The following is a 288358-nucleotide window of genomic DNA, read 5'->3' on the forward strand; positions in this document are numbered from 1 at the left end:
TTGTCTTGTTCTTGATTTTAGAGGAAAACTTTCAGTCATTCACCAATAAGTATGATATTAGCTGTGGGCTTTTGTAGATGTCCTTTATCAGGTTGAGGAAATTCCCTTTCCTTGCTAGTTTGTTGAATGTTTCTATCATGAAGGGATTTTTTTAAATCATGTTAGATTTTGTAGAATGTTTTTTTCTCTGTCTATTGAAATGATCATGTGTTTCTTTTTTATTTATTACTTTGATTGATTTTCATTTGTTGAAAAAATCTACTCTCTCTGATATTTTAAAAACTATAGAATTTTACAGTAGAATATAAAGTTATTTTAAATGCAGAGCAAAAATTAGCCAACATGAAATAGACTCCTCTTGTTTCTTAAGATAGAAGAGTGTCCGTACATTTCTGCGTGATGATATGAGTGGTTCAAAATTAAAGATGTCTTTTCAGGACTGCTTTTCATTTTTTAATATTTTGTACATATTTTCTTTCCCTGTCTACTCTAAAGCTAATAAGGAGAGAAATAAAGTAGCAGTAGAATTGAGAAAAATTTGTGATTGACAAACTGTATTATCTATTCCAGAATCATTGACAGTAAATGCTAATGGGGACCATTTATAGTAAATGCTAACATGGGTAATGAAAATGGCCATTAGCAAAGCTAATATCCTTAGGAAAATCTCAGAAAACAGTGGTTGAGGATTCTATAAAGACAAAGAAACAAAAAGAGAATGGTTTCCAGCTCTACAATTATGAGTTTCTCTTAAATTATGGCTAGAATATAGGGACATCTGGAGGCTTTGAGGTGGTTGGGATGCTCTTAATAAAAGTTGTAGGGCTGGCTAGTAAGCTCAGTTGGTTAGAGCACAGCCTTATAATACCAAGGTCACGGGTTCAGATCCCCCTACTAGCTAGCTGCCAAAAAAGAAAAAAGAGAGAGACAGAGACAGAGACAGAAAAAAAAAAAAAAGCTGTAGCCTTTGTAGAATAATTCTGCTTATATTTATTTCTAAATTACCAAGTGATACACGTCAATATTAATATGAAAATTGGTTTAAGCATAAAACAATATTTATGCTGGAAAATAATCTTTCAGTGGATTTTTAGTGTGAAGTTTTTAAAAACTGGTATAGGTTTAGAGAGAAATATACTACACTAAATACTGGGAAAATACACATTTTTATATTTTTATAAAACAAAACAATAGAATAGTGCTCCTCACCTGCAGTACCATCCTGAGGTTCTGAGAGTTTTGCTGTTACGTGTTCTCCATGACTGGGCTTGGCTCCTCCAGGAGATCCATTCCTAATGCAAATTTTATGGGTTCACAGTAAGGGCAATTCAGAAATACATTATTAGGCTGTTTCTTAAAATAGCCTGATAAAACATTAACAAACGCTTAAACCTACTTTCTTATGAATCCCAGAGCCAGAAACAATCATGCTTCCAAAATCAAGTAATGCTTTAGAATTTCGAAACTAGTTCCCTTGCCTCTTATCTTCCCCGCACAATACTTCTCCCTGGGATTAATCTCCTCCAAAAGGAATGTTAGTGTCATGGAAAACACTGATGGCAGATTTACTGAATGCCAGTGATTCCAAATTTTATACTTATATGTTTTCTCTTCTTATACCAAATAAAAATTTTGTAAACTTCTCAGGATTGTAACTTATTCGGTTAAATATGCCAAGGGACTTCTGGCTCAAAAGACTTAGCCTGGACCTGGACAAATACAGGGTGGTGGTAAATAATAATTGTAGTACAAATCTAAACCATAATTGTAGCACTGGTAGGAAGTCTCTTTAGGTTATTATATCATTCTGCTGATTGCATCAAACTGTGATACTTCTGTAAATGTAAGAGTGTGGTAAAATTATGAGCTGATAGATTAAAAAATCTTATCCATTGGACAGAGCTAAAATAATAGTACCTGTGTTTTTACTATGCTGTTATACTGTCTCAAGGTCTGTTAGAAACAGTTATATTTTGTTTTTTTTCTACAACCACCCATGAAGAAGAATAGTTTGTTATTTTCAGCGTCCTCCTTTTTCTAAATTAGGTAAACTGAGACATAGGAAGGTTGAGTAGTGCAATAGAGTCTCTAACCCTGGCCTGATTTCCCTCTAAGTTCTATCCGTAAGCTATAACCGGTTCTGGAATTTATCTTAGAATTTAAAACTTTTATCATTAGACAGTGAGTAGAATGTATACATTGGGTGGCTTAATGATTTATCCTGAATGCTAATTGTGTTGTGACATTTGAATGCTTTCTTTTTTAGAATAAATATGGCAGAGCTTTCTGAGCCAGAAGGACCAGTAGATTGGAAAGAAAGATGCGTAGCCCTGGAGTCCCAGCTCATGAAATTTAGAGTTCAAGCAAGCAAGATACGAGAGCTGTTAGCAGAGAAGGTAAGCTTTTCTCCCTAACCTTTGTTATTAAGAGCCAGCTATTTGGGGATTATTTCATTTATATTTAATAACCTCAGTATTTTGGGGGTTATGCATTTTTAAAATAATTAATATAATTTAACTTTTTGTAAAGCGTTTGAAGCTATATTTGGTATATTCTTTTGTCAGTGTTAGGGTGGATTGGACATTAAGATAAAAAACATTTATCTGCAAATGCTAGTGGAATATGTGAGAATTGTTTGATGAATGTGGAGTTTATTCATTTCAGAGAGGAAAGCTATAACCTATTTGATTTTACTAAATGTGATAACATTTTGATATATTAAATGTTTAGGAAAATCATGTTAAAGTGATTATAGAAGAAAATTCCCTACTGATGATAAAGTATGTTTACACTGCATTTGAAAGTATGCACCTCCTTAGGAATTTGTACTGACTGTATATCACTAAACTATCATCTGGGCTAAAATTGAGTTTAATATAATTATATGCTTCTATTAATAGTTCTCATCATGTAATTAGAATTTCATTTATGTCACAGGAATTTCTTTTTTGGTAAATATGTGTATAAAACCAATAGATTTGTTGATTGATTCATTCATTCAACAAATATTCATTGAGGGCTAATTATATGCCAGACACAGGTCTTAATACTATAGTTACAGCTATAAATAAGACAGCCCATGTTCCTGTTTCCAGAGAACTTGGATTCTAGACCTGTGCTGTCCTGTACAGTAGCCGTTAGCCACATATAGCTTTTGAACACTTCAGATGAGGCTAGTTCAAATTGAGATGTGTTGCAAATGTAAAATGCCCACTAGATTTCAAATATTTAGTATGAAAGAAAGAATATAAAATATCTCAGCAGTAATTTTTATATTGCGTATGCGTTGAAATGATAATATTTTGGATATTGTATTAAATAGACAATGTTAATTTTTTTTTTTTTTTTTTTTGGCCGGTGGCCAGTATAGGAATCCAAACCCTTGACCTTGGTCTTACTGTGTTCTAACTCACAATGTCAAAATTAATTTTTCTAGTGTTTTTTTACTTTTTAAATGTGAAATATTAGAAAATTTTAAATTAAACATGTGGCTCACATTATGTTTCTGTTGAATAGCACTGTCTAGATGGATGGATAAATGATATTAATGGTCATTCAGAACTGATCAGTAGAATTTACGGGTGGTTTCTTAAACTCTAGTCTGCATAATCCTTTTGGGATGGAGACTGGTACATGTATCACATCTCTGAAAAAGGTCTTACATCTTCCTTCCTTTACTAGCCAAGAGTCTCTTAGCACAAAAGTATTCTAAAAAAATCCTGTGAAACATAATTCAGTTTAAAACTTCATATATATCATCTTTTATTTTTACTTTTATTTGCATTTATTTTATGCTGAATTTATATCATCTTAAAATATTTTTAATTAAAAAAATTAAATTTAATTAAAAAAAATTTTTTTGGCAGCTGTTTGGTACAGGGATCCAAACACTTGTCCTTGGTATAATAAAATGACACTCTAACCTATTATCTGAAATTTTTGTGCTTTAACATCTTTTAGGTGGAAAAACTAAAGTTATCCTACTCACTTTGGGTCAAGGATGATCCAGTAATAGGCTTTGTGGGATAAATCCCCAACATCAATGTGCTTTATTTATTGATACTAGAATAAAAATTGTAACTTGAAAAAAATCCCAGTTTGAGTATCTTCAAGTTGGGGAAACTTATCCTAACCCAAAGTTAGTGACTCATGCTTTGTCTTTTGTTCCTCTCTCTATAAAAATCATTTCCCATGTTGTACTGTGGTTTATCTGGTATTTTCCGCAATCCCTACCACCCATACAATGATTTTGTCAAGATCCACCAATTATATCCTTGTTGCTAAACCTCATGGACACTTCCTAGTTGTTGCCTTAGCATTTGACACTGCTGATCACAGCCTCCTTCTCAAAATTTTCTTGGTTTTCTTGACTCTTACACTCCTGTTTTCCTTATGGACTGAATAGAAGTTATGCTTATTTGGGTTCCAATTATTTGACCTTTAAATTCTAAATTTTATGGCAACATTTGTTCTGTTCTTTAGAAAGCATGTTGCAAGCAAGTTTCTTTGAGTGCCCATTTTTTAAATTATAAGAGTTGTTTTCTTTATAAGTAACATTGTAAATAGCTTTCTGGTTATTATTCTGTATGCTATTAGATTTAATTATTTTTTTGTCAGTGAATGAATATTGAGAGGAATATTATTTCAAAATTGCTCTTTTAGTTGTGGTTTCTTTTTCATTCCTTTTTAATTTTTTGTCTGTATTTTGTGTCTGTGACTTAAATCCTTTCATAGGTCTAAGAGATGGAATTATTCAGATGTGTTCTATACCTTGGAAAGTGGATAAGTGTGCCAAGGTACTCATGGTTTGCCAGTAAATATATTCAACACCAAAATGGGAATAAGAATTTTCACAATATTTGCTGTTTTATTCCATTATAAAATATTTTTCTTAGGTTTAAAAATTCTTTTTGGTACCCACCCATGTTTTAATGAAAATATCTAATATTTATTGATTTATCATGTGTTAAGCACTTTATAGGTACTGTTTATTTGGTTCATATAACAACCTGTGAAGTAATAAATTTTATTGTCTCCATTTCATTGGTTAGGAAACTGATGTTTAGTATGTGCCAGGAAATCTTCTAAGTGCTTTATGTATATTGACATTTTAATCTTTACAACAATCCTATTAGGCAGGTATTAGTATCATCTGTATTTACACAGGAGGAAATCTAGGCACAGAAAAGTTAATTTACCTGAGTTTGCATCGAAAAGTAAGTAATGGTACCAGTGAGATTTGAACCCAGGCATTCTGCCTTTAGAGCCTGAAAGGTTAAACATCACCCTATATGTCCTCTCTAATATAGTTTTATTACCACCCTCTTTCCTTCCTGTGATATATCTGCCCACACATCTGTTCTTTTATTCAGCCATGCAACATATAAATCCATCTCTGCTTGGGGGCAGGTATCTGTGTCTGTTAGTGTGCATGTATGTATGCAGTAATAACAATTTACATATTACATATTTTTCAAATCAACCACTACTGCATTGCTTCTAGTGCCAACTTGAGTCACATGTTGCATTCCAGAGGCTAGTCTGATCCCATCCACAACTTTTGGTTTTGTGTTAGGACCATTCTGCCCCAGGGCTTCTCTTTAATAGTTCTTCATACCTTCCCTGCAAATGGATGCAGGCCCAAGGATGAAGATTCTTGAGAGAATACTAATTTGATTCCTGAGCTCTTTGCTAGGAATTGTGGCCAACTTCTCTTTCCTGTAATAGTTCTGGTTCTTAGTTCTGTTTTATTGGTGCTGGTGATAGGCAGCTAACTCTATGTGTCAACTGTGGTTCTGTAGTGCATTGAATTATATCCCCCTCAAACTCCCTGAAGTTTGAATTGTGTCCCCTAAGTCTTATGTATCAGAAACTTGGAACCCACTGAGACTGTTAGAGGGTGGGAAATCCTATTACGGTAATTGAAAGGTGGAGTCTTAAAGAGGTGATTGGATTGTAGTACTATGCAGTAGTGAATGGATTAAAAATAGTGGGCAGGTGTGTGGTTCTGAGGGCTTTAAAAGAAGAGGAGAGTCTGTCTTTCTCTCTCTTGCTCTCTCTGCTTCCACCATCTTGCAATGTGAGACCCCTGAGTCACTGTCATCAGCACCAGATGGACACCGGACTTCCCAGACTCAGAAACTGTAAACAATAAATGTTTTTCTTTATAAATCACCCAGTTCCATATATTTTGTTTTAAGCAACAAAAATGGACTAATACAGGTTCCTAAGCCTTTACTATGACCATTAGCTAGTTGAAACTCCAAAGTAATCCTATGAGATCTCCTAAAGATATTAACATTAATGCTGAGAGTAATTGAGTACTCTGTTTCATATCACATAGCTAACAAATAGCAGAGCTAACATTAAGCCTTAGGTCTTTCAGATTTGTTGTGATAGAGCTAATAGAGTGCCTGACACATATAAGTAACTTATTCTTATTTTCCGGTATCTTTCTGAATGGACATACTGGTTAAGTGCACAAGGAGGTGACTTAAATGTAATTAGATTGATAGGAAACACATTTCTGAAATTTTTAAGGAAAAATGTGTGAGATGATCTCAGAGTGTTTTTATAATTAAAGATAGATTTCAATTATATATACCTTATATTTTTTGTAGATGGAGTAGGAGAACACATGAGATTTTTTTTAAAAACTATTTTTGCATCTTTTTTTTTGTCACAATTTCCAAATAACTTAGAATATTGAAGCTTGTGAAGAAAAAGGCCTTATTGAAGCCTTGGGCAAGTGTTGCTGTAAGTGGGAGAGGTCTTTAGAGGAATTTAAGGAATGGGGTTGGAAATGGTGTATGCCAAATAGAAACTCTTCAGGGAAGCTTAGATTTAAGGAGTTTTCCTACTTTACAATATTACTAGTTAGTTTTCTGAGTGAGGGAGTCTGAGTTTTCTGAAAAAGAGAAAGTTTCTTTTTAAGGTGAAGTGAAATGTTATTTCCTATGGTTTAAATTTTCAGTGAAAAGGAGAGAGGAAAATATGAAGAATTTTCCCTTTGGGCACCAGCGTGGCCCACAAAACCTAATGCTGCCTTTGCTTGATGCAGAAGTGCCCCTGTGTGAGATATCCTGCCCCTTGGCCTTCCTTTCATGGATATGATTCTCTCGAGGCAGCATCCCTGGACAGCACAGCATCCGTTCACACAATAGCCCAGTACAATACCATGATTAACCTATGCAAATTATACATCCCCTCAGTTACTCTGTTGGCTCACCTAATATTTCACAGTGCCTAATGGAAATTCTACATATACTAGCAATGAGACTTTACAGGCTAATTTAAATGTCACTTTTTTTGTGTTATTGGCTGAAAATATTATGTATTATAACAGAATTAAAAAAGTGTTTGGTGGTAGGTCTTTCATGGGGTCTTTGGGGAAAAATCAGGAAGAGAAATACTTGAGAATTGCTGTCCACATCAGTGAACACGAAGGTCCTAAAGTATTCTCTGTAAATTAACCAATCTGCTAAACAAGTTTATTTGTATACAATGCCTGTAACAATGAGAGTATTGCTGAGTATTATGTGTGGTGGTGTTATGACTCAAGCTCAGTGGCAAATTTCCGTAGGCCACCTGTTACTAAATGCACTCTGGCTACAGAGGTCATTTCTGTAGCTGTAAATCAAGCACTAACTAGGTTTAGAATTTGCTGCTTCATTTTGTTATTATACAAATGGCCTGTTCGTAAATACTTATTTTTGTCTGAAATCTGATTTGGGGCAGTAGATCATTTCGAGTTTCTTTTATTGACTTAGTATGGATTGGTTGTGAATTGACCCAAGGTTTACATTATAGTCTACATCATGAAAATAAGAACTTAAATCAATATTTCCTGCATTGCTTTTTTGAGTATTTTGCAAAGTTATTTTCCAGCTTGAATGATGGTAACAAATAATCACTCAAAATTAAAGTATTGCCTTTTGTAGTACCCTTATGTTTGAAAGAAAGTGAGCCAGGATACCAGGTACCATTCAAGCTTTATTAAAGAAAGAAATCAGCCGGGCTGCACTCAAAATGGAGGACAGCCCGGGGCTGCCCTGAAAATGGGGGACAGTAGCAACAGTGGGTTTGCAAGGGTTTATATTAGCTGTTGGGCGTGAAATGTACAGGGAGAAGGACCATTAGGTTGATGTAACTGGGTGGAGAACTGTGCTGATGCAGAAGCCAGAAAGTTGTTTCGAAGTCAGGAGGCTCCTCATAAAGGGAAGCGGGGAGGGGAGGGGAGGAGGGGGGCGGTGCCATTTTGTACTTGGGCTTGTCTAAAGTGGCGGTGGTTATGTTGCAGATCTATTATTCCTGCCTTTTAAGTATAGGAAAAAGGGAAAAAGGGCAGAGTTCTCATTCTTCTGAAGCTGCTTCCTGCTGGAGATGGATGAAGATATGGAAAAAATAAAAGATTTATGTTGGCAGATAAAACAGTTACGTGGCAGGGTATTGGTTTCGTGTGGGGAGGCTGTATTCCTCCAGGGAAGGGTCGCTGATTCTGAGGGGCTGATCTCCGCCTTGCAGGAACAATTTGGTGACCTCTTGGTTGGTGAAAGCCTGTATACATTCCTGCAAGAAATTAGAGAAACACCAAAAGAGACAGGGACCAAAAAGTAGGATGAGGCAAAGCTAGGGGTCCTAGTAGGGACATGAGCCAGGGTATCCAAGGCTTCAGTGAAATGGTTTAAGTTGTTTTGGATCACCCCAGACTCATTTACATAATCTTAGTTCTTCTGAGAGTTTTTGATAGGATCGAGAGGCAGTAGCAGAGCCCACTATGTCAGTCCCAGTTGCAGGAAAGATCCCTGCCCCAATTAAAAAGATACAATTAGTGCCCTATGGGAGCAGGGGCACTTCCTGAGAGGGGTACCCAAGTTAGTCCCAGTCCTGTCTCCATCTCTGCATCTGTCTGGAGGGTGATGTCAGGGATGAGCCAAAAGAATATGCAAGAAATCCGTTGCAGGGGAAGGCAACAGGATACCGTAGTTTTACAAAGGAAATATATTCCAGTTTTAGGGCATGGATGAGGAGGGGGTAAGTGAGTGGTAGTGTTTGGCGTTAGTGAGGCAGAGTGTAAGCAGGCCCTGCATAATGCTGACAGTCCCCACTGAGGTGGGATTAGAGGAAAGTGAAGAGACATTTGTAGAAACATTGCAGGCTGCATTGACAGGTAGGGGGTGACCACAAAAAGTTTCTCACAAAGTGGGAGACTGATGAGTCGCTTGGGGACCAGTCTGATTCGCTGAGGAATGCATCGTCCCTGCGGACCTGGAACCTCCATGTTCCAGGTAAGGGGGAGCATTGAGATAGGAGGAAAAACGTGGGAAGGATCCAAAGGGTGCATTTGGCTCTCTTTTAGGGAGCCAAAAGAATTTAAAGGGGACATTGCCACAATGAAATTGCTAAGAAGCATCCTACCGATAGGAGGTAAAGGAGGCCAGGAGAAATCTTCCTATAATGTTACAATCTTTTTTTGGGCAGGGGGGCTGCTGCCAATCCTGTAGCAAGTACTAGAACAGATAGTATAATAGTAGCTCTTGTGTGAAGGACGAGAAGCGGGCCTGTAAGAGGGAGAGGATAATCACCAGGGGAAAGATCATCCTTCTCCAGGATTGGGGGAAAAGTGAAGGTCATGGAGATTTTCAGTTTTGCAGGTCCTAAAATGGATGAAGTGTGGGGAGATGTCAGGTTGGGGCTTGAGCAGGGGGACCCCTCTGGCTTGGTGTTAACAGATTCTTTGGGTAAAGTCTCAGGTGCTAGTTTTGCCAAGGATAAGTGATACCAAGGGAGTCTTTCCTAGTACTTTTACTGCCGTGGGGGTGGTGAGAAGTACTGTATAAGGCCCTTCCCAACATGGCAAGAGAGGCTTTGGGATTTGGGTTTTAATATAGCCTTGCTGTCCCGGGCTCAGTTTAAAGTCTGAGAGGGTGTTGGGGAAAGGATGAGGTAATAGAAGGTTGGCCTGTTCCCTAAGAAGATCCCTAATGAGCAAAAGAGTAGGGAGATACTGGCCTAAAGGTGATGAGCTGGAAGGGAGAGGCGTGAGAGTAAAGGGCCGACCGTACATAAGTTCAAGGGGGCTGGGCTTTCGGGGGGCAGCCCATAAGTGAGTGAGTGACTGGTGAGGAGGCCAAAATGAGGGATGATTTCTGAGGTGAGAGCATGCATTACTGCTGTAGCATTTTCTGAAGTGCAGGGAAAATCTTCAATCCAACCTGAAAAGGTATCTACTATTGTTAGAAGATAGTGTGTCCTTTTGTGGGAGAGTAATATAAGGGCTGAAGAAGGTGTAGTAGGAGTTCATAGCCTATATGAACTGGATTATGGAAATCTAAAAGGACTTGTGTAGTAGGGAGGACATAGCGACCAGGGAGTGTATACCAGTTGTCCTTTCTGTGTGCCCCCAACTGTTGGGGGTGTTGTATTTCTTAGAGTGTGTATTGGGGTAAGGGCATAGGGGCCCTGAGAAGGACCTGAGCAGGAGAGGAAGACTGGGGTCCTGGTGATTGAGCAGCCTGTTTTGCAGTTAGATCCACCAGTTTGTTTCCCTGGGCTATGGGGTTGTTGGAGGTTTGGTGTCCTCTGCAGTGTATAACCCCAACCTCCTCTGGGAGTTGTGCAGCCTCAATAGCTTGTGTTAGATTTACTATGGCATAACCCGCCTGGGGGGCGGCATGGATGTTGCACTCTCATCTATGAACCTCGTAATGGGATGTGGGGAGATGTGTGGAAAGGGACTGAGAAAGAGGTCTAAAGCCTCCCTGCAGTTGTGTTTTAAGGGTCATGAGTGTTTGGGGATGAGAGTGGCTGGATATAAGGGAGAGCAAGATTTAAGGAGAACTGGGAGTTTTTAATGAAGGTAAGGTGAATAAGTTGTAGGTGGGAAGGGGAGAGAATTAACTTGGACTTATGGCTGAGAAGGTCTTGACTGTTGTTTAAAAGTTAGTTTAGAGTTTTCTTATGTTAAACGGGAGGCTGCCACCAAGGCCCGTAAACAGGGGCTCATTCTTGAGATGTGGTGTCTAGTTATTTAGAGAGGTATATAACCAGAGAGAAAATATCTCCTGCTTTTTGTCCCAAAACCCTGACTGCCAATGTTTGGGTTTTGGTGATGTAGAGGATAAAAGGATGAGATAGAGCTGGGGCTGCGAGGAGAGTGGCTTTTAATCACTGGAAGGGAGAACAAATGAGCTTTGTGGGATCTAAAAGAACGGCAGGATCCCCTTTGGCTGCCCCGTAAGGTGGCTTTGCTAGCATGCCAAAGTTAGGAATCCATAGGCGAAGATACCCTGCAAGCCCCAAGAAAGAAAGGATTTCACCCTTTGTGGTAGGAGTAGAGAGTTCAGAAATTAGACTCAAACTGAAGGAGAAGTTTGGGCCTCGCTGGGGACACTGGATATCCCCTGGAGGCCAGGAAATTAAGGAGAGCAACAGTGTGGGCCTGTGAATCCTCATAGAAGGGGCTACAAAGGAGGAGGTCATTCACATATTGTATTAAAGTGCTAGAGGTTGGGGGAAGTTCAGATAAGTCTTGAGGTAAGGCCTGGCTGGAAAGTGGGGGCTGTCCTGAAACCCCTGAGGCAGTACCATCCAAGTAAGTTGTTGGGAACGACGTGTGTCAGGATCAGTCCTGTACTAAACGGTATGACCCCTTAGGCTTTATAATTGGAAGGATGGGTGTATTAAAAGGCAAGTGGGTAGGCCATGAGAGATGAGAGGAAAGGAGTTTGTGTACCACTGGTTTTAAGCCTATTAGGTGTTTGTTAGTGATGGGGTACTGTGGGACATTTGGGAACAAAGAGGGGTTCCACAATTTAACAAGGATGGGGAATGGTGCATAGCAGTGGAGGGAGAAGAAGCTTCCCATATAGGGATTAACCTTGTCTGAGGGAGAGGGGAAGGTGGAAGCCCCAGGGCCCAGGTCTGGGGTGGCCTGTAACAGGAACATTGTAGCTGGAGTTAAAGTGTTTAGGGTGAGAGTAGCTTTGAATTTGAAAAGAATGTCCCATCCCAGTAAGGGGGCTGGGCATTGAGGCATTGTTAAGAATTTGTGTGTGAATTGGGTGTGTTGCAGGGTGTAGGAAAGGGCTTGAGTGATCCGTGGGTGGTATTCTGATCCCGTGACCCCTACTACTATGATAGAGGATGGGGTTGTTGGTCCTGCATACTTAGGAAGGGTAAAGCAAATGGCCCCTGTATCAATGACAAAAGAGATTGGCTTACTTGCTATAAGGTGAGTTACAATGGGCTGACATGTGGTAATCTCCGTGGGGGCCTCGGGCCCTGGGCATCGTTAGTCCTCCTCCTGAGCAAAGCCTAGAATCTCTGGTAGGGATGGCCATGAAGCCAAAGGCTGTAGGTTGGGGACTGGGCCACTCCCTCTCTGGTGAGTGGCGCAGTCAGCATGCCAGTGACCTGGCTATTTGCAGTGAGGACAGGGCCTAGAGTTAGAACAGGCCCGTGTTGAGTGGCCCGGTTGACCACATTTGAAGCAGTTCTCGGGTGGCTTGCCCATAGAGGCAGCCAGCTTTGGAGTATGTGAGCCACGGATGGCATTAGCTAGGAACTGGTATTTGGCCTGATCTCTTTTATAGTTTTTTGAATATCAGGGGCTGATTGGGTAATGAAATGAGAGTGTAAGAGGGCCATGCCTGCAGGGGAGTTTGGGTCTATACGTGTGTATTCATGTAAAGCCTCAGAGAGGCAGGTTAGGAACTCACTGGGATTTTCAGTGGATCTCTGTGTGATCTTTCTAATCTTGTCATAATTGACTAACTTGTGAATATCCTTTTGGAGGCCATGAAGTAGGTGTGTGATCATGTTATCCTGGAGATCTTGATCCCCGCAGCCAGCCTGGTAGTTCCAATTTGGGTCCGTGCAAGGAACAGCAGTGGCTCCCACAGGCTGCCTACTATTTTGAGCTTGTACCGGAGCTGCCATCCAGACCTGCTCCCTGTACACGGACTCAGACAATTCCTTCCGTCCCAGCCACTTCACAGAAGCGTTATAAAAAGCCAGAGCTGAGGTGGGATTGTTACCTGAGAAGGGGGAGAAAGGGAGGAGCTGGGCTGAGGACGAGCGTCTGGAGGCCAGGTGTGGGGAAGAGAGAGAAATGTGGAGGGCTGACGGATCAGAAGATTGATCTGAGTCTGGAAGGAGAGGTTGAGCATGAGCTAGGAGAATTTGAGACATGGGACAGTTTTGACAGAGAGAAGAACACATTCAGAGATAGGAGAAGGCCTGAACAAGGAATCTCTACAGCTTTTGCCGCTTTGGTGAGTGTCAATCGAGTGCTATCCTGTGGCCACTGGGATCCATTGTAATGATGTGTTGGAGTTTTAATGTCTCCCTGGAGGCCGAGAAATTGGCCAGGAGACAGCCCAAGGGCATAGAGCATGGAAGTTCGGATCGTGAGGATCCCGTGTAGAGGGTGAAAAAGGGCAGTCAGTCCTGGTAGAAGAAGAGTGCCAGCAAAGGGCGTCTCCTTTGGTGCCCACCTTCTTTTCGAGAGAAAAGCTACTGACTTGCTAGAGGAGCGTCCTCCAATGGCTGGGGGCATGAGAAGAGTTCCCTCATCCAGGCGCCTGGGCTTCATAGAGACCAAAGTCGTAGAGAGTAGTTGGGGGAACCATAGAAGTAGGCAGGACAGACCCACTTACTCACCCTGAATTCGAGGCCAGTGTTGGATGTGTTGGTCTGAAAGGGCAAAAGTAGAGAGTCCTGGAGGCATCCGGTTTTGGCAGGTCCAGGAAGGGCGGCCGAGGGCCAATCACCCAAAGAGGGAGGGGATTGTCCACAATGTCGGCCAAAGCCCTTCCCAGGTTTCGGCACCATAATGAAAGAAAGAAGCCAAGATGCCGGGTACCATTCAAGCTTCATTAAAGAAAGAAATCTGCTGGGCTGTGCTCAAAATGGAGGACAGCCCGGCACTGCCCTGAAAATGGGGGACAGCCCTAACAATGGGTTTGCCAGGGTTTATATTAGCTTTTGGACGTGAAATGTATGAGGGGAGGGACCACTAGGTTGATGTAACTGGGTGGAGAACTGCGCTGATGCAGAAGCTGGAAAGTTGTCTTGAAGTCAGGAGGCTTCTCCTAAAGGGAAGCGGGGAGGGGAGGAGGGGGACGGCGCCATTTGTACTTGGGCTTGTCTAAAGGGGCGCTGGTTATGTTGCAGATCTATTAATGTTTAACTAGTTTTAATGTGTTCTAAGCTTTATTTGATATATTTAATGTATATTTACATTAATGCAATGTGAAATGTTCAGTATTTATGATCTGTAATATAGATTGTGAAAATGTAGTGATTTCCTTTTATCAAAGCTTATCCTTGCTTTTAAATAACTTTTTTGAAAGAGGTAAAGCCTTCATTCATTTATTCATTTTTTCTTTCATTCATTTGTTCAACAAACACTAAGTTTCTGTTATGTAGTATTCATTATCTGTGCCTCAAACATTGTTGTATAAGTAGATAACAGATCCAATATCTGGAAAGAGAGTACTTAGCTTTTCCCTATCCTGTGGTAGAATTCTGGTAAAATCTCAAATTCCAAATTTAGCCTGTCTTGGTTATATTTGTCTCTCCGTTTCTTTCTGTGATAGGTTCCCTGAAAACGTGTAACTTAAAATTGTTCCTGTTATGAACGTTAAGGTGATTTTAAGTTGCCAATAAAAGATTCCTAGGCTGAAAGAATAGCAGACAGAGGATTGAAATAAAGACAAATGCTTTCCAGCTAAGAACTTTGTGGTTTTATGTATTTGAGACAGATTTTCATATGGTTCTGTGTAAGTATACACTGTGTGTATGGTTTATAAATACTAAAGCAGCTGTGATTCAACTAAAAGAGCACTGGGGAATCAGAATATGAAGACTGAAATCCCAGCCATGTCACTGACTGGGAGCATAAGCTTGTCCAATGCATACTTACTCTGAACATCAACTTCCTAATCTTTATAGTGGGAATAACAATTTCTGTCTCATGGGATGGCTGTGAAAAAATGTACTTGAAAGTTCCTGTTTCCTAAACACTAATTAGAATTTTTAAAAAGTTCTCTCCTATTCCCTGAATTATCTTTCTTCTGAGATTATTTTCCTATTTTTATGTTTGTTGTTTGGTTTTTTTGTTTTGTTTTGTTTTTTCAGGTTGCAAGCTTTTTTCAAGTGTCTGATGATCTTTGGTGGCCTATTTATATTTAAGAATGGGACATCCACAGAGTTGACTAACAGTTGTGTATAAATGGTCAGTGCTGGTCAACTGTGAACCTTTGCTTTAGGGTGAGTGGGTAGGAGACCATCTGTTAGGCCATGAGCTCATAAATGACACAGTTATACTAGTATGCTCAAAACAATTTATTTGATTTTGTAAGAGAAGAGCTTTTTAATTTTTTAACAGTAAGTAAATGCTGAGGTGCCCAACATTTAGCACATGGAGATAAGTGAGAATGTTTCTGTGTGTTGACTGTGAGGGCCACATATTTTCCATTAATACCCATTATTTTTAGCCTGACACATTCCATACCACCCCCCCAATCCTCTGCCCCCCTACAGTCAGGTCTTTATAGGGTTCTGCAGGGCATTTGGCCCTTAGGAGGAGGACCTCAGGACCCTCCCAGCCTTCTTCTAGGCTGCACTTTCCATCGTTCTGCTTCACCAAAAACAGGATTATTAAGTGAATATATACATATTTAATGGTAAGCTTGCCCCTTACTCCCAACCTCCTTCTCCCACTTGGCTCCTAAAATGCTGGCAGCCAGCTTTATCCTACAGGAGGATGTCGGAAGTTTCTAGGGACTCTTATCAGTCTAGGAAGAAAGAGATAATGATGCTGACCTCAGTAGTTCCCCAACATAGAGCCTAGCCAGGTCACCCAGTATTAAAGTTCATTGTCAACACACCCCATATATGTGCTGAAGCTTCTAGTCAGCATTTTAGTCCCTCATCCTTAAACCTAAGTAGCATCTCACAGATAACCAGACATGTGAAGAAAGCCTCTAACATGAAAGACAGAGACCAATCAGAAAAAAAAAAAACATTGTCTATGTAGGGAAAAGGAGACAAAACAAAATGAACATAACCCTATCATTTAATATTTTCAGAGAGAAAAGAAAGAGTAGTGCATCCATGAAACAAGGAATATTCAGAGAATAAATAAGGGTTCTTGAAAATTTTAAAACATGGTAGAAGAAATGGCAAACTTAATAAAAAGGTTGGAATATAAATTTGAGGGAAGTTCCTGGGAAGTAGAGCAAAACGTTAAAGAGATGGAAAACAGGAGGGAAAAAATGAGAAATTTAGAGGACCAATTCAGTATTTCCAAGATGCAAATAATAAGAGATCTGGAGAGGGAGAAAATCAATGAAACAGTACGTGAAAGTTCCCCAGAATTGAAGGACGCAAAATTCCTCATTGAAAGTGTCATCTAAGCACCTACCGTAATAGATGAAAATAGTTTTCACACCAAGGCTCATCATTATGAAAGTTCAGAATATATAGAAAAAAGAAAAGATTCTGCAAGCTTTCAGAGAAAAAACATCACATACAAAGGATTAGGAATTAAAATGGCTTCAGACTTCTTAAAAACAACACTAGAAATTAAAAGATGAAATAATGTCTCCAAAATTCTGAAGAAAAATTATATCAAACCCAGAATTCTGTATGGAGGCCAATTATGAATTTTATTTGAAGGTAGAATAAAGATATTCTTAAGAAATGCAAGGTCCCATGTAGCCTTTCTGAGGAATCTCCAGAAGAAAGATGTGCTCCTTTAAAAGGAGGAACTAAGCTAAAAATGAGGAAGACATGGTATATAGGAAACAGGAGATCCAGTGTGAGAGAACGTTGAAGGATGTCCCCAAGGAGACAGCTGTGCCCAGGCAGAGAAGGGAACCAGTCCAAATTGGCACAGGTCAGAGGCTCTGGGAACAGCTTTGAGAAGATGAAATTGGTAGAAAACTAGATATGAATGAATATCTTGAGAGAAAAATTTAGACAGTGTGGGAATTTGGAGTTGAAAATTCATAGAAAGCTAAATAAATAAAAAGAGACAACTCTAGGAAAAAAGTTATGTAGGAAAGGAAAAAGTAACTATAGTTTACCACATGGTTCGGTTCTGAATATCGTATGTAGTCACAATAATTGTAATCTTAAGTAGTGATTTAACCAAAGGTAATATGAGTATATAAACATATTGGGGGAATGGGAGATATGAAATGGGTCTGTGTTGATGGCAATGAGACAAGAGAGCTAAAGCCTCATTTTCTATTAAGGAAGTATATTAGTCTGTTTTTGTTGCTTATAATAAAAATACTTGGAATTGGGTAATTTGTAACAAAATGAAATTTATTGCTTATGGTTCAGAGGCTGGGGATTCCAAAGTCTAGGGAACACATCTGGTGAAGTCACTCTACAGCAATGCAGGGTGTCACATGGCAAGAGTGGCAGAGCAGAGAGAGAGAGACTTTCACATGCTCTCCTTTTAAAGTTCTCAGAAACACATCCATGACCACTGTTATTAATCCATTTACTAGGACATGGTCCTCAGAATCTAATCACCTCTTCAAGGCCTCATCTTTCAATTACCATAATAGTATTTCCCACCCTCAACAGTTACAGTGGGGATTAAGCTTCAATGACTTTGGGGGGATGCCATTCAATCCACTATAGGAAATAAGTAGGACGTCACTAAACTAAAAATGTCAACAGAAATAGATGCATGTTATTTAGAACATGAAGGCAAATATAAAAGAACTGACCAAAAGGGTACACTTATTTTTATTATGAAATCTTTTGGAATTAGTTGACACTGTGTGTGTTTATGTCTTTGATAAACATAAGAACAAACAGAAAAAGTAAAGCAAGTTTTGAAGTAAATGGACTTGTCTTTTGAGGATAAATCTTAATAGAATGTTTCCATGGAAATCATTATCTAAACAAAATAACAATTTATTTTGAATTTTCAGAACATATCAAAAAGACTCAAACCTTTTTGCTTTATATATTTTCATGTTAGGTGCACTCAGGATCAAGATTATTATATCTTCTTGATGAATCGCTTTGTTTATAATTATTGACCATCTTTATTGCTAATGAAACTTTGGCATTAAAGTCTCTCGTCTGATTTTGATATTGCTTTTAATTAACGTTTAGATGTATTTTTCCATCCTTTTACTTTCAAACTCTTAATGACAGGTTTTAAGTATGCCCTTTTAAATATTATATAGCTAGATTTATTTAACCAACTAGGGAGATAATCTCTTTAAATATATCTGAAATCATAATAAATGTATTCTGTTGTTTTTATATATCATGTTGTTGTTTTTTTTTTTATCTCCCCCTACTCCCATCCTTTTTTCTCTTGACAATTTTGGAAGCTCTAGATTGAATTTCTGTTCTTTTAAAGTGGAACCACTTAAAACTCTTAACTCCTTGACTTAAACTCTTAACTCTTTTTTAAACATAAGGCCAGCGTAAATGCTTTATAATGTAATAATATAACTTGAAACTGGAACGTGGCAATCAAACATTAGGGAGTTGGTGATAATGAACAAAAACCATCTCAGTACAGGATAGCATCATGGTCGGAGGTTTGGTGAGGGAAAGGATAGGAAACCAAAAGCAGTGGAGAACAGAATATCAAAGACAGGAACTGCAGAAAGTTAGGATGGCTCACGCTGATTTTTCTTCAGAGAACACTCTTTGGAAATTGGTCATATTCTAGAAAAAAACAGTACCTTCAATTTGAACGTTCAGCCAAGCTCTTGAAATTTAGGTAATTATGCAGCTTTGATGAATACAAGAAGATACTAAATATTGTGTAAATCCATTAGAAACCATACAATGGAAAAATGTCAAGCAACCAGAAAAACTTCAGTTGTCCCATCTTGTCCTGGAGAGAAAACCTGTGGTTTTTCCAACATTGGCACAAAACTACCTACATTGAAAGCCTGAGGTGGTGTGTGGGGGGGGGGTTGGAATAGGGTTTGGTGGAATCGCATTTCTAATAGGACGATTAATAGAACTGGAGGAGATCTTTCATCTTAGAGAATGATTCAGGCCTCAACAACTCTTTGATCTGCCATGCCTTTGCAACAGCAGCAAACTTTTAGTTTTTAATATTAGATGCATTTTCACAAAAAGAAAAAAATGCAGATTCTTTGTCCAGAAAAATCTTTTTTTAAAAGGTCAACCCACATTGTGCCATTAATACTTTATCATGTATTTAATCTGGAATGTATACTAATGGTTTAAGTTGACATTTTTTACCTCAAAACAAAGCAAATCTGTATAATACATGTATTTGGGGTATATGTTGCTATAGTTTATGGAATGGAGCATTGGGAAAAGCTCTGTACTATTTTCAAATACACTTCTTGAAGCTGAGACTCTGGATTTCTCTTTATCACATCTGTGATGGTTAATTCTAGGTGTCAACTTAATTAGATTAATAAATACTGAGAAACATGGTAAAGCTATCTTTTTAGGTGTGTCTATGAGAGTGTTTCCAGAAGGGATTAGCATGTGGGCCTGAGTGGACTGAGTGGAAAATATCTGTGGCAACCATCCAATTGGCTGGGGGCCCGGAGAGAACATAAATGAAGAAAAAAGGCGAATCGCTCATTCTATCTGCTTGAGCTGGGATATACTCTGCTCTTTTGTCCATGGACATCAGAACTTAAGACTCTTCAGCTTTTGGGTTCCAGAACTTACACCAGTGGCAACCATTGGCTTCCATCGTTCTGAGACCTTTCGACGTGGACTGAGCCACCTTACTGGCATCCAGTTTGCAGATGGCCTGTCGTGGGACTCCTCAACCTTCACAATTGGCAGGAGCCAATTCCCCTCATAAATCACCTCCCATATATTTATATACATATCCTATTGGTTCTGTCTCTGTGGAGAAGCCTGACTAATACAACGTCCAAGGACAAAAAGCTAAGAGAAGAACATTGTGAGAAGCTGCATGTCAAGATGAGAGTGGCTTTCAGTAGAATAAAGACCTGATAGATAATTGGTGGTACCATAGGAATAGTCAGAGCATCACCTTTACAGACCTACACTCAACAGGGTAACTTTAGGTTTTACTTATTTATTGCTGCATTAAAAAAAATGCCCAAAGTTAGTGACTGTATTGATTTAGCCATTCCATAATGCATACACATTTCTAAAATATTGTGTACAATTTTTGTCATTAAAAAAAAAACTTAGGACCTTTAAAACAACAGTCACTTTATTTGTTCACAATTCTGTCGGTGGTTCTTTGATTCTGCTTGGCATTGAATGAGGTCACTCATGTGGCTGCATTCAGTTGGCAAATCAGCTGGAGCTGGAGGCTGGGCTCACCGGAGGTGCTGGGACAACTGGGTCTGGGATGTCTAAGATGGTTTCAGCAGAGAGTGGTGGAACAGCTGGGGACTCTCTAGACCCATCCCTCTCTCTCCACTTGGTCTCTCCAGCAAGGTAGCCAGATCATTTTTTCCTGGTGATTCAGGGCTCCAAGAAAGAGCAAATGGAAGCTGCAAATCTCTTCAGGCCCAGCCTCAGAAGATACATAGCATTCTAATAGTCATAGTCAGTCACAGGGCAGCCCAGTGCCAAAGGAAGGGGAAATATTCTCCATTGCTTGATGGGGAAGGTCACATGGAAATGGAGCACATGGAATAGGAGTTGCTGGATCACCTTCTGGTTGTCTAGCATAAATTTGTTTCTGTCTGTTGAGAAATTGAATTTCTTTTCATCTTTAAGTCTTCCCATGTAGTGCACCATGCAGGTCTGTCTGTATTTCAAGAAAGTGGACCCACCTCTGGGGAAGATGGTCTGTAAATGTATGCCCAGTATCTGCAGCATTGACAGATTCTGGGCAGACTGGCGTGGAGTGGGGCAGATAAAAAATTGTATTATCTATGAGTGTTAAAATTTTAAGAGTAGACACAATTGTACGTATGGAAGGAGGGCAGAGCTTAGTGTCTACTCTTAAAATGTTAACACACACAGACATAATGGAAATTGTCCTTACAAAGCCTGAAGTAATTCAGTGTCATTTTCTTCCTCCTGAACAAAGACAATGACCTTGGCATTATTCAGCTACCCATTGAGTATTACTTCATCTTTCTTTGTACTGTTATTTTGAGCTTTCATTTCACCTTTTTAAATAAAACATACAGACTTAAAAAAAAATAACCATGATTCTTCGTGGCACAGGGAGTGTACTTTCATATTTGAACATCGTTGCTTCTCTTTTATTTACTCACTTCTTTTCTTCTGCCACTCCTCACGGCTTTGAAGCCTCTGCATGTTTCTTAACTGGTAATTTACATTTTTCACCCTTTTGTGTATTAAATTCTGTATGAATTCCTTGTACTGTTTTTCATGTTATAAGCTCTCTTTTCTACTGGATTCAGAGTTTATTTAATCTGTATCCATTATCTATTGCTGTGTTAACAAATAGCCCCCAAACTTAGTGAATTAAAACAACTGTAAACGTCTATTATGTTTACCATCTATTGGTTAGAAATTTGGGAATGACTTAACTCATGTCTCTGATGAGATTGCAGTAAAAATGTTGGCCTGAGCTGTGGTGATCTGAAGGCTTGACTGGAGTTAGAGGATCCACTTCCAAAATGATTCACTCAAATGGTTGTTGGCAAGTTGGTGTTGGCTATTGGTAGGAAGCCTCGGTTCCTAAGCATGTGAATATCTCCATAGGGCTGCTTGAGAGTCCTCACAAGATGGTGGCTGGCTACCCCAAGAGCAAATAATCTAAGAGAGTGCAAGGTGGAAAAGGCAATGTCTTTTATGATCCAGACTCAGAAGTCAGACTCCATCGTTTTCACAATATCCTATTGCTTACAAAGATCAGCCCTATGCAGTGAAGGAAGGGACTACCTAAGGGTGTTACTATCAGAAGGTGAAAATTGTTGGGGGCCATTTGGAGGATGGCTACTGAACCATCAATTGAGTTTTTTTTCTTTCAGTGACTATATATATATTTATATTTTTAACTTTAATTGGTTTATTTTCCTGCCTACTTGTTCTGGTTTAACATCTTCCTGCTTTTTGTCTTCTTTTTTCAATTCTTGTCTATTTTGTAATAGACGTTATTCTCATCTCATCTCTTTGACAATTCTAAACATAGGAAATCTGAACTCTTTCACATAGTATTATTTTTATCTTGGACTAAATTAGTCTTCTGATGATTGATTTTTTAGCTGCCTATCTTAGTTTTAGTTTTCTTTGTGTGTTTTGGAATTTCGGGTTGCAAGGTACTTTTTAAAAATTGTTTTTGGCCAGGGTGAGTACGTATGATAAAAGTCACTGTTTTCAGATGCTTAAGTTTTGACAAGTATTTACACCACAATCAAGGTAAATAATATTTCCATCACCTCAGAAATTTCCTTTCTGCACCATTATAGTCAGTCTTCTTCCCAAACTCTAAGCCCTGGCAACTACTGATAATGCTTTCCATCTCTTTAGTTTTGCCTTTTTCAGAGTGTCATATAAGGTGTGTAGTTTTTTGTGAATGGCTTCTGTCACCTAGTATAATGTTTTTGAGTTCATCAGTGTTGGTCCATTTTATTGTAAAGTAGTATTACATTGCATGGACGTTTCAGAATTTGGTTATCCATTCTCCAATCGATGGACATTTGGGTTGTTTTCAGTTTGGGCAATTATGAATAAAGCTGCTACAAACATTCACATACAGGTCTTTGCATGGATATATGTCTTTATTTCTCTTAGGTAAACACCTCAGAGTAGTCTTCTGGGTCTATGGTAAGTTTATGTTCAACTTTATAAGAAATCGCTGAATTGTCTCAAAAGCGACTGTATCATTTTGCATTCCTACCAGCAGTGTTTGATAGTTCCACTTGCTCCTTTCTTCATCCTCTCACCAGCACTTGGCATTTTCAGGACTTTTAATTTTAGCCATTCCAGTAGGTGTGTAGTGGTATTTTATTGTGGTTCTACTTTGAGTTTCTCCAGTAACTAATGACGTTGAACATCTTTTCGTGTGCTTACTTGCTTTCCGTATTTATTTTTTGGTGAAGTGTCTGTCTAAACTTTTTACCAATTTTTAAAATGGGGTTGTTTGTATTCTTACTATTGAGTTGTAAAAATTCTATGTATGTTTTTGGATGCAAGTCCTTTATCAGATGTGTTTTGCACATTTTTTTCTGGTCTGTGGCTTGCCTTTTCATTTTCTTAACAGTGTCTTTTGAAAAACAGACATTTAAAATTATTATGAAGTCCGTTTTACCAATTTTTTCTTTTATGGTTCATGCTTTTAGTATTCTTTCTAAGACATATTTGCCTAACCCAAACTTACAAAGATTTTTTTTCTCCTGTGGAGGAGGAGGATAGTTTTTGTATTTGATACAAGGTAATGGTTAAGGTTCATTTTTTTCATGTGGATGCCTATTTGTTCCATACCACTTGTTGAAAAGACCATCCTTTCTCCTTTTAATATCTGGGCATCTTTTAATAGCCACTAAAATGTCTGTAACCAAAGAAATGGATGACAGCAAGCACTGGCGAGGATATGGAAAAACTTAGCTCTCATACATTGCTGGTGGGAATGCGAAATGGTGCGACCACTGTGGAAAACAGTCTGGTAGTTCTTCACAAAGTTAAATACAGTCATGCATCACTTAACGATGAGGATTTGTTCTGAGAAACATGTTAGGTGACTTCATTGTTGTGTGCACATCGTAGACTGTACTTACGCAAACCTAGATGGTACAGCCTTCTACATAGCCTTTACACACCTAGACTATATGGTGTCGCCTGTTGCTCCTAGGCTACAAACCTGTACAGCATGTTACTGTACTGAATACTATAGGCAATTGTAACACAATGATAAGTATTTATGTAGCTAAACATGTAAGCATAGAAAAGGTACTGTAAAAATATGGTATTATAAAAACAACAAAACACAAAAAAACAATACGGGCTGGCTGGTTAGCCAAACTGGTTAGAACACAGTGTTATAACACCAAGAGTAAGGGTTCAGAGCCCCGTACCGGCCAGCCACTAATAAAATAAAATAATTTTTTTTTATTGGTTATGAATATTCATGGAGTACAAAGCTAATTGTCACCACTTGTGCCCAAGATGTGATGGCTAGATCCAAACTGGCAGGATGCCCTTTACTACAAATTGCAATTATATGCCATGTCCCCCACCCAATTATCCCCGACCTCCCTCCCCATCCCCATCCCCCCACTCCACTTTGTATCCCTAGGTATGTTCTCTCCCTCTGCAAGTCCAATGCACCACTGTGGTCTTTCTTCCCTTCCTTCTTTCTCTCTTAGCTCCCACATATGAGTGAGTATATGTGCTATTTATCCCACTGTGCTTTGCTTATTTCACTCAGCACGTTTCTCCAGGCTCATCCATGTTGTTGCAAGTGGGAAAATTTCATTCTTTTTTATGGCAGAGTAGTATTCCATGGTGTATATACACCACATTTTCCTTATCCAATTTTCCATTGATGGACATTTAGGGTGGTTCCATTTCTTGGCTATTGTGAACAGAGCTGTGATGAATATGGGAGTGCAGGTATCCCTTTGACATGATGATTTTCATTGCTTTGGGTATATACCCAGAAGTGGGATTGCTGGATCATATGGAAGATCTATCTGTAGTTGTTTGAGAAACGTCCATATTGTCTTCCATAGTGGTTGTACTAATTTACAGTCCCACCAACAACGTAGGAGCGTTCCCTTCTCTCCACATCCTCACCAGTATTTGTTATTCTCTGTCTTTTTTTGTTGTTGTTTGTTTTTTTTAACTGGTAAGGGGATCGTAACCCTTGGCTAGGTGTTGTCTGCACCACGCTCAGCCAGTGAGCACCGGCTATCCCTATATAGGATCCGAACCCACAGCGTCAGCGCTATCAGCACGGCACTCTCCTGAATGAGCCATGGGGCCGGCCCACCGTCTTTTTGGTTATAGCCAGTCTAACTGGGGTAAGGTGATATCTCAGTGTGGTTTTAATTTGCACTTCCCAGATGACTAGTGATGTTGAGCATTTTTGCATGTACCTGTTGGCCATTTGTATGTCTTCCTTTGAAAAATGTCTATTCAGTTCTTTTGCCCATTTTTTAATTAGGTTATTTATCTTTTTACTGTGTGATTGCTTGAGTTCCTTGTATATTTTGGATATCAATCCCTTGTCAGGTGCATAGTTAGCAAAAATTTTCTACCATTCTGTAGGTTGTCATCTCACTCTGTTGATTGTTTCCTTTGCAGTATGGAAGCTTTTTAGTTTGATATAGTCCCATTTGTTTATTTTTTCTTTCATTGCATGTGCTTTGGGGCTCATGTTCATAAAGTTTGTACCCAGACCTAGTTCCTGAAATGTTTCACCTACATTTTCCTTAAGTAATTTTAGTTTCAGGTCTTACACTTAAGTCTTTAATCCATTTTGAGTTGATTTTAGTATATGGTGAGAGGTGCATGTCTAGTTTCATTCTTCTGCATATGGATATCCAGTTTTCCCAGCACCACTTGTTGAAGAGGCAGTCTTTTCCCCAATGTATGTTCTGGTTGCCTTTGTCAAATATCAGATGGCTATAAGCCTGAGGGGTGATTTCTGGGTTCTCTATTCTGTTCCACTGATCCAAGTGTCTATTGTTATGCAAGTACATGCTGTTTTGGTTACTATTGCTTTGTAGTATAATTTGAAGTCAGGTAGTGTTATGCTTCCAGCTTTATTTTGTTTGTTTGTTTGTTTGTTTGTTTATTTATTTATTTATTTATTTATTGCTAATCATTGCTTTGGCTGTTTGGGATCTTTTGTTTTTCCATATGAATGTTAAGATTGTTTTTTCCATTTCTGTGAAGAATGTCATTGGTATTTTGGTAGGGATTGCACTGAATCTATAAATTGCTTTGGGTAGTATAGACATTTTCACAGTGTTAATTCTTCCAATCGAAGAGCATGGAATGTCTTTCCATCTTTTTGTGTCATCTTTAATTTCTTTCACTAGTGGTTTGTAGTTCTCATTGCAGAGATCTTTCACCTCCTTGGTTAAATTGATTCCTAGGTATTTTATTTTTTTTGTGACTGTTGTAAATGGGCTTACTTTCTTGATTTCTCTTACTGTTAGCTCATTATTGGAGAATATAAATGCAACTGATATGGGGGCATTTATGGCACTTATTTTATATCCTGAAACATTACTGAAATTATTAACCAGCTCTAGGAGTTTTCTGATAGAGTCTTTAGGTTTTTCTAGATATAGTATCATGTCATCTGCAAATAGGGACAGTTTGACTTCTCATACATTGCTGGTGGGAATGTGAAATGATGCAGCCACTGTGGAAAACAGTTTGGTAGTTCTTCACAAGTTAAATACAGTCATGCATCACTTAACGATGGGGATTTGTTCTGAGAAACATGTTAGGTGATTTCATTGTTGTATGAACATCATAGAGTGCACTTACACAAACCTAGATAGTATAGCCTTCTAGACAGCCTTCTACATACCTAGACTATATGATGTAGCCTATTGCTCCTAGGCTACAAACCTGTACAGCATGTCACTGTACTGAATACTATAGGCAATTGTAACACAATGGTAAGTATTTATGTAGCTAAACCTATGTAAACATAGAAAAGGTACAGTAAAAACATGGTATTATAAAAACAACAACAACACATAGAAAAAAACAATATGGGCTGGCTGGTTAGCTAAATTGGTTAGAACATGGTGTGGTAACACCACAGTCAAGGGTTCAGAGTCCTGTACTGGCCAGCCCCTAATAAAATAAAATAAAAAATTTAAAATGGTATTATAATCTTATGGGACCACCATCATATATGCAGCCCATCCTTGACCAAAACCTCATTATGCAGTGCATGCCTGTAGAGTTATCATATGACCCAGCAATTCTACTCCTAGATATATACCCAAGAGAATCGAATATTTATGTCCTCACAAAAACTTGTACATTAATGTTTATAGCACCATTATTTAAAATAGCCCCAGAGTGGAAACAATCCCAAGTCCCATCAACTGATGAATGGATAAACAAAATTTTGCATACCCATATTGTAGAATATCATTCGGGCATAAAAAAAGAAATGAAGTACTGATACATGCTACAACATTAATGAGCCTTGAGAACATTATGCTAAGTGAAAGAAGCCAGACACGGATCACATATTATATGATTCCATTGATATGAAATATTCAGAATAGGGAAATCCATAGAAAAGGAAAGTAAATTAATGGTTGCAAAGGCCTGTGGGGAGAGGACAATGGGAAATAACTGTTAACAGGTACAGCAGAGTTTCTTTTTGAGGTGATGAAAATGTTGTGGAATTAGATAGTACTAATGGTTGTGCAATTCTGTGACTATGGTAAAAAAAAACACTGAATTGTACTTTTTAAAATGGTAAATTTTATGGCATGTGAATTATATCCTAATGTTTAAAAATTTTTGAAAAATTGAAGAGAAGAATTACCTATACTGCCTGCTCTTAACAAAACTACTGTTAACATTCCTACAGTTTTTTAAATGTATAATTAATAATACATACATAGAATGTAAATATGTAATGTAAATATACTAAATATAAATGGTTGCATTAAATGTTATATCATCTGTCATTAGCATTTCCATGCTATCACTTGGTCTTTGTATTCATAATCATAAAGGGCCTAATAAGTAAATACTGGCAATTTACTGATCCGTTCCCTCATTGTTAGACATAGAGACTGTTTGTGGTTTTCCATTCTTTTACAAAACACTGCAAATGAACTTCTTGCATATATAACATTTTTTTATAATTGGAATTTTTTCTTCAGGAAAGATTCCCAAAAGTACAATGAATGAGTCAAAATAGAATTACAGGATCAAACCTCCTCGATTTGTGTTGCTGCATTTGTTACCCAAAAATTCAAGTAGCTTTGCATCTGCCCAATTCCCTGATACTCCTTCCTGATATTATGCACAAAGTGGGGGAAGGAAGAAGGTGGTGACTACTGCAACTTGAGGACGCTGGATAACCAAGGAGTAGTCAGTGGTCAGCTGGTTGGGCCAAGCACCAGTGGGTGGAGAGCTCCAGGAATAGTCTCTTACTTGAACTTTCAAGGGCTGCTTAATCCTCTTTGGTTGACTGAGACCTGTACATGGGCAAATTTGAAGATCATAGAGTTCTAGTAATCTATTAACTTCCCTGGGAGATCAGAGGATGGTTCAGATATCCAGACTCAAAGTACAGTTGATTCTTGAACAACGTGGGTTTGAACTGTGCAGGTCCACTTATTTGGGGATTTTTCCAATAAATACTGTACAGTACTGCAAATGTATTTTCTCTTTTTTAATAGATGTTCTTAGTAACATTTTCTTTTCTGTAGCTTACTTTACTGGGAAAAATACAGTATACGAGTATAATACATATAAAATACAAAGTATGTGTTAATTTACTGTTTATGTTATTGGTAAGGCTTCTGGTCAACAGTAGATTTTGGTAGTTAAGTTTGGGGGTAGTCAAAAGTTACACTCATTTTCTACTGTGTGGAGGGTCAGTGCCCATAACCCTTGTGTAGTACAAGGCTTAGCTGTAATCATAAGGGCAAAGGATATGAACAGACAGTTTACAAAAAATACTAATAGCCAATAAACATGTATAAAGTATTGAACCTCACTCATACTTAAAGAAATGCAAAGCAAAATAATGAGGAGTAACTGCTAATGAAGGTTTCTTTTCTGGGGTGGTGGAAATGTTCTGTAATTAGGTATTGGTGGTGGTTGCACAACTCTGTTAATATACTAAAAACTACTGAATTGTACAATTTAAAAGGGTGAATTTTATGGTGTATGAATTATATCTTAATTTTAATAGTGGAAAAAAATTAACTGACCAAAAGACATTAACAAAATGATATGACATAAAAGAATAGCATGAATCAGAATTAGAGAAAATCAGAAATGAGGTGACAGAACCCAACAAAGAATTAGAAGAAAATTTTTACAGACTAAGACTAAAGTAGAAAGAACACAAGTACTAGTAAACTCAACAAATAATGCTTTACTAAAAATCAAAGGTGGAAAAGAAGAAATGTTTAAAAATCAAAATGAAGAAAGAGATAAAAAGGATTTGAGGAGACAATTAATATTGAAGATAAGCAAAGAAGATACAACACAGAGATAAAAGAAGCCCCTGAAAAAGAAAACCAAAGCAAAGGAATGGAACAAATGCAAACTCTGTCATTTAAAAATTTTTTTTGGAAATTAAGAAAAAAACAACCTAAAACACTACATATTGAAATAGTGCATCATGTGCCTGAGAACTTTAACCTAGAATGACCTACTTTAAGGTATATTTAGTAAAAATACTGGATGTTAAAGAAAAAGAAAATATCCTCTGGGTATCTAGGCGAAAACAAAAACATGATTTTTATGTCATAAGGAGAATAAAATTATATTGTTACATTGATAGTAATGCTTTATGCCAGGAGAAAATGGAATAACATGTTTAACCTATCAAGTAAAGAACTTGTGATCCAGGGACTTTTGTATTAAATAAAACTGACTCTCAAGTATAAAGAGCATAGCAAGCAGCCATTAACACGAAAGGTCTCAGAAAATATTGTTCCCAGTAGATCTTCCTAAGAAATATAGAGAATGAGGTTTAGAAAACCAAAATAACTAGAGAAATTGTAGTATATGATGGCTATATGATCTGACAATGTAGAGTAAACCAATAAAAATGCAAAAAAAAATTTATTGTATATTTTTAAATACAAGAGTGTTTCAAAAATTCACGGAAAGATTTGTATTATCTTTTAATTCTATTTTCCCATGACCTTTTTGAAGTACCCTTATATATTTCTGAACCATCTATTTTGTTCCATTAATCTATTAAGTCTGTTTTTATACAAATATCATATTGTCTTGATTACTATTACTGTAAGATGTCTTAATATCAGGTATCGTAAGTTTTCAAATTTTGTTTTTTATCTTAGTTGTTTCAGCTATTCTAGGTCCTTTGAATTTCTATATGAATTTTAGAATTTGCTTGTTAATTTGTGGAAAAGAAGCCTGCTAGGATTTTGACTGGGACTGGGTGAAATCTATAAGGTCAATTTGGGGGTCAATTTGACATCTTAATAATTTTGAGTCTTCCAACTCATATTTTAATTCTCCATTTGTTTAGGTCTTCTTTAAATTTCCTTATGAATGTCTTGTGGTGTTCAGCATACAAATATTGCACATATTTTGTTATATTCATCCCTAAGTATTTTGTGATTTTTATGCTATTGTAAATGATTCTGTTTTTTAAAATTTAAATTTCAATTATTCATTGCTCTTATGTAGAAATACAACAATTTTTGTATATTGACCTTGTATCTTATGACCTTAATAAACTCACTTATTAGTTCTAGTAGCTATTTTGTAGATTTGAGATTTTATATGTAGACAGTCATTTCATCTGTGAATAAATATTGATTTATTTTTCCTTTCCAGTCTATATACCTTTCGTTTTTCTTTCTTGGCTGTTTCATTGGCTAGGACCTCCAGTAAAATGTTGAATAGAAGTGGTAAGAGGACATCCTTTTGGGAGAAAGCATTCGGTCTTTTGCCATTAAGTAAGATGTTAGTTAAAAGTGTTTCATATATGCTTTTTATTAGGTTTCAGAAGTTTCTTATATTCTTATTTTGTTAAAAGATTTTTATTGTGAAGGTATGCTGAATTTTGTCAGTTTTTTTCTATTGAAATTATCGTATGGTTTCTCTTTTGACATGGTGAATTACGTTGATTAATTTTTCAAATGTTGAAACAACCTTGCATTCCTAGGATAAACCCCACTTGGTCATGATATACTTTATTTACTTTGGATTGGATTTGCTAACCTTTTGTTAAAGATTTTTGCATCTATATTGACAAGGATATTGGTCTGATCTTTGTCTGGTTTTGGCAATATAAAATGTGTTGGGGGAAGCATTCCTTCCTATTATGTCTGGAAGATATTTTGTTGAGTTTGTATTCATTCTGCCATAAATCTTCGGTAGAATTCACTAGTGAAGCCATGTAGTCCTGGAGTTTCCTTTGTGGGAAAGTTTTTAACTGCAAAGTGATTTCATTGTGATAATTAGGCTATTAAACTAACTTATTTCTTCTTGAGTGAGCATTGAGTTATTTTGTGTCTTTAAAAGAGTTTGCCTATGTCATCCAAGTTGTCCAATTTATCGGCATGAAGTTGTTCATAATATTCTGTTATTATCCTATTAGATGTCTATGGAGTCTGTAGTGATATCTCCCTTTACATTCTTGATATCGAGATATATATATATGTTTTTTTTCTTTATCAGTATGGTAGACATTTATCAATTATATTGATCTTTTTAAAGAATCAACTTTTGTTTTATTGATTTTCTGTATTTTTCTGTTTTTAATTTCATTGATTTTTCCTCTTATCTTTATTAACTCTTTTATTTCTGTTGGCTTTAGGTTTAATTTTCTCTTCCTCACTAGTTACTTTAATCCACTCAGACTCTTGCATTCCAGCTTATGCCCTTGCTTCTCCACACTGCCGCAATCTCACAAAGGTCATTAATGACCTCCTAATTAGCAATGGCGTCATCCCAATTGTCATCTAGTTAGATATTACTTCAGTATTTGTGTCCTTTTCCTATGTACATTAATTTATACCCTCTTTTATTCCACAAGGTATTTGTCTCTTAATTCTCTAACTATTCCCTCTGAATGAGCAGAAATACCCTTGTTTGACAATTGGCTACTGTTTCTAATAATGCAAAGGTCATTTTTTTTTTTTAATCTCTGATTATTCTCTTACTTGTTTCAATTCCATAAAACTCCCCCTGGCTTCTCATCATGTATGATAAAAACTACTTTATCCACAATCCTATCACCTAAGTATTGACAACTCCTTAGTATATATCATTCCATAAAAAGACATGCATACTTTTTTTTACAAAAGTGAGATTAAAACGTTTATTACTAAATTGATAGTATATCAATATTGATTCATAATCATAACAAATGTATCACACTAATGTAACATGTCAATAATAGGAGAAACTGTTTATGTGGGTGGGGCGAGGGTATGGGAATGATCTGTACTTTCTGCTAAATTTCTCTGTAAAACTAAAACTGCTATAAAAACCTTTTTAAATGGAAAAACACAAACAAAAAAATGCATTACTGCTTTGCAACCTTTTCCCCCAGTATATCATTTACATATGTTATGATTCTATATATATAATTTACATTTATCTTTAAATATGTCATTTACATCTTTTTCTATATATATTTAAAACTTGATTAGAGAGATTTTCAATCACAGAAGAGTAAGCAGAATATTATAATGGACCCTCATATACACATCACCCAACTTTAATGGTTATCAACTCAGAGCCAATTCTACTTTATCTGTGTCCTGACCTACATCTCATCTCCTATGTTATATTGAAGCAAATCCCAAGTATATCATTTCATCCATCCATGTGCATTTGTGTGATTGTATGGTATCCAACTGTAGATATGCTATTATTTACATATTTAGACAATCCCCTGTTTTTAGACATTTGTGACTTTTATTTTTATCATTCAAATTATAGCATTACAACTGCTACCACATATTTTTAATTAATGCGATAACACCAGATTTTTCACATCACTTTTACATGTTTTCTTATTTTTATCCCTGCAACATCCTGTAAGGTAGTTAGAGCAGGTTATATTATCTCCATTTTATACACAAGAATTTTAGAGCCCAGTGGCAAACTGTTGGAAAATAGCAAGAATTAGAACCTGGATTTTTTGAATCTAGTTTGTTCATTTTAAACTAAACCTTTCTAAAATATTCTTAAAATTTAAAAAAAAAACCTATCTAAAAATATTCATAAAAGTAATACATGCATATGGTAGAAATACACTGCTTTAAACGTTTCTATATAAGTATTCACTGGACACCTATTAAGTATTAAATACTATGCTGGATGCTTTCCTATTTAATCTTCACATAAATGCTGTGAAATAAGTATCTCACTTTATGTATAAGGAATGAGTCCCAGAGAAGTTAAATGACCCACCCATTGTTATACAGGTAATAAGTAGTGGAATATGGGTTCTAATTTGAGTCTTCCTGTCTCCAAATTCAGCACTCTTTCCAATTTCCCTATATTAAAATTCAAGGACTATCTTTTTTATTAAAAAAGCAAAAAATGACTTTTTGAACCTGTGCTTTTTGATTAACTCCTTGTATTCAAAGGCATATACATATAATTTTCATGTCCAGCAACAAAGTTAGCCTGTTTATTTATAACCTTGTATGCCTAGTCCTGCAAAATGAGGCATGTGTTGTGAGTGTGTGTGTAATGCTTTTTATAATGGAAATAAGTTTTTTGGTAAGGTTACTGCTTGCTACTAAGCTTTTAGAATTTTATTGAGTGACTGGTATGTGCAAGGTGTGTGCATCATGGAGGATATAAAGGATGAGTGTCACACATGAATTCTGCCTTCCAGCAACTTACAATGTAGTTGGGAAAATAATACAAGGTAGGAAGTCAATGCCGTAGGAGCAGAAAAAAAATTATTTGGCAGTGGTAAAAATAGTGATACTTTCTTCGTATATGCATGACACTTTACAGATGACATAGAGATTTGTCATTTCATCAATAACTTATAATATATTAAATACCTACTATGCATAAAGACCTGTATTAGGTGTATGACAGTGAAGCAAATAGAGTTCTGCCCTTTCTGTTATCACTAGAAACCAAACATTTCAGAATGAGAAATCAAGCAAGATATTTGCATAGTCATCTTAGGAAACGTTTTTTTTTCACTAACAAAGTTTTGTGAATTTTTCTGTTTCTCCTAGTAACCCCAACAATATTCAAAATTCAGGCTAAGTCTCTAGAAGTACCTAAATTCCCCTGAAAATAGAATGTAGTTACATTGTAGAGGTTACAATTGTCAGCATATTGACGGTAATGGAAGAATGGTGGTATTGGCGTGTGTCTGCTGGTTGGCTTCTTGGTTTAAGGGATATTCTAGAGACATCCAGAGCCATAATGCTTGTACAATTGTTTCTATATAGTGCCATAATATAAACAGCTCAATAAAAATGTTTTTAAAAAACAATACGTACTCATTACACGTTTGAAATAGTTTCACAAAGATTAAAGATAGTGTGAGGTCCAGAGAATGCACTTGGGAAATATCTATTTACATATCCAGATATTTGAAACCTCTTCCAAAATCCAGATCTCTGCAATAAACTGCCTTTAAAAATGCTGCCATGGGGACAGGGAGTAAAATTACCACATGTAGTGACAACGCATGTTCTTTACCTTTATTGTTCAGTAGAAATATGTGAGCCATATATGTAATTTAAAATTTGCTAATAGACACATTAATAAAACGAAAAAGACACAGATGAAATTAATTTTGATACTATATTTTATTTAATGCAACATATTCCAAAATATTATCATTTCAACATGCAGTTAATACAAAAAATTACTGACATATTTTCAATTGTTTGTACTAAGTTTTCTAATAATATATGTATTATTGAGTGAAGTGTGTATTTAACACTTACACCACGTCTTAATTTTGTACTAGCCACATTTCAAGTGCTCTTGGACAGCACAGTTCTACTCTTCCCCAGCCCTCAGTCATTTTCTGAACCATGTGGTGACAAGAAAACCAGTGTGTCACTTTCCTCTCTGGGGGAGTCAGTCCATTAGAAGTAGCAGCCGTATCTGGACAGCAGCCTTCTACCACTCGCTGAGGGTTATTAGACATTGCCACTCGAATAAGATGAACAATTGGTCTGTATTAAATACATCTCTTCCCTTGTAATCCTCTGCATTTTCTTCAAGAACTCCTACGTATTTCAGGCAGACTGCCAGCGCTGATCTTCTTTAACTTCCAATTCACACTTTGCTCTGCACATTTTTTCGAGTTTCAGAGAAGTCCGTTATGTCTTTTCATCGACTACACTTCAGACAATTTCTTCCTTCCACAGTCACGTATTCGACGTCTCCAGACAGAACAGTGTGGCCCAGGTAGAAAGGTTGGGATGCGTCGCTTGTACACAAAGGCACTTTAAAGTTTCAGTGACAGCAAATGTAGTGGGAAGTGCAAAAAAGAACCGACTGCAGTGGTCACCGTGCGTTTCAAAGACTTATTAGTAAGCTCTCCCCATCTGTCTCCACCTGTCATTTCTTTCTCTACCTCATCCTCGCATTCTCCAGAGGTGACACAGAACACACGGATACTTTTACTGGGCTCCACGCGCGTCACTTGTGAAATGTTTCCTGTTAGGTGGGCGACGGTAATGGTGCTCGGGATATTTATCAAAACTCAGGAAACGCTCCCATGCACCATACCCTTTAAAAATGACGCCCTACTAGCTGAACCCATTTCCTAGGCGTTGAGGACGGCGCGCGTGGGTCAAACCAGCCTGAGGTCGGGCCGGGTGGCTCGTCGTCCTCAGCGGGCGGCCGCGCTCCCCGTGGGGCCGCTCTAACCGCGGGAGGCCGCGTCTCAGTGGTGTGGACAAGGGGGCGGGGCCGCGCCGGGCGTGGCGGCCGCTGGGGAGCGAGCGGGGCCGCCGTGAGTTTGAGGTAGACCAGAAGTTCTGGGCGTCTGTGTTAGCAAGTCACAAGAAAACTGAAAATGAGCAGAGATCGAGCCACAGACGGCTCTAAAGTTGGCCAGACTTCAACAATGAGAAAAAAAAGAATTCGAAATTGAGTTTTACTTCGTGGTTTGTGTATTGCACACCTGGAACACCAAAGTTAATTAGCATTGGGTCCTTTTTAAAGCTTTTAAAATTTTACTTACAATATTCATTTTAATATTTGTGTGTGTGTGTTTAATCAAAGAGTCTCTTCTATACTCTTTCCATCAATCTATAAGAATGTAAAACTACCCACAGTCATCAGTTAAACATATCACTTATGGAGTTTATGAGAATACACCACTTCCCTGATGTCATTGTGACTTTTTGATCAGCACATTAAATGTATTTGAAGTCTTACTTTTCTCTTAGTTTATCGTTCTTAATCTGAGCTGAATAGTAATTCCTAATTCACAATTTAATGAAGAAGATTCTATTGATGAATACTCCCGTGGTACGTATGCATTACATTGTATGAAAGGTACCAAAATTTTGACATTTTGTTTGATCAATTTTTAAATATGCAGAGAGCCTTTAATGTACTAATTGTATGTAACTTATATTCAGTGAACTACTTTAAACATTCTTAAAGAAATTAGTGGCATCCTGATATTTTTAAGTCTTTTTCCAAAAGGGAAATACAAATTTTTTAATTTTTTATATTTTTCCTTACCTTACAGATGCATCAACTTGAGAGACAAGTTATTGATGCTGAACGTCAAGCAGAAAAAGCTTTCCAGCAGGTAGAGTATAATTTTAGTTTCCTTTTTTTTTCCTACCTCTACCCATACGAAGATTGTTTTGCCCAAAATAGGAGGGTAGTCAACTAATATAACGGTAAAAACTCCTAAAAATCATAACCACAGTACCATCATCATGCCAAAAAATTACCAATATTATTCAATACATCGAAGATCTAGTTGGTATTCAAATTTCCCCAAATATCTTGTAATTGCTTCTGTTTTTTTTTAATTGGGACGAAATTCATATAACATAAAATTAGCCATTTTAAATTGAACAATTCACAGTGTTGTGCACTCACCACCTCTGTCTAGTTGTAAAATGTTTCCATCACCTCAAAAAGAAACCCTGTATTCATTAAGCATTTAGTCCCATTTCCCCTTCTCCCCAAGTTCCTGGCAACCACCAATCCATAGAAATATCTATGGATTTACCTATTCTGGACATTTCATATAAATGGATACGTACAATATGGGGTCTTTATGTCAGGCTTCTTTCATTTAGCAGAATTATTTTTTTAATTCAATTTTATTTATATTTATTTTTGTGGGGTACAGTGTGCTGTTTCAATACATGCACATACTGTACAATGATTCACTTGGGGTGGGAAGCATAGTTTTGTTCCTATTAGTTCACCCCTAATCTTCCCGCCCAGCCCCACCCCTCCCAGCCTCTGGTAACTATTATTCTACTCTCTTTGTTTTGTTTTAAACACAAAGATTAACATCCTTATTGCAAAAAGAACTCTTATAAATGAATCAGAAAAATCTGAGCAGAAATTTGGTGACGGACCTGAGCAGGCAAGTCACACACACCAAAGAAACACATGTGGTTAATACGTACATTCTAAGATGTTGCTGTGGGCGGGGATCCGGGTGTCAGGCTGGCTCTGTTGCTGGCCTGGATGTGTTAGCAGAATGTTTTTGAGGTTCATCCATGTCGTAGCATATATCATATTTCATTCCTTTTAATGGCAGAATAATGTTCCATTGTCGGGCGCAGGGTGTATTTATACCACATTTGTTTATCCATTTATCTGTTGATGGACGTTTGTGTTTGTCTACCTTTTAACTATGAATATACTTGCACATGTATTTGTTTGAGTACCTGTTTTTAATTCTTTTGTTTATATACCACTTTTTTTGTTGTGTTAATAGTTTGTTTGTTCAAATCAGAATCTAAACTAGATTGACACGTTTTATTTGATTCTGAAACTCTTTTAATCCACAGGGTCCTTCCCCTTTTTCTTTCTTTTTTTTTCTTTCAATTTATTTGTTGAAAAAAATGGGTTAATTTGTCCTCTGAAGCTTTCCGCATTCTGGATTTTGCTGATTGCCTCCCCATGGTGTTACTTAACATTTTCCCTTACCTCTGTATTTCCTGTAAGATATAAAGAATTGATGTTTTTCCCTTTTCTCTTTCTTTTCTTTCTTTTTTTTTTTAAGACTCCTTCTGGAGTGGTATTGTGCATTTCCATCAGGAGGCATATAATGTCCAGTTATCTCTTTTTTGTGTGTGACATTATGGCCATTGACGTTCTTGCCTAGATCGATTATTTCATCAGGAGAGTTATTGCTTTTTTAAAAAATAGACTTTTTTAAAGCAGTTTTATATTTGCAGCAAAATTAAGCAGCAAGTGCATAGTTCTCATATGCCCCCCTCCCCCACCACACACACACTCAAGCCTTCCCCATCATCATTATCCCATGTCATGGTGTTACATTTATTACAAATGATGAACCAACATTGACACATCAATATCACCCGAAGTCCATAGTTTACATTAGTGTTCATTCCTGGTGTTTTATGTTCTATGGGTTTTGACAAATGTATAATGATATGTATTTGCCACTGTATCATCATATTGAATAATTTCACTGCCCCCCAAATCTTTCCCTCTCCCCCCACCGTCCCTAGAAATCACTGATCTTTTTACTGTTTCCATAGTTTTGCCTTTTCCAGAATGTCATATAGTTAGATTCATATAGTATGTAGCCTTTTCAGATTGGCTTGTTTTTCACTTAGTAATACATTAAACTTCCTCCATGACTTTTTGTGGCTTGATTGATCATTTTATTTTAGTGCTGAATAAAATTCCATTGTGTGAATGCACCACGGTTTATTTATGGTTATTACTTTCTTAAAACTTTTTTAAAAAATCAATATGTAATGTATATAACAGTAAAGTGCATTAAACTTGAGTATCTGAGTACACAGCTATATAACTACCACTGGATCAAGATATAGAGCATTTTATCACCCCAGAATATTCTATTATTAATTCAGTCAGTACCCCTGTTCCATCAAAGGTAACCGGTATTCTCACATCTGTCACCATAGATTAGTTTAGCTGTTCTTGATATTTGTACTTTTTGGTGTTCTGGCTTCTTTTCCTCAACATTATACCTGTGAAATTCATCCATGTCAATGTGTGTGTATCAGCAGTTGGTTATTTTTTTATTACTGAGCAGTATTTCATTGTGAATATACCTCAATTTTTATTCATTCAGTTATTGATGGACATGTGGTTTATTTTCAGTTTAGGGAATAAAGCTGCTGTAAATGCTCATATACTTATATTTTAGTGGATATAATTTCTTATTTCTCTTGGGTATACACCTAGGTATAGAATTGCTGGCCATAGGTTGGCAAACGTTTACTTTAGAAGATGTCACCAAACAGTTTTCCAAAGTGAATGTACCAGGTTGCATTCCTACCAGCAGTGTATGAGGATTCCAATTGCTGCACCTCACTGTCAAAACTTGGCGTTGTTATTCTTTTTAATTTTAGCCATTTTTACTAAGTTAATGTTGCAAAGAATGCTAATCTGAATTCTCCTCATTGGCTTAACAGATGTGTGTACACAAAACATACCATTTCCACAGTTTGAATCTAGCTCTGTCAGAACTTATCTTTTGACATCTAATAGTGGTCCCTGAATAGAAAAATAAACAGGGTTTTCTCACTGCAAAATGCCCTGAAGAGTCTACCAAGATAGGAGAAGATGAATGTAGGTTATAAAATAAGAGAAAGGCAACCCAAGACAATTGTGGAAGTTGCCCAGAAAATTGTGGACAAAGCAAATATCAAAGTTAATTCTAACCCAGCCCTTCTCCAGGGTTCTTAGAATACAGTTATTGCAATTTGTATACGACAGTGTTCTAAATGTGTAGAATTAATCTAGAGTTTGAGATGAGCAGTTTTTTTCTTTCTTCTCTCCCTCCTTCCCCTTCCCCTCGTATTCTTCCCTACCTCCCACTCCCCCATCTTCTCCTTTTTTTGAGGGGGAGGGATGAAGACAGGAGAGGGATAGGGGACCAAAGGTTGGCAAGGTAAAGTCTCTACAGTCAAAGAGAAAGAAAGATGATTTCATGTGTCTCTGTCTTGGAAAAATTTTAACAGGGTTTAAATCCAAACTCTACCACTTATTTGACAGGACATTTTCTTAATATCTTTGAGTCTCTGATTCATCACCTATAAAAAAGAGTTAATGTTTGCAGAGCTGATAGCCTCTATGTTGTGTAGAGGCTTTACCATAGGAATTAAGAACACAGACTCTGGAGCCAAACTGCCTGAGTTCAAAATCTACCTCCATCTTTTACCGCCTATTTGACTTGGGCCTCAACTTCCTACCTGTAAAATGTAGTGCAATCTAATACCTATCTCATAGGATTTGGGGGAAATTGAATAGACTGCTATGAGTAAAGTGCTTGGAATATTTCTTGGCGCATAGATGTGCTATGTAAGTATCACATATTATGAAGATTGAAGCTAATTTAAGTAAAGTGCCTGGCGTGCAGTCAGCCCTCAGTGGTGGTAGCAGTGCTACTAGTGATGGTAAGGGTCTATGCTGTGCCTGTCCTTTAATATTCTTTAGCTGACAGTACCAAGCAGTGATATCATCACTTATACATATAAAAAGGCAATAATTAAAGATAAAGTCATTAAAGATTTTACTTACATTCTATGAAAGACACTTAACGTTTATGTCATTCTTTGCCACTCTATACAAATGTTTTTGTCGTTTTCTATAGCAATGTAGGGAGCCGTATATGTATGTTCCTGTTTAGCCCTACACCGTGCAGCACACATTTGTCAGTTTACCATCTCTCTGACTTTTATGTCTCCCTCCTTGTCTTTTGCTTTCTGACTTTGCCCTTTACTAGTGACATCTCTCTTTACTTCTATTCTGAATGGCTGTCTCCTCTCTGTTCTTTCCTATTTTCTCTTCCCTTCCTTTCTCTCCCTTGTCTGCCCATATTAAAGGAAAAAAACAAATTGAGGATGGTTTTGTTTTGCTTCTACTTAATTCATATATGTGGCAAATTTGTCTCTGAAAATTAAACTAAATTAAGTATCTTCTATTGTTGATTTTCAATTAATTTCTTTCCCCTCTGATTCATTGGATCTTTAGAGATCCAGTGAGGATTCTAAAAAAAAAAAGAATTCTCATTCCCAATGCAATGGAATCCAGTCGTGGCAATTTGTAGCCATCAGGGCCCCAAACTGATCTCAGTAAGTTTAACAGGACAAACTTCTTATTTGAAGTTGTTCTTTGAGGATATCAGATGTAAAGTTATTTAATTCCATGTGCTACATTTTTAAGCAAAAAGACAACATGATTGGTTATTTTAGACATACTGCCTTAAATCAAAACCAAAAAAACAAAAAGAATTGCAAATCTGAGTTTCTGTAAGTTAGCAAAATCTAAAGGTATTTCTTTTCATGACAGCACTAAATCTATTCAGTACTTATTTTGTTATGTTTTAGAAGGAATTTTTTCTTGTAAATGCCTCATAGTGAATCTAAAACTTGATAAGAAATACAGAGGGCAAATAAATTCTCACCCACTGGTTATGTCACCTTTTTTGACCTTTGCAAGAGTAAGTGTTAGAGAAAATGAATCTTTTACTATCTTTAACAGTTTCCATGAGACTGTAGCCTATCTGATATTTATGTTTACATTTAGCTTGTCTTTTCTCATTGAACCATATCCTAAGACTTAACTGTATTTATATTAACCCAAAAGGAATGTTTCACCACTAAAAGCAGTAGTCAGCTGAAACTGGCTCAACTCTGCACTTTAGGTTTGTATACCTTTCTCTTTGTTTATTAATGAGGTGTATCACTTCCTTAGCTATTAACTAAGTTGTCTACAGAATAAAAGATTACACACTTTGCCAGATAAATCTTGGTTATCTCTATACTTAGTGCTGTAGTACAGTTTATTATTGTAGTTCACAAGTTTTGAAAGCAGTATGTACAGGTCAACCCAGTACTACTTGTGAGTACTCTTGTGGAGCAGACAAGCAGCAAATAGCACTCCTGGGAAATGCTGACACACAGGATTCATTCTCAAGTATCTGACTAGGTGAATACCCAATATATTACACTTAATTATGCTAACTAAAGAGGGGTGGATAATTTCCTCTGTACAAATGTGTGTTTTCATTCTGTCCTTCTGGCCTGAATCCCTTGCCTTTGCTTGATTTAGCCTTGGTAGGAACTGAGTTTAAAGTTTCTGACCATTCTAACATGTGAGCTAATCTGCCTTTCTATTAGGTTAGTTCTTAGCATTGAAGTCATTTTTGGTTCTTAAAAAATTATTATGGCTACTTCCAGTCAAGATGGCAGAATAGACGGTCCCCAGTGTTACTCTCTCCCACAAATCAATGAATTTACAACTATAAAAATGTAACATCTGTAGAGGATTCTTAAAGTAAATGTACTTCACAGGGCCTGGTTTTCCAAAGCCTTGTGGTTTCAAATATTGACCTTGCGGAGGACTGGAAATTTTCCTCAGGCTATAAAGTCTCTGGTATAAGATAAAGATTTGTGGCACAGCAAGGTTGCTGGCTCAAAGACAGACTAGTTACTGATTAATGTGTAAAGATACTGGAAGATTTCTGGAGGGAGAAGGAATGTTTGTTGGTGGATCACTTAATTGTCTAATGGAATCATCTGACTTGTTTCACTGGGAATTACCAGCCTGCATTGTTCAACTAACCCCACCTATGTATCTTCCTATAATTTCCTGGTCTGGAAAATAAATGCAGGAAGAGAACCCCAATTCGGGCTTAATTTCCCAAGGAAGGGATGCCTCTTGCTTGAGGGTTCTGGGGAAGTTAACCACTTTGGGGCTTCTCACTGCTCAGAAGAGATGGACTTTGAGTAATCCTTTGTGGCTCCATCACCCAGGGGAAGAGGGGTGACAAATCCATGGGGGGCGAAGCAACACAAAGCAACAAACATCAGCCAAGCAGGGGCTGCTGGAGCTCAAGTGAAGAAGAGGAGAGACCTATCGAACTCATGAAGGCGGGAGAAACCGCGAAGAAAGAAAAAACTGCTCTCAGAGTTTTGGGCCGCGGCTGCTTTAATGCTGAAGCACATGGAGCAGGAGCAGCAGAAGCCACAGCCGTGCCCTTTAGATGGAATTACTTGGAGGCAGAAGTGGAGAAGAGGACTTTGATAGCCCCCAGGACAGCAAAACCACTAACAGGGTTCCTGTGGACCCATGCAGGAGCGAGGAGCCAGAACCGCTGAAAAAGGGGAGCCACTCAGAGGCCAGTGAGTCATCACAAGGGACCAGCGCACAGCCCATCCCATGGGAAGTGTTTGGAGCATGGGCGGTGGGGGAGATGGGCCCACCAGGAGAACACTGAGACACATCAAAGACAGCCAATCCGCCCCCCAATCAGCGCAGGACCACTCAGAGGAGACTGGTCGGGAATGCAGAATTGCATGGGGTGCGGTTCCATGAAAAAACTTAGGCTCAGATCAGAGTTTCTACACAACCCAGGTGCACCGAGTATCTGGAGAGCCGGAAGTACCTATAAGGTCAACCCTTAAACCCTGAGCTGCACAAAAAGCCTTCCCTAGGAAAAAAGCAGCAAAGCAGCAATTTACCTCAACCACAGGGCTCAAGTACTGGTCCCCACAGGAAGTTCCCCCATTTTAGAAGCAAGCAAAGGACAAAAACTTAGTTCTGGCCCAGGCACACCACAAATGCCTTGGGGCCCACCAGGGGACATGAGGCATGGAGCCAGGGTCAGGACCCCTGCCCACAACCACTCACACCATCAGCACCTTGGGGCCCCACCCAGGAACTCGAAGATTGGAGGCAAGGACTGGACCCCACTCCCATATACAGGCACACCACCAAAGCCTGGGGGCCCACCTGGGGACCTGGGGCTAACAGCCAGGGACCGGACCCCCTGCCCCCAACCAGGTACACTGTGCCAGCACCTCGGGGCCTGCCTTGGGACCTGGGGCATGGAGAAGGGGATCAAAACCCCCTCCCACAACTAGACACACTGCACCAGTGCCTCAGGTTGTGCCTAGGGACCCAGGGTAAGGAGCTGGGGACTGGACCCCCATCCCACAACCAGGCACACCATGCCAGCACCTCGAGACCCACTTGGGGACCTGGGGTATGGAACCGAGGATCGGACATTCTCAGCCAGGCACACTGCCAGCAACATGGAGCAAACCAAAAACATCTCCTCCATGTGGGTGGCCCACCACAGCCACCATGATAACCACGGCTGCATGAAGGTGGCTAGATACCACAACCACCACGCAGATGGTCCACCAGCCACTGGAGTGAGTTGACACAGGGAGAGTCACTGGCAGAGATAAAGACAGGAGGAGGATGTCTGTCTCCACAGAGCCCATTTCATAGTGACGGAAGAGACATCTGCTCTATGATAGTATTGGGGGACCTGATCATGCCTCTCAGCATTGGACAGATCATTTGGGCAGCAAATCAACAGAGTAACCATTACTCTTTCAGAAGGAGAGAGGAAATCTAGGGTGATTAGAGGGGGTAGGGGGAGAGGAAGGGGGATGGGGTGGGATTGGACAAAGGGCATAAAGAATAATTACGATTTGTAACAATATATATGCTAGTAATATTGATTTGATCAACATATCTCAGTGTTGAACCCCAAAAATATGTATAATCAATTTTGATTCAATAAAAAATTTAAAAATAAATAAATAAATAAATAAATATACTTGTTAAATTAAAAAAAACAATTATTACTGCTCAGGCATTCTGATATTTAGGACCTTGTAATGCCTTGCTACATGAGGTCTACCCTTCATTACATAGAAAGTAAACTTATTTAGTTCTCTAAACAAGCACTAATTTACTTCATGACAAGATCTTACTTCATGAATTATGGAGTATATGCCAAAATAATTGTGTTTAAAATGTGATTAGAATGATTAATTTGTAATAAATTTTAAATAACTGGAAAATAGTCTGGGATTCAAAATACTCTTAATATTTCCTTTCTTCATTCTATTTGGGAACAATCAAGAATCTTTGTTATGCCATTACAACTTATATATAGTAATAGAAACTTTCAACCCCCTCAGAAATACAGTCACATTTTGATTACCTATAGTGAGGGAAGGGGGGATGAGGTTAGATACGGGAAGAAGGAAATAGCCTTATGGATATTATAATGAGAGTAACACTTGCGACTCCTGCTTTCTCCAGCAGGATAACGGAAAAAGCACTGGTAGCTCTGTTGTGGTTCCAAAGACTACTGTCAGGTTCAGTGATTTGCTAGACCCAGAAAAGCTGTTTATACTCATGGTTATGGTTTATTACAGTGAAAGGATACAAATTAAAATCAACAAAGTGAAAAAGCATATGGGATGGTGTCCAGGAGAAGCCAGATACAAGCTTCTATTTGTCCTCTTGCAGTGGAGTTGCCCAGGGATGGACTTAATCCTCCTATCAGTGATGTGTGACAACATGCCTGAAGTATTGCCAACCAAGAAAGCTCACTTGAGCCTTGGTGTCCAGGATTTTTTATTGGAGATTAGTCATGTAGGCCTGGAGTACTCACACAGCTGACCTTAGTTATTCAGTCTCCAGGTGCCCCTAGAGGTCAAGCTGATACAGTGTGGCCAAAGGCCCCAGGTGAACAAACATAGGCATTCACCATAAATCACATTGTTAGAGTAAATTATCTGGTGTGGCCCAAACTCTCAGGTATACGCAGGCAGTGTTATCAGTCAGAATATTTTAGGGACTCAGAGGTTGTCTCCCAAGAGCCAATCAAGGTCCGGTCCTTTCTTTGGTATGTGCAGTATCTGAACACCCCAAGTCTGCTGAGTTAACCCTTTGCTGAACCAGAACTTGGGGACCTCAGGATCAAGAAGGTTTTGGCAAAATGGCTAAGGAGTGTGCTTACATGGGTGGATGTAACCAAAGGCTATCCTAGAAGTAAAGGGAAAAAGTAGCCTAAAAAGACAAAGCATTCCACGCTGGACCATATCCATGTATAGATAATTGTGAATTTATTTAACAACCAATTTGAATTCATAGATGCTTGTTATTGGCCAGTCTCTGAGTAGTTACAATTCTTACATAGTTCAGGTTAAATGAATGGAAAAAGAACTAGGCTATTTTCCATGTGCTTGTGGTAAGATATTTTAAAAACCTGCTTGGTTCTTCTGTATGTCTCTTAGCTTTTCTGTGACCTTTTATTCATACTAATTACCAAAGAAGGCTGGTGAATCCTGTGAATCCTGTTAGCACAGGACCACTTCATAAGTAGGTTACCTGTAAATACTTTGTGATCTCTTTCCCTAAGAGATTTCACCACTTTTGCCAATATTTTTCTTGCCTAGTAAAGTTGTTCATCTAAAAGTAATGGTTGAATTAAAAAGTTTCAGAAAGCAAGGATGCATCTAAGGAGCTCTGTAGCTTTTATTCATAAAATGAGATCAATTATCAAATTGAACATGTTTTTTGGGGTAGAACAGTAGTTTCAAATCATAATTTTCTAGGACTATAGACCTTTCTTAAACAGCAGTAGGACAATTTTATGTGGCAACGCAATGTCTGTAGGATGCTTGCTCTGCCTTAATAAAAAGAGACTGTGGGTGTAGGTCTGATAATATTTATTTCTATTCTTATGCAGTTAATTTTGTTTTTCTTGAAGTTTATTTTCTATTACTCTGTCCCCAGAAGAGAACTACCATTTTGGACTTGGGCTCTGCTCTTGTCTCCCTGCTTCCACAGCTACAGAATGCCCTGGGCAACTGTCTATATACCATCTTAAGATTGACCCTTGGTATTTACTGTCCGATTCTCTGTACTGCTCAGGCTGCTTTTCATGACAGCATCTCTGATGAAAACTTTTGTCCTCGATGCAGATCTTTGTCCTTCAGCTCATGCAGAAAACCTGTTATATTATGTTAAAGAATCTAAATCTAAGGTAACTTAAATTACCATTTGGATAGTGGGATACATTTTTTCTCCTATTTTTGATCTGCTTTTATTTTCATAGTTTTCAGCCATGTGCATAGTATTCAAATAGAACAGTTTTGGCCTCTAAATTGAATTTACATTTATTACAGTGAACCCACACATGAAACCTGATATTTATGGCTGAAAAAATAAAACCAAACTAACCTTTACCCTTCCCTTCTGAAAAATCTCATTAGTCAAATGTTTTTGAATTTTAAGTAAGGATTCATTGTGATTTTTCAGAGGTATTTTTAATAGTTTAAGACTTTTCTTAACTATTATCTTTAATTTCTGAAATGCTTTCACATTATTTCTCTTCTTTGCCTCTATAACCTAAAATGTTGCTAAAATTACATTCTTACTCATTTGAAGTATATGGAATAAAAGTATTGATATTGTATATAGCCCCCAATACTTTATTTTCGTTCTTACTGTCATTAACATCTCACACATCCTTGCGAAGTCTCTGGCGAGGCTTCTAATCCACTAGACCTTCTGCCATCAAGGATCAGGTTTGTGAAGATGAGAGAAAAGTGAGAACTAAAAGGTGGTGATAGTAAAATCTAAACTATGAGTCAAATTGATTTATATCCCAATGTAGATCAGCAAACACAAAGTGTAGTATGCCCTTCTAAGATTTCATATGCCCAAATGTGTTTTGCAGAAGATCCAAGCAGAGGTAATATTAAAATTGAGGCACCGCTCAACCTCTAGCCACACACCTGATCTCTTTTACCTTCCATTATTTCCCCTTACCCTTATCACCTGTGTAACGTACCATCTGATTTTTACATATTATTCCATTTGTCATCTCTCTTACACACTAGAATGTAATTTCTGTGCAGACAGAGATTTTTGGGTCTGCTTTATTCGCTGAGGCCTTCCCAGGGCCTGGAACAGGCCTGGCACTTGGCAGGTATTCAGTGCATGTTTGTTAAGTGAATGAAACAATAAGCCCCCACTGAACACATTCTCCTACCTAGACTCACACGTTTTCATTTTTTATGATTCTGTCATTTGCGGCTTTACGGTTCTTTTGTTTTCCTTTTCATTTCTACCCTGTATGTGTTTCTTTTTCATCTAAGTTCAACTTTTTCCAAAATGTATTGTTAGATCAGGTCATCCAGTCTGAGTTTTCTCCCACCACTTATCTTCTTTATTTTATATTTCTACTTTGCTTAAAATATGATAAAGTGAGAGATGGAAAATTTGTTTCTATACTTGTATAAACACTTTACATATTATCATTGCTCTAGTAAAATATGTACATTACTTTATGTGATAGCAATATTCTGAGGATCTCTTGTAGACATTTATGTACCTCAGTGATAATACCACTTGGCAAAATAGTCTTCAGACTTTATAATTATTAAATATATTAAACTTTGCTGTTTCATATTTTCCTTTTACGATGATAGCTTTTAGGAATCAATATAATGTTAAAATAAAATACTAAGTTTAATCCTATGATAAATTCAATACTTGCACAGTTTTAAATATTTTATCCTCTGAATTTAGGTACAAGTTATGGAAGAGAAATTAAAAGCAGCTAATATTCAAACCAGTGAATCAGAGACGAGGTTATATAAAAGATGTCAAGATCTGGAGTCTCTAATACAGGAAAAAGATGACATCATTCAAAACTTGGAACTGCAACTGGAAGAGCAGGTTAGGAAAATTTGATCATCAAAGAGTTCTAAGTGTACTTAGTTTATTTTAAATTTTTATTAGGAAGAAATTGTATTTGGGTAATTTACTTAAATGGTCATTTAACATCATTTAAATATGACCACTATTAAATTGTTTTTTAAATATGTTGATTGTTTATTTTCAGCATTTTTTTTTTTTTTTCATTTCTCTGGGGATCAGGGTTTCTTTAGGTCAGTGGTTTTTCAGATTTCGATCCCCACCCCCACCCCTGCCCTTAACCATTGTGATTTATATGATATTCACATTCTCAGTACTTTTGTGACCATAACCAGGAAGGCTGATAAATGTGAGCTAGCGTTTCTCAATGTTTATTTTTCTGGATCTTTAAAAACTGTTTGATGAGAAAAAAAGCCATGACCCTGAGGAGATTCTTATTCTCCCTAACGTGGTTGACCCCTATTCTACTGTTCTAAACCATAGACCATTTCCACAAATAGTTTATCTTGTTGATAAATTCAGTGGGTTGATTTCAGTATATGACCTTTTAGGGAAAGAGAATAGAAGTTGTTAAAACTAGCAATACTTGCATATGACTTCATAGTTTATTATTGTACCTGCTGGATAATTTCTCTCTCTTTAAAATCTATTTGGTAATTTTAATGTAGATTTATTAACTTGGAAGCAGGTTTTAAGTGGATTTGCCTTGTGTATTTATGATGTAACAGTTCCAGACCATTGTGTTTATGTTTGAACTAAACCAACTGCTAATGTTATTTCAGAAACAAATAAGAATACAGGAAGCTAAAATAATAGAAGAGAAAGCAGCTAAGATCAAAGAATGGGTAACAGTGAAGTTAAATGAGGTATTTATTGCTATATTTTCTCCTTTTTTTTACCTTTTACTTTTGACTAGGTAAGGCATCACAATATGTGATCATTCCAAGTAAAACAAAAAATTGTGATTGGTTTGTATGGTGCTGCTGTCTTTTGGTAAACTTGGGATAGGTAGCTTTCATTTGACTATCCACCGTATTTCAAAAATTAAAAATATTGGTAGACTCATGATGATCAGTGTAAATAGCCTCATTCTAATTGCTTAATTTTAGTTCTAATTAGTTAATTTTAAATAATTATAGAACATATGTATATATTTCATAAAATTAACGTATTTGGTATCTGAAAAGCATACATTATTTAGCTTATAGGGAAGATTAAATGCTGAAATAGTTTGGTTTAAAATAATTTAACAGTGGAATAGGCATGGGGGTGAACATTTAAATCTCTTAGTTCTGGAAATAAATATCTCTTAGTTCTGGATATTGATGCCATAACTATCTAGGTTGAAAGCCTGTGCCGATAAATTCATCTGATATTTGCTTATCATTTCCTTTGTATTTTGCTTACATTTTGAGTAAGTTAGATACTAACATTTCTAAATATGATAATTTATTAATACATTTTAGAAATGTTATCTCTTTATAAAAAATACTATTATGTTCTCTTAGCTGGAATTGGAGAATCAGAATCTTCGTTTGATCAACCAAAACCAAACTGAAGAGATAAGAACAATACAGTCAAAACTACAAGGTAAGAATATTTTCTTTTTTAAATTTTTTATTTCAGTTTATCAATACAGAGTGTAATTGCTTTTCATGTCCCTTTACCAATTCCTCTTTTTCTGCCCTTCCTCTCTCCTGCCCCCAATCAACATCATATCTGTTCACTTGTCTTCACAAGTTCAAGGAAGTGTTGTGATTGTTGTGTCTTCTCCCCCCCACCCCCCATTTATTTGTTTGTATATTAATTTATTTATTTTTTTTAGCTCCCACAAATATGTGAGAACATGTGGTATTTCTCTTTCTGTACCTCACTTAATATAATTTTCTCTAAGTCCATCCATGTTGCTGCAGATGGCAGTATTTCTTTTTTTTTTTTATAGCAGAGTAGTATTCTATTGTGTAGATATACCACATTTTTCTTATCCACTCATGTGATGATGGGCATTTAGGATGGTTCCAACTCTTGGCTATTGTAAATAGCACTGCAGTAAACATTGGAGTACAGGTATCCCTTCAACATAATGATTTCCATTCCTCTGGGTATATTCCCAGCAGTGGAATAGCTGGGTCATGTGATAGATCTATCCATAATTGTTTGAGGAACCTCCATGCTGCACCATTTTGCAGTCCCACCAACAGTGTAGGAGGGTTCCTTTTTCTCCACATCCTTGTCAGCATTTATTATTCTCAATCTTTTGGATATTAGCCATCCTAACTGGAGTGAGATAGTATCTCAAAGTGGTTTTGATTTGCATTTCGCAAATGCTGAGTGATGCTAGTCATTTTTTCATGTGTTTTTTGGCCATTCATATATCTTCTTTTGAGAAATGCCTATTCAGCTCCTTTGCCCATTTTTTAATTGGGTTACTTGTTTTTTTTGCTGTTAAGTTGTTTGAGTTCCTTGTATATTCTTCAGGTAGCTTAGTTGGATTTATTTGGCTATGTAAAATTTTAGTATTTTTTTGCTGGTGTTTTAAAGACACGATTATGAATATCGCACAAGAAGTTATTGTCATGAAATGAAGTAGAATTTCTAAACAAAGCAGAACTCTTGACCCCAAGTGAATGTTGGGCCTGAAAGTGGAAGGTAAGAAGAGATAGGACTGATGATGTGTAGTTCTACCAAAGTGGTCACCACATAGGTCAGAAAACAAGACCAGATATTAATTTTGCCTCTCTCTTTTCTAAAAGTTTTGTCCTACTTTTAGAACTATAGTCCCAGAGAGTCCAACTTGCTAAAAGTAGTATATGTTAACGTTAGCCCAAGAGGTGGGGATCATGGGCAAAGGGTACCAGTCTCTAATGGTGATGGCATTTTGGTCCTTCTAAGCAATGCTGGGCTACATCTCCTTGTTTCCTTGAAAGAATGCCAGGAGACATACCGAGCCAGATAGTGCATTCGAAGTATTTGTATTAGAGAAGCATGTACTCCTGAAGTCCAAGAAGACTTGAACTTTGACCTCAGAGAGAAAATAGACCCTTTTAGTGGAGATCAGGGAGTCACAGATATGATACAATTGTAGTAGCACTGAGGAATTTGGAGGAGGCTCCTTGGCTTCACACAAATTGAACAAGTCACTGAACTTGACATTCTCTGAGGGCAGCTCTATGACATTACTGTGGGCTCTTAGATGCCTGAGCTGGTGGTTAGTTGGATGCAAATGTCACAACTCAGATAGTTTACTCATGGGTCAACAATGTCCTAATCCTTTCCCCATTTGGGTCTTCTGGATTAGGATTCAAATCCTGCCAAGCGGAAATACCCATTGATAATCCCCTGATAAACGCAAGAATATCAGGAGTGAAAATGGCCTATTTAAAAAGAAATGTGTCTCCAGAGTTCTTTATAACTTTTGGCTTCGTGTAAATATCAAGTCAAAGGGAATATTTGCCGCTCTTAAGATAATTCACAAAAGTATTTTATAAGCCCTTAAGTCACTTTTCATAATGTAAAAGTTGGTAATATTGTTAAACTGCATATTTAGTCTTTAAACTATAGATCAGTACTTTTTAGTAGAACTTTCTGCAGTGAGGGCAATATTCTCTATCTGTGCTGCCCAATATGATGGCTATTATTAGCCATATGTGACTACCGAGCAGTGGAATTGAATTTTAAATTTTATTTAATTTGAATTGATTTAAATTTAAATAGTCGTTTGTTGCTAGGGGCTACCACACTGGACAGCACAGCTGGATATTCATGAATAACCTATAGAAGATAATACTAATCTGAATGTTTAATTTCAGGTATATTTACTTGAAAAAAGAAAATCAGTTATGTTATTTTCTATTTTTGCTTTGTACCACGGTTTTTAACAGTGATTGAAATTCTTACATCCTGAATGTTTTGAGCAGAATCTTATTATATGAATAAATTCTTTGCATTTTCCAATGCATAAGGTTACGTTCTTTCTTTTCAACTCCAAAGCCTGCGAGGAGGTGGTATAACCATCATTTGATAGAGATTTACTTAGTATTCTGTTTGGGTGATAGCCACTGAAGTACACGTTGAGTTGAAGAGAAGGTGAATCCAGCAGAGTGTTATGTGTAGCTAGCTCACGCTTATTAGACCCATGCCAAGTATAGAGGTTTTCAAACTTTTGTTTAGCAAAAGAACCCCCCCCCCTTTTTTTTTTTAACAAAATAAGGTTTTCTGTAAAATCTCAACAGATAAGTCAGGTAAAAGCAGTGTTGGTGATGGGTCCAGAGTTCTGCGGGCTTGGCCTCACCCTGCAGACAGGCCTTTTCTTGCACCATTTGGGACACTTCCCCAAAGCCATGGGGTTTCACAGAATACGTTGGAAAATACTGGTATGGTAGGAAGAACATGGGCTTTGAAGTAACCTTTAATGCTCTCCTACTTAGTAACTGTGTTATAACTTCAGAAAGTTTTTTTATGTTAGTAAAATCATTATTGTAATAGTTCCTTACTGGTCTCATGGGAGATTGTATTGAACTGTTGATTATAGGGCATATGGAAACATTTTGTCTACATGTTAATGTTTATTGCTAATACTAATAAGCATGTTAATACTTATTGCTATCATTTCCTCCACCCATATAATGAAAAATAGAAACTCCCTTAGTTAATCTGGGATTCCATATTTAGAATTACAGTTTCAGATCTTTGTGACCTTCACCCTTGTTGAAATAGATTAGATTTACTAAGCCCACTCTCAGCAGCCTGTTATTTTCCCTGATTCTCTTAGCCTGCAATTCTAGTCTTCATTGGCAGCCCCTTGGGACTTATAGAGTAAGAGGTATTGATCCTTGGAAACTAGGCTTGGACTAGAGAAGAATAGATATAATATATAGAGATATAATGTAGTACTTAAAAAATATATATGTGTATATATAATTATTACACTATTATTGTGAATTAGTTCTGTGAGAGACCATCAATATGAAAATATTACAAGATACATGTGAAGGAATATACTATATAAAAATATTTTTCTTATACTCTACTCAATTATCAGTTGCTATTTAATTTAACCCTGTGATGCTCTCCAACAGTTAAGAATTTAATTTCTTTGGAAACTTTTCTTACTGGGATCTCCATACTTTTGATCTTACAAGCAGCAGTGTTAAAATACAGATGAATTAAACCCATGATTGGGTGCTGGGCTAGTCACTCCACTAGCTATCTAAATTCTCTATCCCTCAGCCCACCTTTTTTTTTCTCTAAAGAAGTGATTAAGGCTGTCCAGATCGTGGTCACCATAGACCAAGCCCCCCCCCCCATCTGCTTTCTTCTCATTACTGAAAACCAAGATAACAAAAGGCATTAACGTGACCATGTGATACTTGTCCCAATGATGATCTAAACTTCCTTTGATTGTTTCGGCAACCAGGACCTCAGTCCCTTGTTCCTCACAGTTAGTGGCATTACTGCACAAATTTTACCAATACTTAACTGATATTTACTAATACTTGACCTCACAAGAAGCTGTAACTCTCTAGCTATTTATAATCTGTATTTTGTTTATGTTTTTTTTTTGTTTTTGTTTGAGAACTAACTACAATTGAAAGGATTGTATATTTTTCTTTCTGCAGTTAAAAAAATATTTCGAACATTCAAAATACATAAAACATTTTAAACATAGGCATGTAATGCTTGACATTGGGGGTTCCATGTTATTATATGGAAATAAAAGTGAACTTCAGTTCACTTTTTCTGGTATGAAGAATGATTTGTTCAAGGTTTTGTATGCTTTGGTTCTAAGTTTAACAAACTGCTTTGAAAAATTCCAATCTTAATTTTGATTAATGAACTTGCAGAAGTTCAAGGGAAGAAGTCATCCACTGTCTCTACCCCAAAGCTTTCAGAAGGCCAGCGCCTGAGCAGTTTGACCTTTGGGTGCTTTTTATCCCGAGCAAGGACTCCTCCTCAAGTAGTAAAATCTGAGGAAATGAGCAAGATATCATCTAAAGAATCTGACTTCACTGAAGGAAAACATACAGAAGGTATTTATGGACTGTAGGAATTTACTTTGGGATTTTTTAAAAAGGAAGCATCATTTGCTAAGATTAACCTAAATATAGCTTAATTTTCCTTATTTGTTTCCTGACAACTTCATGTTTTATGATAATATTTCTAAATAGCAATATATCATTTAACTTTGTATATATAGTTATTTTGTGTTTTCTGAAAGTCTTTGCCAATGACAGATAAGAGAAACTGATTTTTCCTTAATATGTTTCCTGCATTAGATGGAAGTGATGTTTAAAGTTAAAAAGTTTACAGTCCTACCTATGAAGTACTTATTTCAGCTGAGTTTCAGTTTAGAACTGTGAATTTTCTATCCATTATTTATTTAAAATATAAAAAGTACCTAATATTAAACATGAAATTTTATGTAGCATAGCAAACTTATAAAGCAAAGAACACTAAAGGACAATTCAGTAACTGCTTTGATTTTTCCCTTTATTGCTTCAAAGAGGAAAATATTTGCCTAGATGTTTGAACCCTTATCCTGTGTGCATATTTCTGTTCTTCTTCTTTTAGTCTTAAAGCGCCTTTAAATTTTGCCTTGCTGTGCAGCTAGCTTCTGGCTTTGCCACCTCCAGTAAGTCTCTTTTGTTGACTTTCCCCAAACGTTTTCGGGAGGCTTGAGTTTGCATCTTCTCTACTTTCAGTGCCAGCTTCCTTCCTCCAGAGGAGGAAAATTATAGCCCTAGGGGCTGTCTCTGTGTTTGGTTATGAAATTCTGAAAACTGCATAATGTTTTTCCAGTCGGAAGGCTCCTTTGCTACTTGCTTTCATGCTCTTACTTGCATTTCTTTTCTTTTATGAGAAGCCATTTTCATTTCCTTCCCACTTTCTAACAGTCAGTCAAGTACAGCTGAGGTTGCCTGTGCTGAAGCTCTCGCTCACTCGCACATTTAACGAAGTGCCTGATACCAAATTTTAGAGTCCATTTGATCAGCCTCTAGTTTCTTAATGATGAAGGCCATATCTATGTTTTCATGTTTTCTTTTTTTTGTCTTTTTTCATGACCGGTACTCAGCCAGTGAGTGCACCGGCCATTCCTATATAGGATCCGAACCCGCGGCAGGAGCGTCGCCGCGCTCCCAGCGCCGCACTCTCCCGAGTACACCACGGGCTCAATCCCTATGTTTTCATGTTTTCAAGATTTCTTTTCTACTCTTCAATCTAAAGTTTTAATTCACTTTTTATGGTGCCAATGGTTCATTCTATTAATTATGTTATAAATAAAAATAATCTACATCTGAAGACATTTTAAAAGAGTGTTATTCTTATTATAAAAACACATTTTGTAGTTAGGATTAAACCAGAAGTAGAGCCAAGGAAAGCTTTTCTCTATGTTTTCTTCATGGTTTTGCATATTCATGTATCAAAACTTGGGTACAAAGTTTGTTGCTTAAACTATAGCTTTGTGTTTATTATGCTTAAATTTACTTTATGATAATTTTGAAATCTGGCTGAAAGAGGGTTGTCATTTTCTTTGCCTCTAAAATACAATTAATAGTTTTCATTTTTTTGGTGGCTGCTTTCTTTGATGAAATGTTGTCCTATTTCATATTTTGCTTCTTTTATCTCTCTTTAGACTGTTGTCATTTTTCCCCAACATGTTTCTTTGTAAAAAGCCGTATCATTTGGATACTATTATATTGAAGTATTAGGGCTCTGTTTAATATAAAGCTTATGGTTTCAAACTTGTGTTTAAAAAAGACATAAAAGTAACAAATTATGATATAAATTAACTTTATTCATACGAAATTGCCATTTTCTACGATGTAGTTCCATAGAGCTAAATGTACAAAAAGATTATATTATTAAAAGCAACATGCTGATATGGTATATCCTTTTCTAGAAATAGAAATTCCAGAAAAGTCTGTTGATGACCAAGATCAAGAAAACAACAGAGGCCAGAGAACACTGCATCACACTCCTTGTGGCTCAGAACAGAACCAGAAAACAAGAACAAGCTTTGCAGCAGGTGGTGGCATATCCCAGAATTCTGGGGCTCCAGCGAGTGACTGGAGCTCTGATGAGGAAGACAGCAGCAAAGAAAGACCCAAGTCCAGGTGCACATCCACCCTTTCCAGTCATACATCAGAGGAGGGGGTCCAGTGTAGCAGGATGGGCAGCGAAACGTATTTGACAGCATCTGATGACAGCAGTTCTGTATTTGAAGAAGAGACTTTTGGCGTAAAGAGACCAGAACACAAGAAGCTGTACTCTTGGCAACAGGAGGCACAGTGGAAAGCTCAGAATAATCTTCTCGGAAAGGGAAATTCTGAATCAAGTAAAAAGGAGCAAGATAGTTCCTCGGATGAACTGAATAAAAAATTTCAGTCTCAGAGACTGGATTACTCATCTTCATCAAGTGAGGCAAACACCCCAAGCCCTATTTTGACCCCAGCTTTAAGTCCAAAACATCCTAACTCACTCCCTGGAAAAGGAACACAATTAGTGCCTTCATCAAACCTGCCACCCCCAAAGTTAAGGATTCCTAATGTTTTCAGTATAAGTGTAGCCCTTGCCAAAAGGCACTTGAGCCAGCCACAGTTAAGTTCCGACAGGATGTTTGGTACAAACAGAAATGCTATAAGCATGATCCGACCACTGAGACCTCAGGAAACTGATCTTGATCTAGTTGATGGGGACAGTACAGAAATTTTAGAGAATATGGACACAAGTTGTGATGATGGATTATTTTCCTGCGACTCCCTGGAATCTCCATACGCAGATGACCAGGAAACCTGTGAGTTGACAAAGAAGGCAGCATGCGGCAAGCCTCCAACTCCTCCCCTGCACCGCTTTCCCTCCTGGGTAATTATATTGCTGTGTGCAACACGTACACAGTAGCTTTTTCTCAACGCTCATTTTCAGGTTTTACTTTACTTCTTTTCCTGTTTCTTTTCAAATCCAGCTTTGTTCTGACAGTTTCCAGTTTTCAGAATACAGCTTCCCCCTCGTCTTCCCCTACTAAGTTCTGAATCCATTGAGAAATAAGACAAGGATAAGACAGCTGGGAGATCAAAATATTACCTTATTTACTGATAAAACCAATTTTAGAGAACTGGAGGGCAAATGAGCTTTCTAGTATTGAATTCCAGAATTAGCTAGATTTGTGGACCCAGTCCCAAGCAATACTGGACCACCATAGGCTCCCTCTGGTGAGGCCGGGCCCCTTTACATCTTACAACTGGAGAAATAACAGATGATTGTGTCCTGCAGACAGCTACTTCTCAAGAAGTTTCTCCCTCTCAGCTTACCAGTCGCCTTAAGCCACACCTCCTCTTGGGGAGCAGAAAGTGAGTGGATGGAGAGAAGTCAGGAGTGTTCAATTTATCGGAGCTGCCTCCACATGGAAGGAAACATCAGGGGTGGGGAAAAAGGATTCCCCCTAACTGTGATACTTTTGGGTTCATTCTGAACCAGGACACTTAACTCTTGTTGGTCATCAGGTTTTGAACATAGTCATTTACTTGATTGGCTTTAAGAGAAATTTAATTTTACTCCTCACGGGCATATAAATCCACTGCTTTAACCAAAGCATCTTCCTACAGATCCGTAATAGATTAAACCTTCTTCTATTAAAAATTGACCATTAATATAATCATTAGCCCATCAATTGTGTGATTCTTCTTAGGAATATCTACATTGCTAGATTTTTAAAAAATTCTTCCTGTTTGAAACAAAGCAAAATGATCTGTTTTGTAGATTTTAGTTTTCCTTCACATATTGGCATAGTTTAACCTTTGGCCTCTAGAAAAACATCTGGGTTGCAAGATTTTTTTGGTTTTTGGAGTCACGTTTTTTTATTTCATTTTTTGTAAAATTTAGTGAGTGATGGAATTTTAAGCAAATTTAGGACAGTCATGTTTTCCTAGAATAAATTCAGACCTTGAGATGTATCTGCTCTTATTTGCTTTCAAAAGAACATTTCGTTTCAGTATCCACATGAAACTGTCTGTAGTTTATTACTAAATTCTGGATGGCACACACAGAAAAAGTGGAAGTTAATGACATATGAATCTCTGGAATTCCAATTATGTTATCTTTTAGGGACAGAGAAGTTGAAATTTGCCTCTTTTATTATGTTAAGATTTTCAGAGATTTAGGTTAGGCTTTTATATTTGTTTTGTTTGGCAAACGATTTTATTACTTTTTTGCCTTTCTCTCCTCTCTTCCGAAGCTATTCAGCCCTGAAAAAAACGTAGCATTGCTTTTCAAAAGCCTTCCAGCAGAATGGCCAAGTTTGAGGTTTTATTTCTGTGTTTGTTGGATATTTTCAGGCTTCAAGGAAAAGAAATGTGTTCTAGTTACCTCAATGAATAAGAGTTTATTTTAAGAGTTTATTTTAAGGCATAGCCTATGCTTGTTGAGCTGGAATGTCATCCTAAATCCAGTAGTCACTCTAGCGAGATAACGTGTGATGATTCAGTGGCGCCTCTAATAGTCAGCTCCTTGGAAGCAAGTGACACCCATTGCCCCTGCTGCAGTGGCTCAGCTTGTCCTTTCACGCCTGCAGTGATTTTCTTTCTACTTCCCTTACTACTAACTACTCTCCCCTACTCTTTCATGGCTTCTAACTGCCTCATATCTCCTGCTTACTGCCTTATTTTTATATGTCTTTCTGTACTGCCCACCTTGCTGTTTGTTTCTATGTGTGTATCTCACAGTCTCATGCTCATAGAAACTTCTGACTCATTCAGTCAGCCGCTCTTCAACCTAAAGTGTCCCTGATAGTCAGAGATGTCATACCGGTTATCACTCAGCCACTGGCTAGCCTGAAGAGGATGGCCTTAGTTACCCAGTATGCCCAGGTCCAGTCAACTGTGTCCAGGTTAGACCCATTACAAAATTTAGTACCCATTTCAGAGATCTCTCTTGGAAAAGAAGAAAAAACAAAATAACCCGCATTTGGAACAAGGTAATATAAATTCCATTGCCATTCTCAAATCAATTTATTGTTTGACCTCAGGTATTTTTTCTACTTGATTGAAGTGTACATTGAAATAAGAAGGAGATATCATTGAATGCTAGCTACTCTATCTATGATTCTGACTTCAAGTTTTTTCTTTATTTTTTCTTTAGCCGTGTTCCAGGATGGTAGGAAATTAAAGGTGGTGTTTATATGTAGTCAGTGATTGTGAATAAGCTTTCTCTTAATTTTTCCCTATCTCTTCAAAAGAATTTAAAGTACCAAGCAAAAATTTGGGAATAAAGATGAATAATGGAATGACTAATGAATGGAAAACGTCTCTGCAGTACTATTCACAATGGTGTATTTTAGTTGGCACTGATGGACAATTTTAGAATAATGCTGTACTCTAGTGAATATTCAATGAAGAACAAATGAAAAACATGTATATTGAAATTAATCATTTCTTTGCTGTAAATACTCTGTTCAAATCTCTCTTTTACATTAGGAAAGCAGAATTTATGCTGTAGCCAAATCAGGCATTCGAATGTCTGAGGCCTTCAATATGGAGAATGTTAATAAAAGTAAGTGCTTTTGCATGCTACAGCATGGAGGAGGCTTGAGGACAATATGCATTAAGTGATAGCATAATACAAATACATTATACAGTCACAGAAAGACAAATACTGTATGATTTCACTAAAATGAGGTATCTAAAGTAGTCAAATTCATAGAAACAGAAAGTAGAATGGTAGTTACCAGGAACTAGGGGGAGGGACAAAAGGGGATTTGTTGTTAAATGGGTATAGAATTTCAGATTTACAAAATGAAAAAGTTCTAGAGGTCTATTGTATTACAATGTGAATATACTTAATACTATTGAACTGTACACTTAAAAATGGTTAAGATGATAAATTTTATGTTATGTGTTTTTTCATAATTTAAAAAATGTTAAAAAAAAAAAGTAAGTGATTTCAGATTGTTGTTTCACTAGCCTAGAACTTCCTAAGTATCTAAAATAACTAAAATAAATAGAATTATGTAAACTTTTGGAAAATGATTTCTAAGGTCACTGATTTATAGTTTAAAATTGAAATTCATCTTAGTACAGGGACGCAAATGCATTCAACTCTGATGTAGAGTCACTATGTTTTTACATGAAAGAGGCTAATGCAGAGACACTGTGGTGTTTGAGCTCTTTAAAATTGTAAAAATATTGGTTTCTATGTCCTTTTTTCCCAGAATTTCTTTCTTTTTCTTAAATTTTCTGTTTTTCCCTGAGTTTAAAACACATTCTCCTTCTTTCCAAAAAAATTAGTATTGAAACAATGTATGCCCAATATAAAAAATAAAACCAAACAACAGAGAACTGTCTGAAATAAAAAGAGAAATCTTCCTGTGGCGCCTTCTACCATCCCCTTCCCGTCCTACCACTAATCCATACCTTAGAGGTAACCACTGATGTTCTATTCCTTTCCAGCTATCTTCTGTTCTTACCATTCAGGAAATTGTATTCTAATCTTTCGACATCAGATTCACCTGATAAAGGCCTAGGAATAGTGATGTTTTAGTACCATGTCAGCAATAGGGCTATGAATAGTCAGAGAATATCTTCATTTGGTCAGTAAGCAGTTGCTTATACTTTGTTCTGTCCAGCCTGAGCTAAGTGTGCATGGAGAGGCCAAAGAAATAAAAGCTACAGTTCTTGCTCTCAAAGAGCTTACAGTATAGCTGGGGAACTAGCACACATGAGGAAAAAATGAACTATGTCCAAAAGTGTATAAATAAGTCTGTAAATGCTGTAATTCATTAAAGTAGACTGTATAATTAATAATCACATGTGTTAATTCAATTTCTCTTTAATTGTAAATTTTGCTAATTCCTATTCATAAGAAATAGACCAATGTGTCAGTTAGAAGGTTTCTTAAAAAATGTTTTCTTTTTCAGATTCTCTTGGAATGCTTTCTTATACCACGTCAGGACTTTATACATCTCTGATATACAAGAATATGACAACCCCAGTGTATACAACTTTGAAGGGGGTAACTCATTATTGGTACTTTTAAACATATGGTTCTCTTCATGATGGAAAACTGTTTATTCAAGCTCCAGATTCCATTCTTAACCTTTTACAGACTCCCCCTTTATAGAAGGTTTTAGAAGTTCACATTAATGTGTCATGAAAAAGAAGAAATGGAAAGTTCTGGAAAAGATATTTATTTTTATCAGAGTATTTGAGGTCTGAGTCCATTTTTGTTGTGTCCTATGTGATCCTCCTCCCACCCACGTGTCTGTTAATTGTTTAAAGGAAACATATTATTAATGATGTAATGAAAACTCCTAATTTAGAAAGATGTTTGTATCGGTGCCAGGGTTCCCTTTCCTTGCTTGAAGTACCTAATTAAAATAAGGATTGTCAGGTATTGCCAACTTCATGTTTTCAGGAATCTATTATAATTGACAAATGCCTTGCTAATTAAAATTTGAGGTTTAACAACATGACTTTGTGAGCACCACACTCAGCCAGTGAGCGAACCGGCCATCCATATATGGGATCCGAACCCGGGGCCTTGGTGTTCTCAGCACCGCACTCTCCCGAGTGAGCCACGGGCCGGCCCAACATGACTTTGATAACGGCAAAATATATTCTTGTATTGCTTTAAAAAAAAAATCATATTCCATGACTTCTTCTTGTAGAACATTCTGTGTCTAAAGAGAGAGGTAATGTTAGAGATGGATACAAGGAGGCTGTTCTGCTTTCCTTTAGAAGGCGACCCAGATAAGTAGCAGTCCTTTCCTGGATGACTCCTCTGGCTCAGAGGAAGAAGACAGCTCGAGATCCAGCTCCCGGACATCAGAGTCAGACACACGCAGTAGGTGTGGGCCGGGCAGCCCCAGAGCCATGAAACGAGGTGAGGGAAAATCACAGGCATTCAAGACAGCTCCAGATCATCAGAATACTTCTTAGGAATTTGATACCCGTAATAGGACTTTTTTAAAAGAATAGATAATAAAATGCTTGTTTCAAACCATGGTGAAAAGAGCATTAGCCTAGGACTGACACTTTTATATTCTAGTCCTCATTCTCTTTTTAATTCTCTGACAAACCACATAGTCGTCATCGTTGTCATCATTGTCATTGTTGTCATCTTTTTTTTTTTTCCAGCTTAATTTTGTCCGTGAGAGACCACTTTATTGTGGGAAGAAAGTGAGATATTTAGCCAAAATGAGGTTGCTCTTTTATAGTAACCATGTAGCATTTTTGGATAGTTTGTGGGATTGACTAATTTCAGCTGAGTTTGTTACACTACTAAATGACAGAAAATATACCTGAAATTTGTTGGTTAATCTGATATTAAAGTAGAAACCAACCAACACTTTGCTTTGGGCACGTCTGTGATTTGTAGGGGTTTTGAAGAAATTTGTACATAGTTAGAGGTTATAGAGATCTAATCCCACTAAATGACATCTGTATTTTATAAAAAGCCTTTAATGAAGCATTTTATATCTGTTGGTTTCAAACTGTGTTCCATGGAACCCCTCAGCTTCAACTGGAGCTACTCAGCTTTCATCAATTTAACATTTTAGGGCTCAACTGGTTTTCTTGCTCTCACCTTGCCCTGCTACAGCCAGGATCAGGTTATGTCACACTTTTGCTCTGCAGAAGTGCAATGGCTTGAATGTCTTTGACCTCATCTGCTTTCTCCTCCCTTGTAGGTTCTGGCTTCACTGGCCCTCTTGATGTTCCTAGAACATGCCAGGCATGCTTTTATTTCAGGACCTTTGCACTGGTGTTTCCTCCACCTGGTGTTCTTCCCCCCAAGTGTCTGTATAGCTCATTTCCTCACCTCCTCAATACTTTGTTCAAATTGCAGTATTTTGCCCTACTATTGCTAATTCTTCCTATTCCCTTTAGTCTGCTCTCCATTTTATTTTTCTATATCATTTACCGCCTGTCTGTCATCTGTCTCCCTCCACTAGAATCTGTGTTCCACGAGGGCTCAAATTTCTCTGTTTTGTTGTCTGCTCCATCTCTAGCACCCAGGACAGTGCCTGGCACACTGCTCCTGGGGCTGGGAGCCCGAGATTTGCAGGTCAACATTGCCCCACCAGATCCTTTCATCTCTGTGTCTTAGTCTCCTTAGAGAATGAGGATATTAGCCAGGATGATCTCTGACGTCCCTTATAGATCTAAATTTGTTATTCTATGAAAAATAAAGATATTAGAACAACTGTTATTTGTCCAAGTAAAGAATAGTGTCACAGAAGTGACATTGTCCTAATACATCCTTAAATGTTAATAAACGCTTTCAAAAATTGCTGGATACTGTAATGAATAAGGTCCTAAGTCCTTGATTTTATTTAATATATTCAAAACCTCCAATTATAGTGATCTTCCAATTGTGCTCACAACTCACAAGTAGTTTTTTATGAAGGCAAGTGAATTATTATGAAAATGTTCCACTGAATTTTACTTCTTAGCTGCTGGCAAATGAAGTAGTCTGTTTATATCTTTAAATCTTAGTGCTTGCTTCGCTTTTGTGAAAGATTTTTAAAACGTGTAAACTATTTAATAGTTTATTGTACTTACATGAAAAAATACTACTGAAGTCTTTTTTTTAATGAGAAGGTACTTTAAAATTGATTACAGAAATTAAGTGGTTTAAACTTTGTGAAAATCTTGATAAATTAAGGTTCAGCATTTGTTTGCCTATACATCAATATGTAAGCATACATATTTTAAGTTTTTAATAGAAGATACATTAGTAGACTAATGTATATATTTTATATATGTGAAAATAGATGTGGTTGTAATTATATCAAAATATTATTTATGTTTCTTTGACTTCTTTGGAGATTTGCATGACAGTCCTTACCCCTTAGTTCTGTTTTCTGCTTTAAAAGTTCTTCATGGCCAAAGGAAATGAGAATACATCTAATCTAGGGAGGCTTATGATTTAGGAAGAGGTGCGTTTCATAGGAGAACTCACAGACAGCATTTGGACCACCCCAGTATTAAGTATTGACTTGGTTTATTTCTTTGTTCTTTTAGGTGTGTCTCTCTCCTCCGTGGCTTCTGAAAGTGATTATGCTATTCCTCCTGATGCTTATTCCACAGACACAGAGTACTCACAGCCAGAGCACAAGCTTCCTAAAACTTGCTCATCTTCCAGTGATAATGGGAAAAATGTAAACAGTGAATCAGATTTTTAAAAAATTAATGGATCAATTAGTTTGAGCCTCCAAAAGGAAACTTAAAAGGTTTTTAATAAATCTTTTTTTGATTAGGAACCACTGGAAAAATCCGGCTACTTGTTAAAAATGAGTGGTAAAGTTAAGACGTGGAAGCGGAGGTGGTTTGTTCTTAAAGGTGGTGAATTACTTTACTACAAATCTCCGGTGAGTAAAAGTGCTTGCTATTTAGAACTGAATTTCTCAAACTATAAATCAAATTCCTGAGTGATTGTCTTTCCTATAATGCAATTAATGATACAAAGGGTTTTTTATTGTTACTATTACAGTTAATCACTTTACATTTAGTTTTCTTCTTTTCCTACAGAGTGATGTAATTAGAAAACCCCAGGGCCATATTGAACTTAGTGCATCCTGCAGTATTTTAAGAGGAGATAACAAACAAACAGTTCAGGTACTTATTTTTTTACCTTTTTTTTTTTTTTTGTATTATGCAAAACTCAATTCTCAATTATCTAAGCTAGTGGAAGGGTGATTGGATGATTCAATGTTTCTTTATTCATTTTGAGGTCAGTTTAATGCCTCAAGACTTTTTAGTTCAAAATATTATAAGCTAAGTTGTGTTAAGTAACTCCCACTACACTTTCCTTACCTTTTCTTCCTTTACATTCCTCTTTCCCCATATTTAAGGTATTTTCACCTCTCAAACTGTTAAGCTATTTCAGGGAAGGATCCTATGATAAATGAATTCCTAATAGGATGTTAGTAATATAATGTAGTATTAAATTCAGAAGGGTTTGTATTTTGATACAGAATTGGAAAGCAACAGTTCTTATATGAACTTCAGATGCTATAACACATAAGTGGGAAAGGTATTGGTGAGCAGAGGGGCTGTCCCGCCAGGTCACACCATAGAGGTATCTGCTGCTCATTTTACCCACACAAAGGCTGGTCTTGCCAGAAACCTATTAAACTTAGAATACAGACTTTAAGGTAGTCTATTATATGTAATTTAAATTCAGATACTTTATTTCTGAAATGCTTTCAATAACCATTATTTTCTTATCTTGCTCCTTTGGAGAATGGAAGACACCAGTTGCCAGAAAGGTACATTATCAGTGTTTCCAGCGGATTTTACCTGAGAACTCCTAAAAATTTAGAAAGGAGAATCAGGGAAAGCCTTGTCTTAGAATATGGCACTTAAGAATCATTTGTAAGCTTATGAAATATTTGGAAAATTTACAATGTGGTTAATTTGAGACTGGAAAATTGTGAGTTCATAATATCTGATCACATGTTAGTTCCAAGAATTTCTCTTCTTATGTGCAAGATCTTTTCTCATTTTATTTATAGTTGATTTCTTCATTTCTATATATTAAAAAAAAACTCCTCTCATATTGCTAAAAATGTGTTATTTTATTATCGTTTCCAGTCATTCTGCTTCTCATTTCAACAAGGAGCCTGTAGCACATTTAAGAAAAAAAAAGTAAAAGGTGACAAGTAAACAAAGATATAAAATCTTGAACCAAAAATTTAATACTGTGAAAAGTTTTAAAGTAAACTGAAGTGAAAACAATAATTTAAACAAAAATTGAATTATTGTAATTCTCACAAAGTGGTTTAAATATTCTAAACTGTTGTGGAATCATTTATTTAGAACTTAGGGTTCAAGGTTTAGTGTGTTTGTTTCCATATTAAATAATAATGTTTGAAGAATAGACGAGGAAATGCTAATAATCCTAAATCTTCACAGTTTCCTTTCCTATGCCTTTCTTATCCCATTTTAGTTGACCACTGAAAAACACACATACTATCTGACTGCAGATTCTCCCAACATACTGGAAGAATGGATTAAAGTGTTACAGAATGTTCTTCGAGTACAAGCTGCCAACCCGCTTTTCCTGCAGCCTGAAGGCAAACCAGCTGTGAAGGGATTGCTCACTAAGGTAGGGACCTTGTGTGCATGGCATCGTTTCAGGCAACTACATGAGTGAGCCCTACTGATTATGAACAGTGGGTGTCAAAGAATATGTAGATTGAATATTAATATTATCTTGAGGTGGGGAAGTGTGTTTTAAGTATGATGTCCAAGACAAAAACCATATAGATGGAAAGACAAATTTGACTACAACATATAAAAATGTAAGTGCAATATCAAAAATTCTATAAACAGGGCCGAGCCTGTGGCGCACTCGGGAGAGTGCGGCGCTGGGAGCGCGGTGACGCTCCAGCCACGGGTTCGGATCCTATATAGGAATGGCCGGTGCGCTCACCGGCTGAGTGCCGGTCACGAAAAAGACAAAAAAAAAAAAAAAAATTCTATAAACAGAGTTTTAACAAGGCAGATGAAAAACTTTGAAAAGGTATTTGAAATGTGTGAAACCAGTTAATATACTTAATATTTAACAAGCTTTTTCTAATCAGTAAGTAAAGTGTGAATACCAATGGGGGAAAAGGAACAAAAGATACAGTGGGAAAGAAGTAGAGATAAGAAGAAATGCAAATGATCAATGAGCATATGGAAAAACATTTGACTGTAACTAATATTTTTTTTTAAAGCACAAATTGAAATAATAGATATTGTAATAATAGATACAGACTGAGAACTTTGCTAGTGAGAATATTATTCTGGAAAGCAATTTGGCCAAAGTGTTAACTCATTAAATATTTTTGAACAAACAAATGAATAAATGAATATCAAATATTTTAAAAACATATATACATATTCTTTGATCCAGCAATCTCAGTTTGAGAAATTTATCCTTACAAAATGGTCTTAATTTGTAAGAGATTTAAATATAAGGCTATCCATCATAGCATTTTCCCCCTATTTTTTAAATGAAGTATAATGAAAATACTCTGAAATGCACAGACTGTAAGTGTAGAGTTTGATGACATTTGAAAGATATCTACTGATACTCTGTTAAGATATGGAGCATTTTCATTACCCCAGAAATATTGCTTGCACAGCATGGTTCATAACAAGAAAAATTGGTATTAGACATAGGGTAGGGAATAGTTTATACAGCCATATGGTACTTTTCTATGCAGCCTTTTAAATGTTGTAAAAGAATATAATGCTGTAGAAATATGGTATGATGCATTGTTAGGTGATAAGTAGATTGCAGTATTCACATTACTATCCCATTTTTGTTATACATATTCATAGAAAAATGTCTGAATGGGAAATGTGCCAAGGTATATTGGTTATCTCTGTGTGATTTTATTTTATTCTATTTATCCATTTATTTGGCAGCTGGTTGGTTCAGGGATCAAGACCCTTGACCTTGATGTTTTAACACCATGCTCTAACCAACTGAGCTAACCAGCCAGCCAATTTTATTTATTTATTTTGATTAATTCTGTTTTCTAACTTTTTTAAAGTGAATAAGTATTGACTTATACTTAATATTTTAAAATTTTTAAAAGTCCCACAAGGCTGTGGTGGGATTTGTTGTGGGGAACGCTGCAGGATCATGGGAGCTTATGTTTTATGTGATGACAAAGGCTGGTTGGGATATGATATATTGTTTGTCTTCAAAGTTTCAAACAGAACTGATATGAAATACCTTTGTTATGGATACAAAGTAAAAAAAAATATTCTTTCAGTTACTCAGTTTGCTGAAGCCTTGAGATTTGAGGTTGCCTTTAATCTTCATGAGAATTCTTCCAGTATAATTTTTTTTATTATAATTTTTTTCAGAATAAGTCAGAGTTTTAAGAAATCCTAATAAATAAGATTTACATATAAAGATAGACTATGTTTTAAAAACACATCTTTTTCTGTGAGTTGGCAAAGGTCCTAGTTAATTTGCAGTTCTCCAAAAGTACACATTGTTCTTTTTAAACATAAATCATTTCAAAAGTACACTGTCTATAGCCAGATGCATTATACTCCAGTTTTTATGAGACTTCTTTCTGGAGTTTGTTTAAAGAAGAAAAAGAACCTGCATAACATTAACTTTTTAAAGCTTCCAGGATATTTGTCTATAAATATATGTTTCCAAATTTAATTAAACTGAAACATGTCTTGCCAAATGAAACATTTTTGTTTTTTCTCAAGCAACATTCTAAATCCATCAAACTATTGGGTGGTAGAGTTATTTGTTTGCTTAGACCACAGTTTTGAAAGCCCAAAGTCTGGCTGGATTTGTGGGCTTAAAGAAGATGTGTGTTTTACTTCTTATTCAGAGTGGGAAAGGAAGCATTTACTGAGTAACTACTATTACCCTTTATTTACATTTTCTCATTTGGTAATCACAACCACCCATGGAGGTGTACAATAATCCCATGTTATTGACAAAGGAGCTAAGAGGAACTGAGGACATCCATCCAGTGCATCGTAGAAATGGAATTTAAGCCTTGGTCCATTAGACCTCAATGTCCAGGCCTTTTCTACTACAATGACTTGCCTACTATAAAACATATATGGCAGTAATTTGTCTTCTTCCCAATGTGTTCTATCAGAATAGTCCATTTAATGTAAGTCATTACAAGGGCTTACAGGACCCTGAAAGTCTTCATCCCACCTACCCCATTCCCTGCCCCTTCCCCAGTAATCTCTTCCCTCACTCTTTCAGCCCCAGACTCACAGGCCTCCTTGTGCTCCTCAGACACACCAGGTGCACCCCATCTCAGGGCCTGGCTACTTGCCCTTCCTTTGCCCAAGAAGTCATCTTCTCTCAGATGACTGCATAGCTCATCTCCCTTTTTCAGAGATTTAATGTCAGTGAGGCTCTCCTGACCACCTTATTTTAAATTACCCCTCCCCCTTACCTAAGCACCTATCCTTTGCTGCTTAATTTTTCTCCTTAATTCTTATTACCATGAGCAAGCATAACAGAATTTAAGGTGTTAGTTTTACTGGCCAGTGTCTTGGTTTCCAGCTGGTGAGCCTCTCCAGAGTGAACTCATTCTAAGTATTGCAGGAGAGGGGCTAGCCTCAAGGCAGAAGTTGGCAGAGCTAGGTTGGCAGGATTGCAGCTATGTGTCTGGGATTATAGGACAAGCTCCACAAAGCACACCACATTCTAGGTCTGGGACAATAGGGTTTATTTTTAATGTTACTCATGGGTGGGAATGAGGTTCTTTGTGTTTTTCTAGACTTGAGGATGTAGCTGGGACTGTCTGGTAAGATCTTCAATTCCTGAAGCTGGGCAGGACTGGGCAGGGAAGAACTCACAGTAAGGATCTTCATAAAGCCACCAAATGATGATAAACCTACAATACTCAATAAAAACTTTGGTAAAATGTCTTCCATAAAAATGTATATAAATAAAGGGCTGACCAGTTAGCTCAGTAGGTTAGCACAGTATTATTACACCAAGGTCATGGGTTTGGATCACTGTACTGGCCCATTCCTCCCTGCCACCCTCCCCCCAAAACAAAAGTACATAGAAACGATGTGTTCTTGATGAAGGTATATAGCGTAGTGTTGATTTAATTGTCATCTTCCTCATAAGGCTGTGAGCCCTTTGAGGAAGGATACTATACCTTATTCTTATCAGTTTCCCCAAGATCTAGCCCAATCTCTGACTATTCACACTCAAGAGCTAGATTCAAATTCTGATCCAATCACTTAATATAGTGCCTGACATACGAAAGGTACTCAACATATATGTATTAGTCCGTTTTGTGTTGCTATAATAAAAATACCTGAGACTGGGTAATTTATAAAGAACAGAGGTTTGTTTGGCTCACAATTCTGGGACAGCTGCATCTGGCGTGGGCCTCAGGCTGCTTCTACTCATGGTGGAAAGTGGAAGGCAGCTGGCGAGTACAAGCTGATCATATGGCAAGAGGAAGCAAGAGAGAGAGAGGAGGTGCCAGGGTCTTTTAAGCAACCAGCTCTCGTGGGAACTAACCAAGCAAGAACTCACTCACTATCCCTCTTCCCCCAGGGAGAGCATTAATCCATTCATGAGGGATCCACCCCGGTGACTCAAACAGCTTCCAGCACTGCCACATTGGGGATCAGATTTCCACATGAGTTTTGGGGGGACAATACATCCAAACTCTATCAATATAGTAATAGCTTTTAATGGTATTTTATTATTTTGTGTGATTACTTCTGTAGGAGGTGTCAGATATTTTGAATGAACAAATCTTTTACATTTGGGAAATCACTAGAATTCTTTAGGTTTTAATATTCTCACTTCTAAAATGCGGGTGTTAACTCAGAAAGCCACAGGGTTATTGGAAATCTATGAAATATGGAAATTATCAAATATACTTACTCGTGGAATTGGCACCGTGTTTTATCCATCTTTGAATCCTCAGTCCTAGGCATAGTACTTGATACATAGTAAATTAAACATTCCTTAAGTGTTGAATGGTGAGCACCAAAGCAAAAATGCCATGCTACTACTGTAACAGGTGCATCTTAAACAGCATTGACAGTCTAGGTGGACTATCACTTATATCTTGGGCAAACTGGATACCTATAGAACTTGAAGTAGAGTGTATAAGCTATACTTTAAGGTGTTAGAGTTCTGAGCTACATTTGTAATTTGTTGAAATATGATTTCAGGTAAAACATGGCTATTCCAAGAGAGTCTGGTGTACACTTATAGGGAAGACATTATATTATTTTCGTAGTCAAGAAGATAAGGTATGTATGTGTTTTTAATATGCTAATTAGAGGAGTTTTTTGTTTGTTATGGCTTAAAATTTTTTCTTTAACTCTTCTGTTGCTAGGCATAACCTTACAATTTTTGATAAGGTCAAAATGTGGTGTAAAATTTATTACTGAAGTAATCATTTATCACCCACAAGGGTCTTGATTCTTAATTATAAGCCTTAGCAACTTTTAATTAATGTATCTTCTAAGACCTAGAAGAGAAATGCCTTCTTCTACTCCACCCCCAACTATCAATTTCTCACCTTTCCCCACGTTCTGACAGACTAGATAAGGTTGAGTGAAGGGAACAGCAAGCTAGGAAAGAAGATATGGGGAGAAAAAAGAATCCAGAACTGTCCCAGGCCCTCAAATTCCTGGATACCACTTATCTATCTATCCATCTGCCTATTTATATCCTGGTTTTATATCCTTCATTTTTAAACTAATCTCCCCAGAAGGACTGGAGTTATCTTCACTTTCAGAGTAAAAAGACAGGATATCTATCAAAAGTGAAATGTATGCTCAGCCATCATATGGGTACTTCATGTCACCCTTGTGTTACTGAAACTATAAAAATTGAGCCAACATGGGCCAGGAGTACTTGCATAAAATAATGATGTCAGCTCCACAGAATAGCAGCCTGCGACTGATTGCTGTGTTAATGAGACTAAACTTCTGGTCCACTGACCATGTGGGTTAGTATTTCTCTGTTCCCTTCTCACAGACTACACTGTAAGGTCTGACCAGTTGTATTTAAAATGCATGCCATTCTCAGTATTGCTGATGGGATGGGGGTTAACACAGTGCAGCCATTGAAAGTGATACCTCCGAAGGAATGTGGGAAAATGCTCACACGTAAGTGTTACCTGAATAAGCACAATACAAAATTGTATGTTAAGTATAATTTTAACTAACTTATAGTTAAGTTAGGAAAACAGAAGCCACTCTACACATTCTGGGTATTAAAGTTTTCCTATAGAATTAGGGACATACGTAACTTCTAGAAAAGTTGAAGAACAGAGATCAAGGAAACTGTCCCTCGGGGTCAGAGAAATCAACATTTAAGATTTCAGCCCAAGCACTGAGGCAGATGGTCCTCAAGACTTCAGTGGAAAGCCTCTGTGAATCTCACACCAGCCCAGGCATCTGGCTGCAACTTCTCAGGGGAATGATAACTTCTCTTTCACCCTCTCCTGCCAAATCTCATGCAGATTCTGTCATAGGCAAACTCTAAGTCGGAACCATACAGGGAAGAAGATTCTGGCAAATATAGTTCCCAACTTCTCTCCTGCAATTACTGGGAAACCATAGGAGAGAGTGGCTGGGATACTGAGTTTATAATTCTCAGTCTGGCACATCTAAGTAAAAGTATGCATAGTGTATCAAAAAGAACTATACCAAAATGTTGAATGATTATCTGTGAGGATAGTATTATGGATGATTTTCTGCTTTTTAAAAAATACCTTTCTATACTTACCAATTTTCTATAATAAGCATGTATTGTTTTTATAAATAGAAAAATAATTTAATAAAAATAGATAGCATTGGTTACAGAAGAAACAAGCCCGAAGAATGCAGATAAATGAACAGAAGTCAATTATAATTATTAAAAAAGTATGATGCATATGAGTCAGTATAGGCCTACTTCATTTTGTGCTATAGATGTTTCCAAAGCAATTTGTTTCTAATCTGGATCAGTGTCTTTTTTTATTAAATCAAAACACTTAAAAGGACTAGGTCTGTTTGTTATTTATGGAGCTATGGTGAATCCTTTGCTAAAATAAATAGACATCTTTAATATTGAGGTAGATAAAACCTAGATTTTCATATGATTAGTGTACCTAAATACACAATTAGGATAGTATTCTCATATATTATCATATTAGAATTTGTTTTTTTATCCCATTTTTAAAAGCTTGCTTTTTATTTATCAGTATTACTCTTGTGTCCTATTATTTTGCTTTTGTTTCAATACCTTTCCCCCCCCCCCAAATTGTAGAAAAGTTAGTTTTGTATTTTTCCTTTAGAGGTAAATTTTTTCATTCAGTGCCCAGCATAGTACATAGTAACTATTCAGTAAATAATTATTAATTTAATGGGGAGAAAAAATCATGTTATCTTATGAAAGGCAATACATTTAATTAAACAAATTAATTTTTCACTATTAATCATCTTAGACAGATAATATTGTGTTTTATATAAGATATCCACGTAAGCACCTCACTGAGAAGCTGGCATTTTAATTAGGTTCTGAAGGAAATAAAAGAGCCACCATGTGGGTATTTGGGGCAAAAACATTCCAAGTAGAGGGAACAGCAAGTGCAAAGGCCCTAAGGTAGGAGCGTGCCTGGTGTGTTTGAGGACTAGTGAGGAGGTCAGTGTGACTGGACTGGAGTCCATTAGGAAGGGAATATAGGAGATAAGGTCAGAGATATAATGGGCCAAATCATATTGGGCCTTATAGGACATAGTAAGGACTTGGGATTTGTAGGGGAGGGTAAATTTTACTTCTCCCTTTTTAGGGCTTTTGGCAGGCCTGAAAATTAAATTGACATAAGACAGATTATAGGAGAAGAGCATTCAAATTTATTCAAGTTTTACTTGACTTGAGAGCCTTCATAAAGAAATGACCCAAGGATGTAGTTAGAGTTGAACACTTGTGTACTAAATTGGACAAAGAGTTGTAAATGTGAAGATGAGACAAGGCAAAGGGACTTGGGCTAGGGTAGTTAACTGGCTGGAGAAGTGAGGAGGAAGATGAGGGTTAGTTCAACAAGGGTTGTTTGTACAAATTTCCCTTGGCCTCAACTTCTTGTCCTTGATGATAAGAATGTTATTTTCCTTCCAGTAGAGGGAGGGCATGTTACATATGGGAGTTTTATCTCCTGTCTTTGGGAAGAAAAAGGAGAGGGTCAGAGTGCCCTTCTTACACCTGTTGTTTTTTAAAATGCCTTTAGCTCAATATAATCCTTATGCAAAATGGCAAAGCGGGGACATGATCTCACCTGTCTAATAGGAAGCGTCCTGCTTCTGTTTAAGAATAGACAGAAGGGAATAAGGAGGACACTAGTTAGGAGACTTTTAGAATAACACAGGTGAGAGGTGATTGTGGTTCAGTGGTGGCAACAGAGATGTGAGAAGTGACCATATTCTGGATACATTCTGAAAGTCTTGATGATAGGGTTTGTCGACCAAAACTTAGGAGAAATGAGAGAAAGAAAAGGATCAGTGATGATGCCAAGATTTTTGGCCTAAAAAGCTGGCAAGATAAAGTTGCCAACATCTGAGATGGGAAAGACTGGGCAGAGCAGGTTGTTGGGGAGGACTTACCAAGGTAAGTTTGAGATGCTATGAACATCTAAATAGAGTTGGTGAGTCTGGAGTTATAAATTTGAGAGTAACTAACATATGCTAGTATTAAAGCCATGAACTTGACTGAGATCACTCTAGGAGTGAGTATAGATGGAAAAAGAGTCCAAGCACTGAGCCTTGGAACTTGGCATGAAAAGGTATGGTGGTAAATGTCTTTGTACTTAGAATGAACTTCTTCAGAACCACAGTACAAACCTAGCCAAATATTTTAGAAGTTATAAATCTGAAGCAGACCGTGTATTTTCCTGGAATAAATGGACTTAATTAAAGCAAAAGTTTAAAAATAGATATGCTAAATATTCAGCACAGCAGATATATTTTTGTCTATAAAAGGGTAGATAAAATTTAATGTAAATTGGCTTTAGGAAGTTATTCTTACCCTTAAATTAAGATAGAAGAAATCATGGCATTGCTTTGAGATATATCACGTACATTGATAAATAGCCTGAGAACACTCTTCATTTATTAGGATTTGAGGTGATAGTTAATCTTTGCACCATCTGTCTAATCTTGTTATTTTTTCTCAAACAGTATTTTTTTATGAACGGTATTGAGACTATGCCTATGCTTGTCCTTTTGATCCAATAGCTGATCAATTCTGTAGGGAAAAAAGTCAAATGAATATTTTGACTGAAGTATTACTAATTACTTTATTAGGTAGTAGACCATTTTAGTCCAATTGAATAATCTGAACCACTGTACAGAAATAGCTTCTTGCTTTTTCCTCAAAAGTTAAATGTCTAGTACTCACGTTGTCCTTTTATATTAAAGTTAGGTTTTTTGGTTGTTATACTACTTTTGTAACAATGTGGATAAACAAATTGCCTCCAGGCATTCATTTTAAAAAAGGTATGCTTTATAAAGGTAAAAATGAAAAGGACTATGAAAAATTTTAGTAGGGGGCCGACCCTGTGGCGCACTCGGGAGAGTGCGGCGCTGGGAGTGCAGAGGCGCTCCCGCCGCGGGTTCGGATCCTATATAGGGATGGCCGGTGCGCTCACTGGCTGAGCGCGGTGCGGGCGACACCACACCAAGGGTTGCGATCCCCTTACCGGTCACAAAAAAAAAAAAAAAAAAGAGAGAGATAAAAATTTTAGTAGGAAAGATTTATAAAGTGCCTTCGTTACAATTACTGACATTTACTTCAGTTTCCTTTAGGTCAGATCAAACTCTGGGAGGCTAAAGTTGAGGAGGTTGACAGATCCTGTGATTCAGATGAAGATTATGAAGCCAGTGGACGTAGTCTGTTATCCACACATTACACCATCGTTACCCACCCCAAAGACCAAGGTCCAACTTACCTCTTAATCGGATCCAAGCAGGAAAAGGTACTTAAAGACTTATTGGTTGATTTAGAATGATTTAGACTACCTGGAAACAAGCCTTGTTTGAATGTGTCACTTTTCAACTCTATTGTTAAAAGTGGGCTCAAAGGCTGAAATTAGAGCATATGGTAGAGAACAAAGGGACTTATGTTAAAATGTAGATCTCTCAGACTGGATATTTTGTGGTGACTCTCAGGCCTCCATCTTATATTTTTTACTCATTTTCAGTACAATTTTGCTTTAGGTACCATTTTAAATGAAGGATTATACATTTTCTATGTATGTGTAGTCATTTATGATAAAGGAGGCATCACAAATTAAATGGGAAAGCAATGGATTATTCAGTACATAGTATGGGGTGTTGATTATATATTGAGGACATTTATGTAGGAAAACATTAGTTTAATTTTTCATCTCACACATATAGCAAAATAATTTCCAGATGAATTTAGAGTTGAGTTCAATGAAAATTTTTTTAAAAAGCCTTTATCTGATCTCTGAATAAAAAGTACTTCCTAAGAGGGTTCGGCCCGTGGCTCACTCGGGAGAGTGCGGTGCTGATAACACCAAGGCCCCGGGTTCGGATCCCATATAGGGATGGCCAGTTAGCTCACTGGCTGAGCGTGGTGCTGACAACACCAAGCCAAGGGTTAAGATCCCCTTACCGGTCATCTTTTTTAAAAAAAAAAAAAGTACTTCCTAAGAAAAGATAAAGACAGTGTTAGAAAACAGTGGAAATGGTTGATAGATCTGACTACAAAAAAAAAAACTTTTTTATATCAAATAAAATAAAAAATATAATTAAAAAGATAACTAAAAAAATATTTCATAGATGGCTACTAAAATAAATAACTTATAAATTATTACTGTTCGTATTGATCACTGTTTTTGAGCACGTGTAGCAGGTAAAATGCTAAGCATATCTCTTCTTTATTCTTACAATTACTCCCTGTGGGAGGTGATCTTATGCCCATTTATAGATGGAAAAACTGAAGCACTTTCCTGTGGTCACACATCTAGCAAGAGGCAGAGTTGGTATTCAGACTCATACAAGGGAACTTCGAAAAAGTTTGTAGAAAAATAGAATTAAAAGATAGTATGGATCTTTCCATGAACTTTTTGAGGTACCTTCATGTCTCTTACTCCAGACCTATGTTACCAAACACTTGCCCCTACTGCCTTTCATTAGATTTGAAAAGTACTGTTTCTGATAGAAAAATGTGAAGAGGACCCAATGAACAATGGTTAATGGTTAGTTAATGCTTAGACTCATCTGTAATCAAAGAAATGCAAATTTTTTAAACCATAAAGCTTTTGTTATCTCTCAAATTATGAAAGACTTAAAAAATTATGTTAGGCTGTGATGAGGGAAGCACTCTTATTCATCACTGGTGGGAGTAAAAATTGGTAGAAATGCTCTGAAAAGTCCTTTGAAAGTATGTTTCAAGAATTCCTAAAAATGTTTATGCCCTAGTAATGACATAATTCCATTTCAGGAAATACATACTAAGGAAATGATCATAAATGTAGCCAAAGATTTACATATAAATTTGTTGGACATAATATTCTTTTATCAGCACTGCACTCTCCCGAGTGAGCCACGGGCCGGCCCTTTATAATATTCTTTTAAAAATAATTTTATTTCTGATCTATTTTAAACAGAGAAAATATAACACTCTTTAACAGATGTTAGCTGTCACAGTATTTTTTTATCAGTGAGAAATTAGTAACCATTCTAAATGTTCAACAGTAGGATATTGATTGAATAAATACTATAGTAGACTATCCTGTAGCCATTAAAATTTGTTTATAAAGAATTTCTAGCAACAAGGAATGCTTATATAGTGTTAGTAAAATTCAGAAATTATCATCATTTATTTTTAGTATAGTATCAACTATGTAAAAATTTAATCTACATATATATTTTCATAGAAGAAAGAAAAGGCCAGTGATTATCTTTGGGGAGTGGAAAAAATTGGGTATTATTTTCTTCTCTATATTTTCTGGATTTTCTAAGTACTCTGTATATATTACTTTGGGAATCAGATTTTAAATTTGATAGAATTTATTGTTTTTCTTAAAAGAATATTAAGGTTTTATTAAGTCTTATTAAGTTAATCTATTATATTTCTTAAAAGAATACTAAATTAAGGTTGTGTTTATTCTAGTGTCTTAATATTGTATTACTCTCCTTAATTTTGTCAAGCTTTTCTAAGAAACATGTATAGAAAGTAATAAAAATGTGAATGATGGGAAATTGTAAGATGAGCAAATTCAAGAGAGGCTACCTTGGAAATGTTTAACTACATGGCTTTTAGTTATTATTTAAAAATTAAGTAAAGAAGTTTCTTTTCAGTCTCAAAGCTTTCTACTCCTTATGCAAGTTGTTCTTTTCCTTAAGTAATCAAAACTGTATCTTAACATTTCTATTAATATGTTCTGATTTTAAGGATACCTGGCTTTATCATCTGACTGTTGCAGCTGGAAGTAACAATGTAAAGGTTGGATCTGAATTTGAACAACTCGTTTGCAAATTGCTAAATATAGAAGGGGAACCTTGTAAGTTCATAAACATATAAAGCTTTATGGTTTATGAAATGGACCCCAGCCCCCTTAGCCTAATGGAATTTTCACTTGATGGGTTCCTGTTTCTCTGCAATGTATGCACCCATCTTTTCATTGGCTTTGCTTGTAATTCTCGTTATGATTCTTAGGCACCAGGGACACCATCATGTCCCAGTGTGCTGTGTCACACCCCCCTGTCTTTGCTCACATTGCTCCCTCTGCTTGAAATGCCCCCCTTTGTTGGCAGTCCAACGTGATGAAACCCTGCCTAACCTTAGGAGATTCTCCCAGCCAGCCCAATTCAGCTCAGCATCTAGGTGCTTAATCAATGTTAAAATTATGTCCCAATGTGTTTTACCGTTCAGCTTTTATAGCATTTGTAGCTTTGCGTTGAAATTAATTTTTTATAGCTAGGTGTTCCCCACTGAGAGTCTAGATTCTACCATGCTTTACATACTGAGACCTCATTTCATTTGCAATGTCCATCACAGGAATTTAATAAATGTCGATTTTAGGAATGACGTCAAGTTCATCTTTATATTTTTATCTCCTCCTGCTTTGGGTTCTTCTCCCTAGATCTTTCCCCAGCTCCTTCTACCTACCTAGGTCACCTGTCTTTAGTACATTTAAGCAGTATGATAGTGCCCTGGTAGACTTGTTATAGCCTAATAAATTAGGACACAACTCTTCTAGATTTACTCTATCCAAAACAGAAACATGAGAATCCCAATGGCCTGGCAACTGAAATAACATGTTGCCAAAGGTTTTTCCTGACCAAAAGTTATGAGCCAGGCCTCAATGAGCTGATTTCTAAAGGGTTAATTTAATGGGAGGCCAAAATAAGTGAATTGTTCAGTTTTCTGTTCATATCTTATTCTGTGTTTAGCCTCTCAGATATGGAGACACCCCACTTTGTGTCACAGCAAAGAAGGAATCACTTCCCCTCTGACAACATTGCCTTCTGAAGCTCTACAGACGGAAGCTATTAAATTATTTAAGGTAAAATAGTTATGTGTTGTTAAATACTTTAACTGGAAAAAATAATAATAATTTGGGTTATAAAGTTCCACTCTGTTCACAAAAATACAAAATGTGTTTACTATTATTATTATTAAGAAAACCTATTGAAAAAAATTAGGTGAATTTAATGTGCTGAGTGAGGATTTGGGATTTATTAAAATAAACTATGAATGGTTGGGGCAATATGGAACACTTGATATGAGAAGAATCATTTCCTCTTAAACCGTTCAAATGGAAAGATTTTTCACACCACACCAACCTGTGTGTTGGGAGGGGTCAGAATTCCCCTTCCTCTCCAGTGCTACTCTCAAATTCTTATTCTTTCACTTCTATTAGAAATTCCTAATCACTTGAAACTTGCTGTTCAGCTGTATCACTCTTTATTCCCCCATCTCTGTCATCAGTCACCTTCTAGTAACTTCTCAAATTTCATTAAGGATTTTGGCTCCCAACTCACATTCTTTCTCTCTACCTCCAATTTTGCAAATGACTTATCATCACTTCATTCATCAGTGCCACAGTATTAAGATTCCTGACCTTGTTAATTCCAGTAAGCTTCACCCCTTGTCTTCTTCATCTTCCCATTCTCCACTTCCTGACTCCTGACTTCATCATTCCTTACAGGTATGCTACCTCTGAAGGCTTAAATTCTAGTATCTTTACTTTCACCATAATCCTAGCCTACGCTGCTCTGATTTTCTTACTCTTTTAGTTTTTGTCATCTCTAAGACCTTTGTTTTGAGATTATGATAATTGCTGCTTGGCCTTTCTTCTTTATCCAGTCTGGATTATTCTCATTAGTAGTGGTAGCTCCTTAAGACCCATACTTTCGTGCACTCTTCAGCCAGACCCCAACCTATATCAATACTGTCTTGTCTGCTCCCACAGTAATCAGACGTGCACTGCTGGAGAACATCAAACAGCCTTGTATACCAGACCCAATATAGATCCATGGTCTTCATCGCTCATGGCCATCTGTCTGTCCTTTTGCTTGTCTTTGGTCACTCCCCCCTCAAACTCCCTACTCAATAATACAATAGAGAAACTTACCTTCTGCTTCATTGAGAAAATTGGAGGACATCCACCAGGGTCATCTCAAATCCCTCCCCGCAACAGACATTATTTTCTCTGTTTTCTCCTCCAGTCCTCCAGTCTCAGAATATGGTATGCCGTCTGAGGTTCTCCACCTCCACACCAGAGTCTTGGTACTTCATTTGCCCTTAGATTCTTAGAGCCTCAATCTCTGTCTTTTGATTTTTTTTTCTATGTTCCTCCCATCTCCAAAAACATTTTGTTTGTTAGATAATTTATAGAATCTTTGTTAATTTGGGGGGATTATGATAGCTATGTAAAAAAAATCTTTATCAGTTGGAGACTCATACTAATGTATTTACTGGTAAAGTAACATGATAGACATTAAAATACTCCAGGAAAAAAGTGGAGATGGGGAGGTGGTAGATCAAACAAGTTTGGGAAAATATTGATAATTATTGATACTGAGTGTTGGGTACATGAGTGATCATTGTACTATTCTCTACTTTTGTACATTTTTAAAATTTACACGATGGAATGCTTTTAAAAATTCACCTGTAAAATACACAAGTACCCAAAACAAGAAAGACATCATAAATATATTTGAAAATCTGGATGAAGTGATCAATTTTATAAAAAATATAAAGGACCATAATTGATTCTAGAGGAAAATGAAAATCTAAACAGGGAAATTTACCAAATTTTATGTGTGGATAATTTCAATACTGTTTAAATTGTCCCAAAGCATAAAAAAAGAAGGAAATTTTCCAAAATCTGTTTTTTTCTTTTAATTTTTATTTTGGAAAATTTCAAAATTTCAGTATTATAATGAGGCCCAATGTACCCATCATCCAGATCCACAGTCCTCAACGTGTGGACAGTTTTGCTTTATTCTCTCATCCCGGCTCTGCTCCCTGACATTGGTTTATTTTGAAGCAATCATCAATCATTATATCACCATATTCTCTTTGTAAAATGAGTATTACTTTGATTCCAACCCCCAAAGATTGTACAAAACAGAGAGTTTTGCATGCAAAAACAATAAAATATTAGCAATCAGAATCCAACATCATATTAAAAGGATATTAAATCATGACTAAGAGAGATTTATTCCAGGAAATCAAGGATGGCTAAATATTAGTATATTTATTAATATTATTTATTATTAGGTAGATAAGCATCTCCATAGTTGCTAAAAAGGCATTTGACAAATTCAACAATCATAAAATAGCAATAGATAGATACTTCCTTAATATGATAAAATATTTGTCTTAGCCAAAAGCAAGTATCATGCTTTATGGAAAAAAAGTTAAAAATACTTCCACTAAAGTGAGGAGCAAGACAAGAATATTCCCCATTATTATTTTTTAAACTTTTTAATTAAAGTATAAATTATATAAATTTTTTCATATTATTATTTAACATTCTATTAGGGGACTAACCTATGCAATTAGGCAATAATAAGAAATTAGAGGCATATAAATTGGAAATGAAAATATTTACAGATGGTATAACTGTATACCCAAAAAACCCAGAAGAACAAACTAAAAAAACTACTACAAACAAAAAAAAATTCAATAAGATATTTCGGTACAATGTGAATAAGCAGAAATCAAAACCTTTTATATGTATACTCAACAACCAGTTTAAAGACAAAAGGAAGAACTGCTACTTTTGGCCATGATGGAACAACAAGGACTGGATTTACCCTTGCAATGGTTTTTAGACATTGAACAACGGGCAGTGCGTGACACTGATTTTCAGAAAAACAAATTAAGGAAGCCCTGTGATTGCAGCAGCTTACTGTCTGGAGAGAGTTTCAAGACTTCAGTGCAGGGAAGGAGCACTCAGATAGAACCCGTCAGTCTTTCTGAGTTGCGGAGACAGAGTTCAGAATTTGAAAAGGCCAAGGTGGTTAGAATGCATAGAGTTGAGAGGGGAGAGCTAAAGAAAGAGAGAGAGCTCCAGAAGTATGCAAGATGTTCCCCTTAAATTTTAATCTGAGAATTGATAAGTATATGTGGGTGAGGAAACTACCAGAGGCTGGGGAAAGAACTACCAGAAAAGAATAGGCAAAAACATTTCTGGAGCTCACAGAGCACTGGAAATAGTTCATCTTCCCACCATCTAGAATGGAAAGATCTCCTAACACATTGGACATCAAGTAGAGTACTCAGAAGGTTGTAACCTCAGTAATGGGCCCAAATAGTCCCAGACTAAAGGCTGCTCTGGTCTACCCTAAGAAAACTTAAAAGAGGCTTGAAAGAATCAAACTGTTTTGAAGTAGTTTAATTGAATCTCAGAACAAAGTCCAAAAATATTTAAAGAATACAAAAAAATCCAGTGCCCAACAATATAAAATTCACAATGTCTGCATCCAGTCAAAAATCACCAGGCATACAGAGAATCAGGTTAAATATGATATATAATGATGAAAAAAAAGCAGTCATAGAAACAAATCTAGAAATATATAGATGATGGTAGACAAGGATGTTTCTTTGTATTAGTTATTTATTACTACATGAAAAATTTCCCTAACACTTAGTGGCTTAAAGCAACAAACATTTAGCATTTCACACCATTTCACAGAGTCAGGAATCTGGAATCAGTTTAGCTGGGTGATTCTAACTCAAAGTTTCATGAAGTTTCTGTCAGGCTGTCAATTGGAGCAGCAGTCATGTGAGGACCTGACTGAGGCTGGAGGATTCCAAACTCTCTCTCACTTGGCTGTTTGAAAGAAACCTCAGTTCCTCACTGCATGGGCCTCTCCATATGACTGCTCAAGACAAAACAGCTGCCTTCCTCCAGAGCAAATGGTCTGAAAGGGAAAGAGAGAGTGACCAAGATGGAAGCCACATTGTTTTTTATAAACATCTCAGAAATGGCATGCCACATTCAGCTGGTCACACAGACCAACCCTGGTACAGTATGGGAGGGGATTGCCTACAGCTCTGAATATCAGGAGGTGGAGATCTTTGGGGGCCACTTTGGAGATGGCTGCCACACTTCATAAGTTCAAGAAGGCAGAAGAAAACAAAGCATTTTAGGGAGAGTAATGGAAGATCTTAAAAAGACCTAAATTGAACTTTTAGAGATGAAAAATGCAATGGCTAAAATGAAAAATATACTAGATCAGATTAACATGTATTTTGAAGCTCTGTTATTAAGTACATAAATGCTTATGATTGTTATATCCTCTAGATGAACTGACAACTTTATTGTTATAAAATGACCCTCTATCTCTTGCAGAATTCCTTGGTCTGAAATCTACTTTGTCTGCTATTATTGTAACCACTCTGGATTTCTTTTGATACGTGTTATCATAATATATCTTTTTCCATCATTTTAAACAAAAACTATTGCTAAAAAGAGAATCAATATAATTCATGCAGATTAAATCTAGTCATTTCTCACCTCAAGGATATAATTTTTTTTCTGTTTAATTCAGACCTGCCAGCTTTTTATAAATGCAGCAGTTGACTCCCCTGCAATTGATTACCACATATCGCTAGCCCAGAGTGCTTTGCAAATCTGTCTGACACATCCTGAGCTACAGAATGAAATTTGCTGTCAGCTTATTAAACAGACAAGACGAAGACAGCCACAGAATCAACCAGGACCACTGCAGGTATATATTGATGCATATACGTGTGATTTAAAGTGATGTTGTTTTCCTGATTGTAAGAATGCTACACATTCAGTATAAACAGTTGGAAAATATTAAAAGTGTGAAAGGAAAAATAGCTATTAATATTTTGATTTATATCCTTTGGTTTATATGTTTGTATATAAATGTATATGTGTGTGTAGATATATGCACACTCAGTTTTTCATATTGCTAGAGTTACAGTGTGTATACTACTTTTTTAAGCAATAGAACAGAATCATTTCCCCTATATTCTTAAACATTCTTCAAAACATTAATGGTTGTATTAATATCAATTACTATACATTTAGATTTTTCCAGTTATTGCTTCTATAATAAATATAATAAATACCACTGCAGTACAGTCTTTGAACCTAAATCTTGTGTATAGGTCCAATGAATTCTTTTGACTCCATTTCTAGAATTTTCCTATATCTTCAACAATATTCAGTACAATTACATTTTTTTTCAGGTAAAAAGTGGTATTTCACTATTGATTTAGGACGCATTTCCTTAATTATTAATGCAAGTGAACATATTTTTCAGGTATTTTTTAGTCATTTGTATTTGCTCTTTAATGAATGCCTGTTTTTATCTTTGTGTATTAACTCCCTGTTAACCACAGGATAAAACAGAAATATCTTACTGTCTCATGTGGGACTCTCAGGGTTGGGTCCAGGTTTTGTGGAACTTGAAGTTTACACAATTAGGGGAATGCTCTTTAAGAAAAAAAGTACAAAATATATTACTTTTGCACATTTTAAAAAACGTGGCCATGTAAACACAGTTGCTAGAGCTCTTTCCAGGGCCTTGGAAGGGGCCTGTGCACAAGAGAGGTTACGAAGCCTAAGCTTAATTTGCATCAAGAGCCTTTGTACTCTGGCTCTACTGGCCTCCTCCTCCACCACTTCCTGCCTCCAGCACACTGGATGAATAAACTCAGACATGTCCTGCCTTTGAAATATTTTCTACCTTGCACCTGTTGCCTGGATATCCCTTCTTCCTTCCCACCTGTAGACTTTACAGTCCAGCCCAAGCAACATTTTCCCTGTGAATCTTTCCCTGACTCCCGTAGCAGTTAGTCATTCTCTCCATTGGTTATACCTTAAAAAAAAATGAATACACAGTATTCCCATGTTGTATTACAAGTTACTGTTTAAATATATAACTGTCTCCTACTGGATTGTAGGCTCCACAAGGGCAGGGACAGTGACCTATTCTCCCTTTCTTTTTAAAACATTTAAAAAATCACTGAAGTTATACATAGTTAATGAAAAATTTTTTTGAAAGAATACATAACAAAGGAAAAGTAAAAATCTCATATAATCCAGTTACCTAAAGATAACCTCTGTTAATATTTTTATACTTGTCCCTTATTTGTGTGCATGTGTGTATATATGTATGTGTGAGTAAATGGGTTTTGGCTGGGGGCATATGATTTTTTTACTACTTTGCAATCTGCCTTTTTATTGGTGGCTGGCCGGTACCAGGCATCTGAATCCTTGACCTTGGTGATATAACACCGCACTCTAACCAACTGAACTAACCGGTCAGCCCTCAATGTGAAGTTTTTATTTTTAATGTGTTACAAATGCTCTAAACAGATCATGTATATGTGGAGGAAGTAAAACATCTTGGGGTTAAGAGAGACTGTCAACAGCCCGTTGCTCTCCCCACCTCTGTCAGTCACACTCATTCTGACGTGGATCTCTGACCGGTGTGGTGTCTAACCTACGGTGCTTCTCTTTGCCCAGGGCTGGCAGCTCTTGGCACTTTGTGTTGGCCTCTTCCTTCCCCATCATCCTTTCCTGTGGCTTCTCAAGCTCCACCTAAAGAGGAATGCAGATTCCAGGTGTGCAGAAAACTAACCAGCTGAACTGTTTATGGTGCTTCTGAAAGTCTACAATAAATCTTAAGTATTTAATAACCTGCCAGGTACATTTTCAGAAGAATGTGTAAAACAGGTATTAGTACTGGAAGGCTTTGCTTATCATTTATGTGGGATTTGGAAAATATCTCTTTTGTTATGTTAAAGCTCTTGTGGAAGATTGCAGTAAAAGCTTGAAACATTGACAAAGAGTATTTGTGAGTGAAAAATCTATGTGCATTTCAAGTATTGTTAGTGGGTGTTCATTCAATAAAAGCAACTATTCTGTTTCCTTAGTTTTCCTTTTTACTGTTTTTCTCCACATTGAATTCTTTTGTGTGGAAATCTTCCTGAGTGGTTTTCCCCCGTTTTATAATTATATGTATTTGAATTACTTTGGAATTTTTACTCCCTTGAAGAAGACTTTACTCCCTTGAAAATCTAACTTCCAGAATGGCTTTCTTACAATGAGACCCATGGCACTCAGCCAAGGCTCGTCCAGGATCATTTTGTTCACCAAGAGTTTCATGTTAGGTTGCTTAAATAGATTCTGGGACTAAAACAAACAAACAAACACAATAAAACAAAAAAACTACTTGGAAGCAATAGGAAAATATCCTGCAGGTCATAATACATCTGGGGGACTCTGTGATGAAAGTCACATGATTTCATATGCAGTCACTGAGGAGCCCCCAGACAAAGGGTGACATTTTAGGGTCTGCCTAGAAGGCACTTGAATACAAACATACTTAGAGGTGTTATCAATCTGCTTTTATAAACATAATAAAAATTATATATAAAAAATGAGGGCAAATAAGACCTCTATCTAACTTTTACATTTATTTACTCCAGCAATTTTGTTTAATGCTTAACATTTTTTTTAACAAGTGCATGTTTTATAGGGTAAAGAAGGAAAATATATTTTTATTTTTGTTTGAAGACATTTTCTTACCTTGTTCAGCAGTGAAGCATTAGCTTTAGAAGACAACTCTGCCGCATCATGTTTTTTTTTAAAGTTGTCCTATACTATTCTTTATACAATTAGTTTCTTTAAATTCATTAATATAATCACTATATATTAACTATATAGTGGCTGGTAATTTTAAATTCAGTTTGTGACTATAATAATACAATAAAAATGAAGAGTGCTTTGGGGGGACATTTGAGTGACTCAGTTACAAAAGTAAAGATGGAATTTGAGAGAAGTTACAGCAGTGTAATATTATCTTTTTAATATTAAAAAAATTACTGTCGAAATTAGCACAGTACTTTGTGATAATATACAAGGGAAGCCTTCTTAATGGTTGCATTTATTGGGTTGTCTTAATTAAATTTACTCTTAGATTTTATCTTAAGTTTTGTATTATAGGACAGAATTTGGAAAGTATGCCATTTACTGCCAGCGATGTGTAGAAAGAACGCAACAAAATGGAGATCGAGAAGCAAGACCCTCAAGAATGGAAATTCTTTCAACCCTTCTTCGAAACCCTTACCATCATTCTTTGCCTTTCAGTATACCAGTGCACTTCATGAATGGGATATATCAGGTAGGTTAGCCTTTTTACCCTAATGAAAACATGCTTAGTCAAGAATCCTATGTATAACCTCTGTGGAACAGGAAAGGGAGACTATCTACCTAGCTTTGTCAGCAGTTGGCAATGATAAACATGCAGATATGTTAGATATTCAATCAAAACAACTGAGTTTTGGAACAGTTTTGCTGAGGAGGATTCACACTAAAAGCAAATCCATACTGAACAAAATAAGGGATGTATTTCTCTGCCATTATAGTTCTGATGCAGAAAAGCAAAGACATTTTGGTTGAGGTTTTTCCCCATCAGTGCACCTGCTAGGTGAGGAAATAATTATTAACATGGGGTGTGTACAATTTTAGTCTCTTTGAAAATCTCCAAATCTCAGGAATTATCTGGGAAAACTTCCCTGGGCCCTCCCAATTCTCAGATCTAGAGGCTTGCTTATTAACTGAAGCAAACATGTTCTAAAGCTAGCAATTAGTCTTTGTGGCCATAAGCCTTTTATCGCAGAATTCAGATACTTAACTGCCTATTAAAGAAACAAACATTAAATACATAAAAGTGTTCATTTATTTAAATGAATTTCTTGTTTATTTTCTTTAATTTGCTTAAAGATTGCATATTGTGCTGTAGTTTTTGGTTTGCTTCTAATGGGTAAGCGTAATATCTCTGCAAGATGTTTATAGCTGTCAAATGATCTTTCTATTTTGAATTCATGTCTGTTGGCTGAAGCTGAGATTTCTGACCTCCTACAGCAAATTGAATACTGAGGCAACCTTGTTAATTTTCTCCAGTGGAGCTTTGGGGAAAAAGTTAGAACACCTAGAGAAATATATGTTATCATTAATTATGCATCAAGTGTGCCATTTCCCCTCTGAAATCTCAGTTTGAAATGTATGTACTTTTTATTAAGATAACTACTTTGTTATTTCTGTCTAGGTAGTTGGGTTTGATGCATCCACCACAGTGGAAGAATTTTTGAATACTTTGAACCAGGACACAGGAATGAGGAAACCAGCACAGTCTGGATTTGCATTGTTCACAGACGATCCTTCTGGCAGAGATTTAGAGCACTGTCTTCAAGGAAACATTAAGGTGAAACCCAGTCCTTTTAAGGAGCCAAACCCAACAAACAACAAAGAATCTACTCTTTATTATTTGCAAGAAGTTTAGTTTAGGAGTTTTCCAAAAATTTAAGCAATCTGATCTTCACAATAAAAAAAAATATAGGACTTTGTTTCAAAGCCATGGAATTTTTAATACACAATGTACACACACACATACTCCATGTTAAAGAGAAGAAAAGGATTAATGATAATAATACGCTAAATATTAGGGTAATAAGGGTAGAGCTGTGGAAGAGCTAATAAAATTGCTTTCCATTTTTTTTTATTCATTCAGAAATATTTATTGAACTATTTACTGTGTTCCAGGCATTAGGCTGGAAACTGTCGGGAATACAAAAAGGACCAGAAACAGTTCCCACCCACAATGTACTTATAATTTGCTTAGGAAACAGCAGCCTTATACACTGATAGCCTTAAACTAGGGTTGAAATTGATCAATGTTTTAAAAGTGCTGTGAACTTGCACAGAGGGAGAAATTAAGTTCAGCATTGGGAATTAGGAAATACTTGAAATGGACTTTGAAGGATGAATAGAAAATGGACCTGTGGAAACAAAGAAGGGATTTTTTTTTTATATAGTGAAATATAGATGTTTCCATCTAGGGATGGCAACAATTAGAAATATAGAATTACAGTACCACAGAGGACCTTAGAAAAACAGTCTACTTATTTTGCAAATGAGAAAACTGAGGCCTACAGAGGGAAATGATTTGCTAGAAATCAAATAGCTAGAATTGGTCTGTAGCCCTTTCCTTATATTATATTTCAGATTTCTTTGGTATAACTTCAGTTATTCCAATCTTTATAAACTCAGAAGATGGAAAAGTTGCTTCTTCGGTGACCAAATCATGAAAAAATCCTTGGAATCTCCTTGTTTCCAGTCTCATGCATTAAGATTCCTTTTTGAGTAATGCATGGCCACAGTCCAAAGTTAATGTGTGTCCAAGAATGGGCCAAAGAGTAATTTATAATTAAATCCTAAAGTCACGAAGATGCATAAGAACTGGAAACAAAAAGCATGTGTACATTTGGTGTGCTCATATTAATTGAAAATTTTCAGTCTACAAACATATTTGTCTTCAAAATATGTTGATTTTAAAAGTACCATAAATCTCAGCTTTCTACTTCCCTTCTAGATTTGTGACATTATTTCTAAATGGGAACAGGCTTCCAAAGAACAGCAGCCTGGAAAATGTGAAGGTACAAGAACTGTTCGTCTCACTTACAAAAACAGGTGTGTAATACTGTATCCAAATGCCAGAGTATGAGTATACAGTTATATTCAAATCGTATACCTGTAATTTATCTTCCTTTTGAATAGCCTTGAAAGTTATAATGTTTATTTGTACGTTTGCTTTTCTGTAAATGATAACTCTGTTTCTATAGAAAAAAAAACTGTCACATAAAATATTATTTCTAATTCTAGTCTCTTAGGGTCACGAATAAAATAAAAATATAAACTTAGACAAAGCTTATTTTAAAAACTATAGAAAACATGGTAGTTGATACAAGGATGGATTTTTCACTTTCAAATTTTCATTTAACTCTACTACTACATTTTTTGATAAACACTGAATTCTCCAATACCCTACTACAGATCTGTAGTAAGAAATATTTATGTTTGCCCAAGTCTTTTAGAAATGATGTATGTATATTCATTCCTTCTCATTCTTTCATATTCTTTCTCTTTCTCTTAGAGTTTATTGAGCTTCAACTATAAGGCAGTCAATTAGCTAGACACTCTGGGTAAAATGATAATAAAAGCAGACAAAAACCCCGTCCCCGATCTTTTGTAATATACGGGTTAGTGAGGAAGACAGTTGTTAATCGTATACTCATGCTAATGGACATATAATTAGCCATGAAGTTCTCTGAAGGAAGAGAGTACAGGACTGTGAGGGCACTCAGCGAGGAGCCTGACCTAGACTGGAGACACTGGGAGGTGTCTTTGAGGAAATAATGCTTATGCCAAGGTCAGAGGGAGCTGGCAGTGGGAGCATCAAAATATATTGAAAAGGATGTTCAAAGGCCTGAAAAGGGAGATCGCACAGCTTGTTTCAGGAACTGAGAAAATGCCAGTGGAGGTGGAACACATACCTTCTCAACAGATAAGATTTTAATATACTCTGGCATATGATCAGAAACCAGATCTTTTTCTCTTTTTTTAATATTTTCTTTTCTTCATGTATTAGCAGAAGGTGGTACTTAATAAACACTGTTAGATGACCAGCTCTGACCAGCTTACATTAAATATACCAAAATAAAGGTATTTTGCTGGTTTTATTCAAATTTTATATCCCATAAGTTAAGGAAACTATAAAATGTTAGACCAAGAGCCTGGTGGAATTATTGGTGTAGTACTGAATTCTTTCAGAGGTCTACTTTTGGAAGATATTCACAGACTTAAAATTGGAATGCAGGAAGTGAAGACACTGTATAACATAAAAAATGCCTTTGATCCAGTTCAGTATTTCTTTTTCTAATAGCCTATTGCACGGAAATACCCACATAAATGGGTAGAGTATTCTGGTATGTCCTAGTATCTTCTTTGCCTTTTTTTTTTTTTTTTTTTTTGGTAACAGTGAAAAATAACATGTTTATTAATAGGGGAATAGTTAAATAAATGTGGTGCATTCGTATTTTAGACTCCTCCTCTCATACAGTTAACCACTAGAGGGCCACCCACTGTTTGAACAGACTACAGACTCCTTCGATCTGAATAAATGGTATTGTGAACCACTGGAGCTTCTTTACTGAGGGGCTCATGAGCTGTGATGATTTGCCAGAGTTCTGAGTAACAAGAAGGTGACTAGTAGGTGACTATATTAGAAGGTATCTAAGGTTTTAAAATCATGCATTCCTAGAGATAAGGAGCATTGCTTAGATAATGGAAATCTAATGGGCTCTTCTCCTGGAGGACCCTGTTTCCATTGATGGCAACCTTCCTGTGAAGGCCCTTTGGTGTCTGACAAGAAAGGCAAGGTGGAAGACCCATTTGATCTTCTATACAATTGTCTGAGTTCTGTTTAGTGCTAGGGCAGTACATTTCAAAGTGTGGGCCGTGGACTAGCGGTCTCAGGATCACATGGAAACATGTTAGAAATGCAAATTATTAGGCCCCACTACAGACCTACTAGTCAAGAACTCTGGGGCATCAAGCCCAGGAATCTGTGTTTTAGCAGCTCTCCAGATAATTCTTATGCATGCCAAGTTTTGAGAAGCACTGTCTAAAGGTCCTTGTTGCTGCCTCTGTCTTTTGGTCTTACCTTTAGTGGAAGGAACCAGCTCCTGAACCCTGCCCTGCCATATATCTTTATGTAGAAGAGGTTCAGGGATTCTCATTTGGGTTTGTTGGAACAAAATGGAATGACCTCCATGTCTAAGACTATTCCTAATAACCCATACCTTATGATTGCTTAATATATACTAATTCTGATTGTGATGGCTATGATTAGAACCAAAATGAAATTTGGATGAAATGGAAAAAGGTGGTGTAAAAAACACAGATACAAATAATGCGCCAAGTCTAGCAAACACCATTAAAAAGGACAAAGAGAGCTCTGAATAACACATGAGGAGCATTGATGTGTTAAAAAAAAAAAAAAAAAAAAAAAGCCTCATGACTATGTCTTTGACATGAGGAAAAAAAGCAACTCAACTGAAAGGTTTAATTTGTAACAGACGTCTCAAATGGCTGGACAGCCACAGCTATGAGCAAGAGCTGTGTTTCTAAATATGGCCATGCTTTGCATATGTGTATAAATAGCTTAGACAAGGAGCCCTAATTTCCATTGACACAGTTAGGAGGGGACCTGACTGTGACCTGTCACATAGCCAAGGACTTGATTCTTCATCTGCCAAGCAGCACTGTAATAAACAAAACCAAAATACCAATTCTCTTTCTCATGGAATTTTAAATTTATATTTAGCAAGTTATGGAATTTTAATTATTTCGATTCAGGGGTTAAAGACCTAATTAATAGGTTTTGAATCTGTACTCATAGATGACCATTTAGAAACTAACATTTAAATTCTAATCATATTTAAGCTTATTTAATTTGATTTCTTACTGTGTGTTTGAAATTGCAGAAGTCAAGGCACGTTTTTAACAAAACAAAAATGTCAAGGGTCTTTCCCTGAAAGGAACAACACTTCCTTTGCCCCTCTTTTAAAGTAAAGGATTATTTTCAATCATGCTTTGTAGTTAGTATTTTCTGGAACATGGTTTAACATTCCCATCTCTGCCACCTTTAGCTAACTGTAAGAGCATCAGCTGTATCCTTTGGCTCCTAAGCAAAGAAGGATCTCTACAGGTCGTCTAGTTTATCCCATTTCTTCTAGCTATGTTCACCCTAAAAACATTCTAGAATGAAAAGACTCTGTTGTGATTTTAAAGACCTCTAGAGAAGAATACTACTACTAATAATAAAAATAATAACCAACATTTATTGAACATTTACCAACACCAGACCCTGTGCTGAGCTCTTTGTATGCATCATTTCATATAATACTAAAAACAACCCTGTGAGGTAGGTACTATTATTATCTCCATCTTATAGATGAGGAAATAAGCTTTAGAGTGTTAAGTCACTTACCCAAGGGTATGGAAAGGGGATTCTTCAGGATTTGGGGGCAATAATTCCTGTATTTAGCAATTCTCACATACTATTCATTAATCCATTCATGCTATCTACAAGTGCCAGACCTTTTTTGAAGCCCTGGGAATTCAAAGGTGAATAGAATTTCCTTACCCTTTAAAACCTTACGGTTTATAGCAAGAGCCAGACATTTAGCAATGTGATTAATTCTATAACTGGAATAGCGTAGCAGAGCAGTGAAGAACATGGGTTAGAGTCCTGCTCTACCACTCAAGCTACATGGATTTGATTTTCTGACTTCTTGGTCAATTTGGGAACTCTTTAGATCCTCTTCAAATTATCTCCAAATCCCTGTATCACTGTGGGAGCCCAAACTATTTCATTAGGGGTTTGAGCCAATGGTTCCTACCTATCATATTCCTGTATATCCATCCAGATTGTTTTTCCCTTTTTTGCTAATGTTTCATTTTCCCTTCTCTGTTCGATCTTGTTGGCGTGCCAGAAGTGCTAGAAAATGCACTTCAGCTCTGCTTTGCTGTAGCCATTTGTACATTTAGTTCTTTTTCTCCCCCAGCCATATTACCAATTCAAACCCATATTAAGAAACTTCCAGTGGTAACATTTAGGTAAACCCTAGTGGATGACAGTGATGAATGAGACACAGTTCCCAACTTCAAGTGGGGAAAATAAGCTACGTATAAAAATGTAAGCATGTCAAAAAGGGAGGGCATTCGTCTTAAGCTTTATTCTCTTTGTTTTATATCACTATGCTCATATCATTTTGAATTTAAAATTTATTTCTGTTGCCCAGACATATTCTCCTGCCAGTTTTACAGCCCTGCATTATTTGTCATCATGCAGTCATAGACAAAAATGGAGCCTAGGATTTATTTGTTCAGAAACCCACTCTGATTCATACGCTGCTGGGCTGGGTGGGAAGAATGATCACAATTGTGGGGTAAGAGGAGCTTTTCAAAGCACACCCACCGTGCTTCCCTAGGGATTTGGACCTGCTGCCCAGTCCTTCCCCGCTATTTGAGATAATTAGTAGGAGAGATACTGTGACTGATGGGGCTATGCCCTCTCCCTCATGTGGGTGGGGAGAAAAAGGCTGAAAACCGACACTTATAGCCAACTGGGCACATACCTAACCACTACTGGATCTAAATCATTCTTTTCCAGCCACGGTGCTGTCATGGCAGTATTCAGGTGTGTCAAGGTATGGCTTACCCACACCATTGTCACAGCATTTACAGCATTTATAGGATGTACAGTGCCTGTGCCTGATATGCAGCCTGAAGTCCAAGCCCCACAAGTTACGTATACAAATAAATAGCAAAGTGAATAACTAAATAGGATCACTGATGAGATGAAGACCTCCTAGGTAAACAAAAGTCATGCCTCGTTTCAACAAGTAAAAATGATAACACAAACTATTTTTGAGCCCCTAAAGCTGCTTATTAGATCTGGCCAAAAAGTCAAAGCACATTTAAATGTACAAATATTATCTTTTATATCCCCAGAGAAAACCACACCCACCCCCTTATTTGATATTGATTTGGGGTTGATTTTGAATTGAAACCTTCATGTTCTATTCTATGTTGTGTCAAAGGTATTCAGGAAAGATCATGGGTGTTTTGAAAATTGGGTTTATACAACCCATTGAAATAAAGGGTTACAGCATGCGTTCCTTACAAGAAAGGGCATACTTGATTTCACTCAGTGTCTTAGGTTCTTCCTCAGTAACACTTAAGGATTTGGTATTTCAGGGAATAAAAAAATAGCATAGAAGAGTTCCTAAACCTCAACTCCAACCATATCATCAGAGCAGTTTTTCCTCAACATGCTGAAAATGCTATATAGAACAGAAACAGAGGTCATTGGCAACAATGGTCTAAATTTGTATCACTTACAGAACTACGTTAAAACAACTACATCTTAGTCCTCTGGATTTAGCTTTCCTTTCTTCCTTTGTGAGAATATCATTTAATGAGGAATTTCCTCTTATTTTACAGACTATACTTCTCAATGCAAGCTCGTGGAGAGACTGATAGAGAAAAGTTGCTGTTAATGTATCAGACAAATGATCAAATAATAAATGGACTTTTCCCTCTGAACAAGGATCTGGCATTAGAAATGGCAGCTCTTTTAGCTCAGGTAACTTCCATGTTATGTGGAGTAACATATTGAAATAATAAGATACTAATTTCGGCACTGAATTAAATGAGTAAAACAATATACCTTCAGTAATTCTTTAAATTCATTTTGCTATGATTAACACCTTAAAAAGTACAGGCATTATAATTACAGTTTGACTCTGAATAGCTGATTATTGCAATGGTGTAGAATGAGACAGTATTCCATGATACCATATTATCTTTAGTTATAGACAATAGTGGAGTAGTGGCCTTTAGCAAATACTACTAGATGATGATAGTAGCCTAGGGAGGTTAACATAGAAAGGGAACTGAAATGTTTAAATTATAGATTATTTTTCAAAATTAGAATTCAAGTGAAATTTAGATTTAATAACAGTTCTTGAGAGCATGCCTGGGGTCCTAGGCACAGACCCATGGGCAGTACTCCCCACCCAAAAGCAGGTAAGAGGGCACACCAAAAACACCACTTCCATGCAGGTGGCCCACCATAGCCACGACCACAGCCACAGCTTCCAAAAAAGAGGTTCAGCACCACAGCAGCAACTATAGCCACCATGCAGGCATCCCTGGCCCACCAGACACTCAACTTCATTGACATAAGGAGTCAATGACACCAGTAGGGACCAGAAAAAGAAGAGGACATCTCTCTCCTCAAAGCCTACTCCAGAGTAATAGAGGAAGCGACTGCTCTACCAGATGACCAGCCATCAACATTTAATACTAGAAATATGAAAACCCAAGGAAATATGACACCACCAAAAGAATACAGCACTTCTCAAATACCAGACCCTATAGATCAGGAAACCCTTGAAATGACTGAGAAGGAATTCTAAGCAACAATCTTAAAGAAACTCACTGAGATAGGAGAAGACTCAGACAACATAAGGAAATGAGAAAAAAGAAATCCAGGATATGAAAGAAGAAATTTACAAAGAAATTAATACCTTAAGAAAGTATGTAGCAGAATTCATGGAACTGAAAGATTCACTCAGCAAAAAAAATACCAACAAACTGATAGCTTAAGCAGCAAGCTAGAACAAGAAGAAGAAAGAATTTCTGATCTTGAACATAGTCTTTTCAAAATAACCCAAGCAGACAAGAAAAGGAAAAAAGAATTTTTAAAAATGAAGAAAATCTAAGAGAGCTAGCAGACAACCTTAAATGCACAAATATTCAAATCTAAGTGTTCCAGAAGGGGCAGAGAAAGGAAATGGCATGGAAACCTACTCAATGAAATAATAACAGAAAACTTCCCTGGTATAGGGAGAGACTCAGACCTTCAGATCCAGGAGTCTTAAAAATCCCCAAACAGCTTCAACCCAAAAAGATCCTCTCAAAGACACATTATAGTCACACAGGCAAAGCTCAAAGACAAAGAGAAAAATCTTAAAAGAAGCAAGAGAAAAGCATCACCTATAAAGGAGCCCCTATCAGACTAACAGCAGACTTCTCAACAGAATCTCTACAGGCCGGAAGAAAATGGGATATATTCATAATCCTAAAAGAAAAAACTGCCAGCCAAGAATACTATAACCAGCAAGGCTGTTCTATAGAAATGAGGGGGAAATAGTGTATTTTCCAGACAAACAAAAACTGAAGGAGTTCCCCACCACACGACCAGCCCTAAGAGAAATCCTCAAGGAATCCAAAAAACGATAATCTGGAATCCAAAAAACGATAATCACTACCACAAATACACAAAAAAGAACAAAACCCACTAGTAAAACAAAAATGCAAATGAGAAAGAGAAAGAAACTAAATCTTACCACCACAAAAAGCCATAGTGACAATGTAATAATGCCCCTACTTTATTTCAAGCTTTTGATAATTTTGTTCTTGGTCGGTCTAGATAAAGGTTTGTGGGCCGAGCCCGTGGTGCACTTGGGAGAGTGCAGCACTGGGAGTGTGGCGACGCTCCCGCCGCGGGTTCGGATCCTATATAGGAATGGCCGGTGCATTCACTGCCTGAGTACCGGTCACAAAAAAGACAAAAAAAAAAAAAAAAAAATAGATAAAGGTTTGCAAATTTTGTTGAACTTTTTAAAGAATCAGCATTTGGTTTTGTTGATTTGAGAACAGAGATATAGTTTTTTAATTCCCTATTTCATATATTTCTGTTGTAATCTTTGTTATTTCCTACGTATATTTGCTTTTGGTTTAGTTTGCTCTTCTTTTTCTATTTTCATAAGGTAGAAGTTTACATTATGGATTTGAGATTTTTCTTATTTTTAATGTAGGTGTTTACAAGTATAAATTTTTTTCTAAACACTGCATGAGCCCTGCATCCTATAAATTTTGTTATGTTGTGCTGTGATCTTTATCTCAAAGTACTCTCTAATTTCGCTGTGATTTTTCTTTTTACCCATTGTTTATTTAGGAGAGTGTTGTTTAATTTCCACACATTTGTGAGTTTTCTAAATTTCTTTTTGTTATTGTGTTCAAAGACATATTTTCTATTATCTTCAGCTTTTTTTTAAAAAACAAGGAAAAATTTAAACTAACAAAAAAAGTTTATGGAAAGATTTCTGTTATCTTTCAATTCTGTTTTTCCATGAATTTTCTGAAGTGCCCTTGTGTTTGTATTTTGTTTTATTGATTTTTTATGTAATATATGTTGTTAAACTTGGGTATTTAATTTCTGTTCTTGATTTCTTTTTAAGGGGACTTGTTGATTTCTTAGAATTTGCCTTTGAAAAGTTCATTTATCTTCCTCTGTTGAAATTAATTTGATATTTGCAAGCTTTTGGAAGACTTTAGAGAGCTATTTCAAATAACTGTAGAAATTATAAAATGAAATATGTAAATTTTAATAAGTTCTTCATCTCCAGTTTTTGTGAAAATTTGAAGCCCTACTTTCTACAAAGTATTTCGTATTCATGTTATTCAGTTTATGTATTTGTATTTGAACAAATAAATGTGTATATCCTTAAAAAATAATAATAACAGTTTTTATGTGTATTAGTCCACTTATGTTGCTTATAACAAAATATGTGGAACTGGGTAATTTATAAAGAAAATGAAATTTATTGCTTACAGTTTCTAAGCCTGGAAAGTCCAAAGTCCATCTGGTGGTGGTGACAACGACCCAGGAGTCTCACACTGCAAGATGGTGGAAGCCGACAGAGCAGAGAGAGAGACAGACAGACAGACAGACTTTCTTCTTCTTTTAAAGCCCTCAGCACCACACCCCTGACCACCATTTTTAATCCATTCACTACTGCATGGTCCTACAGTCCAATCACCTCTTCAAGGCTCCACCTTTCAATTACCATAATAGGATTTCCCACCTTCTTAACAGTCACAGTGGAGCTAAGTTTGTAATACATAAAGCTTGGGGGACACAATTCAAGGTTCAGGGAGCTTTGGGGGGACATAATTCAATCCATTACATTATATATGATTATAAATTTTATAATCACACAATCATGACAAATAGATTGATGTATTACATATTAAAAGAGTATTTAGAAAAAATAAAATTGGTTTTCTTTTTTAAAACTCGTGTCAATATCTTATATTTTCTTTTTTGGATTTCCAATTAGGTGGAGATTGGAGATTTTGAAAGACCTTTCTCAACTCCGGCAGGGCATGTTACCAATCAGTGCAAAGTAAATCAAACTCTAAAACAAGTCATAGAGAAATTTTATCCTAAAAGGTACAGAGATGGCTGTTCTGAAGAACAGTTAAGGTAAGGAAATATTTGTAATTCTTTAGAAGGTAGAGTCATACTAGTTTTTTGGTATTTTTCTGTTCAATTTTAAGAGTGAAAAAAATTGTGACAGTTTTCTCAAGATTTTTTAATACCATTGAGCCCTAAGAGGTTATAGATATTTTAAAGATGTTCCCTGAAGCTTTAGAATCTGTATTTTAAAATTTTAATGGAAAAATATTACTTTAATTTAGACCTACTTTTCATTTGATTTTATTCATTCTTGTCCAAATTAATCCTGATAATAAATAAGACAAAAAAATTGGCCAATAATATGTTTAATTTTATGAAGTGTTTACCAGAAAGTTTTTATCTCATAGGATATTCCATTATAAACAAATTGAAATAAAAATAAACTATGTTCTTACACAAGACTTTTTAATATTGAGTTTTAAACTCAATTTAGAGTTTCAGTTTTAGAGAGCATATAAAGAAAAGCTGGTTAGATTAAAAAATAGAGGCAAATCCAACTGGTCATGAGTTTTCCAAAACATTTAAGATGAGCCTTTCGTCTGTGTCTTTGTGATGTGATTTGAGAAGTTTCTCCCTACATCCAACATCTCTCTAAGCCAGGAGCAGCAGTACCTAAAATTCTTCCATGAGGGATCCATCATTAGGTTCTACTTCCCGTATGTACTTTTATTTAAAAATGAAAATGTTCCCATGAGAAATTACCTTTTAAACTAATTTACACTAATGTTTGATGTTAGCTATTCATATTTTTAAAATTTACTTGCTAGGGGTAACTAGGTCATGCTGAGAACACTAATAGTATGAGAATCTGGTGAAAGAAATGCTCCAAAAAGGACAAGGAGTAGACAGTGGTGACATGAGAGTCACAAACTAACAGTTTTACCTAGGTTATGCCTCAGTATCCCAGTTGTGCCTAGGATCGCTCAAGGAGAACTTTATCTTGGGAGGATCATACATTGTTTGTGTTTTTGAATTTGTCTTTTTGTTTTTGTTCTTTTCTTTTTTAGGCAGCTTTGCCAGCGACTTTCAACCAGATGGATGGCCCTCCGGGGACACAGTGCTGCTGATTGTGTGCGCATTTATTTGACAGTAGCCAGGAAGTGGCCATTCTTTGGTGCCAAGTTGTTTCTTGCAAAAGTAAGAAAGAAGGAGAGGGAGATGCATAATAAAAACCTTTGTGTACACAGTAGACCAGATTTATCCCAGATTTAGTAGAGTTGGCTTTTTTTAAAAAAAAATGAGGAAATTCCCAACAATTTGACGAAAACAATGAAGGGACATTAGGGAAAGGGCAGACAAGCTTCTCTTCTTTCCTCTGTTGAACTTTCCCCTACACTAAATCATTTCTTAGACTCATTAGGCTAATCCTGAGATTGTAAACAACATAAACAAAGAACATATGTCTGAACTCTGCTTTCTTCTCTTCATTTCATTCATCCACTCACTCTTTTACTCTCATTCATTTGCTTGTTTATTTAGTAAGTATTTACTGAGTTTTGTTTGCCAAACATTGAGCTAAGCTCTAAGGATACATAAACCCATGGTTTCTGATGGGTTGTGCCGAAAATTCCAGGACTATTTCACTCTGTATAGTCCAGTGTTGCAGCAGGACTGTAAGCAAACCACTGTATGGCAAATCATTAGGAGTGACATGAACAGAGTGCTTCAGAAATACTGAGGAAGGAGATTAACCCTGCCAGGTGAATGGCCAGTGCTTTCTATTGAACCACGCACTTTGTACTCTCTATGGCTCTTAAGATACATTCTGCTTTGTGTTATATTTTTCTGTGCGTTTCTTTTATCCTCAGTAATAAGTTGCACAATTCTTGAGAATGTAGACTCACTATTCCTAAAATCCTCCTCTGGTGCCCACCATAATACGTTGCTCATAATTATCACTTAATAAATACTTGCTGAATAGTTGTGCAATATTGGACAAGTTGGTTAACCTCTCTGGACCTCAATTTCCTCATTTATTAATTAACAACTTGGACTAGAAAGTAAAATCTAAGGTATCTAACTCTAAATCTATGATTGACTATGTTATTGTTAAGTAAGAAATTATTTTTGCTCCTGAAACTGGATGCTGTACACTAAGTTGACAGAAAAATGATAAAGTTAGTATTTTTAAGCATCTATATTTGCAGGGAGTTGGACATATGTTTTAAAAAAGATATAAAGAATAGATGTGAACACAGATCACCATTTTATAATAGATTTTAACTTCAGCATTGGAAAGAATATTAAATATCCTTCTCTGCTTTGATACATTCTGTGCTTGTTGGCACAAAATGTTATTTTTAAATAATACTGCATCTCAAGTTGCATGATAGACATCTCCTTTTTGCTCCCTTTTCTTGCTTTATAACAGAAAGGCACCTTTTTTTGTTTAATGGGTCCCTTTTTGTGTGTGTGTGGTAAAATACACGTAACATGAAATTTACCATTTTAACCATTTTTAAGTGTACAGTTCTGTGGAATTAAGTACATTCACATTGTTGTGCTACTATCACCAGCATCCATCCCCAGAACTTTATCCTCCCAACCGGAAACTCTATATCCATCAAACATGAATTCTCTATTCTCTCCTCACACCCCTCAGCTCCTGGCAACCATCATTCTAATTTCTGTCTTTATGAATTTGACTACTCTAGGAACCTCATATAAAAGAAATCATACAATATTTGTCCTTTTGTTATTGGTTTATTTCACTTAATATAGTGTCCTCAAGGCTCATCCATGTTGTATAGCACATGTCAACATGTCCTTCCTTTCTAAGGTTAAACAACATTCCACTGTGTGTATATACCATATTTTGTTTATCCTTTCACTTGTCAATGGACACTTGAGTTGAAATTCATCCTTTTTAGTGCTTGCCTAACCTTTGCACACCAGCTCTCAACAGACCTAGGGTTTCTTATATATGAGATGCTAATAAGCTTTAGTACACACAAATAACACAAGATTCATCTCAGTTCCTTATCTATAGTCTTGACATTCTTTTATAAGATTTAAGAGAAGTAATTAAGATTTTGCTAGAATTTTAGTAGTTAACAGAACTAAACAATCATCAGCACCAGGCTCTCCCAAGTGAGCTAACTGGCCAGCCCTGAACAAAGCAGTCATTGTGGAGTGCTGAAACACATGCATGGATCTTAATTGTGTTGTAGTGGTGGGAGATTCTTTTTATTAAGATAATTTCATCTCTTTTGCAATAAAAAATGTGTTGGAAATTTTAGTATTTCTCATTACTTCTGATCACACAGTTTTATATTTCTTTTTTATTCTTTTTTATTAGACATTCAATATAAAATTTAATAAACTTTCAGTAGAAACGTGCAGTTATAATAATAATCCTTTACCTTGTAATAGCACTACACACCTTATAAAAGCACATTAATATATTTTGTTTCATTAGGATTTGGGTGATTATAGAAACCTTAAAAGCTTTGTTGACTATTAGCCTCTTGAAACAAAAGAAAACTAAGATATAAATATTATTGTTCTCATGCTAAAGATGAGAAAATTGAGCCTCAAAGAGATTAAGTAGCTTTTCCAAATGTATAGATTAATAAATGGTAGATTTGGGTCTCAAAGCCAGGTCTTCTAATGTCGTATTCACTGCTCATTCTAGTATACTACACTGCCTCTTCCCCAAGAGAGATTTTTAATAATAAGGTTTTCTTTTTGTTGTTTAATGGCAAATCTTACATGGCATTTAGACTGAAAAATTTCTGTAATTCTGCTTACCATTTATAATATAGTGTATTTTCACCTCTTTATAGCCCATAACTCCACCATCACTTGGAAGTTCTTTTATGTGGCTGGCTATACATGAGGATGGTTTAAGCATCTTAGAATACAACTCCATGGTAAGATTAAATCCTAAAATTTTTCACCAAGTCAATTATTTTCATTGCCCAGTATACCATAAACAAAAGGTAATGATATCTTAATCTGATTTTTCTCATACACAGAAAATATTCTTCCTAATACTGTATTATGAATAGTCATTTTACAAATACAACTGTGATTATAATTTAGTCTTTTAAACAAGATAAGATAGGTTGTCTATTGTGTATAAGAAAAATATTAAGCTATCATGATTAAATTGCAATCATGGTTGTATTTGTGAAATGACTATTTTTTTCAAGTGTTAGAAAGACTGTTTCCTGTGTAAAATAAAAATCTTGAAGATATTATTAAAGTAAAAGTTTTAATTACCAAAGTTTATGTTCAGTTTCACTAAGGCTTCTATAACATAATTTCTATAATTACCCATAATATCACTTACCAGTTCACTTATACATATACAGTATCTTAGAGCTTTTCACATAACTAAAAATAAAGCCAAACTATGCTTTCTATATGTTTATCTGAAATTTACATTATTTTTATCATAGTTCATGTGTCAGATTATTTAGTATTTATGTTTTTACTTATCTAGAGGGCAGAAACTGCTAAACACACCTGGCAGGTGTAGTGGACTCTTCTTACCTGTGGCTATAGTTAGAGATCATGAAAATTTTTTAGAAACCAGACTGTCCTTTAGTGTTACAGTTACTGTTTCCCCTTATAATTGTGGAAAAAAAAAAAAACTTTTTTGAAGAAGTTTGTATTTTCTGAATGCCTTTTAGTTCTTAAGTGGATAACTTGAAGACAGATTATAAAATCAGTGACTTAAAGTCACCAAAAAACTGTATACTGGTACTGAGTTACCTTAGTTAAGTAAACTAGTTTCCTAGATCCCATACAGGCCAGGAAGTAGGCATTGGTGGGAAATAGATGCAGAGGCATGCAGTGCCAGAATGGCTTGCTCAGTCTTGCAAGCTAAGAGTTAGATATGCAGATTCCTTTACTTTTATGCTGTACATTTTTTAATTAGATTTTTAAAATTGTTTTAAAAACACATTGGGAAAAATATTTGTTGCATATATGACAAAGGTTTGATATTCTTAATATACACAGATGTCTTATAAAATATCAAGAAATTATGACATACCAAGAGACAAATAGGTCAAGACAGTTTACAAAAGAAAAAATACAAATGTTCAATAAATGTATTTAAAAATTTTAATTTCATTAGTAATGAAATTAATGCAATTGAAGACAGTGAGATTCTACTTTTCACCCATCAGGTTGCAGAGATTTAAAAGAATGATGATATCCAGTGTTAGCAGGACTATGGTGCTGGGAAAGTGAATGGGTATAACCTTTCCTGGAGAAGTTTTGAAACATTCTCAGAAATTGTCCTTACTTTTTGAGCTAGCAATTCCTTTTGTTTGGTTTTATAAAAAAGAAATAATTAGGTATTTGCATTATAAAATATGTCCAAAAATATTCATTGGAGTATTGCTTAAGATAGTAACAACTAAAAAATTATTACTGCAGTAGGAGATTGATTAAATAAAGAATTGTGTATAAAGTCATTTAAAATGATGTTATACAAGTACATTTGTTGTCATGGAAAGATCTTCCCAATATGTTTTTAAGTTAAAAAAAGGAGCAGAATGCTAAACAGTATGCATGATACTGTCTCTGTTTCTGTGTGTCAAATTCTATCTATCAGAGTAAACCATATTGATTTACCAATATTTGACCATTTTAACCCTAAAAATTATCAGTTTCATATGGCTCAACCTAACATGTATATGACATATCTGAAAGGGCATATTAAAAATTATTAACAGTGGTTTTCCACTAGATGCTGGAGTATAGGTGCTTTTTATTTTCTTCTTGTGTTTTCTGATTTTTTTAATGAGTTATTTGTTTCAGAATCAAAATGTATTTTAATTGTAAAGGTGGGTTGTGCCTAAATAAAGTTAGTAACACTATCTATTTTGGATCATACTAGATTTGATTTTAGAAAATAATTTTTTGTCTTATACCATAATTAATATTAGTCATCATTATTTTAATGGAGATATATGTTATTAATCATTTCTCATCTTTTTTTGAAAGTAAAAAGCATGTAACATTTTTACTTTTTCTTCTCTTTGAAGAGGTTAATAGTCAGCTATGTATATAAGAGTCTAATGACCTTTGGAGGTTATCAAGATGATTTTATGATAGTCATTAACAATACGCACTCAAAGGACAAACCAACAGAGAAATTACTTTTTGCCATGGCAAAACCCAAGGTGAGTGGAAGCCTTTCTGTCAATTTTTTAAGCTAGTTTTTTTTTAACGTAAAACGTTTATTGAGCAAAGACTATGTTCCAGATAGGAAAATAGGTATTACTTATAATTAACCTTGGCTCCAAATTCTGGCTTACCTCATCTTTCTAAGCCTTGGTTTCTTTCACCTAAAAATGGTATGATAATATTACCCACTTCTTTCAACTTAAGAAATTAAATGAAGGAAGTTTTTTTGTAAAGTACTTAGCCCAGTGCCTGGTGTACAGAAGGTTCAAAATAAATGGTCATTTGTAAGTTGTTGTTGTTAAATACTTTATACACGTTCACATTATCTTATCTACTTGGGGTTATTCATCTCATGGACTCATTAGAGAAAAGAGCAGATTTATAGTTAAAACATACTTGTTCCTTTATTATTTTTAACAAACTATGTAGTTTTAATGTCTCTCAGTAAAAGCAATAATCAAAAGAATTACATTCTAAAATGTAATTCTAATTTTAGTAACAAATGAGAAATTGATTTTCCTAAAATTTCAACTGTCCTAAAATTGTCAACTAAAAGAGTCTACTTCAGAATCTGAAGCTTTTTTGAAAAGTGGCAGATATCTTTCTTAATTAAGTCTATATTTAAGTGAAGGCAGTTCTCCATTAAGTACAGAAGATCGTGGTATACTCAGTACTTTAGCTTAAATAAAGGGTTGATATGACACACTGAATTTCTTAATTCATAAATTCACAAATGTGGCTTAAGATAATTGATAGAGTTGTACTACTGACTGTTACATTTCTATATATCACCACTAACTTTGACTGTTTTTTGAGAGTCACTCTGCTGGTTTGAGAAATTTTGGAAAGATGTGTCAGGGCCTTGACGTTGCTGGACACGTAAATACTTCATTGTTTGATCTAGAGAGAAGGGAATTCTGATAGCCTGGGCACTTGCAAATGGAGATCACCCATGGCCAACCCTTTACTTTTTTGGAAGTGATGCGAACTCTCAGGAGTATAACAATTGTGTTTTCCTCATTTTAGATTCTTGAAATCACTCTTTTGATCGCCAGTTACATAAACAACTTCCATCAGCAAAAGGCAGCATTTCACCACCTCTCTGCTCCAGCGCTGCTCTCAGCCCAGACCCAGGGACCCCAAGCCAGGGGAATGGGAAGCCAGCCCCTTCTGTCAAGCAGCAGACCGACCAAAGGTCCCACCTTACTCTGAAAGCTCAGGAGCCTGAATATTCACTCATTGTCCTCTATGCAATGGCTACATTAGCTCCAAACAAGTCATTTACACTCTGGCAGCATGGCACCCACACAAGTATTCCAAACTAACAATAATGGGGGTTACTCTCAAATGAATCCTAATGATAAAGTAGAAACACAAACTTGCCAACACACTAATTTTCTCTTGGAGTAATTGAGTTAGAAGTAATCATTTTTTCATTTTTTTCATCTCCCTTCTCTCTTGTCATCAGACGCATTGTGCAATTTGGCTTTTCTTTTCTTTTTAGTATTCTGGCAATCGTTAGAGAGGGAAATTCCAAACTCTCATTTGGTAAACTAGTTGATTATTTGCAAATGCTCACTGCCAAAAAATTGAGTACTGTAATTAAATGTGCTTTTAATTAATGATATGGTATTTGGAAAGGAATAGAGTACATAGTGTAAGAAATAGCTGCAGGGTGGTGGGCCGAGGTAAATTTTTAGAGCAAGTACAATAAATCTTCTGGCTCTGTGAATCATTATGTGAGAAAACAGGAGCTAGGTAACCAGGACCTATGTGGTATTAGAAAGTATACCCTGTCACCTTTTTAGATCACTGGAGTGTAAAATTTAAAAAGAGGTAGTGATTTTTAACATTCTTTGGCTGTCAACATAGCCCAGGTTTACTGGAATATTGCCCACACTTCATTGCATTTGGTGCTGGGTCGTGTTGACCTTGCTTTGTTAAATAATAATATCTTTGAAAACAAATACTATCCTTAAAGCTTTACCCTTCATACAGTCCTAATTATAGTTTGAAAATATTTCTAAAAATATTTTTTAAAGAAAATTATTCTTTTGTCAAAGGAGATAAAATTTTAGTTTAAAGAGTCTTGAAATGCATTTCTTTACTAGTTTACGTAAGTGGTCAGTACATTCCAGTGTGTATTAAAACAATGTAATTAGTGTTCATGATAAACATGAAACTGTGATAAGACATGAAAATTATATTATAAAAATGTTTAATTGTAATAGTAATCCTGAGTATACTTAATTTTATTTATGTGTAGAATATTTGTATTTATTTTTTGGACATATATTTATCACTTTGTGTGTAGTATTTTTTTTAACCAGTTTGAGAAAAATATTAGCTGCTGAATTAATTTGTTGGCAGAGCCTTCATATTTTCTTCTTTGCTGCTTTCGCCCTGTGGCAATGTACTGCTCTCCCACTAAGCCTTTAAAAAAGGTTCCATCCATATGAGCATCCTTAGAAGGTGCAGAGCCAAGAAAAACACTGGTCAAGTAATATCGTGCTTTATTGGGAATGACAAAAAGATTTTAAAAACTGCACAGAAATACAAGGGTACTTCAGAATGTTCATGGAAAAATACAATTGAAAGATGATTTGAATCTTTCCATAAACTTTTTGAAGGCTTCCTCATATATTTGACTATTTTCCCTACATCTTTTGAGCTACAACCACTCACCAAGGAAGCAAATTAGGTCTTGAGAATAAACTGGCTGCCAGTTTGGGATGACTCTCCGGAAACTTTTGGCTGACATACAGCAGTTTCTAAGTTCCCAGAAAGCTATTTAATAATTAGTTGGTGAGCCAGAGGCTTGGCAGAAATGTGTGAGGACTTTATTCTCAGGCAATAGTTTGTTCACTGTCTGGGAAGAACCCCCGCCCCCAAAATCTTTTAATAAGTAGTGAAGGCTTAGCTTAAACTATAGTACCTTAAACTTGGCATTTATGTTTGATAGAGCAGAGATAAAATATTTTGATGGAAAGAAATCAATTTTCTGTAACTGATGATGTGAAAATTTTATTTTCTGGGAAATTACTTATATAGCCATTTAAAAAATTCAAAGTATGTTATGATTGGTTACAAGAGAATAATGTTACATGTTTAATTGTAATATTTGTCTCCTATCATTTTCTTCCCTTTCAATCATAATAAATGATTTACAAAACGCATTTTGAGCATTATCTTTTGAATAATCTTCAAGAAATACCTGATGTTTTCATTGTCAAATCTGAGGTGTACTAGTAGTGAAAATGGTAGTTATTACCTCCTTGTCTGCATTCATGCTTTGTCTTCAGTGTTGCTTTATTTTATCCATATGAAAGGAAGCTGTTTGGCAAATCCTAATTTGAATACATATGTATGTACATTGGACACCTATATAATATGTAAATAGATAGAAATTTTGGTTCTCCCATGATTTCATCTAAAATTTATTTCTAAAAATTCTATTTTAAAAGTAGAATTTTTAATTCTAAAAATTGTCCTAAAAATGTATTTTAAATGTTCTGGATTGTGTATGTGTGTGTATGTGTTTGTGTGTGAGTGCATGTACATGCAGGTTTGTGCCCTTAAAGTCAAATACCGCTATAGCTTTGAAATGAATTTAACTCTAAATCTACAAAAATTAGTCACAACTTATAAAGAGTCTATGTGTTGAAAATGTGTTTAATAGTTGGTTGTTTGGAATTTTTTTCCATAAAAAAATACATGGTGGTCAGGTTCCTAGAACAACACTTTTAACCCATAATTGTAAGTATAATCCTGAAGAACTAACCACCATGGGTAACCATATTTCTCTAGAAAAAGCTTTTAAGTGTTCCTGGGATGCCAAGAACACATTCCCTCATATATCCACCCCCAGCTGCCATGGAATTTGGCCTCCCTCGGTGCTGATGGGCTCTGGCGTGATTTCTGTGGAGAAGAGGCTCTGGTAATATGGTGATTGAGGAAGGGAACTGAGGAGGAGGAAATGGGTGGAGAAGCTTTTCAGATACCTGGTTTGTGCAGAAATCGCATCGCCTCTCACATTTTCCCCCGTTCTCTTTCTCTAAAAGAAGAAAGAGATTTTACTGCTGTAAGAGGAACTTTTCCTTTAAACTTCACATTGAGGTAAGTCCACACATAGACATTTAGGGTGAAGTAAGATTTGTCCATATTTCAGTGGGACACTTAAGTGGGCATTTAAGTGGGTAGTTCAGTCCTGCAATGAAGAGTTGGTGGGCCTGGGCTGAGGAGATGAGACACACACTTGCTCTATACTGTGATTTTACTTGCTGAATTTGATTTTACCTAAAATGAACCTAGTCACAATGATTCTGGACACACATTTATAATCAACATCAATCCAAAAATCTTCATTGTATGCTTCATAATTTGCAGTCCAGTAATAGGCAAGGAACAAAAACTTTACTAGGGAAACATCTATTAGATTATTACTTCAGAAAAAGGTACAAATGTTCACTTGAATACAGAGTTCCCTTCCTTTCAGTGCTTTGCTAAAGGTAGGGCATGGGGGGGGCATCTCTTTCTGAAGGCTAGGGTATAGTGTGGTTTTATTAAAAGCAGATGACTTTTCTTTAACAGTGGCCTATCAAGAGAAGGCTAATTCCCCCTCTCACCAAGTGGCTCTAATGAATTCCCAGGAAGAGTCCCTAGGAACTTAATTTGGGTAATGCCAGAGGAAATGACTTAGAAGCTATTAACTTCTTGAATTTCTGGAAAATACGATCCAACTTCAGTAAAAGTTGCCTTTATGAGAGAAAAATTTATAGAAATTAGAAAAGCTTGAGGAGAGTTCGTATTAGCTTTTCGATTAAGCAGAGATTATAAGATTTTTTCCCACAGGGAAGAGGTGAGTATCCCCAACACTGATGTCATGCCCCCTGTCCTACTGAAATGTCTTTACATGAGGTTACCATTGACTTTCTAACTGCCAAGTCCAGTGGATCCCATACGGTCCAACTGTCCACTGGATGATATGCCAACCTCGCCGTGTCCTCTAAATCTGATTCTCCTACTCTGATTCAACAACTCTAGTTTGAAAAATCCCAGAGAAGGACTCTGATTAACCCAAATGATGTTAGGTATTTACTCTGAATCACCTCAAGCTTACTTGGCATTGGGAGAATGCTTAAGTAAATTATGAAAAAAATCTATATAGTGGAATATTATGCAGTCATCAAAGGTATGTTTATGATGCATTTAAAAAATTAATATAGGGAAATACATGTTAAAATTAGGATATTCATTTACTTTAACAGTATAATCTCTACTCTGTAAGAAAAAAGATTAGAATGAAACACATCAAAAAGTTTAATGGGTATTACGACTAGGGTATGCTTATTCTACTCTTCATTTTTTCTGTATACTTTTAAAATTTTCTACAATAAGCTTATATAACTTTTAAAAACAAGGGGGGAAATGTAAAAACTGTCACTTTCCTGGCTATTGCTAATAACCTCCATATGGTCTTCTAGATACCAAAATATTCTTCACACAGCTGCAAAAAATTGTCTCACTGAAACTCAGGTCTAGTCACAGCAAAATCCTATTTTAAAATCTTATTTGGTTTCTCTTAACCAACACAGTCTGCAAGATACTTCACAGTAGCCCAATCCACCTTCCCAGTTTGCTCTCCCACCTTAGCTCCACCAGGCACTTTATAAGCGTCCATTCCAAACTGTTTACAGCTCCCCAAATACACCCTGCACACACCTTTTCTTTTTTTCACTATTGCTCATTCTGCACTGTTGCAGCAAGCAGCATAACACGGTCTCTTCCTCCATCACCAGTGTTGAAATCCCTGGGTCTTCTTGGGGTGACCGAGTAGGGGAGCTCAAGTCTTTGTAGCTCTTACCTTAAGAACAGTTTTCATCTACCCAGGAAGGTCACTTTCCTTGCCCAAGTATGAAGCATGAAGAGGAAAAAAAGGAAAAAGAGAAACTCACCTGCTCACATCACATGACCTGAATCAACTGAATCAGTGCTGGTGATCAGGGCCCAGCCAGATAAACTTGACCTTCCTTGTTAACAGGCTCCCTCCTTCAACCGTCTGTTATTCAAACAAGTGCACTCTTAAAGTCCTAGTACTGTGCCTAGTACATAGCAAAGCACTTTGTAAAAATGTTAGCTGTCACTGTTGCTATCAATATCAACATGCCTTCCTAACTAGCATGAAAAGGGATTCTGAAGTTTCAGAACCCATATTATGACTCATTACAATCCATCCCACATCAGTTTGTGAGCTTATAGGCTGGCTAGCACCAGGATGTAGATGCTGATTCAATGACAGATGTATCAACCTCCCTTGAAATCATCCTTTCTCCATTGAACTCCACTCCCATTACATCCTTTCCTATGTGCAACTGTAGTCTTCACTGTCTCCAACATGCACCTAGGTGTTGGGAGGATTTTGTTCCCAAAGACTTTATCTGAAGTAAATGCCCTTTTCTTTTTATCAGTCATCTGCCTAACTTCCAGGAATATGTCTCTTGTGTTTGTTCAAAGTTTCTGACCAGCAATTTACCACATAACAACAAGGATTAAGCACTCATAATGTGTCACATACACACACAAGTTATGTTTTACATATATTTATCTCATTTAAAACTCATAATCTTTCCCTGCTTTACAAGATAAGAAACTAAGGCTCAGAGAAATTGAGTAATTTATCCAACGTGGCAATATGGCAACTTGGCCAGTGTGGCTGAGTCAGGACTTGAATCTAGATTTATCTTATTCCAAGGCCTGTGCTCTTGAACATCACACCATAGAAACCAAACTAAATGGCAGAGGGTTGAAGGGAGAGTATTTCCTACAAATATTCAGGGCATCTTGGACTAGAGAGCCTAGGTCTACCCAGCATTCAACACAGATCAAATAGTATCACTGCCATGATGTTTCACCAGCTCCTCCACCCAATGAATCACTTGTTCTCATGTAATTTTTTGTATCTCTCTGCAATAGCTTATATCACTTGCTTCCTCAGGTTATTATAATTATCTGTGTATGCCTTTCTGAGGGTAGGGATCTTGTCTTACTCATCTATTTATTTCTTACTCTGTGTAGCACAGGGTCTTGATTTGGAGACTTCTAAAGATCTATAAAGAGACCACAAAGTGCAAACAAAAATAATTTACATTCATAAAGTAAATGAAGTATGCAGGAGATGCACTTGCTTCATTAACTTATTACTAAATAATGTGCTATTGCAAAAAAAACCTGAAACGACTAAATATTCAGAAAGTCGGAAAATATTAAAATCACATGCCTTATTTTTAGTTCTAAGGTCTGAATATTCTCTCCTTCTAGTAAATTACTTAAAAACAGCTCAAGAGATTATTTCACCTTCTGTTCCCAAATCATGGCGACTGGAAAGAGAAAAGTCAAAAATGAGAGAGTAGAGACCCCTGGCATATAGTCAGCCCATAAACAATTGCTTTTAGGTCCCAGGTTTGTAACCACTGTCACCTCGTTTTCTCTCATCCTAGAGATTGAAGCTGAGAGTGTGAAAGGAAATCTGAGAACTACATTTCCCATCACACCCCTCTTCGACACGCAACCGCGGCCGCGACGTCGCTCCCATGGCAACCAGGAGTCTGCACTCCCGGGCTCATCTCAAAGTTCGCCTCGCGTCAGGTTCCAGGCTGGGCCCCAGGCCGAGCTCAGCACGTTTGGGTCGGCCCAGCCAGGATGCCCAGGTAACCTCAACTCTGCGCTGCCTCACCTCGGCCTACGCTCTCTCTCGGCAACTCCCCCCCCCGCTTTTCCCACCCCAGCCTGGAAGGCGCAGAGGAGGGAGGGACCGCTGAGGGTATATAGAAGATTCTGGGTCGGTCCTGCTTGCAACCACAGTCTGGATGGTCAAGGACTGAGGAACTATCCTTGAGCCTGAGAATTCTGCCACGAACATGTAGAAGAGTTCTCTAGGTAGAAATGGAAAAGATTTTGAAAGATCAATTCCATCCATTCACCGATTCAGTAAAAGTTGCTTGCGGGCCAGGGTCTGTTCAAGAGCAGGGGTTAGACCACAGAGCCTCCTCCCCTCCTGGTGCGGGGGTTCACGACAATAAATGCAAGAAAACTTGCAAAGTATAACATCACTTTTAAGTTGGGAAGGGGGGAAGATTTTGATGGACTGTCAAATACATTGCAGCTCTTGAATTGTGTGGTATCTATTTTAATTACCTGTTCTCAAGATAATACCTAAACCTTCTCTGACAACTTATTAGTATGTCAGAGAGAGGGATCAGGTCCATCACAGAGCAGAAAAAATTTTCTCTCACCTTGTGAATCAGCGGTGTGATCTCTGTTGAGTGTATGAACCTTACTGTGAAAAATTGCTAGCTTTTCATCACGGTATGATTGGTTCCGGTATAACTGGAAGCTATGGTTATAGTTACAGATTTCACAGGTGGCCTGCCTGATTACAGCAGCTCCTTCTCACTGCTGGGAAAGCAGATAATCACGTTATAAAGGAATGGTGTGTAAATGAAGAGTTGACAGGCCCGGACTGAGTTCCTGGAGACTCACCTGTGAAATAAATGCATGAATTTTAGTGCAAACATTTAGCACTAAATGTTTTGGCCCTTTATATTCATGTTTTGGCCCTTTCTTTATTCCTGGTTCTTGAATAGTAGTCATTATAAATTCTTAATAATTTTTGTAGTTTTATAGGCCAGGCCCCAAACGAAATGAATTATCACATTTTAACAATCATGACAACCCTTTAAAGCTGGTATTCTTTTTTTATTGGCATTTTAGAGATGAAGAAATAGAGTTGAACCTAAGGACTAGCACAGAGACTTGCATATATTAGGTGCTCTATAAGTATTTGTTTAATTAATAAAGAAATAAAGGAATTGAAGAAGTTAGGTAATTTTCCCACATACATGGAAAGCAGATTCAGGATAGGACCCATTAGGTCTCACCCATGTTTGTTCAGTTCAATATCCCATTTTCACTTAGACTTTATTCACAATTAGAAAGATATAGCCTTTTTTGTGCAAAATTATATGTGTAAAGAGATGAATGAAAGGATGGTTTTCAAATGTTTCGATTTTAGGTGATTTTTTTTCCTTTCTTCTTTATACTTTTAGATTTTAAAAAGAGATTTTGAGCCAAAAACATAATTTAAAAAACAAAAACAAATGTTTCAGAGAGCAAAGATTATTTGGTACACTGGTTTTACACATTTCCCATCTTCCTAGATGATTTGAGTGTTGGTGGTTTTCAAGTTGTACATTTCCAAAAGCCATTGTACGTACGTACCTTCATGTATGTCTGAGAAACTAACACATACAGCTATAGACCTTGCTTGGAAGCTCCCAAATTAGACAACCTGAAATCCTGGTGATAAAGGCTCTGCTTATCTATTTCAGTTTTCTTCAAGGAACTAGTTCAAAGGAAAAAAATCACAGAATGACTAATCCTCAGATGTTTTACCAGCTTATTGTCTGTCCCCCAGAAAATAATGTTAATGTTTTTATAAGTTTTACTGAAATGAAATTTCTCTGAGCTCAAAATAAATATTTGGAAGGATTCTTTTTGTTTCTCTGAATTTTGTTTTCTTGCCTTTCATATAGTGAAACTCTCTGGGAAATTGCAAAAGCTGAAGTGGAAAAAAGAGGAAGTAATGGAAGTGTCAGTGATGGAGTTGAAATTGGAGAAAAATCTGTTTTTTTCATTGGCAGTAAAAATGGGGTAATACTTTTTGTTTTTTAGCCTTTTTTTTTTTTCAATTATTGTGATGAATTAACAACCAGTAGTGCTAAAATTCATTTTAATACTTTGATAAAATTTTACATACTTCAGCTTTTTAACCAGATTAACCAGACCAATCTGGTTTAATGTGAAATAGAAAGTATTTATTATTAATCTAGGAAAAATTAGTAAACAAAATTTTTTTAAAGTATATTTTAACAATTGTTTTTTAGTTCATAATTTGAAAATATTTAGGTCTTCTACCTTAATTAAGTATAAAAGCCAGGATCCATTTAAATATCTAAGTCAGCATCTAAATCAATAATATAGTATCTTAACAATGTTCATATTTTGGAATCAGTTACTTCATTTTTAGGAATCTCATTAAAGGAATAAATGAATTGTGTCAATAATGTTTGTCAAAGGAGTTTTTAATTGTTTTGAAAAATGTGGGGAGAATATGGCAGCAGTTCCATTGGACCACTGATTGGGAGGAAGAGACTCCTCCCCTGGAAGTTTCTGTTTTATTCAGCCGGCGTACGGAAAGGTTTTGGAAGTGGCCACACAGCAGGAACACGTCCATCGTATCTTCTCTCAGCTTTGCTTGGCCCACAAAGTTCCTGCCAAGGAGGCAGAACTGCTGGTGACACTCTCTAAAAAGGGTCAAGGCTTGCCAGATCCAAGATGCTGAAATTCGTGTAACATCGTAGTTCATTCCTATTTGGGGTTCATATTGCTGTCCAATTTCTGTGCTTCCTGCTTTCACTTAACGGCATGGAAAAATATGAGCCTTTCAGAAACTAAACTGCATGTGTAAGGCTACATGTCAATAGGCAGCATCACTGCCCAGAGCACCCTTCTTGTCTTTGGTGTGTCCCAGAATGCCCTCCCTGCACATCCAGACACCCAACATCGTGGGTATTATCTACAGCATGAAGATCATATTTATTGGGGGAGATAATTATACAGCCAGAGAAGAGTTATTAGTGATGAAAGAAAATAATGTAAATATTTTTTAAATAAATAATTAAAAAAATAACGTAATATGAATTGAAAAAAGTAGGACACACATCAATATATGATCTCAACTACATAAATATGCAAAGACAAAAATTAGAGATATGAATAGTAAAATTTTAATCTCCGTGTTTTTATTTTGTTTTTAATTTCTGTATTTTCCAAAGTTTTCATATTGGCCCACTTTGCTTTTTTTAATCTGAATTTAATTCTTTAAAATAAAATTGTATAAGGAATCATTTATGTTTTAAATTTTTAGCCCAGCTATAGTAAATACACATTTTATTTCATGAATTTACTATTGTGAGAAGAGTGATTTTCATATTGGCTATAGTACTTTAACAATTTCCTACATTTTATCTTACTCCCATGTAGGTGCATACATGGATCAAATAAATGAGTAAATAGCCAGTATTAGTCTTTTGATACAAATACATTTCTATTACAAAAAAATACTCTGTATAAAGAAGACACTTTCATATCCTTGCAGATGGCGTGTGCTAATGGTTTGATTACTAACTCCGGCACACAAATGCTCATGCACAAAATGCCCTACTAGCATCTTCTACTAAATATGCTCTCTAACAGTTGTTCTTGACTTCTTTGTAGTTGTGACAACCTGTTTGTTTTGTTTCAGTCTATGTTTTATTTTTTGTTTGTAAAATCACCCCCTTTTTTTATATCAATATGTGGCATATACAAACTTTTTTTGTGCTCACTAACATAAATTAAAACTAATTTTGTTTTTGAGGAATTGGCAACTCCCTTGAGATATCTAGAACTTTTGAGGGTATGGTTCTTTAAAAAGTATCTGATTCTGTGTTTTATGCAGAATGTTAACTTATTTAGAAAGGTAAAGAAAGGCGATTAATGCTTCTATTGTTCAACTAATAGTAATCCTTCTTTACCAAAGAAACCAACTGCCTTGCTTCCTCCTCTTTCTCTCCTTCCAACCTTGTATTCACCCATTTGGCAGACATTTATTGAACATCTTTTATGTGCCAGGCATCCTGCCAGATGCTGTGGAAACAGGAATGAAAGACGTATTCTCTACTGTGAAGGCACTTGGGTACTAGTACTTATACACCAACAATGACGATACAATGAGACATGCTATGGTGGAAGATAGGAGAGGCATTTAACTCAGCCCAAGAGGTTGGGAGACTAGGAAAGCCTCCGTAAGAGAGGGTGATGTCTGAAGCTTAAAGGGCAAGAAGTAAGGAAGGAGAAATAATACAGGTGAAGAGGGTTAAGTGAGTATTCTAAGGAGAGGATCAAGAAAAATGTATGAAACAGCTATGCAACTAATGGGAGAGAGAACATGCTAGACAAATGTGATAGGATTGCCCGTCAATGTTAACTGCTATTTTGATATTGGGGATTAAGGTGATGCTATCTGCCCAGTATATATAAATTTTTTCCACTATCACTCACTTGCTTTGGTGCAGGCATGGAGGAGGAAGGTGATTGAGTTTACCTGCAGTTGGTTTCTGTTAAGCAGGTGCAATAGCAACTAAGAAAGCGTAGGGTGTGGATGATATTTGCAAGAGATGATTGTAATGATAACCTATGGATTCTAAGATGGAAAAGGAGAATGAAGGTAGGAGGGGGCTGACGGAGAAGGAGAAATTTGGTGGGGGGGAACAGTGACTTTTGAGAACTTTCACTGAGGCCCAAGAGTTGTTACTGTAGGGATTGCTGAAGTGGTTGGAGAATGTCATTTGCATGTGTGAGTTTGGAAGTGGTGTAGTTTCCAGTGGTGAGATGATTCAAGATGTAACCTTGGAAGTGACATGCGGCAGAAGTAGTGAGGGAAAAGGCCTCTATGAGAAGGCAAATGCACTGAGAGGTTATGATATTGGGTGGGTTGCCCATGCCCACAAAGGTGTGAAGTTAACAAGACTAATGACAATAGCTGAGAGGAAAAGGGAGATTGCAAGCCAAAAGAAATGACAACAACCATGGTGGTAAACCCGTACAGACCGCTGAGGTTGTTGCAAGAGGAGGGAGGTAGAGTAGTTGTTTGTAGATGGCATTGGGGCGCAAGGAGGGCCCTGAAGTACGTGGTGTGGTGAGAATAGGTGACCTTCTTTAACAAGGCTTCGGAGGAAGTGGTCAAGGGACAGCCATATTTTAGTTAAGGCCAATAAGTGTAGAGAACGTTCTGAAGAGGCTGAGATATTGGGGAGTTGGCCACTCGTGGAGCTGGAGTTGTAAAGGGATTTTAGAGGAAGGGAGGGTGGGACAGGATTATTGGGCCAGATGAAAGGATGTGTAGAGGACTGTGGAATTCAGAGTTCTGGAGATAAGGGATCAGAGGAGATAACTGGACTTCTGGTGTGCTTGAGGTAGTGGGAGGGAGGATGGGATTCATTTTTATGACTCTATATGAGCTTGTATTGGGTCAATGTTTCGTGAATTAGGAATCCCAGGCGTCCGTGGACTCACTCTCAGGGGCCACAGTTTACCAATGAATTTTTAAAATTTGGGGCCGAGCCCGTGGCGCACTTGGTAGAGTGCGGCGCTGGGAGCGCTGCGACGCTCCCGCCGCGGGTTCGGATCCTATATAGGACTGGCCGGTGCACTCACTGGCTGAGTGCCGGTCACGAAAAGGACAAAAAAAAAATAAATAAATAAAAATAAATAAAATAAAATAAAATTTGGATTATCATTTTAATGATAATCTAAAACTTGATTTTAGTTTCCAGAGTTGAGTTTATGTTTATTTGGAATTGTCACCACGTAGTACCATACATTTATATGAAATTATAATAAAAAGTGCCTTAAACCAATACTAGGGTACTGTGGGAATCTGAGGAAATTGGCTAGCTATGATGGTACTTCAAAAAGTTCATGGAAAGATACATATTTCTTTTCCTTCTATTTTTCCACAAACTTTTTGAAGTGCCCTACTATTATATAAAATTCCTTCCGATTCTAAAATATAGTAATTCTGATTCTATACTTGCTTAGAGTACATTACTTTTTAGGTAATGTGGTTCTCATTTATTTAAAACTTTTAAAATATACTATATATGATTAAAAAATTACCTGCAAATCCATCAGCTAGAAACAATCGCTATTAACATAGTGGTGTCCCTCTGGATTTATTTATTTGTGGGTTTCTCTTTACATATGTATGTATGTATACCTCAAGGAAGCAGGAAAAGATTTTTTTAACTGAAAACAAGATCAAGCTAATCTATTATAAATGTCTTACCATGTCAGTAAGTATATTTCTACACTGTCATTTCTAATAGCTGCATATTATTTCATGGCATGGATTACCATAATTAATTTAGCCAGTCCTCTATTTTGGGACATTTAGATTATTTCTAGTTTTTCAGTTTGTTATAATACTGGCCAAAAACATTCTCCAATAATATACATTTTTATACTATTCCAATTATTTCTTTATATATCTCGTTACAAAAAATTCATTCAATTTGATCATATTCCAGATATAATCTGAAGTAATTTATCATCTTTTTTGTTAAAAATTAGAGGAGGTTTTTTAGTAAAAAAAAGTATGTAGTAAAATGTTCTGTGTTTTTGGCAATCCAGGGTTTTCAGAACTACTTTCCTTGAAACGCGAAGTTTTCCTTCGGTAGAGGAAATCTTTCCGTGCTGCTCCTCTTTTCATTATTTATTTATTTATTTTTATTTTATTAATATCACTTTTTTACATTCTAGGATGTTGTTGTGGAGCAGTTGGGAGGGAGGGGGAGAGGGGAAAGGGGAAGGAAATGTGATGGAAGAAGGAGGAAGGAGGAGGGGCAGGATTGAGGCCTGTGGCACCCACCACATTCCCACAGGGGAGACCGGGGGGGCTTCCAGCAGTGGCTTGGTCAGTGCCAGTCTAGGTGCAGATGTCAAGGAGGAGTGGCAAAATCCCTTGCCTCCCACCACCCTAGCTCAGGAACCCAGGGCCCTTCTTGCTGCGGCCCAGTGGTCATCACTGGGCTGGTTGCACATGTCATAGCAGCATGGCCGAGACTCTCAGCCCCCGACTGCCCTGGCTTGGGAGAGCCCAGGGCATTTCCTGTGGCAGCTTGCTGGTCATTGCTGGGGTGGCTGTGGGTGTGGGGCAGCATGACCAAGGCCCTCAGCCCCCCACCACCCCAGCTCAGGAGAACCCGAGGAGCTTCCTGTGGCAGCTTGGTGGTTCTTGCTGGGCTGGCTGGGGGTGGGGGTGGGGGTGGCCGAGGCCCTCAGACTGCCCTGCGCTCTCCCAAGCCGGGGTGCTTCCTGCAGTGGCTCAGTGGTTGTCTCTGGGGTGGCTGAGGCCCTCCCCCGCCATCCTTGGGACCAATTGCAGGTGTCAGGGGGCATAGCTGAGGCCCCTGGCCCTCCCCACTTTCTGGCTTGGTAGCCCAGGGGACTTCCAGTCCTTCTAAGTGTTATAGGTGTTCTTTGGTGAAATGAGACCTTTAGTAGTTAATATCAAACTTTGTCTCTGGTTGTGGGTACTTTGTTTTTTCTTTCAGTTCTGTGTTGGATTATTTGCAGTTCCCACCACTTAAATTCTGAGCTGGAACTAATTTGTTGTCCTTTGTTTACTTCTAAAATGGGAGAACTTCCTGTGGTGACCAGTACTTGAGCTCTGTGGTTGAGCTAAATTGCTGCTTTGCTGCTGATTCCCTAGAGAAGGCTTTTTGTGCAGCACAGGTTTTAATGGTTGAGTTATAGGTACTTCTGGGTCTAGTGAAATCCAGTTTACCTGGGTTGTGTAGAAACAATGATCTGGGCCTGAGTCTTTTCATCAAGCTGCACCCCATGCAATTCTACATTCCTGACCAGTCTCCTCTGAGTGGTCCTGCACTGATTGGGGTGTAGAACAGCTGTCCTTGCTATGCCCCAGTGTTCCCACAGTGGACCAGTCTCCCCTATCGCCCGTGCTCCAAACACTCCTCATGAGACAGGACGTGCTCTGGTCCCTTGCAATGACCCACCAGCCTCTGAGTGGCTCCTTTTTTTCAGTTGTTGTGGCTCCTTGGTCCTATGTGGGTCCACGGGAACCCTATTAGTGGTCTTGCTGGCCTGGGGGCCACCAAGGCCCTCTTCTCCCCTGCTGCCTCCAAGCAACGTCATCTGAAAGGCACAGCTGCAGCTTCTTGCCAGCTCCTGCTCCATGAGCTCAGCAGCTCCAGCCTGGAAGCAGCCAGGGTTCAAAATGGTCAGAGTGTTTTTTCTTTCTCTCATTGTGGCTTCTCCCACCCTCTTGCACTCCCTAGGTCCCTCCTCCTCTTCCCCTGAGCTCTAGCGGCCCTGGCTTGGCTGTTGTTCATTTTTTATAGTTGTAAATTTATTGCTAGTGGGAGAGAGTGACACTGGGGACCATCTATTCCACCATCTTGACTGGAAGTCCCTGCTGCTCCTCTTTTATCTTTTCTTGTAAGGAGTAATTTGTTCAGGGGGAAAAAAAGAGTTTTAACTTTAAACAATGATTTAAACCACTGAACTAGTCCCTGGCTAAGATGTAAGTTTGTTTCATGGCAGAGATGGGGCCAGAACCTATATTTCCCGACTCCTAAAAAGAGACTTGAAATTAATTCTAAATTAAAACAAAGTACTCTAACCCAATATCTGAATTGCTTACTTTGAACATATATGCAATGTGTCCTTTATTTGTATGTTATCTTTTTTCTTCATTTCTACTTCAACAATTGGAATTAACACATTTTAGAAGACACTAATCATCAACTTAACCAGTAATTAGTATTGATGAGTCGAGAGAAAATTTAAGACAGCTGCCAAGTTGACCACTAAAGTGAGGTATGATTTGCTAGTATTTGTCATCTGTGGGACTTTATAATTATAATAATGAGTGTGGTTACACTGTGATGGAAAGTTGACAGTTAACTTTTTCTACTTATCAAACTTTAGATCAATTCTGAAAGTTTTTAGTTCTTAGTTTCCAGGTAATTTATCATTCAAGTGATTAAAAAGCTATTTTGGGCCACAATCATGAACAATAATACAATTTTACATGTGGATGACATTAACACGGTATTCTTTCTTTTTGAATTTTCAGGGAAAGACTACAATTATTCTAAGGTGTCTTGACAGGTAAGTGCTATGTTAACCTTTAGACTTCATTTTTGCTTATTCTAGTTGTATAGGGCACGTTAGATCCTATTTTATTTTGTTTTTGGTGCCTGGCCAATAAGGGGATCCAGACCCTTGACCTTGTTGTTTTAACACTATGCTGTAACTGACTAAGCTAACCAGCCAGCCCAGGCAAGTTAGATTCTAAAAAAATATGGAAGGAGAATGATTTTGAGACCCAAGCAACATAGTAAATTCTTAGTATAACCTTTAAGAGCTCCTGTGAAGATAAAACTATCCAGTCAAGAAATTATAGGGAATTAATACTGGATTTCCTTATTTGAGGGAGAAATGTTATCCTAATTACCCAGCCTTCAATAGTATTAACCTTCTTTCTGGCTGTGCCACTCTGGTACTTAAATTATTATTATTCTACCTAATCCATAATTATTTGAACATTAATTATATAATCTTTACATTGCTCTTGGGTACATTTTTAAGCACAGAGTCAGTCCTCAACCTATACATTTTACCATTTGTTTTATATACTTCCTAACCTCCTATGCTGTAGAAGCAGGCCCTCAGATTAAGATTTAGGATTATGATTGGTAAATGTTACAGGAAGTTGATAAGGAAAGACTTTAATCAATTTTGGAAGATATTTCTCTGTTACCCTTCATTCTAGTGCATATTTGTTATAACTTCTCCAAAAACATTAAAAGAGATGGAATTTGGTCTTAAGGTCACATTAAAGAAATATCATTTATTTGAAAAATATTACTGAACAATACAAACAATAGAATCCTAGCTTTGTGTAATTCCTTTCACCAACAAAATTGTTTCTTAGAACTATCGACAGTGATACCTGTGTCATCTTTCCATCTCGAGGAATCGTGATTCTCTTTAAACCACATTTAGATGTTTTCCTATTATAAACAAATCATCTAATACAATATCAGGATGAAATACTCCAAAATACTGTACTGAATGGAAAGTAATTAATTTCAATTCCATGATAGTCTACTCAGAAAAAGGACAGTTTTCCAAATTGTAGGTTAAATATCAGATCTTATACATTTTATCTTGAAAATACAATTTTGCTTCATAAAAGGATATTTCTATCTTTCAGAAAATATAACCAAACATTATTCTATATATGTGTGTCAAAAAAGTTATTTGTAGGGGTGATATTCAAAATGTTTAATAAACATAAATAGGTAAATCACAAATTTAAATTTTTTTTCTTTTTCTTCCCCAAATTAAAAATAGATATATATCAATACGAGGGTACTTCAAAAAGTTTGTTGAAAAAAGCAATTAAAAGCTAATACAAATCCTTCCATGAACTTTTGAAGATCTCTCATATTATTCAGCCTTAAAAAGATAAGAAATCCCTTCACGTTCTACAGCATGGATAAACCTTGAGGGCATTACGCTAAGTGAAATAAGCCAGACACAAACAGACAAATAGTGTATGATTCTGTCTACATTGAGGTATCTAGAGTAGTCAAACTCATAGAAACAGAAAGTACAATGGTGGTTACCAGGGTCTGAGTGCTGGGGAGATGGGGAGTTGCTGTTTAATTGGTATGGAGTTTCAGTTTTGCAAGATGAAAAAGTTTTGGAGATTGGTTGCCCAACAATGTGAATATACTTAATACTACTGAACTGTACACTTAAAAATTGTTAAGGTGGTAAATTTTATTTTATATGTTTTTTAACACAAAATAAATAATGATATATACCATTGCCTACCAAGCAATATAAGCTGTCTTGTAGATAATTCATCAAATCATTTAGGACTTGTTCCGTTTGTTTACAACTCTCACTAGCTAAATGATACCCTCGTGTGAGCCATGATTTAAAGTCTTCCATTGATGTTCCCATAAATTGACAGTCATTGGGTTCCCAGCTCCCCACATCAAGGCTGTGCTTCCCACATGGCCTGGATGAGCTTGTGCCCTAGCATGGCCATCAACACTGCCAGCCTCATCGCCTTCTCCCCTGGCCCCAACAGTGCCTGTAGGGGCTACTGCTCGTGCAGGTGCCGTTATTCACCTCTGCAGCTGCCACTAAAATACACCAAGATGGTTTTTTGAAGGCTTATTTATTTCTTTTACACATTTTTAAAATCATTTTTACCTCAATGCTATTACGCAAGGTAACTTCTGTACTTATAATTTTAAGAGGAAGCAAAAATGAATTGGGTAAGATGATAGCCTAAGAAACTAAGACCACCCAGAATGGTAATGCTGTCTGCCTTTATTGTACAGAGATGAGCCACCAAAACCAACCTTAGCTTTGGAATATACATACGGAAGAAGAGCAAAAGGGCATAACACAGTGAGTGTATTTTGAAGTGATATTGCTATGGGAAAGTAATGATGCTGACTTTGTTTTACATTTTCCATCTTATCTACAATCAATAAATGTATATATACAGTTGTACACTTCATAGCTATGTACTGATAATCTTCAAATGTGGTTCAGCAGATATTAAGCCAGCCCAAACTGTGAGAATATTTTAGCCTTCTCATTTATGTCTTAAAATGCTGGAATAAGATTCTTTTGTAACTTTTTTGTATAATTCTTTGGTGTATTAATATTAATTGTTAATGTGACATTTTCTTTTTTCAAATGAGAGTAATATTGTGAGTTACTTTCTATCTCTTAAAATATCGGCTAAAAATATGGATTTGAACTGTGGAATATTTTTGAAAATATACTGTTCAAAATCTAAATTATTAGTATTTTTTAAAATGCATCTTGAAGTTGGTAGTACTGTTTGAGACCACAGGCCCTAACTGAATATAATTCTAATTTCACTTGTTTTAGTGTCTCTTCAGAGGAAGGTTAAAAGCTATTCGGGATAGAGGGAAAGTATAAATGTATGTTTGGGGGCAAAATTCCTAGATATAATCTCTTTTGTTGGAGTCCTCACATGAAAAGGGGTCATAATAAAGTTAGTTAAAAGGGGTCTTAAATAAAGTTAGGTTTGTCGAAGAACAATCTAAGCAGAGGGTCCCACCACTCCCACAACAAATGCAAATTTTTATAGATTGAGCTAGTCCAAATGTTTGCTCATTGGACAGTGTATAAAGGGTTAAAACTACCTGTTTTTGCTTCCTGAATTCACCAATGAAAGGTGGTTATTAAAACTGTGAAATTAAAAAGAAAAGAAAAGAACATACTATATTGGGATGCGGGCAAACTTTTTTGTGTGTGACTCATGTGAATTTTGACATGAGTGATAATATGCCTAGAAATGTAATTATCCTTTTCACTGGAAACTTTGAGACAGCTTTCATAAGCTTAACTTTCGAGAAGAGCTCTAAAAACTCCCCTTCATCAATAGTGAATCAAGAAAGATTTTCCAATGAAAAATTATTCCCCCCCCAAGCATTAATGATTCAAATATCAACAGCAAAACAATTTTTGAGATTATGAGATGAGAGTGTCAAAATTGCAAAATAATATATATTCATTTAAAATTTGCTTTAATGACCATCTGTGTCTTCCAGCTTCATGGTAGCAGATATGTAAAAACCCAAGTGATTCTTTTTTACCTAGTTTTTTCCATGAACATATTTTTTTTAAGTGGGGTTTTTCCATATTCAGTCTGGAAGCTTTATGTTTTTCTCAAATTTAATGTTCTCTAAGAGTTCTAAATAGAACCACTTTGTTGGCTCTCACACAGTTTTGGTGGCCTGAAATCTCCTTAGTGTCAGGACGGAAGCAGAGATGCCATTAACTAGCAGTCTAGGGAGGTTCTCATGGAATAGATGATCCTATTTCCAAACTACTTGGCTGCCTAGCCCTGTCAGTCCCATGTTATTTGAAGAGTCCTTTAAAAATAAAAAGAAATTGTTTAGTCTCTTCTTGTTCCCCACCTACCACTTGTTATTGTCAGTGGTAGCCTGTCAGATTCCCCAGGGGAATCAGGCACAGACTGTCTGCTTATACTTTTGCTCAAGTAATCTTGATCTGCAACCAGAACTGCTATCTGTTCATCCCTTTTCTTCTGCCTTTTCTGTATGTCTGATTCATTTTGTGAGCTTCTTTCTTTCCAAATCAAGATGTTTTCCTATTCAACTATTTTATTTCTATGTATAAATTTTTATTGTTGTTGTTGTTGTTTCTTTAATTTTGTTTGTTTGGGCAGCTGGCTGGTACAGGGAACAAAACCCTGGTATTACAAGGCTGTGCTCTAACCAACTGGGTTAACTGGCCAGCCCAGATTTATAACTGTCTTTTAAAAGATAATACCAAATGTATTCAGCTGGTTAATTTTACTTAAAATTTGCTTAAGTGTATGCTACATATGATATTTTCAAAATTGGGTCACTGTTTATGTCTTCTATTAAGATATTACTAGAATTAGGGCATTTATGTACACATATAGACACTATATTCTTAATATTTCACTTTGTTCTTTGGCATAGATGCTTTGGTGCATTTTGATGGATGGGATAAAGAAAGGAGAAAGTTTTGATTGCCAAGAAAGGGTTGATTGAAGACTACAATATTTTGTATCTATAATTATTACTGGCAGGTACTAATAAAGTATAAGAAGTACTTAGAATTCAAAAAATCAAAAAATTTTGATATTAAGAAATACCTGTTTTTTTTCAGCCAAAAGATATTGCTCACTTTTGGGAACTAGGTGGAGGAACCTCTTTATTGGACTTAATCAGCATACCAATCACAAGTGACACTTTACGGTAAGTGAGCCAGCTCCAGGAAAAGTTGTTAGTACACATTCGTGTCCGCAGGGTGAATATGAGTAGGCTTTTGAGTCAGAATTTTGTGGGACACTTTTATGTTGCTGAAGGCTTATGCCCACTTCTTTTCTATGTGCTGAAACTATAATGCTTTCAAAGAGATGTTAAAAGGACCAAGGTTATGGCCTGTGCTGAAGTGAAATAGTTGGCATTCCCACTAGTAAAATATTTTGCAAGCCTGCAAACAAAAAAATATGTCAAATAACACTTGGGTAATGATTTGACAAAAATAAATTTGGAAAGCTTAACTCTTTCCATATCCATCTCAGTGTGAGTTAATTCAGCTCTGAATTTTTTCTTCAGCTGGATATTATAAGTCTTTGAATTTAAAGCTATTGAAGCTTCATCCAAAGGAAGACTATGAATTTGAGGAGAGAGAAAATCACTCCTTTTGCTGAGCTTAAAGAAATAGAACCTAGGGGAAAACCTCAAAACCCTTTGGTGGTGTTTTTCTGACAATGACTCCCACATGTTGACCAAATCAGATGTGGAAAATTGTGACATTTCTCACAATGTTCCTGGGAACCAGTCTTAGCCAAGAAAAACAATTTTTAAATATGAAATATCTTTTTCTTGTCAGAGTTTAATACAAACTGTTGCTGCTGACTGGACCAGATACAAAGGGCTTGGCAATTATTTATTACATTTTGGCCATTAAGATCATTTGAGTAGAATTATTTCTTGTTAACAGGACAGTTATTTTGCCAGAACTAGATGGACATGGGTAATGTTGGCTTTATTTGTCCAGTGATTTTTTTTTCTTTTAGTGAAATATAATTACTTTTCTTTTACTTATTACAAAAGTAATGTATGTCCATATAGAAAACTTGGAAAAATACTGAAAGGTACAAAGTAAGAACACCCAGAATCACATAAAAAATAACCACTCTTAACATATCAAGGTATTCTTTTTCAGTCTTCTTAGCTTTAATATAGACTTTGTACAGCTATAGAATGTTTTATGTGGATCTTTAGATCTCGTGTTTTCACCTTTCTCCTATGACATATTTTTTGGAAACATGGAATTTTACAGCTACACAGTTTTTCATGTGTCTCTCTTTAATAGAGACAAATAAGTGAAGCAGCCTGAGAATTCGGTTAGTCGTGTGGTTGAGAAGAGCTGATGAGCGTGAGGAGTTGCTGAAGGAACGAGCTGCCAGTTAGTATGGCCAGAGGCCAAAAGGGTGGAAGTGGGGGGCGGGCTCTTACCTGGGTTGTGAGTTGGCTCCTGTTCTGGCCCTAACTTGTATTAACTCACTCCCCTTCTCTAGGCCCAACAGGTTTTAGGCTTGTACAAATTCTGGGTTCTGCAGGAAACCAAACCTTTCCACGGCTTCTGTAATACCTCACTTTGTGAGGTCTTGGTCTTCCTTTCGCTGGAACCCTAGAGCAGCTGGAGCCTGTTTTAGGAGAGAGAAGGGTCAGGGTTGTGATGACCAGAGGGACAGGGAGCCGTAGGCCTGGGTCCAAAGAAGGTTGCCGAGTGGCTAAAGAATTCATGGAAAACATTTCACACTTAATATAGTTGCTAATCTCAGAGCATTTTTGGACAGAATTAGTTTGACACATAATTTCCTTGTGTTAGACATAGTTCAGCAACTTGAGAAAATAATATTGCCAAATGCTGTTAGGTACTGTATATATTTGAAATAACTGTTTATAGAATTATGGATGTTTTGACCATTTCTACAGACTTTAGGTAATTTGTAATAGAACATTTCCTGTGGTCTGATTCCCTGTTTTAAGAGTTTACGTAAAAATAATTTTTTTAGCTGTCGTTTGCTGTCAAAATAGGTAAAAAGTAACAAGTCTTGCCAATGTAGTATAAACAAAAATTTTAATTTTGGAGAAAAATTGAGTAATTCATCTCTCTTTTTGCTTAAAGCAAATTTATTTTTCATTTGAAAAAAATAAATTTTATGTTATATATATTTTACCACAACAAAATAGTTAAACCATAGTCATCTTTTTTTCAATCATAACCACATTAAAACCTTGAAAATAAAATTAATTTCCTTACTATTAAATATATATTATGTTATTTTTACAGTTAAGCAAAACTTTATGAGCTTATTAAATGTCATAGATATGATTGGCTAGACAGTGTAATAGCACAGTAATTTTATAGAAAGGTTTAATAATTAATGTCTAAAAGACTACTTTCTGAATTTAGACCAACAGTGTAGAATTTTGCTTGAATTACAAAAAATATCTAGTTTGTTTAAACTAAGCAAAATAACTGACATATACAGTATTATAATTTCTTGCTATATTTTCTAGCAGAATATTTGCCCTGTTGATTAAGGATATATTGGCCCATGATTATGGTTCTGCATACTGATTATGACCATTTTCTAAAACACTCCTAGATTTATGTGTTTGTTTTTTTATTGTGGTAACATACACATAACATAAGATTTATCATTTTAGTTATTTTTAAATGTACAGTTCACTGGCATTAAGTATATCCACATTGTTGTACAGCCATCACCACCACCCATCTCCAGAATTTTTTCATTTCCCCAAACTGAAACTCTATTCCTGTTAAACAATAACTACCGATTTCCCCCTCCCCCAGCTCCTGGCAACCATCATTTTACTTTCTGTCTCCATGAATTTGACTACTCTAGTAACTCATATAAATGATATTGTACAATATTTGTACCTTTGTTATTGATTTATTTCGCTTAGCAAAATGTCTTCACGGTTCATCCGTGTCGTAGCATATGTCAGAATTTCCTTCCTTTATAGACTGAATAGTAAATATTCCATTGTATGTACAAACCACATTTTCTTTATCCATTAATCCATCCATGGACATTTAGGTTGTTCCCACCTTTTGACTATTGTGAATAATGTTGCTGTGAACAATGTTGCAATGAAAAATCTGTTTACATTCTGCTTTTAATTCTTTTGGCTATAGACCTAGAAGTGGAATTGCTGGATAATATGATAATCCTATGTTTAATTTTTTGAGGAACTGCCATACTGTTTTCACAGCAGCTGAATCATTTTATGTTCCTACTAGCAATGCACAAGAGTTCCAATTTCTATACATCCTCACCAACACTTATTTTCTAGCTTTTAAAAAAATTTTTTGGACAATAGCTATCCCAGTGAGTATGAGATGATATCTCACTGTGGTTTTGGTTTGCATTTCCCTAATAATTAGTGATGTTAAACATCTTTTCATGTGCTTCTTGGCCATCTGTATATCTTCTTTAGAGAAGTGTCTATTTGAATCCTTTGTTTTTAAAGTGGGTTTGTTTTTTTTGTTGTTGCTGAGTTTAGATTTATGTTCGACGTGCATGAACATAGTACAAATGCATGTGGTGATGTTGGTGATGGATCTGGTGGTTGGGGTGTGCTTGCAGAGACAGAATGGTATAACAGAAGGACACGTAACTTTGAATCTAAATACCAGTTCTACAATTTGCTAGTTATATAGATCTGCACCTCAGACTTCTAATTCATAAAATGGACATCATAACATCTTCTGGAAGGAGTGGTTGTTAAGATTAAATAAGCTAGGCAGATTCTTAGCAAGGCCTATCAGTAAATCTGTTGCATTCTCCTTTCCCTGATTGTTGTGTTGCTGCTACTGCTCTTGTAACATTCTTGCTTCTCTTCTTTGGGGCACATAGTAAAATTGGATCCAAACATGGCATTCTTGGACCCAACTGCTTGCAACTTCTCAGTTTGAACTGGATTATTTTTAGTTCAAACAAAAACGTGAGTGCCGCTAGTGGTTGTAACACTTAAAAATTACTAGAGAAAGGCATTGGAATAAATAAGGGCATAACTTTGGTCTTTTTTTTTTTTTTGGTATTAGAATAATGCTATGGTTTTTATTTTTCCTTAAGCTACAGTGTTGTTATTCTTAGATAAATTTCAGTATACTAGTATTTCAAAATGGTAATTATTTTTAGTTTTTTTTTAAAGATGTTTTTATTTCTTTAGGACATTCTCTATTGTTCTTGTTTTGGATCTTTCAAAACCTAATGACCTTTGGCCCACCATGGAAAATCTGTTGAAAGCCACAAAAAGCCATGTAGATAAAGTGATAATGAAACTGGGAAAGACAAATTCTAAAGCAGCTTCTGAAATGAGACAGAAGATATGGAGTAATATGCAGAAGGACCATCCAGTGAGTTACTGTTGAAATTATTCCTGGAATCCTCAGCCCCACACATAGTTAACGATAACATCACAAACAACTTCTTTGGATTTTTATGCATGACTTGAAATTCATTTGATGTGGATGAATATGCTCACTGGAAAATTATAGCAATTTAATAAAACATCAGTAAAAGCAAAACAAGGAAAAAGATTTCCTGTGTCTTCTTGTTAGACATCTACTGTGACTGTTATGGCATATAATACCAATCAAAAGAAATAGAGTTTTAAAGTAATAGTTTGATACTGATTTTATAATCTCTGTAAAATGAAGATGAAGAAACAAACTGTACAAAAGTCACCTGGCAAAGCCTAGATGAAGCTACAGGTTTAAGCCAGGAGTAGAGATATAACAGCTTTCACTGTCACTCTATATTTTACATTCATTTAGTGTCTGTCACATATTCCATGTCTTTTGATTATCTGACAACTAATTAAATTATAAGTTGCTGTGATATTAACACAGGTTCTTTAAATACAGTAAATACAATTATGAATATCATCATCTAGAAAACTAAGAGCAGCATTTTATATTGCCCAGAATTTATATGAATGTGTTTACATAAGTAATATTGAGACAGAATAAATCCATTCGATATAAGTGCTATTACAACAAATAATAGAAAAAAAACCAGGAAGATGATATTTTGTGTAGGAAAATAAGAGGGCAGAACAAGAAAAAGAATAAATATCATAGTAATTTAGGGAATTGCCATTTCTATTTTATATTTAAGAAATGTATAATTTAGTAAATGAAAGTTAAATATTAGAACAAATTCTATGTCAAGCAAACAAAGTCAACATCTGTGAAGAGAATGAAAATGGTATATTTTTGGAAGTAAATAGGAATTGCTGAGCACATAGCTATGAACAATTTAATAAGTTAATGAAATATGCTTATTAACAGGATCGTGAGTTAATTGACCCATTTCCAGTACCCCTGGTCATTATTGGAAGTAAATACGATATTTTTCAGGTAAGCTCTTCCATTTCTGAGTTTGTCGTACATGCATGGCTATACTTTATGGGGGAGGTACAAAAATGATGAAAGAAGAAAAATGATTCTGGGAGGGATAAGTTAAGTAATCACACATCTTAAAGATTTTGGAAAAAAGATATCATTGAATAAATACAGTGGTTAGAACGGGAATAAGGCAGAAGATTTAGTGAATCTTCAGGGGCTGTGTGGTTAGCTCAGTTGATTACAGTGCAGTATCATAACACCAAGCTCAAGGGTACAGATCCCCTTATGGGCCAACCACCAAAAAAATTAAATAAATAAATTAATTAAATAAATAAATAAATAGATAGATAGATAGATAGATAAATAAATAAATAAATGTTAAAAAAAGAAAATGAATTTTCAACCCAGTCACCAAGGGATAGGACTTACTTCCCAACTTTTAAATTGAAGAAAGTAGGAAATTAGTTTCTTCTTATCTTTGCTTGTCAGAGAATCCTTAGGGTATTCCACATTATAAGATGTATACTTATATCTAAATTCTATTGAGCTGAGTGTTTAAACAAAGAAAGACCTGATAGCTGTAGCTCTAGAAGGCTGCAGCTATTGTTCAACTCTATAGAAATAAATATCAGGGTAATGGAATCCTACTCCTCAGAGGGTGTTTAAAAAATATAAGAAATAATCTGTTTATACATTTAATAATTTGCATCGTTCTGCTACATATATTTAGTTCTCTCAACTAGTTTTTTCTTTTTAATATATTTCTACAGGATTTTGACTCTGAGAAAAGAAAGGTAATTTGCAAGACACTTCGATTTGTTGCACATTATTACGGAGCATCATTAATGGTTTGTATATTTCCTATCCTTTGGGCTTAAATGGACAGTACCAAATTAGGAAAAATTAGCAAACTGAAGCACAGCTATGAATAATAAATGCTTTTACTAATTCAGGTTGTCCCCTCCTTTCCTTTCCCACTATCAAAGACCTCTTACAGAATGTTTGATAGTGTATCTATAGAACACTCTGCTAGATGGCCTACTTGCCTTTTCTTTGGAGCAAAAGTTCTAAATTGCTTATATCCATAAACCCCAGTCAAGCTTAAAAAGATAAATTGGTTATCTATTTATTCATTTTTAGTTTCCCCTTAAGAATTAGAATCTGTATGCCCTCAAAAGAAAAAAAACCCAACAAACAAAACAACTTTAACAACGTGTTCTTTTGTGACTTAAAAAAAAAAAAAAAAAAAGTACTATTTGTGGTAGAGGTTAAAAACATGAACTCTGAATTCATGCTGCCTGGGTTCAAATCTCAGGGAGACCATTTACATATGTGACTTTAGGCAAATCACTCAGTCTCGCTTATGCCTCACTCTCCTCTGGGGTAAAATGGATAAAAATAATAAGTTCTTCATAGGGTTGTTGTGACTATTAAAAGAGGGAGTATGTGTGAAATGCTTAGCACAGGCCCTGAAACAAAGTATTAATAAATCTTGGTTATTATAATTACGGTTATCATTATCTTCCATAGCAGGATCAAATTTTGCTGGATATTCTTTAATATGATAAAATACGAAAGCATTTTTATTTTAAAAAGCACTTCTTTCACATTTGAATAATTATTTAATGGTCTCTTTTTTCCTCAAAATCAAAGCACTCAGAGGAACCTGGAGACAACATGGTCTAACCTTTATCCTTCATGGCTAGAAGATTATGACTAAAAGTAATATGTACAATGTATATTTTCAATTTTTTATACTTCCAAGTACATTTCATTAAGTATTGTTTTAAAAATCATCACCTTTGATGTTTAAACTGTATCTGCTTACGTATTAGGTTGACAGAGTACTTTGGAAAATATTCTTTACTATTTTGAAAAGATAGGGGGAGTTTAAAATGAATGACTCATCCGGAGTACAGAGGCAAAGACCTTCCAGTTTCTTATTTTTGCCCCTAGATATGGTTAAAGTTAGGCGAGGCAGATCCCTGTGGTTTTTTTAGGAACAGATCACACTTGATGATTAGTCAGGGCACAGTCTGGTCTTATGGTTACCAATTTAGGTGAAGTCAGATTAACCCAGGCTGTAGAGCCTGGGATTAACCATGGCCCAGAAGACCCTAGCGATCAGGAACCAGGGAAAAGATTAGAAAAGGTCTTCATCTCAGCTTTCAGTAAACTCGAGGGAACAGGGGTTGGGTTAGTAGAGCACTTGTGGAGCACCATAAAGCCTTTCTAGCTTCCCTAACCAAGAAGAGTGTAGCCAAATTTATCAAAGCCATATCTTTCAGTTTCACTTTCATTCTTACTCTACATTCCACCCCATTTAAGAGAGAAAGTTGAGTACTGTTTTGCAAGATTCCATGATATCTAGCAGTTTTTTCAACACTGTAGTTGATCCTTTATAGATCTGTTGAGAATATTGATTCAGTATTATGAACAATCTAATAAAGTTAATAAAAACAAAAACAGAAGACTGTTGTTAAGTAGGACCAGATTCAGAGGAGAGCTGTGAGGGTGACAGGGGACTTGAAATTATGATATATGAGGACCAGTAAAGTATCATCTAGAAAGTGATGACTCTCTTTAAATAGTTGAAGGATTGTTCCATGGAAAAGAGATTAAATTCATTTTTTGTTTTCCTAAAGTCAAGAAAAAAAAAATCAATAGAGTTTACTCAAAATAAGAAAGAACTTTCTTTTTTTTTTATTTTATTTATTTTTGACTGGTAAGGGGATCGCAACCCTCGGTACAGTGTGGTCTGCACCACGCTCAGCCAGTGAGCGCACCAGCCATCCCTATATAGGACCCGAACCCGCGGCCTCAGCGCTCCCAGCTCCGCATTCTCCCGAGTAAGCCACAGGGCCGGCCCAGAAAGAACTTTCTAATACCACCATTATCTGAAAATGGAATGAGTTGCTTTAGTAGATAATGAGTTCCCAGGCATTGAGTTTGTTCAACCACAAGGTCCACAGTTATTCGTGCAGGATGTTTTAGAGGCAATTGATGCAGCAGAAGGACGAGTTGGGTTAGAAAATTTCTAGTGTTCTCCCAGCCCTATGTTCTATGAAATACGTTTGTAATTAGGTTTTTCCTTTCCCATAAAAGAAATATATTATAATAAAATTAAACAGAGTAGTTGTATTTTTAAAATTTAATTAAAGGGTTCTATATATTTTTTAAAACTTTATCTCAGTGGAAGCACTAAAATTATTTCAGAGCTTTCTTTCAAATAAATGTATCAAATTCTATATATTCACATAAGTGTAATCCTTTGAATCCTTTCACTGAGAGCCTGTTCTTAATCCAGAATGAAACTTATCTTAAGGAATTGCCATTGGAACCATAAAATTGATATCTTTGCTTCACAATTATATTTCATTTCAGTTCAAGTTGGTTTTTTATACATATTAATCTAATGATTTGGCTCTGAATGACTTTTGGAATCTCCAAAAATCAAATCTAGTCTTAAAAGATTTGTAGGGTAACCATATGTTCTGGTTTTCACCTTATGTCACAGCTTAATTATTAATAATGCACCCCATTTCATTCTTCAAAATGTCTGGTTATGGTCCCCCTAGTTATATACCACCACTGAGAATATTCAGTAACGTATATTTGAGGCTCCAAAGGCAATTTAAAGAGAAGTTAAAAAATCATTTTAAGGGAATATAAGTATTGTTGGACCAGTCTGCAGCTCCCACATTGTGTTTCAAAGGCAGTAATATGCCGTTGGATGTAAAAGTTGTTTTTGATGTATAGCCCTTATTTCATAACCAACACAATTGCATTTTGGAAATTTTTCTTTTAGACCAAAATAAGAGTATGTTGACACTCACACATCCACCCACCCACCCACCCATAAACACACATGCGTATGTAAATATATATATTATGTATATATATTATATAAAAATATATAAATTTAAAAAAATTTTTTGACAGTGATTATGATGCATTTCAGTAGCTGAAATGATTAATGCATAAACACAAGTAGTTTCCACATCATGCAGTCCTGAAGTTTGAAAAATGAATAAAACAAATTTACTGAGATTTCTTTATTCAGGTTTTGTTTTGTCTACTCAAACATAAGTATTTGTTGGGCAAATAAATAGTAATTCTCTCTGCAATCTGTACTTGTTCAGTCATATTTATTTTTCCTGTTTCTGTGATTGGAAAGTAGAGCATATAATTTATTCTCCTGATTTTTTTTTAAAGTTTACCAGTAAATCAGAAGCTCTCTTACTAAAAATACGTGGAGTTATCAACCAGTTGGCATTCGGCACTGACAAAAGGTACTGTTAAAATATTTTTTTTACTCTTTCATTTTTTATTTTTTGCCAGTGTTGTCTCATCTGATTATTATTCTCACCAGTCTTTTATTTCTTGACCAGGAAAGTGCCCCCGATGGCTTTTCTTTTTTCTTTTCTTTTTTTTTTTTTTTGTCTTTTTCATGACCGGTACTCAGCCAGTGAGCGCACCGACCATTCCTATATAGGATCCGAACCAGCGGTGGGAGCACTGCTGCGCTCCTAGCGCCGCACTCTCCCGAGTGCGCCACGGGGTCGGCCCATTTCCCCCCATTTTAATTCCTTTCCCTCTATTATTACTATCTTATATTGATTTGAAATGGGATTGAAAATTTAAGTATGTATCTTTCTTAGCCTTGCTAATTCTCCTCACTTTGATTTAAGGTAATATGGGTCTGTCACTTTTTTTTCCCTTGTAAAACCTTTATTTATGCTATATTTTTTAAGTTTTGAAATCCCTTAAATTGACATTCACTCATTCATTTGGAGAAATGCTCTCATCAGTGTCTAGATATGAAACTTGGCTTTCATGTTTACAGTAGAGTCTGGCAGTATATTTGATTGCTAAACTAAATTAGAATCTTTTTTCTTCTCCATGTAGCAAATCGATATGTGTGGATCAGAATAAACCACTGTTTATCACAGCAGGGTTGGATTCTTTAAGCCAAATAGGTTGGTGAACTTATTAAGATTGTTCAATCTTTCTTTAATGGCTTATTGATTTTATCCTACTCCATGTTCAGTTCATCTCCATCATACCACCATTTCTGGTTTCATTATCATTGCTGTTATTTCATATTATTCATTTGTATACCCAGTATTGATGCAACATACATCATATTGACATATTTGTGATGCAAGAGATGTCACCACATAAGAGACTGATTTCTGACCACTGTTCCACTAAAAAAATTGCATGTACCTATATTTCCTTTCCCTCACTGATTTCCAGGTACTTTTAAATTTTAGCCTTGGGTTTAGAAGAAACCAGGAGCATAAAGTGGTCAGGAAATTTAAAGCTACATACTATGGGAAATGATCAAATATCTGAGTTTGAAGTAATAGAAGAAACCAAAAAGAGCACAGTTGTACCACTTAGATATTTCCAAATTTTTCATTATTAAAATAAGTTGCCTTGTCAAATGGAATGTATTTCCCAGACTCATAGACTCCAATGGCTTCTGAATCAACAGAGACTTTAAGAGTTTATATATGAAGCCCTTTATCTTCCCATAGAAACTATTTCCATTGTGAAGATCTTTGGTTTTAACACTCTAATGGCCAGCAGTTTTTTGTATTTCCCATTCTCTCTTACTCTTACAAGCTAAACATAACTTGACTTCATATATAGAGATCTTTGTAATGAGATTATAGATTAAATTGGAATGGAAAGAATAGAGGTGGTTTTACTTAATGAGTGGTCATGGAGGCTGATTTTTGTAATTATCATTAGTGTCAACTTAACTTCAATAGCAGTGAGAATCTCTGTGTGTCCTGATGGTAATGCTGATGGAATTCTTTTGCCCATGTGAACAGTTGGAGGTTAGAAGAGGGTTGATAATTACTGAATGTAAAAATCATGGATCTTAGACCTCATCAAAATTAAAAATTGTGCTATGTGAAAGCCCATGTGAAGAGGATGAGAAGACATGCTACAGTCTGGAAGAAAATATTTTTAACTGCATATCTGACAGAGGACTAATATTTAGAATATATAAAGTACTCAACAGTAAAAAAAACCCAAACAATCCAGTTAGAAAATGGGCAAAAGACAGGAGCAGACATTTCACTGAAGAGGACATAAAAATGGCAGATAAGCATATGGAAAGGTGTTTAATACGATTAGTCATTAGGGAAATGCAAATTGAAACCACATGAAATATCACTACACACTGATCAGAATAGCTAAAATGAAAAATAGTGACACCACCAAACACTGGTGAGGATGCAGAGAAACTGGATCACTCATACATTGCTGACGGGAGTGTAAAATGGTACAGCCACTCTAGAAAACAGTTTGATAGTTTCTTATAAAACTAAACAGTCAACTACCACATGGCCTAGAAATTGTGCTATTGGGCGTTTATCCCAGAGAAATGAAACTTATGTCCACAGAAAAATCTGTATGCAAATGTTCATTAACAACTTTATTTGTAATAGCCAAAAACTGGAAACAATTCAGTTGTTTAACAGGTGAATGGCTAAACAAACTGGTATATCCATACCATGGCATACTACTCAGCAATAAAAAGAAAGAAACTAGTGATTTACACAACTTGGATAAATCTCCAGGGAGTCATTCTGAATGGGGGAAAAAGCCAATCAGACAAGGTTACATACAGTGTGATTCCATTTATACAACATTTTTTAAACAAAAACATTTTAGAAATGGGGACAGATTAGTGACTGTCAGAGAGCAGGGACAGGACTGTGGGTGAGGACGTCAGGGGAGGGGTCTGGAAGGAGGTGGGTGTGTCTGTAAAAGGGCAACACAAGGGATCCTTGTGGTGATGGAACTGTTCAGTATCTTGACTGTGGTGGTGGATACATGAACCTACGCTGGTGATAAAATTGTAAAGAAGTTAATACACCCATGTGCGTGCACGCGCGCGTGCGCACACACACACACACACACACACACACACACAGGAGTACAAGTAAAATTTGGCAAAGTTGAATAAGTTTAGTGGAGTGTATCAATGCCTTCCCACCAAAGTAGTAAGGAAGCCCTAGAAAATCAATAATGAAACAGTTTTGATGAATAATATAGATGTTGGAAATAGAAAAAATAAAAAAACTTAGGTTATAGATTGAAAATTGCCAGGAAGTGGCAGCAAATCTTTAAATTTTCAAATTAATTTAAATTATACAAGTAATATATAAAGACATTCTTCTTGTAAAAAGCTAAAATAGTGCATGTAAGGAGCAAGTTTGGGATGTATCATTTTAGATAATTTTTTATGCATTTACATACCTGTGTATGTGGTACAGAAAAAACTATTTGCTTTAACATAATTGTATCCATCTATATCTACCATTTTGACAATTGCCTTTTTTATTCACTATGCCTTAGTGGTTTTTCCATATTAATGCTACATATTAAGTCTATTTGTTATATTAACTGTTGGACAGTGTTACAAAGCATGGCTATGCACAGTAATTTAGTGCACTGTCCACTATTTATGGACATTTTGGTCGTGGTCAATTTTTCACTAATACGAATGTTGCTGCCCTGTGAATCCTTAATGCATATGTACATATGCAGATGTTTCCAGGGTAAACATCAAGAACTGTAATTACTGGTTAATATGATATAGGTATAGGGTGTGGGGAATGAGAATTATAGTTTACCCATTACTCTTTGCCTCTTCTTCCAGTGCTAGAGTCTGCCCCAGAGGCCTTGCTATGCTGGTAGATGTAAATTTTAATGGCAACTATATTAAGGAAAAGGAAAATGAATGATCTAAGACTTATACTTTTACAAGTGTCATCTGTTTTATTGATAGAGTTTTTAATGTTTTAATCAATGCAGTCATTTGGAGTAAACCTTGCAATTTTAGGATCTCCTCCTGTTCCTGATAATGACATTGGAAAGCTTCATGCCAATTCACCAATGGAGTTGTGGAAAAAAGTGTATGAGAAGCTCTTTCCACCAAAGGTATGTATTTCTAATTCTTTTAAAACAAAAATTTTTAGCACTATTCAAGAGTTATGGGAAATGTTCCAAAGGGCCTATTATGATAACTTTTTATCTCTCATGCTCAAAAATCAATTAAACATGTGCCAGAAATCTATTGTAAATAAGACATTGTGGGGATTAAAAGATGAGTACAATATGGTTCCTGCTCCACTTTTAGACGAGCTCTCTGGCTGTTAGAGAAGGGAGAGACAGCATCTGAAAGGGGAAGGAGACAAGAGGACCTGGTAGAATTTGAAATGGGCCTCAAAGGTGAAGGTCATAGAGAACCTTCAATGGCAGTCTGAGGAGTGGGAGGTTGGTTTGTTAAGCAGATGGTAGCCATTGAAGATTTTGAGTCATGGGCATGAAATGATTTGGAGAATTATAATTTCAGAGTATCAGCACACTAAAAGATATCAAAGACCCGGCACGAGATCCTCAGTATGCTGAAAGTGAAGTTGACGAGATGAGAATTCAGAAAGATCAGGTATTGTCCTAAAATACATCTGCACTATAGAAAAACAAATAAATTCTGGTATGTATAGAAAAGAAATTTTAAAATCACCTGTCATTCCATCACTCAGAGATAACTTAATATTCACATACCCTTTTTTGTTTTTCTGGTTTACTTTATGTTAAAGATGGGTAGTGATTCTTACCTTGCTGCTGAAGAGACACTTTCATAATATTCTTTTGGTGATGGGGAGCATTAATCAGCTACAATGTATATCGACAAAATAAAATTAAAAAAAAAAAAAAAATCAGGAAATTTAAAAAAAAAAAAAAAAAAAATATTCTTTTGTTTGTGGGATTATCTGGAAGGTTTTGTTTTTCATTAGGACTTTCAGATGTACCTGTGCTTTTCTTGTACCAGAGAAATTACCTTATCTAATTAAGGACTACCCAGTCTGAAAGCATACAAGCATCCCTGACAGAATCCAGGATCTTTCAGGAAAATGTTTAAATGTGGAGACTGCCATTCCATATATTCCTAGATAGCCCCATTTGAACACACAAGTCTCATGTAAGAATGCAAGAATTGGTAAATTTACCATGACTCAAATACTTTGATTTTTCTCATATCTTCTTTTAGTTTGATAAAATAAGACATTTTGCAGAATCTGTCCTTATATGATTAAGTTTATGAATAGTGAGCTCTATAAATCGAAAAGTCCTGACAACCTCTCAGGAGGGATTTGTAGAGCTGCATTAACTTGGGCAGTCATATGGTTGTGAGTGTAACCTGAACACAACTGTGTGCTGGGAGCATGACCAGGGTATTTTTTTCAGTGTTAGCCTTTCACCTTCAGGGGCCCTAGAATAAGTAAGCTGAACATTTTATTTAAATATAGGCTGGAAGACTTTTGAAAAATATGCCGTGAATATTTAGAGGGTTTTGTAGCTGCCGCAAAGTGAGAGACATGTAGAAACAGTAAAATGACCTCATGTAACCCTTATTATGTACGCAGCTTGGATATAGAGATCAGCTGGAGTCATCCCTGGATTAATAATTATCTAGGAGTCAGTGATTAACTGCTGTTGTTGATAAGAGTATCTTTATATAACATGATCACTTTTATTAGATTCACATACATAGATATTGTTAAAGGACTAGGGTATTTCTGAGCATCATGACTTTTCACGTTCAAATCAGTCTTCCCTAGCTGACTTAAACCATAGGGATTTTGAGTGAAATGGAAGGCAACCCACAGCACCTGTATCATCCTTCACTCAGCACTTGTATCTCATTGCTAGCAGGTCACTAATTGCTGTAAGCTCTTGCTTGAGAGGGCTTTTTATAACCTACCTGAAAAGTTATAATATCCTAAGTTTGCCTCGAAACTGGTTTCTAAATGGAAAAAAGAGAAAGAAAGAATTCACTCAAGGTAACATGAATGAGGCCTGGAGGGACTGCCATCCATCAGGGGAGCAGCAGCCCTGATTCAAAATTAGCCTTTCTTGGGGGGGGGGGGGGGTTGGTGATGGGGAGCAATAATCAGCCACAATGTATATCGACAAAATAAAATTAAAAAAAGAAAAGAAATACTTTTCTACATAGGGGGAAAAAAAGGAACGCATTTCAGTTTTACTAATAAACATGTGATCCCCCCAAAAAAACAACAAAAAAAATTAGCCTTTCTTTGGGGGGGGAGGAGGGAGGGAGGTTTTGGTGATGGGGAGCAATAATCAGCCACAATGTATATCGACAAAAAAAAAATAAATAAATAAAATGTTTAAAAAAAAAAAATTAGCCTTTCTTCTTATTGACAAGACAAGGAAGTTTCACAAGAAAAATCAGTTGATCCAATCATCAAGGAAGAACATAAAAACAGGCAGTGTAAAACTAGTAACAGCAGTAAATTAACAATGTGACATTCCAGAATGTAATTTGTAAAAAGCTAGGTCAATTCACCAACAGCTTGTCCTTAGTAAACGTTTTCTTTTTTACATACTTCCTACGTGATTTCTATAGCATATGTAAACAGCATTTAAGCAGTTTCCTTAACATATCCAAAGAACAATCAGTAGGTCAAATAGTCAATAGTCATTCAAGCTGGAATCAAACCAGCAACCTGAAACAGTCAAAGTACGTAATCCCATCCCTGAACAGTGATTAGAATTGATTAGATGGCTTTTCCCAAACTTATCTGTGGACTTTCGTCCCCTACTCAAAAGCCTTTTGTCTCATTCATGCATTACCTAAAAATTCTAAGATCAAAGGAGAATCAAGTTTTACTCTGCCTGATTTTATGTCCTTCTTTGATGATCGAATCAACTGATTTTTCTTGTGAAACTTCCTTGTCTTGTCAATAAAAGGAAAGGCTGGTTTTGAATTGGGGCTGCTCCCCTGATGGGTGGCAGTCCCTCCAGGCCTCATTATGGTACTTTGAGTGAATTCTTTCTTTCCCTTTTTTCCATCTCGGTTACACAGAGGAAAGTGTAACATAAGTCTTTGTAGTAAAATATTTCTTTTCTGATAGTTGTCCAGAATCCCTCTTGCTCCCAGTACCCACAGATGCATGGAGATCCTCACGACGTGTGAAACAAGTCCTCCAGGTCTGAGGATTGGTAGGAAACCCCCTTTCACCTTTCCTGTAGACTAAGCGTCTTTCCTAATTAGCTGTCTTTTCACTGATTACTCTTTTGCCAGACTTCACATGGGCACCAGAAAATACTTAGTTGGTATTTTCTATTTTTGTTTTTAGGTCCTTTAGATTTAAAGCATTCCTGAATTTAAAGGGAATGTGAGTATAGAAAGCACTTGCTGAGCCCTTCTACCTCTTTTCTGTATTATTAAAGAAACAAAAAAAAGAAAGAAAGAAAGAAAGAAAAGAAAGAAAAAGAAAAGGTTTTGACACATATTAAAAGACCAAAAATAGGGCCGACCGCGTGGGGCACTCGGGAGAGTGCGGCGCTCCCTGAGCGCAGTACGGGGCGATCCCCTTACCGGTCACAAAGAGGACAAGACAAAAAAAAAAAAAAAAAGACCAAAAATATAGACAATTATGTTTAAGGTCTTCTTGGCCAGCTACAGGTATCTATTTTGAATACCTGATTTTAAAAATCAACTTGCCTTATAATCCCTAGGGCTATAATTTAATTAAACACACAAACACACTGACTCACATGTTTAGAAAAAAAGTTCTTACTATCTTTTATTGAAGATGCTGTTTTAAGCCCTACAAGACTATGGTCCATTATAAGACCATAGTCCATTTATATTTGAAAACTTTAGAGATTTTAAGAGTCAGGGTGGGAACCTTCTTGGTTTTGAGTTTACTTTTAAAATGGCTCCTTAAAACAGCCATGAAGAATTATAGTGTAAAGAAAAACCTTACTTGCTATCCCTTTAAAACATTACCATATTACATTGAGTGCAGGTGGTAGGAGTATGGACGAGCGAGTGGACTTGATGAGTGTTGTGTCACACCAGGTATTCTTTATTCTGCCTCTGGCATGGCCTGTGTGACCAGCCCTCCTATTCTCTCAGTTTGCTGTCTGCAGAAGGGAGATACTATTGGCAAAGAATCTCAAAGCAGTGTCCTCACCTGTATCATTGGTAAAAATAATTCAACACTTCCAGTTGGAGACAAAGTTTGCAACAACCAATTTGTTTATTCTTTGTGAGTTAACAATCTTTGAAAGCATAAATGGTAGATAACTGGTGAACTGAATTAACTTCATTAGAAAAAAATAAAACAAGCTGTAAAGATTACTTTGGAGTTATTACTGTAAAAATTTTCCCAAAGTCTGTATACAGTTTTGAAACTTTTAACACTTAAATTTTAATAATTTAGAATATAAGTATGAAAGAGATAATTTGCAATTTTTCTGAAAATGAGAGTGGATTTTCTTTTCATAGCAACTGTGAACTTCAATTATGTTAGCCAAAGGGCAGTGATTGCCTTATCTAGCAGAGTAACCATTTTTTGTTGTCCAAAATAATAACCTTTGTACAGTCATTTAGACATTGAACAACATGTTGGAGGCCAGGAGGCAATCCCCTTAGATGATCCCTTTTGCTTGTCAGTTGTCTTGTGCAGGATTTCTACCTCTGCCAAAATTTCTTTATTTTATGAATTGTAAAATTAACATGCTCTTTGTGAAAAAAATTCAGAAGATATAGAAATATATAAATAGAAAATGGAAGTATCCTGTCCTATCCCAACCTATTTGCTTTTCTCTTGTGGCACATATGACCACCTTTTTTTTTTTTTGCCAGCTGCCTAGGAGGCCATGTGTGAATGAACGTCGATGTGTTTAGGTAGTCCTTATTGGGGGACACCTCTGTTGTTTCCAATTGTGTGCTGAGGTACACAGTGCAATGAGTATCCTTCTATTTACATTCTTGTGAACTTCTCTATTATTCTATATGATAAATTTCTAAAAATAGAATTGCTAGTTCAAAGTATATATACATTTTAAATATTAATACTTGGTAAATTCAACTTTTTGGCAAAAGCTAAAGAGCAAACAATTAAAACTAAGATCACTTTTAAATACTTAGAAGTATGACAAATGATCTATTTTATTAGTTGAAAGATAATTTGTATGTACAAAAGATAATTTGTATGCTTTGTGGAATATAATTTTGTCTGAAACGTTAATAAATTCATCTCTAAGTGCTTCTGACACTACGCCGAAACTCTGAAGACTATTTCTAGAGAATAAATCCTAAATATAATCATTTTTTACCAGATAACTGTCAAGAAATGTTGAGAATGATAATGCTATAAAGGAGACACTGTTATCTCTAAAAAAGACTAAGGCAGTTTGGGGGGTTTCTTTCTTTTTTTTTTTTTTTAAATAAAGATGACCGGTAAGGAGATCTTAACCCTTGACTTGGTGTTGTCAGCACCACGCTCACCCAGTGAGCAAACCGGCCATCCCTATATGGGATCTGAACCCGTGGCCTTGGTGTTATCAGCACCGCACTCTCCCGAGTGAGCCACGGGCGGCCCCGACTAAGGCAGTTTTAAGGTGCCTACTTGAATTTGTGAAGTTGATTTTTCTTAAAGTAACACATATTTTTGTTTTAGGAACTGGAACAGTACAAAAGAAGTTCTTCCAAGTCTTGGAAACAAATTGAGCTTGATTCTTGAACCTAATTCAACTATTATGTATTTACTTCTTCTTTCCCAAGTAAAAGTAAGGGTATTTTGTTAATTAACTATTGTGGCAATATGTAAAGAAAGATAAAATGTGGAATTTGTTAAAGGAAAAGCTGAATTCCTTGTACTAGTGCAACTCTGGATATTTTGAAATCTTTTAAAAGGGGAAAGTTTGTGAAAACACATGTAATTTGTTTTTAAATAAAAGAACCTTCTACTATCTACCTTTAACATAGCTAAGCAGTGTATACTCAGATTAGCATTGTAGGGAAAATGGTCAGGGCTCCCTCAGATGTTCAGAATCTTGCGGAGCATTTGATGTAAATATGTAACTGTGCACATGCGCCCAGGCATTCCTTGGGTGTTGTCTGTGGATGCATGTGGACACCCAGGTGTTCCTGGGTTGTCTGACTCACACCCAGGTGTCCTGGGTTATCGGACTTGAGTATAAAGGAAGAATGGCAATCCACAGTACCTCCTGCCCCCTGGATGCCCCCAGCGGGGGGGAGGGGGGCATGAGGAAGCCGCTACTGCTGCTGGAGGCTGTTGCTGCCAGGGCCGCCGTGATGTCCCAAGAGGCCACCGCCATTGCTGCTGCTAAGGACAGAGCTCGTGTTGCCTGTCAGCGGCTCCCAGGATCTTTCCCAGTTACCTAGTTCATGGACCTGTATGTGAGGGGTCTGGTGACCCAGCCTGGCATATGAGAGGTCTGTTACCCAGTCTGTACAATGGGTTTGAAGGGTCTGTGAGCCCTAACCCAACAATACAAGCATGTATAAGTTTCTGCTTGTATGTGTTTAGGAACATGAAAGCAAGACTATTATTGTTTTGAGCATCAGGTTGAATGTGCATGTTGGGTGCATTCCTTCTATGTGGGGTTCTCAGCTGCAGCTGGTAGGAAACTGGAATTGGGTTCACATGTGTCACGATTTTACTCTACCAGTGAGGCACAAGAAGCAGCTGAAGTACTTATTTAAAATGCACATTCCTGGGACTCCACACCCAGAGATCCTGCGTCAGTGGCTTGGAATGGGGCATTTTTAATCACATCCCCACCCCACACCACCCCCAGTGAGACTGACACATTTATTTTAAATATCACTTTTTGAAAAACAGGCAAATTTAACAGGATATCTTATCAATAAACAGGCCAAAACTTCATGAGTTTGGGATAACCAGGATAATTTCCCAGGTGGGATAACCTTTAAGAAGCTTTCCTAACCCTGTAGATTTGTGTACCTGCTAGCCAGTTCAATCTCGGGTAAGTATAATTGTCCTTAACCAGGAAAGTCATTTGTTCCGTGTTCTTACATTTCCACGTATAAAATGTGTTGACTCTGATATGCCACACACACAGCCAAATAAGCACATTTACAAGCCTCAGGAACTCCAAGACTGATGGGTAGTGTCTGAGTGGACAACAAACTATCTGATTATTGTAGTGAAGTAGGATTTCATAAACTATTTGCAGTGCATATGGTTCTTACACTCTAGAGAACAGAATTTTCAGCCTGTTTCTAAGGAACCTCACTCTTAAGAACAGACAGGTTCCCTCCAGAGTGCTGTGGAGAGAGCGCCCTTTAAATTCATAGTGAACATTATGATCTCAGAAACATCACTGACTTGGTGGGAAGAAACAGCATATTCCACAATAGCAGTAGGAATTTTTATTACATAATTTGATTTTCTTACATATCATTGTCCCTTTTTGACTTGAGACACAAACTGTCTTGTTGAAAGCCATTGTGTTTTTCTAAGATACTATCACTAACACTTAATAGCTTGAAGTCAGTCACATGTGATGTCAATTTTCCAAATGTTATTGAGCTAGAATGACTTTCATCTGCATATGAATAGTAGAAAATGTTTCCACTTATGTTGTACACCCGGTTATCTTTCGTAAGTTGAAATCAGTGATTTCAAAAGAGATTCCTGTGGGACTCTCTTTGAACTACTTTAATAGATTATCATCTCCAGAATTGTCTATAACTGATGTGACATATATAATCTGTAAAGCATTATGTAACTATTATACCATAATCATCAGTGTCAAAGACCTTTTATAAAATTGACAATACTATTCTGGTAACTTACCGATGTCTCCAGATCCTTAAATACTGTTCTAAGAAATAGAATTTTACTGTGGCTTTCTTAATGAAATGATCTTTCCTACTATAATGTGAGACATTTCAAATGCTATAATTTATCATTCTTTACAAGTTCAGTCACAGTAACTGAACAAGTTCATGTGCTGTCTCCCATATTCTCACTCAAAGTTACCATGGTAACATTGAGAGAGTTTCATTTCAGACTCATACATAAATTACTTGAAAATCCAGTCATTTAACAGAGAACCCATTTTAATAACATATACATCATTTCATCCCTGAAAATATGTAATGTGTCTAAATTTGTATTTGTCAGTATTCTTTCCCTTTACAACTCAAGAATGTGAATTCTTAGTGTGTAACCCTGTTCATCTTAGTATAACTGTTGTGTCAGTTGAGCGTTTTTCTATATGGACTTTAAATAACAGCTGCTCTCCAACCTTAAAGAGGTCATTTCTCAGTCCATACACCTTGTCTAGTAATGTTTACTTCTAATTTTATAAGTAAACTAAGCTGAAAGTGAAAAATAGCAAACTTATCTTTAAAAACATCACTAGAAGTTTCTCTGGTGTGATGCGTTCACCATTCAGCCCATTCCTGTGCTTTTTTATTCTGTGTGTGTGTGTGTGTGTGTGTGTGTGTGTGTGTGTGTGTGTGTGTGTGTATTTTTTGGTGGCTACCTGGTAACAGGGATCAAACTCTGGACCTTGGGGTTATCAACACTATGCTGTAACCAACTGAGCTAACTGGCCAGCCCGGTTTTTAATTTTAACCTTCAGTAAAATCATTGGGTGCTTAGACCCCTCATATGAACATGTGCACATAAATGTGGACTTTAAATGGTAGCAAAAGCATTCTTACCCAATTCTGCATGAGGCTTTGCTCCAATTAAACCCACAACTCCTTTTTCTATTATTTACAGTCAGTAATCATTCAAACATTTTCTTTTTACTGAATCCTTTTTCAAATGTAAGCAGAATTTTTTTAATGGACCTATTTTTCTGTGTCTAGAACAAGGAAAACAAACAGTCACACCAGTGTCTCATAGGTTTATGAATTATTATTTACATTCTTGGACCAACTCAGTCACAATTTCTAAATACCACATATCCCTGCAAGTTGGAATAGCAAGGAACCGTGATCTATTTCCATTGAATCCAAGGCCTGAGTGGATCCAAGGGGCACAAATGGAGTCTTAATGGTTACAAGACTTAAGATGTCCTATCAGGAAAGAAATACATGACATTCTTATTTCAGACATTCAGAGCAGTGACGCACGTGTAGCAGCTTAAGTTCCATTTTCCCAGCAATGTTACTTGCTATCTGCTAATGAGATAATCCCTTATTTTAAAAACAAGTATTCCTAGGATGACAAGAACTGGAATAAATGCATATAAAATCAGAAAGTTTGTTTTGAATCTGGATGTTGCACCTGGGCAGGTATTCTCAATGAACTGAATTCCATTAGTGTAGATACACATTGGATTAGTTGTCACAGAACCATTTGAGCTGCCTGCCAAGGAAAAGATTGACAACATCAGCTTTGGCACATCTCAGGAAACTTAATCAGCAAGTATTTACCGAATGTTCACCAGTGCTTAGCACTCTTCTAAGAACCCTATTCATGACAGACACAGGATATTTTAGAGCCCCGAATTCACAATTAGATGAAGAAAGAGTGAGTTTTCTAGGCCTTGGATTCATTTGAAGATGGAGATGGGTTTGTTTCTATTTTGTGTATATAAAACCATTACCTTATTCCCAATAAAAATCATGATTACTTAGCACTGAATATCCTAAAGTTACTGATGTTATCACCTAAAAATATTTAAAACAGGTACTAAACTCTATCACGCTCTTTAGTTGTCTTCAGAGTGGCCCTGGGATTTCTAGTGGCCATAAGAACCTTGTCGTGTTCCCACCGCCCACTCCTGAGACTGGAGAATTGACTTTTGCCAAAAATGGCTTTACCCTGCTATACGCTGTGTACATTTTGGGGAACAAGAAGCCACTTTAGCCTGCTTCAATGTATTTGGTACCACTGGTCTCTAACAACCAGCCCCCTGAAGGCAGGTACAATGACATCACCAAGGTGTATACACAGAATTGAAGAAATAGAGCTGCAGGCAGCTGTCTTAGAGCACGCTGCCCCCGAGAGTCCGAATGACCAGGGTTCAAGTCTGTTTCCTACAGAATCAGGCATGCTGTTAATAAATATACTTAATCCAAAAAAAAAAAAAGTGTTCGGTAGATACAGGAATTGAGTCCATCTAGAATACAGTAGACTAGTTTGCCTCAGTGTACATAAGGTCTTTCATTTTCTAATAAGATCAAAGTGGCCTTAAGCTATTGACCTTTGATAGACTAACTTGACCACTGCTTATTTTCTTTTTAATCAGAGAAAATATTGGATTTATTTTTAAACAAAATTTTAAATCAATTTATTATAAAATATAGCTTTTATTTCAAAAATACATTTCTCTCAGGAAATTGCTTCCTCAGAGTAATATGTAAAAACAGTATTCCAAAATAGAATACTTACCACAAGTTAAATCCAGTCCATAGAACTCATTGACTACAAGAATCTCACTGCAATATTTTTGAAATGTAAAATAACTGATGATTTTAAAAAGAACAGGCATTTCTTCCACGTTTCTTAAGAAAAAGAAAGAGAGATGACATTGAATAGGCACTGGTAATAGTCCTACCAAATGAAAAGAAAGGCAATCTTTATGTTTTCCAACATGAATATAGTTTTCCATCTCTCTATTGTAAAAATTATGCTCACTATAAAAAACTTCAGACAGTTTTAAAAAATATAAATACCATTGCCCAGAAATAACATTTTGGTGATACATACAACGTATGTGTGTTTACAAAATTTTACATACGTAGAATTAAACTCTTCATGTTCTTTCCTAATCTGCTTTTCTCCTTCCATACATGTCTCAGACATTCTCCAAAGTCAGTAAGCATAGCACTTTGTCATTTTTAATGACTGCTTGGTGGTTCATTATAGTAGTGACTTTAATTTAACAACCCCCTTATGATCGGTTGGTATGTAATTTTTTTGGTAAGCACCATTGATATAAACATACAAGAAAACACACACCTAACATCACATTAGAGGAGGATATTTGTGATTAAACAGATTTGAAGGTGCTAGTGTATGAAATGAGAACTAGAATACAAAGGGGAAAGGACAAAGAGCAAGTAGACATTCATTGTGAAGATGGAATATGTCTCTTCTCCAGCAATCTATTTTAGGAGAAACTGCATAGTGACACCGTGGCCTTCTTGGTCCACTATATAGTTTCTATCAGTCAAAAATATATTAATTTTTTTCTATTTGCAAAGCACTAGTTTTAGGTGCTTGAGGAATTCAAAAGAAATATCCTACCCCTAAAGAACTCACAATGTAGTTAGGGACATAAAACATATATCAAGACTATAAAAGTACAGAGTAGTAAACTATTTGTGCCAAGAAAGTATTAAGTATCAGTACCACATATCCATGACATTCTTGTGTTTAGTGTTTATGGTTTCACCTATTACCAAATGACCCCCAAATTTCATAACTTTCAGTTATTGACAATTTTCTGAGGCACAAAATAAAATTGAATTAACCACATTGAGAGGCTGCTAATTGAAAATGCTTGATGGAAATCTGGAAAGGAATTGAGGGAATAGGAAGGACGTTCTAGGAAGGCAGAAATGGTGTGAGCACGGGCATGTCAAAGGTTGCATATGAGACTGAATAGACTAGAAAGCCTGGAGCAGAGGATTTGGAGCGGGAGCCGTGGGAGGTGAATTTGGGACAATAGCCAAAAACAGCCATTGCAGGGCCTTGAAACAAGTTGACATCAAATGACTATGGGAAAAGTCATGTTGAAATCAGTATTTTAAGAAAATTAATGTGACACCAGCAAGTATGATGGACCAGAATAAGGGCAGATTCAGAACAACAAAAAGGGAGCAGGCTACAGCAAAAGTTCAAGTATGAGGTGACAAAGGCCTGGAATAGGATGAGGACCATGAGACAGACAATGGCCGTCTGGCTAGAGTGCCACCTCTTTGAGGCAGGAACTGCGTGCCTTTATCCCTCCGTGCACCACACAGGGCTAAACACAAAATAAATGCTCCATGTGCATTTGTGGTTTGATACCAGAAAAGAAAGCCAACATGATCTGGTGACTGATCCACTGTGTAGGCAGTCCAAGGAGAGAGTCATTCATTTATTCACTCAACTCAAAATAGCTTCTGCAAACCTAATTGGTTCAAGACCAAGGGCTGACCACTGGGAGGTGAATGAGACACAGCTGTTGCCCTCAAGAGGCTGACAATCTATAAAAGACTGCAATACGAGGTGGCACATGACGGGAGAAAACAAAGGGGACTTTCAGAGAGAGAACTCCAGCCATGGGAACAGTGGACAGGCTGTGTGCAGGTGGCAGACAGAGATCAGAGAACAGGGATCAGTGAAAGGCACAAGAGGAGAAGCGCGCTGTGTCTCTGATAGAAATCCTTGGAGTGCTTTAAAGAGGGAGGGACCATGGATCTAAATTTAATGACATGGAACTGTCCATGTTATCTTGTTAAATGGGAAAGAAAGTATGCAAACTTTACATTTTACACAATAGTATGATCTCATTTTTATGAAAAATTACATAAAAGTCTAGCAAGATATACAACAATATTGAGTTGCGGGTTATGATGCTTCAGGTAACTTTTACTTTCTCCCTCATACATTTCTATATTGTTTGTACTCTTTTCCCCAAAGATCTTGCATTATTTCATAAGCAGAAAGAACAGCAAAGCCTTATCCAATTAATACCCTTTTCCCAAAAACCATATCTATGAAAATAGTGCTAGGTTGATTGGAACATGTAATGATTTAAATAATATAAAAGAGAGGCGGTGCCCGAGGTTGGGTCTGTGCCTTGCTGGCTTGATTCTGTACCCATGGGGTGATTTGATTTGTGCGTTTTTTATAGACGCTAACAATCCACTTAAGTACCGTAGACAAACACAATGCAATGGTGTCGTCATAAAAAATATCCTTGGTTGATCAAAAACTAGCTCCCTTTGCTTTACAATATCTCACCTTTACATAACTCACTACCGTTGTGTTTTCACACTGATAATCTCATTTGCTCATCATGATCCCTTTAGGTAGGTGGGGCTGAGGTAATTATCTCCATTTTATAAGTGAGGAAACTAATTTAGATAGAAAAGTGACTTGCCCATGGCCATGTGGCAGCTAAGTGATAGATTTCTGACTCCTAGGTCAGCCTTCTCTGCAGGGAGCCACGTGGTCACAGGAGAGTCTTCATGGTGGTGTGACTTGAGCAAAGTCATGTCTGAGTTCACTTTTTCTTCTGAAAACAGATTGCTCTGAGAGTTAAATAACTAAACTATAAATATAATTATATATAGGTGATGCTCAGTAGGTTTTTTTTGTTTATTTGATTTTTAAGTCAAAGAAACAGAGCTTTCTTCACATTTGTTCAGGGACCCAAAGTTTACTTACTATATCCCACTCCCGTCACCTCTGGGGATCATTTTTACCCTTTTAAATTTTCAACTCTTTCTACTATTGCTTTTTAAAAATGTATGTATATACAGGTATTATATTCAACACTACACAGATAAGCACCCCACAGATATGTACAATCAATTATGTTTCAATAAAAAAGAAAACACTAATAAAATAGAAAAAATGTGTGTATATACAGGTATTAAAATGTGTGCATATACAGGTATTGATATTCAACACTTCACAGATACATACAATCATGTTTCAATTAAAAACACTAATAAAATAGCAAAAAAAAAATAAAAGTGTGTGTATGTGTATATATATATATATAAATAATATATATATATATATATGGTTTTTTCTTGGTTATAAAATGATGATTATCCCTTTAGAAAACTTTAAAAATACAGAAAATATGAATAAAATAATTGACGGATTTCACCCAGAGATAATTACTGTTAACATTTGGTATATGTCTTTAAGTCCTGATGCTTTTTTGAACAATCTTCTATTCTGCAGGATCTTTCCTTATCTAACTTGTGTTAATTCCTAAAAATAACTGGGAATTGAGAACTAGAGCAGAGACTCAACAGTACCAGGTCGTAAATGAACTAATATGCATGCTATTTTAGCCTGTAAAATGGGCTGGAACTCACATGTGCTGTGAGTTTTTCTGGAACATCCAGATTGGTTTTCCTCTCTTGTTATAGTGGCTTATTACATGTGAATCATATCAGTAACATGCTAATCTTGTAATTTCCTGATTCTCAATAAAAAGACATTTTATTGATTGAATGGTCAACAGTTCAAGGTCTAAGGCAATAATTATTAGCAAGCAGTATAAATACTCCAGACTATCCAGTGATACCTTTAAGCAGTATCACACATCTCTTTTCTGGAATTCCTTTATAGCAGTCATTATCAGGTAATAATTACCAACAAATTATACCAGTCTAATTTCTTTGAATCATTATATCTTACCTGACGAATCCAGATCCAACAAGCACCCCAGCAATGCTCAGCAGAGCCACTACACTGTTAACTAAGTTTGGGTTTTGGATAATACCAAGTAGCACGAGAGTTAGAAATTCACCAATTAAGTGGGGGGCCAAGAGAGCAGCAGAGAAGTATCCAAATCTGGCAGGCTCAGGATATAAGCCCAGAGTCCTAGAAAAACATAAAGTCTTTAGTTTCCTCCCCAAGCCTTATCATTTAAGAAAAATACCACACTTGCCTCCTATGAATAAACCCTTGGTGGTTAGTGGGTGGAAGGAGTGTGCAGGGCACCCAAACGCTGTTGAGAACAGAGGTTTGGGGGACAGAGCCAACATCTGAGGACATTTATTACTGCAAATTGTTTCTGTTGGCTCTAACTCAATGTGAGCCGCCTTTTCCCTTTTACAGCTCTTTGGGCTCTCGAAGGAAAGTATTAAATTACTTAGACAAGTCACAAGTAACTGCAATAAGTAGGGTGTGGAACTGTCCAGGCTTCTTCATAAATAACCACTTTCTGCCCAGCTAGCACCATTCCTACCCTAGCGCTAAGGGCTCACCTAACCTGCTTCTCAACATCTCCTTCCCTGTTGCGTGGGATGAAATGGTATTATCATCCCACCTGTGGGATTACTACCAACAGGAAACCCTCAGTGCTTTCATCCCCAATCAGATTAGCCCTCCGCGGGCCTACTCCATTCCATTCCTGTCTTTCGTTCTACCGACCCCTTCCATTGATTTGACCCTCATTTTCTGTAAACAAACTGGGCATGCCCCTTTCCTCTTACATTCCTTTCACTAAATTACATTACCCTGGTGATAGCATTAGATATGGCCACTCTTTATTCCATTTGTAGAGTAAGGAAAAGAAGTTGGCATGTCTTATACCCACCCCACCCTACCACTCTTCAAAGCCATGCACCTTTCCTCCTGGGCAAATCATGAAGTTGGCTTATTCTATTAATTCCCTTCCCCATTGTAGCCTTTTGTGACTTTTAAAACATTCTCTCACCTTTGATGATTTTACAGCATCTGAACCAGGATCATTCTTTCCACTCCTGTCCACTATCATTTTCCTTAAGGTCTTTAAGCTTCTCGGTGAGCCATCAACATCAGTGTATCCTAGTTAGCTAATCTCATTCCAGAGGCTCCATCTACCTAATCTTGATCACTCAAGACTTAGATAATACTTAGACTTGAATTTAGATAATACTAAATACTGGACTTAGATAATACTCAAAATTGTTCCACTTCCAAGATTTCACAGTGTCCAGGATGGCCTCAAACTCAGGGTCTGGCTCCTCTTCCAGGGAGACATGGCCATCCCTGTTGGGACCCACAGGGCACAGGACACTTCCAAGATTTCAGATTCTGAAAACTGCTCCTGTCTGATCGTGGCCTCTGTCTCCCATTTCCACAATGCCTCACTGCCTCAGATCCTTGCCCCCTTCTGTCATTCTTTGCCTTATCGATCCCCACCTCTGGGGACCCTGCTCTGCCACTTAAGCAATTGAAGGTGTGTTGAACATGGCATATTGCTGTACCAATCAGATCCACTCTGCCACTTTGCCTCAGCTGACCCCTAAGGTTTCCTCATTGCATCTTGGGTTCTAATGGCATGTCTCATCATGGCTGATAGAAACCTCTATATTAAATTAGCCCCGCTCCCCAATTTTAATCTCTCTCCCCAGTGCTTGGCAGATGAATTCACCTCTCATTTTATGAATTTTTTGCTGTCTTTATCTTGTCTTTCATTCTCTCTCTTTCCCCTCTTTGCCAAGTGTGACCCTATCCACCTGCATCCTTGATCCCATGTTATTCTGATTCCTCTGACCCTACCTTGGTTTACTCTGGAAACTTGATCTGTGACTTATCCAAATTTTAGCTGTATTTTCATCTTCTCTCAATCTAATGTTTTTTGATTGTGTTATTTACCACATCCTAAAACAACCATTCTTTGAGCCTGATAATTATTTAGGCAACTGCTCGCTCATCATCCTACCATACACTGCCAAGCTTCTCCAACAGCACCTACTGCCTTGTAAGCCTGCTTGCACCCCTACCACTCCACAGAAGCTCTTTTTTGGAAGATTGCAATGACCCCTCATCATGGCCTCACCTCCTTAACCTCCGCAGTACTGAACGGGTTTACAAACCTCCTCAAAACTCTTGCCTCCTCATCTTCAACGATGCTGCCCAACTCTGCTTCTCCTTTACCTCCCTGACCACCCCATGCCTCCTCCCTTGGCTTGCTATCCTCTTCCCAGCCTCTGAATATGCCCGTCTGAAGGTTTTACACTCAGACTGCTTCCTCCCTGCACCTGGGCCCCACATGCCCCTGGGTCCCAGCTCTTCAGAGCCCTCTTCTTAGCCGAGGCCCTGTGATGAATGTGGGACATGCTATTCCCTGGCATATGTAGACTTGCAGCTTGCTCTTAGGTCCCAAGCAGCCTGCAATTGGATTATTTTATTGATAATAAATTTCCTCAAAGACAGGCATTGTACTCGACATTGATGAGCAGAATGTAGATCCTCCAGAGCAGAGAACATGGAGTAGTTCATCCCAGAGCTCTCTCTCCCCGAGTCCCACTGGCCCTCCCTGAGTCATGCGGGCCTGGCTCCCGGTGAACTGAATGCCCCTGAGCACCCTTACCAGTAGCTCACACTGCTGAAGAGCACAATGGCAACGATGCTGAAGGGGAGGATGTGCAGCATATAGGCCAGCAGCATCTGCCACTTCTGGTACAGGCCGTCTTGACTCTCCTGGTCACTGACAGCTCGCAGCACAGGAACTGGGTATGGAAGGCAGGTTTCAGAACAGCTAGCACCACACAGCTGAGGGAGGGAGAGCTAGCCCAAGCTGAACTTGAGCTCTGTCAGGGCTGGATGGTGAGGACCAGCTGGGTGTGGAAGGAGGGAACCTGCCATCCATAGGGCAATAAATACTCCCCACCCCAGAAATCTACACTCTACCTAAATTGCAATGCAGCTGCAAAAGATAAAATGTGTTTCCTTCTCTCTAAAGTCGGGGGGTTGTCACCAATTCAAGAAAAGCATATCCAAAAGGGGCATGAATGAGTGATTCAAGGCCCTCTGTCCTCTGTGTGTGCAGGATCAGGGCCCCTGCAGCAGCCTGCATTTGGCATTGCTCTCAGGGGAGAATCTGGTAGATGCAGAGACTTTTCACTCCCCTCACATCCATCTCAAGGCCCTACTTGGCAGAAGCATTGTCCTTCCCTCTATTCTCTGAACTTAGTGCTACATTTTGGGAATCCCATTGATAACCGTTTTCCTGTATCAACTGTAACATGAGGCAACTAGATGTTGCTTCTGGAGTCCCATGGAGTTTGAAAATAAGGTGCTGGTTGTCCTAAAATAGGCTCCAAAAAGAAACCAGTGTTGCGAAGTTGGCCTGGTGGCTAGGGCCCCATCGGTTGTGCATTTTAGTGGTCAAGATGAGATACGAGGAATGATCTTTGGAAAAACTCTTCCCAAACTCTACCCCATCAGCATCTCATAACTTTGTGTTTCCCTGGACCCTGAGACTCTCAGAGAGATCCACCTCTAATTCACATTCAGGTGTTAGTAACTCGATAGTTACCTTTCCTTCCCCAGAGAGAATCTCAGGACAGGGCCAGGTTTAGCTCAGAGAAATACTTACAATGGTGGCCTTTTGCAAGGTGGCAGCTGGAGAAGGGAGATATTGAGGGAAAAAGGATTGCACCTCCTGCATGTGGGCACTTACACAGAGTCACAGCATTGAGCATGCCTGTGTACGGGGTGGCACCCACAAACTGGTACAGGATACCCACGCGGTCCTGGACGGCACCCGTCAGCACATTGTTCTGGACCCGTAGGAGGAAGAAAATGATGAACAGACCCATGATCAGATTCTGAACGAGACGCATAATCACTGCCAGCTTCTCTCTCAGTGAGTTTCTCATCACTCTCCTGAAAACCAAACACCCGTATTTGAATTCCTTTTCTTTTATTATCAGTGGCTGTCTAAAGACTAAAACGGGCCTTACATCTGTGCGGCTCTTACCTCAAGAGAACACCCAGTTTAGAGAGAGCTCCAGGAGATTCTCTGGTTTTGAAGGGAACCATTGGCAATGTTCTGAGGTGTTTTGTTCTTTCAATATTCTCCAAAGTTTTGTGGCAAATTGCTGATTCTCTGTAGGCAGATTCAATCATCTGGACTCTCTGGTAGGTTTTTATTTCCCGTTCTTTGCTTTGGGTATCCACTGATGTCAGATCCACTAAAAGTTTTCCCGAAAGATATGACCCATGTGTTTTTTAATGCACATATGTATATAATGCATAATATATGTTCATCATTGATTCAGTAGTACTACCCATAATACCTCATTCCATCAGAATAAAACCTGTTGTTCATGTGCACCTATAAAATCAGATTTTTTTTTTTTTGGCAGCTGGCCAATATGGGGATCCTAACCTTTGACCTTGGTGTTATCAGCACCATGCTCTAATCAAGTGAGCTAATCAGCCAGCCCCAAATCAGAATATTTTAAAGCTAACTGCCAAGACCGTGAGGATCCCACTGAGACAGTCTGGAAGAACTCAAAAGCTCAGCTAATTTTTCTCTCAAAAAGTAAAAGTGCACCAATTTGTTTGAGAGCAATCCCCCACCTCATTCTGGTAGGTCATCTATGGCAAGTTAGTTGACCCAGCCACATTAATTCCTTGAAAAGTCAAAAACACCAAAACAAAAGCAAAAATGAACCCCACTAGGGCTTGTGTCATCTAGGCAGAAAACTGAGATGAGAAAATTTAAAAAACATTTATGATGGGAAATGTGAAAAAAAGAACTTACTATAGAAGTCAAAAGGGTTTGAATGTTCAGGACAAGGGTAACCACAGTCACTAAAGAAATCAAGCAATTCCACTGGTGTGCCGCAGAAAACCAGCTCTCCGAAGCTGAGGATGGCGATTTTGTCAAAGAGCTGATCAGACAACAGATGGTGTTAGTGTGTGATCCAGTCACCATGCCCCTATGGGAAACACATTTCCAAGCAGCCGGTCCCTTGATTACCTATACCACGTGTCAGTGTTCTTAATGCGTCCGTTGGAGACGCTCAAAGTGCAGTCCTATATTTGTCGGCCTGGGCTAGCACTGCAGATCCCAAGCCCCAGCATCACATCTGGCGTAGAGGAGAACTATGGACTTGGCTTAAGTCCCAGCCATGCCAGCGAGTGACTATGGCCAAGCAAGCTCGGGTGGTTTTTTGTTTTTGTTTTAAATCTCAGATCCTCATCTATAAAAAGATAATAATAGCTATACTAAAAGGATACTGGGAGAATAAAGTGAGATTTTTTTAAAGAAATCTGTGTGACTCAGTGGAAAAACACAGCCTTTGAAGCCAACTCAACCATGAATGCCATTTCCAGCTTCTTACTGACTGTGATATTGGCTCACTGTTGAATCATTTCCAAGTTTCACTCTTTCCCTCTGTAAGGTGGATATACTGACACTGACCTCATAGGATTGTTGTGAAGATGAAATGAGCCAGTGTATAGAACATTTGGTACATGGTAGGTGCTAAAAGAAATGAGTGTCCATACGTTGCCCTCCCATATCAGGAGCTGTCAGCTCCAATTGCTTTAGTGCTCATCTTTTCCCTGCCCCCATGATTCCCAGCTCAACACACCACATACTCACACTCAACCAGCTGAGCAGAACAAAAGATGCCCCCCATTACCTGAAAGAGCTCAGAGCGGGGCTGGTGGATGGTGAGGATCACGATGCGGTTCCTGCGGGCCAGCTGGGCTAGGAGGACGACGATATGGTTCGCAGTCAAGCAGTCCAGGCCTGTGGTCGGCTCATCAAGTAGCATGACCTCTGCCAGCAAAGAGGGGTCAGACTTCCCAGCAGCTGCAGAGCCCAGACTCCATGCATAAACTCAAGAGTTTTGAACAATCCCTTATTGAACTGTCCTGCCCCATCCAAATAGGGAGGGTAAGAAGTAGCCACATGCAAACTGGCTTCCAGCCTGAGCCCAGGAGAAAGGCCCAAACCTGGGAGGGCCAAATGCCCAGCTCCAGAACACATTTGGCCCTTAATCCTCAAAGGGCCAGGGGAGCAACCAAATCAGACCTCTAACAGGGTTCTATGGACTATTTTGGCTCTGTCCAGGGAAACCTGATGGAGAACGAGTGCTGGCACCAAGTTGTTTTGAAAAAGCTCAGAGGAGGCTGTTTAAAACAACATGACCCCATTTCATGTCTGCAGACTCTCCAATACAATCAGAGCCTTTGCCTTGCAAAAAATTCTGACCCATGAAACAAGGTCCAAGATGGGGCAGGCATTTGAGTTATTTAGACGGTTTAACTATAGCTTGTTTCTACCCCAAAAGTGACAAGGACTCTCAAAAGCATCCCTCTTATTTGCCTTCCAGTGACCAAGCACCATCTGAAGAATAGGCAGTCTTGTTCTACTGCAGTGTAAAGAAAGAATCCAGGTGCAGTATCTCCTCTCCCAGGTGCATACAGGTGGTGAGGTTTCCCCAGGTGGTAGGGGAGATGACCAATCAGGCCGGGGAAGGCAGGGGACTGGCTACTCCATCTTGATAGATCCTTCCCCACAGCATATACACTTTTGAGTTTATCACTCAGATTCCTACTTTAATTCCTGCCGTTTCATAAATAGATGTAGTCATACCAAAACTCACTAGCTTTCCCCAGCAAACACAGTGGTAGTCCTCTGATAAGAAGTAGGGATGAGCAGGGCAGGGCGCTATATTCATGCAAGACCCTAATGGAACACATATGCGATGCTTCCAAGTCCAAGAGCTATTTTATACTTGGACGATGGAATAGCATCTGGAAATGAACTATACAGCATTTCCAACAAAACTGGGTCCCCAGCTTGAAAAACCTCAGTGATTTCAGTTCTGCATAACCCCCTTTCCAAATGGGGACTATAAGAAAGGGCCTAAAGTATCTGCAGACACATGGGAGATGCCCAGGCAGCAGTTTGGGGTCTCACTTACTGGGATTCTGGAGGAGCTGGGCTGCAATGGAGACCCTACGCCGCTCACCGCTGGAAATTCCTCCCAAATTGTAATTACCAATCTGTTGGTCTGCCACGTGGCTCAGACTCAGCTCTGCCATGACCGTTTCCACCTAGAGGAGACACAAAGTCCAGGAAGCCTGGGTGTTGTGGTGGCTGCAACTGCAGTTCATGGCCTGGGAATGGCATGCAAGAGGCGACACGCCTCCCTAGAATGTACTCCCTGGAAAGGGCCACTTTCAGACATGCCACACACTGGGGAAGCCTGTTATAATATAGGCCAATTTAGTTTAAATTATTATTTAAACATAAATATAATACACATGTCAGATTTAAGTAAATAATATAAACCTTTTTTTAAATACCTAGAGCAACAACTGCTTAATCTTGAGTTAGTGAAATTCACCAGGAAACAATGGATATTTCATTGAACTCCTATTCTCAGATGCCACAGTCAGTCCAGCTTGTACAGAATAATCCCCCAAAGACATAGTTACAATCTAGCTTATTTTTCTAAGTGTTTGAGTTTTGGAACTTTATTTTAATAATTGTTTTGTATGTTTAAAAAAATTTAATTTGATTCGAACTAAACTTGTTTTGCCCTTTGTAACTCAAATACACCCTAGAGTCCCATATGATCCAATATAACTGTGGTTTTGCATCAAAGAACTATAAACCAGCTATCAAAAATAATTAAAAATAGGCTGGCTGGTTAGCTCACTTGGACAGCATGGTGTTGATAATATTAGGTCAATGGTTCAGATCCCCCATACAAGCCAGCCGCCAAAAAAAAGTAATTAAAAATAATTCCAATCTTTACTTGAATATCATTAAGGACTTTAAAGGGGACCAATTTATAACCCACAGCTATACTTCTTAAAATTCTGTTTCTTCCAATTTTCATCACTACTTAAACCCTGCAGCTCCCTGGAGCCCCTCTCTTTTCTCCTCGTTCTCAATTCCCCTATAGCAATAACTACTAACAAAACCATTTACTGACATTCTAATCAAGAAGGTTGGCCTTTTTCTTCCCTCTCTCTCTTTCCTTCTTCCACTCTCTCCAGAGACCTGTTCAAAAATCTCCATTTCGGGGCCGGCCCGTGGCTCACTCGGGAGAGTGCGATGTTGAGAACACCAAGGCCCTGGGTTCGGATCCCATATAGGGATGGCCGGTTAGCTCGCTGGCTGAGCGTGGTGCTGACAACACCAAGTCAAGGGTTAAGATCCCCTTACCGGTCATCTTTAAAAAAAAAAAAAAAAAAAAAATCTCCATTTCTAGTCCTCCCCTTACTGATTACCCCATCTGCATAAAGCCCTGGGGTAAAGCAGACAGAAAGGGACAGAGAATACTTACATGGTCATGAGTTTTGTTCCCTTATACCCCTACTGAGGTTGTATTACTTTTATAATTAAAAAAACAAAAACAAAAACATTGCATTAAAAAACAACATCAAACTAGATTGGAATAAAAGGGGATGATTTATGGAACAAAATGCCAGAAGAGACAGAGGGTGCGATCAACAACATAGATGAAGCTTTAGCCAAAAGAAGGGACACATCTGAAATAGACAAGAAGGAATAATGGGAAAGTAAAAACATATGCTATGTTCTGGTAGAAAGAAGGGTCTCCTCTGCCATCAGAGTAGAAGGATCCCAGAATTGAGTTTTGCTTTGCTTTGGTTGGATTTATGCGCTCACCAGCCAAGGTAGATTTCTGAGCCTCCTTTCACCTTTCTACAACATCAAGAAAGGAGTAAGCTTGCCCATTTGGCTCAGAAAGGATGGGCAGAGAAGACATTTACTTAATTCATTTCACCCCAGCAGGAAGACTCTCCCATACTTTGCAATCACCATTGGCAATGGACTTCACAGTCTTTGAAGGTACCATCGGGATCATCAAGTCCAACTCTCTCTATGCTCTGTGCTTTCACATACCCGATTTATTCATCACATCAACTCCAGGAGAGATGCATTATTATTCCATTTATTATAGAGGAGAGAACAGATTCTCGGAGAGGTCCATAACCTGTCCAAGGTCCTGCCATTAGCAAATGGCAGAGCCGGGATTGAGAGTGGGACCATCTGGGCTCTCTCAGGTGGTCCACAAAGACAAGGTTTAACTGATAGCCCACAGCCACAACCTGCTCACGTCAGCCACACTTTATTTTCAAGTTCCTCCAGGGACAGAAGCAGATCTGCCATGCTGTCTCCTCTGTTATTACCAGCACTTCCTTCTCACTAATTGACTTCATCAGGATTTTAAACCCTGTGGACGGGGTTTGCTCAGAAAGGACTCTCAAGCAGGGAGAACTCTGTGCTATCAGCCTTTGCAGGACATCTATGGGCTGCCCATGCCAGGGAGAGGGACCATTCACTAGAGGGGCAGATTTGCCGTCAGTCAATTTCAAGGAACCCGTGAATTTTCTGACTATTTATGCAAATATGTCCATTTCCTGGGTTAGGGCTGCAGTGCCGTTCTCAGATTCTCTCAACGGGATGTGTGGTGTAAATGGATCACTAACTCAGAAGAATGTGTTCATGAATTCATTCCTCCCACCCAATACCAATGGGGTTTTCTCCTAGTCATTTTAGAAGAGAAATACTAAGGCAAGCAGAGAGAAAGCCTGCAGGGGGGCTGTGTGTGCCGGCTCCTCACCCGCCCCTCATTGTGCAGGGCCACCAAGCCACGTGAACATGCCTGTGCACATCGAGCCTCCCATGGGCTGAACTCTGACCTCCGTTTCTCAGACTATAAGGGGGATCAGGGAGGCATGGTAGGGCTGGAGGGTCTGGGTCCTTGTCCCAGCTCTGCCATTCCTAGTTGTCTGATCTTGGTCTCCTGGGCTGTCAGTTTCTTGTTTTGCAAGGTGGAGATAATGCCTCCCTCATAGGGTTCATGTCAGAGGAAATGAGATACTGTGTTTGCACAAGCCCTGTCTAATGCCAGCCAGACAAAAGAGCTCAGTTCAGGGTACAGCCTAGTGAAATAGCAAGAACCTTGCACTTCCTTCTTGGTACTCTAAGGTAAGGCATCTTTCCCTGAGGCTGATTGATGGTCCTTGAGGGCAAGACCCCTGGCTAAGGCCCCTCCAGACTGAAAGTTACATCCCAGAATTGCCCAGAATTCCCAAACAGAAGAATGCCGTTTATTCACCTACAGCATCACAACAAACAAGCCTGATGCCCAGGAAGCTGTAACTCTTTGAAGGTGGCACATCTGCCTGTCCCAAGCCTTCACAGTCTAGGCAGAAATGAGGCAATGTTTCCAGGTAAGTTTCCAGTGGGTTTACCTGCAGCTACTTCCAAATTGGGTACATTAAAGAAACACATTGGAATCAAGAAAGAGTTGACAATTCAATAGTTTCTTTCTTCATTGACTTACTCTGGTTTAATGAGGCACATTCAAGATGCCTCAAAGCAAGCTGAGAGAAAAATCAGTGGGGAAATAATCATATCTGCTCAATCACAGAGCTTGCAAAACAGCACTGTCCTACAGAAAGAATGCAAGCCAAATACAGAATTGAAATATTTTAGTAGCCATATGTTTACAAGTAAAAAGAAACAGGTGAATTCATTTTAATAACATAATCTTATTTATGGCCCAAATATTATCATTTCAGCCTGGAATCAGTATTTTTTAAAATTCTTAATGAGATGGGTTCACATTCTGTTTTTCCAGACTAAGTGTCTAAAATCCATCTCATCTTTTACACTTAGCAAGCTCATGTCACTGTGGACTAGGCACTTGTCAAGTACTCAAAAGGCACGTGTGACAAGTGCATGCCGTCTTGGACAGCCCTAGAGTGAGGGGTGAAGAGCCAAGCGGAGGCAAGAGAAGAGGGGTGCAAAGCCACCCCGGCGTGACGAGTGTCTCGGGTTTTGTCCCGCGTGCGCCCCATGCCACTCTGAGCACGGCGTCACCCACCTTCTTCTGGAGGTGGCCGGGGTAGTCTGGGCGGATGGCCAGCAGCGCCGTGTAGTGCAGTGTCTCGCGCACCGTGAGGCTGCTGAGCAGCGTGTCGTTCTGTGGGAGAGGGGGCGTCAGCGTGGCCCGAGCCCTGCGCGGCCGGGCGGCAGGGTTGGGTGGGCGCCCACCTGCAGGACGTAGGAGAAGCAGTCCTGGAACTGCTCCCTGCGCAGCGCCTGGCCGTTGACACAGACCTCCCCGAGGAAGGTCCCCTTGTGCTGCAGCCTCCCGGACATGGCATCTAGCAGCGTGGTTTTCCCTGAGCCTGGGGGGCGACAAGAGAAGGCCCTGGAGGAGTCCCCACGCCAGGGCATTGGGGAACTTCTCGATACCTCTGTGGAGGCGTGACCCCGGGTGCCAGCTTTGGACCTCATGTGTCAAACTCCCTTGGCACCCATGAGAGTCTCCAGTTTGTCCCCTGAGAGGGGAACAAGCCATTTCTCTCATGCGGGTCAGGACTGACAGTGCTTTGACTACCTGCTTATTTGCTTTTTAAATTGTTTGGGGTTGAAAAAGAAAATACCTATAAGATCAGAATAAAAGAAAAGCCAGGGCTCTTGGAAACGTTTGGATCCAAGGACATCTGAATTTCTTTTTGTGCTCCTCTAGGATTGTCTGGTTGTACCTGAATGTAGGTGGAATTGTCTAGCGTCTTGCTAACGAAGTGTGGTCTGAGGACCAGCAGTATTAGCATCGCCTAAGAGCGTGTCAGAAATGCAGTCTCTCGGGCCCCTCTGTGGACCTGCTGAGTCAGATTCTTCTTTTCTACAGGATCCCGGGGAAATCTGCATGCAGGCCAGAAGCAGAGAAGCTTCTCAAAAGTCTGAGAAGCAGACTTTTCCTTCGGGAAAACCAAGTTGGCCTCAGCCTGCACTGGCGTAACCCAGCTAGTTGGCACTGAGAACATTCCCCCAGAGGAGTTGCGGGGAATGAACTGCCTGGCGCTGGAGGTGACTGGAGGACAAGGTTTCCCCTGGTTTGCTTTTGTCTAGGGTTAGAGGTTAGCTGATGCCATTAGGATAAGAATCCAGCTGGCCCCTCAGTCATATTGGACATGAACTCAACATGGGCCAGAGAGTAACAGAGGCAGAACAGACCACCCAAGGCTGTGAAGAAGCTGGAGTTAATAACAGAGGAAATAGGCAGGAGGTTCTGAGAAGATAGCAAGAGAATTCTACAGAAGATGTGATGGCTTGTGCAAAACCAAAAATAAGATCTTTCATTCAAATACTTTTAAAAAACTGCTTGTTGCCTTGAGGGGCGCAGAGATGAGCTGGCTCTGGCAGCAGCTGTCTTCTTTAACCTGTGCCTGACGAAGCTCAGAATTAGCCCCAGCATGTCCAGGTAGAGGTCAGGGTGGAGAAGAAAGGGAGCATGATTATAAAGAATTGAAATGTGACTTCATCAAGGTGTCTTTCAAAACGTGGCCTGTAATTCCCCAGTCATGATCCTAGGCTTTGGGTGTGCTTCTTCTAAGCAGAGCCCCCTGGCCTTACATTTCTGGGATCCAATTTCCATTCTGACAGAAGCTCAAAATATCCTGCAGCCTAGATTCCAGTCCCCCCACTCCATCAAAACTGGCCTCCCCGAGGGCATCAAGGCTACTTTCTGTTGCCAAATCCAGTGGCTACTTCTCTGTGCGCTGTGGACGGCTCCTCAGCAGCATTTGATACTGTTGCCTGCCCTTCTCTGTAAGTCTCTCTCCCTTGGCTTTGATGCCTCCACAGCCTCTTGGTTTACATCCTACCTGTGTGGCAGCTGCTTCCAGCCTCCTGTGGGTGATCACAGGGTTTTCTCCTGGGCCATCCTGCTCTTCCCGTGTCACAAGTTCTCACAGTGAGTGCCAACTTGCTTTAGAGCGTGGAAAGTAGCCACCTTGGAAGTAGATTCTCCAGCCCCACCCAAGCCTTCAGATGGCCGTAGCCCCAGCTGACATCTGGCTACTGCCTCATGAGAGACCCCAAGACAGAAGTGCTCAACCAAATCACTTCCAGATGTCTGACCCATAGAAACCCTGAGAGATAATAAATGACGTTTTTGTTGTTTCAAGCCACTAAGTTTTTGACACATTTTTTAAATATAGAAATAACTGATTCAGGGTTTTTTTCCCCGAATACATGTCAAATATTTATTAACTCATTAATGAGGGAACCAGCAGGATGACAAGGCTCATTTGAAAAAAGGATATGAGAAACGGAAAGGTATAGTCAGTGGAGAAAAGGTTAGAATAAGATAGCAGAGTTAGATACAAAAACAGTTAATGCCCTCCAGGGTGATAAAACCATGACCTTTGGGGTTATCTTCTCTAGTAGGACAGAAATCATTTGAAACTAAATAATCTGCAAGGAAGCATCCAGCCCAGAGTCTCGGCCATAATCGATAGCAAATAGTGAGCTAAAGAAGCTGGCCTCCGTCTGGAGTGTCAGGTGGCCTGGGTGTGCTTGCTTTAGACCACGCTCTAGTGAGACTTTGAACATGTAAGTCATCTTTTGCCTCTGATAGACACTTATCTGCTTGAGATAAAACACCAAGGAAATCATGTCACTTTTATGAAACACTATAAATACTAATAAACACTAATCTATGACGAATTCATAGATTAATTTTTTTTCTCATTTATTCAACAAATATTTATTAAACACCTACTATATGGCCAACCCTATTCTAGGTGTTAAGGGTACAGTAGGAGAATGTCCCCGCCCTTGTGGAACTTGCATTCTACCATGGATTCATATTCAGTATGAAAGATAGACACTGTCACAAAATCATGATTAGGTGTATCATCAGAAACCAGCCCTCATCCCCAGATCAAGAGCCACACCAACTGTCCTGCTGAGATGCACTCGAAGCATGACATTGCCTGTGGGACATACTTCTGAGACGGTGGCTTCAATTCCTTCTTGTCCTTAGAAGTGAGGAACTCTTCTGAGAAAGATGCTACACACCAATACTTTTATATTCTACATGAGGAATGCAACAGGTGACAGATTGTTATAGGGATGGCTCAATTTTTTTTTCTTTTTAAAGGAGTACATTATATTTATTAAAAGGAAAATTGGAATGATCTTGGATGTTATGGCACGTTTGTATAGTTAGAAATTGTTAAGAAATGGAAATAAGAACTGACAGGAAACCTCAGAAAAGTTTAGCAGATTTAGTTAGTGCTATGGTCTAGATGTTTATATCCCCTCCCGCCCAATTCATATGTTGAAATCCTCACCCCCAAGATGATGGTATTAGGAGGTGGTATTGGAAGGTGATTAGGTTATGGGGGGGAACCCTCATGATTGGGATTAGTGCCCTTATAAAAGAGGCTTGAGAGAGACCCCTCGCCCCTTTCACCATGTGAGGTTAGGGTGAGAAAATAGCTGTCTGTGAGAAAGCCGGCCCTCACCAGACACTGAATCTGCCGGCCCCTTGATCTTGGACTTCCCAGCCTCTAGAACTGTGAGAAATAAATGTTGTTTATATGCCACCCAGTCTATGTTATTGTGTTATGGCAGCCCCAGTGGACTAAGACAGTCAGTGGATTCCTTTTGATTTAATCTTAACAGCACTACCATTACCATACGATTGTGCACCTGCTGTAGCAGGTGAGTGGTTATAGATTTAACTCCCTCAGCTCTGAAGAGGCTGACCATGCCTAACTTTTATCATAGGCTTACATTCTCCATCTCCATTAAAGGGAGTGTCAGTAAATGCCAACAATTTGCAAACAACAGCTCAAGGAAGAGGCTTCTGAGAAGCCAATTTGTCAGAATATTTTAACCTTAAAATGTGCAACATGACACAGTGTAGTGGACACTGTGGTGTGCCACACAGATCCCCTCTTTAGGGCCAATACACCCATGCACCCATCCACCCCTTACCACCACCACCACCCCACCCCCCAGCTGCTAGGAATGTCAGCTGCTGCGGACTCATACTGTGACCTCACCAGGGCATGGCTCTCAGCACAAGGAGCTTCCTCACTACAGGCCACACCCTCCCAGGGCAGTGACTGGCTGATGCTGGGACACAAAGACAAACACCAAATTCAGGCTCAAATGTAGTCACCCCTGGAATGGCATGGGGAATGGCACATAGATGGCCTCAGTACAATCTGTAATGTTTAATTCCTAAAAAAAAGATCTGAAGCAAATACTGTATAATGTTAAGATTTGATAAGTCCTGATGTTAACACATGAACATTTTTATGTTATTCTCCATTTTTGATTGTATGGCTAAAATAGACCATAATAAAAAGGGACCAATGAAATCAACTAGGGGGTCTAAATGGGCATTTTTGTTTGTTGAATTCCTTTTCCTATCTATAAGCGGATAGGGGAAATTGTGTTTACTGAGCATCCCCGTATGCCAGGCACCGTGCCGGGGCCTTTCCATACTTTGAAATATGAATTCTCTTACCTTCTGGGCAGGACTTTATACTCTTTCAAGAATCTTTCTAAAGATTTTACATTAACACCAGGTTCCATTCACAGTCAAACGTGCCATTAGATTTCATTCTAATATCAAACTGTGGCCTTCGTGCTACAAGTTAAACCTCTTTCTTCAATGTGGTGTTTAAATCAAGTCAAGGCCTTTTCAGATCCTCAGTGAGCACGTGGATAAATCCTTCCCCAGCTTACCTGAGCTCCCTAAGATGCACATGATCTGCCCGCTCTCGATGTACAAGGAGATGTCTTTGAGGATCTGCCTGTTCCACCGCTGCTGGTAAGATCTGATGTCCCACCAGGGCCCGATGTGATTGCTTTAAAGGAAACCCCATAAAGGCAAAGGCAGCATGGCATCCCGGGAGGGGCCAGGCCGTGTCCCGCAGCACTGACCCCAGCTCTGCCCCACCCCAGTGGTCTCTGCGTTTCAGTCTCAATGGCCTCCCCTGTAGAACCTGGTGGGGGAGTGACCGAAGTGATCTGCCACCTAGGAAAAGGGCCTGCACAGCAGCTACTCTGAATGTCGGGTCGCTGTCTGGCTGGGAGATGACAAACAGGACACTGTTCATTCCTTAGCTCGACCAGGCTTCATTACACCTCATGTTCCCAGCACCCCTGTCCCCAAGCCCTGTACATCCACACAGGGCAGGCCCTGGACGTGCAGTGGGCAGCGGGAGGGGTAAGAGGCAGGGGCAGGAGCAGGTGCTGCTGCCTCGCTTTTCATGCCCAGGCCCTGCCCTGTGCAGAAGGAGGCGCCACTCACTGTTTCTCCTCATTTCCCAGTGGCAGCTCTTCACTTCTCCCCTCTCCACCCCGATCCACTGAAGAGGGAGCCCAAGCCCCCCAGCATGCCCCCCACTAGTGCGGAAAGGCAGCTGAGGGCTTGCAAGCCCAGCTTCATGCTCCAAGCAGGGGAGAGAAGCGCACGATCTGCCTTACCTGACGCTGTAGGAGGCATGGAGGACACCCAGGCTGTGCCGAGGCGCTGCAGCAGCTGCAGGAACCTCCTCTGGGGAGCTCTGGAAGCCTCTGTTTACTTTGAGTCCCCAGAACCCCCCAGAGGTCAAAGCCAAGAGGTCGCTACTCATAGTCAACAGGCAGCAAAGACGGGCGAGTTGTCTGGTGGCCTGACCCTCCCCGGAGTGGCTTCAGCTGAGGAGCCGGGGGCAGACTGCCCCACCTGTTCCTTGCCTGGCCCTGAAATCCCTCGTGGGGCCCTCCCAGAAGCAGGACTGGAATCAGGCCATCAATGCCATTATCTGATGGACCTTTAGCCAGAGCGTCCTTATCTTGACAGTGGGTAGAATACATGGTGTTCGTAGGAGGGTGGCCAGAGAGGAACGCTGGGAGAGAGACCGGCACAGAGGCGGGCGAGGTTGCCCGGCCCTAGGAAACAGAGAGAGGCCACACTGGCAGTGGCAGGTAGCTGCTGAGGTCCAAAGGAGCTGCAGCTTAGAGGCTCAGACGTCGCGGACTCCATGGCTGAGAAGGCCACCGAGGAGAAGGGGCTGCAGAGAGGGGCTGCTCCCCAGGATGACTTGGTGAGTGGCGGGAGCCGCCTCAGGCCTGTGGCTGCAATATCCGTCCTTTCTTTCCTCCCGTAGGCACTTTCTGTCCTAGCTCAGCACCTGGACAACAAACAGACTGAGGATATGGCCACAGAACTCCATTTCCTGGGTGTCCAAGGGCTGAGGGGAGCAGAGGCCAGGCTGGAGGCCTCCGAGGACACTTCCTGCCCAAGGCACACCCCTACAGGGAAATGAGGGTCTCTCTTGTGACTTAGGCTGATGTAGCTTTTTCCAAATGAGACTCCACCACAGAAACATGCTCACACATACCAGGGATTCTGCAGGTATCTTCTTTGTCAATGTGGCTGTCAGGCTAAGAATCTCAGCAGCATAAGGTGGTGTATGAAATAAGATGGCAGAGGACTCTTGTGGGAACGTCAGAATTTATGCTCAGAATATGTCTCCAGCAGGCAATGCTAAGATCTGGGAGATATGAGAAGGAACGGATGGCAGCCAGGTGGCCAAGAGGTGAGGTACACGTTTTCTCCCTCATTTTACCTGAGAAACGTTTACTTGAGAAATGGCCTTTGGCTGAAATCAGGTTGTGGCAGGATTTGAAGCAGGAGCCTAACCTGGAAGACAGAAGGCAAGCAGACCCCCACCTCCGCCTCCGCTTCAGCCCACCCCACCTTTCTGTCTGTCTGTGGTGGGAAGGAGGGGGGAAGGAAAGATGAGACGGACTGTGGACTCCACACTCAGCACGGAAGGCCACAGGCCACCCAGGCTGGCCCTGAGTCCCTAGGGCTTGACTCAGCTGGCCCGAGGAGCCCACCATTTCTAGTCAGTTCTGCAGCCACAGCAGATGACGAGCTCTGCTCTCTGAACACCCTATGGGGACAAACCCTGCGAGGAAAGGTTGCAGTCTGAATGGGACATACACTAGTGGTGGCTTTGGGGACACTTTCTTCCTGGAAGATCTGATGATTCAGCCATCACAGCTTGGGAGGCAAAGAACCGACCAAACCCCACATCCTGAAAGAAATGTGTGCAGGCCCTGCCATTTCTGATTTCCATTTCCCCAATCCTGTTACTCCAGGTGCCAAGAGATGGTCTGCCCCTAACATTTGTGGGGCTTGGAATCAGAGGATGAGGGCCACATAACCTATGGCTAGGTATTTAATTAGTCAAGCAAAGAACTGTTAAATAAAGTAGTTTCTCTCCTCTTAACTTCACATACCTTCCTCACAACCTGATAAGCCAGGTGTAAATTTAGAAATTCTAAGACTTCTTGGAATGGCAGCTAAAACATGGTGGTGTGGGGGAACTGGCTTCCTGCTGAAGCCACAGCCTGTCCCCCTTCTCTGCTCTATCCCAGTCCACAAGGGAGGAGGTGCACGCAGGCCCTGGGAGTGGGCCTAGGGCTGTTTGCACAGGGAATTGGCCCACATTTAAGGTCAGAGGAGGATGAGAGAGGCCAGACCTCAGGGTAGAGCTGTGTGAGACCTAATCTGAATGTTTCAATAAAGGCCCAGGAGTGTCCCTTCAGCCAGGAACAAATCCTGGGTGTCCCCACCCAGCTCCAAGTCCTCGCACATCACTGCCTCCCCCGGCACAGGCTCTTCATCTCAGAACAAGGAACGTGCGCTCGGTGCTCCCTGAGTTTCCTTCTCATCTGTGCTTCTGACTCAGAAATTTGATCAGAAGTTAATAGGAGGAGAAATTACAATGTAGCCCAGCAGGAGCTGAGCTGGTTACCTACAAATAAACCTGCTTTTGCTTTTTTGGGTGTCACTTGTCAGAAATTCAAGTGATGTTCTGACAGTCATACTGATTAAGATGTCACCCGAATAGATATTTAAGTATTTGAAAAATACAGAGAGTTTGTCAAAACCTCAGGAAGAGTCTAACCAAATCCTTTCTGGGAGCTAAGGAAAATATTTAAAAATGCAACAGAGGTCGTCCCCAACCCAATCATGTATCTTCTTCTGAAAGTTGAGCTTCCTGTGCAAAATCCCTCCATGGAGCTTGGGGTCCTGGGCTGGCTGTCGCCTGCCTACCTAGCCCTGGGGGATGGGGACCTAGGGCAAGCCTCAGAGAAAGGAGCTGTGCACCTGTCCTTTTCTTAACTGTCTTTCCTCCTGCCGCCTCTTCCTCCTGGGTCCTAGGGCCCTCCCCCTTCTCAAAGCGCAGCACAGTGGGACCCATATGGGCTGGAGGCCACCCCCACACATTGCTCCAGACTCCAAATGCCTGACCTTCCTTCCTCAGCAGCTCCTCCAGCCCTGAATCCAACCTGGGAGCTTTTAGCCAGCAGGAGCAATTTCTGAGCTAATTCACATCCGACACTAATTGACTACTATCCCTCCTGCAGATGTTTGCTTTAAAAACAGCAACAATGACAACAACAGAGTGCATGTTAGACCAAATGTGACTCTCAGCAATTGACAGAGTTTCTGATAGTTTAGCAAAATAAAATGGATAACCGGGCAGTGCGTGTGGAGGTGGGGAGTGAGGGTCAGGCTACAGGGCTGACCGGCCAGAGTCCAGCGGCTGCCTGAGCTGCTCGTGATCTCCATAGAAGCTTCATTGTCCATCTCAGAGGCCACAGACCCTCTCACGTCTTCCACTCTCACCTCTCCCTCCTGCTCCGGGGCCACTGGCCGCTGGGAGTTGAGGTGGATGTAGAAATCTGGAATTCAGGGCGAGCGCTCTCAATTTGAAAACATATTCTGAAATATTTCAAACAAATCAGCTTGAAGAAGAGTGAACTCCCATGTACCCACCACTAATTCCCAATGGCTTTCAGGACTGCTCCTCTCCTTCCCCTACTTGGACCCTTCTCTTTTATGTCTCTCACAGAGACAACCCCTCTCCTATATTAGGTGTTTATCTTTCCCATGTTGTTACTATATAATTTTGGGTCTTTATGGCGATAGTCCAAACATGAAACAGTATAAGTAGCTTTGGCTTGCTGTTCACATACCCTCCCGGAACCGGGGGCTGCTCACAGTAGGCCTGCAGCAGGCTGTCCCCTGTATTTATTTCTCTCCACCTCCATTGTTCTGCAACGTCTTTTCCCAGGACCTCTTACCTCCGCCATTGCAAGGGTACTTTGACAAAGAGACTGTCAGATGTTATTTTTGCATAAGTCATGAGTCATGTTATTGTCACCCATGGCACATGTGTGCATGGTGTGCACGGTGAAAATATACCCTGGTCAGTTGCTTGAGGTCAGCCTGCTGCTAGGCCTGGCCTGTCCCACTCCAACCTAATCACCTGTTTCTACCACTGAAATGTAAGCTTTTCACAGGTTGTCTTTGTCACTGTCACCTCTCAAACTCAAAGCCTGAAGCATGTTGTGGGCTCGCAATAAGTTTGTTGGATGCTTGACTGGTTGAAAGAGCACATCAATATGAGACCAGCAGCTCTGAGGGAAAAAGCCTGGAGGCCACAGGAACTTGTTCATGAACACATACTTGCTCTTGCAGTGCAGAAGCAGAAGAAAAACGGAATGCATTAAAGAATGAAAACCTTACCAGTCAAGGTCTTCCTTTGTGGGGGCCTCAGTTATTTAAATGATTGAATTGATAAAACAGAAGGAATTCACATCTGCCAATGGTTAATACCGTTCAAAAGTGTCAGCTGATCCCATGAACCAGGACATTCAAACCTACCACCACCTCAGCAATAACATCACGATGATGATGATGGTAGGGATGGCCTCAGAAATCTCCCCACAGCATTTTCACTGGCTTTATTGTGTAAAACTCAGCAAAATAAGAGGTGACTTTTCTCAGGATGGTGTCTTCACAAATATTTAATACTGAATATCAATATTAACTTGTTGATAGCTGTTTTCCTCTCACATGCTGTGATGTGATGTCTGTTTGGCATTAGGAGCTATTAAGCCAGATGCAGGGATGAGAAAGTTAAACGCCACAGGTTCGCCCAGAACTCAGGTCTACCCAGAGCCCAGAGGCCCACAAAGATCTCTCAAGCCCCCAGTCTGGGTCTCAGTCACCATAAGCTGCGTGAGTTCCGGCTCCGCAGGCCTGAGGTTGAGATTCTCTGGCACAGGAGCTGTACTGGGAGAAGCCCCCAAGCTCTCTCTGAAGGGAAGAGGAGGTGTGCCCTTATTGATACTCCTATTTTCTCAAAGCCCTTGCGTGCCACCTGCACAAGCCCCTGTCTTGCCAATTTGGGATCTCAACTATGTTAGCTGCTGCTCTCCCCTCTCAGGTCTCTTCCTTCTGTCTTATGTCTTCAGTGGCTTCTGAAGGAGCCTCTCACCTGTCATGTCTCCCAGCAGGGTCTCCAGGACAGCTTGTTCTCCTCTGAAAGTGACAACAGCCTGTACTTCACCTACAGTGGCCAGTCCAACACTCTGGAGATCAGAGACCTCAACTACCAGGTAGAGACATGCCTGGGTTTAAGGGGAGAGGAACGAGCAGGTAAAGCCAAACAATTTCCCCAGGTGGAGGGAAGGTGACCACCCTGCAGCCCTCTACACTCAGGGACAGAGTCCAGTCCACACTGACAGCCCAAGTGTGGGCTGCGAGCACCATGGAGGCTTCCCTCATTCATCAGCAACACGCGTTGTAGCTGGAGGTTGAGGGGCATGAAAAGAGAATGAGACTCTCATGCAAACAGAAAGCTAACTGTGTGAACCTGTGGGAGAAAAGAGAAAACCTCTAAAGCTCTTTTTTAACTTTATATTTTGAAATGATTTTAGACTTTTGAAAAATTTGCAAAAAGTGTACAGTGCTCCCCTTTCTCCAACATGCCCTAATGTTAATATCTTGCATATCCATCATATAATTATCAAAACTAAGAAACTAACAGTGTGCAATGCTACTGACTAAACTACAAACTTTATTCTTATTTTATCAGTTTTATACAAACACACAAAGGTACTTCACAACGAGTTCATGGAAAAAGTAGAATTAAAAGATAATACAAATCTTTCTATGAACTTTTTGAAGACCTCTCACACACACACACACACACACACACACACACACACACACACACACACACACACACACACACACACACACACACACACACACACACAGTGTACTATCCCCGGAGCTAATAAAACATTCAGAGTGCAAGGCTTTTCAGAGGCTCTCAGGAATCCCGTGGTCGGATTCTCTATTCCCACAGCTCCCCAAGGGCAGACCACATGTTGCCCAGATGGAGCATGGTGGGGCCTGGATCAGTGAACCGCAGAGGCCTGAGTCTGGCTTCCTGTGGGTGGGAGTTAGGACAAGCTAATGAGCGATACCATAACCTTTCTCTGCTCTGCCACTGACTAGCTGTGTGACATTAAGCAAGTGACTTAACTGTTCTGAGCCTCATCCACAAAACAGGGATGACAATAGTACCTGTGTTATAGGTTTGCAGTGAGGATTGAATGAGATAATGGATATAAAGTGGTTAACCCAATGTCTTGCACATAGTCGACACTTGGTAAATTATTAGTAAATTACTATTAAAAGTGAAGACATTTTGCTTCATGTTGTATTTTATTTCTGTGCTGACAGTGCACTTGCTTTCCATCCCCTTATCTTCAGATCTGAAAACAGCAGCTTCAGGTTCTCAGTGTGGTGGGGTCTAGACTCCATGTTCGGTAGAATTTGTTGGGGGTGGGGGCGTAGGTTAGGCCTATTGTGTATCAGCAGGCGGATGTCCCCCGTGGACAGGGGCCACAGTGGGCACAGGGGAGCTAAACAGAAGCTGCTGAAGCCCTCTGAAGAACCTTCTATATCTCCACCTAGGTGGACATGGCCTCCCAGGTGCCTTGGTTTGAGCAGCTGGCACAGTTCAAGATGCCTTGGACATCTCGCAACAGTCAAGATTCTTGCGATCTGGGCATCAAGAACCTGAGCTTCAAAGTGAGGAGTGGGCAGATGCTGGCCATCATAGGGAGCTCAGGTACCACTAAGGGCACATAGCGGCGCAGTGGTTTCTCTCTCTCCTGGGATGCAGAATGGGCCTTCAGACAAATGAATGGTGCTTCTTACAGAACTCTTTGCTGACTAGCAGAATAAAACACAGCAGAATGGTTGGGAGCACAGGTTCTGGGTCAGAGAGACCTGGGTTCAAATCCTGCCCGTCCATTTGCTGGCTCTTGGGTAGTTGCTGTTGATATGAATGGTAGTGTGCCTTTTGTCCACCCGAAGCCACAGTTAGAGTGTCTGTCTTTAACACCCGTACTGAGATATGCTCATCAGGCAGCTTCCGAGCCACCGGGGATGCTCTTCCAGGTTGTCCCCTCCACAGTCCGATCCCGATTGTGAGCAGACAGAGACTGGGCACAGCCCTGCCACAACTCTGACTTTTCAGACGGCCTTGCCAAAGTCTGAGCGCAGCCTTCAAACATCTGCAAGGAGCCAGATTCTTGGAGTGCCTCGAATACGAGGGTACTTCAGAAAGTTCTTGGAAAAATTGAATTGAAAGATAATAAGAGTCTCCATGAGCTTTTGGATGACGACTTGCAGTCACTACCACAGACCAAATTTAAAATTACAGGATGTCAGAGCTGAAAGGGGGCGTGGAGAATAGAGCTCATTCTGCTTGCTGTGTTCTACCTTTCTTTCTCCCTGCCAGTTTGGAAGCATTTTTAGAAGAAGGTTTTCAAATTATCTAGTCCTCAACGTTTCTAGAGTGTCCTGCTCCCCCCGTCCACACTCCCCTTCTTTGTCAGATGAGGAGAATAAAATCCAGAGAAGCTGAGTGAGTCTCCTAAGGACACACGTCTAATGCAGAGCTGCAACTAGAACTTTGGTCTCCTGATTCTCAGAACATTGCTTTTCTCCGTGAGATATCCTTCCATAGTGTTAGAGTGCTTTACGCTTTTTAATTAATCATTTCCAGAAGTAGAGATTACTCAGCTTTTGAACATCTGCTACAAACTTTTTACCTTTCTGATAGACAAGTTCTGTTTATGGTCCGGCCAAAGATCAAATGACATACTACATATAAATGCACTTTGTAATATGCAAAATCATTAAGTCCCTCCCACTCTGGCCCCATCTCTGCAAGTCTGACCAAAACAAGAAAAAAGTAGACCCCTCATGGGCCTATTTTTTATTTCATATTTTTATTCATAACTCCCAGTAGCTTTTCTTTGTAATATCTGCCTTTTCTTCCCAAATTGAGCATCTAGGGGACACATGGGCCCTTATTTAAAGTCATCATGGTGAATACTTGGTACATACAACCTTCTAGCTGTTAGTGTCCCTGATTCATGGCTGAGGAAAGAGAATTTCAAAGAGGGTGAGCAGGAATTACATTGAACATTGACCTGTGTCCAGGTCTTTTGACTCTAGGTTCAGTGTTGTTTAGCCTCAGCTTTACTTGGCTGTGTTAAAAGAAAAATTTTAGGCCAATTAAATGGAGCAGCGTTTAGTTGTGCAAGGAACGGTTTGTAAGTTAGGTAGTCTTCAGAAGCAGGAGAGGTTCAGAGAGTTCCTCCCAGCAAGGGGGGTGGGCAGTGTTTATAGACAGAAGAAGGAAGGAAGTTTAGAAATAGCTTGATTGGTTACGGCTCCCACGTGTTTGCCTCATTTGGGCATTGTCTGACCAGCTGGCAGCCTGGGACCGGCTGGAGCTCAGCTGCTATGATCGGCTGAGAGTCAGCAAGGTGTTACAAGAATAGACTCTTGAATTAGGTTGCAGCTTGTTTCATATACTAAGTTAAGTGGCAACTCGTTATGTAGGAACTTATAGTATGGAGGCAGCCCCAGGCCAAATTTAGTTAACAAATGGAATTATTAAAATAATTTCTTAGAAAGGTTTATCAGTTATACTTCCTGTGACTTTTACTCCACTCAGACACACACACAAAAGAATGATAGCCATAATTTTAAGAAAATAAATTTAAAAGCAGCCCCAGGCATCTTGGCTTATTCTATAGAATCAGCAATGCCAAAAATGTTTTCTAATTAATGAATCTACTGATTTGAAGATTCCAGCCATTTTACAAGGGTCTTGAATGCCTGCAAGTGTTTTCTCCCGGTTCCTAGAGGGTCTCCCCAAATGTACCAGGCATCCTGTGTTGGAAAGGCTGCCCACACCTCTCACAAAGTTTTACTTACAAAATGTGGCCTTCCTGCTCTCTGACTGGGAATCCCATTGTCCCTATGAATGTTGGCAGAATCCCCTGCACTCCCAGCGCCTGAATCTGAGGTCTGAGGCTGAGCAGGGTTGAAGCATCCCTCCCTGGTTTCTCTTCTGGCTCTTTTGTTCCACCCATGTTCTCAGGGATCCTAAGTGAGGTACATCCAGGAAGCAGCATGCAGCTCCTTCCACCCCGAGAGTCTCTGGGCAGTGAGCAGAAGGAGCATACAGGGAAGCTTCTTGGTTTTTAGTTTTTGCACTGGGAGCCCTGGGGCCGCCTACAGGTGGCACATGGCATGTGGCAAGGAGGACTTGGCACATGTTGTGTATTGGCACTCTCCTGGTTTGAAAACAAACTTGGAAAATTTGCTTTCCAAAAGTAACATACAGTAAGGAAACCCCACCTGGGAAAATTGGACAGAGCTTGTTCCCAGCTCAGTGGTAAGAAGGTGTTCTCAGATCCTGAGCCCAGTTCATGTTCACGGCTGATATGTGTATAGCTGTCGAAGAAAGAGCCTCATCGGATGTTTTTGGGCACTAGATCCAATCTGATGCTTACTTCTCCAAGTCAATAGTAATTGATATGTCATTCAAAAGTGGACGGTTTTAAGTTGAAAGCAGTGGATTTTTTTTTTTAAAGGAGAGAAAAAATACCACTGATAAAAATAAGAGAGAGAAGGGTGTAGACATATTTGGAACATATGTGTGCACTGTACTGCAGCTTTAAAAGCATTTTCACTTCTATTACTTCTCTATCTTTTTCCCTCCCTTATTTCTCAAAATACGTTCTGCTTTTGCTTTTTAAAAGACACCGTATGAATGCTCAAAATTAGTCCTTCTCGCAAAGCCAAGTTCTGAGCCAAACGATGTTGAATGATGAGACATTGCTGGCATGTTTGCCAGACAAAAATAGTTCTGCTCACAGTACAATTAGTGCTAACCTTGCCTGGGGAGAAAGGGCTTTGCTTAGTGGTGGGAGGGGACGAGGGCTCTAGGTACAGGCAGGCCTGGTGGCAGACTGAATGCCAGCCTCTTGTGCATCCACTGGCTCTCCTGGCCTGAACCCCAGCATCAATGGGCCCCCAGCCCCCCAAGGGTGCTCAAGTTGGCTGCAGATGAAAAGCCTGGATCTCCACAGGCTGTGACAACCCCATCTAGGTCTAGGAGCTGTGCCACCTTCCCAGAGTCTGGTCACTTCTGCAAGGACAGGGCAGTCCAGGGTGCAGGAGTGTGTGCAGGGAGCAACAGCTGACAGGCTGGCTCTCACGAAAGCTCTGCTCTCAAGGATGTCTCCGGTGGCTTCACAGGCTGTGGGAGAGCCTCTTTGCTGGACGTGATCACCGGCCGAGGCCATGGTGGCAAGATTAAGTCAGGCCAAATCTGGATCAACGGGCAGCCCAGCACGCCTCAGCTGGTGGGGAAGTGTGTGGCCCATGTGCGCCAGCACGACCAGCTGCTCCCCAACCTGACTGTCCGGGAGACCTTGGCCTTCACTGCCCAGCTGCGCCTGCCCAAAGCCTTCTCCCAGGCCCAGCGCGACAAGAGGGTAACTAAGTGATCCTGGTGGTGACTCCTCCTCAAAGAAGCCATGCTATCTTTGCCCTCCTCAGGACCCAGCTCACCTTCCACCTGCCCTTCAGTCCTTTAAACCCCGCAGCCCTGTCAGCCATCCCAGCCCAGTCGGGTCCCTTCAGGGCACCTGTCAAAATGTGTGAGGAGTTCACCTGTTGACATGTTTTCTGGTCCTCCACGTGGGCAGGCCAGGACATGGCCCGTTCCAGCCCACAGCATGGTGCCCAGCACATGGAAGCGCTCAGGATCTCTGGAAAGAATCAGAGGAACAAACACTGCAGCAAGGAAATAAAGCCAGGAGCCACCCTCCTTCCCTTTAAACCCCAACCAGAGGAGTCGGCGTTGTGAGCATTGGGGGGCAGGGTCCCAGGCCTGGGAGGTGGCCCCTGAAGCTCCTGCCGCCCGCAGGTGGAGGACGTGATCGCGGAGCTACGGCTGCGACACTGTGCTGACACACGCGTGGGCAACACCTACGTGCGTGGCGTGTCAGGGGGCGAGCGCAGGAGAGTCAGCATTGGGGTGCAGCTTCTGTGGAACCCAGGTGAGGGGCGTCGGGCTGTGGGGCACACAGGGGCCCGGTCACCTGCTCCAGCCAGTGTCCTGAGGACTCACCAGTCTCCTCTCTCTTTTGGGCAGGAATCCTCATCCTGGACGAGCCCACCTCTGGGCTGGACAGCTTCACCGCCCACAACCTGGTGAAAACCTTGTCCAGGCTGGCCAAGGGCAACAGGCTCGTGCTCATCTCCCTCCACCAGCCTCGGTCTGACATCTTCAGGCTGTTCGATCTGGTCCTCCTGATGACGTCTGGCACCACCATCTACCTGGGGGCCGCCCAGCACATGGTACAGTACTTCACGACCATCGGCCAGCCCTGTCCCCGCTACAGCAACCCTGCTGATTTCTACGGTGAGCAGCAAGGCCAGTGGCCAGTGATCTGGTACACAGAGCCTCACCCACACCCCAAGTGCTGGGTGCCAGCCTGGCTTCCTGCCATCGTATCAGCCTCGAGCCAGCTGTCCCCAGATAAGGGGGCAGAGGGCACCTGCCAACCTGCCTACCTGCCTGCCTGGGAGCAATTTGAAGTAACCCCAAAGAGGGGTTACCATAAGTCAAAGGCCCATAGCAAACTATTATGTTATTATTGCAAGGGGGGGGGGTTGGGCGGTCTTGCCTAGCCCTGGGGCAAGTGACGCTCACCAGTCTGGGGTGCAGGAGCCACAAGGACCTGAGGATGCCCAGCAAATCTGGTGTTTTGAGCTTCATCTCTGCACATTGAGGGGATACATCATGGCCTATAAGACCCCTCCTAGACATTATCCTATCTGAAGATGTTATGAAAATGGGAGAAGAAAAGAGGGAGAAAGGTGACAAGGTGACCCCCAGCCAAGCCAAGGCTCTGGGAAGGAAGATGGAAGGGCGTGCTTGGGCCTGGAGGGAGCTGGGCATTTAGGGAGGCCCTGGCTGTGACTGGACAGGGTTTGCTTTTTCGGGCATCTCAGGGGCACCATGAGAGGAGGGCTGTGGTGTGGGACTCCCCACAGGCTACACCTGGGATCCAGCAGGTGGGAGTCCATCAGGCTGGCCTCCAGCTGGCTGTGCCTCGTCCCTCCCCCAGGGGCAGAGCAGCCAACCAAGGCACAACGAGAACTTTACTTACAGTTGGCTGGCCCCTGGCACTCTCCAGCCAAACGTTCTCCTGTTCTGCGCAGGCTGCTTGGGAAACCAAGCCATTAGTTTACAGTGAGAGAGGGAGGGAACTGCTCGGAGCCCAGCTGCTCAGCACCCCCAACCAGCCCACCTTGTCCCCATGGGCAGGCTCACCTGGGAGGCTGAGTCCACGTCAGATGCTTCCTGGGCAGGCAGAGTTAAGGCAGAACCTAACTGTGACTCGGTCTTTGGCACTGAAGGCTGCTGCACTGTCCTGGATATCCCCATAATGAGCCTGGGTGGTGGGGCTGGGGCCAGGGACTCTGCCCTTGCCCTAAAGCTTCTGCAGATGTGGTCAGGCCTGGCAGGGTCTGGGGCCAGACCTGAGGTCCTTCCGCTTCTCTCTGCTCTGACCATTGCTTCGTGGTTCACGCTCAGAGGAGACAGAGTGAATGTCCTGGGGCCCCCGAGGGCTGACCAGCATTGCAGACTGGGCTCGGGTAGAGCTCTTCCCCTGTGAGCAGGTGCCAGGGACTGGGTCACCCATGGCCCCACATCTTCTCCTTACAGTGGACTTGACCAGCATCGACAGGCGCAGCAGAGAGCAGGAACTGGCCACCAGGGAGAGGGTTCGGTCACTTGCGGCATTGTTCCGAGAAAAAGTGCGTGACTGTGAAGACTTTCTGTGGAGAGCGGAGCACAAGGACCGTGACGTGGGCACCTGTGCGGAGAGGTGAGGCAGGCCGGTGGCTCTGGGCGGGCAGCTGCCTGCAGAAGGCGGCGCCCCGTGACCTGGCTTCAATTCTGCCTCCCAACAGCCCAGCCCTGCCGTGGGACCCCGACTGCCTCCTGACTCCCACGAAGCTGCCCGGGGCGGTGCAGCAGTTTACCACGCTGATCCGGTAAGTGTCTGTCATTTCGTCCCCCGCCCACCCCACCCCGCCAAGTCTCTGTTGTATCAAATCAAGCCCTTTTTGTCTAAAGTGAATTTGAAAGAGGAAGCAAGAGGTAGGATTGGTTGAAAAAATGGCATCACCAGGACCAGCACCAGCGCTCAGAGTGACACAAAATACTCCTGTTATTTTTATTCTTTAAACAAAATTCAAATGTGCATACTGGCCGGGATCACAGAAACAGCGGAGGCTCATTGTGAGCACTGCGGCCCATACAAGAGGATCTCAAGTGGAACGGGAGGGGTCCCTGTCACACCAGCCCTCAAAGAAGGCAAGACCCAACTGCGTGGTGTGTCTTTCTAGATGTTTCCATGCACACAAACATTGTAATATGTGAGTGGGCTTATACTCTGCATGCTGTTCTGGTCACCAGCTTTTTTCCATTTAGAATAGCACCTCTACCTGTCATGTGCTTAGGTCTTCCTGGGCGTTCCAGTCTAGGCATAATTCATTCACCCACCAGTGCAGGTGGATGGTCAGATTATTTTCAGGCTTTTGCTATTACTAGTAGTGGTAAAGCAAACATCCTTGTCTGTATATCTTTAGGCACCCGACTCATTTTTTCTCTCAGGATAATTTCTTTCAGTAAAATTGCCAAGCTGATACATTGATGATAAGTAACAATCATTTATTGAGTGCCTACCGTGGAACATGCTTTCATCAGTTTTATAATGTGTTCCTTATAGCAGCTCTATGAGGTGGGTACTACATCCCCATTGCACAGATGAGAAAAATGAGGTCTACAGTGATTAAGTGACATTCCCAAGGTCTCTGGGCTGGTGTCTGTTGTTCCCTTCACACTTCTTTCTTTCGTTTTTTTAAGTCGTCAGATTTCCAATGACTTCCGAGACCTGCCAACCCTCCTCATTCACGGTACAGAGGCCTGCCTGATGTCGCTGACCATCGGGTTCCTTTATTACGGCCACGGAGCCATCAAGCTGTCCTTCCTGGACACGGCAGCCCTCTTGTTCATGATTGGAGCGCTCATTCCTTTCAACGTGATTCTGGATGTCATCTCCAAATGTGAGTGTCACCTGCTCTCATGACCAGAATGTGGAGCAGCCGGACAATAGGGCATCAGCCGGCTTCCGAGCTGGTCCAAGGCCGACCTTTGTTTCTCTGAGCTCCTGGGGAAAACGTGTTTGCTGAATAATTTTATCATGATTGTGAAAAGACAATAATTGTTTTTAAAGTTCGCACATTAATATTAGTATGCAAATGAAAGCAAATTACCGAGTCTTAGCTGTTCCTATCCTAGCAGGATTTACACTTGACAGCAAGGCATGAGCCACAGAATTGCAAAAACTGGAGAGCCTCACCAAACATCTAAGTTAGGATGGTTTTACTGTGCCTGTTTTTTAAAAAATGTAAGAAATGTAGGCAATATAACTACTTTTAGTTGTATTAAGGGAGACTCAAAAACAGAAACACTGGTTCATTTCACTTTTTCATTCTCTCCTCCTTTTTCAGGTTACTCGGAGAGGGCAATGCTTTACTATGAACTGGAAGATGGGCTGTACACCGCTGGTCCATATTTCTTTGCCAAGGTGACTGATCAGGGTTGAGAGTGGCCCCCCTAGTGTGGGGGTAGGGCAGACAAAGCGTTGTCACAGGGAAGTGCTATGCTGAATCACAGAGCCACACGCCATCTGTGGTTGCAGATGCCACGTTTCCTGGGAGAGTTTCAGGGACTTGATATTTTTAAAACATTTATCAGAAGGCTAGGACTGTGGACCAGGAATGATACTTTTCTAGTCAGCAGGAACCTAAAAAAGAAACACCTAGAGTATTTTGCCTCTCCAGAGTCTGAGTGAGGCTCTGGAGCAGGTCAGGCAGGTGTTTCTAGGAAGTGGAGGTTCAGAGAGGGTGTGCAGCTTTCCCAAGGCCACAGAGTTAATACATCTGGTCAGGAGGGGTGGGGACTTGAAACCAGGTCTTAGGAGAACAGGTACCCACTGTCTCCCTGGGAGAAACAGCTCTGAACTGCCCCAGAGGGAGCACTTGGTGTCTGCAGGGGGAACCAGCAGTAAAGCTCTTGCTCACTGGTGGGTTCCTCTTGCAGCAGTATCGTTGCCAGGAGGGGAGGTTCATGTCACTTAGGGCTGCTATCTTTAAAGGTTTTAAAATAATGGCCAATGGAGGTGTTGGTTTCACATCCTTTGCAGATCCTAGGGGAGCTTCCGGAGCACTGTGCCTACGTCATCATCTATGGGATGCCCACCTACTGGCTGGCCAACCTGCTGCCGGGCCCAAAGCCCTTTGTGCTGCACTTCTTGCTAGTGTGGCTGGTGGTTTTCTGCTGCAGGGTCATGGCCCTGACCACCGCCGCCCTGTTCCCCACCTTCCACATGGCCTCCTTCTTCAGCAACTCTCTCTACAATTCCTTCTTCCTCACCGGGGGCTTCATGATAAGCTTGGATAGCCTGTGGACAGGTGAGACTGCTCCCCTTCCCTGGCCAGGCGTTTTTAGGTCTTGTGTGGCTGGATTAAGCCTGCTTTTGTCTGGAGACGTAAACTCATCATTTAGGTCCAACGCCAGGCTGGCCCTTCTGCAAGCAGATGCCTTTGCCAGCTGTCCTGCAGGCCAAGGGAATGATTCCTTTAGGGGAAACAGATGGCAACTCCTCTTATCCCACGGCTGACAGACAGCGGGCAGTCACCCTTGCCTCTCTCCCTTCCTCTACACATCCACCAGTGTGCGAGGTCATTCCACCTCTTGAGTCTGTCTGAAATACCCCCTTGGCTCTATGCCCCACCCTGGCCCCCATTATTCGACCCTGGCCCACTGTTATAGTCTGGTCTCTGTGACCTTGGTCCCTCCTCATCCTTCCCAACTCTGCCGTGCAGAATGGGCTTCCTGAAGTGCAAATCCACGTCACCACTGTGTTCACACTGCCAGGCTGCCCGTTCCCTGCAGCCTGCCCCAGCTCTGTCTACGCCCCGGGCCCTCCACCCACCCACCTCAGAGCCTCCCTGCTCTTCTCCCCAGGCACGGCCTCCCCAGCCTTCGTGGTGCGTCCCTCCTGCCCGCACCGTGACACCCACAGGGCCAGAGTGCAGACTCAGCCATCTCCATGGCCCATGTGCACTGTGCAGCTGAGCACATGGGGGCCCCTAATCCAATGACTCCCTAGAACTGCCGTGGGCCAAACACGTGGCTGACCCCACAGCCAACTCGGCCCACTCAGCCCCAATCCAGGTCCCCAGCTGCCCTTTTGCCCCCTCGTTCTCTTCCCTCCTTGCTCCTCAAAGGACTTGCTTCTCCAGGGCCACAGCCACCACGGCCCTATCACCAGATGCCCCATCGTAGATGGGCACACGTCCTGTGAGCAGACGGGGCCCTCCTGCAGGTGGGTGAGACCGTATGACTAAGGTGGCTCTCACTGTTTTCAGTGCCTGCATGGATTTCCAAGGTGTCCTACCTCCGATGGTGTTTCGAAGGGCTGATGCAGATTCGGTTTAAGGGGCAGGTGTACACCACGCAGGTCGGCAACCTCACCTTCTCGGTCCCAGCAGATGTGGTAAGTAGCCAAGGCCTCAGGTGCTGAGTCGATGCACGCCCGCTGGACATCAGCTTAAAGTGCTCACTGGTGTTTGTGTCTCCAGATACTCGGTGCCATGGGCCTGAACTCCTACCCGCTCTACGCCGTCTACTTAATCATCATTGGCATCAGCAGTGGCTTCATGGTCCTGTACTATGTGTCCTTAAGATTCGTCAAGCAGAAATCAAGTCAAGACTGGTGATTAGTGCTCGGGCTCCTGCCTGCGTGGGGCACTTGCGCAGACCTTCACTGCACTCCCTTCCTCCCAAGGAGCCCCTTCCTGGAGAAAACGAGGACAATGATAACACAGATGCTCAGCTACATCCGGCCCACTGTGCTGCAGTGACACACGCCAGCCACAGGATGGCAGTAGAATAAAGACAGTTGAAAGGGATTTGGGCTCACTGGCTGGAGCTTGTGATTACTGGGAGAGAGAAACCTGTACTTGGTGGCACCTACAACATTGCTAATTTATTTCCTTTGGATATGTCTTTGTATAGGCAACTCCAGATAGGATGGGAGCAACAGGTATGAACTGAGCAGGTAGACTATGCAGGAATTGTCAGAACCCCAAGGGAGAAATAACATAACAGCTAGCAAAATGGCCTCTTCTTCCATTGTCCCCAAACTCAGAAAGTGACTTAAAACATAGCAGTAGATGACATCCCTTTTTTGTGGGGGGTCATGGGCTCCAAAAGTGAAAAACTAAAAAGTTTATTGAGCATCTACTCTGTGGCAGGTACAGTGCAAAATATATGTGAAAGTCATCATTCAGTTCTCAAAACAACTGTTTGAGGCAAGTGGCATCCCATTTTATAGGTGAGGAAACTAAGGCACAGACAAGTTCAGTTCGCTAAGGTGTCACATGGCCACTATGTGGTGGAGTCATGTGGGGGGTCAGAAAAGCCTTTGAGGCCTTTAGGAGTTAGAGGGCAGAAGGCAAGGCCTGAGCCACTGCAAGGCTTAGAAGCCCGGGAAGGCTCCAGAAGCCGAAGAGGTTTATAGAGGCAGTGCCAGCTCAGGCGGACCTGTGAGAGTTGCATCTCACTGGCCCTGGCTGGGTCTCAGGACCAGCCTTGCGCCTTTGACAGTGGCCAGGGGTTGGGATGGCTCAGGCCCAGGGTGCATGCTTCATGCCTGAGTGGTGAGGACCATCTGACACAAAATGGGTACACAGAAAGCGGGAGGGGATTGCTCCAAAAGGAAAATCAGAGTCTGGAACCAAAAGAAGCAGGAAGGGGGGTGTTTGGGAAGCAAATGGTGTGTGTCTTCACCAGGTTCTCTAGGCTCTTGCTACTTCAAGAGTGGTCCCTGGGCCAGCAGCATGGGATCGATCACCTGGGATGGCAAGACAGGCAGAATCTCAGGCCCCATCCAGACCCACTGTGTCAGAATCTGCATTTTAAGAAGATTCCTTGGGTTATTTGTATGAATATTCAAGTTTGAGAAGCAGTGCTGGCACACTGCCCTTTTACAATCCACTCCTCACGTTTAGGATATTTACGTGGTTACACTGTGACCATCCAACACACAGACCTCACTCAGCATTCACTAAGGATTCTCACTACGTCCTTCATGGCAAGAGGCCAGATCAGAATCAAGCACTAGACCTCGTTGTCGTGTCTCATTGGTCTCCAGTTTACAACAGTTCCTCAACTGTGCTTGACCTTCATGGCTTGACACTTGAAGATTTTGCTGACTACCTCTCAATGTGGGTTTGTCTGATGTATTTTTAAGATTAAATTCAGGTCACGCACCTTGGGGAGAAATACCATGGAAGTGCGCTGTGTTCTGCTCAGTGTATCCTGTAGGTGGTGCAGAGTTTCAGTTTGTCCCATACGGATGACTTTCATTCACTTTGAGCACTTAACTAAAGCTGGGTGTCTGCCAGGCTTCTCCACAGACATGTTACTATTTTCCCTCCTTTTGTAATTAATAAGCTTTTTGTAGGAAACTTGAAACTATTACTTGCCCATTCCTCACCACTGATTTTTAAAATTTCATCAAAATAGACTTGTTGTTTCCTATTTTATTCAATGAGGTATTATCCTTCTCTATCATTATTAATTTTGATGCTCAAATTGCCCCTGATTTTGTTATCGGCAGCAGGCTTGATTTGCCTTCTCACACTAAATAAATGACCAGAAAGTCCAATAGTTGGTGCAAGGATTGGAAGCTTTATTCAGATAACCAGCATCTGGGGGATGACCAGGCTAAAATCATCCCACCTCCTGACACCTGTTCTGGGGTTTGTAAAGGGGAAGAGGTGGGAAGGTGAGGTAAGGGTTTTGTCCTGCAGGAAAAGCGGGAAGCTGGTCATGGGATCAGCAGAGGGTCTGAATCAGCTGTCAGGGCCCCATGATGGACTAGGTGCTTTTGTGTCATGGAGTCTGCAGTTGGTGGACTGGTCAGCTTCAAGCCCTTCATGTTTGTTATTTCAGGGTCAGAACCCTTATCTCCTAGGGAGAGGTCAAATACAATAACCTCAGTCAAGCATCACTAGAACATAAAAATACCTGACTTGTTCCAGATGCAATTTTCCTTTCAGCAAGAAGGTGAGTTAATCAGCTAGGGTGCTTTGCCTTTCTTTTCGATTTCCTGTTTGCCGTTGGTTAGGGAGGTAAGAAAAACAAGAAAACTTAGTTTCAATCCTTAATCGTAGGTGTGAAACGTCTAAAGTAAATCAACATAAGAGGGTGTAATGGGAGACAGAAATAAACTTTTGAGAAAGATATTTTCAGGACATGATTTCATTTCTGGGCAGTTTCAGCCGTATGGTCAGTTTCTCATTTCCTCTGCTAACCTTGAGGAATTGGTGATTATCAGTTCCCAATAGCTAGCTGAAATTTTCTGCTTGGTCCTAGGTATCCCAAAGATGGCCATTTTCTGGCTAAGGTCCCTTTCAATTTGGCCAGTGGGAGCCCCTTCAAGCTGACTTCTACATCCTTTTGACATGTCCACGCCATTATTTGAGGACTTTTTGACACAAAGTGTTTCAGGCTTATGGTACTTTCCTAGCCCAGCCCTGAAATCAGACACTTCTCTGAAGAATCTTGGTTCCTTTTACTGGAAAATGATATTTAGATGCCAAGATCTGAGTGGTTAAGTATGCTTGTTGCTATAGGGCATCCCTGCTCCCAGACTCTCGTGAGAGTTAGGGAATACATATGCGCACACGTGTGTGCACAAACACATACATACCTGAGAAACCTGGCTTCCATTACCCTTACTACAGTTACTCATTTGATTAATCCCCTGTGTGTAACCAGTCTCCAATCTACACGGCCATGTCTTCCCCTGTGTGCCATGACGTCCTCCTCATCCTGCTGTTTGGGCTGTCCCTGATTCTGCACAGCTGCCCTCCTCACACTACTCTGGCCCACCACAGCCCCCCCCCCCCCCCCCCCGACTCTGGTCCCTAATGGCTTTACACCTGCATGAAAGAGAAGGGGGAAGGAGGAAGAGGACATCAGTGTTTTTTATACGTCATCTGACTTGGTGAGTTTTCCATTCAGTCTGCAAAGGGCTTTAATAATTCAGTGGGCTCTATATGCCAAGCTGCAGGAACAAGGGACAAGGTGCAAAGGCAGGAGAGATGGAGAAGCTCCAGCAGCTGCCATTTCTAGAGCAGTGGTTCTCTACCCTGGTTGCAACTGGAGCTTTTTTTTTTTTTTTTTTTTTTTTTTGTCTTTTTCGTGACCGGCACTCAGCCAGTGAGTGCCCCGGCCATTCCTATATAGGATCCGAACCCGCGGCGGGAGCATCGCCGCGCTCCCAGCGCTGCACTCTCCCGAGTGCGCCACGGGCTTGGCCCGCAACTGGAGCTTTAACAAATGCACCCATCGGGCCAGCCTGTGGCCACTTGGTAGAGTGCTGCGCTGGCAGTGCAGCGACGCTCCCGCCGCGGGTTCGGATCCTATATAGGACTGACCGGTGCACTCACTGGCTGAGTGCCGGTCACGAAAAAACGACAAAAAAAAAAACAAGAAACAAAAAACAAATGCACCCATCCCCAGAAATTCGAATCCTATAGGTGTGTTTTGTTTAAAATACTCCCCAGTGCATGTGAAGCCAGGGAAAAGAATCAAGGCTATAGAGGCATGCATATTGTTCAGTGAGCCTTGCCCCTGCATTGCACAGGGGTAGAGATTTGATTATTTGTAATGATCAAAAGATGGGTTGCAAGCTTCGTGTTAAGGATCAAATAGTAAACATTTTAAGTTTGTGGACCATATAGTCTCTGTTGCAATTATTAAACTCTGCTGTTATAATGTGAAAGCAGCCACAAAGTAATGTATGGGTGGTGTGGCTGTGTTCCAATAAAATATTATTTACAAAACAGGCAGTTTGCTAGATTTGGCCGGAGGCTATTGTTTGCAGATCCTTGATCAAAAGATAAAGGTTTTGAAATTTGCATTTTAAGCCCTCCAATTCAAGTCATGCTGAAACAGAGTAAGGCTAGGCCTGTGAACCAAACTGACTCCATTTTCCCTGCAGAGGACACTTTGTTACTTTTCCACTCCTCAGTCATGAGACCCCCAGGGCAAATGATTACCCCAAGGGCTGCCCTGACAAAATAGACTGAGATAAGGGAGAAAACAGATATTTACTGAGTTGCAAAATCCCTCCCCAAGGCTTGTTTTACCATAATAACAAAAGTCACAGGTCAACTTTAAGACCCCTTTAGGAATTCCCACCTGCGCACAAAGCATCAAGGTGACTGCTACAATGACCCCCCTGGGGCGACAATGATGAACACTACCGCCACCTTGGACCTACTGAGCATGCGCCCATGATGCAGCCAGGAAGAACAGAAAGGACCACCTCCAGTGATGCTGGCCTGTACCCCTTAACTCCTTTCCCTATACAAGACTGTGAACAACTCCCCTCCGGGGGCCAGCTTTACTATTGCTACTCCGCATGCATAAGTCTATCTCCTCTTTTAATAAAGGGTTGCTTGCTTTACTGTTGGGTACATTGTTCATTTCTATGACTTTGGGATCTGAGAGCCTAATTTAATTACTCGCAAAAATTAGAAAGCTTTGGGCACCAGAGAAGACTCTAGCTGCAGGAGGCAAGTGGCCACTGGGACTATTTTGCTCCCATGTCTCTGCTGCTGGTAGATCTCTCCTGGAGTCCCTGGCCTAAATTCCGCAAGGCAATGCTTTATTCTCTTTACCTTTCTGATTTTCTGAGCCCTCTTCTGCTATTAGGTTGGATTGTATCCACTACTATGTAGGTGCACCCTGGAGGGCTCCTGGCTATGCTTTGTTTCTCTGATTTATAAATCTAGTCGATACTTTTCTTCTTTATGCTGAAAACAGTGTGGAGAACTGCTTTTATCAATTGCTATTAATGGAACAGTTTGGCCCCGCTGATTGGGACTAGGCTATACTAGACCCCACTGCTCCTCTTTTGTTTGTTTGCTTGGTTAGACATTTAGTTGAGTACCGGTAATCTGAATAAACCTTCCAATCCTTGCATCAACTTTTGGACTTTCAGGTCATTTGTTTAATGCGAGAGGGCAAGCCGAGTCTGGCCTGTTGGTAACAATGCTATTGATGGGGGAGTTTTAATTACACAGAAAATAATTACCTATATTGACTTAAATATTTCCCGATATATATATATTTTTAAACTGCTCATGTTCCTATAAAGATTATATAAAACTCAGTCTTGCGTGGGTTAAGCCAGTCTACAGATGTAGATTTTGCATTTGCTTTTTCTTTTCTCCTACTTTTCTTTAATTCTTGTCTTGATCCTAGATTAAGCACCTAGCAGCAGAGATATTTAAATCTATGTCAAATCCAAGCATTAACAGACTTTGGACCAGCGATTCTATCGAGACTCGTATTAGTCACTTAGCCGAGGAGTTTAGCACAGTCCCCCAAATCACTTTTCTTTGGGGCCGACTCGCCTTGATGTCTGGAGCACAAGACAGCCTATGAAGAAGTGAGCAAGGGATTGGGAAGCAGGGAAAGTGATGAAGCATTTTGCTGGTTGACCTGTACTTATTTGGAAAATATATCAATGCTCGTGCCTGAAAGACAATGAACCATCCTTATTTGCAAATAATTTGAATGTGGTAATTCAAATCTCATCTGTCATTTGTAGCTTGATCACGATTGGTTCATTTAAAGTGGCCTGGATATAGCAATATCCTGTGTCCTCATCTCATGGTCTTGGCCTGAGGCAGCTTTGGCAGGGGAGGCAGATAGATGGAGCACAGCCCATTTTCTGCTGAGCTGGGAACAGCAGCACATGTGCCTTTAGCAGCTAATAATTAAAACAATAATATTTAAGCAGTGAGTTGAGATTCTTAAACACATTCCAAATCAGTAACACTTCTCTACTTTCTATGTAACTGTGCTCACATTTATCATCTGTATGATTGTTGTCTTTTTGTAAAACTGCAAATATTCCTTGTTTCCCCAAACCGCAAAAAAGCTCTACTGCCCCATGCTAAAAATAAAGCTCTGTATTTTTGTCGACAATTCTATTGCATGGAAACCTTGCACCGTGCTTGGGTTCAGCTTGAGGTTGTATGACTTTTATCACATTTGAGAGGCCACCTCCTCCTGACACCAAACTTTAAAATGTTTTTATGTGGGCACTTGGGCCCACAATTTCTCCTTGGGCCTCAATTTCCAATGTCCTAGCTCTGAGCTGCAGAGTTAATGACCACAAAGTGGCACCTTTGAATCCCTTATGAAAATAAGTGTGTGGGAGGAAACCTCCAGTGCAATGCATGTGAACCATACATCCAGAAGGAACATGACTTGGAAAGAGGAAAGACACGGTGTTGAGCTCATTGACTCAGTGATGCTTACTGGGCGCCTGCCAGTGCCAGGGTCTGTTCAAACTGGTAGGTCTGCAGACACTGGGACAGCTCATATCCTCAGGGAGGAAAGACGAAAACAAATACATAATTTAGAGAATTTCAGCAAGTCTACATCTGGGAGCTGCGTTGGTGAAAATACTTAGGAGAATTCTAAGGATGGCTCTCAACAGCCAACCATTGTCCAAACTTACAGCAGAGGCAGTAAGTCTGAAGCTGGATAAATGCTTTTGTTCTACTTAGACTTGATGTTTCTTTTCTTCATGCAAAAAAGAAAAAGATAAGTGCCTATTCTGGATTTGCTAATGCAGTCATTTCTTTTATTTGTATTAAGGCTGCATAATACCGGCTTTGTAAAGTCCTTGGGCCTGAAAGCAGTATACATTTCTAATGCAAACACTCCCATGCATGATTGTACAACAGCAAAGCGAAAAATTACCATGATTTTGTAACCCCTGCAGCTATTAGTTCAACCGTACTTCAGGGTTGTTGCTTTCACTTATAGAAATTCTACAAATATTGGGTTTGTCAGAAAGACAAATTATTAAATGAAAATTGTACTCAAAGACATGAGAAAAAGTGTGCAGAATACACACATTGCAGACTTGAGAAATAGCTTGTACCAGGAAGAACAATTTGCAATATAAAGCTTACTTAATGATTTACAGGAACTTGTAAACTTGGTGATGATGCCAGGCACTGGGTATTTGATTAAATGGAAGAAAATAACAAGTGCAAAGTGTACAGAAACTGGGAAAAGTTGTTAATATGAAAGGTTTCTTTAAATAGAATATTCTTACTATTTAGATTCCAATTTGACTTTTAATTGGATTTTAAACAGACTTTAAACTGGATTGCTTGTTTTGTATTCTCATAAGAAGTAAATGACTAGTCAGAGTCCTATCCATGTGAGTTATTGTTGTGATTCTGGACAAATGCAATTCTGTAAGCCTAAGTTTTCTCACCGTGAATATCAGGCAAGAGGGTACCTAACACATGGTTGTAAGTGTTCAGTGCTAACCTCATAGAACACACAGAACTGACTACAGTTTATTGCAAGCCTGCAGCCAGGATTGTGATAGGTCTGGGGATACACAGACAGTGACCGAGAAGCAGTCCTTAGGGAGTCTGCACACAATCTGCGTGATAGCTGCTCTGTGGATGTGGCTGTGGAAGCCCTGAGAGGACACAATTAATACGCGGGGGGGGGGGGGGGAATGAGGGGCCCCAGAAAGCAGCTGAGGGGTGATACTGATGGTGGTCTCAGTGAGCATTCACAAAAAAGGGTGCAGGTGCTGAAGCCTGCATGTGTGTGGAGTGGATGAATACCAGTCATACACAAAGAAGCAAGAGAAAACACCCTTCGTTTTGAGTGTAACTTTACCATACATCCCAACTCTATCTTCTGATTCTTGCCAACATTGCCCCTCAAAGATCTCAAATACCTGCTTGTCCTTAAAACAGAAAAGCAGTGACTTCTTTGGTTCTCCACACACAAACTGTAGGCCACTTAAGTAGGAAATTCTGGCCACTACAGAGGTCACCACACACCTTTTAATTTAAAATTTTGCAACTGGAATCTTTTGAAATGGTTTAAAGAACTCACGCAAACATTAGATAAAATTGAAGACGCATACAGATATTTGATGTATACTTTATTCAAAGCATTTCACATTAAAATTAGATTAGGTTCAAATACATAAGCACATAATTACATATAAAATACTCCACTTTCCAAGTTTGCAATGGTATGTTTACTTTTCAGAATTAGATGTTTGCTTATAATTTGAGTCTAACATGTCTTATAGAGTTGTTATAATTTTGTTTGCTCTATATTTCTATTTATTTGAATACACCTATTAGATTTTTAGAAAGCACTCATAAACCCACCTAGGATATACAATTATTATACTTTAGATATTTACATTCAAAAGGGGAAGCAATTCAGTGCTAAAGATATTTGACTAGATAATCCTTGGTTAACACATGTATTTAATGGTCTCTGCCGGCTGTTTAGAATGCTAGATGACGAGTTTTTACCTATTTCCTCTGCATTACACCCACATTTTACCGACTCCATTTGCTCTCAGTTTCCCCACGTGATGTGAAGTCCAGATTATGCCCCAAGGATATGTTAATAAACATCAATAAAACGTAGCTCAACTAACTTATAGTTAGCATGACTGCAAAACCAAGGCCTGCTTCAGTGGAATCACTAAAGACAGGCGCACAGGCGCACAAGAGTGAGGCTCCTGGAAAATCAGACAATAGCAGCACTACAACGTGTACAGGTCCTACACCCAGGCAGTAGACAAAACAAAGCCTCATCATATCCTCTAGGCACTGGCCAAGCCCCCTACCTCCTTACGTCTAACTCTACAGGACAGAGGTGAAGAAAAAGCATGGCTACTACTATGACGACATTTACTTCTTGGCTTCCCACCATCAGCCCTCCGTCTCATGCCATCTGCAAGCAGGCACTAGATGAAGGAGGGCTGGTCCCAGAAGAAACAAGGATAACTGCACAAACAACAAGGGGCCTGAGAACTTCCAAAGGCAAGGTCTCCCCTTGATGTAAATGGTAGGAAACCAGAACAGTGGGTAGTCATCAAATTCAATTGGACAAAGAATATAAGGAGCTGATCCCCAAATAAAATATTTCTAGCATTTTGGGTAATTACCTCATCCCCAAATAGGTCAATATTTCATATTAAGACACCTTTGAGTGGTAAACTATCTTGACTACCTATCTTAAATTTTTTTTTTTTTTAAATATAACTACTTACAATGTAGATATTAGCAGGCATGAGAGCCAGTACGGGGTATTTTTATTTTTACTTTTATTTTTAAAACTAAATACAGAGTTGTAAAAAAAAAAAAATTGAATATAAACCAAGATTTCACCCTTTCATATATGATATCACATATTTAGAGATGTGAGCATGAAGTAACGAGGCTGGCGTAGGGTGTAGCTTGTTTCAGCAAAGACCTTCAACCAAAATGAGAGGAAATGCATTGCTCTACTTCGCGGTAAGTTATAACCAAGACTCAATTGTAGAGACTTCTATAAACAGGCTCATGGAAACCACCACGGTAGAAGGGAAAAAGGAAAAGCGTGCTGAGGAGCCTCCAGGTGTCAGCAAACAGCACGCTGACCAAGGGTAAGTGACAGTCTCTTTGAGTCTGCTTCTTGCTGGAAAATGACAAGCACTAGATTTGACGACTCTTATTACTAGCATTCTGCAAAATTAGAAAATTATGCAGGACTTCATACACATAAGGAATTGTTGTATCATAGAATATTAAGCACTAGAAAGTTCATTGAGCATTTTATCTAGCTCCAAAATTTTTCAGATAAACAATACTAACAAGCAAGTCTTAAATTAATAATATTTTTATGAAAATAGAGCAAATAGAGCAAACAGAGCAGGGGAATGAAAGAGTCCGTTGGGAGAAGAACCCTGAACAATTACGGCTTCATGCATCAGAAGCCTTAAATGCTGTAGATTTATGTCAAAGACAAAAATCAAAAAGTCTAGTGACTAAGTGTACACAGTTGTCAATAAGATGTGGAACATATCATATACTACAAATAAAAGTACATAAACAAAGTAATTTTTCATTTATTTATTTTTTCTTCTCAAATACATTTTAAAAATAACATTTAGACACAGAATCACAAATACACACAAAACAAAGTAGAGCCTGCTCATTTCAAAAAGAGTTTTCCTGTGATTCCTTTAGCTGCTTTACATAAAATTCAAAGCTTTCCTGTTAAGGAGAAAAAAAGGGAGGGAAGTTACAGATAAAGCTACCAGCAAGAGATGATGGTACAGAACTTAAAAATCACAAAGCACTGCAAAGTGGTGGCTAAGACTGCTGGGCCCATGCCAATGCCACCTCTCAAGCTTTAGCACTCCTTCCTGTTTCATGAAATCACAAGTTTGGGGCCCCAAGTTCAGAGTTAAAGCTAGCACTGGGAGCCTCTGCTGAGTACGTACATGTGAAACTATACCTGGGTATGAAAGATTGAAGTGTTTGAAATAAACATGGTGTAGTGACTTTCAGTTCAATGACACAATAGAGAAAAATTTTGCATACATGATATCTCTTATTAAACAAAATAAAACAAAATTTCCTAGATAAAGAAATAAAAACCAACTTATTTAAAATGAACAAAGTTGTAATATGCTTGGCTATTGAAATACAGGCCATTAAATCCTATTTCAAGTTGAAATGATGAGAGAATGGCCCCAAGGACATTTGATAAATTCACACCTATAGCTGAAGATCTGAGACAGACATTGTATTTTAAACCTCAGCCCCAGAGGGCTATGTTCTCCCCCAGCCACAGCCAAGGCATGGCTGCTCAGTCCCTTAAGCCCTCCCCCGAGACTTCTTCACAGAGATCTAATCTTCATGTAATTAAGTGTTCAACTCATTTTTTTTTTTACACATTATTATGAGGCATACATAAATCTGTAGAGGTATTTTTTCCCCTTAATTAAGAAATACTCACAGGGGGCTCAGTGAAAGGAACAGGCTCTCCAACATCCTTCAGCAAAAATGCATAACGCTTTAGAAACAGATCATTCAATTTTACATTCTTCGCAGTCAAATGTTCATACAGTGCTTTAGCAGACGTGACATCTTTGTCCAAGACTGACAAAGTTAAAGAAAAAGATATTAATCATAGATAAAGACAACCTATCTTCCTCTTTTCACCAAAACACTTAGCTGCTCAGAGACTCCTGGATCCCTTTATCCCAAGGCAAATGAATACTTTACTTCCAGCAAGAAGCCACATTCATAATCTGTAAACTCCCTCACTCCTTCCCATACCACTCATTCAGCATCACTCACTATGAAGGAGATGAAAAGTGACAAATATGTGTACATTTAGGGCCTTTAGAACAATATTAATGGTATCACGTGTTAGGTTATTACATTATTTTGAAGACCTATGATAGTTAAAGTGACTAGAAACAAGTTCTCAATCATAAAGTAATAAGCAGACACATCTAATAGACATCTAATGTCTCTAAGAGACATCTAATTCTCTTCTGCTTAAAATAACACTCTGAAAATCAAGCTAATCCAGGGACTATTGCAGTGAGAGGCATGTAAATTATGTGAAAATCTATATATGCACATCAATATCAAGATTATCAGCTAAATGACTCCCCAAATTCTTTCAGTATATTTTCCTATTGAATATATAAGCAAATATGGAGAATACAGTTAGCTACAATGACACACACACACACAAAAATCTATAAGGACACTAATATTTTACTTAAATGAATGATGAAATAGCCTAGGAGCTAAGTATATAGTTGGCTCTCCACTTGTGGCTGATTTGCAGAAAATTTTTGTTTTTTTAAGTTTACTATCGAGATTATATGGGCTCTGCTAACAATTACTATTGGGAATTCAACTCTTTAATTTTGCATTAGATTGTTAACATTTAAGCACCAAACAAACCCCTACCCTACACTGATGCTGCATATGCTGTATAACCAATCCCAACTCCAGCAGCGCCAGGGTGAACCCCCAGGATGGATGTGAGAAGTTTAGCAATCAATCCAAGACCTCCAATAGGCAAGAAGGATGAATGACTCACTAGCTCTTAGTGGAGTTGGGACAGACCGCAGTATGAGTGAAGTCAATCTCCTGTGTAAACCCTTTGCTCCCCTCTGTACAGGCCTGAAAACTTTCCCTAGTACCGTCAAAGCCCCAAGCTCTACCTTCTAGGAATCTGCTCAGAACACTCTAGCATCTTTCTCTACTTCATAATCTCCTGCCTTCTGCCCCCAAGTTGGATTACCTAATTTAGTAGTAACATATATAGTTTTATGAGTTTGACACTATTTCATGTTAGTTATTGGAAATTTGAGAAGGTTTACGATTGTAGCTCTATTTTGAAATACGGCCTGTTCCTCTCATAGGGGTGGAAAAATGGAGAACTGATTTACTAAATGGGATTGCTGAATCTGTTGTCCTGCCAAAAAGTAATTCTTCATTTACTCCAAGCCTCCAGTGAGCAAATCAGTGAGTGGCAGATGGATAGGTGATCCTAACAGAGAAATGCTAACATTTATCTTGATTACTGAGGAAACTAGACTGGCTACCTTTCATATGTGATTGTCTGGGCAATCGGGGAACAAACTAATTTCACTGGAATTTCACCTGGGACTTAAGGCAAAACCCTGAGCCACTTTTTAATTATGGGGTATGTTATTTCAAAGAAGTAGGTAGACAGGTGGAGAGGGTACTGAAGGAGCTAGAAGGCAAGTCAGATAGTCTAAAATATGTACCCACTTCATGCGACATTTCACGAATAGGGCCTCAGAAGACTAAACTGGTTTCTGATATGTAAATCCAAGTGGACTTCCAGGTCTTTCCAGGAGCCTGGGATCCTACTCACCATACGTTGGTCACTCTGAAGATGCTCAGTCATACTTTTTAATGTTAAAGTTATATGAATAATTTCATATTTTTCTTATGTATACTTGTAAAACATATTCTAGAACTAAGTGAATTATTTCTAAGTAACTATATGGTATTTAGTATTACTGCCTTTGAGCTGAAGACTAAGACTTAGCTGACTATATAACAAATATTTAAATCATTTAAATAATATAGTCAGATTAAACTTATTACCATAGCTTTTCATGATAGAAATGTATGCTTCTTCCTTTTCAATTAATTCCGGAATCAGTTCTAACAAATATTTCAGAGTTGGTGCCTAGGGGATTAAATACAGGTAACATTACCACAAACTCAAAAGAAGAGTGAAACAGAACACTAATACATCAACATTATATCAGGAAATCTTGACAATTACAACAGAACTGCCCGTTCATTTTATTTTTTTAATTTTTTTTTGGTGGCTGGCCAGCACAGGGATCCAAACCCTTAACCTTGGTGTTATCAATACCATACTCCAACCAACCCAGCTAAATGCCTAGCCCTTAATAAACTATTTTCCCTTCTATATTTCTTACTATTTGATGTTGATTCAATAATTTACAAGGAAAACAAATCAGCATTTTTCAAAAGCTAATGCAAATCCATTTATATTTCTATGAATATTATTCTAAAGTATTATAAAGATTGTTTCTCTTGTCAATTGGTAACCATACCAAGAAATTATGAGATCTCAAAGGTACAAGAAGTAATGACTGTATCTCTAAGGTGCCAAAATTTTTCAATGAAATATTAAGAATTCAGCCAAACATTGTTAAGGGTTCCCCACTTGGTACATAAATAAAGCATTTCCAGGATCTCATTGGAATTTTTACTTGATTGCTTCCAGGAGTACATAGACACACTATGGTTTTATTTCCTGTAGTGAATACAAAACTGCCACACCCTAATGAATAACCACCAAATATTTCCAGGCATACTCCAGTATTGCTGGATAAATCGATGATGAATTTTATATACATTTATGTCCTGTCCCCATTTCACCAAGAGAAGCTGAATCTGGCTTAACTACTTTACTGTCACACAGTGGGGCACTGGAACTGGCATTTTAAAAATCCTAACTCACTTTTTTGCATGTTCATTCAGTCAATCCACATTTAGACCTATATCTTTCCAGGACTTCTTGCATTTTAAAGTCTTCTGGGAGGAATGCTCTAAGCAGATATATTACCATACATTTCCTGTCCCATCTCCTGAGCAAGCCAGTACGAAACGGACACAGTCCCACATCTGGACTGACAAGTGCTTTTTGGATTTCTTATACTTACTATCTCAAATTTTAAAAAATAGCCTCTTTGAAAGGGGGGAAAAAGGCAACTAAATATTTTCTAAAAGTTGTTCATTGTAAGTGAATACATGAGTCAGAGATAAAAAGTGCAATCAGGTAAAATTTTTTAAAGTGTGGGTATACATAGGAAAAGTGTGCAGAAATTAAGGAAAACTAGACCTCTCAGAATGGAAACAGCTTAAATGTTTTACATAAAACAAGCATTACAACCCATTCTGTTTGAAACTTCACAACATACCCATACAAAACTAACAATGGAGTTTCTGGTGCTCAACAGGTATAATTAGATCTAAAAAAATTTTTTTTTCGAAATATGCTTTAATTCTTAAGAAAAAAAAAATCAAAAATAGGACTTTGTTCTGTTACATACCCATCCACAGGAGAACATTACTATGTGGTACCATACTAATTTTAAAGCCAAATAGCTCATCTGCCTGATGATTTATACCTGATAAGTGGTCAAAAGTAGCCACCTGATAGAAGACACTCTTTAGTGGTAGCCACCTGACAGAAGACACTCTAAGTCTCTCTTGGTGACCTAAGCAACACGATTCTTTTATTTTCCATTTCTACGGGCCCTTTCCTAGGGCTCTCAATCATAAGTGCACTAATGGAGATTCACTATATGAACTTGTTTTGTGTTTCTAGCACAACTAAGAAGCCAGAACTGACTCTGTATCAACAAGCAAAGTCTTCGGTCTCTATAGTGATTTTAGATAAGGACCTGAACCAACAAACTCTTATGTTAAACTCAATACCTTTCAGCAAGACACCTAGGGCATTATTGACTTTTTAAGAAGTAAGGCACAGTACCTTTCCTGGTTTCCGAGCACTTCTAACACAGAATGTCAACAAAATTGGGGTTTGTTCAGCAATTGCACCACATCTCTAAAAATTAAAACATTATTCAGTAAGTAAAGGTTTTTTATAAACAAGCATACCAAGGGGAATATTGCCAATTAAGAAAGTTCACAATAATACAGTAGTGTATCATTATCAACAGGAAGGCCAAATAGTCGACCATTTTTTTCTAAGGCAAGAAAAAAGAAAACAAGCGTAAGCTATGCCAAGATTTGGTGAATGATGTCCTTGGCATTGCAAGTATAAAGTTTGTTTAAAAAGAAAAGGGAAAAATTAAACTAATGCTTCAACAACCACAGAATAAGGTTTAGGACTGCAAAGAAAGAGGAAAAAAGAAACACTATTCCTCTCCAATTATGCTGCCAAGCATTCACAAGTGAGCTAGGGATCATAAGGTTAATTATACATTTAATAAGGTGTCAGGGAGATAACTGCTCGTTTCTTTATAAAAATTAAAATGTACAAAGCAAGTTCTCTTTAAAGTATAATTACCTACACTTATGCATACAAAAGGACTGATTTCAATCTCTCTATTTTATAAAAGGCTTTCATTGCAACAGACAGCCAGTGCTTGAGAAAGAGACAAAAGTTAAACTAAAAAAAAAAAAAAAAAAAGTTTATATGACAGACCAGATAAATCAAGTGTCTATCCAATCTTAGATGCTATAGTAAAATCAAATATGGCAAGACAATATTTTAGTTTACACTCATCACAGATGTCATTTTCTTAAGTTTCTAAAAGCACATTGCTCCTTCAAAGCTTTAAAACACTGTCACACTAAAACGAACAGTATAAAAAGAACTTTTGGGGACCCACAGAACATTTACATTTAAAACTGATGTTTTCGACATCTGTGAATAAAGTATTCTTAACTACAGCAAGAACAAGCTTTTACTATTTGACAAGTAGGTAAGGGATGGATGAAGCGTTTATCATCTCAAACCTCAAACTATGGAAAGGTAAATGCAGTACTGAGAGCATCAGGTAACATCCCTGCTGTCTCCCACCCAAGGCTCTTACTAGGAAGAGCCTTGACAATCACAGCTCAGAACTAGTTGGGGGGGGGGGTGGCGGTGGCGGTGGCGAAGCACCAAGTGCCACATTCTAAAGAACTATCAAAAGAATGTGTTGAAATTGAATGAATACCATCACACATATAATTAGATATTTATATGCTCCACTCCTAGTACATACTTAGATACGTACACATGAAGATAAAGCATGAGTATATTCCTTTCAAGATAGAACCTTTAACACTAAAGGCAGCAAGCTAAAGTAATGAAAAGATTCCTGAAATCCCTATCATAAATTGCCTTTTCCCTTAAAAAAAAAAAAAAAAAAAGAGAGAGAGAGACAATAGTAAATGAAACAAACCAAACAAAAAAATTCCTGATTAGCTAGAATTTCTCTCCATCCAGGAATAAAATTGGTACCTTACAAAGCAGTACCAATTTACACGTGTTATAAAACTGTTAACACAGAGAAAATTTTTCAGGAATTTCTTCTAAAAATGGCTTGGATTCTACTGTCAAACTAGAACTTTACGGATCAAAACTGGAGCTCAAGGAAAGGGGTACAGTTTTACCATCCCTATCTACTAAAGACTTTTTGCAGCTGGTAAAAATGTAAGTGAATATACTATTTACTATCAGAAATTGGTCCCAGGCCTCAATTTGACACAGGGAGTCTACACAAACACAGCTGTTGGAGGGATCATGGTGACTGCTTGACTGCCACCTGCTGGGAAGGGGCTCCCCAGCGGTGCCTGTTTGTGTACATTGCCAGTGGCAGCTCTGATCACCCACCGTTCTGTCGGCACTTGGCGCAGCTTTATATTTAGTGCTGTTAAAATGGCATGAATGTAGTTGTCTCCTTTCCTGAAGATTGCTAATTTAACTGAGAGTGCGGACCACAGAGACCTGCATTTGTCATTTAATGTGTCTGTGACACATAAGTGAATAGAAAGCAAATTCAACTCTTAATAAACCTTAAATAAGGCACTGAGAATGTTTGAGTATTCAAGTGAGAAGCTGTACTTGAAAAGCAAACATTTCCTACTTTTTGTTGGCAAACTGTGTTGCCATGGTGACGTATAGTATTTAGAGCACTAGAGAAATTAAAGTAGGAAATCAAAGGAATTGTTGTTTTGTTACCTATCTGCACAAAAACATTTGTCTTTAAATCATTTCAGCAAAAACCAGTCTCCTCCACCCCCACCTCCTCTTAATTCAAAGGACATTTCTAGTCCAATTTGGCATCTTTAAAACCAACAATCTACAATCTAGTTCTTGTCACAAGACCTTGATTCACAATGAATTTAAATGTGCCCACAGTACCACACTTCATTTCTGGTATTCCACCACACACCGATGTCTAGTAATTTCTCAGTTTCTCAAGCCACAAGCCCCAATGCTCCATGAGTGGAGGGTCATTACCTGCAAGAGAGCTCTGGCATCATCCACCTTGCCTGCATCCACAAGCTGAAGGAAAAGATCAGTGACAGGTTTGTAAACTGCAAACTGATTGGCCAATCTCTCTGCCATGATGCTTACTGAAAAAATGACAGGTAAGAAAAATCTTTCATTAAAACAGTGGTATAACTCATCCACCAAAGAAATCGGGTCCAGCCTCACTAGAGAGAAACCGTGTGTCTTTTAGCAAAAACAACTAACTTACTTTTCTCAACTGCTGGTTCCAAATGCTCCTCTATTATTTTTCTGAATAAGTATGCCAAGCCAAAGTATTGGGGTTCCACGGTATGATTCCCTGAAGAAAGCATATTTTCAATGTTTTCTATGGCAACATCTGTGTTATTGCTATAAAAGAAAACAAATAAATAATAAAGAAATATTTGCTTTTATATTAATATTGCAGGCAGTTTTTATATGAAAACTTACTTTTAGATCCATTCATGCAAATATTTTAGGGAAAAAAAGGAAATATATTTATAATTAACCAGATAAAAAACACTATGCAACTTTAACACAATCACACTTAGGAAAAAGAAGCAATCACTAGGTGGCTTATGCTACAGTAGTTGCTTATTTTATTTACACTAGTTGAAATAGTTGCTTATTTTAAAACACTGCTCTAGAGACAAGATCAAACAACTATACACATAGAAGAATTAATGAAGATAACTTAAAAAATACTGTATCTAGGTGAGAAAGGGAGATGGAGAGGGGGGTTAGTGTGGAATTGGTAAAGGGCTACAAAAATTATTACATTGTTTAATGTTGAATATACTAATCATCCTGATATGAACATCATGTATTGCACACAGGTGCTCATATTCACTGCTGTACCCCACAGATGTGTACAATCAATCATGTTTCAACTGAAAAAAATACTGTATCTTAATTATTTCATTTAATTTTGCAGCTCTTTGGAAGTAAAATGAAAACTTGTTTAAATGCTGTAATTTTGGCTTTACAATCCACAACTGGTCACTACTGCATAAGGTAAAGATATATAACAGCTCAGAATTCCTAATAATGCTAACAATGTCTTCAAAAGGCATATTTTCATGTCTCTAACCCATGGTCACATCAATTTTTTTTCAGGTATCATATACATTTAGAAAATAATTTATATTCAAACTCTCACAAAACCCCCCCCCACACTTTTTACATTGAAAAAAATCAATTGCGTGGCCTTTTCAACAAGTTATAAAAAAAATGATCTTTATAACTATCTTTTTGGTTAAGGTAATCTATAATTGATCCTTTACTGTTATGACTGACACTCTAAAACCAAATAATCAATAATATGTTGAAATTATTACATTAAGCATAAAAATTCTCTAACTAAAAATAAACACCCTGTTATCATACCTTTTTTTTAATGGGTTTTAGTTAGAGAATTACAGTGAATAAAAACATGTTCTCCACATCACATGAAACACTGTGTTTATATGTAATACTTTAAAATTCATTCAGCTCTTACTTGGATAAGTTCCTTGATCTAACTTAAAACAACCACATTTTCTTATTAAATGAAAAAAAAAGTTTGAAGTTCTGTTTGAGGAAATAGTTTTAAAAGGTAAAAACAAAACAAAACTGTTTCTCTGTTTAAAGAAATAGAACAAACAAAAAAACCCTGCGAAACCAAACATTATATTTTAATATCATGTCCCATAAAACATATTTTAAGAATAACTACTAAAGAACATTTTTTTCGAAAGGCATTAAGAGTATCAATTCCATAATTATCCCCATAAATCTTTAACTTGGACAAAGTGTACATTGCTAGTGAGATTAATAAAAATCAAGTCTGTATTTAATTATACAGCAGTGTTTTTCGGCAGGGAATGTAGAGAAGGTGGTAAGAAAATCAACTCTAAATACCTCCCCTTTTTGTGGGGGTGTGTGGTGATGGAGTGTATGGGTAGAAGGGTGGGGAATATGGAAATGCATATTTTTAACAAGCTTGCTGAGCCCTCTGTTTCACTTCTAGAAGAGTGTCACTCTCCAGTATCACTGACAAAACAAATGAGAACAAATGAGATTATTTTTCACTTTTGTAACAAAGTGTTTCAACACGAGACCAGGTGTATGAATGAGAAGTTAGCAACTGTGGAGCAAATTTTATGAAGTCAGTAAGTGTTTTTTATTCTAAGACTTAATTTAAAGATACAACACATTTTTCAGCATATAATTATTCCCTGATAGCTAAGGAATAATCAGCAACTGGCATCAAAATTTTCTCTGCAGCTGACATGGTTTCCAAATGCCTAAAAAAGTTTTTAAAAGGTAGCACTTGAGGTAATGTTCATTCTAGTAGCTAATGGAGGAAAAGAAAGCTTGAAAATACTCACTTTTTTATTTGTGCCAAAGCAATGTTATTGATGAAAACCATATTTGAAAGTCCAATGGAGTCTTCGAGTCCATTTACCATCTTCTGAATTTCTTCTATGCTTTGAACATTACCCTTCAAGCCAAATGCCTGGATAAGGCGAGTCACTGCTATCCTAGAAGGGGTCTGCTGCAGATCTAAGGCTGTTTTTAGCGTTGTCAGAGCCTCTACAACAGAAAAGCAGAAGACAGTTTTTCTCATATGATCCATATTAATTTTAATGCATTTTGAAAACAAGCTTTTATATATGAGCACCAAATGCCTGTACACAAAAGCCATGAATAATTAATTCTAGGTTACAGAAAATATTAATATTTTATGAGAAATCTTTTTTAAATGATTAATTTCACTATCTATAAGACATTAGAGACCAGAAATTTTCTTCTTTAAGTCACAGAGAAAATACAAATGTTAATGATAATATGAGTTCCATTCATGGATAACATTTAAGTGACTAATTTCAAGAAAGTTGATAAGTTCAGAGAAATATAAATAAGGAATAATTTTAAAAATTAAAGAGTTTCCAAAAATATGCAAATTCTACCCACATTCATACTTTCCCAGATTTTATTAACTCGGATACACGATTATCAAAAACTTTTAATATTCCAAGGATTGTTTCTTCAAAACAATGTCTCGTTCTAGTCCAAACAGGATCAACCACACAGGAGCGGCCACTGGAACATATAACTTATAACTTTCACACTAACAAACTTATTTTACATAATTAGATACCTTGCAGATATTTTCTTGGACTCATTTTTCGAAGAAAATAAAGATCATCCAAATTCCCATGAATATAGTTAATGGAGTTTGGTTTGTTTTTTAAAATATCATACTTAAATAATTATGAATAAATAAAGAATATCGTTCTAATTTACTGACTTATTTGCAAGCATAGTGAAATCATTATATTAAATAATGTGGTCGGTGGGGGGAGGGGCAGGAAGAAGATGTAATACTTAGCAAAACAATCACCACTACCATTTCCAAAAATTACTTCAAGGCTTTATAGTAATTAAAGCAACGTAACCTAGACAAAACTAAGACTTCTAAAAGCAGCTTTCCAAATAAAAACAGCCTATCTTTCACAGAGGAACAGGGAAAGGGTAATAATTAAACAGGCTATTAAAAACAATACAGTAAAAGACATGATAAATTTAGTGTTCATTACTGAAAAAACAATTTAATTACTCCAAATCTACAAACAATCTAAACCAGTAATTATCAAATGGGGAAAAGAGAAAATAGTTTAAAAAATTCAATAAATTTTATAAATACACATGCACACACAGAAAACAAAAGGTGTTTTTATACTATTTTAAAAATATAATCTATAGAAAATAAGCTCGATGAACTGGTTTTCGTACACAGATAATCAATTCTGGAATATTCTTATTAACAAAAATACTGTCAGCTAGGGAAAATCTTCCCACTAGTGGATCAAAATAATAACAACAAAAATAAGATTAATGATGATGATAATGGTAACTCATATTTACTGAGCTTCTACCACCTTTGCTGAGCATTTATTACATACCAGTTATGGTACTAAGCATCTACATTCACAACTACTCTTCTGAGTTAAGTACCAATACTACAGATTAGATACTGAAGCACAGTTTAGTTTACTCAAAGTCAAGGTCATATTGTTTGATACCAATCCAAGAGCCTAACCATCCCAGACCTTGTATCCATGGGTGCATGCGTGCAAGAGAGGAGGGGCAAGGAGAAAACAATGTCTATCCAAAGAGGGAATGGAACACTGTGACCTAAAATCATACACTCATATAGGACTTGCCTTCTGTACAGTTAATGACTTAAGGGACAACAAAAATGGTACCCGTCCACATCCCTCCTCCCAACTCCTTTCCCACTATCACCCAATTCCAACATTTACTCAACTACTCACTAGTGATACTGATTATACTGCACAAGTGCCACATATCAGCTGGTAATATTCTACATCAGCATTAGTTTATAAAATTACATTAAGATTTGTCTATTTTTTCTGCCTACTTTAGATGGGGTTAAGGAAAAAGAGACAAGGGCAGAAGAACAAAAGATGATTTTAAAAATCAGCAGCTCTAGTCAGCTATGGAGCAAAATAAGGAGATGGGAATAGGGCCAACACTGTTGATGATCACTTTACTCCAATAATAGATTAGTCTGTGGTGATGCTCAGGAGTGGGGATGGGGATGAAGGTAAAGGAGGTTGTACGGAAACAGTGGGCTCACCGCTCCTTCTCTTAGACAACCTTCACTTGAGCTGATTAGCTGAGAAGAGTAGTTGAGAAATTACACTGTGTACTTTCCTGGAGTTTTCATGGGACACCTAACATACAAGTAAAGGGTAGCTTGCAGTCAAGTTAAACAAATCCAGGTCAGATTCAGTTCAAAAATGAACTCCCTGAAATTAAAACACTGCTTTCTTCTTATCTCCATGTCCACAGAACATAAGCTACTTTTGACAATTAGCTCATTCATATGGGGAGTAAGTTTAATTTTTCAATGTTTTAAAATTGTTTATCATTTCTACATAAAATATTAACTTGACAAAAAGTCTTTCCTGTTGGAATTAAAATAAAAGCTTTTAAAGTTTTAATAACAATCTAGAAGTGAGGATACATGAAAATAAATAATGTTGTAATAACAATCCCTTATACCACTCAATTACCACTTAAGGCTACCCCAAAAGACTGTCTAGTTGGATGGGCCCTGGCTATGGAATGCTGAGGTAGAAATTTTGCAAAGGGAGAAATTACCACTAACATATTCCGTTTTAATCAATGAGGAAGACAGGTGAAGACGAGCACATTTAGGTATTATAGGCAACATTTAAGCTGCACAATTAGAGAGTAACTTCCTCTTAGGAATGTGAAATTATTTTATAAACATGCAAGTGAAGAATAGCACCATTATCACAGACTAACAAGGTAACATATTTAATGGTTAAAGAGTTTTTTCAACCTCCCTTAAACATCTCTGAACCGGGTTTTGTTGTACTGGCAAAACAGTGGTGTTTCTGTATTGACTAAAATTCAAATGTAAAACCTAACGTGAAGAGCTACTTACCTAAATTTAAGAGATTCATCATTTTCTCCCTTTGGAACTCATTCATAAGACCTCCAGATCCAAATCCATCCCACTGCAAATCTGTGAACAGCCTCTACTAGACTGACAACCCCCATCCCAATCCTCCCCAAAGCCATTTCCACATCTTTCCGGTGTTATCCTCTTAACATTAATTTAAAAACTCTAAAGTTCAAACAAACACCGTATTTTCTTGCTGTTGGTATTACAAACTATTAAAAAAAGTATTAAATTAAGTTTTAAAAATCAATATTATAATCATTTGGTGCACAATTCCACACATTTAACACTCAATTTAACTCATTTGCTACCTCACACACAACCAACACAATATGTGAGAAACAACTGCTGGGAATTCTTTCAGATGCTCTAAAGTATGTTAATTTCCAAAGCAAAATGACTTGTGCTGTGAATTTTAACGTACTTGAAAGCCTGTACTTTCTCTCATTCTAGAACACAAATTTTGCATGTCTGAAGAGCTGTGATTCATCTTAAGAAAACCCATCTTGTGTTAAATGGAATGGAAACTGGACTAAGTGGTCAAATGACAAGTACATTCATATTCAAGCTGTATTATAAATGCATGTACAGTAATTTACGTCTCTCAGCTACCACAAAAGGCTCTTGATAAGCAGGTAATTTGCTAAATGGACTCCTTTATCCAAGTATTCGAAGGGCGTTACAAGAAAAATCTGCAGAGGCATTAATGTGACGTAAAGGTCAAGCATTGTGACATACCTTTCAAATAATCCCGCCTAACTTGCGTTATGATGAGGAGGCTGTTGGCAGCATCGTTCAGTGTGAAGCCCTTGATGTGGGTCTCAGCGCTAAAAGAAGCAGACATTTAGAAAGGAATTACTGACATGCTTCTGATACGATAATAAATGGTTGAGCACCAAGGTGAAATTATAAAAACTACTGTTCGTATGTTAAAAATATTGCTGCAAAATATCGACCTGGAGACAGCTTTTGTGTTATCCTGTCAATGGTTATAGAAGGATAATTTTTTTTTGCATTCTGACAGATGACAAAGTTGGAAATGAGCAACAAAAGAAACAAAGTACAAGATTTTTTTTTAAACAATCGGTTCAGATTCTTGAATGCTGACATATTAGATGACTAAAATAACTGCATGCCCTGCATTGTTCTGCTGTATCCTAGGCTGGATACTTTTTCCTCTTTTTTCTACATTCACCATAATTATAAAATGTAAAACTATTCTTCCAGCAACAAAAATGAACATTTATTTTCAGCACTGTATATTTCAAATATAAACTAAAGCATATTACTAACACCATATCATTTGGTTGATTAATTTTCAAATTTCTGTCATCCAGATACATTCAGTTTTTAAAGCTGAACGTACCACAGAATTAAAACCATTGTCATATTAAAATTTAAAATTTCACACGATAATCTTGTCCCAGACTTAAATTTGAAACAAAACCCCAAACTTTTTAAAACTCTAGAGCTTTACTTATTGCTAAGACCTACAGGATCTAACAAGGCAAAACACACAAAAAGCAAAACAAGAAAACCCCCAAACCTAGGCAGCAAGGATTTCTGTTTGCTACACTGTTCTCACATCTCCTGGGATGAAATTTCAGCATTATTAATGCCCCAGGGCTCGTCTCCTGATTAGGAAATAGAAACAGGCAAAAGGAGCAAAAGCAATTGCTGTCATTTGCCTTATGGAGCTCAGGGGTGACCTTGCTGCCAACACCGGCACGGCATGCCTACATGGACATATAAGCTGAGCAGACTGCCAGGAAAGCGGGGTCACTGTTAAGTTATTCTCATCAATCCCAAGAAAATCCTCCAGAGACACCACAATGTGCCATCCTCTCAGTCACTTTCAGCCTCTAAGGTTCACCCCTGCGGTCCCTGGACACTGGATTTTCTTATTCCCCTACCAATCCTCTTAATCCCACCAAAACATCCATTGCTCAGTTTGGCTTTTTTCCTTTGTCCCATCTGTCAAAGCTCTTAAGTCAACAACTCATGCACGAAACTATAAATTGCATAAAATAAAGGATTTACTTTCTCAATCTTTAGCAAGATTAAATAAAAATTAGACACTATTAAAAGCTCACTTCTCAAGCCAGTATTATTACATGTACTATATGATATTTATTTAATAATATTACCTATAATTCATTAAAACCACACACTAACAAAACATCTCTTTTAACTGAAATCAAATGTGAACTACCAAACTTCTGAAACTTCTAAACACGTAACATTCTTTTTCAATAATGTTCTGTCTCGAGAAGCTGCCTATTCGTTACAAAAATGAAGTGGAGATATCAGGAAGAAAAAACTCCCAGATCTATTATATAATGATATATTTTACATATTTACAAACTGATCAATCACAACCAAATATATTCCAAACTGGCAAAAGGAGAAAAACTACAAAAAGTTACTGGTAGATATCTTTGCATTGGAACCATTTACACAATACAATAAAATAAATTTACTTTTGACTTCCAGTTTTGATCTTTCCTTTTGGAAAACATCTAATCCACAGCTGTCAAATCAAACTTCTGTGATGATGGGAATATCCTTTATCTGTACTATCCAACAGGGTTAGCTACTAGCCACATGTGGCTATATGGCTACTGAGATGGAGGAACAGAAATCTTAATTTATTTAATTTTAACCAATTTAAATTTAAACAGTCACTTATGGCTAGTGGCTACTGAATCAGACAGCACAGAGATTCTAGACATTTTCTTTTATTTTTAAAACTGTAAATATAAAGGAAAAAAATGACAGGAGGAAAAGGGTATCAATCTTTCAATATACAATCAATTACAAAAATTAAACTATCGTAACCAAAGAACATAGTATTATAGGAAAAGTTTCACATTAGACATTTCAAAGTAATGAATGGTCTATGGATTGTGCTTACGTAATATGCACATAGAACTTTAGCCAATAATTATAATTAATATTACTTTGGATAATAAAAACTGGCCAATCCAGTAAAAACCATCAGTGACAGATATGAAATAGGAAGCTAGAAGGAACAAGAGAAAATGAAGTGCTACTCTCAAAAGATAAAGCAAGGCTGTTGCTACATGATTCTCAAATTCCCTAAGAATACTAATTTACATCCCTTACTGCTCTTTGAATAAGCAGTTTCCTTCCCTTGGAAGAATTCACTATAGGTAAAATTTCATTTTGAAACATGAGGAAACTAAAAATGAAAGAAAGGTGGTTTCTTGAAATTGTTTTAAAGGGAGCTGTTACACTTACTTTTGAGGTTCCATTACTTGTTTGGAAGGTTAAATGACCTTGTTAATAAAATTGAAGAAGTATCATTAGATGTTAAGTGCATCTATAACACATTTTATAATACAAAGGCGTTTTTCAGTTCATAAGAAAACTATTGCTCTTAAGGATGAACAAGTGACATTATGTAGGTAATTGTAACAACAGATTGCTACTTATGAACAAAAACATACCAGAATGATTCTAGGGGTACTGCCACACGCTACAGTGGCTCATTTGGTCACCATATTACAATAAAGTTGCCTATAAAAAAGCAACAATTCTTTTTTACTCTGATCCATTGATACAGAGCTGGAAGGGAAAGAGATGATATAGTCCAGTGTTGGCAATGAACCAGGAAATGAATCCAGAGAAGTTACGTGACATACCTCCATAACATAATTAGTTGGATAACTGGATTTGACCTTCCACTTCTGAATTCCTAGGCAGGGTTATTTTCAAAAGCACCCCATGTAGATTTAATGCAAGATACACTACTGTATAGTTAGTTGTAACATTTTAATGGTTCAAGTGAAAGACATGAATCCAGTCCCCAGACTAAGGGCGCAGACTTTTGAATCCAGGAAGGATCTCTTGGGCCTACACAGCTGTATGGGGAAGGCAGGTACAGAACATTCCTGGCGGAATAACATGGATAAAATAAAAGTGCTCTCAAGAGTATAGGAAGTCTCACTTATACGTGGAATCTAAATAGTCAAACTCAGAAGCAGAGAAGAATGGTGGCTGCTGGGCTCTGGGAGGAGGAGAAACGGGGAGGTGATGGTGAAAGGGGACAAAGTCTCAGTTATGCAAGATAAATAAGTACTAGAGATCTATACAACACACTGCCTGTAGCCAACAATATTCTACTGTATATTTAAAGTTGCTAAGAGAGCAGATCACAGGTGTTCTTACACATAAAAAAACAACCAATGATCATACTCATAATGAGGATGGGAGGGAACTTTGGGAGGTGATGGATATGTTTATGGTCTTGATGGTAATGACAGTTTCACGGGTGTGTATTTATCCTGAAATTCATTGAGATATACGCATTAAATATGTAACATCTTTTTATATGTCAATCACACCCCAGAAAGGCTTCATGGAGATCTAGTGAGGAATGGAAGGAAAGAAGATAAACGTACATTTTACAGGTTGTGGATATAATGTGAAATAGAAGAACCATGCTTATAACTATTTCCTAGGTCAACAGCTTTCAAACTTGTTAGATAAAGATCCATGGTAGGACTATAGCAGTAAGAAATGATGTTTTACACTACATACTAGTACACATATAACTGAAATCGTTCCACAAAATAATATCCTTACTACATGAAATGTTTTGATATTTTCTATTCTATTTCATTAAAAAAAAAAAAAAAATGCTGCGTATGTGCCAATGAATAGATTTCATGACCTACTAATTGGTTGTAACTGCAGCTTGGAAGCTACTCTAGATCTGTGGTCTTCAACGAGAGGCACACACACTGCATGAACACTCTAGGATGAGGCAAGGAAATGTTTACAGGTCCATTTTTAAATTTCACCTTATGAACTTTTTTTTTTCTTTTGGCGGCTGGCCAGCATGAGGATCCAAACCCTTGACCTTGGTGTTATAATCCTGAGCTCTAAATAACTGAGCTAACCGGCCACCTCTACGTTTTCTATTTTTTGAGTGTGGTTTATAACGTACTTAAATGTGATACATTAGTACAATTCATTATTAATGGTATGTGATCAAAATGTTTAAGATGTGATTTTTGAATCACCTGGGGTGCTTAGTAAAATGCACACTCTTGGGCCCCACACCAGATCAGCTGAATCAGAACCTTTGTGGTGGGCTGTAGGGAATCTTTTTATGCTACCAGAATGAGGACCAGTGTTCTAGAACAAGCCCAATTAAAATGAAAAAATTATAATCTGTACTTTAGGGAAGTATTTCAGGTTGTGACCAATCTTAGGATTAAACGTTTTACGTTTTTTTTAAGTTTTCCCTCTTTGCTTCTATCTCCTCACTTGATCATACATAATTCTCAACATAAAAAGCTCCTCTTTTTTTGGCCTCGCCTTCCTCCCAAATCACTGTTGCTTCAGAATACCTTTATTATGGGTAGTGTTGTAATAGAGAGTTTCATAATAACTTTCTGAGAAAATTAATTTTAGAAGATAATCCAGTGGTTATAGAAGAAAGGATACTGTTCAATGTCCAATATGTAATTTAATCAGAAGTTGAATAAACACACAATTGACACAGAGCACATTAAAAACCTGAATAATCTTAGTGTGACTGTCTGATATCAAGATATACAAATAATGATCCAAGACTGTTTGTGTGTGTGTATATATATTTCCACATAGACAAGTACAGTCATACACAAGACATTTTTCAAAACATACGTGGAACACAAACAGTAAATACAGTCCTCTGATGCAGTGACTTGAAAGAATGGCAAACATCCATTTTTTATTCAGGATTCTAATATTCTAAAAGTGCTATGAAAAAAATTTTGCAGGTCAAAAATTAGCCAAGAGTGATTATTTCAGAATTCACTATACTAGGAAACGGTTGACCTTTCCTACTGAAAATAAAGCTACTGATTCCTTCAATAGGACATGTCTATGTTTCAAAGCAGGTGACCTTGACCTACACCGTTCTAGGACATTTTTGATTAATAACTCAAGTTTTCAAGACAGTAACTTGGGGATTAAGACAACAGAGTCAGGTAACTGACACACCAAGTAAGAAACCTTTGTTCTTGTTTTGATTAGCAAAGTATTCTAATCTAGGGAACTAGCCAGAGAGACAAAACCATAACCAGCACCACTAAACAGATTTCTACAACAAACAAACACAAAAGAAGGGGAAAGAAAAAAAGGCATTTAAGATGAGTTGAGCACCTATGTTTTCTCTACTCCTACCTCACTCTATCTTCTGCAATACCTAGTGGAAATCTTTAATATGTACTCATCGTATAGAAGAAAAATTGAGGCTCTGAGATGGGAGCTGATTTTCCCAAGGTCATACAGCTTTCAAGTAAGATTTAAACCCTAGACTAAGTTCAAAGCCCTTGGTGTCTTCATTATATCAGGCTGCTCCTACCACAAAAGGTACACGGATCTAGTTGCTGAACAAGTCACAGAACATAATAATTACATTTCTTTACATGGATATCTTAAATGAATTATGAGAGTATATAAAGTAAGTTAAATGTGCTATACTATGTATGGCCAAAAAAGGCTATATTTTTTACAGGGGAATCAAGCAACTGCCACTACAACAACACACCATTACAAAAATCCTAATGGTAGTCAATATTGTTTTAAAGTGAGAAGTTTAGTAAATAGACTAATACTTACAAATCTTTCACTTGCATTGCTTGTGTAAGACACTCCTTTGACAGTAGTAATTTTATAAGACTGGTGTAAGTATCACTGTTAAACACAATGTCTTGCTCTTTTGCATTCAGGAAAATATTAAATGCATCTATCAGAGAGAAAAAAAAACCAAAAAATGAGATGGCATCATTCTGAAATGGCAAAAAGGAGGGGAAGAACCACAAACAATGCTCATATTTCTGTTTCAATACCTACCCATCATTACTACTCTACAGAGATACACACTGACCCAGCAAACAGATGATGTCACTCTTCCAATCTTTTAAAGACAATATTACAGTTTTGGAAAATACTACTTAATCCAAAGGGATGGTACCCGAAAGGGCTTCCTTTTAAAATTATTTTTCATACTAGCTTTCTTAAGTTGATAAATCATTTTCATGCTAATAAAATGAGGAATAGCTCTTCTGAACTTGTTATTGAAAGATGACACCAGTTTCAAAATAAATTGCAAAATGTGTATTAAAGTCCAGATAAACCAGAGGTATAATTTAGATTGAGGGGAGCAAAAGATTCATTTTTTAATCTTTAGATTCAATCTTTAATCTATAAGTGGATGGTTACAATAGTTAACATTTCAGCACAATAGCATTAAAGTGAATATATCCTATAATTCTAAAATTAGGAGATCAAATTATTTGGCTACGACAGGACTTATACAAAAACATACAATTTTCAAATATATACAGATATCTAACAAGTAAAGTAAGCAACATTTGTTTGACTGATTAACAGTTTTATTTCACTTGTTCACAATAACTGTCAGTGAATGAAAAGATGTTACCAAAAGAGAAGTAACTACACTTTTCAGTCACTTACTTTTCTGAAATAAAATTGCCTGGCTATAAACAGCCAACTGAAACAACAATCCACTCTCCTGTGTGTATAAACAAATCACGGTAAAGATAGGGCATAACTGAACTTTTACATACAGCCTTCTATGAATATAAGACTTAAGTAAGGAAATACAGAACATGTAACTAGGAATGAACATGATATTGATGTTCAGAAGATCACTCTGAGCTACTTCACAGGCTTCTGAATGAGCAAAAATTGTTATGCTTATATTTATAAATTAGGAGAGCCTGCATTCACCTCTCAATTAAAACTGAAGTAGCAATGACAAAACTTATTTATTCCTTCAAGCTAAATTCAAAGAAAAAAAGAAAGTATAACAACATTTACATATGCACCTTAACTAAGGAGAACTGTTCGGCTGAGTAAAAGTTACTGTGGCACAGATTAACCAAATTTTAAATAAGCTTTCCAAAGAACAATCCTTATTAGTCATTAAATTAACAAGTGCCTTGCACCACATTTTTATGTTTGTGAACTCCTGTATGTTCCAGGGCACTGGCAAAAAGTACAAAATAAAAACACACAAATAAGCAAGAATAAATTCCACTATTACTTATTAGTTACATCATCAGATACATAGTCTATTCAGCTGTATTTTACTTTTCTGTAATTGGAGAAAATGAAATCATATTTTCATTTGAGTACCAGTATCAATCCATCACAAATTTAAGAACAAGGTTTTATTTACTTATTGTAGTTACAGAATAGCTTCGCTAAATGAAATATTTTAAATCATGACACACAGTAACACGACAGCAATAGAATCTGTCACTCAGTTCTCAATGCATATATTTTCTAAGAGGGCTAAGAAGTTAAGATGTAATATAATTATTTCCTATTAACCACTAGTTTTTTGAATGAGAATATACAGTAAATACTATTTGAATATTTTAAATCAATAAAATAAATCTAGAAAGTCTTACTAGTTGTTTTCTAAAATTGTGGTCTTCACATTAAATTGGTGTGGCTCTGTTTATTATTCCCCATTAGTTTTGTCTTAACAATTTTTAAAAAGGCAATATATGTAGAAGTTTTAGAATCTTTAAACCAAAACTATACACTAACCTTATATTCATTTCAGTCAAATCAAAATTTCACCAGAATATCTAGATAGTATTGACAATGATAATTAATTTTACATCTAGCTTTAACAGATACATGACGAAAGACTCAAGGATGTACAGATGTAATATGCAGCATAGAAAATGACTCCAAAAGAATAAAAAGTTATATACTCCAGGTAACTGAGAAAGCACAGGTACTTAGCTTATGCTTACTTCATACATTTTATGTTGGTGTCACAAACTTTCTACTTAAGTCAGGAAATTAAGAAGTTGAACAGAGTTCAAAACTTTCGATACCAATGTGGAAAAAAGAAACCCTGCTATGTTTGTTTCCTTAATAATTAAATTATCATAAAGGATACTTTAAATCCACAGAAAACCTGAAGGAATTAAAGTATTTTACGGAAAGAAATTAACAAAATAAGGGATACAGAGTAGTATATGATTTGGGGATAAGGAAGTCTAAATAAAAATATAGAATTCAATTTGTAAGCTCATACAGAGGGTTAAAGATGGTCACAAAAATTTTAAAGTTAGTCATAATAGAGGTGGAGGTGTCTAAAGTTTACTACTAGAGAAAGGGAAGAGGACCAAGCAAAAGGCCTCCAACCTTGAGGTACTGCTTGATCCCTTCAACACACACTAGTATGGTAGTTAATGTCCTAATCATTTTCCACTTTCAAATAAAAGTTATAATATTTGACCCCCAAAATTGTGATCATGTTATTTCCAAAGTATAAATTTTGATTACCTGAATGCTGATAATAGTGTTTATTATGAAAAATTTCAAATGTACAGAAAAATGTAAAGAGGATAGCATAATGAACCCTACCTCCCATATACTCATCACCTACACCTAACAGTTATTATTTGGGTTTTTTTGTTTGTTTTGTTTTGTTTTTGTTTGTTTTTTGCAACTGGCTGTTAAGGGGATCCGAACCGTTGACCTTGGTGTTATCAGCACTATGATCTAACCAAGTGGGCTAGCCAGCCAGCCCTCTAACAATTATTATTAACATTTCACCAGATTTGATTTCTTTGTTATTTACGGCTTAAGTATTTTAAAATAAATTACAAAAATCTTGATTTTATTTTCATCCCTCAATACTTTACATGTATTTCAAAACTGAAGGACATTTTCCTATAAATCATAATACTATTATTCTATCTAATAAAAATAAAAGAAATTCCTTAATATTATCTAGGCCTGAGTCGATAGTTAAAATTTTCCAATTGCCCCAAAATGTCTTTGTTAATTTAAAGTAAGAAAGAAAATAATTAATAATATCTAAAATTTAAGTTTCATCTCTATTTTTAAATGTTGGGCTCAGATCTCATGCTGTTGTTAGAAAGAAGACCCCATGTACATGTTTACCTTTGTTTTTCTTCTGTTGGCAGGCATTCAGCACATCTTTCTGGAACTTAGTTTCTACAGGTGAGGGTGATGAAGAATTCAGGGAATGTTTTTCATGTTCATACCACAACTTTAAAACAAAATTATTCAGTTAAACAAAGACTGGTAAATATAGTGATCTTTTCAGTATAAAAGGGCTAATGTATGACCTAAAGATATACTGACGACAAAATCTGTTATGCTTGTGTGAAAAACAAATTACCTCAGGCACATCAAATGGCACTTCCCGATTACTGTTTCTAAGGATTTCTGCTAATAATGTTAATGTCTTCTCACGAGGAATAACATTTTCTTCTTGCATTTTATTCCAGACAGTATCAGCTCTTTGCCAGTCACCATTTATTTCTGTAGAATTTGATTAAGCAGAAATGAATGAGCATACTAAATAGAATTCATGAAAATATTTAGAACTTTTTCTTATTTGATATTGCAGGAAGCACTATTTCAAATATTGCCTTCAGGGAAAGAAACCAAAAGTGATTATGACCCATAGGTGAGTAGCACACTTTTTCTATATACATATATACATACATACATACATACATACATACATACACACACACACACACATATACATACACACACATATATAAACATACATATATACATATATATAAAAATACCTTTTGAATTATAAATCACAGAAATACCACACCTATTTGGGAAAAAAAACCCCACTCCCCACACTTTAATAAACACTTTGAAAATGTTCGCTGCCAAAATCAAAATCAGAAACAGGTAACAATTCAACTATGCCCTTCATTCTTTGCAAAGACAGTAGATATATGTATACTGTACAGTACACAGCTGTGGGTCTAAAATGATTTAAAGTGTTCAGTGTATGATTTTTCTTTAGAAGTGACAAATCTATAAACCTTTTTACACTTAGTTGAATAGAGAGAATTGCCTGTGATTCTTCTGTTGACTTGAAGAATGTCTAGGACAATGTGTGATAGAGTCTATATTCTCAGATTTCTTAGCTGAAAAGATAATGCTATCATATTAAGAAAGTGTTAAAGGAGGACAAAAAGTTTGCTGGAAAGGAAATAAGCAGATTCTTTCATATTGAAACACCCAGTTCCTTCTATGTGGTAACCCAGTCTTCACAAATAGCAAAAACGTAAAAGAAGAAAGACTTACTTTTTAAAAATTCTCATGGGTGAAAAGAGAAAAGCCAAGTAATTTAACTATTTTCTGCTTGTGAAAAGCTAGAGTAAAATACAAAAAATTTCACATGACACTAAGTTCAACACAATTATTAAATGCAAAGAAAGACTGCTTTATATTTTTTTAAAATTTGCAAATACGTATAAGGAATATTTTGATTGCATAGGGTCCAGCTCTAGGAAGGGGGCTTGTTTTAGAGTACAAGTGTTTCAGAAAACATGAATAAATTTGTTCTTCAGCATTTTAGAGGAAAAATACTAAAATATAAATATAAAACAAATGGGATTTTCTTAGATTTTTTCCCTCTGAAACAAAAAAGCAAAGTCTTTTTGATTTAATGATTCCTGGAAGTAAAAAATTCAGAGAACAGCAACAATAAAAACATACTCATAGTACATCAAAAATCAGCAATAAAGAAAAAGGTAAATAATGGATAGGAAAATTTCTCCAGATCACACAGATTGCAGCCTAAATTTTCGCACAGAATATATGAAAGGAGGCTCAAATAGCAGAAATTAACCTAAAGTTCAGAGACATATTTTGATAGTAAAATCAGTCTAATATAAAACCCTTCAAGTTTCAGCCAATTTTCAAAATAAGACTCTCATAAGCTAATTTTACTTTTCCTCCATTAAAATGTTCTCATATAATATAAAATTTAAGTATTTCTAGTATGTGAAAATATAAAACTTATTTGATTTTTTTAAAAATCCAAGCCCAAGAATCTTTATTCTGTAGAAGAGAAAAAAATAAAGCATTTCTGTTCACTGTCAAAGGATACTTGTGGACTGTGGAGAAGACACAGTACACAGTTAGGGAAAGTTTCCAAGAGTTGGTAACAGTATTGCTAAGGTACAAAGGATTAATTTTTAAGCTAACAAAACTATTTCAAACAATGAAGAAAAGGTAGTTGGATGATCTACAACTCTATGCCTTCAGCTGGAAAGATAATTTTCTTCTTTTAAAAAAAGACACAAAATGATATAAAAAGCTTCTACTTTAGGGTGACAAAGACATTACAGAAATGTACCTGTTAAAATAAACTAGCAACTTATAAAAAGAAAATATTTCAAAATACAGATGAGAGTTAGTGTAATACAGCATGAAATAACTCAGTAAGCATATTTTTTAAAGGGAAAATATTTCCTGAAAATGTACCTGGATCACAAAATACAAAACAAAAATTTGAGGTGATCAAACCAATCGGTGTGTCAAGATCTACAGCTGTGTATAAATTCTCACAAAGGTGCAGAAAAGCCATGCCTTTCTTTCATAATATCCCTTGTGGGCTTAAAGTCTTCTACTGAGACAGTAATGATCATACTTGTAAAAAATCAAACATAAAGAATCATACTTCAAAGAATCAAACAGCCACAGACCTGGGCTGGGACCAGGAAATGACACTCTGCCTCTATAATCATATCACTTTCCCAGAACTCAAAGTTCCCTCTTTAAAGAACAAGAGGATGGACTGTCTGATCTTTGAGAACTCTTAAATTATAAAACCAAAGATTTTGGCATACCTAGTAGTGAATTTTAGAGAAACAGACATAGCTATTGAGGAGCCATCTTTTACGGCTATATGACTAGGGTGTAAAAGTTGGCACTTCATGCATGTTGTCTTATGGTGTTAAACTAAGACATGAAAATTTCTAGTTCAGGGTTTCCGTTATAAAGCTGATAGTTTCACAAATTCCTGTTACAATAGGGCAATTTCCAAATTCCCCATATGTCAATTAGCTGTTATGGTATCCAAGTATCATTCCCCTATAAGGATTCCAGATCTGGGACAGGAATTATGCCACATAAACCTGGATTGTCTTGTTATGCCTAGAAACAAGGAGCTGTCAAAGACTAATGGGGTATGTCAGACGACTCAAGAGCCAATGTGAAGAGGCTCCCACTAGCCAAAGATGGAATAATTTGAACACCAAAAAAGAATAATGACTAAAACAAAACACAAATATATAAAAAATTCATATGTATAAATCAAAATAAGTTTCATATTTTCACATACACTGAATTCATTTAAAAAAAAATCACTCATCAACTTTGGAGGTTTCAAGGACAGCAGCACTGAAAATTGGTAATTAAAGGGAGAAAAAGTAAGTATTTATCTTTTCCTGTGAACGTATTTAATAATGTTGAGTAAAAAAAGAAAAAAGTCACAGAACACAGTGTAGAATATAAAAATGTAGAGTATAAAACAATCAAAATATCAGGCACATATGTAAAAAACATATGCATATACATGTATAGAGAGGGAACTGAAATGATGGCCAATTAACAAAGTTACCTCTGAGGTAGGGAGTTTGGGTGTGGGGGTGGACATAGCGACATTTTCACATTTAGCTAGTATACTCTATCTTTAGTAATCAGAATGTATTCATTTTACTTGTGTAATAATGGAGAGGGGAAAGAAAACGCAGTGTAAAAAGCAATGTCAATGGCTATACATACTTGAAGAAATATAACTGCTCAGGAGGAATCAATGCTGAGGTTGTAAATTTTTAAAATATAGATTCAGAGAATTTTTACTGCAAAACTACAAATGTAAGGCAGCTTTATTTTTGAACAGAGTAGTTTATGTATACAAAGAATAAACTAACTTTTACTTTGTATATGTAAAGAAACAAGTATTCAGAACATAAGAAAATGATAATATTGTCATTTAGAAACAGGACATTCCTTATTCAGTAAAGGAATTTGTTACATTCACATAATATTTGTTATAGGTTATAGGAGCTAATTTTGCAAGGCTGTCACAATAAAAGGTCAAAATGTATTAGAAAGGATAGAACTAAAGTTTGAATTATGACAGATTCTTATAACAGAATACGTACAAACATCATGTTATATTAAATCAGTAGAAAACGAAAGCAGTTTTAGAACAGATAGTACTTAAAAGTATGAAAAGACTTGTATAAGAAGACTTCAAAAAGTTCAGGAAAAGATTTGTATTATCTTTAAATTCTATTTTTCTGCAAACTTTCTGAAGCCCTCTTGTACAGTTCCATGGGTGTTGGCTGTGATAAACAACTCAGCTATACATCTTTGTTTCGTGCATGTTTCTGTACTATGTTGTAATTCACAACAAAATTAAGTGTGTGTAGGTGTGAGATACTGTTTAAAATAAACAAAGGAAAGCTGCTTTTCAACAAATACCCAAAAAGAACTAATCCAATCTCTTTCGAGGGCTAAAATCACATCATTAAAAACAACAGCTCATAAAAAATTCCTACAGATCAAACGAATTATTTTTTCTGAAATCTACAATCTAAATGATGGATTTTTCAAGTATAATAGGACCACATTTCACATATCATTCCCTACCATATGTTCCTTTTCAAGTAAGTTGAGTCCATGTCATGCTATTTAAGTTGTGGTCCAAGTCAGAGGGCAAAATGTAGAGATGGGGCCTTGGAAGGGAACAGCTTGCTTTTTCTTCACAAAGGAAAGGAAAGGATTAGAGCAATCACAACCAAGTTATCTATTTATAGCACTACAGAAGGCGGGCGATATACAAACGGGGTTAAAAAGTATACTTCCCTATAAGGGTTCCATTGGCTTCCTGCCTGGGAAGAGGCCACCCACACCCCGCCGAGCTCCCCAGACTATTGGCTCAAATACAGAGCAAGAAGAAACTGAAGGCGGGTGTTCAACAGAGCAGGCAGAGGAAACTGAGGAGAAGATAGTACTAAACCTCAGAGAATGCTTATCCCTGAAGGAAATTTTAAGATGAACCTAAAAGTTTTCTCTTTTCCTTTTTTTTTTTTTTTTTTTTTTTTAAAACAATAGTAAAATTTCATCTGAATACGAAAAAGAAGTTTATGTGGCTGGCCACCTCTCACCCTTCCCTGGACTACCACTGTACCTCACACTTCTTACTACTGATCCTAACCTCTGCACTGTAAATCTTGGTAATGGGTCTTACTCTTTCAGCAGAGTACTACCTGACTCTTTCTGCAGTGCCTACTGTGATGGCTACCACAGTAAGGACTTCACAGATTTTTTTTTCTGAATAAAAGTTTATATAGTCTTCTATGAGGACTACTTTAAATGCTAAGACACATTTGAATATATAAATTCAGTATTTTTTTAAAAGTCTGCATAAAATTAGAATTTAAGCATGAAATAGTTCTTCAAAAGGAAGAAAAAGCAGCTAGAAGGGGAAGTTAGCACTCAAATATAGGTTATAATCCACAATTTAAGGACTAAATGCCTAAAACATAAGGTATTTAATTCTATATATTCAATACCAACCTCAGCATTGCATGCGAATCAAATTGTTATTCAAGCAAAAGTTTTAAGAATCACACTGTGAAGTGTGTACTTCAATGCAACCAAAAATTGAAATATAAATTTTAAAGCAAGTCTTATTTTACTTATACCATCAAGATGTAGGATGAAGCTTCCACTGATACTAAATGCAAGTTCAAAAAGACAAATTTATCTTATATATTTTATTATTCATTGCTGTCTGTTTGGTAAAGTAAAATTTGCCATGACAAAAACAGAATAAATCCAAATCAAATATCTATGAAGCAAAAAAAAGGTTTTAAGTGTTGTTTTAAGTGTTGTTTCCATCTACCCAAACATCCTAAAAGAGACTGTAAAGCTCCCTAACATGTACACCTATATAACATATTAGAGAATTGTTTAGTAATGGAAGTCAAAAGTTTCAGAAATGTCAATCACATTTTATCCTTAATACAAATACTAAGAATTCAGTCTAAGAAAACAATTGAGGGTACAAAGATTAAGGTACAAAGATGAATAATGTAGTGTTATTTTATAATACAGAAAATTGAAATCTATTCACACGCCCAGCAATAGGAGAATGGCTGAGTAAATTCTAGGACATCTATTCAGTATATTAGTCACTTGCAGGTGATTATAGGTAGAAAATGTTTTTAATATATTTGAGTCAAAAATAAAAGTTTATAATATAATCACATTAAAAAATTGTTTAACAATGAGATAACTAGATGTACATCTTTCTGCAAAAATATCTATACACATGAACGTATTGATGGTTACTTATTTATAGGAGTGACTGATAAATCTACTTGAGGATTTAAATAAAAAGAAGAAAAAGAACAGTCCTCAAAAACTCCTACAAAATTCTGTGGCTCTGATGAAGATTTTCTTACCTTCTAATTAATTGCAGTACGAATGTCAGAAATGTCAGAGTGTCAGAAGATTTTATATGTCAGAGTGTCTAGTGATACAACATTATGTAATAAAGTTCAATCTAGGCTCTACTTGAGTCTCTGTTGAAGACTCCATAATTGACAATCCCTGAAGCTTCCTCAAAGCCTAATATTCCTTGCCTGTAACTGCCCTCAACAGACTAAATAAATGAAAACATGAAGAACAGTCAAATCACTTACTGTACAGTTTTAGTAGGCTGTAGTACATATGGTCTCTATCACATTCAAACAGCTTCTGTGTCAGCTCCACTAATTTTTCCAGAGTTTCAACCTTAAAAATAAAATTAACAGATGACTCTACATTGCATAAAGGATAGATCTGAAAGTTGACACATAGTAATTGAATAATCCTTCAAATTAGTTTTCCCCAAAGGGCAGAATAACTTCACTTCAAAAGTTAAAGGGCTAAGCACAACAATGTCAATGTAATTAATGCCACTAAAAATGCCTAAAATGATAAATTCTATATTATACATATTTTACCAAAATTAAAAACATTTTTTTTTTTAAGTTAAACAACTTCAGAATCAAGAACTCAACATGATTAACTATCTAGTTGAGAGAACCATCACAGAGGTGAATTTTGGGATGGAGAACAGGGTGGGGAAAATTCAATGAGTGTATCTTAAATTAATAAAAATACTCCACCTGAACTTTATACTATTCTTTCCTGGTGGCTTTTACTTAGCACAACGTGAACAGATACCTACACTGGAGGAGACAGAATGCAGAAATTCTACTGGCTCCCATTAAGCAACTCCTCCAGTCACTCAGGACTGATGTAGAGTAGGCTCTATCTCCTGAAATCCCCAAATGTTCATATGACAATGTAGCATGCTTGTTTTCTACTCAGTTTGGGGTGCTTAAGACATCAGAAACTAAATACATACCTGATTACTTGTAATACATCTATCACAAAACCACTGAAGTCTTGCAGGTCGAGCTCTAATGCCTGGAGTCTGTAAAATAAAATATACAGCACACAAGTTAGGGTGCTAGCTAAACATTAATTTTCCCTCAAAGACAAATAGTTTTCCTTCTAATGAATCTGCTGCCAAACACATATACTAAAAGAAACTTATAACTTTATATCCCACAGTTAACTAAGATCAGAAAAGAGCACAAATCACATCCTAGATTTAACCCGTGTCTAGAAGATTCAGGTTATTTCAAAATGCTGCTTTGCAGGCCAATGACCATTCATAAATCTTTAATTGATAAAATAATTATGCTGTCTTTAGTTCAAAAAGAAGTGATGAACTAAATCAACTCTAAAATAGTCAAATTAAACACACACATGTGCCTGTATACATGCATGTGCACACACTCTCGCGCGCTCTCTCTCTCTCTCTCTCACACATACACACGCATTCTCTCTCTGTCTCTCTCTCTTACTTCAGAGATCCCAACAGATTCAGGAGACAAAAATTACTAGTATGTTACACAGAATTATTAACAATTGTCACAATAATAAACCAAAGGCTTTTATTTCTAAACGGAACATGCTTGGCAAAATTTACAGTGATCAAAGTACTTTAATAACTTCTACAAATGCTTGCCTTAGCATCTAAAACTAAACAGCTAAAGAGTAAAATAAGCTAAGTACTTAAAATAGTTCATAGTATTAGTTTATTTTAATAATAGAGACATATGTTGTATTCTCAATTAGAAATTACTATGGTTTAGTCAATAACTCTGGCTTCAAAGCACTTATTTTACAATTTTGGATACTGGAATAAAAGACAAACCATTTCAACATAATTCCAAGGATTTGTCACTTTAACTATAGTATTTTCATCATCCGTTAAGAGGGGTTCACCATTAAATACTACATTTCAATCACAGCATTATGATAAGAAAACCACATACTCATTAGCCCTGGCTGCTCAGTCTAGAGGAGGTACCTTTACCGCTTTCTCCACTCAGCTCTGTTGATGGAACTAGGTATCCCTTGATTAGTCTCCATTATTTTTAATTTTTAAAAATAACATTGTACAATGTTAAAGAACTGAAGTAGAAACTAACATCTTGCAGCTTTGGTAGAATGACAGGAAAACTGGTACAGTAGAAGTTGTGTAAGTGTTCTCATTCTAACTATGCAAGTATCCACATTTTGGGATATAAGAAACAAATGTTGAATAAATTAATTGTTGAAATATACTTCCAAGTAGCATTAATACCTACATTCAGACACAATTTCTACTCAAGGATTTTTTTCACATTATCTCTTGTTTCACATGCATTATATTGAAAATGAAACCAACATCAATGCATACAAAAAGCCCTTGAAAAACTAGTAAATAATCTTCTTTATAACATGGCAAAATGTAAGGGCTACATTCACCTACAACTTTCAATATTATTGCTCATCTAAAAGCCAACGATCAAAATAGTCCAACTTTTACAGCGAACTATTCCTATTTGTGGCTATAATTTGCCTGTCACTGGCAGGACAGCTGACTTATACGGCAGATCTTCCTATGTTTCATTTTGAAATTGAGAACTGTTTCATATACAAATCTCAATCATCAAAAGAACATCTAGGTCAGATTAACTAAATCTCCTAGGCTGCTGTAATAGTCAACATTTCGGGCTTATCTCTTAACATCTTATTGAATTTTAAACACTGCAAGTTGAAAGCAGAAATAGAAAATGTAATAAGAACATGGAGAACAGAATTCTAATTGGGATGTTAAGAATAATATCAAAAACCAGTTAATATTAATTGAAACAATAAACTCATCTCTAGTTCTTTCTGTTTTTGCTACATACAATCTATTTAATGGACAAAATAATTATTGTAATAGAAAAACAGGCATGTTTGTTTCCACCGGGATTACTGTGTTTCAAAACACAATTTTCTCCGGTTGCAGTTCAGTACTAGATTCACTTGTACAGTGGAAAAAACAGTAACCCAAAATAAAAAATAATTGTCTAGTTGCTACTCTAATTTCATCACATTACTCTGATGTAAATTTCCTGGTATCATAATAAGCTCCTATGCCCTAATTACTTCCCAAAGTTTTTTTGTAAGGCTCAAATGAAGATGTACATGAAAAACACTTTAGAAGTAAAAAAATGCTATGATTATTAGTTATATTGTTTAGATAGTAATCTAGGTTTGAACCCAGTGGAAGAGGTCAGAATAAAAACTGCTAACTAAGTTTAAAGCAAAGTCTTACTCATCTCTGTGTTTGCAATGAGAACCTAGCAGTGCCTCGCACGTGGCAGGTATTGACTGAGTGATTACTGAACTACTCAGAGGACTAAGGATAAAATTAAATCATGTATTTCTTTATAGAAACCTTGAACATGGTTATTTATTTAACATTTCATACCATTATTTAATTTTTTATACTTCTGTATATCACCTCTCCCTGGATTTAATGTCTGGTGGTTGAAACAATAAATTATCCAAAACCTATTATTTTATTTAAATGGCCTACAACACTCCCTTACTGCGAGTTGACTAAAGTACCTTAAAAAATACTAGACTAAAAGAATGAAGTCTTTTTGTTTGTTTACAGAGAAACACCAGAAATACCATCTTATACTACCATAATTTCTAAGCAAAAGGAGTGTTCGATTACAACTCAGAAAGCTAGGGTTTTAGTAAAATCTCTGCTACTATGAACTATATAGGAGGTCTCATCTACGAAGACATAACAACATTTCTGTCTTTATGTACCAGGAGTCTTAAAAAGAGTGATGCTATTTGACCTACTTTTGAGAAATGATCCTAAGTAAATAATCTGAAAACCAAATATGCCCATAGGTAAAGATGTAAATTATGGGTATTATTTATAATAATGAAGATTCTTATCAAAGGAGAACGGGGCAAATAAACTTTGGCTCATTTATACAATGGAATAATGTGGCCATTAAAAATAATACTCCAAAGAGTTCTTAATTACATGCATGGAAAAGAAGAGGCAATGATGAAGAGTGAAGTATTAAATAAGTTGTATCATCCAATTCATTTCAATTATATATAAAAGAAATACTCATTGAATAAAAAAAGAAAGAAAAACCATGAAGATGACTACATGAATAATGGTATTAATAGTGAGCCTTTATTTTTTTAAATTTATTTTTATTTTTTATTTTTTGTCTTTTTCGTGACCGGCACTCAGCCCAGTGAGTGCACCGGCCATTCCTATATAGGATCCGAATCCGCGGCGGGAGCGTCGCTGCACTCCCAGCACCGCACTCTCCCGAGTGCGCCACGGGCTTGGCCCAATAGTGAGCCTTTACACTCAGCATATTTTAAGTAATAACATTTGTAAGTTTTACTTGAATCTACACACAGGAAAAAATAAGACTGATCATCATTATGGCAAGACACAATATATTTCACAAACTTTATCTACCTGACATAACCATGTACGTTTGTAAAAATAATTTGTGAGCATCTCCTCAGTGGCATATTTCATTCAAGAACGTGCGGTAAGAATAAGGAACTAGAGATAGTTAGCCTACAGTGGATGAGTCTGCAGAAGAGACAAAAGGGCTGACTTCAACAGAGGAAAGAATGTCATATAAAAGGAAGGGAATCAAACTAACATTCATTAAGTGTTTAGTAAGAGCAGTGTTGATAACAAAAAGGTCAAGGGTTTGGATCCTCATACCAGCCAGCTGCTAATAACAACAAAAAAAGTACCAGACACTCCAGATGTCATCTTATTAGTGTTATCTAATAAAAGTCCTAAGAGGCAGAGCAAGGATAAAGGATGAAAGCACTTCTTGCCTCAGGGCCTCTGCACAGGCAGTTCCCTCTGCCTGAAATTCTTTTGTCTCCACTTTTTACATGGCTGGCTCCCAATTCATCTTTCAGTTCTCATCCCAAACATCACTATCTCAGAAAAACCTAGTGTAATATAGGTCCCTCTACAACACTTTTTCTTACAGTAATTATTGCATTTGATAGATTCATTTCTTTAAAGTCTATCTCTTCGACTAGGATGTAAGAAGTAATCAATAATTATTTGTTGAAGGGAAGGAGGAGGGAGAGATGAGGATGGACAGAAGGAAGGAAGGAAGGAAGTTAGGGAAAAAGAAAGGAAGGACAAGTTGGTCAAACTGAGAAGCCATGGGCCGACCCCGTGGCGCACTCGGGAGAGTGCAGCGCTGGGAGCGCAGCAGTGCTCCCGCTGCGGGTTCGGATCCTATATAAGGATGGCCGGTGTGCTCACTGGCTGAGTGCGGTACAGCCGGTCACAAAAAGACAAAAAAAACAAAAAAAACAAAAAAAAAACTGAGAAGCCACTCCAAGGCTATCAGCCACCTTAGTTAAAAGGCTTCATTCAAGAAGTTGCAGAGAAAGAAATCTGCCAATGCCAATTCTAAGGGTTCATTGTAGGAGAGGATGTATCAGGTCTGAGTCAGAGCCTTAGTTTATCTCATGCCTGTTAATTCGCCCTACCTTCTGTTAACTAAGGTCACTATCCTTCAGTGATTAAATATCACTGAGATGAATGAGTAAAGTATCTAAAAATCCCCATGACCACAGCCCTAATTCAGATCCTTATTAATCTCACTGCCTCAAACTCCCTTTAATCTTTTTACACCCTTCTGCTAGTATACATTTCTTTTTAACTCTACTCGGAGTCCATTGTCTTCTGAATTAACTCCAATTTCCTTATTCTGATACTGAGGATCTCTAAAATCTGGGAACAATCTACCATTCCAAAATATTTCTCACAAATCTTATAGCCCAGGATGAAGGCACTACTTAGAGCTTCTCTTTTCTACGTCTTTACCTCCATTACATTTCCCAATCCTATCAAACGCCTTAATGTTAAAGTACTGCCACATCCATCATGGCCTATTTCCTCCAGAAAGTCTTCCCTAATTTCCTACACTAGGAATAAATTCCACTTTTGAACTACTTATACCATTCCTATAGCAATTAACACCTTTCAGTTGTATATAGCAGTTATCTTCACATAATTATCTCATGTTCAAGGAGCTTCACATCGGCTCCTTGAGGGCTGATATTAGTCTGATTTGGAAGAAAATAACATTTTTTCTGGTTTAAGAAGTTGACCCTTGAACAATGCAGAGGTTAGAAGCGCCAACCCCCATGCAGTCAAAAATCCTCATATAACTTTTGATTCCCCCCAAACTTAATTACTAATAGCTTACTGTTAACTGGAAGCCTTACAGACAACATAAACAGTCTATTTATACACATTTAATATCCTCTATGAGGGTACTTCAAAAAGTTCACAGAAAGATTCATATTATCTTTTAATTCTATTTTTCCATGAAGTTTTTGAAGTACCCTTGTATGTATTATATACTGTATTCTTACAGTAAAGTAAGCTAGAGAAAGAAAATGTTATTAAGAAAACCTTAAGGAAGAGGAAATACATTTACAGTACTGTATGTATATTAATTGAAAAAGATCTGCATACAGTGGACCCTCGTAGTTCAAACCCATGTTGTTCAAGGGTCAATTGTACACGCTCCTTATAAAAAACTCAAAATACACAAAAGGATATTTGAAAACTAAGCTATAATTCCGCCCTCCTGCAATAATCCATGCATAGAAATAAGATTTAAAACTATGTTAAAAGTATTATATATAATTCATGATTTATGTACACTAATTTTTAAAATAAAACAGACTGCACTTATACATTGAATTTTGCCTGTATCTTTCTTTATTTAATGTGAGTATTTTCATGTCTGGTTTATGTTGTTATCTGCCACAGTGCTTCATATATAAAGAAGCTTTGGAAATTCAACTGTAGTGAATCTACCCATTGATAAATAACTATTCCTTTTTGGGGAATGATAAAAATGTTGCTCAGTACTTATAGTATTCTTTCATAAGCTCATATGATCCTAGTTTATTAATTTTCATTACTTTTTATATTTTCAAAAATCCTTAGGAAACGATAAGAGAGAACTCTAGGTCTTCCATTTTAATGGTGAAAAAAGCAAGTTCCCACTTTAATTCACCCCCAATTAACCATTAAAAAAGCCTGAAAATGTGCTTCAGTATATTCTCATATATTACACACCTTGTTGTCCTACCTACCCTCGGGAACTGCAATGCTCTGTAAAGCTATGCTTTACCCTTTACAACTTTGTACACAACCACTACAAAAACTCTGTCATCAATAGACAGCCATTCCTAAATGCTGTTGTATACTGGCAAAGCTCTAAAGTAACTAACAGGCAGTTTTCTCTTACCTATTCATGTGACAAACACATACCTTCTCGCTAAGCATCATTTTGTGAATTATGTGGGGCAAAAAAGACAACACAATCCCTATCTTTAAGGGGCAAAAAGAATTAATATTACTGATCATTTACCATAATCCAGAAAACATGCAAGCTGCTTTACATACATTATGTGATTGAATCTTAAAGACACGCATTATATTCACTTCTACAGATGAAGAAGCTTAGGAAGGTTTAGTAACTTGTCCATTATCATACACAAGCAAGTAGATGACAAAGGGACAACTCACTCTTATGCCTTTGGCTTCTTCTGTTATGCCTTGCTTATTACATAAAGAGAGGCACATACTTTCCTACTGTAGAACCTCTCATTGCCATTATCTGAAAACCTGTGTTTTCTACTCTAATCAGTGACCTTCTAATACTGATACCATGCATACAGAGTAGTAGAGTTCAACAGGCAAACACTCCTCTCATTTTCACATTCACTGTGTGCTTTCAATAAAATAATTTATACCATTTTCTAGAAAATACAAATGAAATACTTAAGCTACAGGAGCACCTGTCCAAAACAGCACGTCCCACTGTCCTCTGACAGGTGGGTAGATTGAGTCATGAGACAGACAGAAAGAGACAGACAGAAAGTTCTAAATTAATTTCACAGTCCTCTTTTCCTATACTAAACTTATTTGAAAAACATCAGGAGAAACAATAACTATTTTCTGGGCTGTGTGCCTACATTTTCAGTTTCATGAAAGCAGTCATCAATATACAAATAAGGAGGTCAAATACCACCTTTGCATCTTGCCCATCACGGGCATTTTTGGAAAAAGACATAAAGTCAAAAAATGATCCGAGAGAAATGTGATTCCTAATGTATCTGTAAGTTAACAGTTTTAATGACATGAAGTAATTTTTAAGATGATGGGCCCATCTTTTGAAGAATGTTTTGTTTTCTTAGTGGACACAGAATTGTTTAATAGTGAAGTTAATCACAATTTGGACAGACTTTATAGTTGCCCTCTGACTTATCAATTCCAGTAAGGAAAATTTCAGTAAAGCCTAGATAAAATACACTAATCCTAAATAGGCCAGGTTTGTCACCTACCATTTCCCATAAGCTGCTTACCATAATAAAAAAAAGAAGAAGAAAATTTAAATTAAATGCCAAACAGTTGCAGACAGCACTTGTTTGGCTGATTAACTTGTAGACAAGCATTACAAATAAATCTGAGCATGGTCTGCAGCAAATTAAATTCCACTGCTTTTAAGAACAAAGAATTCTTTGGCAAAGAGGATTAGCAACTTTACACCCAGGAATGCCAGTTTAATTTAATTGTTCCACAATCCAAGATTTAATATGCAAATATCATTTTGATATATAATAGTGAATTTAACAAAGTGAGGAAACAAATTCAATATACAACCAGACTGCCTTTTCTGAACTGTAATTATATACAATAAAGAAGCTGGCCAAGTTCCCCCCTCCCCCCATTATTGGGATTGAATTCTATTAACATGAATCAGAACAAGTGTAATTAAAGGTTAAAATTTTTAAATGTATTCTAATTAAGAGTTAAATAGCTGTACATTTAGAACACTGTAGTTAAAAACATCACACCTCAATGATCTTCTTGGCCTCTTTGTAATTTCCTGTTTGTAGGAAGGCAAAGAAGAGATCATAAAGCATTGTCATTTCACCTTGTTGTTGGCTCACAAAGTCCATTGCTAGAGAGGAAAGAAAAATATATATATTTATTAGAAGAAAAAATAAATAAGAACACAGTATCACACAAAGTTCTGGACAAATAAAAAAACAAAAAACCTTTATCTTAAAAAAAAATCAAGAACTTAAAGATTATAACTATATCAACTTTCTGTCATATTGCTTATCTAATAGATAATTTAGGTAATTATTTTATCTAGGATATTTCCCAATCTTAATGTCATAATGTCATACATGTACCAAGACTAGCTTCAAAGAGAATGGGTGAGTATGAAGATAAAAAATCTTCATAAAAGCAGACCAACAAGAAGTATAGCACAAAAACAATAGAGGAGTAACTTTTCAAAATGAAGTTATTAAAATCAAGGGCATTTATAATGTTGAAAATCTACCTGATATTTTTCTTTACAATTCAGAAGTGTAACACAGTTTCTCTCAATGTGTTTGCCTTCTGTTAAGTTTTCTTTTCACAGGATACATTAAGATTAAATAAGCAAAAAGGAAAAAAAATTCTGACTGCACTAGGATATTAGAAGGTTACTAACCTTTCTGAATTAGATCAGTCTTGCCTTTCTCTATCAGTTTACATAAGACATCATGAATCCTTGGTAATACTTTATACTTTTCATAGCAGTCAATGGTGACTTCAAGAGCAGCAGGTAAGTCATCCCTTAAAAACATCAAAAAATTAACAACGAATAAAAGATATCTAATTTAGTTTAGGCTCTCAACAATAGTTCAGAGATGTATAATGACCAGTCAAAATGTATACAAGTCAATGAGCTTTACTTCAGGTAGAAAATCACAAAGCCATAATGGAAAATAAAAGTAAGGAAAGCAATCCTTGTATGTAAATAAATGTTCAGAATACACACATCACTAGCAGGTCACTGTTTTCCCTATTTCATCTTTTATTGTTTCACTTACTAAATGATACTTAAAAAAAAAAAAAAAAAAAAAAAACCAAAGAGATTAAGGCATTATCTGATTTTATTATAAATTTAATCTGGCTTTATGTAATAAATTGCAGTAACAATACATTATTTCTAAAAGCAAGGACTATTGTCAAATATTTTTTCCAACTACTTATGGGCCTCTACGGCCCTTGACAATTTCAGATCTGGAAAACTTTATTAAATGTCCACCAGTAGCTATCAAGCAATTTTCAAGCAACTTTCAACTTTATCATAATATTTTTCATACAGCCACCTTACCAGATAAGTAGAAAATAACCTCAAGTTTCATATATATAGGAACTTACTATTGCTAAAAGTAGGATACTCTTGTGGGTCAGTGAATTCTAGGAGAACTCTAAACATTTTTTCATTAGAGGGTAAGTTGCTAAAAATTATTTCCAGTTATAAAGTCCAGCTTCTTTTATGTGGTGATGAATTAAAGTAAAAATGTATTTTCATTAAGCTAGAGTTTCTCTAGAATGTGGAATATATTCTTGTGGGTCCTCAAAGTCCTTTTAAATAGGAAATGACAGTACGAGAAATATGTAAGACCTTGGAAGAACTACAGCGATTATATGATCCAATTCTACTTGCCACCCCTGTTTATCTTGAAGAGATGAGGAAATTGAGGCATCTAGAGATTGATTTTCCCAAAGGTACTAGGTAAACAGAGAAGAGCACTGGCAGCAGGTCCCTGGTCTACCCACTTTCAGTTCAGTATATCTTACTATACATTATGGTCTATTAAAAGCACTGTTGTTTGAATAACCGAATAAGGTGCTACAATTCGGAATGAGAAATTAAAGATTTTCGAAAAGAGAGTATGAAATATATTTTAAAAGAGGCATGGTTAGAGGCACAAGCCAAAGTACAACTACTGACAACTAATGACAGTTTATGTAGAGAACATAAATTTCTCTCACACACAAGTTTTCATAAAGAAGAAAACCTTTTCAATTTTCCATTAAGGGCTTAACATTTTTGTCCATTATACAAATGTTATGTTGCCCTAGACTGAATTACTATTTTATCCAGATTAAGATTTTAAATTGTACTAAAAAAGTAAAATACAATGAAGAAGTGTTAATTTTACTGCAATAATACTGCCACAGTGAAAACGAGCCTATCCTGACAGAACTCTACCTTATCCCCTTACTAAGCCCTGTTTACAGTGCATCTTCTGGCACCCCACAGAGTCATTTGAATTTTTGTCATTTGGGGTGAAGACTAAATTACAGGTTAATTTCAAAACCGCAAGTAGATGTTGCAGGCTAGATTACTGTCATACAAGAGTAACACTACAGTAGCTACCACGTATGATATAAAGCTCTATATAATCAGTATTTTCCCTTGCTTCAGAAACAGGTTCAGTTATTGGCTTTCTACAATTCTACTATATGGAAAACTACTAAAACACTTCTAAGAGCAAAACTAACACATACTGATTTTAAGTGGCAAGATTTGCTTTTTCAGATCAATTCTCAAACTAGAATAGTATTGTCTCAATTGTATTTCCCCTACATTAGGTCAAGCTATCAATAAATGCATGAATAATTGTTCTGTCAATCAAAGCGACATGTTAATAATCTTTGGTCTCCAAATATATGCTTCTGAAAATTATACACGCACAGAACAACAACAGAAAAGACAAGAATAGCAAAATGGAAATAATTCATATATTTGTTAGTAACTTTAAGTAACAATGTTACTTCTTTTAGGTTGCCAACAAAATGAATTAGAAATCTATAATGAAACACTTCATACAAAGTATACTGAAGATAGAAATGAACTAAATAACTAGTCTATTCTTTTCAGTCCCTGTTATCTACATTCTGATTTGTGGTTGGATCACGTCATTTTAAAAATATAAAAATATACATTCCTCATGTAATTTATGTCACCATTAACCTTTCCTATCAAAGCTTGAAAACTTACGTGATGGAACTGAAAAATATGAAAAAGCATTTAAAATTTACGTTGCTGTGAAGACAGTTGTATACTCACAGGACCTTCAATTTCAATCCCAACTGGTAAGTACTACAGGCAACTTGGCTGTAAGGTGATACATTTCTAGAAGTTGTGATGAAAAGCAGATTATCACAATGACTGAACTCAAGGACCTTTGGGTTCTCTCCCAATTCTAACACTGTGAGGTTTTATGAATATGTGCTTATTAGGTCACCTACACACATTTCATGCCAGTGGAGAAATTATCGCGTGAAAATACTACTTTTATTAAGCAGGATGAAATCAGTAAGAAGAGCAAAATATCAAAAGGAAAAAGGTAGAAACTGCCTTAGGACTAAATGTGGGAGAATGAGTATACATCTTGCATCTGTGGCTTAAAAGTGGTGTGTGATTTCCTTTGTACACTCTGTACACCAGAAATGACTTAAAATTCTACTGGAAAATAACAATATTCCTTTGAAGAAATCTTGTCAACACATTAATTCTACACTCAAAACTTTGATTCCATTCTTTTCTCAGAATATATGCATAATTCCTAAAATTTTACATACAAATTTTTATAAGTCCATTCCTCATAAAAATTTAGTCACTTGGGCTGGCTGCTTAGCTCAGTTGGTTAGAGTGCAGCCTTGCAACACCAAGGTCAAGAGTTCGGATCCCCGTATCAGCCAGCAGCCCCCCCCCAAATTCAGTCATTGCTTTCACAAATCTCAAATAACACTAAATGAAAATCAACTCTATCATACCATTATCTCTAAAAAAAAAAAGTGATATTTTCAAAGACCAGACCCTACCCCCAAAATTTCAAAGGAGTATGTAATTTTCATGAATAAAATTATACATGCTAATAAAAAGTAATTATTTAAAAAAGTAATATTTTGATTGATACGAATTAACAATATAAGCTGTAACAAAATTCTATGAGCCTATGGAAATAAAGACATAACTGGGGAAAAGAAGATTCTATAGTTCTAAACTTTAAGAACAAACATATATAATTGGCCCATATCAAAATTCATTTTATAACATGTAATTCATTTTTTAAGGGAACATGACTATATATAAAACTACTACAAATTATAATTTTTTCATTATTACACATAGGAATGTCCAAAAAAGGTAAGTTTAAAGCTCAAATAGCAAATCTGATGTTACCTCTTTAGTCCTTATTATGAAATTAAACTATGCTATGATATCACTGACAGAAAAGCAAACACTACGTAAGATGTAAGTTTGCTGGACATACATTTATATGAGGCATCCACTGATGATAAAAATATTTACTTCGAGATACCAGGAAACAATGTACTCCTAACTCAAATAAATTCCTCAATACATATAACTGTAAAAATTATAAATGTGTTTCATACAATTTTGAATTATTAAAACAAGAACCAATGACAACTATTCACTTATCAACAGCTTTAAACTTAGTCTCCTTACTATAAATAACTTTCCAATCACGAAGTATACTTAATTTAAACAACAAAAAAGATAACAAATATTGACTTTTAATTGGACTAAAATGCTTCAACATTATGCATAAAGTGTTAGCGAAGTGGCAATTTACCTAAAGGGTTTACTGACTGAAAAGCTCTCAAATCTGAAATCACTAGAGAAAGGAAAAGAGGAAGCAGGGGGAAGAGTTTTAAAGAGGGAGAAAAAACCAAAAAAACAAAAATCCAAACTCAGCACCTAAAATCAAACTATTCTATAAAATCTTAAGCAGATGTTCAGAATGAGGAGCAATCAATTCAGGAGAAACCATCATCTTCACAAAAATTATTCTTTTACAAGAACCAGCCCTTGAAAGAGCTAAATGTTTTTTTTCTGTTCATCATCTATAAATGAGGAATCTTCAAGGAGACTAGTGTTGCAATTACAACTAATCCTCCCCAAAAAATTAACTGTGTTGAAGGCTTTGTAATTTCCCTAGGTACAATTTAGCTGTCACTTACTTTAAAATTTACTCAAACATGCGTTCCGAACAGCACTAACTTCACATGTCAAGTGCTTTCCAGCCAATTGAGTCTAAACTGGAAGTCGGTGTTAAACAACTGAATGATTAGACAAGATAGCTCATTTCCCTGCTCTTTTGTTCAGAATAAAATGCCACATTTACATTATCAGGCTCAACAGGATTTTCTGACACAGAGAGAAAAAACCCAACTGCACACTGTCCGTTCTAAGCACATGAAGCCTGTCATTTACCAATCATCCTTCAAAAAGCAATAGCCATGAATGTAACTTAATTACGACCCAATGATCCCTGACGAAAAATCATCTTATCACTGTCCTGTCCCCCCAGGGCAAATGAACCACTTTTTGTCCTTTGGCACTGATGATGCTAAATTCTTAATTGCAATAATGGAGTAAAAGAGCCAAACCTCCTTAATTTCCTTTCAGCACATAAAGAGTTTTACTCTAGAAGGCAAGCATTCCCATAAATAATAAAAATATCCAGTACAAATGAAGATGCTAAAATTGAAGGGGGCTGTGTATGACAAAATAATCAGCATTTTAAAAAGTATATTTCCCATTTATGTAACATACTGAAAAGCATTATAGTGAGTTTCAAAACTTGTATTGTTATAGGTTCCTCTTTCAGAAATTGTGACCTTTATGAAGAACTCAACATTAATTTAGCAAGAGTTCTGGAAGGATTATATATATATACAAAGTCCATCATGCACTTAAATGAAATGCATATGTACATATACAGATTACAGCACAAATTAGCACAAAAAAATCCTTAATGGAAAGCAGAAATTAAAGCTGCTTTGATCATCTGCATTAATATAATCCAGTTAAACAGCTTCAGATATTTTTCACATGTAGTGAAACCAAATGGATCAGCTATAAAACAAGTGAATCTGAAACTGCATTACACAAATTTTTATGCTTTTAAATCTAATTTCCCCAGATTTTATTAATTTCATCTCCTTTACCATAACATGAAGACTAACCAGAAGCTCTTTTAACCTTTTTTAAAGCATTTCTTTCTTCCTTAATATGGAGGATCCCTGTCATCTCCCTGAATCAGACATGATTTCAATCAGGCATTATTTCAGTAAAAATAAAGTACTGTACTTACAAAAGAAAATGTTAAAAATAACATTCATTTGGACTATATGTAGATATGTAGCTTATACTCTATAATATAATGTAAATGAAATAGATGAAGATTTTGTTTAACTCTGTGCATTTCTTTTCTGTTCAATGCAAGTATTATCATTTTCATAATAGAACAGGTTAATTTACTTCTTATAATTTTGCAAACCTATTATTGTTTTGGATTTCCCTTGGCAAATGCATTATTTCCATACCCACGAAGTTTTACATTATCCAAGTAAAACAAACTGACAAGAGTATTAATTTCTCCTGTGTTTTATCCAATGCTGGAAAAATCAGTTCAAAACTAAGGTGTACTGAATCTAAATCTTTATCTTTCTAAGGAACTCAATCTCATGGATTTGCTTCAGAATTACAATATGAAAGTGATATCCTTTAGAGTCTTTTACAATGACATGCTGAAAAGATGCTTGCTTTTGAATGAAAGAATGAAGACTTTTTATGATGTTCTGAAATGTTTTTCATAATTTTATCTCAAGTTTTAATAAATAAGGTTCAATCTTCAGATGAGCTCATACCTGCTGACGTCAATTACATGATATTACTGAAGATTAAACATATTTAATCAAATCAAATACATGCAGACTTTTTGGCAGGCTAGTATTTCTCATGATTCTGAATTAATTAGCTATCTTCCATCAGTTGGGGGATCATAGTTCAAAAGAGTTTCGAAGTCAATGTTTTACTCCAGCATTTCTCTCACTAGAAGTGATACTGCTGCTTTCCACAATTTTATAAATATGAAATATCCTATATCTCCTTTTTATTATTCTCATGATTCTAAAAGTCAATAAAACCTTGTTATTATGAGAAGTAAAACTGAAAGACCTTGTTATAGAGACTGCATCTGCAAAGTAAAGAGAATAAAAGAAAAACAAAACCAAAAGACTAACAATAACACAAAAACCTAAAAACCTAGGCAAATAAAAATTGAAGGTGATAATTTTTATAAGTATCTGAAAGTAGTAAGACACCATAAAGGAAAAGATACTAATTTATTCAGACCAATTAAAAGGGACAGCCAAATTTGACTGAGACATACAAATATTTGACTGCACTGAACAATCAGAAGCACAGAGCATGTTCCAGGTTAACATCTGAATACCATGTTGTTTGCATTTGCTCTTGGGTAAGTTCTCCCTGGTTCATAAGCACCATCTGCAGACCTCTTTCAGAAAACTTTCACATTTCCTCCATCTCTGAAGAATTTCTATTTGTAAGATACTTTTCTACCATGGCCTCATTTTCATTGTTAATTACTTTATTTTTGCCCAATAGTGTAGGAGGGCCTAATTCTTCTGGGCACTGGGCCCATTTCTTTCAAATCCCTATGCAGAGTTCCACATGCAATTTGCAGAGATGGGTCTTTTTAAACAATCAAAAAAAATTCTAGAAGGAAGCATATTAATTATAGGATTTCTGTATAAAGTTGGCTGTGAATATGAGAACTCAGTAACAGTAATTGTTTGAAACACTATTTCTTTAAAAGGATGTAAGGCTGAGACTGTGAAGTTAAGATTTGGCCAATCATCTAACTTGATAACTGTTTTTGATTGGATGGCAAAGGAATTATTTAGTGTGTGTGCACGCACACGTGTATTTGTGTGTGTGTGGTGTGTATACATTTCCTAACAGAGAGCTAGTTAAAAGAGATGTTTTTTATTCTACATTTTAAATTCAATATTAAATCATTCATTAAATTCAATTAATTATACCCCCTAATAAGTAAAGAAAACTACCCGAAATTTGGGGAGGATATGAGAGCCATTAAAATATTTTATTTTTCTCCTGGCATTGATAGGGCAACATCCATACCCTAATCACAAAATAAGCAGATTACAAACTGCATTAAGCCATGGAAAAGATGACAAAGAGGTTAAGAACTAAGAAATTAAAAACAAAACAGAAAACAAAAACAAACGCAAAAGGAAAAGATAAAGAGTGCTTAATCATTTTACTAAAATGTTTCACTCTTTACAAACTAGTAGATTGATTTTATAATTTGCACTGCAAAAGCCACCCTAAATTGGGCACCAACAAGAGCATTTTAAATGGAATAACTTTCAGACTCAATAAATCTTGCCCTATCAACAAAATTCACCTTCCCACAAGATAGAGAAACCTTCTACAACATTTATCAAAGCTAGAATAACTGTATTGGTAAATGTAATTAAAATATCACATGGAGTAAAGGAGCACTGAAGAGATGCTTCTACATTGATTACCTGAACAGCAGTCATGACACACAATCAAAAGTCCTAGAGGATCCTGCTTTCTTATATTTATTAATAATTACCACTGACTAGGCTTAAAACTGGGAAAAACTGAATTCAATTTCATGTAACATCATCACATGCTCCTACAAAAAAAATCACCAGAGACCATTCCATTGAAAAGTAATCCATAGGACCACAGGGATGCTAGTGATTTAAAGGTCACCTGGTTCATATTAGTACTCTTATTCTGTGGCAAATGACCTCGAAGGCTTCCATTCCACATCACCAGAGTATTTACAAAGTATTACCTCAAAATGATTAGATTCATTCTTTTAATGCCAACATGTAAAATTCAATGAACTTACTTTTCCAGGTATACAGTGACCAATGGAGAACTTATGCTGGCAGATGGTTTTGCTAATCCTAGAGTTACAATGGCTTCATGCAACTGTTTTACTGTTTCAATTTCACCTCTTAAAGCTGCGCCATTTAGGATGTGGAAGAAGGACAAGACTGTTGCGTCTTGGATGAGAACATCTTTCTCTTTCATCTCCTTTAGAATGGTAATAGCATCTACAATGAAGTAACACAAAAGACCCTTAGGTAATTTCATGTAGGGAAAACAAACTGCTATTAAAACAGCATTTCAAGCCCAGCAGGAATGTAAATTCTAGTGTATAATGCTGATTTCAAGTTAATTACTACTTGCATTTCTAAACGAGACTACAATTATAAATCCACAATAGCATGGTTTTATCATTTCCCTGCAACTTTGACTACAAATTATAGATAGGGATTGTGTGCCCACTCTGCACCACATAACCCTGTATGGTCTGCCCTATAGCTGTAAGATCCTACTAAATGGATGCTTTTATCGTTCAGAGCTAACATCTGCTAAATCACACCATTGTTTCTTCAGCAGATGGCTTGTCAGGAGGCCAGATAATAAAGATGTGTTTACACTGTATATACAGCCAGACTAATGGTCTGATACTGATAGGGCCTGTTTGCTATGTCGATACTAATTAGCCAAGCAGAGCCAATGAAAGCTTTCCAGAAGACTGAATGTTAATACATTAGATTCATTAAGCTTCATTAGTAAGGCAGAAACAAACATTTTAGGATATGAAATAAGTGCATTTTTATAATGCTGTTCTTATTACGCAAAATGTTTCAACCACTTTACAAAAAGTGATTTTTAAAAAGCAGGCTAATCCTTATAAACAGTTTTCTGTGTTAGAAAGGCTTCCTAGGAAAAAAATTGCTTGTGCAAATAAAACAGGTCTCCCATACATTTCTCTCTTATAAAAAAATTAAAAATCTTTTCTAGAAATAGAAGGCTAAAAAGGAAGTTTGAAAATAAAGCTAAATTAGAAAGTTAAGAAACAAGCAAACAGAATATTATCAAATGTGATTAATTATATTAAGCTTAGCATTATCTCAACAATAAGAAAATTAGAGTATGAAAATCAGCTATTTAATCAGCTATGCTTTTCCCATGAACTTCTAAATAAAAAATTTAAAGTATACATTTTGTTAATGTATTTAAAAGTTAAGACAGGGACTACTGCAAAATTCAGATTCTTATATATAAGATTATGTTTGTAGGTTTTATGTTCAGCATTCAGACCTTCTTAAGCAAAAACAAAGCCATTAGTGCAGGCATATAAGCAAATCGTGCCATAAGTCATGATCTTCAAACTCAATCCAAACAGCAATGCTAATAAAAACTAGCTGCAGAAATGCAAAAAGCACTGAGCTGTGCAAATGTAAATGACAAGCCTGCCAATCCATTAAAACTAATGGCCCACACTGTCCATACAGCTCTGGTTGGATTCACATGCAAATTTGTATGCAAAGTGTTCAAGCACTTTGCAGGACATGATATACCATTAATATCAATTCACATGTTATTCCAGTAGTAGGATACTTAAATCATATATTTCCTTTATGTGTCAATGCTTACCTTGGAGCTTCCCATGCTTTCCCAATACTTTTACAAGGCCTACATACTTGCTGGTGTCAAGGACAGCAGATGAATACAAACGGTCACTAAAAATTAAAGCCACATTTATATTATGTTAACAGCTGATTAACTGCAAAAGGACTGTGATATCCATTTTATCACTTTCAAAAGCTTATCAGTAGGTCAGAATTGTTATTAACATTGGCCTCTATACTTTCAGTTAAGGTTTATTTTTGAAGCCATATACAAATACACATGTAATTATATTCAAAGTGACTAGAGTAGTAAAAATCTAACACTACATACATATTGCATCACTCCATGTGCAAATGATATGAATGAAGAAACTCTGGCTTCACAGCACTTTGAGTGATTCTAAATTTCATTATGAACACTGAAATACCCAAAAAGAATTTTTATTTGATAAATCTATCAAATTGAGAAACCAAAAATACCTGAGAAATGAAAAGAACTTTGTTTACACTGCAATATAGAAAGGTAAATGTTATCAAGACTTATAAAACAGTTACCATCACCACTGATGTGACATGCAGTTGCATAATCAATGGGAAAAAACCTTGGCTTTAAGGAATAAAATGTCTTATACTTAAAGACACCTTCCTGAAACAAGTCATAATTAATCAAAGAGCCTCATATTATGAAATTTCACAAACATCGACCACAAAAGAATTTTTTTAAATTACCTTATGTAAGAGAGTAATATTCAATCTAGGTGATCCATCAAGGACTATAAATCACTATAAATGATGATGACTTGTTTAATTGCCAGGGTACTCACAATTCTTGTTTCAAGTTCAATGCATCTTCTGCATTATCATGTCGACAACACAAATTTATTAAAGCTGCATAGCCACCAACAACCATGTCCGATTCATATTTTGCTTTTACCTCGAGGGCCTTTTGCATATTCTAAAATAAAGGATAGAAGTAAAATAAATAAATAAATAAATAAAAATTTTTTAAAAGGAAATAATTAATATAAAGGTAAAAATGTCACATTTTTAGTTTTAATGTTCAGAGTTTAGAAAAAGTTAATAGTACTTTAAAAATAAATGGTTTCACATTATCAACCTGACTCTGCCTACCCCTCAGTATTTTTATTCATCTTTTAAAAAGCAGACGAGTCAGACATATATGAAAGGTTTAAAAGATTTATTACCTGTAATATAAAATAGGCCATTATTTATACCATATTTGATGTCTTAGCTTTGTATATTGTATTATAAAAAAAAGAATTCTAGATTAAATATTTCCCAAGTCAGCCCCTACTTGCAGTCTAATTTCCAAACATATATCATTGAAAAGTTCCTAAGTCTAGTTTAGTATCCAAGTAAGGTGAAAAAATATTTTAGAATTTAAAAGTAGCATGTTATAATTTTAAAGTTAGTGATGATTTTTTTTTTCCCCTAAAACCACAGGCTTATGGACAAATCATACTGAACTAGAAACTGAAAAAAGTCTAGTGATACCCCACAAATTGCACACATACACTAAAATGAACACAAAGTACAGCTGGACGCCTGGTAAAAAAAGGCAAGAGACCCTTTATCTCAGAAAGAGCTTTTTTCCAGCAGGAAAATGGAATTTCAATCCCTGCATTAACAACCTAGTAATATTTGACTTGCAAATGACTACTGCATGTATCAGTTGCTTGACAATCTAGATATCTGAGACCGGAGCCATGGCTTGAAAGGACATTTGGCATGTATGATAAACCTATCACGGCTGTTACTATCATTCACTTTGCAGATTATCGTAAACAAACTATAGCAACCCGAAAACATGCCATTCAAGGTGTAGCTAAAATTAGTTAACCTTTCATTTTAATTGCATTCTTCATAAGTATGATGTATAATAATCAATTATAAAATTCACAAATATTATTACTGTTTTTGCCTACTGTTATCTATAAAAATTTTTTTACCTTAAGAGCATATTTGAAATATTTAAACAAATGTTACCTCTTCTGAACAAAGCATTAAAATGAGTTGCCTTAGGACATCTCTTATAGATTGATTTGCAGCTTTTAGTTTTTCAAGTGTAGACTCCAAATCAGATGATGTAAGTTGAAGAGTCTGTAGAAATGGAAAGAAAAAAGGAGAAAAGAAAAACTTACTAAAAACACAAAATGCACCCCTTGCCACTCTTCCTTTTAAACTGACTTTCTTTTATAATTTCCTAAATGTCATAAATGATATCAGAGATATTAACTGGGGTCCATGGATGGACTACAGGGGTTTACAAACCTCCTGAGACCATCTGCAAATTTCTTACATATGTTGATTTACCAACTCTTTAGAGGTATGCAAGATGATAAAAATGTTAGATGAACCACTGGTTTTACAAGGACAGTCTAGAATTCTTATTAAATGTGGTTATTATAACATGTAGAATCCACTCAAAAATCTACTTACTTTTTGAGAATCTGTCTTCTCTCTTTCAACCAACATATTAACATCCTAAAATTGGGATTTAAATTAGTAAAGAATTAGAAAAAACATGGAAAAATGTCAAAAGAAAATTTTGAAATTCTCACCTCATTTTACTGCTACTTTTCCATCTTTCCAAAATTTTTTAGAAATTATGTTCACTCACACTTTGGTTAATCATTTTAACTAATGTTTTAAATATATCCTTCAATATATAAACAGTATTTACCAGCAATCAATAAAAAGCTTTGTTTTAATGACTGTCACTGAAATACATTTTTAAACATATTTAAATAAAATTTTAACATGCTTTTATATATAAATTAAGCATTTTATAAAGTTGATTATTATTTCACACACACCTTAATCAATTCAGGAACATGGTAGCTATTCAGTAGATTACGAATGCCTCTGTAGATATTTTCAGGAATTTTTACATTCTGTGCAAAAGGAAGGAAGGGGGGAAAAAACCTGAGTTTTAAAAAACAAAACTGAAATTTGTCTAACAGAAATTATCACAGACATAATTTAAGTCTCCAACTCTTGCATGTCATTGAGAAGTGGTCTGGTTGTACTTAAAAGCAGCAATTTCAAATCTAATAGATACATGTCAGACAGGACAGGCATTATATAGCAAAAAATGAAATGGTACCATCTCCTTCAGCTGATGGAAGTATTGTCTCAAATGCTCCTCCTTGGCCTGTACCTCTGAGTCACTCATGCTGTCAATCAAGTTATAAAGAAAATAGCCAACAGCTTCTGTGGAAAAAAACAAGAGAAAGCATTCCACTAAAATTACTGAGACTGTCATGTTATCAAGATTAATTTATAAGAAATCATTTTGGTGTGAGATGTCACCCTGATGAGAGGCTCTGAAATGGCAACAATGATCACTGAGGCATAGAGATTATGTGGTTTGGGAGCACATATCTAACTGGTGAGTGAAAGGAATATTAATTATTTTCAGACCGAGTGACAGCTTTTCAGTACTGAATCTTACTTCAATCCATTTTTTTCCACCACTCTGTGACAGAAGTGGTCCTGCCCAAGGCCTTACCCCTCTTCTGTCCAAATAACAAGCAATAAGAATAAATAAATGTCTTGTACACATTTCTATACTAATTTTTTTGTGAATAATATTTACGGAAAGAAATAAATTAGAAAGGATTGTTAAATGTTGAGTACAGAAAGTTAAATAATTTTAATAAGCAGATACAGTAATCCTGTGGAGAGCTGCCTATTAGCCAATGAAAAACCAAGATTAACAAAGATGTTTTGTAACAACAGTAATTTTCCTATGCATTGAAGCATAAAATGTATAGGGCCATGTGTTAATACTTACGATAGGAAATTTGAACTTTCAAGAAGGATACCTTCTTACAGAACACTATATATTCTAAGCTTTATTACATAAAAAATGAAAAGCATTAAATGTCAAAATAATGTATTTTGGGTAATAAATTACATTTAAGTGGAAAAAATCCATGAGACCTTTTTCATACTTTATGTTTAAAATTATCTACACCTGCAAAACATTAAAATCACATAAACGTGAAGAATCATTGATTTTAAGCCTATTTCCATAGATGCTATAAGAAGCATTTACTTGATATCCAAAAAGAAAAAGCCTCCCAACTGTTTTTAAAAAAATAATTACAATAAAACCAAACACCTCATAGATCTCAAAATGTTGTGGCTATCCATATAAAAATTTATAACCAAATATTTTCAAATTTCACTTTCAAAAAGATAGTGTTTACTGCTGTAATCCTTCTAGCCCATCATTACACAGAAGAATGGATTTGTGGATAAGTTACAATCATCGAAATTGAAACACTACCCGTTGGTCCTGGAGGCTCCCGGCAATAACGTCCATCCTTGTACAACAATTCTGTTATCTAGTAAGACAGAAAATTCGTGCATTGCAGCAAGAGAAGCAAACAAGAACAAATACAATCTGAAATTGAATTATTGAAATAATAAAGCCTCTCCCTAGTAAGGTATTATTCTATATCACAGTAATTCAACACCACCAACCCTACCCACCAAGGAGATTGTTTTGTTTTTAAATAATAGGTTTGCCTTTTAAAGACAAAAACAAACCCATATTGAAAGAAAACTGCAATGTTTTTTTTTTAAATATCACAAAGAAAGCCTCTAAAATGATTTGCTTATATATCATTTTAAATAAATTTTTATAAATAGAAAACTGCTTATAGAAATTATCAACCAATATTATTCCTCATCTTATTGTTTTTGGTCTCATTAAAATTGGACCAGTTTCCTCCCTTCAAATGAAGTTTTACAGAAATAATAAAGTAAATATTTTAGAGAAGTAATAAAGTAAAATACTCTGAAATAACTAAATTGTTTAGTTATTCAATGACACTTTTCCATTCATTTTAATGGTACTAAAACAAAAGGGGTGAAAAGTTCTAATGTGTTTATTCTCATGGATTCTTATCAACTGAATTCTCAAACATGAAAAAACATGCAGAACACTTATTTTTCAATATTCTACTGGCAAAATTTTTATTTAAAAAATGCAAATATATATTTTATGATCAAAATAATTATTAATCATAATTATTTTATGATTATATATATTTTATGATAAAAATTAGAACACTTTTTCAGCAACCTACAGTACTGACTTATGACTTTGAACACTGTATCTGACTATACAGCCTCAGGCTGAAAATAATAAGAATGGAAACATATAGTAGTTGTCCAAAGTGATATGGGTTAGGAATTTTGAACTACTTTATGTGTATTCTACAACTGAGCTTAATTGCTCTTAAAACAGTGCCTGGCGTATAAGTGTTAACAACTCAAACTGCAGTTACTTTTACTATTATTTATTTGCTAATAAGGCGAATTAGGCAAAATTTATCATATGCCACCATGAAAATTATGCTGCAGTTAATAGCAACTCAAAGGCTAGTAAAGGTAGAAACAAGAATTGTTCAAAAGAAAAACCAAACAAAATAATTCTCATCTACAAATATGTTTTTAATTAACACACACAGAAGACAAATTCTACCAGAAATTGTAGCCATACAGTAGATGTAATACAGCCAACTGTAATACCAAATTTTTAACAAAAATATATTTAATAAACCAATGAAAATCTCTCTAGTCAAAAAAGAATTATTTCTAGATATAAATATCCCAACAGAATTGACTATATAGTTTAAATGACAGCTTGAGTAATACTACAAATGGAATTGAATGAAATTTAGATTTAAAAAATTATTTAATTGGGAATTTCAGTCAATAACGTGCATTCTAATTTTATTAAGCTGATAATCTTTCTTACAAATCATTATAATTACACTTCCTGCATAAAATCAGTTAACATCTTAAAAAGGTAGCAGTATAAACTTGGTCTGCATATTCATTCATATATGAAAACACACACAACTAACTGTACATGAGTGTACTTCAAAAAATTCAAGGAAATATTCATATTACCTTTTCTATTTTTCCACAGTTTCTGAAGTAACCTTGTATATATATATTAAGAAAATTAATTATTAAATTTGTAAGGTCAAAAGTCACTATAATAATGTTAACAGTTTTCTTTTGGAAAAGCTGAAAATCTTATTAAGAATTTAGGACTAACTCAGGATTACTTCAACCACAAATTTCATACTATTTTAAAATGACCAATATCAAGATTCTAAATTCATTAGCTTATAATAGTACACCACAAATGTGTGAAGCTATTAAAAGTTTTGCTCTTACACAGCACCTCATGAGTTGCAATATTAGGAGTACTTACCTTGCTCCAAAGATTTATATTCATAGACCTGCAGAGGGCAGCAAAGGATTAAAAATAAACCCAGGGTTTAACAAACATTTTAAGTTAAAATACACTAGCAATTATTTTAAGTAGTGTGCACAGATTAAAGTCTTAAAATAAGTAAATAAATGTTTGTAAAATCTAGTTGAATTTGCAGGACAAGGTACTATAGAAAGGTTGACCCACACCCATTTTGAATTTTCAAAATAAAGAGTGGTTTGGGAAAATAAAGAGTGGTTTGGGCAAGAATCATTAAAGAAACACCCTGAAATCTTGGGGTACAAGTTTAATAGAGCAGAATATTTCCATGCTTTCAAAGTGCCCACATGCCCACAGACTGCTTGTTACTTGCAAAGGGAAAAATAGTAACCACATAATGGAGAAATCAAACATCTTGACTGGGTGATCAAAATTAATGTCACTAATGGGATGCTGATAGGCATTGTGCACCTTTAGCTGTAATTCTCTGAGAAGACAGAACATCACTCATGTGGTATACCAGCTGGGGATATCTAACTTGAAGCTAATTAAGGGGAACCATCATGCGGGACACTCCATGAAATACATTCTCCAAAAATGTTAATGTCATGAAAGACAAAGACTAAAGAAATGTTCCAGATTAGAGAAATTAAAGAGAAATGACAACTAACATCCATCCCTGAACTGGGTTCTATATAGGAGAGGGAAATGCTAAAAAGGACATAATTGATAAAACTGTAACATGAAGTATATTAGATAAAAATATTCCATCAATGTTAAATTTCCTAAATTTGTTAACTGCACTGTTTGTATGAGAGAATATCCTTTTTCTATGGAATCACATACTGACATATTAAAGAGTAAAGAGTCATGATATATGTAACCTAAGCTCAAATAATTCAGAAAAAATTCACTTTACATACCTATGTGTGTGTATGTATATGTAACTTGACAGATGAATAGATGTATGAAGGGAATGAATATATGAAAAAATGTTAAAAGTTGGTGAATGTGGTATATACATGAGCTCTCTGTACTATTCTTATAATCTTCTGTTAATCTGAAATTATTTCAAAGAAAGCAAAAAGAACGGTTGACCCTAATTTTGTCTCTTTAAATGAAAAACCATTTATAAAACAGAAGCACCAATGAACACTGGTCTTATATTATTTCCAAGCTTTATGTACTTGATGTCTATGACCTTTGTATGCTTACGTCAAACTTATACTTAAAGAAAACTAATTATGTGTTAATTATTTTCATGGTAATTTTATAATGTAAATATAATAATATACACAACCCACAAAAATTCATAAGTCTTTTTAAACTTGAGGGTGGGCAGTTTTGGGTGGACTGAGTCTTGGTATAGTGAGTTAACAGGGCATTTATTTTTACTTGAAAAACATATTCAGTGAACTACTGATACATGCAACAACTTGGATGGATTTCAGGGGCATTATGTTGAGAGAAAAAGCAAAGCATAACATCCTACTGAATTCCATTTATATAACATTTGCAAAATAACAAAATTACAGAAATTGAGAACAATTTAGTGATTGCCATGAGTTAAGGATGGGGGGTGGGGGATGGAGAGGTAATGACTATAAAGAAGTAACACCAGGGGAATATATGTGATGAAGGAGTAATTCTGTATCTTCACTGGAGTAGTGGTTACATGAATTTACAGGTGATAAAATAGAACTTTGTACACACATTGTAGCTATTTCAAATTCCTGGTTTTGATAATGTAGTATGTTATGTAAGATGTAACCACTAGGAGATGGGTGAAGGGTATATAGGCCCACTGTGTCCTATCTTTGCAACTTTCTGTGATTCTATGTTTAAAAAAAAAAAATGTTAACACGCCCCTCTGGAATCCTCTTCCTTATGATCATCCCTCCCAGTGAATCACATTACAAAAAAGTTTTGAAAAAGATCTATAGGTGGGAAAAAAATGTTTATGAAGCCATGTGTTTAGTACAGTGTTTATTTTGATTTGAGGGAAAAAAAATCTTTGATAAATCAGTTAACAGAAGAAATAATAAATTGACCTAAAAATCATATCTCTGGGCTGTAACGGAAAACTATTACAAGAGAGTTTTCATCTAACCCCCGTCAATTATAAAGCAGTCTCCTCTGACTACTTGTCATTTCCATATGCAAAAAAGAATTTTTTTTTTTTTGGTGCCAAATATTAAGTGACAAAAGAGGGAGACCTAAGACGTTATGGGATAAAATGAAGGACAGTGAAGAGTAAGATACAGTAAAAATCTATACTGATAAAAATTAGGCAGCTTTTTCGATTAGGCTACTTGCAATGGCTCTTTATATTTCCTGTATCCTGGACTGCTTTGGAAATTTGATGAACTCCTCTTCTTACTACTGTTAATTTTGTCAGATGTGATGATATTATGGTGGTTATAGTCGTTTTACTTAGAGCCAAGTTCTGAGATGTATACTAAAATATTTACAAGTAGAATGACAAGAGATTTTTGATTATCTTTAACAGTCTCAGGTCTCACTCATGACCTTCCTCACTGACATACCTGGAAGGGGCTTTGGTAAACTTTTAGGAAAGCCAGACTCTCACTCAGAGAGTGTTCAGATAACATTCTCCTGGAAGAAATTGATGTAATAGTGGAAGTACTGCCTCTTCCTTACTGCCAAGTTTGTTTGCTACTAAGTCTTTCAAAACTAACCTATATATTGTTCGGTGGTATATAAAAGTGGCACAATTATAGCCCAAAGCAAGGGAATGATTACACACAAGTGAGAACGGCAGGCACCTCTGGGGAAGGCATTGTGGGATGAAGGAGGAATACACATGAGGTTATAAGGTACCACTGACATTCTACTTCCTAATCTCAGTGGTGGGTAACAAGTGTTTGTTTTCTTCTTTACATGGTAAATTTAAGTTTTAGATACTCCTCTGAATGTACAATACACTTCACAATAAAAAAGTAAAAAATAAAATTTTCAAGTCCTCACAACTATTTAAACAGTGGGGCCATTTTTAATGCAGGCAGTGTGGCTATGAGCCTAGGCTTTTGCTATTTGATAAATTAACAAATTAATTCTTGCCTTTTCCTCTGCCCCCAACCAAAAGAATTTTTTGAGGGAGCAGGATCTGAGGTCTTTTTTTCTTTATACCTAACTCCATTTACAACTTTCTGTTTGAAAAGTAGGTTTGAAGAAAGGGTTAACATTATTACTGTTAAGGGCTGATTTCAGCTTTTAAGTGAGGATTTTCTAGGGGGATAATGGAATTTGAAAGAAAACTGTTGCCAAATCATTAAGGAACATTAACACTCTTAGGTTATTATAGACAAAGGAGTCTACAAAATCTGGGCAACTCTAACAGTACTTTCATAAATTTCATACAGCAATGATAACCCCCCCCCCCAAACAGTCCCTAAATGAAAATATTTGCAAATAATCTTTTCAGAACTTTTAAATGCTGCTTTAGAAACACAGATAGGAGGGCTGGCCCGTGGCTCACTTGGGAGAGTGTGGTGCTGATAACACCAAGTCAAGGGTTAAGATCACCTTTCCAGTCATCTTTAAAAAAAAAAAAAGAAACACAGAGAGGCCTATTACAAAAAGACACTTTTCATAGCATTTACAAACCATCATAGCCACACATATTATCTTTCCATTGTATTAGAAAATGGAGACACTGAAATGTTGATTACCTTGCCATGATCATACAGCATAAAACATAAATGCAGAACACTGACTTAAATGACTTCTATCTGAAAGCTTGGGTTCTTAACCAGCTTTAACCTTTATTAACACATATTCTTTTCAATTTGTCTTGTGTACGTATATTCCTTCCATCCCTTCAAATCTTTCTCCACAAATTTATTTCTCTTTGTAGAACATTTCTGCATGATCTCTGAGAGCTCATACAAACACACTTGCATCCAATTTCCATTTTCGATTAAACTTTGGCTTTAACAAAAACCACAAAGAGCTGGCCTGTTAGCTCAGCCTTGTAACACCAAAGTCATGGGCTCAGATTCCCTTGCCAGCCAGCCACCCCCCAAAAAACAAAAAAACCACCACCAACAAAAAACCCTCATTATTTTTTTTATTTCATGTAATATAAGACAGAGCAAAATAAGACATTCAACTTTCTACCCTCCAATGTAAAACAGAAATCACGTCAAGAATATGGTGTTAGGCAAGGAATATAACCACATCACGTGCCTGTTTCTATCTAGTGAGGAGTTTACTTACACACGTGAGGGCAGAAAGGGGGTGAAGATCACAGAGCCAGAGACTTTCTGTTGAACAAGAGGAATGACGACGTGATACATAAGACACAGATATATAAAAGTCAGTAATTTCTGACTTCCTCATCATTTCTCTCACCTAAGCCTCTGGCTCGTTTTCTATATGATTAGGATGTAATTAAGAGCAAACACATCATTCCATTTCTCCATTCTGGTGAGGTCAGGATGTCATCAGTGGGAGTGTGACTGAAAAGGGGACCCTAAAATCTAGCATTTAACATGGTGGCTTCAATAGGGTTAGCAGCTGGTTCTAGGATTTTCAGAATTAGAAACTTGATTTTTTTCAACATATGGAAGGTGGCACCACTTCAAAGGGACAGACTCTCACTTGCTACGTTCAGATGGTTGCCACTGGGTCAGAAAATTTCTCCTTATCCACAGAACTACTTTTCTATTTACTATAGACTTAGGTGCCTCCAAGTCAATTCTGAAACATTTCTCTTTTTGATATGTTATATTCCCGGCCAAGTTTTAAACAAACTTCAGTGCCATTTTGTCTCTTAGAAGTGAATCAGTATTTCTGGTAGTGATGCTTTCAGTATCATATAAAATGCATATTGCCCTCCTTATTTGAACTCTGTTCAGCTAGTTCTGTTGTTAGGGTGAAAGAACAAGTCTTATTCATACTAAACATCTTCTCACCTGAATTTGACAAAAGAATTCACTGATTTATCAGTCACATCTGTATACCCTTTAAAATACACCCTTACAAACATAGCCTTATTTAAAAAAAAAAAGTTAGGGCCAGCCCCATGGCTCACTTGGGAGATTGTGGCGCTGGTAGCGCCAAGACTCCAGGTTCAGAACCTATATAGGGATGGCTGGTGCACTCACGGGCTGAGCGTAGTGCGGACGACACCGAGCCAAGGATTGCGATCCCCTTACAGGTCAAATAAATAAATAAATAAATAAATAAAATTTAAAAATTAAATAAAAATCCCCTAATAATCTTAAATTATCTTACCCTAACTAAACAGTTCCGACTTTAAACAGATTTCTACAAGTGACTTTGCCTATATACGGTAACAGACAATTTAATTTATGAAACGGAAAATTTCACAAAGTCCTTACACTTGATTGGTATTCAACTACCATTTCTTGAGTTTATCAACTTACAGATATACTGTAAGCTCACCACTTAAACACCACTCTCAAAAGATATGAAGAAAATAGTGCTGATTTTTCAAAAATATTGTAGGACAGCATAAAAAATAAATCTGGGTCAAAACAGGTTGGAGACTGTATGCTAAGCCTCTTAGACCCTGGACCTACTAGTATTAGGCAGGTCATACTTAAGGTAGATAACTATTCTAAAAACTACATTCCAATATTAAAATGCATATCCAAGTTTCCCTCAGATTTAGCTGAAGTGACTATGATATCTCATTATAATGTTCAATAACTTCTTAGACTTCTGATAAATGGTTATTTTTGGCAAGGAATAACTTTTGATGAATCTCTTATGTGCTAATAACGCTTATAGAGCTGAAGGTAGTTAGTTTGGACTCTACTGGCAATGACAAGGCTGACCTGTGATTTAATGCCAATCAGTACTCAGTTTTCTCCCTAGTCAGTCAGCCAATTCTAAAGTTGGTTGGAATATAACAGGACCTTAAAAGCACAAATGTGACTGTTTCAATACTGTACTGAATGTACTGCTGAAGGGATTTTACAATACACCATTTGATTCACCACTGAATGAAATAAAAGCTGTGATAACTGAAAGAAGGGGGAAAAAAAACACGGTAAGCCTTACAGTCGACTGCCCAGCTTTTTGTCTGGAGAGTTTCTAGGCCCCAGTACAAGGAAGGAGAACCTAGATCCCAGTGGTTCCCTGAGTTGAAAACTCAGGCCAACACCGTCAGAATTCACAGAGCAGAGTGCCTGAGAGGGGAGACCTGGACAAAGAGAGTGCTCTGGAGATCAGGAGAGAGCTGCCCTTTCTCTGAGTGCTGATGAGCATATACATGAGAAAATACTCTGAAGCTTAGGAAACTACCTGTGACCTGCTGAGAGGCTCTAAGTAAGAGCAGGTAGAACAATTCCCAGAACTCACACAGGGCTTAAAATAGTTCACTCCCAATACCCTCGAAATATATGGGCCATCAGGTAAAGTTCACAGAAGGATATTGTCTCAACAGTGGAGCTAAACTAATTTAGTGGGAACAATCATGGACTATAGGTTGCTCTAGTCCTGCCTAACAAATTGTAAAAGCAAGCACTGAGACACTGTTTCCAAGTAATTTAACTGTCTCAAAGCAAAGCTCAAAAATATTTTAAGGAATAAAAAAAAAAAAAAAAAAAAACTCAGCAACCAGCAGTGTAAAATCCATAATGTCTGACATCCAACAAAAAGTTACCCCTGTGCCAGCCAACTGCCAAAAAAAAAAAAAAAAACTTACAAAGAAGCACAACTAATGAGGAAAAAAAAACAATCAACAGAAACAGACCCAGAAATTACACAGATGATAAAACTAGTAGACAAAGACATCAAAATACCTATCATTAATACTCCAGATGTTCAAGAAGGAAGAAAAAAGCACGAGCATGTTACATACATGGAAGACATTAAAAACAAACAAAAAAACCCCCAAACTAAATTTCTGAGATTAAAATGCATTCTAAATGTATCTCTGCCTCAGTCAAGCCTCCACACTGCACATTTTATCCTTTCTTCAGAATAAAGGCAAAATAGATGCCAAAAATCTTTGTCACACAATACAGAAAAAGATATTTACATACAACATACATAAATACATACATTTCAAAATACATAAAAGATACTATGTCCTTATTCAGACCCTTTTATTTTTCCACATTACAATGACTTAGGTTGCCTGATTTCCCAGCCCATAATAAATGAGAAGCAGAAAATCATGTGTCTGTATAGGCTACTAAAGGTAAATGTACTGAAAGTTATCAAGAGTGACAGCAAAAAAACCTTATAACAAAGATGATAACACAATTAAACACAGACACAGGAAAAACACAGCGACCCCACACATTTACTAGAGCCAAGCAGCTACATACTTTACTCTTTAAGACACTAAAAGCTCAAAGACTATCAGAAAGTATCTTTTTTTTTTTTACCATTCAAACTGACTAAAAAATATAAGGAAATACCCATGACCTGGAAGTTTATGTGAAAAACTTTTTCAAGTCTTTCATCAGTGACCACTATATGAAAGCGTTACTGTATTTCACTTCACAATGCACTATGGGTTCTTTTTTTAAAATCTGGCTTTACTAGCATTTTTATCCACTTGATTATGTATTCTACACTTTTGAAAAACCTTAAGGGGCCAGACCTTGTCTGTTTTTCTGTTTGCTGTTTTTTATTTTACACAAAACTATCACTGGAAAGAATGAAACTGCACTAGCTACAGAAAGGGCAGCGATGCAAAGGAAGTGGGATTCTTATACACTGTTGATGGGCATGTAAAGTAGTACAACCATTATGGAAAACAGTATGGAGGTTCCTCAAAAAACTAAAAATAGAACTACCATATTATCCTTTGATTAGAACGTGGTGCTGGTAACAACAAGGTCCAGCATTTGATCCCTTGTACCAGCCAGCCACCAGGGGGAAAAAAAAACCCAGCTGGCTGGTTTGCTCAGTTGGTTAGAGCACAGTGTTATAATACTGAGGTCAAAGGGTTCAGATTCCCATATCGGCCAGATACCAAAAAAAACAAAGAAAGAAAGAAAGAAAGAAATACCATATGATCCAGCAATCCCAAAGGAAAGAAAATCAGTATATCAAAGTGATATCTGCACCTCCATGTCTATTGCAGCACTATTCACAACAGCCAAGATTTGGAATCAACTTAAGTGTGCACCAATGGAGGAATGGATAAAGAAAATACGGTAAGTATACACAATAGAATATAATTCAACCATAAAAAAAGAATGAAATCCTGTCATTAGCAGCAACATGGATGAGCCTGGAGGACAGTATGTTAAGTAAAATAAAATTGATCCCATGGAGGTTGAGAGTAGAATAGTGGTTATCAGAGGCTGGAAAGGGTGAGAATGGGAGGGTGGTAAAGAAACACTGGTTAATGGCTAAAAAAATAGTTAGACAGAAGGAATAAGTTCTAGTGTTTGAGAGCACAGTAGGGTGACTGCAGTTAACAATAATTCATTATATATTTCAAAATAGCTGGAAGAAAAAATATGGAATGTTCCCAACATAAAGAAATTACAAATGTATGAAGTAATAGATATCCCAACTACTCTGACTTGATCATTAGACATTGTAAACATGTATCAAATTATCACATGTACCCCATAAATATGTACAATTATAAATTACATCAAAGAAAACAGGGCAGCAACATAGAATCTCACCTACTTATTATTCTACCTCTTTTTGCCTACAATGGAGGTTCTGAAGGTGTTTACAAACAACCCTAGTGCTTCCACTATTGAACAATATAAAAATTACTGGGATTAATATCAGAAGCCATTAATATTATAAATACAGAAAGAATGACAAAATTAGAAACAACACTTTTACAAACACCAACGTTAACAACTGATTCAACAACAATTACCAATGGCTGCTAGAACCAAGGAGTGGAAGGTGCTGAGAAAACAGAATAGAAACAGTCTCAAAGTATCACCCCACAGACTTCTTTCTAATTAAAGGGGGATGAGGTTCTTTTTTAAGGGAGAGAGAAACATGAGGATCACCATCTTAGCCAAGTGACCAAAGAGCTGACAGGATCAATATTGGACACCTGATATTATATCCCTTGATGTGATATAATAAGAAGGGCCCATCATCTATGAAGTATTCTTGCTAAAAATGTTTAATCTGAATCTCATTATGAAGAAAAAAATCAGACAAATACGAAATGTAGGAGAAACACTGTATGGAAAACTAGCCTGGCCTCTTCAAAAGAATAAACTATGTCATAAAAACAAAAAAAGGTAAGAGAATTGTTCTGGATTAAGAGAATAAAGAGACAAATCAAATGCAATGCATAAACTTAACTGAATCCTCAATCAAAAAATAAAACAGCTATAAAAGAAATTTTTAGATCTGGGAATACCTGAACATGGACTATGTATCTCAGATGATGATACAGTACTGTTAATTTTTTTAAGAGTGATACTGGTATTGTGGTAATACAGATAATGGCTTATTCTCAAGAAATAAATGCCGAAAGATCCTGTGTCATGATATTACAACTTCAAGTGGTTCAGCAAAAAAGAATAAAAAATGCATTTATGGATATATGTTTGTGTATATATATATATACTGTGTTTTGAGAAAGACAAAGTGTAGGAAAGAGAAATAAAGTAAATATGGAAAAATATTAACAATTACTGAATCTAGATAAACGGTATGTGGATATTTACTATTCTTTCAACTTTTCTGTAAGTTTGAATATTTTCAAAATAAGAAAAAGGAAGAGAAGGGCCAGCCCGTGGCTCACTTGGGAGAGTGCGGTGCTGGTAACACCAAGGCCATGGGTTCAGATCCTATATATATAGGGATGGCCGGTTAGCTCACTTGGGAGAGCGTGGTGCTGATAACACCAAGCCAAGGGTTGAGATCCCCTTACTGGTCATCTTTTTTTTAAAAAAAAAAAGAAAAAAGAAAAAGGAAGAGAAAGGTCATTAAGAACTCCCTGATCACACAGAGAAGGGGAGTAGTACTATACTGAATAAAAGTCACCTTGTAATTAAATGCTCAAAGAATAATCTGAACATACATGGAAATTTGTCTATGGTTCCAACTTGCCATTTGCAAACAGCACTTTCTTCCTAGAAACAGGATTTTTACCAACTCTGTGTATATTTCTTGGAAAAGATGAAACAAAGGGCTACCTAAACTCAATTCAACTACTTAGAAGAAAGAATAAAATAGGTAAGGTTATTTCAGGTAATTAGTATATTGGAAGATAAGAATATTTCTATCTTTCTTCACGCAAAAGGTCAAAAGAACAGGAGAAATCAGTCCATATTCAGGCAAAGAACATTTAAGTTGATCATCTTACCTCCTAAATCCTAGAATTAGGCTGCTTCTCAAAGAATTAAATGAGAAAGGCAATGTATTTGATTCCACTGCAAAAGAAAATAATCATCACTAAATCTCAGGCCAAACAAACCAAAAAACCTTAAAATATCAACTTATTTGAAAACATATTTATACCAATACCTTTTAATTTCCATTTTGGAAATTTTATTTAAAAAATGAAAATGTTTTCATATGAAATTAATATAATATAATAATAATAATGAAGTAATATGTATAATAATATATTTGCAGATGAGTTATCCCTCTAAAGCATTTTTACTTAATTTTCATGAATATATATGAGGGTACTTCAAAAAGTTTGTGGAAAAATAGTATTAAAAGATAATACAATAACACCCAGGTCAAAGGTTTGGATACCCTTACTGGCCAGCAACAACAACCAAAAAAAAAAAGATAATATGAATCTTTCCACAAATTTTTTGAAGTACCCTCATACAACTAATGAATTTATAAATATTCTTTTGTATTAATGACAATTACCAATATACCAGCATACTGCAGTCAGTCTGGTACACCTAGTAAAGCTGTATGTTATTGGACAGTGTGCCCTTATGAAGAGACAGACTGCAATTTATTATAGGAATTTTGTATTGAAAAGAGAGTAGATAAAGAGAAAAGGTCTGTTCTGTTGGGTTCTATTGAACCATTCACACCTTCTCACTCCATTTTCCACTATGATCAGCGACCATTCACATAACGGTGACAACCTAAAGTCATTATAAAACAGATCTTTACCTCTGTTATAGAATTGACATACTGATCTTGAACATTTCTGAGCATTTGTTTGCTCTACTACTTTTTTGGGCATTTAACAGTCTACAACCTTATATGTATGTTCCAGTGTTGACACTGTAAGCTTGATTTGCCTTAGTGTAAGAATCAGGCCTTACAATGATTCTTCATATAATCCTTGCCATAGCTAACAAGGTGTGGGGTCACAGTAGGCATCGCCAGAATTTATTTTTCACTGCAATTGTATTAAAACGGTACCATGTTATTAATAATTGCTTTAATCTTTTCACTATAAATGTAATATGGCTACTAGATGATATAAGATGGGTGGAATACGAGAGGAATCCATACTAGAGGCAAATTCTGAAGAGAATTAATAAATAGTTTTAGTGAAGATTAAGATACCAAGTTTAATTTTTAAAAAAAATTCATGGGAAGAAGCAAAGTCATTTTTAAGATCAGTTCAACTCCCCTAAATATAAATTTAAAAATTATCGCACACACATAAGAGTTCTTTTAGAACAGCTGTTATATCCCTTGAACAAGGAGCATAAGTTTCTCCACAGTTCTATAGCATTTGGAAATCTGGGCTGGCTGGTTAGCTCAGTTGGTTAGAGCACGGCGCTGTTAACACCATCAAGGTCCAGGGTTCAATCTCTGTACTGACCAGTGCCAAAAAAATAAAAAGAAAACCACAAAATTATTTTTAAAATGACCTGCACTTAGTCGCTCAAGGAATTTTGAAGTGGACTTGTCAACATGCCTCTCAGCAACCTTTAATTTTGCTTGATCAAATTCATTTTCCATGTCTACAAACACAAGTTGAAAAATGTTTCCTAATACCCCTCGAGCTTGATCAAGATAACCCATTTACTCTTTTCTACCACCTGACGTTCCTTGTGATGTAGTAATCAATAGTGCCTAAGAGCTGCCTAAAGCAAATTTTACTAACAATTAATAGAACTAACTGCTCTTCAAAGACTTGTAAATCAAAGGGGGAGGGGAGGACTGACAGGAGTAAGCTCAAATATTCTTTAGTCTGAAAGTTATGGCATTTTTCTTTTTCAACCAAATCAACAACCTCTTGAAAATAATTTCTATACTATTCAAAATAGTGTTTCACAGGATACTGTCAAGTTTTTATTCATTAAAATGGTGACCAGAAACATCTTAGCAAGCTGGAAGGCTGCTGACAAAAGCATCTAGTTTCCTTAGCAACAAACAAGTCTGAAAAATCAAGAGGTTGACAATGAAGTGGAACGGATGGTATGATAAAAGGAAAAGGCAGCTCTCATGTGTGCACCTTACAAGCCCAGATTCTTCTGCTAATGCTTCTGTGTTTTCATCTTGTCAGTATGGAAAATCTATATATTATACAGAGTGGAAGACAAAATAAATTCACTCAGAGAGCAGCCAGCATTAATATCCAACCTTCAACTCTAATAACTATACCTCTAACAATCACCATTTTTCATACAAAGATTTCATACTTTGCCTTTCCCGCACAATATTACAATGAACTATTCTGAATTACATATGCACAGGTAATATATTCCAATAACCCAACTTTTACAAAGCTTCCACCTATACAATTTGAATATGTATTAATCAGAGATTAACTTTTAACATTTTAGGGAGCTGAAAACTGTTGTTTGTTTTGTCTTTAAATGATGTATTTTTCACAAGATCTGAAAAACTGTCAAGTAACCTCGTGGACATGTTAGAAAATGAAGCCTTTAGGGAGTGTCTTATTTATTAAAAATAAAAAGGGGTACGGTGAAAAGAATAGAGATAAAGTAGAAGATCATGCTTCTGGCTCAAATCACTAACCTTGGGCAAATCATTTAACCTCTCTATGCCTTTCTTCATCATGGAGACAATTTTATTAACGTGTGATGAGCATTGTAAAGCACCCTAGCATTTTAAAATGTTTAGTAAACATTTGCTGTGTTTTTGTTAACAAAGACTAGGAGAGGGCTTCACACTTAACTTATGTTATAATAGACGTTAGTTTAGAAAACACTAAGAATATCTCATCTGATTTTCACAATAACCCCCACAAGGTAGATGGGTAGTATTATCCCCACTTAATGAAAATGAATCAAAGAGAGGGTAAGATACTTGTTCTGGGTCATATAATCAGAGGCTGAATTATAAACTAGAACACAAACCTTTGGGGTTCCCAGTCCAACCTCCAGTCTAACAACATGTTATTGCCAAGGTCCTTCCAACTTCAAAGTTACTTTCAAATTATCCACCAGTTAAACTCATAAACTGTCTTATCAGTCTGGCTTTAACAAAACATATAAAAATTTCCTTACTTTTACTGCATGAACTACCCTGTATGCCCTCAATAGTAACTGAAATCAACATCTATCAAGTTTACTGCTATTTCTGAATACTTACAAAATGATAAGATATAGTCTAAGTTCCCATTTATTGCTTCACTTCTCAATTCAGCCTGAGGAAACGCACTACTTTCAGGTAGACATCCATTTTCCTGGGAATAAAGCATATATCAATGATAATATGCCTCAGCTAACAATATTTTGATATGCTACTCAAATTTCCTGTTTTCCTGTTCCTTTTTATCATCACATTCTCTGATAAACTATCATTAAAAAAATCATTTTTTAGAACAATACACAAACTACAAGTTCCAACACTCCAAATTAAATGCTTATGTTCAAATACAGAATCTGTTACCATTAGAGTGCCTTCCTTCTACAAAGAGTTTAATACCGAAGACTCTAGAACAATTCCCTCATTAAGAAGAAAAGAAAAATTCAATGCATGGATCTAAAATGATAATTTGGGACACAAAGTAAAGTAAGAATAGACCTTAATTTTATATAACTCCAAGTACTTCATCACTTGACTTTATATCATTTATTTAATCATTTAAACATATGAAACAAAACTTAACTCAGATATATTTACTGAATCATTTTATAATAGCATAATATTAAAAACCATCTAATCAACCATAGGCAATGAATAAATATAAATTATGGTATACCCACACAATAAAACAGCATACAAGTATAAAAAATACTTTGCGGACTTACATACTATTATGGAAAGGTGCCAAATGAAAAAAAAAGTACATTGCTGGGTAATATGAATGGTATAACTCACTTTTTGCTTAAAGAGATTACTCATATCTGAAAAAATATACATGTTAAGCAATAATGACAATCTCAAACAACTGTGGATGAGCTGTGTAGTCTTACCACTCACTTGTATTTTCAAATTTATCAACAAACATATATTATGTAATTTTTAAAAGCTGAAGAAAATGTGCTTTTTAATGTATAAAGACAAAAAGCCCCCACACCAGCCAGCCGCCAAAAAACAAGATAAAAAGCTTATCAATACTGTGGGTTCTATTAAACACTTAACGGAGTACTTGTTTCTGAGCAAACAATACTTAATACTGAAAATCCAGCAATGGAGACAAAACATAGCTGAAATGAGAATGAATATAAAACCAAATTTAGGATCAAGCTTCCAAACTGGACCTGGTTCTACCTAAGATAGGCTTCCAGTGAGAACGCAAAAGCAATAAGAAAGTGACATTGGAATATTGGGCTATTTTTCTGCAAAGACAAAAAAGTATTTGGGAAAATAAGAATATGTGACAAGGTTACCTTTTAAAATATTTTTTAAGGGCCGGCCCGTGGCTCACTTGGGAGAGTGTGGTGCTGATAACACCAAGGCCACGGGTTCAGATCCCTATATAGGGATGGCCAGTTAGCTCACTTGGGAGAGCGTGGTGCTGACAACACCAAGTCAAGGGTTAAGATCCCCTTACTGATCATCTTTTTAAAAATATAAAATAATTAAATAAAATATTTTTTAACTGTAAAATATATATAGCACACACTCAAATACTCTGCTAAGAACTTAGGGAGAGAGGTAAAGACAATCAAGACATAAACCCTAACTTTAAGATGACTGTAATTACCTAATTATTTTAAGGAAAGAAAGGAACATTCTAATATTAGAAAAGATCAAGGCATTATGTGAATAATTACCTAGGAAACAGCTCTTTTGAACAAAATATTTCTTATTAAGTATTTGGTGCTCTGCCATATTGTTTCTAATTCTACAGCACTTTGTATTGATAATGGAAAAGACAACCCTTGCTGATCCAATGCACTGCCCAAGTCCACTTCTTCATATACCCCGTTATCAACACCTTGCCTATTCTGGTTGGGACGAGAAGTATTTGGTAGGAAAATAATACTTTGAAGTCAAACAAAAGATTATTTAAAAAAAAAAAAGAATACAGAATAGTGAATATAGCATTAGTACATTTATAAAAATTCATATAGAAGTAAAAAATAACATTAAAAATGAAAATTTCAAAAACAAAAAAAGAAAACTGCAGCTGTATTTTAGAGTAGAATTAAGAAGTGAATACTGTTTTAATTTTTTCTGATGCTGGTATATCTTCTTTTCTACAGACAAGAAAAATTCTGCTTTGCCTTTTTAAGTGTTTAAGTTTAACCACTATAGGGCTGGCCCATGGCTTACTTGGGAGAGTGTGGTGCTGATAAAACCAAGGCCACAGGTTTGGATCCCTATATAGAGATGGCTAGTTAGCTCACTTGGGAGAGCACGGTGCGAACAACACCAAGTCAAGGGTTAAGATCCCCTTACCAGTCATCTTAAAAAAAAAAAAAAAAAAAAAGTTTAACCACTATAAATGTTACACTAACCAATATTTTTAAAAAGCTTTAGAAAATTATATACAGACTCATCCATTTTTAGTCCTCAGTTCAATGACTTTTTCTTGGTGACTGCTAAGCAATAGAGAGGAAAGATACTCTTCTCCAATTATAAAATTAAAACCACACTTGTACTCACCTGCAAAACAGCACGTGCTGACTTAACACTATCAAAAGATGGAAATACATAATTTACATATGTCTCCCAATCAGGATGTACTCCCATTTCATGCATTGCTTTCAGGATGTCAATTATACCTGTAAGATAAAAAATTTAGAAGCACAGAATGAAAGACTTGGAATAAATTAACAAAAGATTAGAAAGTTCAGTTCACTTACTTTCTAAATCATAATGTAAGAAAACTACTGAGCATTTTGTTTGTCTAAAAGAGAAGGCAGAAAAGCAACAACTGAGAGATATCATGACAAATGAAAAAACAATTCTTCTTTCTTCATCTCTCTCTATTAATTTAATAGTGAGTGATAGGAAAGTAGCCTTACTTTGAAATTATGACTACAAGGAAACTTAAACAATGAAGTAATATGCCTAACATTTCTGGAACCCCAACTGAACACAATCACAAAACATCATTGCTATTATAGAGCAATGATGACTTACACAATAAAACTTGGCAAGAATAAACGCTGTAAAGGGAAGGGATTGGGGGAGTGTTATGAAAGGGGAATCTGTCAAAGACAAAACCAGTTTCAAAAAGTGTTTTAAATTAAGCACTTACATAAAAAATTCTCTTAATTGTTATTAACTTCTGACTTCATATTTTACAACATAAGAATGAAAAATGAATAGAGAACAACTGATTTTGATAAATTGTCTCATTTTATTTAAAACTAATTTAAAAATCTAGTAAGGGGGGCAGAGGGAGGAGGGAGGGAGATTTCAGTAATGGGCTATAATAATCAACCACATTGAATATTGACCAAAAAAAAAAAAAAAAAAATCTAGTAAGTTGTTTGTTTCTTTCTATCCACCATTCACAAAAATATCTTTTAATAACTTCTTAAAAGGTCATTTCATGTTTTCCAAAGCCAGTTAGCTTCAAATAGTACAAACTGATTTCTTTATATCAGACCCAATTAATTATAGAAAACTGTCAAACTATTCAGGTGTCACATAATTTGACAGAGACCACAGTTTAATAAAAAGAAAGAACATAATTGTTTTCCTTTTTAAAACTTACTTCTTTAGCTTCATTACTTTCAAATCATTAAAACTTCCCCCAAAAGTCCCTGCTTCTGACCTATGACATTCCCTACAGAAAAATTACATATCTTTAAATTTGTTATATAATGCACTCTAGTACAAATAACTGATTGTAAATTCCCACTAAGTAAAAAGATACAGGCAAGTGTAATTACATTATAAATACTTGCAAAATTCGTTTAGATAAAATTCAGATTACAGACCAGAATATTTTACCTTTAAACAGTTCATTTAACATTCAACTTTCAGAAGGAAAGAAGAGAACTGTGGTTATTAAAGGTGGGAAAGAGGGTGGGGGAGGGGGTCAGCGAGAAATTGGTTAATGGACAAAAAATGATCATGTATTGTAATGATGAATATGCTAATTATCCTGATTTGATAATTACATATTGTACACAAGTACTGACAGTCAACTCTGTACCCCACAAATGGGTATTATCAATTATGTTTCCATAAAATAAAAATAAAAAAATAAAAGTACCTCTTCCATGGGGTGAGTGTGCAAATTAAATGCATTATTTAAAAAAAAGTTTATTATATATAAAATTATCAGGGCCGAGCCCGTGGCGCACTTGGTAGAGTGCTGCGCTGGCAGCGCGGCGACGCTCCCGCCGCGGGTTCGGATCCTATATAGGACTGACCGGTGCACTCACTGGCTGAGTGCCGGTCACGAAAAAACGACAAAAAAAATAAATAAATAAAATAAAAAAATAAAATAAAAAAATAAAATTATCTAATACTAGCATAAAAATAGACAAACAGACCAATGGAACAGAATAAAGAGCCCCCCCAAAAAAAAACCCCACACATATACAATCAACTAATTGTCTACAAGATACTAAGAATATACAATGAGATGCTAGGAAAACTAAATATCCACATGCAAAAGAATGAGACTGGACCCGTTATCTTATACTGTACACAAAAAACAACTCACAATGGATTAAAAAAATTAAACCTGAAACCATAAAACTCCTGGAAGAAAACACAGGTTGGTTTGGCAATGATTTTTTTGGATTTGACACCAAAGCACAGGCAACAAAAGCAAAAATAAAGTGGGACAACTTCAAACTAAAAAGCTTTTGCACTTGAAGGAAACAATCAACAAAGTGAAAAGGCAACCTAGGGAATGTGAAAAAATATTTGCAAACCACATATCCAATAAGGGGGTAATATCCAAAATATATAAGAAACTCATACAACTCAATAGCCAAAAAAACTAATAACCCAATTAAAAAATGGACAAAGGACCTGAACACACGTTTTTCCATACAAATGGCCAAAAGGTTTATGAAAAGATGCTCAATATCACTAATCATCGAAAAATAAACATCTATACCATGAGATATTACCTCCACCTGTCAGAATGGCTATTATCAAAAAGACAAAAGATAAATGTTGATGAGGATATGCAGAAAACAAATGGAGATTCCTAAAAAACTTAAAAATAGAACTATTATCGCTTCTCAGCTTTTTGGCTAAGATCAAGTATTGTTAAAACAGAGCTACCATGACTCAGCAATCCCATTTCTGGGAATATATCCAAAGGAAATAAAATCACTACCTCAAAAGAGATGTCTGCATACCCATATTTACTGCAGCTTTACTCACAGTAGCCAAGATGTGGAAACAATATTCTGTTGACAGATGAATGGATAAAGAAAATGTAGTATATATGAGGGTATTTCAAAAAGTTTGCAGCAACAGAATTAAAATATATGGCGAATCTTTCCATGAACTTTTTGAAGACCCCTCATACATACATACACACACACACATACACACTGGAGTATTATTCAGCCTTTAAAAAGAAGGGACTCAGCAGACATTGTCTCTTTTGTAGGACTGCTGCAGCAGTCTTCAGAGCCCTCTATCTCCTGTGCACGATGGCAACTCTTAAGGAAAAACTTACTGCAGCAGTTGCAGAAGAGAAAACAGTCCCAAACAATAAGATCACTGTAGTGGGTGTTGGACAAGTTGGTATGGCATGTGCTATCAGTATTTTGGGAAAGTCTCTGGCTGATGAACTTGCTCTTGTAGATGTTTTTGGAAGATAAGCTCAAAGGAGAAATGATGGATCTGCGGCATGGGAGCTTATTTCTTCAGACATCTAAAACTGTGGCAGGTAAAGATTACTCTGTGACAACCAGAGTTGGAGTCCGTCAGCCAGAAGGAGAGAGTTGTCTCAATCTGGTGCGGAGAAATGTTAATGTCTTCAAATTCATTATTCCTCAGATCGTTAAGTACAGTCCTGTTTGCATCATATTGTGGCTTCCAACACAGTGGATGGACATCCTTACATATGTTACCTGGAAACTAAGTAGATTACCCACGTACTGAGTGATTAGAAGTAGGTGTAATCTGGACTCTGCTAGGTTTCACTACCTTATGGCTGAAAAACTTGTCATTCATCCCAGCAGCTGTCACGGATGGATTCTGGGAGAACATGGCAACTCGAGTGTGGCTGTGTGGAGTGAACATGGCAGGTATTTCTTTCCAGGAACTGAATCCAGAAATGAGAATGGACAATTATAGTGAGAACTGGAAGGAAGTACATAAAATGGTTTAAAGTGCCTATGAAGTCATCAAGCTAAAAGCATACACCAACTGGGCCACTGGATTAAGTGTGGCTGACCTCATTGAATCCAAATTGACACAGGATTCACCCAGTGTCAGCAATGGTGAAGGGGACGTATGGCATTGAGAATGAAGTATTCCTGAGCCTTCGTGTATTCTCACTGCTCAGGGATTAACCAGTGTTATCAACCAGAAGCTGAAGGATAATGAAGTTGCTCAGCTCAGCAAAAGTGTGGGTACTCTGTGGGACATCAAGAACCTAAAACACCTGTGACTACTGAGTTCTAGGCTGGGAGAAATTTAAAAACTACAATGTGATTAACCAAGAGCCTTCGGTTTCTGTCCATGTACATGGATCACAGTTTGCTTTTATCTTCATTAATATGTGAATTTAGGCTCACAGAATTAAGCCCATGCTTGGTTTAATGCTTGTAATATGAGCCCTTAAATAAAATTAAGTATTGTAGTGTAGGGGGAAAAAAAAGGATTCAGACCCCTCTACCAGCCTGCCACAAATTAAAAAAAAAGAAAGAAAGAAGGAAATTCTATCGTTTGTATTAACATAGGTGAACCTAGAGGACATAATGCTAAGTCAAATAAGCCAGATACAAAAAGACAAACACTGCATGATCTCACTTATGTGTGAAATTTTTAAAAAGTTGAACGCATAGTAACAGAGTAGAATGGTGGTTACCAGGGACTCGAAGTGAGATACAGAGGAAGATGTTGGTAAAAGGGTATAAAATTTCAGTTATAAAATGAATAAGTTCTGGAGACTTAAAGTACAGTATTGTGACTATAGTTAATAATGTATTGTACATTTGAAATTCATTGCAAGAGTAGATCTCAAGTGCTATCATCACAAAAAGAAAGGTAACTAGGTGAGGTGATGAGTGTGTTAGCTTGCTTGATTGTGGTAACCATCTCACAATGTATATCAAAATGTCACACTGTATATCTTAAGTATATACAATTTTTATTTGTCATTCATAACTCAATAAAGCCGGGAAGAGGGAACAAATTAATAAATAAATTAATTAAATAACCTATTATCTTTGAAACCTTAGAGGTTTAAATGTGTTTTTCTTTTTTTTTTTTTTTTTGGTGGCTGGCCAGTATGGGGATATTAACCAGTGATCTTGGTACTACCAGCACCATAAATGTTTTTCAAGACGTAAAAATAATAAAGGAAAAAAAAAAACAAAACCCCCAAACCAAAGCATACGTTTACTTAAATTTAGGAAAATATGCCTCTAGAGTTGTTCCATACAGCATACACAAGCATAATACTTGTAAGCAAAAATTTTTTGCTGAGAATCAGTACTAATAACTTTTATAACTATCATAAAAAATGGCAAATCACACTGTGCTCTTTTTTATATGCAAAAATTTCTAAGAACCTGATAAGAGGACATAGCTAAGTTGCTTTTTTAATTACTAGTAATAGTTTGTGCTAATCAAATGTCCTCAGTGTACTTTCTGACTGGTAATGATTATTTTCACAACCATGGCTTAAAGTAAATAGCTAACGTCTATAGCCATACAACCCTGATCATACCCAATCTCATCTAATATCAGAAGCTAGCAAGGTCAGGCCTCATTATTACTTGGATGGAAGACTGCCTGGGAATACCAGGTACTGTAGGCTTTAAAAAACAATAATAAATAAATAAATATAGATAGATATCTTGCTAAGTTTCTGATGAGGTACTCCGGTGTAGTGATTAAAAAAACAAAAACAAAAACAAAAAAACAGGCTTTCGAGTTTAAAGAGACATAGCTTTCCACCCTGGTTCGGGCACTTAATGGCAGTGGAAATCTTAGCAAGTAGCTTCACCTTTCTGAGCCATAATTTCTTAGCTTACAGACTGGAAATGGCAATTTGCCAGGAACTGGGCCTTCTGGATAAAACTTTTACACATACAGCTTCACTTAGCCTTTTTAAGTACCATCCATGGATTATGCAAGGCAATATGTGTCAAGGCACTCAGTAAAGAGAACAATTTTCTGACCTGTAAGAGTCCATGCCTGTGGAATAAACAGAAGCAAAGTTCCAAGAACTATAAATACTATCCACAGCACGGAAGAAATTCTTGTCATTTTAGGCATAGGAGAAGACTGATAATAACAGAAAAACAGAACTACAGCATTCTGAATAAAAAGAATCTCAGTAGTACAACTTAGCTTAGATCAGTATATCAAACTCTATATTAACAAGGCTTTCAACTCAGTTTATGTGAGGGAAGGGGTGTTCTTCTCTATGTAAATAAAGCTGGAAATGCCTTTAGAAGTCAACTAATCAAGTGAATTAAGCCAGCCACAGAAAGACAATACTGTATGATCTCACTTATATGTGGAATCTAAAACAGGTAAACTCACAGAAACAGAGAGTAGAAAGCATGGTTGCCAGGGACGGGGGAATATTGGTCAAAGGATACGAATTCTCAGCTTTAAGATAAGTAAGTTCTAGAGACCTAGTTACAGCATGGTGACTATAGTTAATAACACTGTACTATTTACTTGAAATTTGATAAGAGCAGATTTTAAGTGTCCCTACGACATAACATACACACACACAGGTAACAATGGGTGGCAATGAATCTGTTAATTAATTTGTGGTAATCCCTACACAATGTATACATATATTGTCTCATCACACTGTACACCTTGAATATGTACAATTTTTGTCAATTAAAAAAAGAGGGAGGCAACTAATCTGCATCTTAACAAAAGTGTAAAGTGATTTCTCCAAGATCACAGGCAGACCTTGAATAAAATGCCAAGTCTCCTAATTGCTGGCAGGTGTTTGCAACACTATAAAAATGCTAAAACTTACATTTTTTTCCTGGAATCAGAAGGAACCAGAATCAAGGCCTTGTTCTGCCACCAAAGGTGTGAGTTTTAGTCATTCCTTGTCTGTACTATAGGAATGATGACAACAAAGCTCCCTACTTACCTCTCAGGATGGTTATTAAAAAAAATTTTTAAATGTGTGAAACCCTAAAACTACTAAATAAATGTTAATAGTAGCAATAATGTTTTAATTTTTTTAGTTGTATCAAAATACTCAATAGGGCTGGCCAGTTAGCTCAGTTGGTTAGTGCATTTGATACTGATAACACCAAGGTCTAGGGGTTTGAGCTGCACCGGCCAGCCAAAAGAAAAAAAGAAACCTCAAGAATTTTCAAAAGTTCCATAGATGACAGATTTTCTAATGGTTGAAAACAGGCCAACAAATTGATTGCAGACAGAAGATTCTTATTCCCTTTGAAACACTTCACCACATCATCTGTGCCTCAAGTACATTTCATTCTCTTAATTCTTCATTTTTCCAATGAAGCAGTGCTTCTGCTCATTTTTGATCATCAGTGTTGCTGACATTTTTAACTTACACATCTTTCTAACTGAAACTAAAGCAGGCTTAAGAAAATCTGGGATCACTCCTCCTGCTCAGAAAAGTTCAGTCACTTTCTCAGGCATCCTGAGGGAGAGTACAAAGTATTCACTTCAATAACAATAGTCAGATGGGAGGAAGGAAGCACTTATCAATAAGGAGGAAAAATGTGATCAAACTGAAATATCTACATAAATTCTCGTAAAAAATACAATTTACATTTCTTTTTGAAATAAAGATTAAAATAATTTTATACTAACTTACATAAAAATGGATTCCAAACCTATGTGAACCCAGAAAACCTAAACTGACAAAATAAACAATAAAAATATTTCAATGCAGTCACAAGAAAGTTTATAAATCTAGAAAAAAGTCTCCATTCAAAAAGTTTCATAAGAACTAAAATAGTTCAAACTATTGGGAAAGATATGTGGTTTACCTGAACAACTTTCATTGACTATGACTGCACCACATTTTACACTCCACCTAGCACACTCACTTTATTAGGAAGCAATTGCTTTGTATTTATTTATTTATTTAATTTTTTTCTCTGAGAGACAATCTCAAAGAAGGCAATTCCCTACTTTTTGAAAAATAAGTTCCCTCTGTTCAAACACTTCATTCAACTGACATTTAGGATTTTGGATCAGCCCGTCCTTACTTATTTTACCCCTTTTATATTCTTATTTTTATGTTTTCTAAATATACCAAGGGATATTGATCCCTACCCATTCTGGGTTATTTCCTCTCATTTAGGCCAACTTGCTAAAAACATATTATCCTAAGTTGTAACTTTTACACCTGGTCACAGAGTTAAATACTAGTAAGATGAGCCATGAGGAAATAATTAGAAGAAAGAAGTTGGTGATGGCTAAATTTACAGCCAGAAAAATTCAATAGAAATTTGATTATCCTACTGCTGAAAACTCTTGGTTCAGTTTTATTTGACCTCCAAATATATTTCTTTGATTTCCTGAAGGGTTTATTTATTCCTTGTGAAACACTCCCATACATCCTTCATCAATGCAGCCATATTTTCTCTTGTGATTTCTACCAGTTTATACATAAATTTCACTGGACAAAGAACAAATACACTGCACTAAGAAGAATGCTACTTTCTTATCTTACCCGAAAGAAACTGTACAGAATACATATAGTCATTTCCCTATTATATGAAAGAACATTGTAGAATGTATACTTTGCAATCTTTCAGGACCTCCTGCAAAGTAGAACACACAGTTTTTAAAAACTATAAAACAACTGACAATCTCCTGCACTCTCAAGTCATATTGCTCAGTAAAGCATAAGCTTTTGTATTTTTCCAGATGAAACCTTCAGGTTAAAAAATTTGGTACCTCTGCTTTAAATGTCCTTAATATAAAAGCTGGAGACCTAATTTTTAAACAATAGCAAAGAATTTTTATAAAATAAATAGAAAGTAATATTTACAAAAGTCTAATATTTACAAAAGGTGTTATGGTATAAAAAGAATATTTAAATAGGAGGGCAGATATCTTCTGTTCTAATCCCAGCACTACTGATGGCTAGACGTGGAACCTAAGGTCAGTCACTGAATCTCTGTGGCTCTCTGTTCCTTCGTTAATGTAATGCGAGCTTTCCACAAGGTACCTTTGAAATCTAAATTGTGAGATTCTAAAAAAAAGATGGATTCAAGATAAAGCCAATTTCCTATGAATTCAACCAGCTGCAACTATAGAAAGAAATTACCTAAATTCTTTTATGTGTACTGAGTAGTAAAACTGTAGTAACCAATTCAAGTCTAGATACTGTGAGATGGTTGAGGAAAGCAAATTTACCTAATAAACAAACATCTCAACAGGGTACCCAAAGTATTTTCATACCTATGTAAAGGTGGACAATAACATGCCCAAAGAGTGTGATGGAATGACGTAAATTTTCTGTGGTTCAAAAATATTAGGTTAAAGGTTACCTTTTGAAGCTTTCAGAACTGGAGGATATACAAAGAGTTAATGAACTAGCATATTATTTTCACAAAGATTTTTCTAAAAAAGGATTTACAGACTTTTACAGCCAGAAACAATTAGGGAATACTTGTTTCACTACTTCCTTTAAACCAGAAGACGGCTATTTATTTAAAATAAGATTGCAATATGAAAGTCTGCTAAAAGCACTTTTTTGTTGTTTGTGCATTTTGTTTGTCATCCAATGTCACACTAACAACTCTGCATCTCATTCCAAAGCACATTATACTGCAAGATAAAATGAAAAAAACCATTTTTTGTTTCCCCAAGGGGGAAGCACTTCTGTTAAAAGCAGCTTTTTATGAGACTACTCTTTCTGAATTACCAATAATGCAAACCAAAGAATTAGATACGTACTCTAAAATTTAATATTTGTTCAATTCTTATTCATATCCTATAGACATCCCATGTGTACAAGGGAAAAGTATGCTAAATGCTTAAACGTACTTAAGAACCTGAAAGATTGAACATCTCTGTCCTTCAATCAGCAGGCTGTCAGGTCATGAGCACCCATTTTGCAATAAAAGTTTTCCTGCCTTTCCTATTATTGTACCTAATCTCAGTTGAGAATAGAATGGTCCACAAAGAAAATGGACACTTTTCATTTTCATGAATCTGATAATATATAACTTTATTTTTATTAAGGGTAGACAAACTAATTTCAAAAAGTATATGTACAATCAAGAACTAGAAAGTTTTAAAAACTTAAAAATAGTGAGCTGTTTAAAACTACACTTACAGGCTAGCTGGTTAACTCAGCTGGTTAAAGCACAGTGTTGTAACACCAAGGCCAAGGGTTTGGAACTCCATACCAGCTAGCCACCAAAAAAATAAATAAAATAAAATAACTTAAAAAATAAAACTACACTCACAAGTTTAAATATCAAAATCAGAGGAGCTGTCCAGTTAGCTCAGTAGATTAGAACTCAGTGTTATAACACCAAGGTCAAGGGTTCGGATCCCCCTACCAGCCAGGCAGTAAAGAAAAAAAAAAAAAAAATTAAATATCAAGATCAGAGATGAATTAAGAAAAAAAACTAATATGAAAGGAATCCATCATGTTTTACTTTTTAAAATGCTCATGTAATATTTTGCTACGATACAAAACAATTCCATTTTCTCACAAGATCTAAAGTAATCTTTCTAAAAAAAAAAAAGTAATCTTTCTGAAAGAATTCAATTAGATGTGTGTACAAACTGTTACCCTGTCTCTCTGAACCATTACAAATTGGTAAGAGAAAAAAACCTAACCTTGAACGTTTTTCTCCTTCTGATGTCCAACTAGCAAAGGCCAGAAATAGTGAGTTCTGACAGGAAAACCTTCTTCCTTCACAGCCTTCAATAAAGCTTTTGCCAAATCTGAAAGAGATACCATAAAATATCACAAAGCTACCTCAGCAAAACTGACTTAGGTTGGTTTTAAACATAAGAAGATAGTACCTGTTTTATTGGTTAGCAAAGCACAATGAAGCGTGAACTGCAAAGCCGATGAGTGCATCTGTGCTTCCTTTAGCTTCCTACAGTACTCTGTCAGCTTCTCCACAGGCTAGGGGGAAAGAAGTCATATCAGCTAGACTGGCAAATATCCTATTTGGCCTTCTACAAATATTCTACCACTTCGGGGATGAAATATTTAAGCATCTTTCTACCTAAAAATCTTACAACACAAAATCAAGGTTTTTATAATGTTGACAATTGATCTAATTCAGGGCCGGCCCGTGGCTCACTCGGGAGAGTGTAGTGCTGACAACACCAAGTCAAGGGTTAAGATCCCCTTACAGTCATCTTTAAAAAAAAAAAAAAAAAAAAAAAAACAATTGATCTAATTCCATAAATTTTCTTATACTATAAGAATGTTATTTCACTGCCAATTACACTATCTACAAAGTAAAAATGGACAAAATACCGTATTCATAGTCACACAGTGTCGTAAAAAGAAACTGCCAAAGTTACTCAGATTGTATTCCCTTGATATAGAACATGTTAATAAAATTTGCAATGCTGTATCTTCCAATTTTTCAGTGACTAAAAGCAAAATGAGATTCATTGCATCTGGAAAGAAAACAAAGACATCTTTTGTTACTCAACTGAACAATGTTTTAAAACTGCAATCAATGCTAAAGACAAAATTAGGAATTGCAAACACCAAAAGGATATGTCTGCCTAAATAACAATAAAATACTTCCAAATCAAAATATTTCCCTGTATTCATTCAGTCACATTTTTTAGCTTAGTAAGCTTTTTTAAAGAGTCCTCCAGCCTCAAAAAGAAAGAGTCCTATGTTCACCTACCACAACTCCTTAAGGTTAGAGAATGCTCTTTCTATCATGTAAAAATAGCAATTCCAGTTTTTGTAAAAACCATGTAAATAAATTTTTAAGAATTACCTGGAATACATCTTCTTTCATAAGTAATTTTTTCCAAAATTTCTGAGACATATTGAGGATACCCAGCTTTACTAAATCTAAGGATTACTTGCAATAAATCACTGTCCATAAGGTAAAGATCAGACTTCTCCACCTTCTCCAGAGTCTACAGACGGTTCCAGAAATTAGAAGAACAAGTTAGAAACCAATGTTTATTTAAGTATTAATGCTAACAAATTAAAATACTAAGATTCAAAACATTAGGAACAAATACCATCTAATTGTTTAGGAATTCTTTTATAAAACAGGAAATATTTTATCTCAATAATAACTGTTACATATCAATACCAAAGTACCAAACTATAATAAGAATTCTTCTGAAATACTACTCTCTACATGAAGACATCTATAAAAACAGGTATAAACTACACTTTTCTGCTACATACAAAACATAACACAAGTTTACACAATTGATTTTAAATTATTTTATTTACATGGCCTAAATCATACCTCCTTAACATGGTCAATGTCACCCTTCTCAGCATATGCATTCAGTAATGCTAGGTATGTGTCTGGACCAGGCTCAATTCCAGCCTCTTTCATCACTGTGAGAATATTTTCTGCTTTCTTCATATCTCTATAAGTTAATTAAAAAAAATAGATTACTATAATATTGCCAAATATAATATAATTATTCAAACTAAAATATATTACTTATGCCGATTAAAATAAAAATTCAAAGTACCATTTGAAATTATGATGTGAGAAAAGGACAAATACATATTAAACTGGTTATATGTTTCTGAAATGATAAAGATCATAAACATCTGATCCCCCTAAAAAACCAAATTATACAATAATTTCATAAGCATTAAAAAAGCATTATACCCTTTTATACTAAGTATGTTATGACTCAGATTTACCTTTTAAAGTAATAACAACGTTTAGTAAATTACCCTTCAAAAATAAAAATATTTTCCAGAGCAGTTAATAAACTTTATAAATTTACTCAGCCCTATTTTTTTAATTTAATAATTTCAAATAGAATTATTGTGAAACTACTTTAAGAGCAAATTATAGAAATATTAATATAAGGCTGGCCAGTTAGCTCAGTTGGTTAGAGCACGATGCTATAACAAGGTCAAGAGTTCAGATCCCCATACTGGCCAGCCACGCAAAAAAAAAAAATTTATAAAAATATTAATATGTTTTACTTCACACACGAACGTTTTTCTTGAAGGGGTAAATAAACATGTTTTAGAAATTTTCTATTATAATTTTCTAAAACTTAAACCTCTTTTAAGAACCAAAAGCTTAGGTTGAACATTACCCAGCTCTTGCATGCCCTGTAACAAGGGCACTGAATACTGCTTCCGTGATGGGAAGATCCTTAGTTTTCATAAATCCAAGAATCTTGCTGCAGTAAAAGAGAAATAAAGATACTTAAGAGAAATGAAGATACTCCTTGAAAGTATATGTAAAAAATACTATTAAAAACATGTATAGAATTAGGCCCCCCCCCAAAAAAGGTAAATAAAATAAATAAATAAATAAAAAGAACTAGGTTTTGAGTTATTTTTGTTTTTAAGACATAAGCGCAACACATGCTTGTTTTAAAAACTATAAAGTGCAAAAAAAAAGAAAAAAAAAAAACTGTAAAGTGAAAACTGATCCCCTTCCCACAAAATCCCACTCCCTGAAGTATTAATAGTCTTAAAGTATTCATGTTTAAAATACTAATTTTTAAAAATCTGATTGTTCTACACTAATTAACCTTTAAAAAGCATAAAGTTTAGTAAGATTCATTTAGTTAAAAATGAGATTACAATTTATCCCTTATTTCCCAAATCTTCAATTCAAAAGTAATAAATTTTACATAAGCAGAGACATGTCACAACTGATTTTATATGAATCAATGAAATAAAGAGCATATTTCCAGTTTTAAAAATGAACACAGTTTAAATGGCCAAGAACATTTCCCTCAGGAAACCTTTAAAAAAAAAAAAGTAAAGCCAGCTTATACCTCAACAATTTTATGCCTCTGCTCCAATAAATTAAATTTTTATTTACAATAGGAATTTTTAACTCATCTTTTCCCTCTTAACAGAATAATTTACATTTTATCTAATTCACATTACAAAATTTGCTAGACTGAAGTACTTCTAAAATAATGTGCCTTACTAAGAAGAAACTTTAAAAGAAAGGAGTGATTATATTACAGGTTTATAAAATTTACAAATTTGTTTGCTTAAACATGCATTTATAGATATCCATACCTGGCACCTTCAATATCTCCTACATTACAATAAGCAGCAATCAACCTCTGGTATGTTACCTGTCAATGAAATGGGTTGGTTAATTAAAAAAAATATTTTTTCTGGGTAAAAAAAAAATGGATGTGACCAATAAATATTCACATAGCAACTACCCACTCGATTTGGCTGAATGTTTGCTTCCTCCATTTTTGCCAGGAAATCAGTTGGTGAGAATTTATGTTCATTTTGAAGATAGACTTTAAGTAAAGCATTGTAGTGACTCACATCATATACAGTACCTACAAATGAAATTTAAATCAAATTTTTAGAAAAGCATTTAAAAATCATATCCTTTATCACTACTAAAATCATCTGTACCTAAATTTGGCAAACAAAAAAGAGTAAAATGATAACTTTAGCATTTCTCCCATCTGTCTTAACACTCAGACCCATCTACTTGGATATCCTGTCAGAACAGGGCAAGCTAACCATATAAGATGGTAATTACTGTATTACTGTAGTTACAGTAACTGCCTGTTCAGATATTAAAAAGTCTCTTATTAAAATATTATCATGCATAATATTCTTTCTACTAGAAAATGCTGACAATACTCCTAAATTTAAAAATGACTGATTTTTCTATATAAAGCAGTCTTTACCACATTACAGACACAATGCTACTGATCAAAGTTTTTTTCAACAGCAAGTAAATGATTTTAATAGCCTTCTGTAAGAAACCATTTTCTAAAAAATTACATCTACCCTTTTCTAAAATGTGATTATTCTCTTGGAGAATTTTTTTTTTTAAGTTAGAGTTGACTGACTGCCCCCAAAAGTAGAAATGGGTGGTGGGGAAACATGAGTTGAAGTCTTTCACTATAAACTCTACTGAATCTTTTGAATTTTGAGCCATGTTAATTTATCTACTGTTTAATGAAGTAAAATTTAAATTTAAAAAAGTCAAGTTAAATTTGCCTGACCATTTTCTACAAATTCAACTAATGCTACTTTAGTACCCAACATGTGCAAAACACTGAAAAGCTGATGAGGAAGATCCAAATATGAATAAGATATGAGCATCAGCCTCCAAGAGTAAAGTGTAAAAAAGACACGCACAACTCTAATACAAGGCAAATGGCGGTAGCCACAAGGGGCATACAGAAGAGAGATATTAATTTGGACTGGAGGTAAAACTCTAGAATGGAGCAATTTAAAACATGGCTTCAAAAATGGATTGATTGAAAGAGTGAAAACAGAACATGTCAGAAAACATTAACAACTTGATCAAAAACAGATAAGAGGGCCGGCCTGTGGCTCACTCGGGAGAGTGTGGTGCTGATAACACCAAGGCCACGGGTTCGGATCCCATATAGGGATGGCCGGTTAGCTCAATGGGTGAGCATGGTGCTGACAACACCAAGTCAAGGGTTAAGATCCCCTTACCGGTCATCTTAAAAAAAAAAAAAAACAGTTAAGAAGATATATATTATCACGGTATGGCCAAAGAAGTATAGCAGATATAATTCTATTTTTAAGAATATAGAATATGTCAACATTGAAATGAGATTCTATTATTTCCAGCATTTCCTCCAGAATCCCCATCAGTTCAGATAGCACAATTCCAGTCACAGATCTGTCAGTAGCTCATTCTGTAACTTTGGACATGTTACCTAAACTAAAAGATCTATTACAGCTTTACAAGTCTGAAAGCAGGAGTCACACTGACAATCTACCAGGTCTCTAGCAGTATTAATTCAACAACTACGTATCAAGTATTGTCATGTAAAAAGCAACCTGATACTGGCAAAGAGGAAAACAATGAAGTTATTGATTCCACCCTCATAAAGGGTACAGTACAGAGGAAAGACATATTTGGGAACAGAAAGTAATACATTATCTATATTTCTATTGAGGAGGTTTTATTAATGCTGAGCAAGGGCTCTTTTGTATTTAGGAATACTGTACTCCCATAATCTTTTTTGCAAATATGTGTCCCAGTCACACTTTAATTACATGACTTACTGACATATAAAAATTTCTTATTTTTATAAAGTCAACTCCTAATCTTCATTTTTCTGCTGCTTTTATACTTACAAAATTCTTTTCCATTCTGAATTCTAACAGTTACTTATATTTTAAAAAATTTATATAAATTGGACTTGTCATCAAAATGAATTCTTTATGAATAAAAACAGGTAAGGATCTGTCTTTATTCTATATTTTCACATAGGTCATACACAGTTTTTGAAGGATTGTGTGAGATATTTTATATATCTGTGGCTATGCTTAATTGGATCCTTTTATCCCTTTTATTTTATTACTAGAAAAGTTATAGATTCTCAAACATTTAATATGCCCAGGTAATTACTGTAAGCTGACTCTCTGGGATTTTTCAGATAAACAATCACATCACCTAAAAAATAATAATTTCTAGTATTGTTTTACTATAAGAAATACATCTTATTTCATCACATTACACATCACAGTTGTTGGATTTAAATTTTAACATGTTATAGGATCCTTCCATTCTTTGCTAAGATATTCTAAAATAACAAATGAACACTGAACTTTATCTAATGGTCTTTTAAACTACTTTATTTTTCTGAATGTGTACTATGTTTATATGGTTCAAAACTGAAAAAGTGTAGAAAGGTATAGAGTAAAAATTGCATGCAACACCAAGGTCAAGGGTTCAGATCCGCATATCAGCCAGCCACCGAAATGAAAAAAAAAAAAAAGGAAAAAAAAATTGTATCTAGTGTTTATCATCCTTCCAGAAACATTTTAATATTGTATGCACACATACTTTTCTTCAAAATGGTAGCACAGCACACTATACACTCTGTTCTCCACCTCAGTTTTTATTTATACTTTGGAGAACGTCCCCCCATCAGTATATGAATAGCTCCTTCATTTTAACGGATGCACAGTATTCTATTTTATAGACACTCCGTAATTTATTTATCCAGTCCCCCAGTGAAGGACATTAGAGTTGCTTCCAATTTCCCGCTATTAAAAACAATCTACAATGAAGAGTATCCTTTTGTGCATGGGAATGTATCTGTACCTAATTTCTTTTCTTTTTTTTTTTTAAAAAAGATGAACGGTAAGGGGATCTTAACCCTTGACTTGGTGTTGACAGCACCACGCTCACCCAGTGAGCTAACCGGCCATCCCTATATGGGATCCGAATCCGTAGCCTTTGTGTTATCAGCACCGCACTCTCCCAAGTGAGCCACAGGCCGGCCCTATCTGTACCTAATTTCTAACAAATGGAACTACTTGATCAAATGGTACATACATTTATAACTCTGACACACCAAATGCCTCTCTATTTTGCACTTTTTCATTTACCATCCTTGTAAGAAATACCTGTTATGAAAAATTATTTTATTTTTAATGCCCCTAGATGTCACTGTAACTCATCAAATAAATCATATTACCAAAAACTTCTGAATCATGTAGACTTTCCATAAAATTTAATTACAGCATTTATGTAAAGAAACAATTTTTTATAAAAAGAAAAAATATCAACACCTCTCATACATATCATTTATTCAAACAATCCATACCCAATTTCTGAAGTTTATCCCATATTATATGAGCAAATTCTGTTCTCTCTTCGAGCTTTAGTTCAGGCAAGAGAGATCCACAGCTGCGCAGTAGAAGCAAGGCTTGATTACCACCTGGACTACCTATGAAAAAAAGGTTAATGAACAACATTTAAAATAGTACCAATATCATAAAGACAACAAATATCAAAATTTTAAATGGAATCAATAAATACTGAAAAAACTTCTGGCTCAATCACCAAAAATATTGAGAGTGTCTGTAAATTAGAAAAATCCTATCCTGGGCCGAGCCCGTGGCACACTCCCGAGTGCGGCGCTGGGAGCGCAGCGACGCTCCCACCGCGGGTTCGGATCCTATATAGGAATGGCTGGTGCGCTGACTGGCTGAGTACTGGTCACGAAAAAGACAAAAAAAAAAAAAAGAAAAAGAAAAATCCTATCCTAACTCACAATGTTACTAAAAGTTACAAGTTAAATTACTTTTTAAATATTAGTCTGCTTTCTTAGGGACTCTACCATTATGAAATCTATATAATCTGCAAGACTCTATTAAATACAAAAATAAAAAGAACATAATTTATGAGCAGTTACTTGCTGTAATTCAAAGGCTAAGCTTCTCAGCAGCTTATGAAAATTGTACAAAGTAGTATAACTAAAATCCATGAATATCAAACTTAGGTTTATAATCAGTTACAAAATAATATAAACTTTCTTATCCCTATATCCGTAACCTTTATCTACATGTCCCTGAAAGCTGACTTTAAAACAAAACAAAAATAAACCACTTATTGTTGTGATTCCATTTATATGAAATTCCCAGAATAGGCAAATCTACAGGGACAGAAAATACACTAGTGGTTCCTTAGGGCTCGAAGGAATGGGATGATTTGGGAGCTAATGGCCAGGGGTTTCTTTTTGGGTTGATGAAAATGTTCTAAAATTGAATGTGCTGATGGTTGAACAACTCTGAATAAATTGGAGAGAGAAAATGATAAAGTAGTCTTTAAATGCACACAGTTATAGTCATAATTGACACCACTTTGGTATCCCTCCTCATCAGAATCTGTAAGTTATACTTAATGTGGCTGAAATCCATGACTGGGCTTCAAGAAGCTGGTGAATCCTCTTAAACTGCCTGCAAAATTATGCATGTTTGTCATGTGGGCTTTTTTGGAGGGGGGGTGGGTTGTGGTGAAGGGTTCACAGCTTCCATCATATTATCAAAGGCATAAGTGACCCACATAAGTTTCAGTGACTAACTGAAAATGAGAAATAATAATTATCAATCAATCTGGAAATCTGCCATATGTGATCATCCTAGGGAAAGCTGACACTATACAATGGAAGGTATAAACTAACACAGTCATACCTCAGTATCCATGGGGAAGTGGTTCCAGGACTTCCAACAGATAGCGAAATCTGTGGATGCTCAAATCCCTGATATAAAATGATGTAGTATTTGCTTATAACCTATACACATCCTCCTGTATACTTAAATCCTCTCCAGATTGCTTTTAATAAATTCCTAATACAATGAAAATTCTATGTAAATAGTTGTTATACTGCATTGTTTAGGGAATAATGACAAGAAAAAAGTCTATACATATTCAGTACAGACGTAATCTTTTTTAAAAATATTTTTGATCCAGGGTTGGTTGATTCCACAAATGAGAAACCCATGGGATATGGAGGGCCAACTACATTCCAAGACAATTTACCACTGACAGTGACTCTATTTCTATAAACTACAGAAAGCAAAAAGACAATTTTTATTTGCTGATTTTGAAATAAACACCTAAAACAAAATGTTTTAGTTACTCCAAACTTTGTCCATCATAGCATAAAATCATGACGATCATCAGAATATAATAAACAAAATTAAAATTATCAAATAAGGTACTCTACAATGAGGTTGTCCCCAGACTAGTATTTATTAAGAAGCTCAACTTTTGAACAGAAAATTTTGAAATACCTGAGCGGCATGTGCTATCAAAGACTTTTTCTAGAAGCGTCTTTGGAATGCGGCCAGTTCTTCGGACAGAATTATCTAATCTCATTAGAGCCCAATCAAACTGATTGGTATTCTTTCTAGCAGAAGCAGACTCCTCTTGAAGATCATTCTTTTTTTCAGCAGCAATGGTATATAGCCTGGCTTGGCTCAGTAGCCCTCTATAAAATGAAACATAATTAGTAATAAACTATGTCAATCACTATCTATACAGGTCATCTTTTTGATCAAAATTTATACAGTTTTTAAAATTGGTTATTAAATACCTAAAATCACAGCACACTACCAAAAATATTCAGAGATGTATGAACTAGTAGGAAAGTAAGTTTTGACATTTGTTTTAGATAAAATCATATACACACAAACATAAATTGAATGCACGGTAAATCTCCTGAATAATTGAGAATGTCCTGATAACATTCAATATGGAATCATTTCCAAGTAAGATGGTAATACGGTGTGTTTCAAGTGGTTTCTTCAATCTCCCTTAACCAAAACCTAGTTAATGAAGGAAAAGGAAGCCATTTATGCTACAAATCTCTTCACCTCTATAAATTGAGATGAGATCTAAAACATAACCAAAATTCTGATAACTACCTTCAAATGTTTTCTGGGTATAAGCTTATTATGAATTTAAAAGAAGATAAAAGGAGACCAGTTGTAACACCAAGCAAGGTCAAGGGTTCAGATCCCTGTACCAGCCAGCTACCAAAAAACTTAAAATTAAAATTAAAAAATAAAAAATAAAAGAAGACCAACGTCCAAATCAAAACTGCAGTTTTTAAAAAAGATCATTCAGGCCAAAATAATTTTCAATCTCTCAAAATAAATTTGAAACATATTACTGTAACAATGTTTCAGTTCCCAATTCTTATTTGCTTTCTACCTGTCAAAATGCTAGTTACAAACTTTTATTATTTAAAGAACCGCAACCATCAAAAATAAAACTAGATTCATTTGAGGAAAGACAGAAGGGAAAGAAAAATTTTTTCAAATTAGGTAAGGTCAGAATAGTACATGTGTGTTTATAAAGAGCAAGCAACCTCTAAACCATTCAATATTTTAATAACAGAGAGTCA

General features: G+C 37.1%; 6 protein-coding genes and 1 pseudogene across 6 annotated transcripts in view; 4 read left to right on the plus strand and 3 right to left on the minus strand.

Moving 5' to 3' along the window:
* The first annotated feature begins 2273 nt into the window (after positions 1 to 2273).
* PLEKHH2 (pleckstrin homology, MyTH4 and FERM domain containing H2) lies at positions 2274 to 106373 on the plus strand. The gene is made up of 29 exons (XM_063078897.1): positions 2274 to 2396; positions 36341 to 36403; positions 48190 to 48339; positions 49101 to 49184; positions 49827 to 49908; positions 54162 to 54347; positions 56219 to 57180; positions 59787 to 59862; positions 61226 to 61320; positions 62046 to 62190; positions 64332 to 64468; positions 64568 to 64678; positions 64839 to 64925; positions 66259 to 66417; positions 71001 to 71081; positions 75611 to 75790; positions 78238 to 78346; positions 79239 to 79351; positions 83853 to 84032; positions 85805 to 85902; positions 87287 to 87464; positions 88392 to 88547; positions 89715 to 89812; positions 95192 to 95333; positions 98878 to 99023; positions 100025 to 100154; positions 102803 to 102889; positions 105020 to 105157; positions 106188 to 106373. The coding sequence occupies exons 1-29, from the start codon at positions 2274 to 2276 to the stop codon at positions 106371 to 106373; spliced, it is 4482 nt and encodes a 1493-aa protein (XP_062934967.1).
* Positions 34583 to 35401, minus strand: C1GALT1C1L (C1GALT1 specific chaperone 1 like). Its single transcript, XM_063078769.1, is given in 6 exon segments — positions 34583 to 34809; positions 34812 to 34894; positions 34896 to 34971; positions 34974 to 35072; positions 35075 to 35209; positions 35212 to 35401. Coding segments are annotated over 6 exon segments (810 nt in total).
* A 6396-nt stretch (positions 106374 to 112769) lies between the features above and the next one.
* DYNC2LI1 (dynein cytoplasmic 2 light intermediate chain 1) lies at positions 112770 to 145677 on the plus strand. The gene is made up of 13 exons (XM_063078540.1): positions 112770 to 112867; positions 114752 to 114869; positions 121921 to 121955; positions 124208 to 124277; positions 126567 to 126655; positions 130676 to 130862; positions 131799 to 131867; positions 132626 to 132703; positions 136071 to 136147; positions 136764 to 136834; positions 139723 to 139820; positions 140236 to 140328; positions 145382 to 145677. Exons 1-13 carry the CDS (start codon positions 112860 to 112862, stop codon positions 145442 to 145444), a joined length of 1056 nt encoding a protein of 351 aa, XP_062934610.1. The 5' UTR covers positions 112770 to 112859; the 3' UTR covers positions 145445 to 145677.
* A 3203-nt stretch (positions 145678 to 148880) lies between these two features.
* On the minus strand, positions 148881 to 170611 carry ABCG5 (ATP binding cassette subfamily G member 5). Its single transcript, XM_063077767.1, has 13 exons — positions 170463 to 170611; positions 169719 to 169840; positions 165219 to 165355; positions 165049 to 165147; positions 161104 to 161236; positions 159814 to 159953; positions 158928 to 159057; positions 158139 to 158352; positions 157839 to 158044; positions 156747 to 156885; positions 154082 to 154267; positions 150104 to 150216; positions 148881 to 149074 (listed from the first exon to the last, which is right to left on the minus strand). Exons 1-13 carry the CDS (start codon positions 170609 to 170611, stop codon positions 148881 to 148883), a joined length of 1962 nt encoding a protein of 653 aa, XP_062933837.1.
* Positions 170612 to 171001: 390 nt separating this feature from the next.
* Positions 171002 to 187071, plus strand: ABCG8 (ATP binding cassette subfamily G member 8). The gene is made up of 13 exons (XM_063078867.1): positions 171002 to 171064; positions 175341 to 175442; positions 176812 to 176968; positions 180463 to 180701; positions 181136 to 181268; positions 181364 to 181633; positions 182945 to 183107; positions 183193 to 183276; positions 184151 to 184350; positions 184798 to 184874; positions 185493 to 185760; positions 186721 to 186848; positions 186934 to 187071. The coding sequence occupies exons 1-13, from the start codon at positions 171002 to 171004 to the stop codon at positions 187069 to 187071; spliced, it is 2022 nt and encodes a 673-aa protein (XP_062934937.1).
* Positions 187072 to 197319: 10248 nt separating this feature from the next.
* The window catches only part of LRPPRC (leucine rich pentatricopeptide repeat containing), a 106293-nt gene continuing 15254 nt past the window's right edge, over positions 197320 to 288358 (minus strand). Inside the window, exons 2-38 of the mRNA XM_063078331.1 lie at positions 287244 to 287440; positions 285272 to 285394; positions 281877 to 281998; positions 281721 to 281779; positions 280775 to 280861; positions 279955 to 280081; positions 279466 to 279610; positions 278985 to 279130; positions 278519 to 278624; positions 278330 to 278437; positions 268022 to 268140; positions 265556 to 265649; positions 262377 to 262443; positions 252074 to 252101; positions 250130 to 250187; positions 248942 to 249048; positions 248652 to 248729; positions 248275 to 248319; positions 247822 to 247935; positions 246639 to 246769; positions 245840 to 245925; positions 244239 to 244446; positions 236147 to 236271; positions 235497 to 235603; positions 227575 to 227643; positions 226865 to 226955; positions 220507 to 220649; positions 220266 to 220374; positions 216930 to 217056; positions 211032 to 211120; positions 207163 to 207367; positions 205023 to 205162; positions 204782 to 204897; positions 202298 to 202372; positions 200371 to 200455; positions 198227 to 198369; positions 197320 to 197478 (exon numbers count right to left, since the gene is read on the minus strand). Coding sequence (XP_062934401.1) covers positions 197422 to 197478; positions 198227 to 198369; positions 200371 to 200455; positions 202298 to 202372; positions 204782 to 204897; positions 205023 to 205162; positions 207163 to 207367; positions 211032 to 211120; positions 216930 to 217056; positions 220266 to 220374; positions 220507 to 220649; positions 226865 to 226955; positions 227575 to 227643; positions 235497 to 235603; positions 236147 to 236271; positions 244239 to 244446; positions 245840 to 245925; positions 246639 to 246769; positions 247822 to 247935; positions 248275 to 248319; positions 248652 to 248729; positions 248942 to 249048; positions 250130 to 250187; positions 252074 to 252101; positions 262377 to 262443; positions 265556 to 265649; positions 268022 to 268140; positions 278330 to 278437; positions 278519 to 278624; positions 278985 to 279130; positions 279466 to 279610; positions 279955 to 280081; positions 280775 to 280861; positions 281721 to 281779; positions 281877 to 281998; positions 285272 to 285394; positions 287244 to 287440 — 4036 coding nt within the window. The 3' untranslated portion in view covers positions 197320 to 197421. The remainder of the gene's footprint in view (positions 197479 to 198226; positions 198370 to 200370; positions 200456 to 202297; positions 202373 to 204781; positions 204898 to 205022; positions 205163 to 207162; positions 207368 to 211031; positions 211121 to 216929; positions 217057 to 220265; positions 220375 to 220506; positions 220650 to 226864; positions 226956 to 227574; positions 227644 to 235496; positions 235604 to 236146; positions 236272 to 244238; positions 244447 to 245839; positions 245926 to 246638; positions 246770 to 247821; positions 247936 to 248274; positions 248320 to 248651; positions 248730 to 248941; positions 249049 to 250129; positions 250188 to 252073; positions 252102 to 262376; positions 262444 to 265555; positions 265650 to 268021; positions 268141 to 278329; positions 278438 to 278518; positions 278625 to 278984; positions 279131 to 279465; positions 279611 to 279954; positions 280082 to 280774; positions 280862 to 281720; positions 281780 to 281876; positions 281999 to 285271; positions 285395 to 287243; positions 287441 to 288358) is intronic.
* LOC134362950 (L-lactate dehydrogenase B chain-like) lies at positions 270991 to 271955 on the plus strand (annotated as a pseudogene).

Source organism: Cynocephalus volans, chromosome 14 (assembly GCF_027409185.1).
Source record: "Cynocephalus volans isolate mCynVol1 chromosome 14, mCynVol1.pri, whole genome shotgun sequence".
NCBI lineage: Eukaryota > Metazoa > Chordata > Mammalia > Dermoptera > Cynocephalidae > Cynocephalus > Cynocephalus volans.

Bases quoted from the DNA above. Each gene is read 5' to 3' on its own strand.
- ABCG8 (XM_063078867.1), top strand. From the start codon at position 171,002: ATGGCTGAGAAGGCCACCGAGGAGAAGGGGCTGCAGAGAGGGGCTGCT. The intron at 175,443-176,811 runs GTAGAGACATGC...ATCTCCACCTAG, and splicing joins TCAGAGACCTCAACTACCAG to GTGGACATGGCCTCCCAGGT. The intron at 183,108-183,192 runs GTGAGGCAGGCC...GCCTCCCAACAG, and splicing joins GTGGGCACCTGTGCGGAGAG to CCCAGCCCTGCCGTGGGACC.
- ABCG5 (XM_063077767.1), bottom strand. From the start codon at position 170,611: ATGAGTAGCGACCTCTTGGCTTTGACCTCTGGGGGGTTCTGGGGACTC. The intron at 165,356-169,718 runs GTAAGCTGGGGA...GTCGCCCCCCAG, and splicing joins GTGCATCTTAGGGAGCTCAG to GCTCAGGGAAAACCACGCTG. The intron at 161,237-165,048 runs GTGGGTGACGCC...TGTCTCCTCTAG, and splicing joins CCGGCCACCTCCAGAAGAAG to GTGGAAACGGTCATGGCAGA.
- DYNC2LI1 (XM_063078540.1), top strand. The intron at 131,868-132,625 runs GTAAGCTCTTCC...ATATTTCTACAG, and splicing joins GTAAATACGATATTTTTCAG to GATTTTGACTCTGAGAAAAG. The intron at 136,148-136,763 runs GTACTGTTAAAA...TTCTCCATGTAG, and splicing joins GCATTCGGCACTGACAAAAG to CAAATCGATATGTGTGGATC.
- PLEKHH2 (XM_063078897.1), top strand. From the start codon at position 2,274: ATGGCAGAGCTTTCTGAGCCAGAAGGACCAGTAGATTGGAAAGAAAGA. The intron at 88,548-89,714 runs GTGAAACCCAGT...CTTCCCTTCTAG, and splicing joins GTCTTCAAGGAAACATTAAG to ATTTGTGACATTATTTCTAA. The intron at 99,024-100,024 runs GTAAGGAAATAT...TTTCTTTTTTAG, and splicing joins TGTTCTGAAGAACAGTTAAG to GCAGCTTTGCCAGCGACTTT.